At 46.1% G+C, this 259,948-nt stretch overlaps 1 protein-coding gene across 2 annotated transcripts; it reads left to right on the top strand.

Moving 5' to 3' along the window:
- Positions 1 to 18,190: 18,190 nt before the first annotated feature.
- On the top strand, positions 18,191 to 234,176 carry VPS50 (VPS50 subunit of EARP/GARPII complex). 2 transcript variants are annotated; one of them, XM_073677354.1, is made up of 28 exons: positions 18,191 to 18,377; positions 23,696 to 23,764; positions 37,214 to 37,336; positions 38,393 to 38,464; positions 49,759 to 49,812; positions 69,527 to 69,597; positions 103,193 to 103,310; positions 103,387 to 103,422; positions 105,174 to 105,256; positions 119,261 to 119,303; positions 136,824 to 136,922; positions 151,634 to 151,774; positions 162,145 to 162,274; positions 166,456 to 166,547; positions 168,046 to 168,140; positions 169,202 to 169,300; positions 173,092 to 173,182; positions 190,262 to 190,438; positions 192,553 to 192,671; positions 193,708 to 193,814; positions 204,460 to 204,581; positions 205,026 to 205,092; positions 210,844 to 210,988; positions 219,473 to 219,569; positions 221,360 to 221,518; positions 223,301 to 223,422; positions 228,523 to 228,712; positions 230,386 to 234,176. In XM_073677354.1, exons 1-28 carry the CDS (start codon positions 18,345 to 18,347, stop codon positions 230,503 to 230,505), a joined length of 2,874 nt encoding a protein of 957 aa, XP_073533455.1. In that variant the 5' UTR covers positions 18,191 to 18,344; the 3' UTR covers positions 230,506 to 234,176. The 2 variants fall into 2 exon arrangements, with proteins under 2 accessions (XP_073533455.1, XP_073533454.1); XM_073677353.1 differs by having other exon boundaries at positions 205,026 to 205,106; positions 210,840 to 210,988; positions 230,386 to 234,175.
- Positions 234,177 to 259,948: the final 25,772 nt, after the last annotated feature.

Genomic DNA, 259,948 nt, shown 5'->3' with positions numbered 1-259,948 from the left:
GATCCTTGCCGCATGCGAAGATGCCTCCTGCCATGCACCTGTCGTTTCAGACTTGCAACAATCACCGTCCATGTCCTTGTCCCACTGCAGCGTTCAGTTGTCCCTACCCCATTCCTTGGAATGCAAGCGCAAGTATGCAGGCAGCCAGCCACCCACCCACAGGCTGCAATACTATACTGCCAAATTTTTGACAGCTGCTTGCACTTGAAATGTGGCCTTTTAGGCTCGTGGAGGCGGAAGCTGTCCACAATCTTATGGCGGCGGTGACCGGTGTATCCAGACTCGGTTCCCAGCTGCCACTATTTGTCCCGGTGTCGTCTCCGTCTTCTACAAGCACGGGTCCCACAACATTACCAGTGCCCTCCCCAGTACACTTACTGGGAAGGACCGCCTAACCACAAATACGTGGTCAAGTGAATGTGGCCAGGGACGGTACGGAACCAGTCCACAGCTTTTTTTGGTGAAAGTTCTATTTCACCACAGCCATATTCTTTAGCTCGGTGAAAGGACTGGCATAGAGGGAAACCGTGTCTACTCTGGGTGTCATTTCTCCCAGGAAGTCCTCTAATGCAGCTTGTTGCAGAAGCAATGGCAGCCCGTCCAACATCAGCTCGCACTTGTCGGTGGTGCTTCAACACACAAACATCTTTCTTTGCACCTTTTATTTCATGAATACAGAGTTGGGCAATGGCCTGATCTGCAATGCGGTTTGAGAAATAACATGCATAGCCACGTCCGATCCACATTAAAAAAGCAGCCATAGAGTTTCCGGGAACCTTCCCCCACACTTTTCTTAGCCAGGGCTGCTTCTCGGCAGGGTTGGATGGGCCTACCAGAGAACCGGAGACTCCTCCGGCGGGCCCTGGCTTCTCCTTCAGGAGAGTTCATAGTGCCGAGGTTAGGCCATGATGATGATAGAGACCACCATCTGCTTAGTTTTCTGTTACTTGTAATGCAAGCGCAAGTATGCAGCCAGCCAAGCACCCACCCACCCACAGGCCGCAACACTAAACTGCCAGATTTCTGGGCAGCTGCTTGTACTTGAAATGTGGCCTTTTAGGCTCGTGGAGGAGGAAGCTTTTCACAACCTCATGCCTCATGTCTCGTGTCCATACTCGGTCCCCAGCTGCCACTATTTCTCCCAGTGTTGTCTCCGCCTTCTACAAGCGCGGGTCCCTGAACATTACTGCTGGTACTTTTCTGTGGGAATCTGCTTGCCTCCTGCCAGCCTGGAATATTTCCAGCAAACTATGGTACGACGCCTTGGTATTAGCACTGCCCCCAGTAACAGTAGCGAAGCCATCCCCAATTTCCTTCTCAGGAATTTTATTTGGTAGACTGAGTGGCTGCCCAAATACATTAGTTTCTCACAAAGGAGCTGAAGATAGAGTGGCAGTAGGTGCAAGTTTCTCCAGCCTGTTAGATATCAGAGGGTGAACGGCAGCTCATTGTATCAGTGGTTAGCACTGAAGCCTTGCAGCGCTGGGATCCTGGGTTCAAATCCCAGTAAGGACAACATCTGCAAGGATTTTGTATGTTCTCCCCGTTTTTGTGTGGGTTTCCACCTCAGTAAAAAAGCAGACATAGAGTGTCCGGGAACCTTCCCACACACTTTTCTTAGCCAGGTCTGCTTTTCGGCAGGGTTGGACAGTCCCACCAGAGAATCCTCTGGCGTGCCCTGACTTCTACCTCAGGAGAGTTCATGATAGCGCTAACTTTGCATCTGCTATGGGGCTCTTGAGCGGGGGAGAAAGGTTAGCCCTCAGAATCAAATCCTCTGGTGGGCACAATGTTTTTCAATCTGAAACAGCTTCTCAGTGGGAGTTGTATTTCACCACAGCCATATTCTTTAGCTTGGTGAAAGGACTGGCGTAGAGGGAAACCGTATCTACTCCAGCTGTCATTTCTCCATCACCATGTTCCGCCCATTGTCACACACGACCATGCCTGGCTGTATGTTCAGCGGTGAGAGCCACAGATCAGGCTGCTGTGCTACAGCTTTCAACAACTCTGCAGCGCTGGGCGGTTTGCCACCTAAGCATTTAGCATGTTATCTTCAGCACAGCCTGTTGCCGCTTGGCCAAGGCAGTGCTGCAGTGCTTTCAGCTTGTGACTGATGTGGTCATTTCGGAGATGGAGGAGGAGGTGCAGGAGCTGAACAATGTGATTACATTGAGGTTACATTGGCGACTCTGTTTTTTATACTAAAGAAAGATCCTACTGTTGGTAAGTCTGAAAGTCACAAAGCCTATTTTTATAGGGCCATCAGGCGACCCTTACTATTCTTAAAAGGCCAGCAGTCAGCCCTCGCTATTATTAGAGAGCCATCAGCCGGCTATGCTTTGTTGTTCCCATTATTAACGAGTGGGTCTCCTATACTGTTATTGCGTATACAGTGACTGCAAGGGCTGCCAATATTTCAAATGCAACACAATACCCCTTTGAAGAGACATAGAGGAGGGTCTCAGTAAAAAAAATGTTCCCATTAGATAAAGAGCGGGTCTCCTAGAGTGGTAATGCCCATGCTGTGACTGCAAGGGCTGCCAAAGTTTGGGAAAAACCCCACTAAGAATTTAAAGACACAGAGCAGGGCCACAGTAATGAGTATGACATGTTCCCATTAGAAAGGAGAGGGTCTTCTATACAGTTATAGCGTATGCAGTGAGTCCAACGGCTGACCAAATTTAGGAAAAACCCCACTAACAATTTAAAGACACATAGAGCAGGGCCACAGTAACGACAAATTCCCATTAGAAAGGAGAGGGTCTCCCATAGTGTTGGCCTATGCAGTGAATACAAGGGCTGGCAAAAATTGGGAGGAACTCCAATGCCCCTTGGAAGAGACGTGGAGGTCAGAGGGCCTCCTGAAAACAATGTTCCCATTATTAGGAAGTGGGTCTCCCATAATGTTGGCCTATGCAGTGAATGCAAGGGCTGCCAAAAATTGGGAGGCACTCCAATGCCCCTTGGAAGAGACTTACTGTAGAGGGCCTCCTAAAAAAATGTTCCCATTAGAAAGGAGCGGGTCTCCTATACTTGTAATGCCCATGCACTAAGTGAATGGGCTGACAAACATTTACCCCTGGGGGGTATACATGAACATACTGTATAAAAATTTTTTTTTATGGGCATAATAAGCACCCTTTAAAAAAATTATGTGCGTGTTGCATCACGGACCACGGTCACCCTGGTGATATGTTGGTGGAGGATGAGGATGAGGAGAAGGAGGAGGACAAGAGCAAATAGCCAAAATCAGGAAGCGTATACCCATGTGTGGGTGTGAAAAGGTGCATGGGAATACACCTCCCGAAAAAAAGACACTGGATTGGAGTTTATGTTACGCTGCTATCATTCGGTGGTGTTGAGAAATCTGCCCCAATCCAGCCCTTGTTCATTTTTATAAGAGTCAGCCTGTCAGCATTGTCAGTTGACAGGCGGATGCGCTTATCAGTTATAATTCCACCAGCGGCACTAAAAACCCGCTCTGATAAAACGCTGGCGGCAGGGCAGGCTGAGACGTCCAAGGCATAGAGAGCCAGTTTATTCCACATGTCCAGCTTGGATAGCCAATAATTATAAGGCACAGAGGAATCACGGAGGATGTTGGTACGGTCGGCAAGGTACTCCCTCAGCATCTTTCCAAACTTTGCACTCCTTGTGAGAGTAACCCGCGCCTCAGAGCCTGTGCGATGGGCTGAGAAAACTCTCCCAGAACTTTGACAGTGTTCCCCTGTCTCGGCTGGATTGGAGTTGTGTCTCTCTCTCTCCTGTACTCCTTGGTTGTCCAACGAACTGTGACCTCTGCCGCCAGCTTTTTCAGATGGGAATTTTTTTAATAGTTCCTGCAACAAGGGCCTTCTGGTAGTGCACCATTTTTGTAGACCTGTCCGCCTCAGGAATAAGAGATATAAAGTTCTCCTTGTAGCGTGGGTCTAGAAGTGTTACCAACCAGTAATGACTGTCACCCAAAATTTTGAGAACGCGAGGGTCATGGGAAAGGCAGCATAACATAAACTCAGCCATGCGTGCCAGACTACTAACAGGCAAGACTTCCGTGTCCTCACCAAAAGGATGACTGACCATGCTCTCCTCCTCCTCCTCCTCCTCCCTGTCCTCTGGCCATCCACGCTGAACAGACAGTATGACAGTTGTGCAGGTAGTACCGTCTATAGCGCATGAAACTAGCTCCTATTCTTCCTCCTCCTCCTCATTGTCACCCAATCCACGTTGGGATAAGATGAGGCTGGGCTGTGTGTAATCAGCCTGTATGATTCCTTGCTCCATCTCATCGTGCTCCGCCTGCAATGCATCCTCTTTGATTGTGAGCAGAGAGCGTTTCAGAAGACAGAGAAGTGGGATGGTGACGCTAATTATGGCGTCATCGCCGCTCACCATCTTGGTGGAGTCGTCAAAGTTTTGGAGGATGGTACATATGTCTGACATCCATGTCCACTCCTGAGGTCTTAGGTGTGGAGTCTGAATTGAATACCGACGGCCTTGTTGATGCTGGTACTCAACAACTGCCCTCTTCTGCTCATAAATCCTTCCCAACATCTGCAGTGTAGAGTTCCAATGCGTGGGGACATCACACACCAGTCTGTGAGCCGGAAGCTGCAAAAGCTGCTGAAACACGGCAAGGGCGGCGGAAGCTGTAGGTGACTTTCTAAAATGGGCACACAGGCGGCGTACTTTAACAAGCAGATCCAGAGTTCCGGGTAGGATTTGAGAAGTCGCTGAACCATGAGGTTAAGCACATGGGCCAGGCATGGTACGTGTGTGAGCTCGCCTCGCCTCAGAGCTGCCACCAGGTTACGGCCATTGTCACACAAGACCATGTCTTGCTGTAGGTTCAGCAGTGCGAGCCACAGATCTGCCTGTTCTTTCAGAGCTCTCCACAACTCTTCAGCATTGTGCGGTTTGTCACCTAAGCATATTAGCTTCAACACAGCCTATTGCCGCTTGGCCGAGGCAGTGCTGCAGTGCTTCCAGCTTGTGACTGATGTGGTCATTTCGGAGATGGAGGCTGAAGAGGAGGAGCTGAAGACGGTGGGGGCAACCCTGATTGACCTAGGGCCTGCGATCCTTGCAGTCGGGAGGACGTGTTCCATCCCAAGGTCCGATTGGGTCCCGGCTTCCACTATGTTTCCCCAGTGTGCCGTCAGCAAGATGTACCGTCCCTGCCCACAAGCACTTGTCTACGTGTCCGTGGTTAGGTGGACTTTCCGGGTAACTGCGTTATTGAGGGCACGGCTAATGCTTTGGGACACGTGCTTGTGTAATGCGGGGACGTCACACCGGGAGAAATAGTGGCGGCTAGGGACCAAGTACCGAGGGACGACTGCCGCCATCAGGTTGCGGAATGCCTAAAAGGCAACATTTGTAGCGCAAGCAGTCGCGAAATGTGGGAATGTAGTAGTGTGGCCTGTGAGGCTTTGGCTGCGTATTTGCGCTTGCATTCCAAGGACTGGGGTATGGACAACTGAACGCTGCGCTGGGACAAGGATGTGGACGTGCTTCCTGATGCTGCTACTTGAGAGTGTGCAATGACAGGTGCAGGGCAGGAGGCATCTTTGCATGCACCATGGACAGTGGATTGGCTTGCATGCACAACAGGGAAGAAGCAATGGTGCCACCCGCAGACACTGTTCCTGGACCCTGGGGTTCGGTCCACAAAGTCGGATGATTTGCTGCCATGTGCCTGATCATGCTGGTGGAGGTCAGGCTGGTCATTTTGCCACCACTTCTGATGCTGTCCTGGCAGGTGGTGCAAATGGCCTTTTTGGGGTTACCGGCAAAGTCTTTAAAAAAACAACCAGACTCGGGAAGACCTAACAGTTATACTGGCAACTTCCTTCGTGTCGGTGTTACAGGGAACGGTTGCCTGCCTTCTTTTTGCGGCTACCACACTGCTTCTTCCTGCCTGTTGGGGTGCTCTGCCTCCCTCCCCCTGTGTGCTGCTGTCCTCGCTGTGCATGTCCTCCTGCCATGTTGCGTCAGTTACTATATCAAGCACCACCGCGTCTTCCACTTCCGCACTCTGGTCCTCCTCCTGACTTTCTGGCAATTATGTCTCATCATCGTCCACCTCTTGGGACACTTTCCCACCGTCGCCTTCGTGTGACCGTGGCTGCTCAAATATTTGGGCATCGCTACATGCGATCTCCTCTTGCCCCTCTTCAAGTGGACTGAGCGAGAGGCCCGAATCTATAAATGGAAAAGTGAACAGCTCTTTGGAGTGTCCAAGTGTCGGATCAGTGGTCTCTGGGCAGTCGGCATGGTGGGAGGAAGGAGGATCAGGATGAGGAATATGCGGTCCAGACTCACGACTACTGAGACTTGACCGTGTAGAAGACAAGGTGGTGGTGGTGGCTAAGTGACTGGAAGCATTATCCGCTGTTACGCTCGCGCCCGGACTGACTGGCGTGAGCATGATTAGTGATCCCACTAGACCATGAACCGAGGAGTGCCTGGAGGGGCGTAACTAAGTATCAACTCGGTCCGACCAAGGTCACACGGCGGCTCAGTCGACTCCGTGAACCAGGGAGGAACCGAGCAGAGGGACCAGGTGCTACTCCAGGTCAGACCCCGGTCACAGCTGTTGACCCACACCGGGGAATGCAGGAACAGGCAGGTTAGGCTGGCATACAGACAGGTGGGTACTGGCAGACACGGCTGGTATGCAGACAGGTGGGTATTGGCAGGCACGGCTGGTATGCAGACAGGTGGGCACAGGCAGGCACGGCTGGCATGCAGACAGGCGGGTACTAGCAGGTAGGAACGCAGACAGGATAGGGACCAGTACAGACTGGGACACAGGAACGGAGCCGCAGGTGCGGTAGAGAAGCAGAGCAGAGCAAAACCCGCAGATGCGGTAGACAAGCAGAGCAGAGCAAAGCCCGCAGGTGCGGTAGACAAGCAGAGCAGAGCAAAACCCGCAGGTGCGGTAGACAAGCAGAGCAGAGCAAAGCCCGCAGGTGCGGTAGACAAGCAGAGCAGAGCAAAACCCGCAGGTGCGGTAGACAAGCAGAGCAAAGCAAAACCCGCAGGTGCGGTGAACAAGCTGAGCAGAGCGAAACCGCCGGTGCAGTGGACAAGCAGAGCAGAGTAAAACCGCAGGTGCGGTGAGCAAGCAGAGTAGAGCAAAACCGCAGGTGTGGTGAACAAACAGAGCAGAGCGAAACCGCCGGTGCGGTGAACAAGCAAAGCGGAGCAGAGCAAAACTGCCGGTGCGGTAGATAAGCAGAGCAGAGCAAAACCCGCAGATGCGGTAGACAAGCAGAGCAGAGCAAAACCCGCAGGTGCGGTAGACAAGCAAAGCAGAGCAAAGCCCGCAGGTGAGGTAGACAAGCAGAGCAGAGCAAAACCTGCAGGTGCGGTAAACAAGAAGAGCAGAGCAAAACCCGCAGGTGCGGTAGACAAGCAGAGCAGAGCAAGACCCGCAGGTGCGGTAGACAAGCAGAGCAGAGCAAAACCCGCAGGTGCGGTAGACAAGCAGAGCAGAGCAAAACCCGCAGGTGCGGTAGACAAGCGGAGCAGAGCAAAACCCGCAGGTGCGGTAGACAAGCAGAGCAGAGCAAAACCCGCAGATGCGGTAGACAAGCAGAGCAGAGCAAAACCCGCAGATGCGGTAGACAAGCAGAGCAGAGCAAAACCCGCAGATGCGGTAGACAAGCAGAGCAGAGCAAAACCCGCAGATGCGGTAGACAAGCAGAGCAGAGCAAAACCCGCAGGTGCGGTAGACAAGCAGAGCAGAGCAAAGTCTGCAGGTGCGGTAAACAAGCAGAGCAGAGCAAAACCCGCAGGTGCGATAGACAAGCAGAGCAGAGCAAAACCCGCAGGTGCAATAAACAAACAGACCAGAGCAAAACCCGCAGGTGCGGTGAACAAGCTGAGCAGAGCAAAACCGCAAGTGTGGTGAACAAACAGAGCAGAGCGAAACCGCCGGTGCGATGAACAAGCAGAGTGGAGCAGAGCGAAACAGCCGATGTGGTAGACAAGCAGAGCAGAGCGAAACCGCAGGTGCGGTGAACAAGCAGGGCAGAGCAAAACTGCAGGTGCGGTGAACAAGCAGAACCAGATACACACAAGGTACTTACAATGAAGTAGCGAGTGTACACAAAACTCACAAACAGAAGTTCAGAAACAACGAGTTGGAGTTAGGTGCAGGTTCAGACACTGCAGGAAAAGGGAAGGTTCGGATATAGAGAGAAACAGGTAACGGGCTAGGACACAGTTCAGACAGGAACTGAACCAGGAATAAGAAACAGGAACGAGCCTGGGAACTCAGCCCCCAGGGTGGCGGAGACAGACTAGAAGTCACAGATACAGGTAACAGGCCTGGGTATACAGCCCCCAGGGGCGGAAACAGACAAGATACAGGACAGGACCTGGCAACTCAGTTGCACAGAACACACTGAATGAAAGTGTTGCTCAGGCACCCCCTACTGGGTGGAGGGGGTTTAAGTATCCAGTGACTCACAGCAATAGGCTGGGGAGGCATTAGGAGTGCGCACACAGTAACTATAAGAATAAGGTAGAAGCCACGCCGCCGCCCTAAGCAAACAGACAAGAGACACAGCAGGTACTGGAGCAAAGTGTGCAGCCTGGATTGATGGGTAAGATGGCGGTCTTGCATTGTGGGAGGTGGTAAGCCATGCCAGCACGCCGCCAGGGATGTTACATCCGCTATCCAACCAACAACCTTTTCACACTGCTCTGTGTTCAATAGTGGTGTTCTGCGGTCCCCTATTAATTGGGACAGGAAGGTCGAGCGAGAAGATGTGGGTGTTTATTGTGGCACAATTTCAGCTTGTCCACGGCCTTGACCTCTGCATGCACCATTACCATCACGTCCAGTTCCCCGTCCCTTGCCACGTGCCTTTCCCATTTTAAATGGAGGGCAATATCTTCTACGCTCACTACAAATGACTGAATTTGGAGCGAACTTATAAGTGATCCGTGTCGGACAAACCACAGTTTTAAATACCTGGCCTGTAGGTAACTATTTTGAACAGCAAACTGGTGTCAATTGCTTCACTGACACACTGAAACAAAATTTTAATGGATGCCAGAAATGGCAGTATTTTCAGCGCAATTATATGTGATCCGTGTGACAGACAAACCACAGTTTTAAATAACTGGATTTTTAGCGCTGTAATATGGAAAGGACCTGGCTGTATTCTGCAGTGCCAACGAGCAAATGGCACAGAAAAACGGTGTTCTCTGGATTGCTTTTTAAGCAAATAATGAGGATTAAGATCCAAAAAAATATTATTCCTGGCCCCTGAGACCTGGGCCTATTTCTAGAAATATCTAACAGCAGCAGAAGGCAGAATTGGAATGGAGCCTCTTGTGCTATATGCATTGCAGTCTGCTATGTACACTGTCTGCCTGTTATCTCTGCAGATGGATTAGTCCTCAGAAGGACTGTTTGTTGAGATGGATATGTGTCTCTAATATAGTTTGGTACACCTACACTAACTAGAAACAAGCAAATCTCTCCCTGACGCAGCAGCAGCTCTCCCTACACTGTCTGATCCTGAGTGACTGTGACGAGCATGGCGGCGCCAGGTCTGATATACACCTGATGACACTGTGCGGCCAGCCAATCACTGTAATGCCACAACCAACATGGCTACGGCATTACAGTGAGTGGCAGACAATCCCTGCATGTTCTTTGGCTCTGTAAAGAGTGCCAAACATGTAGGACGGGGACCCAAGTTCCCCTCCGAGCAACCCGGAAATACTCGCCGAGCGCCGAGCTTGTCAAGCACCGTGATGCTCGGGTGAGTTCCGAGTAGTGGCGAACACGTTCGCTCATCACTAATTATAACATGTGACAGAGCGGCCGGTGGAGCAGAGCTCACTGATACCAGCGCGTCCTGTAATTGGGGCCACCGGGGTAACAAGTCCGTTCATGACATTTCTTCCTCCTGAATCTTCCCCCATCACCTGTGAGTGATATTATTGAGAAGTGGAAGGAACCGCAGCAACTCAGCCACGAAATGGAGACCCCGTAATGTTACAGAGCGGGGGGGCCGAGTGCTGAGGAGCAGAGGGCAGAAAAGTCACCACTGCTCTGCTGACCCCATAACTGCAGAGTGCAGACCTATTCTGGTATCGGCACAAACACTGCGCCCCCGCTAGGAGGTTCATGGCCGAGCAGCTGCATAGTCTTGCATCACTAAGCACAATGCCGAGCGTTGGATGGACTGGTGTAAAGCCGCTGTGAAGAGCTGCCCACTTACTAAAGACTATGATACTTTTCCAGCACGGACCACCATTTTTGTCAATATTATTATTGTGTGTTATTAGTGATTTACTTGTTATGTTTTATATAGTTCTGCTTACTTGTCAGTATGTAAGATTCACTTGTAAAATGTCCAGCATTCCACTAATCTCATCTTTATCTCAGGAGTCCATTGTTTCAACAGCCAATAATCTCATTATGTGAGTGTAGATTGTAGACACAGCAGAGCCTTCACCACAGGGGGTCTTGCAGGCAGTTTCTGATGAAGGCTTCTAGAATATTCTTCATTGTTTTAGCTAACAGTAAATGCTTAAGGGGGAGGTTGTCATCACTTCTGAGCTGGGAGGGGGCTGACCCCAGTGAAGGAGAGGAGAGACATGTTTTAGTTGAGGAGTTGGTGAAAGGATGACTGAGGGTTAGGATCTGTGGCTGTGGACCTGGAGCTGATGGATGGATGGCTAAAGGAGTGTTGAAGATCCGTTATCAACTAAAGTGGATAACAATGCTTCAGTTGTGGATATGTCACTTGGATTTAAACTTTATTGAAGGACTGCTGCTACTGGATACTTGTGCTTTCATCATTTTATCTGTCGTCTGGAGGATCATGGACTGTGGCTACGGACTATACTGGCTGGAGATACGAAATCTGTGGGCCAACCAAAAGTTGGGAGACAGTGAGTATGGCCTTATACAAAGCCAGTGAAACTACTGATCCCAGCTTGAGAACTTAAGGACTGAGTGAACTGTATTTTGGCCATTTACCTGGAATTTCTTTATTACCATGGCTGTGATTAATAAAATATTGTTGCATCGTTAACCTGCCTAGGTGATTACTTACAACCCACAACCTCAGATCTTCACAGTCGCCACCACTGGACTCTGGAGGAGACGTGTTCTGCGCAGTGATGGATCGCACTTCTCTATCAGCGTCTGATGGAGGAGTCTGGGTTTGGTGATTCCAGGAGGACGTTACCCCCTGACTGCATTGTACCCGCTTGTACAGATGGTGGAGGAGGATAATGCTATGGTCTGTTATCAGGGGTCGACCGTGGCCCCTCAGCTCCAGTGATGGGAAATCTTAATGCTAAGACATTGGGGACAATTGTAGCTTCAGCTTTGTGGGAACAGTTTGGGGTTCGTCCTTTTCTGTTCCCCATGACTGTGCCCAGAGCACAAGCTCCATACAGACATGGGGGGAGAACATGAGCGGCCGCACAGAGCCCTCTAACACCTTTGAGATGAACTAGAATAGAGATTGTAAATTAGGCCCTTTCATCCATCATCAGTAATTCATAGTGTTAAAGACTGGCCTATGGAAAATGCATGAGAATACACGACTATAACTCACCTCATTGATCCCTCCACTCCGGTTACACGTTGTCCCGTTGTTTTCTACTTCCTGATTCTTCTTGACACACAGGAAATGACCGCTTGGCCAATCACTGGCTGCAGCGGTGACCTGCATTAGCAAATGATTTGCTGCAGCGGTTTCAAGGCTCCGGTGTCAGGGTGTCATCACCGTAGCATAAAATAAAGATCAGAGCAACGTTTAAACTGAAGAAAGCAACATAGAGGCTGATGCTGCAGAGTTGGGTCAGATAGGGCTTATAAATACAAGCACTTTTGTAATTTACTGCTTATTAAAATTTTCAGCCGTTCTCGAGCTATTAACATTTTTCTTTTACTTACAGCTCGTTGCCTTGGAGACCGACCACCGCTGCTAGACAATAGAACATGCACAGTGCTTACAAGCTCTTTTCTATTGAGTTAGAAGCATTGTTTTGAATTTGGCCACCATCATTGGAGCGCACTATTGCACCAATCCCGGCCAGCTTCAGAGCAGTGCTTACAAGCTAGACAGCAGCGGTGGTCGGTCTCCAAGGCAATGAGCTGTAAACAAAGGAATAAAGTTAATCTCACAAGAACAGTTCATGATGTTTTATCAAGCTCTATTCGAAAATATCCATCTAACCCTTTAAATCCAAAGGAACAATCGGTTTTAGCACTTTAAGGGACATTCTATTATAAAGTTCCATACAGTAAACTGTTAAATATTGTTCAAGTACGTATTTGAGCTTTAGATATTTTTTGCTATGGAAGAAATGAAAAGGTATAGACTGTATAAAATGTAAGTAGATAAACCAAATAAATGTCAAGATAATGGACTTTCTGCCATCTAGTGGTGTTATAAGAAAATGAGTTTTCTCATACTTTTCACATTGGGGCACAAGGAGGAGAAAACACTTTACTGCAGGAGGTGATTTTCCTACAGATGAGTCAGCTCCAGCCACCAGATCGATATTAAATGGCTGCTAGATGGGAGCCCCGGAAATCGCCTCCTACTTGTCGGCATCCCAAGCTCCTCTTTTAATTAGCCACAGGTATATTTGCTTAGAAAATTGTTGACGTGTTCAATATTTATTTCACCCGCTGTATATATGTACACCATACCCCCCGAATTAAGAAAATATATACAGTGGGTGAAATTAGTATTGAACAATTCACCAATTTTCTAATATGTTGTTTTTTGCAGGACCAGTTGTATTTTTCAACTGACACCATTCACTTTACCATATAATGTACTGGCAAAACCCAAGATAAAAACATAAAAAGAAATAGCCTGCAGTAAATAAATAAACAGCAATAGTGCATGAAAATAATATAGGGTGCTTGGTTAATATAATTTTGATAAAAAAAAATGTAAAAGCCACCCCACCACGTCATGGTGACCCTATTCGGGACGGTCCTAACCTCAAATATTAAAATATTACTGTTTATTTATTTACTGCAGGGTATTTGCTTTTTATGTTTTTATCTTGGGTTTTGTCTGTTTAGTGGATAGTGTGAACATGCGCCTACATGCAGCAAGCATACCAACTTATATTCCAGTTCAATTCTTCAGGTTTTTCATATAATGTACTGGGAAAGGGGGAAAAAATTCCAAGTGTGGTGAAATTGCGAAAAATAAAACAATTCTGCACTTATTTTTGGGGTTTTGTTTTTAGGTCATTTCATATTCTATGATGTTCTTCTTCTTCTTCTTATTATTATTATTATCATCATCAATCTAGTAATCTAGTGGTATAAAAAATTATAAACTTTGTAAAAAAAAAAAATTTGGTTTATGAAGCCATTTTCCGAGACGCATAACTTTTTCTTTACTTTTCTGTCGAAGCTGCTGTCTATTGTTAATTTTTTTCTTGCCAAGCTGTTATTTTTAATGGTAGCATTTTGATCATCTTGGTCGTTTTATTGGGAGAGGTGCAGCAAGCGAAAAACTGAAATGTTGGTATCTCGATTTTTCCTTTACTATGCCGTTTACCATATGGTATAAAATATTTAATATTTTCATAAATTGGACTTTTTATTAATGTAGCAATACCGGATATTACTTTTTTATTTCAAATTTTAATGTTTTTATTTTTATTTTAAAACATTTTTTATATACTGCAATAATATTACTGCTATATCATACTAGTGCAGCATGCAGGGAGAATGCAGGTCTCCTGCAAAGCCCAAAATGTGGCTCAGCTTCACCGGAGTACCAAAATGGTGGTGGTGGTGGGGGGTGCCTTCAGGCTCCACTTGATCGCATTGTGGAGATGAATGCCAGAACTAATTCCTTTCTGGCATCTTGCCATTTAAATGCCACTGCCAGTAATTGACAGTAATGTTTAATTGGGTAACGAGCAGCTATAGGAGTTAGCTTGCTGCTGTTAGAGGCAGGTGCTGGCTGTATAACACAGCCGGCACCTGCTCTATATGGAGTAGGCTCAACTCCAGACTCCGGACCATGATGTACAGGGTGATTCACTCATCACTACTTTACCTGGAAAAATTGCTGTAACTTCTAAAAGAGATAGTCGACCATACTGAAATGTGGACTGTACATACTTTGCTTCATGAGAAGTGATAGTACAATGAGCCTCAGCGACAGTGTCGAGAAACATCCTCGCGCCGAGTGGTCTTGCCGACTTGTCGCCCCACCGGTGGATAGACTTACTGCACACCTCCTAGTTTGTGTGGCACTTGCAGGTCACCCCTGCCGAATTCTTTCTTCATTTGTTACCAATGTACAGATACAGTTTGGAGGAGCGTGCTTTCATTGTGAAAACGTATTGGAAAACTGAGTCCTAAAGAAGTTTGGAGGTCAAAATCCCCCATCCAAACCGTGTATTCTGTCCTTGGTGAATGAGCTGGAACATTACTGGATAGGCATGATGGAGGACATCCGAAAACGTCTGAAGATACCATTCAAGAACAGGAACTGTGACTTCTGGCATCTCCACGTAATTCGTTGCACAGGTTTTTCTAGGAGACAGGCATGTCGCTTTCCAAATGTCAACGAGGGGCCAAGAAAGGTCGTGTTCGCTCGTACAGAGTCACTGCCGTTCAATAATTGAAAGGGCCTGATCAAGAGAAAAGAATTTATTATTGCCAGATTTTCCTTTGGGGTACATTAGAAAGATCGGGTGTACATTAACAAGCCATGAACATTACCCATCCGAGAGAACATACAGCGAGAAATTCAGGCTATGACCCCAGACCTCCTGCGAAATACATGCAACAATCTGGAAAGGCGCGTGCATTAGTGCTCGGATGCTAACGGTGGACATTTTCAACACCTCCATTATAACATCAGTTCCTCATGAACCAAGGTATGTACAGTCCAAATTTCAGTACCGCAGGTCGTCTCTTTTAGAAGTTACAGCAATTTTTATTGGATAAAGTAGTGAGTGAATCTCCCTGTATTAAGTTAAGGTGCCAGAAGGGGTTAAACAAGATTTGTCACCATTTTCTTCCTATGAAATAAACACGTTACCTGCAATCTATGGCTGTCCATCTACTCTGAAACTACAACTCCCAGCATGACAGCTAGTGTCAATACCAATTGTTACCTCTATGTATTTTTACATAGGTTGTCAATTAGCACCCCTAATGTTTTGCGCTACCCATGCCATATAAAATGACACCTCACTAGTGTACCTAAAATAGTACCGCCATATAGTATGTAAAAAATAGTGTCACACTGTCCAAAGATGATATTATACAGTGCCAGTCGAGCACAGTGATAAATAATACTGCCAAATAGTGTGTGTATAGCAGTGCCGTATCATACCTATATAATATTATTTTAGTTTACCAACACGGTGTGCCATTAATACTGATATAAGTGATAGACAATACTATGGGAATACTTGGACATAAAGCAAGGGCCCTATGCTGCCATGACAAGAAACCAACGCTCCCCTTATCTAACCACTTATAGTGGATATAAAAAAGTTTACACACCCCTGTTAAAAATGGCAGGCATGTAAAAAAAAAATCCCACCAAGAAGAATAATTTAAAAACTTTTTCTGCCTTTAATGTCACTCATAATCTGTACAAATCCATTGAGAATCAGACTGAAATTATTTTGAGGCAGAAAATAAAAATAACAAAACTAAAATAATGTGGTTGTATAAGTGTGAACACCCTCTTATAATTGTGGATGTGGTTGTGTTCAGAATCAGAAAATCACATTTGCACTCATGTTACATAGTAGTCAGTGAACGGCCGCCATAATGTACAGCGATTCTGATTACTCCAATATAAAGTTTCACTATTCTAGGAACATTCTCTTAGTTGTATTTTACATCAAAATCCATGGTCCGTAAACAGCTGACAACACAGCAAAGGGATCACATTGTTGAAATAATTTATCAGTCAGGCGAAAGGTTCAAAAAAAGTTTACAAGGTATTAGATCTACCACCGAAGATTGGAAAGACCGTCGTCAAGAAGTAATAATAAACATTAAGAAAATAATAATAAAAAAAAGTAAAAAACAATGAGAATTATAAAAAACAAAATAGTACAATTAAATATAAAAATTCAAATCTTCATTTTTCCAAAACATAAATAAAATTCCAAAAATTAAAAGAATTAACATATTTGGTATCACTGCACAGGTGACTGTCCAAACTAATATTACATTTATTTGATATGGTGGATGCCGTAACGAAAAACAAAAAATCGTCTCCCCCAAAAAAATGCAATAAAAAGATCAGAAAATCATATGGACCCCAAATGATAAATGATGATAATGTATAACGCTATGGGTAATAAATTATAATAAAAATCTACAACTCGCACTGCAAACAACAAACTGTGATACAACTCTACTGGCGAAAATAATAAAAAAGATAGAGCTCTTGGAAGACGAGGAGGAAAAATCAAAAGTGAAAAGGGGCCAAGAAAGTATCTATCTCAGGTGCCCATATAAACCTGGAACTGGCCCTGCACCCAGGTCTTCCATCTTAGCCCTCCTATAAGCAGAGTCTAACGGCCCATTTAGACAGGTCGACCACTCTCTCATGTGCATAGAGCGATTGGTAATGATGTACATACACCGCCAGTATGATGTGCTGCCAAGAGCAAGCTTAATCTCTTAAAGGGATTCTCCAGTAAAAACCTACCCGTTATCCCAGTTAGAATGGAGTGGAAGTGCGCATGCTCGGCCATTGCTCCATTTATTCGCTTTGGGGGTGTACTCAGCTTTTTCCAGAAGCCCCATAGAGAATGAATGGAATAGCGGTGGGTTGTGCCATTTATAATGGGGTAAAAGTGCTCCGTCCTGGATAAAAATTCCCCATTCTACCAATTGGTGCAGGTCCTGTTGGCCGGACCTCCACCGATGTTGGGGATAGTTGATAACTTGGAGAACCCCTTTAAATCTCATGGACGGATATATATGACATGGCGGGTCAGCATGGTGGAGCGGGCTCAGCGGCTGTCCTAGCTTTGTCTGCTGCTTTAACCCCTTTAACACTGACAGCGGCGTTATGTCACACGATTCTACCTTATTTTTATTCTGAGTGCCCATCGGCTCCCCCGTGATGCGATCGCTGGATGCCGATGGTTTGCCATGGCAGCCGGGGACCTCTTGAACGCCCACCATCTCTGCCACCCTGGTACACAGGCTGTGCTTCATAGGAGACAGTGATTAAGACTATATACTAGTTTTGCAGTAAATAGAACAAGCGATCAATCAATTGCAGGCTAAAGTGCCCTATGGGAACTAAAAAAAAACACTTAAAATTAAAAAAAAACTAAAAATTTGTATTATCTTTTTAATGAAAAAATAACAATAAATACAAATCAGCGCTTCCGTAAAAGTCCGACCTATCAAAATATAAAATTGTTTTACCTGCATGGTAAAAGTCGTAAAAAAAAATCAAAATTGTCATTTTTTACTCAAAAAATGCAATGAAAAGTGATGGAAACGTCGTATAGTGCATGAAAATCTGTGGTCTTGGAAAATGACGACAAAGATCACATTTTTTTTTTTAAACTTCAGATTTTTTTTTTAAGTTATTAAAATAGTAAGAAAAACCTATACAAGTTTGGTGTCGGTGATGGATCGGAGAGCTGCACTAACAGGAGCAGGAGGAGAACCTGTCATACCTGTGTAAGTGCCACCACATCATGTCCTCAACACATCTGATAAAATACAGATAATGTGGCCGTCCCCAGAGAGAATAAACAGTGTACTACAGAGGATATAGGAGACAAATGGCGCAAAACTTTTTATCAAACCAAATTGCAAAAATGATTCTTAGCCCCAATTCCATGCATTTAAGTTAAAAAAAAAAATGTCCCCAAAGGTGGACAACCCCTTTAAGGGGTTAACAAAGCTCTTTACAGGTACTGTGTAGTATAATACATGATATAATGCGCAGACTATTACACAATGGCCCAGTATAAGTGTAATCCTCTTCCTGTTACGACTAATAAACTTCCACAATTCTCCCATTAAGGTAATAAAATAAGTTTGTCCACTGTCGCGACCCGTCTTACGTCTTCACCGATGCTAAGTCGTGTGGACTTTTGGGAAATGTAGTTCTGTCGGTCTCACTGTATTTAATTTCATTACGATGACGAGAAGCTTCCGGACTACAATTTCCACAATGCAATGTGGCTGCTGTCAAACCGGCCGGACAGCTGTCACATGACCGACAGAAGACGGCTGCTGAGAAGGGACAATTTTAGAAGTGATATTGGGGACGAGACTGGGTTTTGCGTCCTAGAGGAGAGGGCAGCGCCCGGCCTGAGACATGCAGAAGATTAAGAGCCTCATGACCCGTCAGGTGAGCGCCGACTCTGGGGTGTTTCGTGGAGCAGCATGGGGCTTCACCCCGGAGAGGCCTGTGTGTGGCTGCAGTACACTGTGGAGTGTTGTCACTGCAGCCTACATCCATATGATAACGACTCATAGGAGTCTACTGCATTGTAAGAGGAGATGCAGTATAAAGCATGGGGGATGGACAGAACATCAGCCTTAGTGCGCTTGCCCTGAATATAAATATATCACGTCCCTTCCAATATTACAGACCTGTGAGACCTGGCAGTGCTGAGGAGAGGGGCTGCAGAGTGTCCCTCTGCTGGGGCCATTGTTTGCTTGGCACTGGTACCAGACTGCGCTGTGGCCGCTCTCAAGAGGGATCTTTTCATTTGGCTCCACATGGCTAGTACTGTGATGGAAGGGCTGTGTTGGCAGGCACTATACTGGGGGCACTGTATGGCCTGTAGGTTTATAGGGTGGCACTGTGTATCTGGCACTACTAAGCAGTGTCACTGTGTATCTGGCACTACTAAGCAGTGTCACTGTGTATCTGGCACTACTAAGCCGTGTCACTGTGTATCTGGCACAGTTATTATAGGCTGGTATTTTTATTGGATGGCACTGTGTGGCTGGTAAAGTTATGGGGTGGCATTGTTCATGTTGCTTTCCTCCTCCCTGGGTTTTCCGTGCGGGGCCCCCCCCCCCCTCCTCCCTGGGTTTTCCGTGCGGGCCCCCCCCCCCTCCTCCTCCCTGGGTTTTCCGTGCGGGGCCCCCCCCTCCTCCCTGGGTTTTCCGTGCGGGCCCCCCCCCCCCTCCTCCTCCCTGGGTTTTCCGTGCGGGCCCCCCCCCCCCTCCTCCTCCCTGGGTTTTCCGTGCGGGCCCCCCCCCCCCTCCTCCTCCCTGGGTTTTCCGTGCGGGCCCCCCCCCCCCTCCTCCCTGGGTTTTCCGTGCGGGGCCCCCCCCTCCTCCTCCTCCCTGGGTTTTCCGTGCGGGGCCCCCCCCTCCTCCTCCTCCCTGGGTTTTCCGTGCGGGGCCCCCCCCTCCTCCTCCCTGGGTTTTCCGCGTGGGCCCCCCCTCCTCCTCCTCCCTGGGTTTTCCGCGTGGGGCCCCCCCTCCTCCTCCTCCCTGGGTTTTCCGCGCGGGGCCCCCCTCCTCCCCCTCCCTGGGTTTTCCGCGCGGGGCCCCCCTCCTCCCCCTCCCTGGGTTTTCCGCGCGGGGCCCCCCTCCTCCCCCTCCCTGGGTTTTCCGCGCGGGGCCCCCCTCCTCCCCCTCCCTGGGTTTTCCGCGCGGGGCCCCCCTCCTCCCCCTCCCTGGGTTTTCCGCGCGGGGCCCCCCTCCTCCCCCTCCCTGGGTTTTCCGCACGGGGCCCCCCCTCCCTGGGTTTTCCGCGCGGGGCCCCCCCTCCCCCTCCTCCCTGGGTTTTCCGCGCGGGGCCCCTCCTCCTCCTCCTCCTCCTCCTCCTCCTCCTCCTCCTCCTCCTCCTCCTCCTCCCCCTCCTCCCTGGGTTTTCTGCGCGGGGCCCCTCCTCCTCCCCCTCCTCCCTGGGTTTTCTGCGCGGGGCCCCTCCTCCTCCCCCTCCTCCCTGGGTTTTCTGCGCGGGGCCCCTCCTCCTCCCCCTCCTCCCTGGGTTTTCTGCGCGGGGCCCCTCCTCCTCCCCCTCCTCCCTGGGTTTTCTGCGCGGGGCCCCCCCTCCTCCTCCTCCCTGGGTTTTCTGCGCGGGGCCCCCCCTCCTCCTCCTCCCTGGGTTTTCCGCGCGGGGCCCCCCCTCCTCCTCCTCCCTGGGTTTTCCGCGCGGGGCCCCCCCTCCTCCTCCTCCCTGGGTTTTCCGCGCGGGGCCCCCCCTCCTCCTCCTCCCTGGGTTTTCCGCGCGGGGCCCCCCCTCCTCCTCCTCCCTGGGTTTTCCGCGCGGGGCCCCCCCTCCTCCTCCTCCCTGGGTTTTCCGCGCGGGGCCCCCCCTCCTCCTCCTCCCTGGGTTTTCCGCGCGGGGCCCCCCCTCCTCCTCCTCCCTGGGTTTTCCGCGCGGGGCCCCCCCTCCTCCTCCTCCCTGGGTTTTCCGCGCCGGGCCCCCCCTCCTCCTCCTCCCTGGGTTTTCCGCGCCGGGCCCCCCCTCCTCCTCCTCCCTGGGTTTTCCGCGCCGGGCCCCCCCTCCTCCTCCTCCCTGGGTTTTCCGCGCCGGGCCCCCCCTCCTCCTCCTCCCTGGGTTTTCCGCGCCGGGCCCCCCCTCCTCCTCCTCCCTGGGTTTTCCGCGCCGGGCCCCCCCTCCTCCTCCTCCCTGGGTTTTCCGCGCCGGGCCCCCCCTCCTCCTCCTCCCTGGGTTTTCCGCGCCGGGCCCCCCCTCCTCCTCCTCCCTGGGTTTTCCGCGCCGGGCCCCCCCTCCTCCTCCTCCCTGGGTTTTCCGCGCGGGGCCCCCCTCCTCCTCCTCCCTGGGTTTTCCGCGCGGGGCCCCCCCTCCTCTTCCTCCCTGGGTTTTCCGCGCGGGGCCCCCCCTCCTCTTCCTCCCTGGGCTTTCCGTGCGGGCCCCCCCCCTCCTCCTCCCTGGGCTTTCCGTGCGGGGCCCCCCCCTCCTCCTCCCTGGGCTTTCCGTGCGGGGCCCCCCCCCTCCTCCTCCCTGGGCTTTCCGTGCGGGGCCCCCCCCCTCCTCCTCCCTGGGTTTTCCGTGCGGGGCCCCCCCCCTCCTCCTCCCTGGGTTTTCCGCGTGGGCCCCTCCTCCCCCTCCTCCTCCCTGGGTTTTCCGCGCGGGGCCCCTCCTCCCCCTCCTCCTCCCTGGGTTTTCCGCGCGGGGCCCCCCCTCCTCCCCCTCCTCCTCCCCCTCCTCCCCCTCCTCCTCCCCCTCCTCCTCCCTGGGTTTTCCGCACGGGGCCCCCCCTCCTCCTCCCTGGGTTTTCCGCGCGGGGCCCCTCCTCCCCCTCCTCCTCCCTGGGTTTTCCGCGCGGGGCCCCCCCTCCTCCCCCTCCTCCTCCCCCTCCTCCTCCCTGGGTTTTCCGCACGGGGCCCCCCCTCCTCCTCCCTGGGTTTTCCGCGCGGGGCCCCCCCTCCTCCTCCCTGGGTTTTCCGCGCGGGGCCCCCCCCCTCCTCCTCCTCCCTGGGTTTTCCGCTCGGGGGCCCCCCCTCCTCCCCCTCCCTGGGTTTTCCGCGCGGGGCCCCCCCTCCCTGGGTTTTCCGCGCGGGGCCCCCCTCCTCCTCCTCCCTGGGTTTTCCGCGCGGGGCCCCCCTCCTCCTCCTCCTCCTCCCCCTCCTCCCTGGGTTTTCCGCGCGGGGCCCCCCCTCCTCCTCCTCCTCCTCCCCCTCCTCCCTGGGTTTTCCGCGCGGGGCCCCCCCTCCTCCTCCTCCCTGGGTTTTCCGCGCCGGGCCCCCCCTCCTCCTCCTCCCTGGGTTTTCCGCGCGGGGCCCCCCCTCCTCCTCCTCCCTGGGTTTTCCGCGCGGGGCCCCCCCCCCTCCTCCTCCTCCCTGGGTTTTCCGCGCGGGGCCCCCCCTCCTCCTCCTCCCTGGGTTTTCCGCGCGGGGCCCCCCCCCCTCCTCCTCCCTGGGTTTTCCGCGCGGGGCCCCCCTCCTCCTCCCTGGGTTTTCCGCGCGGGGCCCCCCTCCTCCTCCTCCTCCCTGGGTTTTCCGCGCAGGCCCCCCCTCCCCCCCCCCCATTCCTCCCCTGCAGGAACGGGGAGAGGCGGCTCCAAGGTTTATTAATGGAGGAGGGCTGGCTGAGGGTCTCATATGTGAACTCTAGAGATGTAAAGGTTCTCAACTGTTTTTGTCTATGGGGTTAGTCTGGGACCTGTTTTTCTTTAAGGGTCTGCTCTGGATCTTTGTTTAGGGGTTCGCTACCAAAATTGTTTTGGTCATAAAGTGGTTAATATTCTGGTTACATGCTGCACTGGATGCCAGATCAACCCTTAGCCCATGTCCTGGGTGTGCTGGTGTCATTGGTTGCCAGGTTCTGCTGCTTTAAAGGGGTGGCTCCAGCTTCATCCAAATGCCAAAATATATAGTTATTTATTTTGGGAAAATGTTTTGCCTGATTTTTATTTTCACCAGCAAAATTGCCTGTTTCTCCATAGCTGGACCTTCGGCCATCATCTGATCACCTCGGTGGCTCCGGTGTGAAAGGGGTTTTCTCTATTGAGACTGCGCCTTTAAAACATGGAATTCATTATATACTTTATACTACAATACATGTATATGGGGGTCAGCTGGCATACTGCCAGTATGCAATGTGTATGCCCAGAATGTGAAATTCCATGTCAGAATGACTGTGTAATCCTTTCTGAAGGTTTAATTCCAGTCTCCACCGACATAGCCTGATTGACAACTCCTCAGTGTCCCTCCTCTCTGCTGCAGCTGAATCTCCACCAACCTAGCCTGATTGACAGCTCCTTAGCAACCCTCTTTACTGGTTCAGCTGACTCTCTGTCCACCTAGCCTGACTGACAGCTCCTCAGTGTCCTTCCTCTCTGCTGCAGCTGAATCTCCACCAACCTAGCCTGATTGACAGCTCCTTAGCAACCCTCTTTACTGGTTCAGCTGACTCTCTGTCCACCTAGCCTGACTGACAGCTCCTCAGTGTCCTTCCTCTCTGCTGCAGCTGAATCTCCACCCACCTAGCCTTATTGACAGCTCCTTAGCGACCCTCTTTACTGGTGCAGCTGACTCTCTGTCCACCTAGCCTGACTGACAGCTCCACAGTGTCCTTCCTATCTGCTGCAGCTGAATCTCTACTCACCTAGCTTTTACAGTTCCTCAGTGTCCCTCCTCTCTGCTTCTGAATCTTTGCTCACCTAGCCTGACTGACAGCTCTTCAGTGTCTCTCCTCCTCTTTGCTGCAGCTGACTCTTTGTCAACCTAGCCTGATTGACAGCTTCTCAGTGTGCCTCCTCCCTGTTGCTGAGATTTCAGACTGCTCAGTACATGCTGCAGCTGTCAGTCAGGCTGGGCACGCAGAGATATACTTGGACTTATGAGTTATTTTATCCTATAGCTATCGGGATATTGAGGAGCTTTCAGGCTCAGTGGGTGAAGATTCAGCAGCTGGGAGGAGAGGAGGGTCACCGAGGAGCTGTCAATAAGGCTAAGTGAGTGGAGATTCAGCAGCAACAGAGAGGAGGGAAATTAAAGTCAAGTAAAGTTAAAATTAAACTTTTGTAAAGGATTATACAGACATTTTGACATGGATTTTCAATATGAGTATACTTGCCTCATCAGGTTTAAAAGATCTGTTTACTAATATATGCCATTTTTACTGAGAAATCTGTTGACCGATTCACTTTAAGACATCTACTGATGATCTACCATGATTGTAGCAGACGTCTAGCTATGTCCATAACATACTAATGATTGTTTTTACTATTGTAGGGTCTGAAGAGTCCACAGGAAAGTGTCCACGATCTCAGTCCTGTAGAAAACTTCCAGATTCCAGCAAAGGTGCTGTATTCCTTCCGCTCACATCTTGCAATCGCCTTTCTTATTATTATACATCCTTCTTCATTTACAAGGGAGTGAGACGGAGCCCTGCGATCTCGATAGATAGGGGTCCCAGACTTATCCTAAATTTGTGGGGTGTCCTGCCGATATGCCATAAATATCCCATATGGGAACTCCCCTTTATTCATTGCATAAGGAACATTTTTTTTTACAATTTTTTTAATGTCATTTAGTCTTTTAATTTCTTTTTCAACATCGCTACTCGCTGCCAGTAAACGGAAACCAACTTGTTCATATTCAGAGGACGAAAACTCATCCTGATCTTGTCCTGCTCTCACAGCTGCACTGGAAACACATACATAACCCTTGGGGCTCATTCACACCTCTGATTTTTTTTTCATATAAGTGCTATCCTTGTTTTTCACAGATGGCCCTCATACCTATGATATTCCATGGGGCTGTTCACTTGTGTACAATTTCTTTTTTTTTCTCGGACTGAGTGTACCGTGGAAAATATCAGAGACAAGTTCGATTGTGATCTGAGTGGCGGATCAAAATCGGCAATGCAAGTCTATGGGCCCTAGAAGAAACAGATTGCACTCAGATACCATCCGAGTGCGGTCCAGATTGTACAAACTGTCAGAAAGGAGAAGGTGGAGAAACTTTTTTTTATATCTAAGTATGAGAAAAACTGGCCAAACTCTTGGGCCAAACATTACTTCTGCTGGGGCCTTTTTTTTAATAATTCTTTTTTGCTTTTTCATCCAGTCATTTCAGCAGCAGTCTGTGTAGAATTTCTATTAACTCTTGTGTTTTTCTGTTTATCTTTCTCTGCCTCCTGACAGCTCTGCTCGCCTTTGGGCTCCTGCCGCATAACGTGGCAATTTCCGTGTTACCGTAAGTCTTGGAGACTAAATTGTGTTCCCCGGCTTTGGTCTTAGCAGGCGGTGATAATTAGTATTTGTTCCCCGGATGCCATCATTCGATCCGCAGCGCCGCTCGGCAGCTTTGTTCTCTCCCGTGCCTGCAGTAAATAAAGGGATTGCGGCAACGTTAATTAATTTGACAAAAGCTGCCGTTCATTCGGTTATTTACTTATTTTGTTTCCTCACCAGTAATAGGAATGTGATTATCGCGAATCACGCCTCACACAAAAACCTGCCATTCTCTGGGATTTTCGCTCCTTGGTGCGGCGGGACGTTACGGATAATACTTGCTAGATTTCTTTGAAAAGACTGCAAATTTAATCTCATCTCTCCCCCTCCAGTTACACGTTACATCGTCGTCTCGTTTTGTGTTTATATATTTTTTGTGGCTTCCTTGATGTTGTTTTTTAATGGTGAACGTGTTCAGAGGCGTTGTGTAAAATTATAAAAACATGGACTTTAAAAAACAAACAAAAAAACATTGCATTTCATATCGATTCCCAGACACAACTCCAAGAAAGTAGTTGGGATAAAGTTCAGCCTATATTAGCAAGTCGGTAACGTTATAAATACATTACTGATCCTGTACTGATGCTGGGTTACATCATGTATTATACTCCAGAGCTGCACTCGCTATTCTGCTGGTGCTGTCACTGTGTACATACATTACATTACTGATCCTGAGTTACATCCTGTATTATACTCCAGAGCTGCACTCACTATTCTGCTGGTGGAGTCACGGAGTACATACATTACATGACTGATCCTGAGTTACATCCTGTATTATACTCCAGAGCTGCACTCTCTATTCTGCAGATCACAGTGCAGCTTTCATTTTCACAGTACAGGGGTAAATCTAAACCATGCCCCTCCTGCTTTTCCTAGGTATATTAGGTTTAGACTTACCACTTTTTGTTTTTTACTACAGCAAAGTACCCTTAAAATATACAGTACAGACCAAAAGTTTGGACACACATTCTCATTTAAAGATTTTTCTGTATTTTCATGACTATGAAAATTGTACATTCACACTGAAAGCATCAAAACTATGAATTAACACATGTGGAATTATATACTTAACAAAAAAGTGTGAAACAACTGAAAATATGTCTTATATTCTAGTTTCTTCAAAGAAGCCACCTTTTGCTTTGATGACTGCTTTGCACACTCTTGGCATTCTCTTGATGAGCTTCAAGAGGTAGTCACCGGAAATGGTCTTCACTTCACAGGTGTGTCCTGTCAGGTTTAATAAGTGGGATTTCTTGTCTTTTAAATGGGGTTGGGACCATCAGTTGTGTTGTGCAGAAGTCAGGTGGATACACAGCTGATAGTCCTACTGAATAGACTGTTAGAATTTGTATTATGGCAAGAAAAAAGCAGCTAAGTAAAGAAAAACAAGTGGCCAGCATTACTTTAAGAAATGAAGGTCAGTCAGTGCGAAAAATTTGGAAAACTTTGAAAGTGTCCCGAAGTGCAGTTGCAAAACCCATCAAGCGCTACAAAGAAACTGGCTCACATGAGGACCGCCCCAGGAAAGGAAGACCAAGAGTCACCTCTGCTTCTGAGGATAAGTTTATCCGAGTCACCAGCCTCAGAAATCGCAGGTTAACAGCAGCTCAGATTAGAGACCAGGTCAATGCCACACAGAGTTATAGTAGCAGACACATCTCTACAACAACTGTTAAGAGGAGACGTTGTGCAGCAGGCCTTCATGGTAAAATAGCTGCTAGGAAACCACTGCTAAGGACAGGCAACAAGCAGAAGAGACTTGTTTGGGCTAAAGAACACAAGGAATGGACATTAGACCAGTGGAAATCTGTGCTTTGGTCTGATGAGTCCAAATTTGAGATCTTTGGTTCCAACCACCGTGTCTTTGTGCGACGCAGAAAAGGTGAACGGATGGACTCTACATGCCTGGTTCCCACCGTGAAGCATGGAGGAGGAGGTGTGATGGTGTGGGGGGGCTTTGCTGGTGACACTGTTGGGGATTTAGTCAAAATTGAAGGCATACTGAACCAGCATGGCTACCACAGCATCTTGCAGCGGCATGCTATTCCATCCGGTTTGCGTTTAGTTGGACCATCATTTATTTTTCAACAGGACAATGACCCCAAACACACCTCCAGGCTGTGTAAGGACTATTTGACCAAGAGGGAGAGTGATGGGGTGCTAGCCAGATGACCTGGCCTCCACAGTCACCAGACCTGAACATAATGGAGATGGTTTGGGGTGAGCTGGACCGCAGAGTGAAGGCAAAAGGGCCAACAAGTGCTAAGCATCTCTGGGAACTCCTTCAAGATTGTTGGAAGACCGTTTCCGGTGACTACCTCTTGAAGCTCATCAAGAGAATGCCAAGAGTGTGCAAATCAGTCATCAAAGCAAAAGGTGGCTACTTTGAAGAACCTAGAATATCAGACATATTTTCAGCTGTTTCACACTTTTTTGTTAAGTATATAATTCCACATGTGGTAATTCATAGTTTTGATGCCTTCAGTGTGAATGTACAATTTTCATAGTCAAGAAAATACAGAAAAATCTTTAAATGAGAAGGTGTGTCCAAACTTTTGGTCTGTACTGTATATTGAGGTTCTTTCTGCTTCCCTTTACAGTTTTATCTTAGAGATGTGTAATTTCGGATCCTCGGGGGTGGGGCTAAAGCTGTAGCTTCATCTATTGGTGACAAGTCTGTGTATTCTTTAATCATTTTTTATAGTTTAATATTTGTTTTTTTTATTTTATGTAGAAGGACAGAAGTAAGCCGCCATCTCTGTGTTTTGTTTTTAGGGGGGTAGTGAGGAGTCCTCCTTTTGTGGACAGCCTGTTCCCCTCTCCTCCCTACATGAATATTTTTATTATTCTCTCTGCTGTTATATACAAGCCAATCGGAGATTGTAAGATGTGGTCAATCCCTGGCTTATAGGTTCCCTACAATAACACAAAGATAGAATACAACTTATCCCACATTTATGTTGACACAAAAGTAAAATCCACAATGCAAAAAATAAAATAAGTAAAATTCACCATTTTTTTAAGGGGTTAAGGCCATTCTACGATAAAGTAGCTGCTTAATCCCTATGTTATTTCGGCCTGAAGACTTTTCCCTCTAGCCATAGTCTTTTTAGGACAGCAGGGGGCGGTTTCGCTTCGTACATCACTATATCGTTAAGCTCGGCCGTTGTGTGAATCCACTGCGGCAGGGAAACTCATTTCAGCTCTCGTTTCCTTATGAAAAATTTTTTTTTGTTCTACTCAATCTTGATCCATTGAATTAAATGATATCCGATGACTTGTCTCTAGGCTGGTTCCCATGATGGAAAATCATATTTATCCATGCTATGACTATATTTCTTACGCTTTGTTTCGTAGCCATTTTTTCATGTGGAAAATATGAGTTTTAGGTTTTTGTTTCTACTATTTTCAATAATTTTGGTGTGAAGCATAAATGACAGCTGAAGTCGGAAGCTGATTTATAATTACAATTCTAAAATTCTCAGTCTAAGAATCGATGCCTTCGAAATGTGGTGCCGGAGAAGGACGTTATCAATACCATGAATTGAAGAGCAAACAAATCAATTTTGGAACAAATCAAGCCAGAGATGTCACTCGATGCAAGGATCACCAAGCTATGACTTGCCTACTATGGACACATCATACGAAGAGAGCAATCACTGGAGAAGGACATCATGGACGGAAGAACAGAAGGAACAAGGCGAAGAGGACGACCAGCAACCCGATGGCTTGATACAGTCAAGAGAATGTTGGAGAAGACTCTGGTGGACCTATCTAGGCTGTACAAGATCCATCTTCCTACAGAGCGTTCATCCATCAAGTTGGCATGGCTCGAGATCGAGCCAAAGGCCATTAAATAATTAAGGATAATAATAATTGTAGTGGGTCAAAAGTTTACAAACTTGGAGAATTCCAGAAAATAAAGTCTTGACTTTAGCAGATTTTAGTAGACTACTTGAGATAATCTGAGTGAACTTGAGTCGTACGTCTGACAATATTTTTAACAATGTTATCCGGCGAAAACAAGCATCCACTGGATAGGTGATAACTTATGGATTGGTGGGGGGGTCCTACCAATGGGACTCGGACCTATTGACGGAACGGGAAACTTTTAACCCTGTTAGTATGGAGCTGCAATGCGCATTCTTAACCCGCTGATGGGCGATGACTCGTTTTCACCCGAGAGCCATTTTAAATGTATAAGACGTATAAGACCTACTAGCCTCTGAGTTTGACCTCACAGAGAAAATTAAAATAAATCCACCAAGACCTCAGGAGAAAAATACTGGACCTCACAGAATTCTGGTACATCATTGGGAGCAATTTCCAAACCCATGAAGGTGCCACTTTCATCTGTTTAAATGATACCAGGCGGCCATCGCCCCACTCTGGAAGGAGACGCATTCTGTCTCCTGGAAATGAACATAGTAAAGAAAATGGGAGCAAGCGGTCTTCATACTGTTCAAGAAGGAGATGTGTATTGTATAAAGACGAACATCCTAAACACCATGGGACGAGCGAGTGGCCATCGTATCGTTCAGGAAGTAGACGCAATGTTTCTCCTAGTGGTGAATCTACTCCACACCATGGGAGCATGTAGCCATCATTCGTGTCACGGGTGTGTCAGATGTAACAGACAGTCGATCTGCATCAGGCTGCAGAAGGTCTCTGCGTTTGGCATTGCAGATGCCTTCTTAATCCTTTTGGACTTTTGGACCCAGCGGCAACCTCCTTCCTGCTCTGATTGACACACCCTGATCTGGGTGTTTATAAACTCTGCTTCAGGGAGTCGCCGGTGATATTCTCTTTTTCCCTTGTGAAGGCTTGGAGCTATAGCTGTTGGCTAGCTTCCTCTCTGATGCCCTTGGAGGATGTTTTGTCTTTGGTGTTATCTCTCTGGTGTCTGCTTAAGCTGAGTTTTCCACCTTTGTTTGCCTGCCTTGTTGTCTTTTTAGGTTTATAGTTGGGGCTGACCAGTGCTCACCCCCCCCCCCTCCCTCCCTCCCTATCTAGCGCCTAGCTCTAGGGATATACAGGGCTTAGGTTTCCTGCTTGACGATTGGTGTGGAACCAATATAGGGATGGTAGGGTAGGCCGGGTGTTATTAGATCTGTTTAGGGGTCTCCACTCCCCCATTCCCAGTGTCTGTTGCACTTAGTCTTTCCCACACTGTGCGTGATAGTTCTGTTCAAGAAGGAGACTTGGTGAATGTACAGCATAGCATGGGAGCGCGCAGCCTCTGTACTGTTCAGGAAGGAGACGCGCTCTTTCACCTAGTGGTGAATGTACTCCACACAATGGGCGAACAGAAGGACGAACTAAACATCATGGCAACATTTGGCCATATTATCGTTCCGGAAGGAGATGCTCTCTGTTTCCAAGAGATGGATGAACTAAACCTCATGGGAGTGAAAAATATATACTCTGCCGCAATTGTGGAGCTAGTATCTGGGTCCTGATGTTGTTTTTACTTTGGCGAGGTGATCACTTTTTCACACAGGACCCTGTAGGTTTGGATTTCTGTTTCCCTTAATAATAAAGACCTTCATTTAAAAACTGCATTCTGTGGTTACTTTTCTTATCTTTGCGTGATATTTAAATTTGTTTTGTGATCTGGATCATGTAAGTGTGACAAACCTGCAAAAGAATAAGGAATCAGGAAGGGGGCAAACACTTTCACACCACTGTAGAATGTCGCAATTTTTTTCTCTACTTTGTGAATTACTTTCATTCCGACTTTCAACAATATTGGATACATTGAACTTATTTTGTTGGATGATTAAATAAAAACACTTCTGTCTTTTGATTATTTTATTATTAAAGTGGATCTATGACCTTATTTTACGAAACAAACTTATCATTAAAAAGATCTGTACTTAATGTGAAAATGAGATTTATCATCCAGCAAAAGAGAGCTCCTAAATCCAAGCATATTCAATCTCCGACTATTCAGCATGACGGCTAACCAATTATCCACCCACCCAGCCTCTACAGCTGCAGCTTGTACTGGGCAGTGTGAGTTCTCAGCAGCAGCGGGAAGTGGGACCATTGAGGAACTGTCAGTTAGGCTAGGTGGGTGGAGATTTGGCAGCACCTGGAGGGAGGCGGGACACAGGGAGGCCGTCCGTTAGGTTAGGTGGACACTGAGGTTAAATTTGCAAGAATCTATTATGCAGTTGTTTTGACTCGGATTTTTCACAGTAAGTACACCAGCTTTAGATTTTTTCTTTTTTCCTTAGAATAAAACATTGTAAGACAGAAAATTGGTTTGTGTGTATTGTATTTCTTTCAGTAATCTGTTATGTTGGGGGAAATCAAGGTCTGTTGGGCGGACACCCTATATATTATATATAAAATTAGTGTTTTTTTTTATAGGATGTAGTGACTGTCTGTGTATTTTATCTTGCACAGACAAGGAAGAAGCACAACATGATCTATATGCACAGACACGTTTTTCATTTATAGATGATTTGCGGCTTAGGCTTGGACGCGGTGACCTCCGCGCTCTATGGTTTCTATGGATCAGCTTAGCGAGACATTTCCTGCTCTTTATCTGTCTGTATTAGTGAGGCGGATGGTGTTTTTGATGGAGCGGAGGAAAAGCGGTTACTGAAAGTGGATCACTGGTTATTGCGTTGAAAACTCCACATGGAGAAGTTCTCCGGGAAACGAAACCACTAGCGCTTCTCACTCCCGCGAGGTCATCGAGCGGCCGGGTCTGTGCATTTCTATGAAGCATGGGTAACTCTGAGACTAGCTTGTAATACCGTAACTGCTGATCATGGCTGATATCACCCTGGGGGGAAAGCAAACAAATAAGGTTTAGGCTTTAAGTGCAACATAAATGCAGCTCAGCCTCACTGTAGCTGTAGGCACAGGAACAACTATATGAATGTCACTCTGTCTGGATAGCATATAGTAAAATTCTTAAGCCCCGCCTCTGCAGAGCCACCAGAACTGGAAATGATGACGTCCTGTCCATGCAATCACCTGATCCTACAGTGTCACCGGTGTTTCGAGTATGACAGTGACTCTGGATCCGGCTGTAGAAGGTCACTGCGCTTGGCATTGCAGACGCCTTCTTGATTCTCTCACCCCTGTAGTGTATCCTTCTTCCTTTAGGAACCAGCAGCGACCTCCACCTTCTGCTAATTGACACACCCTTTGTTGGTAGTTAAAAACTCTCAGTTTCTTCAGAGAGTTGCCGTTGATGGTTCTCTGTCCAGGCTTGGAGTACTAGAAGTCGGCTAGTTTATTCTTGGAGTTCCCTTGGAGGATAGTTGGTGTTATCTCTCTGGTGTCTGCTCAAGCTAAGTGTATCCCCTTTGTTTGTTTACCTTGTTGTCTTTAGTTACAGTAGAGCCTGACTAGTGCTCCCCCCCCGTCCCCTCCCTACCTAAGGCCTAGCTCTAGGGATATTCAGGGATTAGGTTCCTGCTTGGCGATAGGTGCGTAACCTATATAGGGACGATAGGGTAGTCAGGGTGATATTAGATCTACCAAGGGGTCTCCCCTTTTCCCTAGTTGTTGGGCTCCCTTCCCCCTCTGCCCATCGTTGTACACTTGTTTCTTCCCTCACCTTACGTGACATTCGCAATAAATGGCTCGGTGGTCAAATGACTGTATGGATGGAATGTCTTCACTTACCGTCTTGTCGGAGTCTCTTGGAGTGACGGGGTCTTCAGATTAAGTAACACTTTTTTTTTTACTGATCCCTTCCTTCTAGTCATTTTTTACAAAGAGGTTGAAAAACCCCTCCAATGACATTAGTAGTTAGATTTGTGTCTCAGGGTTCGTATAGATGGCCCGACCCTGCGGCACTTACCGACTGCTGACTGGCGGTCATTTTTAGTAGCCCGTTTACTCATGCCGACCCGACTTTAGATACTCACGAAACGGTCAGTTATAGATCCTACAGTTCTTTCGGCAGCTCAGGTCTGAAGATGTTCTGCCGGGAACGATGATCTTTTGGCCAACGCAAAAGATCATTTCACCCGACGAACGAGCGTTTTGCACCTTCATCGGGTGATCGGCAGCCTGTTTAGACGGCAAGATTCCTCGTTCGCGATAATTGTGCAGTGTAAAAGGACCTTTAAATAGCGGGATGTTGCCACAACCAATCCCACCAACCAGGAATTAAGTTTTTGCCGTATTTGTAGGACTCGGGGACGGTGGCTGGCGGAATATTACTGCAGTAGGTGTGTGGAGGGATTTAGTAGTATATACCGTTTAGGATGCGAAATGCTGCATAAGGGTGCGCAGTCTCATTAGGTATTCTCCGGCTTGGCATCGGGCGCCAGTTCATTGGGAGATGTCACTCTGTCTTCCCGCTCTATTAGCTGGCTGACAAAGAAATAAGATTGCAATCACACAAGTGCGAGCCCCTTTGAATAACGGCTTCACAGCCTCCGCTGCTCAATTAGTTGCCGTTCAGCTTCTGAAAGTGTTAAGGACGCACATGAATCACTTGCTTCTTCACCTCCTGATTTTCCCATAAGCAACTCTCTGGGATTTTACATCATAATTTAGTCTGTCACCAGGCAACAGCAAATGTGCGGCCGCGAGTCGTCTTTTTTTACTATATGTATGTATGAAAAAAAAGAATTATGATCATCATAGATTCTGGCTTCTAAAATCCTCCATGTGATCGTCATTGGAAGCTACCGGCTATGTACTGGCTATAGGTCCAACCTATAACCCAAATGTGGATCCAGAGAAAGACAAAAGCCCTATGAGCTAGATGTCAATATTGTGGGGAAAGTTATTTTCCAACTCCACATACAGTAATCTGACTTGTTCTCTGGATCAACGTCCGGTCACAAAATCTACTAACCCTTTCTATTTTTCTGCATGGTCATCCAGGCCCTCAATGCATTTGTTGGGTGAATTGACCATCACAACATTGTGTGGCTGAAAGTTCCATAGTCTTACCGCTCGTACAGTAAAGAATCCTTAGTCTCGCTGCTTGTACAGCAAAAAATGCATAGTCTCATTACTTGTATTGTAAGGAATCCATAGTTTCACGGTTCGTACTATAGACAATCCATAGTCTCACTGCACGCACAGTAAAAAAAAAAAAAAAGTTTAATTGCTTTTTCTGTAGAGAATCCATAGTTTTACTATAGAGTCTGTAGTCTCACTGTCCATATATTAAAGAATCCATAGTTTCACTGTTCATACAGTAAAACAAATGTCTTACTGCGTGTACTGTAAATAATTCATAATCTCACTGCTCTTACAGTAAAGAATCCATAGTCTCACTGCTCTTACAGTAAATAATCCAGTTTCACTGCTCTTACAGTACAGAATCCCTAGTCTCACTGCTCTTACAGTAAAGAATCCATAATCTCACTGCTCTTACAGTAAAGAATCCAGTTTCACTGCTCTTACAGTAAAGAATCCATAGTTTCACTGATCGTACACTGAAGAATCCATAGTCTCACTCCTCGTACGCAAAAGAGTCTATAGTCTCAATGCTCGTACACTAAAGAATCCACACACTACCGATGCCAGCTGTGTTATACAGCCGGCGCTAACCGCAGCAACTAGAGATCTGTCTCCCAGCTGTATTTATGTAGCTTTAACACTCTGGCATGCTGACTGAGCAACCCATCAGATTCCCTCTCTCCACATGATCACAAGATGCCGATGGGTTGCCATGATAACTGGCGGCCTCTGTTGAAGGTTTCCATTGCTGTCACCTTTGTCTCCATAACTGCCACCTTTGTACTCCTGTGGAATCCAGATATAGATGGGGATTCATAGGTGACCATAGTTTTCACTATATATGGGGGGTCGGAGACTGAATAGCTGTCAGGCCGGGTGGTCGGAGACTGAGTAGCTGTCAGGCCGGGTGGTCGGAGACTGAGTAGCTGTCAGGCCGGGTGGTCGGAGACTGAGTAGCTGTCAGGCCGGGTGGTCGGAGACTGAGTAGCTGTCAGGCCGGGTGGTCGGAGACTGAGTAGCTGTCAGGCCGGGTGGTCGGAGACTGAGTAGCTGTCAGGCCGGGTGGTCGGAGACTGAGTAGCTGTCAGGCCGGGTGGTCGGAGACTGAGTAGCTGTCAGGCCGGGTGGTCGGAGACTGAGTAGCTGTCAGGCCGGGTGGTCGGAGACTGAGTAGCTGTCAGGCCGGGTGGTCGGAGACTGAGTAGCTGTCAGGCCGGGTGGTCGGAGACTGAGTAGCTGTCAGGCCGGGTGGTCGGAGACTGAGTAGCTGTCAGGCCGGGTGGTCGGAGACTGAGTAGCTGTCAGGCCGGGTGGTCGGAGACTGAGTAGCTGTCAGGCCGGGTGGTCGGAGACTGAGTAGCTGTCAGGCCGGGTGGTCGGAGACTGAGTAGCTGTCAGGCCGGGTGGTCGGAGACTGAGTAGCTGTCAGGCCGGGTGGTCGGAGACTGAGTAGCTGTCAGGCCGGGTGGTCGGAGACTGAGTAGCTGTCAGGCCGGGTGGTCGGAGACTGAGTAGCTGTCAGGCCGGGTGGTCGGAGACTGAGTAGCTGTCAGGCCGGGTGGTCGGAGACTGAGTAGCTGTCAGGCCGGGTGGTCGGAGACTGAGTAGCTGTCAGGCCGGGTGGTCGGAGACTGAGTAGCTGTCAGGCCGGGTGGTCGGAGACTGAGTAGCTGTCAGGCCGGGTGGTCGGAGACTGAGTAGCTGTCAGGCCGGGTGGTCGGAGACTGAGTAGCTGTCAGGCCGGGTGGTCGGAGACTGAGTAGCTGTCAGGCCGGGTGGTCGGAGACTGAGTAGCTGTCAGGCCGGGTGGTCGGAGACTGAGTAGCTGTCAGGCCGGGTGGTCGGAGACTGAGTAGCTGTCAGGCCGGGTGGTCGGAGACTGAGTAGCTGTCAGGCCGGGTGGTCGGAGACTGAGTAGCTGTCAGGCCGGGTGGTCGGAGACTGAGTAGCTGTCAGGCCGGGTGGTCGGAGACTGAGTAGCTGTCAGGCCGGGTGGTCGGAGACTGAGTAGCTGTCAGGCCGGGTGGTCGGAGACTGAGCAGCTGTCAGGCCGGGTGGTCGGAGACTGAGCAGCTGTCAGGCCGGGTGGTCGGAGACTGAGCAGCTGTCAGGCCGGGTGGCCGGAGACTGAATGGCTGTCTGTCGGGCCGGGTGGCCGGAGACTGAATGGCTGTCTGTCGGGCCGGGTGGCCGGAGACTGAATGGCTGTCTGTCGGGCCGGGTGGCCGGAGACTGAATGGCTGTCTGTCGGGCCGGGTGGCCGGAGACTGAATGGCTGTCTGTCGGGCCGGGTGGCCGGAGACTGAATGGCTGTCTGTCGGGCCGGGTGGCCGGAGACTGAATGGCTGTCTGTCGGGCCGGGTGGCCGGAGACTGAATGGCTGTCTGTCGGGCCGGGTGGCCGGAGACTGAATGGCTGTCTGTCGGGCCGGGTGGCCGGAGACTGAATGGCTGTCTGTCGGGCCGGGTGGCCGGAGACTGAATGGCTGTCTGTCGGGCCGGGTGGCCGGAGACTGAATGGCTGTCTGTCGGGCCGGGTGGCCGGAGACTGAATGGCTGTCTGTCGGGCCGGGTGGCCGGAGACTGAATGGCTGTCTGTCGGGCCGGGTGGCCGGAGACTGAATGGCTGTCTGTCGGGCCGGGGGGCCGGAGACTGAATGGCTGTCTGTCGGGCCGGGGGGATGGAGACTGAATGGCTGTCTGTCGGGCCGGGGGGATGGAGACTGAATGGCTGTCTGTCGGGCCGGGTGGCTGGAGACTGAATGGCTGTCTGTCGGGCCAGGTGGCTGGAGACTGAATGGCTGTCTGTCGGGCCAGGTGGCTGGAGACTGAATGGCTGTCTGTCGGGCCGGGTGGCTGGAGACTGAATGGCTGTCTGTCGGGCCGGGTGGCTGGAGACTGAATGGCTGTCTGTCGGGCCGGGGGGATGGAGACTGAATGGCTGTCTGTCGGGCTGGGGGGCTGGAGACTGAATGGCTGTCTGTCGGGCTGGGTGGCTGGAGACTGAATGGCTGTCTGTCGGGCTGGGGGGCTGGAGACTGAATACACTTAGACTTATGAGCTCTCTCATTCTTCAGCTGGACTAATTTTATTATACAGCCATTCTTACATGGATTTTCAAAGTAAATACATCAGCGTCATCAGATCTAAAATATTTAGTTAGGATTGTATGTAGAGTATTGTGAAATCTGCTGACCGATGCACTTTACATTTCTCAATACATTGTAAGATCAATTAAAGGGTTCCATTAAAATATACAACTCGCTCAACAAAAAAACAAGCCCTCGATGCCTTTATTGACAGATAATTACAAGAAGTTAAGACTACCGAAACGAGATGCGAAAAAAATATCAACACATGGAACGCGTCAGTCCTGGTCATTAAGGAATTTTTAAATATTAGGAGTAATGGTCCGTCTATCACCGTATGTAATTCCTGCTGTACTCGGGGGTGATTTATAGTGCACCTCTGTAATTCCTCAGTATTAAGTCCCTTCCTGTATTCTGTATGGGCGTGCGATTTCTCACACTCCATTATTAGTATTTACTGGTATCTTCTTATATTTACAGGAAGAGCAGCGAGAGCCCCGGGAACAGGCGACTGATCCTCTAGCCGAGCAAGAACTCATCAACAGCATCGAAGAGATTTATTTTTCCAATGATTCTCTTGATATTATGAAGTATGAGCTCGAGGTAAGCGACAGCTATATAACAATCATGGGTATATAGTTCAAGCTCATTGAGGTTCGTCAGAGGCAATATATCCGTACATAGACGTTCAGATTGCTAAATATCATCCTTAAAAGCAATCTGTCCCAAAGGTTTTTGCTTACTAATCTGGCAACAGTATGGGCAGAGACCCTGACTCCAGCGATGTATCACTTACTGGGCTGCTCAGTGCAGTTTTTATAAAATCACAGTTTTATCAGCATGAGATTATAACTACAGGACTAATAAATCTGCTTCCAGGTAGTCCTACCAAGCCCCTGCCACTAATTGGCTGTTTTTTGCCTATGCGTAGTGTACACAGAAAACTGCCCATCAGTGGTCTGGGACTACTTACAAGAATATAACTACTATAATACTGCCCCCTATATACAAGAATATAACTACTATAATACTGCCCCTATGTACAAGAATATAACTACTATAATACTGCTCCTATGTACAAGATTATAACTACTATAATAATGTCCCTATGTACAAGAATATAACTACTATAATACTGTCCCTATGTACAAGAATATAACTACTATAATACTGCCCCTATGTACAAGAATATAACTACTATAATACTGCCCCTATGTGCAAGAATATAACTACTATAATACTGCTCCTATGTACAAGAATATAACTACTATAATACTGCCCCTATGTACAAGAATATAACTACTATAATACTGCTCCTATGTACAAGAATATAACTACTATAATACTGCCCCTGTTTACAAGAATATAACTGCTATAATACTGCTCCTATGTACAAGAATATAACTAGTATAATACTGCCCCTGTTTACAAGAATATAACTACTATAATACTGCTCCTATGTACAAGAATATAACTACTATAATACTGCCCCTGTTTACAAGAATATAACTACTATAATACTGCTCCTATGTACAGGAATATAACTAGTATAATGCGATATAAATGCTTTGTAGGTGTATTGTGTTTGGTATGCTGCAGTATAGCTCTGATTGCTGGGGCTCTGGATTATAATGGTGTGCTTGTATCCCCCTGGTGTAGAAGTTGCCCCCAGTTCTCACGCTGCATGAAATTGAGGAATACAGAGAGAAGCTGAAGAGACAGCAGGCTGCGGTAAGTGCGGTGCTTCGTGCGTTGCTCCGCTCTTGGGTTTGGGCTGAGCTATTATTAGGCAGCTATAATCCTGCCAGGCTTTATACACCGGGGAGAGAAGATACCACTATATATGAAGCTTTATCAACGAAGCGCTAAGAGGGGGAGTATCGGAAGGCAAGCACTTGATAAAGCCCACTTGGCTTGGATATCCAGCAATTTACATCTCAAACGAAATCGCAATCCCCGAGCCCAGGAGACGCTGCAGAACGGGAGAGCTCTCAGTTACTTTCCAGTAATTCTATATAAAAAGCGATAGGGAAACAAAGCTTGATATAGAAAATCTAACCCAGAGCTTCAAAACAACCACTTTACCACATCCTTTCCCTATGTACCGATCCCTTTGACATAATTCTTAGGCTGTGTTCACACGATGCGTATTTCATGCGTTTCCGCGGCGTTTTTGCAGTTGCGTAAACGCCGCGGAAACGCATGAAAAACGCATGGTAGAAGGGAAGCAATGTTCCCCAATGTAAATCCGCATGTGCTGTGCCCATGATGCGGATTTTTCCGCAGCGTTAACGCTGCGGTCAAAAATCCGCAGCATGTCAATTAATTTTGCGGAAACGCGGCGATTTCGCCGCCATTGACTTGCATTAGAACGCGCCAATTCCGCAAGACAGCATTTGTACTTGCGTAATTGGTGCGTTCTAATGTGCGGATGGTACCCGGGTGTGGAGGAGAGGAGAGTCTCATCCACACCCAGGTATCATTAAAAAAGCTGTAAAAAGAAGAATAAAATAAAAAATAAATGTATTCTTACCATCTGTCGGCCCGCACAGCGCTCCCGCTTGGTTCCCGGCACTTGCAGTGAGTTGTAGGACCTGCGGTGACGTCAGAGTCATGTGACGGGTCACGTGACGCTGACGTCGGCAGGTCTTTCAATTCAAAGTTGCCGGCAGCCGGGAGAACGGAGTGAGCAGGACAGCGCGGGCCATCGGAGGTAAGTATATACACTCTCTCGGTTCACACTGTATAAATCCATGCTGTTTGCATGGATTTATATAGTGTGACCTAGTTATCAAGCACTTTCCAGGTGATGCTAACATCGCCTGGAAAGCGCTTGTCAATCTGCATGCGGAAACGCATGTGAATCTGCATGTGGATCCGCATGTATTCTGCAGGAAAAACGCATGTACAATCTGCATGCGTTTTTTCTGCCAGGGAGATGCAGAAATGATGCAGAAATTTTCTGCTTCATTTCTGCATCGTGTGCACATACCCTTAATTAAACCTTTTTTTTTTTTTTTTTTTTTTAATTTTGTGAATCATAAAGATAAAATGCATCAAAAATTGTGAACCTGGCACCAATATCCTGCATCCTGCCCCCGACTCGCCATCGCAGGCACGTTATTTTTATGTAGGTTCTCAGTCAATTTTTATTTTATGTAAATTATATTGTTGGTACCCCTCGTTTAATGAAAGAAAAACCCACAATGGTCACAGAAATAACTTGAATCTGACAAAAGTAATAATAAATTAAAAATCTATGTAAATGAGCAAATTAAAATCAGACATTGCTTTTCAACCCTGCTGCCACAGAATTAAAAAAAAATTAAACACAGAAATGATGGTACCCCTGAAAATAATGTGACAAAAGGGACATGTTAAATCAAGTTGTGTCCACTAATTAGCATCACAGGTGTCTGCAATCTTGTAATCAGTCAGTGGGCCTGTATATAGGGCTACAGATACTCACTGTGAGGTTTGGTGACATGGTGTGTACCACACTCAACACGGACCAGAGGAAGCAAAGGAAAGAGTTGTCTCAGGAGACTAGAAAGAAAATTATAGACAAGCATGTTAAAGGTAAAGGTTATAAGACCATCTCCAAGCAGCTTGATGTTCCTGTGACTACAGTTGCACGTATTATTCAGAAATTTAAGATCCATGGGACTGTAGCCAACCTCCCTGGACGTGGCCGCAGGAGGAAAACTGATGACAAATCAAAGAGACGGATAATACGAGTGGGAACAAAAGAACCCAGGATAACTTCTAAAGAGATTAAAGGTGAACTTCAAGCTCAAGGAACATCAGTGTCAGATCGCGCCATTCCTCATTGTTTGATGCAAAGTGGACTTCATAGGAGACGACCAACGAGAACACCATTGTTTGAAAAAAAATCCTAAAAAAGCCAGACTGGAATTTGCCAAACTACATGTTGACAAGCCACAAAGCTTCTGGGAGAATGTCCTATGGACAGATGAGACAAAAATGGAAGTTTTGGGCAAGGCATAACAGCTCTATGTTCACAGACGGAAAAATGAAGCATATGAAGAAAAGAACACTGTCCCTACTGTGAAACATGGTGGAGGCTCTGTCATGTTCTGGGGCTGCTTTGCTGCATCTTGCACAGGGTGTCTTGAATCTGTGCAGGGTACAATGAAATCTCAAGATTATCAAAGGATTCTAGAAAGAAATGTGCTGCCCAGTGTCAGAAAGCTTGGTCTCAGTCGCAGGTCATGGGTCTTGCAACAGGATGATGACCCAAAACACACAGCTAAAAACACCCAAGAGTGAGAATAAATGGTGGCATTTAATCCCTTCTATAACTGTTGATCAGTGGAATGATGCGCAGGAAGCGCATACGGTGGTGTCACCAGCCGCCAATAATAAATTAATTAAATTATATAAACTCCATCAAACTTACCTGACCCCAATATGACTGCATAGATTTGGTAGAATGGCATCTGATGAATGTCACAGATGGGGGGAATGAGGAGCGGATTTCTGGCTTCTTATTTGGAATTGTGGGATAATACGAAGATATTGGAGTGAAGTGATAACTACATTGGATCGGATAGTTGGGATGCCAATTGAATGTAGTCCAGTGTTTTGTATCTTGGGTATTGTGGACGAAGAAATGTGGACACACTATGATCGGATATTCCTCCGGGAGGTTATATTTATGGCCAGGAAAGCGATAGCACTGAGATGGATGGGAGGGAAATCTCCTACTATCAACCAATGGAAAAAGGTAATGAATGATACAATACTGTATGAGAATAAGGTATATAGAAATAGGGGATGTCCCCAGAAGTTCCAAAGGATATGGGAAAGATGGTGTGACTCGCCCCTAACACCCCTATCCCCTGGTGCCATGACCTCATTAATCTTCCGTTATGAGTCCTGACATATGCCCTTTTGAACACATGGGAAATGATATATGATATATATGGACTGTAAGAGTGTACCCCTGCCATCATTGATATATGTCCTGAATTCTGATAAGGAATCGGCCGGTTTAGTGAAGAGGGCAGTGCTCCATAATGAAACTTATGTTTCTAATTGTTTGTTTGTTTCTTTAACTGTTTACTCTGATTATTGAGAATGTGATGTAAATTGTATTGAACGGAGAATGGTCCATGTTTGGATTACCCTGACCTTATAATATGACAGTATCTGTTTGTAACCATTATCCTGTGGAATTTTTCAATAAAAAGAGTTAAAAAAAAACAAAACAAAAAAAAACCACCCAAGAATGGCTAAGAGGAAACACTGGACTATTCTGACGTGGCTTCTATGAGCCCTGACCTAAATCCTATTGAGCATCTTTGGAAAGAGCTGAAACATGGCGTCTGGAAAAGGCAACCTTCAAACACGAGACAACTAGAATATAAGACATATTTTCAGCTGTTTCACACTTTTATGTTGTTTCACACATGTGTTAATTCATAGTTTTGATGCCTTCAGTGTGAATGTACAATTTTCATAGTCAGGAAAATACAGAAAAATCTTTAAATGAGAAGGTGTATCCAAACTTTTGGTCTGCACTGTATATCTACAAACAAATCTATAATATAATCGGCTAAGCTTCACTCTGTCTGAAGCCTCTATAGACTGCGCATGCGCAACGCGCAGTCTGGCTTCAAACAGAAGAACGCATGGAGCCGTTACAGGTAAGAGGAGTGTATGGCGCTGAAGATCGCGCAATGCGTAAGCACTGAACGCATACCGCGATCTCCGGCGCCATACTTGCATACTTACCTGACCGGGAGGAGCGTTGCCGCTTCGCCTCTCTTCTCGCCAGAGATCGCGGCAGGAGTGAAGGCGTCGGAGTCAGCGCATGCGCATAGCGCTATCCGGCTCCATTTTACTGAAGACACATTTGCAGTGTGTCTTCAGCAATATGGCGCCGGACAGCGCGGTATGGGCACGCGCGTACTCCGGTGCCACACTCCTTCCCCGGCAGAACAGGACACCGCAGCGCTGGACTACAGGGAAGAAAGATGAGTATAAGTGTTTTTTTTGTATGTGTGCAGCGTGAAAGGGATGAGGGGTACCATGCATACCAGGATTGGGGGATGAGAAGGCCATACATACCAGGATGAGGGGTTGGCTGCCATGCATATCAGGATTGGGGGATGAGGAGGCCATACATACCAGGATTGGAGGATGAGGGGTGCCATGCATACCAGGATGAGGGATACCGTGCATACCAGGATTGGGGGGTGAGGGGTGCCATGCATACCAGCATTGGGGATGAGGAGTACTATGCATACCGGGATAGGAATGTAGGGTACCATGCATACCAGGATGATGGATGGGGTACCATGCATACTAGGATTTAGGGATGAGGGGTACATGCATGCCAGGATTTGGGGATGAGGGGTACCATGCATACCAGGGTTGGGGGGTGAGGGGTACCATGCATACCAGGGTTGGGGGGTGAGGGGACCATGCATACCAGGGTTGGGGGGTGAGGGAACCATGCATACCAGGATTGGGGGATGAGGGGGCCATGCATACCAGGATTGGGGGATGAGGGGGGCCATGCATACCAGGATTGGGGGGTGAGGGGGGCCATGCATACCAGGATTGCGGGGTGAGGGGTGCCATGCATACCAGGATTGGGGATGAGGAGTACCATGCATACCAGGATTGGGGATGAGGAGTACCATGCATACCAGGATGATGGATGGGGTGCCATGCACACCAGGATGAGGGGTACCATGCATACCAGAATAGGGATGAGGGGTACCATGCCTACCAGGATTGGGGATGAGGAGTGCCATGCATACCAGGATAGGGATGAGGGGGCCATATATACCAGGATTGGGGATGGGGGAGCCATGCATACCAGGATTGGGGATGAGGAGGCCATACATACCAGGATTGGAGGATGAGCGGTGCCATACATACCAGAATTGGGATGAGGGGTGCCATGCATACCAGGATGAGGGATACCGTGCATACCAGGATTGGGGGGTGAGGGGTGCCATGCATACCAGCATTGGGGATGAGGAGTACCATGCATACCAAGATAGGAATGTATGGTACCATGCATACCAGGATGATGGATGGGGTACCATGCATACCAGGGTTGGGGGGTGAGGGGTACCATGCATACCAGGGTTGGGGGGTGAGGGTACCATGCCTACCAGGATTGGGGGATGAGGAGTGCCATGCATACCAGGATAGGGATGAGGGGGCCATATATACCAGGATTGGGGGTGAGGGGTGCCATGCATACCAGAATGAGGGGCTGGGTGCCATGCATATCAGGATTGGGGGATGAGGGGTACCTTGCATACCAGGATTGGGGGGATGAGGGATGCCATGCATACCAGAATAGGGATGAGGGGTACCATACATACCAGGATTGGGGGATGTGCAGTGCCATGCATACCAGGATAGGGATGAGGGGGCCATACATACCAGAATTGGGGATGAGGGAGCCATGCATACCAGGATTGGGTATGAGGAGGCCATACATACCAGGATTGGAGGATGAGCGGTGCCATACATACCAGAATTGGGATGAGGGGTGCCACGCATACCAGGATTGGGGATGAGGGGTGCCACGCATACCAGGATTGGGGATGAGGGGTGCCACGCATACCAGGATTGGGGATGAGGAGTGCCACGCATACCAGGATTGGAGATGAGGGGTGCCACGCATACCAGGATTGGGGATCAGGGGTGCCATGCATACCAGGATGGCCGTGAGGGGCCCATGAATACCAGGATTGGGGGTGACGGGCGCCATGCATACCAGAATTGGCGGGTGAGGGGACCATGCGTACCAGGATTGGGGGTGAGGGGACCATGCATACCAGGATTGGGGGATGAGGGGTACCATGCATACCAGGATTGGGGATGAGGGGGGCCATGCATACCAATATTTGGGGGGGTGAGGGGTGCCATGCATACCAGCATTGGGGATGAGGAGTACCATTCATACCAGGTTAGGAATGCGGGGTACCATGCATACCAGGATGATGGATGGGGTGCCATGCATACCAGGATTGGGGTGTGAGGGGTGCATGCCCACCAGCATTGGGGATGAGGAGTACCATGCATACCAGGATGATGGATGGGGTGCCATGCATACCAGGATGAGGGCTTGGGTGCCATGCATATCAGGATTGGGGGATGAGGAGGCCATACATACCAGGATTGGAGGATGAGGGTTGCCATACATACCAGAATTAGGATGAGGGGTGCCATGTATACCAGGATGAAAGGTACCATACATACCAGAATAGGGATGTGGGGTACCATGCATACCAGGATGAGGGATGGGGTGCCATGCATATGAGAATAGGAATGCGGGGTACCATGTATACCAGGATAGGAATGCGGGGTACCATGCATACCAGGATTGGGGGTGAGGGGTGCCATGCATACCAGGATTGGGGGTGAGGGGTGTCATGCATACCAGAATTGGGGGTGAGGGGTGCCATGCATACCAGGATTGGGGGTGAGGGGTGCCTTGCATACCAGGATGGGGGGTACCATACATACCAGGATTGGGGATGAGGAAGCCATGCATACAAGGATGTGGGATTGGGTACCATGCATGCCAGGATTGGGGACGAGGGGTGCCATGCATGCCAGGATTGGGGACGAGGGGTGCCATGCATGCCAGGATTGGGGACGAGGGGTGCCATGCATACCAGGATTGGGGACGAGGGGTGCCATGCATCCCAGGAGAGGAATGGGGGCAGCACATAACAGGATGGAGGAACAGGATGGGGTTTGAAAAAGGTTCTGTGAACCGAAACGTTGCTTTTTGGCTCATTAAAGTCCATTTTTTCTGAAGAATTTTGGAGTGCTGCCTTTTGATATACTTTCTATATCTATCTATCTATCTATATATATATATATATTATACACATACACACACACACACCCTTACAAATACAACTTGTCGCCCAAAAAAGGCAAAAAAAAAAAGAAAGGCAAAAGAAAAAAAAAAAAAAAAAAGGCGTACCTGTTATTTTTGCATGTGCACATAGTAGCATACGAGCCAAGGCCAACCCCCTCCCCTTGATCACTCCCCTTGACCCCCAAAAATGAGATGCATCTGATTTGACCTGTAAGTGAATTTCCTGTGAAGCCCCTTTAAGTGCCGCTGATCTGGACTGTTGTGTGCCTCTGAGTCCTTTTCCAGAGCTCGTACCTGTAGTGCTCTGCTTGCGGAGCCGGGCACTCTATGTATATGACTGATATGAATTAGTTATGACAGCTCTGGATGTCGGAGTGAAATTCCCTCTAACTCGATGTGACACTTACACGATGTAAAGCTTTGAAGGCTTGAGAGACTGGATCAGAAAGCGGCGGCGTCTCTTTAAGGACATCATATATAATGCAAAGCTGCCAATAAATGTAATTGTCTCCGGGGTGAGTATTTTCCCTCTAAAATCCAAAAGAAAAAGCTTTTTTTTTTTTTTTGCAAAAAAAATCCCCTCCCCCTCTCCGCTGTACAGAGCGCGCACTGCTCTAATTCTAAATGATATTCTTGATTTCTGCAAAAATAAATAAGTTGCATCATTTACGTTTTCAGAATAAGACGAGACGTGCATGTAGATTTGGAAATTCGCAGCCAGGCGGTAACATTTTAGTAAATTGAATTAGACTGTCATTTCGGGCTTGTAATTTGATATTTGCGCTCCCAGGGATTTGTACAGAGCATCGATCATTATGTCGCCACTATCCTGACATTTTGTAACATTTATTTATTTTTTACATTTCTATATTTTATTTTTCCTGGTACTGTTTATAATGTTTCCACAATATTTGCATAGTTATTTCTTAAAGGTATTGTTCACTTTTAGGGTCAATGTGTTTTTTTTATTTTTATTATTTTTAAATTACTTAACCCCTTCATGACTTTATATATAATATACAGTACAGACCAAAAGTTTGGACACACATTCTCATTTAAAGATTTTTCTGTATTTTCATGACTATGAAAATTGTACATTCACACTGAAGGCATCAAAACTATGAATTAACACATGTGGAATTATATACTTAACAAAAAAGTGTGAAACAACTGAAAATATGTCTTATATTCTAGGTTCTTCAAAGTAGCCACCTTTTGCTTTGATGACTGCTTTGCACACTCTTGGCATTCTCTTGATGAGCTTCAAGAGGTAGTCACCGGAAATGGTTTTCACTTCACAGGTGTGCCCTGTCAGGTTTAATAAGTGGGATCTCTTGCCTTATAAATGGGACCATCAGTTGTGTTGTGCAGAAGTCAGGTGGATACACAGCTGATAGTCCTACTGAATAGACTGTTAGAATTTGTATTATGGCAAGAAAAAAGCAGCTAAGAAAAGAAAAACAAGTGGCCATCATTACTTTAAGAAATGAAGGTCAGTCAGTGAGAAAAATTGGGAAAACTTTGAAAGTGTCCCCAAGTGCAGTTGCAAAAACCATCAAGTGCTACAAAGAAACTGGCTCACATGAGGACCGCCCCAGGAAAGGAAGACCAAGAGTCACCTCTGCTTCTGAGGATAAGTTTATCCGAATCACCAGCCTCAGAAATCGCAGGTTAACAGCAGCTCAGATTAGAGACCAGGTCAATGCCACACAGAGTTCTAGCAGCAGACACATCTTTACAACAACTGTTAAGAGGAGACTTTGTGCAGCAGGCCTTCATGGTAAAATAGCTGCTAGGAAACCACTGCTAAGGACAGGCAACAAGCAGAAGAGACTTGTTTGGGCTAAAGAACACAAGGAATGGACATTAGACCAGTGGAAATCTGTGCTTTGGTCTGATGAGTCCAAATTTGAGATCTTTGGTTCCAACCACCGTGTCTTTGTGCGACGCAGAAAAGGTGAACGGATGGACTCTACATGCCTGGTTCCCACCGAGAAGCATGGAGGAGGAGGTGTGATGGTGTGGGGGTGCTTTGCTGGTGACACTGCTGGGGATTTATTCAAAATTGAAGGCATACTGAACCAGCATGGCTACCACAGCATCTTGCAGCGGCATGCTATTCCATCCGGTTTGCGTTTAGTTGGACCATCATTTATTTTTCAACAGGACAATGACCCCAAACACACCTCCAGGCTGTGTAAGGACTATTTGACCAAGAAGGAGAGTGATGGGGTGCTACACCAGATGACCTGTACTCCACAGTCACCAGACCTGAACCCAATCGAGATGGTTTGGGGTGAGCTGGACCGCAGAGTGAAGGCAGAAGGGCCAACAAGTGCTAAGCATCTCTGGGAACTCCTTCAAGATTGTTGGAAGACCATTTCCGGTGACTACCTCTTGAAGCTCATCAAGAGAATGCCAAGAGTGTGCAAAGCAGTCATCAAAGCAAAAGATGGCTACTTTGAAGAACCTAGAATATAAGACATATTTTCAGTTGTTTCACACTTTTTTGTTAAGTATATAATTCCACATGTGGTAATTCATAGTTTTGATGTCTTCAGTGTGAATGTACAATTTTCATAGTCATGAAAATACAGAAAAATCTTTAAATGAGAATGTGTGTCCAAACTTTTGGTCTGTACTGTATATTTACGTCAAAGGTCGTATCCTTGCCTTTTATGCGGGCTCACACGCTGAGCCTGCCGTTTTCCCTGCACATGATGGCTGATTTAGTCAGATGATGACTGATGATTTATTCAGTCATCATCTGACTCTGCCCTCGGCTGTTAAACAGTTAAATCCTGCTGTCAATCTCTGACAGCGAGATCGGGTGCATCACAAATTCCACTCATCGGCGCCCCTGTCACGTGATCGCGAGACACCAATGGGTTGTCAGTACAGCTGGGGGTCTGCAGAAGACCCTCATTCTTGCCATTGTGAATCTCCTGTGAACGCTGGCTTGTGGCCGGCGTTCGTAGGAGATCGTGATTTTCTCTATACGTAGGAGGGCTGAAGCACTTTTATGTGTATCACAAGCGATCAGACAATCACAGCTTCGAGTCCCCTAAGGGAACTATTGAATACAGTAAAAAGTGTGAAAAAAAAAGTTTTTAAAAGTAAAAAAAAAACTAAGAAATAGTTCAAATCACCCACCTTCTGCCCCATTTGAAAATAAAACAATTAAAAAATATATATAAAAAATACACATATTTGGTATCCCTGCATTCAGAAGCGCCCGATCTATCAAAATATAAAACCAATTAATCCCATCTATAAATGGTGTTTTACGAGAAAAGAAATCAAAATGCCAGAATTTAATTTTTTTGGCTGCCGCAAAATTGCAATGAAATGCAATAAAAGGGGATCAAAACATTGTATCTACAGCAAAATGATATCAATAAAAGCGCTAGCTCGGCACTCAAAAGATAAGTCCTCACCCGGCCCCAGATCCCTAAAAACGTTACGGTCTCGGAAAATGGCGACATAAGCAACATTTTTTTTTATTACAGATTTCGGAGTTATTTTTCACCATTTAAATAAAGAAAAAGCCTTACATGCTTGGTATCTGCAAACTCGTAATGACCTGGGGAATAATATTGCAGGTCAGTTTTACCATGTAGTGAACATGGTAAATAAAAAAAAAAAAACAATTGTGGAATTGCAATTTTTTTTTCAATTTCGCCGCACTTGGAATTTTTTCCTCGTTTTTCAGTACACGATATGGTAAAATCAATGGTGTGATTCAAAAGTACAATTTATCCCACAAGTTATAATGATGGAAAAATAAAAAAGTTATGGCTCTTGGAAGAAGAGGAGGAAAAAATGAAAGTGCAAAAAATGGAAAATTGCAAGGTCATGAAGTGGTTAAATATATGTATTTTTTTGCTAAAAAAAAATATTATTTTTGCAGTTTTCTTTAAAAAATGTAGCTTCATTTTTTTTTTTTTTTTCCGGGCTTTTTGTTTCCGTGCACATTTAAGCTCCATGTGGTGTCTATGATAATAAATCAGCTGAGAGCAAGTCTGGGAAAAAAAGATGAATAAAGGAGTTACAATCCCTCTCATCAGAACGAGCACACTGACAGATTCTCAGTTAACTCACTCTGAAATATTTTTCTAATCCGTCTTTCTTGGTTACATTGCAGGTCTCCAGAAAAGTAGCAGATCTGATTCTAGAAAAGCAGCCGTCCTACGTCAAGGTAAGAACTGACCACCTATTACTTTTACGGGTGCATAAAGTTTAAGAATAATGATTAGTGATGAGCGAGTATGTTCTGTTAACCCTGTCGGCGAGTATGCTCGGGCGAGTACCAAGTATCTTCAGCTTACTCGGTGATATGTTTGAATCACTCCTGTGTGCAGATACTCGCCCGAGCATACTCGCCGAAAGGGTTAACAGAACATGCTCGCTCATCACTAATAATGATATATGTAGTTTTTAGCTTTTGTTTGAGGTTTTTAGTCTTTTATTTTGTATTTTACTAATCTGTTTTATTCAGTTCGCTCTTCCCTGTTAATCCGCACATGATAATTTTCCCCCTGTTATGTATTAGAAAATTACAGAACCCTTTCGTTATACCAGGAGTGATCTTCATTACCATAATTATTATTTTGGCTGGCGTCTTTAATGTGTTCCCCATATCGCACACTGGAAGAAACGGAGTTTGCATGATCAGTAGCGTCTATCAGCAATATTAAACAACTGCCGCTCTTCTACAATGGTCGGAATTGGCGCTAACGCCGTTTTTTTTTTTTTTGTCAATTACGACCAAACTCCTTCTGTAAGCTCATAGGCACCCCTGCAACGTCATCGCTGCGCGCCGGAGGCTCGATGTGGTAACACCTTGCCGGTCAATATAATATGGATGGATTAGGTACACTGCACTACTGTTAGTAGTGCAGTGCATTATGTTACTAAATATCATGTGTATTTTCTAATGTTGGATTAAAAGTAAATACAAAAAAATCTTCACAAATTTGCTATCACCACATCCACATGTCTCTTTATCCTGCATAGTAAACACATCAACTATTAAAAAAATTTAAAAAAAATGCCTAAACTGCTTTTTTTTTTCTTTTTCATCTTGATACGAAGTGATCGTATGTACTAATCATACTTATGCAAATGATAGCTCATCATGCAAAAAAAAAAAAAAGACAAAAAGAAGGCCCCAGAAATCAACTGTATGATCGAAGAAAAATAAAACACTTTTGGGATGTGAAAAAAATCCCACTGATTTTCTCGACCGCTTCATTGGGGGGACACAGAGAACCATGGGGATAGTCTGCTGCCACCTGTAGGCTGACACTATTATTACATTCTAAATGAAAATTGGTTCCTCCCCAGCAGACTATACCTCACCTGCTAGCTTCATGCTCCCACAGCACAGTTTAGTGAGAAAGTAGTAGGAGAAGCAAAAAGAAACATAAGCATTTGGAAAAATAATTAATGACCTATTATGGATCCAAGTTGGCTGGACAAATGGGTGCAGCTGCATCACTTCAGGATAGAGTTGCTGTGGCCAGTCGCGACATCCATGGAGGCCTATCTTTCCAGCTCATCAGTGATTTCTTCGCTTTGCAGTCATCCAGGATCAATTTCATTTCATGACCTTCCCTTTGGGCTGGCAACCGCGTCCAGTGTGTTTACAAAGGTTCTGGCCCCAGTCATGACTTTACTCCGGACCAAGGGGTGGTGGTAATTCCCTACCTGGACGATATTCTGGTCAAGGTGCCTTCCTTTTCCCAGAATCTGGAAAGTTTGCAGATTGTTCTAGATTCCTGGAACAATTCGGATGAATTGTCAACAGGACAAAGTCCGTGTTAATTCTAAAATAGCAGCTTTGGTTTCTAGAGATGATATTCGACACAGTTCAAGCGTCAATCTTCCTTCCAGAGGAGAAGAAGCTAACACTGGAATCCTCTGTCCAAATTCTGAAGTGGTCAGAGAGATGTTCACTCTGGTTTTGCATGAGAGTCTTGAGGAAGATGGTAGCAACATGCGCGACAGTCCTGTTTGCACAGTGTCATTCAAAGCCCCTACAGAGCACACTGTTGGCATATTGGGACAAATCAGTACAATCTCTAGACCGTCCAATCCCCCTTCCACTTCGTTGTCGCCAGTCTCTCAGGTGGTGGCTGACGTCATCCCTATTAATCCAGGGTCGTTCCTTCCGCCATATACAGTGACAGGTTCTGACCACGGATGCCAGCCTCATCGGTCGGGGGGGGGGGGGCGTCTTCCACCACTTTTCGGTTCAGGGACCTGGAGTGGACAACTGGGCGGCACACTTCTTGAGCCAAGAGCAGATAGAGACAGGAGAATGGGCTCTTCACCCAGAAGTGTTCAAGCAACTTTGTCGTCAGTGGGGCACACCACATGTAGATCTATTGGCATCAAGATTAAACCACAAGGTACCAAGATTCACGGCAAGATCTCGGGATCCTCAGGCAGTGGCATCTGATGCATTGGCAATTCCCTGGTCCCAGTTCTCCCTTCCTTACCTATTTTTTCTTTTACCTTTTCTGCCCAGACTTCTCAAGAAAGTCAAGGCAGAGGTGGTTCCAGTTATCCTCATCACACTTCACTGGCCTCGTGATCAACTTTTTGGCGGATGTCCCTTGGACTCTTCCTCACCGTTCAGATCTTCTGTTTCAGAGTTCCTTCTTCCACCAGAATTTAGTCGCTCAATTTAATGGCATGGCTGTTGAAGCTGCTATTCTGAGGGCAGTGGGTTTGTCACAATCAGTCATCCAAACCATGATCGGGCATGGAAGCCCTCCTTTCTGTGCATCTATAACCACGCTTGAAAGACCTACTTTTGTTGGTGTGAGTCTTCTGGAATTTCTCCAATGTCCATTTCTCTGCCTTCTTGTAGTCAGGGTTGGAGTCAGGATTGGCACTTAGTTCTCTCAAGGGACAGGTGTTCACCTTGGCTGTTTTATTTCAGAGAGATGTGGCATCTAGACCTCAGGTCAGAACCCTTCTTCAGGGTGTAACACATGCTAGATCACCCTATCGGCCCCCCTTTGATCTGTTGGACCTTAATCTAGTCTTGGAGGTTCTTCAGTCTCCACTTTTTGAGCCAGGGATATTTCTGCTCTTTGTCTTGCTTATAAGGTAGCTTTTCCTATAGCCAACACCTCTGTTAGGACTAGAGTATCGGAGCTTGCGGCTATTTCTTGTCAAGCTTCTTACCTCATTCTGCACCAGGATAAGGTAGTGTTGAGACCTGTTCCATATTTCCTCCCCAAAGTGCTTTCGGATTTTAACCTTAACGAGATAATTGTCTTGCCTTCCTTTTGCCCTGATCCTTCTCATCCAATCGAGAAGGCTCTGCATGAATTAGATGTTGTTAGTACTGTATGGTGTTATTTATCAGCCACCACCTCATTTAGAAGGTCTGATTACTTGTTTGTCATACCAACTGGCCTTCTCAGGGGCCTGGCCGCCTCTAAGGCAACTATTACTCGTTAGATTAGAAAAACCATCATTCAGGCCTATAAGGCGAAGGCTAGGGCGCTTTCTTTTAGGGTTAAGGCGCACTCTACGCGGCGATGGGGGCTTCCTGGGCGATTTGCTACCAGGCATCGGTCCTGCAACTCTGTAAAGCAGCTACTTGGTGATTGGTACATAACTTTTCCAAATTTTACAGGGCCCACTCCTTTACTTCTTCGATGCAAGTCTTGGCAGAAAGATTTTGCAGGTGGCAGTTGCTAAAGCTTCGGCCTGAGCAAAAGTGGAGAATTTGGTGTTAACAGTATTTTATTTATTTTCCCACCCCAGGGCCCTCTTTAGGACGTCCCATGGTTCTCTGTGTCCTCCAATGAAGTGGCCGAGGAATTTAAGATATTTGGTAGTCACCGTAAAATCTGTTTCTCAGTAGTCTTCATTGGGGGGACACAGCACCCACCCTTAGTTGCCTGGTTTGGCATGCATTTATATGGTTTTCCTCTCTTGATGTAATTGAATTATTTTTCCAAATGCTTTAATGATTTTTTTTTTTTTTTTTGCTTCTCTTACTGCTTTCTCACTAAGCCGAGGAAGCCCGACTCCAGCAGGCGAGGTATAGTCTGCTGGGGAGGAGCCAATTTTCATTTAGAATGTAATAATAGTGTCAGCCTACAGGTGGCAGCAGACTATCCCATGTTTCTCTCCTGTGGTCCAATGGATGGAGTCAGACCGGCCTTGGTATGTCCTGTGAGTTCTTGAGTCCAGGCCCCACCCTTGTTTTTGATGGATGCAGATGACGTCTCCTAAGTCATCCACATCCAGCAAGAAGTGCATACGCAGGACTTTTGAACTGTATGTGTTTTATGTAGGAGACGTCGCTGATCATTTCCGAGGACATAATGTTAGGCATCGTGGTTCTGTGCTCCCACCTGGGAATGGAGCAGGAGCGGTGCTATGTTACTCTGGTCACATGCGCCGCCATTGTCCTGACCCTGGAGGCGGAACTTCTACCCGTGCTCCGAGACTGTCCCATTCTTATGGAACATCGCATTCTGGTGTTGTGGGATGTATGGACGCCTTGTCTCTCACTTATTTCTCCGGTTGCCAGGCAACGCAGGACGCTACTGTGTCTGGCACTATGCAGTGGTCGGATGTTGTCCAATCTGCTGTTCAAACAAGCAGGGAGTAGCTGTCTGGGGACGATTGGGAGGTGCTCAACACCTGATTATTAGGCGGACTATTTAATCCTGCTCCCTGCTCAGACCTTTGTGGTTTATTACCGTTCCAATGTTCTGTGGTGGTGAGTGGTGCTAGCATTAGTGTTGCTATCTTTTCAGGGGTTTTCTCATTTCTCTTCTGGATACACTTCTTGGAGTTCTTGCAGAGGTACTCACCTGGTTCTTGACTAGGCACCAGACGCCAGCTGTCCAGCAACAGTGGGCCTGGGAAGGGCTCTGCCATAGTCCCCATTCTAATTACTGGGAGCTGGGTGAAGAGTATTCCTGGCCCTCAAGGGCTCGCCTAGCTGGCCAGCTTGCTAGGGCCCTCTGCACAGCACATCAAATGTATTGAATTCAGCCCGGCGCATGTGCATATCTAGTTAAGGCAGCGTAAATGTGCATACGCATAGCTAGGTAAGGCAGAGTAAATGCGCATACGCATAGCTAGGTAAGGCATAGTAAATGCGCATACGCATAGCTAGGTAAGGCAGAGTAAATGCGCATACGCATAGCTAGGTAAGGCAGAGTAAATGCGCATACGCATAGCTAGGTAAGGCAGAGTAAATGCGCATACGCATAGCTAGGTAAGGCAGAGTAAATGCGCATACGCATAGCTAGGTAAGGCAGAGTAAATGCGCATACGCATAGCTAGGTAAGGCATAGTAAATGCGCATACGCATAGCTAGGTAAGGCAGAGTAAATGTGCATGTACAGGTAGGTAAGGCAGAGTAAATTTCATACGCATAGCTAGGTAAGGAAGAGTAAATGTGCATACGTATAGCTAGGTAAGGCAGAGTAAATGCACTTACGCATAGCTAGGTTAGGCCGAGTAAATGTGCATACGCATAGCTAGGTAAGGCAGAGTAAATGTTCATACACATAGCGAGGTAAGGCAGAGTAAATGCACATACACAGGTAGGTAAGGCAGAGTAAATGTGCATATGCAAAGGTAGGTAAGGCAGGGTAAATGTGTATACGCACAGGTAGGTAAGGCAGAGTAAATGTTCATACACATGGCTAGGTAAGGCATAGTAAATGCGCATACACACAGGTAGGTAAGGCTGAGTAAGTGCGCATACACAGGTAGGTAAGGCAGGGTAAATGTTCATACGCATAGCTAGATAAGGCAGGGTAAATGTGCATACGCATAGCTAGGTAAGGAAGAGTAAATGTTCATACGCATAGCTAGGTAAGGCAGAGTAAATGTGCATATACAGGTAGGTAAGGCAGAGTAAATGTGCATACACATAGCTAGGTAAGGCAGGGTAAATGTGCATACGCATAGCTAGGTAAGGCAGGGTAAATGTGCATATGCATAGCTAGGTAAGGCAGAGTAAATGCATACGCATATCTAGGTAAGGCAGAGTAAAAGTGCATACGCATAGCTAGGTAAGGCAGAGTAAATGCGCATACGCATAGCTAGGTAAGGCAGAGTAAATGCGCATACGCATAGCTAGGTAAGGCATAGTAAATGCGCATACGCATAGCTAGGTAAGGCAGAGTAAATGTGCATGTACAGGTAGGTAAGGCAGAGTAAATGTTCATACGCATAGCTAGGTAAGGAAGAGTAAATGTGCATACGTATAGCTAGGTAAGGCAGAGTAAATGCACTTACTCATAGCTAGGTTAGGCCGAGTAAATGTGCATACGCATAGCTAGGTAAGGCAGAGTAAATGTTCATACACATAGCGAGGTAAGGCAGAGTAAATGCGCATACACAGGTAGGTAAGGCAGAGTAAATGTGTATACGCACAGGTAGGTAAGGCAGAGTAAATGTTCATACACATAGCTAGGTAAGGCAGAGTAAATGCGCATACACAGGTAGGTAAGGCAGAGTAAATGTGTATACGCACAGGTAGGTAAGGCATAGTAAATGCGCATACACACAGGTAGGTAAGGCTGAGTAAGTGCGCATACACAGGTAGGTAAGGCAGGGTAAATGTTCATACGCATAGCTAGATAAGGCAGGGTAAATGTTCATACACATAGCTAGGTAAGGCAGCGTAGATGTGCATAAGCATAGCTAGGTAAGGCATAGTAAATGTGCATAAGCATAGCTAGGTAAGGCATAGTAAATGTGCATACGCATAGCTAGGTAAGGCATAGTAAATGCGCATACGCACAGGTAGGTAAGGCAGAGTAAGTGTGCATAAGCATAGCTAGGTAAGGCATAGTAAATGTGCATACGCATAGCTAGGTAAGGTAGGGTAAATGTGCATACACATAGCTAGGTAAGGCAGAGTAAATGCGCATACGCACAGGTAGGTAAGGCAGAGTAAATGCGCATACGCACAGGTAGGTAAGGCATAGTAAATGCGCATACGCACAGGTAGGTAAGGCAGGGTAAATGTGCATACACATAGCTAGGTAAGGCAGAGTAAATGCGCATACGCATAGCTAGGTAAGGCAGAGTAAATGCGCATACACACAGGTAGGTAAGGCAGAGTAAATGCGCATACGCATAGCTAGGTAAGGCAGAGTAAATGCGCATACGCACAGGTAGGTAAGGCAGGGTAAATGTGCATATGCATGGCTAGGTAAGGCAGGGTAAATGTTAATACGCATAGCTAGGTAAGGCAGAGTAAATGCGCATACGCATAGCTAGGTAAGGCAGAGTAAATGTGCATACGCATAGCTAGGTAAGGCAGGGTAAATGTGCATACACATAGCTAGGTAAGGCAGAGTAAATGCGCATACGCACAGGTAGGTAAGGCATAGTAAATGCGCATACGCACAGGTAGGTAAGGCAGAGTAAATGCGCATACGCATAGCTAGGTAAGGCAGAGTAAATGCGCATACGCACAGGTAGGTAAGGCATAGTAAATGCGCATACGCACAGGTAGGTAAGGCAGGATAAATGTGCATACACATAGCTAGGTAAGGCAGAGTAAATGCGCATACGCACAGGTAAGTAAGGCATAGTAAATGCGCATACGCACAGGTAGGTAAGGCAGGGTAAATGTGCATACACATAGCTAGGTAAGGCAGAGTAAATGCGCATACGCATAGCTAGGTAAGGCAGAGTAAATGCGCATACACACAGGTAGGTAAGGCAGGGTAAATGTGCATACGCATAGCTAGGTAAGGCAGAGTAAATGCGCATACGCACAGGTAGGTAAGGGAGGGTAAATGTGCATATGCATGGCTAGGTAAGGCAGGGTAAATGTTAATACGCATAGCTAGGTAAGGCAGAGTAAATGCGCATACGCATAGCTAGGTAAGGCAGAGTAAATGCGCATACGCACAGGTAGGTAAGGCATAGTAAATGCGCATACGCACAGGTAGGTAAGGCAGGATAAATGTGCATACACATAGCTAGGTAAGGCAGAGTAAATGCGCATACGCACAGGTAGGTAAGGCAGAGTAAATGCGCATACGCACAGGTAGGTAAGGCATAGTAAATGCGCATACGCACAGGTAGGTAAGGCAGGATAAATGTGCATACACATAGCTAGGTAAGGCAGAGTAAATGCGCATACGCACAGGTAGGTAAGGCATAGTAAATGCGCATACGCACAGGTAGGTAAGGCAGGGTAAATGTGCATACACATAGCTAGGTAAGGCAGAGTAAATGCGCATACGCATAGCTAGGTAAGGCAGAGTAAATGCGCATACGCATAGCTAGGTAAGGCAGAGTAAATGCGCATACACACAGGTAGGTAAGGGAGGGTAAATGTGCATATGCATGGCTAGGTAAGGCAGGGTAAATGTTAATACGCATAGCTAGGTAAGGCAGGGTAAATGCGCATACGCATAGCTAGGTAAGGCAGGGTAAATGTGCATATGCATGGCTAGGCAAGGCAGAGTAAATGCGTATAGCTGGGTAAAGAAGTATGTAATGTGCATGTGCAAGGTTACCGCTGAACAGAGGGTGTACGCAGGATTTTAAGCTCAAAGCCTTGCACATGCGCCGGGCTGAATACTCAATGCATTTCTTGTACTCAGAAATGGCGGATTAGGTTTCCTACATCCAACACATGGATGCCCTGTCCACTGTAAGCCTGGCACATGCCTGTCACACCCAGCTATGAGCATGCACAGTTCTGATTTCCCAAATGGTAGCGTTTAATTAAATATTAACACAAAAAAAAAGAAAAAAAAAAAAGCTACATTGCTTAAAAAAAAAAAAAAACTACATAAAAAAATAAAAAAGTTCTGGCTTTTTAAATGTGGAGATGGAAAAACGAAAAAAACAAACAAAGCCCACAACAAATTGCTGTATCTTTTAAGTCTCAAAATAGTTCTAAAGGGGTTAAGGGAATATCCAGCACATCCTCGCCCTTTCATTAGTATTTGTGGCTGTTTTCTTCCTTGGTCTCTAGTAATTCTATCTGTTCTTTAAAAAAAAAAAAAAAAAGAAACAACAACAAAAAAAACATATAAAAAATATAATTTCTGTGCCTGGACGCCGGTCCCTGGTTAGCAGCTCCTGGAGTTTCTGTGCTGTACGGATTGGTAAATTAGAAGTGGCTGGTTTCCAGTCGCGTCTGCTCGCTGTTCCTGTGATATCGGGGGTCATGCTTGGTTGAATCTCATCCATTCTTACTTCTATAAATTGCCTTTCTATAAACCATTTGTTGACCTTCTACCTTCCCTGCGAATTGTTATTTGTTTTGTTTTTTTTGAGCAGATTAATGAAAGATTTCGGTGCTCCGATGAGCTGGTTCTAGTAGTTGCTTTTATTTCATTTTCTTTAATGTTTGCTGTTCTTGACCTTGCACGGTGTTTGTCGCTTTTTTTTCTTTTTTATAATGTTTGTCTTTTACGTTTCTGTATTTTAAATGGTTATTTAATACAAAAAATTGTCCCCTTTTTTGGTGTGTAGACAGATGGGGGTCATTTCTGCCCACAATTGATTAATATGTAACTCCTGTATCCTTGCATGTTTTGAGGTTCTGAAGCAGCTCAGGTCCATATTATGAATTTCATACAGTACCTGGAACTCTGAACCATATAATCGGCTCTGAGAACCTGCCAGTCAATCAAGGGTTAACCAAGATGACGAACCTGAAGCTGATGTGGGACAGACTTCTGTAGGAAAAGATCACCTGCGTCTATATAACCTATTTTTACAATTAAAGTGACAGGTCTCCTGTTACTTGAGGGCAACGCATTGGTATCGGAACAACAGTTTTCTATGGTTTAATTCAGGATTATCATTTATTAATAGATAGAGAACGCCTGTGAGTCCTGCTTCCTCCTCCCATTCTTAAAAAAACAAAAATAAAACTGTGTGAGTCTTACTGCTCCTCCCCACACACAAGAAAACCTTTGAGTCCTTTTTCCCCTGTCCACATAGTCTGTGAGTCTTTTTTTTTTTACCCCTTACATACAAAGATGCCCACACCTTCACATTCCTCATTCATACCGTTGGGGCAGGGAGAAGGCGGACTCCCAGGCTTTCTCTAGAAGTGGGCAGGCAGAAGGCGGTCTCCCAGGCTTTCTCTATGAGTGGGCAGGCAGAAGGCGGTCTCCCAGTCTTTCTCTAGAAGTGGGCAGGGAGAAGGTGGACTCCCAGGCTTTCTCTAGAAGTGGGCAGGCAGAAGGCGGTCTCCCAGGCTTTCTCTAGAAGTGGGCAGGCAGAAGGCGGTCTCCCAGGCTTTCTCTAGAAGTGGGCAGGCAGAAGGCGGTCTCCCAGGCTTTTTCTATGAGTGGGCAGGCAGAAGGCGGACTCCCAGTCTTTCTCTAGAAGTGGGCAGGGAGAAGGCGGTCTCCCAGGCTTTCTCTGGAAGTGGGCAGGGAGAAGGCGGTCTCCCAGGCTTTCTCTATGAGTGGGCAGGCAGAAGGCGGTCTCCCAGGCTTTCTCTAGAAGTGGGCAGGCAGAAGGCGCACTCCCAGGCTTTCTCTAGAAGTGGGCAGGCAGAAGGCGCACTCCCAGGCTTTCTCTATGAGTGGGCAGGGAGAAGGCGGACTCCCAGGCTTTCTCTATGAGTGGGCAGGCAGAAGGTGGACTCCCAGGCTTTCTCTAGAAGTGGGCAGGCAGAAGGCGGACTCCCAGGCTTTCTCTAGAAGTGGGCAGGCAGAAGGCGGTCTCCCAGGCTTTCTCTAGAAGTGGGCAGGGAGAAGGTAGACTCCCAGGCTTTCTCTAGAAGTGAGCAGGCAGAAGGCTGTCTCCCAGGCTTTCTCTAGAAGTGGACAGGCAGAAGGTAGACTCCCAAGCTTTCTCTAGAAGTGGGCAGGCAGAAGGCGGTCTCCCAGGCTTTCTCTATGAGTGGGCAGGCAGAAGGCGGTCTCCCAGGCTTTCTCTATGAGTGGGCAGGCAGAAGGCGGACTCCTAGGCTTTCTCTATGAGTGGGCAGACAGAAGGCGGTCTCCCAGGCTTTCTCTAGAAGTGGGCAGGCAGAAGGCGGTCTCCCAGGCTTTCTCTATGAGTGGGCAGGCTGAAGGTGGACTCCCAGGCTTTCTCTAGAAGTGGGCAGCAAGAAGGCGGTCTCCCAGGCTTTCTCTATGAGTGGGCAGGCAGAAGGTGGACTCCCAGGCTTTCTCTAGAAGTGGGCAGATAGAAGGTGGACTCCCAGGCTTTCTCTATGAGTGGGCAGGCAGAAGGTGGACTCCCAGGCTTTCTCTAGAAGTGGGCAGGTAGAAGGTGGACTCCCAGGCTTTCTCTATGAGTGGGCAGGGAGAAGGTGGACTCCCAGGCTTTCTCTATGAGTGGGCAGGGAGAAGGTTTACTCCTAGGCTTTCTCTATGAGTGGGCAGGCAGAAGGTGGACTCCCAGGCTTTCTCTATGAGTGGGCAGGGAGAAGGTTTACTCCTAGGCTTTCTCTAGAAATGGGCAGGCAGAAGGCGGACTCCCAGGCTTTCTCTAGAAATGGGCAGGCAGAAGGCGGACTCCCAGGCTTTCTCTAGAAGTGGGCAGGCAGAAGGCGGTCTCCCAGGCTTTCTCTAGAAGTGGGCAGGCAGAAGGCGGTCTCCCAGGCTTTCTCTATGAGTGGGCAGGCAGAAGGTGGACTCCCAGGCTTTCTCTGTGAGTGGGCAGGCAGAAGGTGGACTCCCAGGCTTTCTCTATGAGTGGGCAGGGAGAAGGCGGACTCCCAGGCTTTCTCTATGAGTGGGCCGGGAGAAGGCGGACTCCCAGGCTTTCTCTATGAGTGGGCAGGCAGAAGGCGGACTCCCAGGCTTTCTCTATGAGTGGGCAGGCAGAAGGCTTACTCCCAGGCTTTCTCTAGAAGTGGGCAGGCGGAAGGCGGTCTCCAAGGCTTTCTCTAGAAGTGGGCAGGCGGAAGGCGGTCTCCAAGGCTTTCTCTAGAAGTGGGCAGGCAGAAGGCGGTCTCCCAGGCTTTCTCTAGAAGTGGGCAGGGAGAAGGGAGGATGCTGACAAACAATGTTGCTCTTCGCCACTGCTCCTTTCTCTGTATTTTGTCTGCAGCGATGGCTTCATGTCAGCGGCACACATCACCGCTGCAGCCAATCACTGAGCTCAGCAGGTAGTAATGTCTAATTGTAGAAATGAAAAAAAACGAAACCTAAAAAATTGCAGTATTAATGGGTTAAGCGAGGAGTTGACAAAATTCTGTTACATATGGAGCCTTCGATGGGGTAGCGGAGGTGATGGTGCAAACCTTACCCCGTCAAGGCGTACGATGCAGACGTTTGGGATTTATCTCTTGCAGTGAAGCATCCTGAACATCAGGGCGATTAATAGGGTTGTTTGGGGGCCATTGTTTTCACCCTTTACCGTTGCTTGCATAAACATGATATGCACGACCGTTCCCTGTCCTTTTAAAAGAGCACATAAATAGGAGTTTGGCAGCTGCTGGACTTTGTGTATTTGGAAATAACCCGTGCACTCACTTAATCATTTTTCCAAGGGGAAACAAATTGGAGCAATCTGTGGCCAATCTCCAGTGCTCAAAACAATTTGTAAAAACCAATTTGTTTTTGTTCAATAGCTTTTTGTTTGGATCATGTGTTTCTGTGGGATAAGTCAGTGTGCGCACCCTCGTAAAAACTCAAGTCCCACTTCAGATTTTGGAGCCGCTCTCAGATACTCGGCCGTTTAGATTTTCGCTGCAGTTGTAACGGTAATTGCTGGGTAACTGAACACTTGTATCGTCACATGTGCAACGTTGTAGATCCTGCAAAAAATAAAGGGGACTATTAGCAAAATTGCAAAAAAAAAAAAAAGTTCACCCCAAAACTTACCCATGTTATGTTTCCCACTTCCACCAGGGTGTCCTCCACAATGATACACTCTTTCATACATCTCCGCTCTCTTCATTTATCAGTCCGCTCATGCTCTTCGCTCAGTCATTAATCTACGACTCTCATCTCTCCATATTATATCTTCTGTCTGCAGGACTTCTCCCGTGCTGCACCTTTTCTGTGGATTGCACTTTCCTGGACCTCAGCTCTTATCCTTCTCAGTTTTAGGCATGAAGTGAAACCAAATTTCCTGTGTCGCTTACTGTTGATTATTTAACCATACTTGTCCCTTGCTGCTAAAAAAAAATTATAAATCCGTATTCTTGTAACATGTTATATGTATTTTTTTTACATTTTAGTAATTTTTTGAGAAATGAAGGGTGCAATTTTATTTTATTTATTTTTTTTTATTAATTTTTACTATTATTATTATAATAATAATAATATAATATTAGTCTTACTAGGGGACTTGAACCTGCAATCGCTTATACAAGGGGCTGGACTTTATAGGTATATGAACTTGTCAGATACAGAGAAGCCTTCAGTAGATCCTTGGCTGACATGACAAATCCAGCGGCACCCCATTTCCAACCTCTTAATTGCCGCTGTAAAATTTTACAAAAACATCTGATTTTATTTGAGCTAGCTGACATTGAAGCAGTTAGACTCTGTGCCAGCTGTACAATGCAGCCAGCACCGTTGTTGTATGGAGCAGGAACAGCTCCAGAGCCCGTTCAGTTTATGCAGTGTGCACAGGGTTTGACCGAGTGCTGGTGCCGGTCCTGGAAATGACACTTGTGCTTATGGAAGACCCATACCCACTTCTTGCAGTTCAGACTTGCTTCTCTGCTGGTAGAAATGAACTTTCCCTAAAGGGGGCAACAAATTAAGAGTAAGTAGGAGCCATAGTTTTTTTTTTTTCGTGTAAAACAGTAAAATATTTTTTTAAAAAAACTATTTTAGGTGACTTTACACAGAATAAGCTGTCATTTGTGTACATGAGGAACAACAAAATTTTTGTACAATATTTGACTTTTATCCTGTGGTTTTCACCAGTCTTACAGTTAGCAGGCTTTGTCTATATTTTAAAGTTGTCTCTGAACTAGTGGGTGTAGACTAGCTGCTATGATGTCTCCAATGCACAGCACACACAGACATGAAGAAAGATTCCTGCTCTACTTTGTCTATGTAGCGCATGTTCAGAAGCAGCAGCAGCAGCATGGAGAACATTATACAGCGGCACTGAGCAGTGTAACTGTGAATCCAGCACTGGGGCATTGTCTCTATTTTAAAGTTGTCTCTGAGCTAGTGGATGTAGACTGGCTACTAAGATGTCTTCCATACACAGCACATAGAGACATGAAGAAGGATTCCTGCTCTACTGTGTCTATGTAGCGAATGTTCAGAAGCCGCAGCAGCATTGAGGACATTATACAGCAGCACTGAGCAGTGTAGCTGTGAATCCAACACTGGGGTTAGATAAACACTTACTCGAAAGCAGTAGCACGGTCTGTCACAGCTCCTGCCTTCTCTCATCCTCCTTTTATAAAGGTCAATAAGCAACTGTAATCTCACCCTTCTGTGATCTGACAAGTCCATCTTGTCTTGAGCAGAATGGATTTTATCAGCGGTTTTAGAGTAAATGTTCAGATCATGAGGCAATGGGGAGAAGAAGGGGCTCATAAGTGGAGAAAGAAGCAGATTCTCTGTAGATATGTTACACAGTTTCTTATATTTGCTCGTGCTATTGATTTATGCAAAGACTGTTGAAGCGACCAATTAAATTGTGAGTTGTGTGAAATGAGTACACAGGCCATTTATAGAGAATAAGTAACCGGGTGAGCCGCAGAGGGTATGGGTACTACTCTTAAAATTATTAGATTTGGCCCCAAACTACAATACCTTATGTTATAAATCAGTATGAAAATATATTTATTCTCCATCCTGAATTTAGGAATCCACTTATTTTATCATACATTTATAATACCCGAACTTCCAAAAAAAAACCCCAAAACTAATAACAGAAGTGACGCGCGACGGAGTGATGGCTGTGTTGCGATAGATTTCGCAGTGTCTCCAGTAAGGGGCTGATAAGTATGAGAGCTGCCAGAGACGGATCCCCGAGGAATAAAAGCAATGATTCATTTACTGAAATCAAAATGTCAAGCACGGCTTCGCATCAGACTTTTCTCATGTACTTTTTGGAAGCAATTTTGGCAATTTTCAAGGGCCGCACCCTTACAGATCTCCGGAATATCGAGATTCACTTCTAAGTACAGCTGGATATGTATGTGGCCGCGAAGACGAGAGCAAGCGGGGGGGGGGGGAAAGGGAAAGTATTATCAAAGTTTTATACTTTTTTTTTTTTTTTTTTTAGAATGAAGTTGTTGAATTTCATCTTTTAATAATGGGTTTAACAAAATCTTGCATGTAACGGGGTCGTACAGTTTGAAACAAAATATTTTTTTTTTTACATGTGATTAAAGTATAAAGAAAAAGATGTCCCGTTCTCCAGATATTGGCCTCGCTCCCTGTATAGACTAGTGCTATGAGCCAAGGGGGCTGGCTAAGCCAGACCCCTTCATTTAAGTGGGGAGAAAACATTTGGAAATTTGTAATTAAAAAAAATATATAAATAAATTAGTTTTTCATCTCCAACATTTGTTATTTTTCCATCGATTGGGCTGTATAACTTCCTGTTTTTTCTTTGGCGAGGCCAGGTTTTTATTGGGGGTGCATACGACATTTTGATCTTTTTTTTATTGTAGAGAAGTGCAGCTTCTGAAAAATGTCAATTTTGATGTTTTGATTTCTTTTTCCCTTATTACAATGTTTATGGAACTGATTCAATAATTTTATGTTTTTATAAATTGGACGTCTATGGACTCGGCGATGCTGATTTTTAAACTGGGGGGGGGGGGGGGGGTGCAATTCCAAATTTTATATATTCTTAAAAACATTTTTTTTCTCTCCACTTCCCTGGGGGCCTTGAACCTTGTTCTTTATAAATACTGCGGTACTCCAAGAGTTGCAGCATATAGAAAAAGATGACTTTCTTCTATGAAGTCCAACCACCGGAGTAGACGAAGAAGGAAGCAATTGGGGCCTTTAGCAGACCTCAGACCTGCCAGGACAACCCTTTTGTGTACCAGCATCCAATCCATGTAAAGGGTCAAACCGCAGCGATCAGAGCCAGCTGTGGTCGCTGCTGTTATAGCCAGATGCCAGCTGTATAGCACAGCCGGCCTCTGCTGGGTACCACGTGGGCTCAATTCTTGATATCGCATTTGATGCTAAATCATTTTTGCTTTTTTTTTTTTTTGTTTTCATTAACAATATTGCACCTTTTGCCTTCTATAACCTTTGTGCAGCACTGTCCATTGCTGGCTGCAGAATGAGTCAACTGAGCCTTTGCCAGTGAACCTTGTAATGCGAGAGTTTGTAACTCTATTACCTGCCTTATGAGCTCTTCTCATCTGATTTATGACCACAGACCACATCAAAGTTGAATGTGCGGGAAAACTAAGTGCATGTAAAAGCAAAACGGTGCAACGTGTGCAATGAAACCCAATTTCAAAAAAGCAAAAAATATATATTTTTTAAGACATTTTTCTACTCTTATCACTGATGGGAAAAGTGGAAAGCCAAATGCAGCTGTGAACTTGGCCTAAGTTTTAAGACATAAAACCGGACTACACAATTCCTTGCCGCGTCCTCCCTTGCCGCGTCCTCCCTTGCCGCGTCCTCCCTTGCCGCGTCCTCCCTTGCCGCGTCCTCCCTTGCCGCGTCCTCCCCTGCCGCGTCCTCCCCTGCCGCGTCCTCCCCTGCCGCGTCCTCCCCCGCCGCGTCCTCCCTGGCCGCGTCCTTCCCCGCTGTCTCCTCATCTGCGATCTGCTGCAAACAATACTCTGTTCTGATATGCGGATTCTAAAGTATAACCCGAGCACGGTGCTTGCATTAGCCGAGTGCACAGACTGACTATGCCAGTTATTGATCAGGGCCCAGCGCTCCGTTCCAGGACCAGCAATTATCTCAGCAGGTCAGTGACCAGGTGAGGTGGATGTGCGGAGATCACACAGCACTACAAGCCATCCTGACCATAATGCCAATTATTCTCCCATCTCTGTACGCCCTCGCTGGAGTGTCAAACGGTGATATTAGCCGCAGATTTCACCATACGCTGCTTTCCCATCCCCCTGTCCATGGCGAATCCTATGGTGTAATATATACAAATTACCCACATATATACAAGCAGCACGGTGGCTCAGTGGTTAGCACTGTATACAGTGGCTCAGTGGTTAGCACTGATGCTTTGCAGCGCTGGAGTCCTGGGTTCAAATCCCACCAAGGACAACATCTGCAAGGAGTTTGTATGTTCTCCACGTGTTTGCATGGGTTTCCTCCGGGTTCTCCGGTTTCCTCCCACACTCCAAAGACATACTGATAGGGGAATGTAGATTGTGAGCCCCAATGGGGACAGTGCCCATAATGCCTGTAAAGCGCTGTGGAATTAATGGCACTATATAAGTGAGTAAAATATATACAATCCTCAACATTGAAGTTGTAACGCCTAGAAGGAAAAGTGGTGGAATTCTTTAGGATGGGGATCTACAAATGATGAAGAAAATGGAAACTTCATTTTCAAAACATCTATTCAGTTTGGAGTATGAGCCACATGCAGAAATCCTGCACCTATCACTGAGGTTATTAATGGTCGTCTGAGGAAGGTTCTGCCACTGAATGCACTTGAGCAAATCATCAAGATCCGCTGCCAGCAGCTCCTTTGTAATCACCGACTAATGACGTCAAAGATGTGTGCGATGGGAGATATGTCTGGGGGCGAGCACCCAAAAACACTACAAATACTGGCTGGTGATGATCTCGTGTATCCTTTATCTATCCCTCATCCCCTCAAGATGGCTGGACCATCATTGTAAATAAGCCCCTGTACTTTGTGTCACCCCCACCTCATTGTAGATTGTAAGCTCTTACCAGCAGGGTCGTCATTATTTTTGCTTTAATTATTGTATAATCTTTAGCTATGTTACTTATGACTGTTGTATATGAACCTCTGAATTGTAAAGCGCTGCGGAATATGTTGGTGCTATATAAATAAAGATTATTATTCATATGAGGCCTGCTGTTGTGAGAGTACTGTGCAAAAGTTTAAGGCAGGTGTGGGGGGGGGACAAGCCACAATATAAAGCTGCATTTACAATAAAAGATAATGGTGGACGAGCGTCATTGAGAACAGTTATTTTGCAGTGTGCACAGGGCAAAAGATTATCGCTCTCAACTGCGCATCATCTGACATTAACAGAAGTCGCACTGCCAAGAACCATGACAGACAATAGACACTGAGCAAAGTGTGTATTGCTCAGTGTGTGTCGCCTAAGATGGTAAACCACCGCAGCTCGGTCCATGTAAATGAACCCTAAGAATACTTTCAAAAATAGAAGTGTTATTTGCATTTAATTGATAAAAATTAACTGTGAACAAAAGAGCGAAAAATAAAATCAATATTTGGTGACCGACCTTTGCCTTCATCTGTCCTTCTCGGTCACCTGTCACTCAACAGTTTTTGAAGGAACTCAACAAAGAGGTTATTCTAAACATCTTGGAGAACTGACCACAGATCTTCTGTGGATGAGGCTTGTACAGATCCTTCTGCCGCTTCATGTGATCCCAGACAGACTGGATAATGTGAGATCAGGACTCTGTGGGGGCCGGATCATCACTTTGGGGATTCTTTGTCCTCCTATCAGTTCTTAATGACATTGGCTGGATGTTTGGGGTTGTTGTTCTGTTGTAGAATAAATTTGGAGCCAATCAGACGCCTCCCTGATGGTATTACATAGTGGATAAAGTATCTGCCTGTATTTTTCAGCATTGAGGGCAGTGACCAAACCCTCTCTATTGGCTGAAGTGAAGCCACACACTTGCCAGGCCCTCCACCGTGCTTCACTGTTCCTTCAGACCCTCATTATTGGGCAGCTTTCCTTCCCTTTAGGAACAGACTTCCTTCTAATTCAGCTAAATTTTTCACATTTTGACTCATCAGTCCAGAACACCTGCTGTCATTTTTGTGCACCCAGGTTCCTATGTTTTCATGCATAGTTGAGTCTCTTGGAATTGTTTTCACGTTAAAGGTTTGCGTTTTGGCCACAATTCTTCTATGAGGACCATGTCTGGCCAGACTTCTGCAAACAGTATATGGGTGTAGCTGTGTCCCACTGGTTACTGCCGGTTCTGAGTTGATGGCACTGCTGGATATCTCCCTACTTTGAAGTGAAGTAACATGGTGTGCCTTTCATCTGCTGCACTAAGTTCCCTTGGCCGATCACTGCATCTACGGTCCTTAACGTTGCCCATTTCTTGGTGTCCTCCATGCTGAGAAATGCAGTCAGATACTTATCCATCATGTAATACCATCTGATTGGCTCCAATAATGAGCTGAAACATACAGCGAGTGTCGTTAAGGAATATCTTCAGTGTAAAGAAGAACAAGGAGTAGGTTGCCAGTGCCTGTTACAAGGTAATTATTACGACCTCTAACCTAGTGATCATGAGAGGAAATGATTGGGCATGTTAAAATCCAACATGCCCAATCCTTCTCTGTGCTCCTGACTTCCTTCAGGGACAGTCTGGACCCCTCCTTACACATTAAATGATCAGTCATTCATGGCGAAATATGAGATCTGGAGGTGTATAAGTGAGGGACATCGGATAACCCCTTATGGGAACTTTGCTCCATAAAGTTGGACAACCCCTTTGCATGCGACTCTCTGGTTCTCCCTGACAGTCCTTTTGTCCTTGAGGAACCCTTCTGCGGGCGACTGCTGGGATAATGGCGTTGTGAGCGCACACTTCGGCAGTTGTCTTTATGTTCGCCCCCTCTCCCATCAGATAAATGCTGCTTTTTAGTATCTTTTACAACTTCCTTGTAGAATCGGAGCCGGAGGACGAGGAGACAGTAAATATCTTTATTAGCAGCATAACTTTCCTCATTTATGTGGCGGCACATTTCATAATAGTGATGTATGATCCGGACTAATCATGGCCAATGTGTGACCGCTGGTCTCCTTTGTTTTGCAGGAGTTGGAGCGTGTTACGTCTCTACAGGCGAGTCTTCAGCTGGCTGCCGTCATCTGCACTAATGGACGGAGGTAACGACACCAGGACAATGACGGATACTCTTCTATTGGATTGTCATTAGGAAATAGAAAAGAGAATGGATAGCGAGCGGGTTTTTATTTTTTCTTCTTTCTAATGTTGTTCTTGAAGGTTAATCGTACAAAAAATGTCCTGTTCAAGACCTCTGCTTGTGGTGTTTGCTTAAGCTCTGGCTCTGAGAAGTTGACATGACCTAGTGCTGATAGCCTAGGAGGGTTATGCATGCAGCCGTAGAATACCAACGGCATGGCCGCTGGGCTGATCGGAGCCTGAAATCTGGGTTACAGCATTTCCTGTGCCTCCTCTCTGCCTGTATATTCTACCATAGCCTGTGCATCCTCTCTGTCTGTATATTCTAGCATAGCCTGTGCCTCCTCTCTGTCTGTATATTCTAGCATAGTCTGTGCCTCCTCTCTGTATATTCTAGCATAGTCTGTGCCTCCTCTCTGTCTGTATATTCTAGCATAGTCTGTGGCTCCTCTCTGTCTGTATATTCTAGCATAGCCTGTGCCTCCTCTGTCTGTATATTCTAGCATAGCCTGTGCCTCCTCTCTGTCTGTATATTCTAGCATAGCCTGTGCCTCCTCTCTGCCTGTATATTCTAGCATAGCCTGTGCCTCCTCTCTGTCTGTATATTCTAGCATAGTCTGTGCCTCCTCTCTGTCTGTATATTCTAGCATAGCCTGTGCCTCCTCTCTGCCTGTATATTCTAGCATAGTCTGTGCCTCCTCTCTGTCTGTATATTCTAGCATAGCCTGTGCCTCCTCTCTGTCTGTATATTCTAGCATAGTCTGTGCCTCCTCTCTGTCTGTATATTCTAGCATAGCCTGTGTCTCCTCTCTGTCTGTATATTCTAGCATAGGCTGTGCCTCCTCTCTGTCTGTATATTCTAGCATAGCCTGTGCCTCCTCTCTGTCTGTATATTCTAGCATAGCCTGTGCCTCCTCTCTGTCTGTATATTCTAGCATAGTCTGTGCCTCCTCTCTGTCTGTATATTCTAGCATAGCCTATGCCTCCTCTCTGTCTGTATATTCTAGCATAGCCTGTGCCTCCTCTGTCTGTATATTCTAGCATAGTCTGTGCCTCCTCTGTCTGTATATTCTAGCATAGCCTGTGCCTCCTCTCTGTCTGTATATTCTAGCATAGCCTGTGCCTCCTCTCTGTCTGTATATTCTAGCATAACCTGTGCCTCCTCTCTGTCTGCATATTCTAGCATAGCCTGTGCCTCCTCTGTCTGTATATTCTAGCATAGTCTGTGCTTCCTCTCTGTCTGTATATTCTAGCATAGTCTGTGCCTCCTCTGTCTGTATATTCTAGCATAGTCTGTGCTTCCTCTCTGTCTGTATATTCTAGCATAGTCTGTGCCTCCTCTCTGTCTGTATATTCTAGCATAGCCTGTGCCTCCTCTCTGTCTGTATATTCTAGCGTAGCCTGTGCCTCCTCTCTGCCTGTATATTCTAGCATAGCCTGTGCCTCCTCTCTGTCTGTATATTCTAGCATAGCCTGTGCCTCCTAAACCTGTATGTTCTAGCATAGTCTGTGCCTCCTCTCTGTCTGTATATTCTAGCATAGCCTGTGCCTCCTCTCTGTCTGTATATTCTAGCATAGCCTGTGCCTCCTAAACCTGTATATTCTAGCATAGTCTGTGCCTCCTCTCTGTCTGTATATTCTAGCATAGCCTGTGTCTCCTCTCTGTCTGTATATTTTAGCATAGCCTGTGCCTCCTCTCTGTCTGTATATTCTAGCATAGCCTGTGCCTCCTCTCTGTCTGTATATTCTAGCATAGCCTGTGCCTCCTCTCTGTCTGTATATTCTAGCATAGCCTGTGCCTCCTCTCTGTCTGTATATTTTAGCATAGCCTGTGCGTCCTCTCTGTCTGTATATTCTAGCATAGCCTGTGCCTCCTCTCTGTCTGTATATTCTAGCATAGCCTGTGCCTCCTCTCTGTCTGTATATTCTAGCATAGCCTATGCCTCCTCTCTGTCTGTATATTCTAGCATAGCCTGTGCCTCCTCTGTCTGTATATTCTAGCATAGCCTCTGCCTCCTCTCTGTCTGTATATTCTAGCATAGCCTGTGCCTCCTCTCTGCCTGTATATTCTAGCATAGCCTGTGCCTCCTCTCTGTCTGTATATTCTAGCATAGCCTGTGCATCCTCTCTGTCTGTATATTCTAGCATAGCCTATGCCTCCTCTCTGTCTGTATATTCTAGCATAGCCTATGCCTCCTCTCTGTCTGTATATTCTAGCATAGCCTTTGCCTCCTCTGTCTGTATATTCTAGCATAGCCTATGCCTCCTCTCTGTCTGTATATTCTAGCATAGCCTGTGCATCCTCTCTGTCTGTATATTCTACCATAGCCTGTGCATCCTCTCTGTCTGTATATTCTAGCATAGCCTGTGCCTCCTCTCTGTCTGTATATTCTAGCATAGTCTGTGCCTCCTCTCTGCCTGTATATTCTAGCATAGCCTGTGCCTCCTCTCTGTCTGTATATTCTAGCATAGCCTATGCCTCCTCTCTGTCTGTATATTCTAGCATAGCCTATGCCTCCTCTCTGTCTGTATATTCTAGCATAGCCTATGCCTCCTCTCTGTCTGTATATTCTAGCATAGCCTGTGCCTCCTCTCTGTCTGTATATTCTAGCATAGCCTGTGCCTCCTCTCTGTCTGTATATTTTAGCATAGCCTGTGCCTCCTCTCTGTCTGTATATTTTAGCATAGCCTATGCCTCCTCTCTGTCTGTATATTCTAGCATAGCCTATGCTTCCTCTCTGTCTGTATATTCTAGCATAGCCTGTGCCTCCTCTCTCTGTATATTCTAGCATAGCCTATGCCTCCTCTCTGTCTGTATATTCTAGCATAGCCTGTGCATCCTCTCTGTCTGTATATTCTACCATAGCCTGTGCATCCTCTGTCTGTATATTCTAGCATAGCCTGTGCCTCCTCTCTGTCTGTATATTCTAGCATAGCCTGTGCCTCCTCTCTCTGTATATTCTAGCATATCCTGTGCATCCTCTGTCTGTATATTCTAGCATAGTCTGTGCCTCCTCTCTGTCTGTATATTCTAGCATAGCCTGTGCCTCCTCTCTGTCTGTATATTCTAGCATAGCCTGTGCCTCCTCTCTGTGTGTATATTCTAGCATAGCCTCTGCCTCCTCTCTGTATATTCTAGCATAACCTGTGCCTCCTCTCTGTCTGTATATTCTAGCATAGCCTGTGCCTCCTCTCTGTCTGTATATTCTAGCATAGCCTGTGCCTCCTCTGTCTGTATATTCTAGCATAGCCTGTGCCTCCTTTCTGTCTGTATATTCTAGCATAGCCTGTGCATCCTCTCTGTCTGTATATTCTAGCATAGTCTGTGCCTCCTCTCTGTCTGTATATTCTAGCATAGGCTGTGCCTCCTCTCTGTCTGTATATTCTAGCATAGGCTGTGCCTCCTCTCTGTCTGTATATTCTAGCATAGCCTGTGCCTCCTCTCTGCCTGTATATTCTAGCATAGCCTGTGCATCCCCTCTGCCTGTATATTCTAGCATAGTCTGTGCATCCTCTCTGTCTGTATTTTCTAGCATAGCCTGTGCCTCCTCTCTGTCTGTATTTTCTAGCATAGCCTGTGCCTCCTCTCTGTCTGTATTTTCTAGCATAGCCTGTGCCTCCTCTCTCTGTATATTCTAGCATAGCCTGTGCCTTCTCTCTATCCTTTTATTCTAGCATAGTCTGTGCCTCCTCTCTGTCTGTATATTCTAGCATAGTCTGTGCCTCCTCTCTGTCTGTATATTCTAGCATAGCCTGTGCCTCCTCTGTCTGTATATTCTAGCATAGCCTGTGCCTCCTCTCTGTCTGTATATTCTAGCATAGCCTGTGCCTCCTCTCTGTCTGTATATTCTAGCATAGCCTGTGCATCCTCTGTCTGTATATTCTAGCATAGCCTGTGCCTCCTCTCTCTGTATATTCTAGCATAAGCTGTGCCTCCTCTCTGTCTGTATATTCTAGCATAGCCTGTGCCTCCTCTCTTTCTGTATATTCTAGCATAGCCTGTGTCTCCTCTCTGTCTGTATATTCTAGCATAGCCTGTGCCTCCTCTGTCTGTACATTCTAGCATAGCCTATGACTCCTCTCTGTCTGTATATTCTAGCATAGCCTGTGCATCCTCTCTGTCTGTATATTCTACCATAGCCTGTACATCCTCTCTGTCTGTATATTCTAGCATAGCCTGTGCCTCCTCTCTGTCTGTATATTCTAGCATAGCCTGTGCCTCCTCTCTGTCTGTATATTCTAGCATAGTCTGTGCCTCCTCTCTGTCTGTATATTCTAGCATAGCCTGTGCCTCCTCTCTGTCTGTATATTCTAGCATAGCCTGTGCCTCCTCTCTGTCTGTATATTCTAGCATAGGCTGTGTCTCCTCTCTGTCTGTATATTCTAGCATAGCCTGTGTCTCCTCTCTGTCTGTATATTCTAGCATAGCCTGTGCCTCCTCTCTGTCTGTATATTCTAGCATAGCCTGTGCCTCCTCTCTGTCTGTATATTCTAGCATAGTCTGTGCCTCCTCTCTGTCTGTATATTCTAGCATAGTCTGTGCCTCCTCTCTGTCTGTATATTTTAGCATAGCCTGTGCCTCCTCTCTCTCTGTATATTCTAGCATAGTCTGTGCCTCCTCTCTGTCTGTATATTGTAGCATAGCCTGTGCCTCCTCTCTGTCTGTATATTCTAGCATAGTCTGTGCCTCCTTTCTGTCTGTATATTGTAGCATAGCCTGTGCCTCCTCTCTGTCTGTATATTCTAGCATAGTCTGTGCCTCCTCTCTGTCTGTATATTCTAGCATAGCCTGTGCCTCCTCTCTGTATATTCTAGCATAGCCTGTGCCTCCTCTCTGTTTGTATATTCTAACATAGTCTCTGCCTCCTCTCTGTTTGTATATTCTAGCATAGTCTCTGCCTCCTCTCTGTTTGTATATTCTAGCATAGCCTGTGCCTCCTCTCTGTATATTCTAGCATAGTCTGTGCCTCCTCTCTGTTTGTATATTCTAGCATAGCCTGTGCCTCCTCTCTGTATATTCTAGCATAGTCTGTGCCTCCTCTCTGTTTGTATATTCTAGCATAGCCTGTGCCTCCTCTCTTTTTGTATATTCTAGCATAGCCTGTGCCTCCTCTCTGTATATTCTAGCATAGGCTGTGCCTCCTCTCTGTCTGTATATTCTAGCATAGCCTATGCCTCCTCTCTGTCTGTATATTCTAGCATAGCCTGTGCCTCCTCTTGTTTGTATATTCTAGCATAGCCTGTGCCTCCTTTCTGTTTGTATATTCTAGCATAGTCTGTGCCTCCTCTCTGTTTGTATATTCTAGCATAGCCTGTGCCTCCTCTATGTTTGTATATTCTAGCATAGCCTGTGCCTCCTCTCTGTATATTCTAGCATAGCCTGTGCCTCCTCTCTCTGTATATTCTAGCATAGCCTATGCCTCCTCTCTGTCTGTATATTCTAGCATAGTCTGTGCCTCCTCTCTGTTTGTATATTCTAGCATAGCCTGTGCCTCCTCTCTGTTTGTATATTCTAGCATAGCCTGTGCCTCCTCTCTGTATATTCTAGCATAGCCTGTGCCTCCTCTCTGTCTGTATATTGTAGCATAGTCTGTGCCTCCTCTCTGTCTGTATATTCTAGCATAGCCTGTGCCTCCTCTCTGTCTGTATATTCTAGCATAGCCTGTGCCTCCTCTCTGTCTGTATATTCCAGCATAGCCTGTGCCTCCTCTCTGTCTGTATATTCCAGCATAGCCTGTGCCTCCTCTCTGTCTGTATATTCTAGCATAGTCTGTGCCTCCTCTCTGTCTGTATATTCTAGCATAGTCTGTGACTCCTCTGTCTGTATATTGTAGCATAGCCTGTGCCTCCTCTCTGTCTGTATATTCTAGCATAGTCTGTGCCTCCTCTCTGTCTGTATATTGTAGCATAGCCTGTGCCTCCTCTCTGTCTGTATATTGTAGCATAGCCTGTGCCTCCTCTCTGTCTGTATATTCTAGCATAGCCTGTGCCTCCTCTCTGTCTGTATATTGTAGCATAGTTACATAGTTTATAAGGCCGAAAAAAGACAAGCGTCCATCCAGTTCAGCCTATTTCTTGTGCACTGCAGCTATTCCGCAGCGTTGATCCAGGGGAAGGCAAAAAAAAAACCCATGCGGTATAGGCCAATTTACATCATTGAGGAAAAATTCACTTCCCGACACCAATCTGGCAGTCAGATGAAATCCCTGGATTAATTAACTAAGCATAAGATGTAATTTTATTGTTCTCAAGAAATGCGTCCAGGCCTCTCTTGAACTCATTAAGTGAGTTGGACATCACCACTTCCTCTCCCAGAGAGTTCCAGAGTCTCACGGCTCTGACCGTAAAGAATCCCCTTCTATGCTGGTGCAGGAACCTCCTTTCCTCCAGACGCATAGTGTGCCCCCTCATCTTTGTCACCATCCTTGGTATAAACAGGTCATGGGAGAGATCTCTGTACTGCCCCCTGATGTATTTATACATGTTTATGAGGTCTCCCCTAAGCCTTCTCTTTTCCAATGTAAATAGGCCTAATTTTGACAACCTCTCTGGGTATTCTAGTCCCTCCATTCCCTTTATTACCTTAGTCGCCCTCCTTTGTACCCTCTCTAGCTCCAATATGTCTTTCCTGAGCACCGGAGCCCAGAACTGTGCACAATATTCTAAGTGCGGCCTTACCAGCGCTTTATACACAGGAAGAACAATGTTCTCATCATATGCCCCTATTCCTCTTCTGATGCATGCCATGACTCTATTTGCCTTCGCAGCTGCTGCCTGACACTGGGCACTCCAATTTAATTTGCTATTAACCAAGACGCCCAGGTCCTTCTCCATGTCAGATTTCCCCAACGGTTTCCCATTTAATATGTATGGGTGACTGCTGTTTTTCTTTCCCATGTGCATGACCTTACATTTATTGGCATTGAACCCCATTTGCCAATTTTTGGCCCAACTCCCCTGTGCCTCCTCTCTGTCTGTATATTCTAGCATAGTCTGTGCCTCCTCTCTGTCTGTATATTCTAGCATAGCCTGTGCCTCCTCTCTGTCTGTATATTCTAGCATAGTCTGTGCCTCCTCTCTGTCTGTATATTCTAGCATAGCCTGTGCCTCCTCTCTGTCTGTATATTCTAGCATAGCCTGTGCCTCCTCTTTGTCTGTATATTCTAGCATAGCCTGTGCCTCCTCTCTGTCTGTATATTCTAGCATAGTCTGTGGCTCCTCTCTGTCTGTATATTCTAGCATAGCCTGTGCCTCCTCTCTGTCTGTATATTCTAGCATAGCCTGTGCCTCCTCTCTGTCTGTATATTCTAGCATAGCCTGTGCCTCCTCTGTCTGTACATTCTAGCATAGCCTGTGCCTTCTCTCTGTCTGTATATTCTAGCATAGCCTGTGCCTCCTCTCTGTCTGTATATTCTAGCATAGTCTGTGCCTCCTCTCTGTCTGTATATTCTAGCATAGTCTGTGCCTCCTCTCTGTCTGTATATTCTAGCATAGCCTGTGCCTCCTCTCTGTCTGTATATTCTAGCATAGCCTGTGCCTCCTCTCTGTCTGTATATTCTAGCATAGCCTGTGCCTCCTCTCTGTCTGTATATTCTAGCATAGTCTGTGGCTCCTCTCTGTCTGTATATTCTAGCATAGCCTGTGCCTCCTCTCTGTCTGTATATTCTAGCATAGTCTGTGCCTCCTCTCTGTCTGTATATTCTAGCATAGTCTGTGCCTCCTCTCTGTCTGTATATTCTAGCATAGCCTGTGCCTCCTCTCTGTCTGTATATTCTAGCATAGCCTGTGCCTCCTCTCTGTCTGTATATTCTAGCATAGTCTGTGCCTCCTCTCTGTCTGTATATTCTAGCATAGTCTGTGCCTCCTCTCTGTCTGTATATTCTAGCATAGTCTGTGCCTCCTCTCTGTCTGTATATTCTAGCATAGTCTGTGCCTCCTCTCTGTCTGTATATTCTAGCATAGTCTGTGCCTCCTCTCTGTCTGTATATTCTAGCATAGCCTGTGCCTCCTCTCTGTATATTCTAGCATAGGCTGTGCCTCCTCTCTGTATATTCTAGCATAGCCTATGCCTCCTCTCTGTCTGTATATTCTAGCATAGTCTGTGCCTCCTCTCTGTTTGTATATTCTAGCATAGCCTGTGCCTCCTCTGTTTGTATATTCTAGCATAGCCTGTGCCTCCTCTCTGTATATTCTAGCATAGCCTGTGCCTCCTCTCTGTCTGTATATTCTAGCATAGTCGGTGCCTCCTCTCTGTCTGTATATTCTAGCATAGCCTGTGCCTCCTCTCTGTCTGTATATTCTAGCATAGCCTGTGCCTCCTCTCTGTTTGTATATTCTAGCATAGCCTGTGCCTCCTCTCTGTCTGTATATTCTAGCATAGCCTGTGCCTCCTCTCTGTCTGTATATTCTAGCATAGCCTGTGCCTCCTCTCTGTCTGTATATTCTAGCATAGTCTGTGCCTCCTCTCTGTCTGTATATTCTAGCATAGTCTGTGCCTCCACTCTGTCTGTATATTGTAGCATAGCCTGTGCCTCCTCTCTGTTTGTATATTCTAGCATAGCCTGTGCCTCGTCTCTGTCTGTATATTCTAGCATAGCCTGTGCCTCCTCTCTGTCTGTATATTGTAGCATAGCCTGTGCCTCCTCTCTGTCTGTATATTGTAGCATAGCCTGTGCCTCCTCTCTGTCTGTATATTCTAGCATAGCCTGTGCCTCCTCTCTGTCTGTATATTCTAGCATAGCCTGTGCCTCCTCTCTGTCTGTATATTGTAGCATAGTTACATAGTTTATAAGGCCGAAAAAAGACGAGCGTCCATCCAGTTCAGCCTATTTCTTGTGCACTGCAGCTATTCCGCAGCGTTGATCCAGGGGAAGGCAAAAAAAAACCCATGCGGTATAGGCCAATTTACATCATTGAGGAAAAATTCACTTCCCGACACCAATCTGGCAGTCAGATGAAATCCCTGGATTAATTAACTAAGCATAAGATGTAATTTTATTGTTCTCAAGAAATGCGTCCAGGCCTCTCTTGAACTCATTAAGTGAGTTGGACATCACCACTTCCTCTCCCAGAGAGTTCCAGAGTCTCACGGCTCTGACCGTAAAGAATCCCCTTCTATGCTGGTGCAGGAACCTCCTTTCCTCCAGACGCATAGTGTGCCCCCTCATCTTTGTCACCATCCTTGGTATAAACAGGTCATGGGAGAGATCTCTGTACTGCCCCCTGATGTATTTATACATGTTTATGAGGTCTCCCCTAAGCCGTCTCTTTTCCAATGTAAATAGGCCTAATTTTGACAACCTCTCTGGGTATTCTAGTCCCTCCATTCCCTTTATTACCTTAGTCGCCCTCCTTTGTACCCTCTCTAGCTCCAATATGTCTTTCCTGAGCACCGGAGCCCAGAACTGTGCACAATATTCTAAGTGCGGCCTTACCAGCGCTTTATACAGAGGAAGAACAATGTTCTCATCATATGCCCCTATTCCTCTTCTGATGCATGCCATGACTCTATTTGCCTTCGCAGCTGCTGCCTGACACTGGGCACTCCAATTTAATTTGCTATTAACCAAGACGCCCAGGTCCTTCTCCATGTCAGATTTCCCCAACGGTTTCCCATTTAATATGTATGGGTGACTGCTGTTTTTCTTTCCCATGTGCATGACCTTACATTTATTGGCATTGAACCCCATTTGCCAATTTTTGGCCCAACTCCCCTGTGCCTCCTCTCTGTCTGTATATTCTAGCATAGTCTGTGCCTCCTCTCTGTCTGTATATTCTAGCATAGTCTGTGCCTCCTCTCTGTATATTCTAGCATAGCCTGTGCCTCCTCTCTGTCTGTATATTCTAGCATAGTCTGTGCCTCCTCTCTGTCTGTATATTCTAGCATAGCCTGTGCCTCCTCTCTGTCTGTATATTCTAGCATAGCCTGTGCCTCCTCTCTGTCTGTATATTCTAGCATAGCCTGTGCCTCCTCTCTGTCTGTATATTCTAGCATAGCCTGTGCCTCCTCTCTGTCTGTATATTCTAGCATAGCCTGTGCCTCCTCTCTGTCCTTACATGCTAGCATAGCCTGTGCCTCCTCTCTGTCTGTATATTCTAGCATAGCCTGTGCCTCCTCTCTGTCTGTATATTCTAGCATAGCCTGTGCCTTCTCTCTGTCTGTATATTCTAGCATAGCCTGTGTCTCCTCTCTGTCTGTATATTCTAGCATAGCCTGTGCCTCCTCTCTGTCTGTATATTCTAGCATAGTCTGTGCCTCCTCTCTGTCTGTATATTCTAGCATAGTCTGTGCCTCCTCTCTGTCTGTATATTCTAGCATAGTCTGTGCCTCCTCTCTGTCTGTATATTCTAGCATAGTCTGTGCCTCCTCTCTGTCTGTATATTCTAGCATAGGCTGTGTCTCCTCTCTGTCTGTATATTCTAGCATAGCCTGTGCCTCCTCTCTGTCTGTCTATTCTAGCATAGTCTCTGCCTCCTCTCTGTCTGTATATTCTAGCATAGTCTGTGCCTCCTCTCTGTCTGTATATTCTAGCATATTCTGTGCCTCCTCTCTGTCTGTATATTCTAGCATAGGCTGTGCCTCCTCTCTGTCTGTATATTCTAGCATAGCCTGTGCCTCCTCTCTGTCTGTATATTCTAGCATAGCCTATGTCTCCTCTCTGTCTGTATATTCTAACATAGCCTGTGCATCCTCTCTGTCTGTATATTCTACCATAGCCTGTGCCTCCTCTCTGTCTGTATATTCTAGCATAGCCTGTGCCTCCTCTCTGTCTGTATATTCTAGCATAGCCTGTGCCTCCTCTCTGTCTGTATATTCTAGCATAGTCTGTGCCTCCTCTCTGTCTGTATATTCTAGCATAGCCTGTGCCTCCTCTCTGTCTGTATATTCTAGCATAGCCTGTGCCTCCTCTCTGTCTGTATATTCTAGCATAGTCTTTGCCTCCTCTCTGTCTGTATATTCTAGCATAGGCTGTGCCTTCTCTCTGTCTGTATATTCTAGCATAGGCTGTGCCTCCTCTCTGTCTGTATATTCTAGCATAGCCTATGCCTCCTCTCTGTCTGTATATTCTAGCATAGCCTGTGCATCCTCTCTGTCTGTATATTCTACCATAGCTTGTGCATCCTCTCTGTCTGTATATTCTAGCATAGCCTGTGTCTCCTCTCTGTCTGTATGTTCTAGCATAGTCTGTGCCTCCTCTCTGTCTGTATATTCTAGCATAGGCTGTGCCTCCTCTCTGCCTGTATATTCTAGCATAGGCTGTGCCTCCTCTCTATATATTCTAGCATAGCCTGTGCCTCCTCTCTGTATATTCTAGCATATCCTGTGCCTCCTCTCTGTATATTCTAGCATAACCTGTGCCTCCTCTCTGTCTGTATATTCTAGCATAGCCTGTGCCTCCTCTCTGTCTGTATATTCTAGCATAGCCTGTGCCTCCTCTCTGTCTGTATATTCTAGCATAGCCTGTGCCTCCTCTCTGTCTGTATATTCTAGCATAGCCTGTGCCTCCTCTCTGTCTGTATATTCTAGCATAGTCTGTGCCTCCTCTCTGTCTGTATATTCTAGCATAGCCTGTGTCTCCTCTCTGTCTGTATATTCTAGCATAACCTGTGTCTCCTCTCTGTCTGTATATTCTAGCATAGCCTGTGCATCCTCTCTGTCTGTATATTCTAGCATAGTCTGTGCCTCCTCTCTGTCTCTATATTCTAGCATAGTCTGTGCCTCCTCTCTGTCTGTATATTCTAGCATAGCCTGTGTCTCCTCTCTGTCTGTATATTCTAGCATAGCCTGTGCCTCCTCTCTGTCTGTATATTCTAGCATAGTCTGTGCCTCCTCTCTGTCTGTATATTCTAGCATAGCCTGTGCTTCCTCTCTGTCTGTATATTCTAGCATAGCCTGTGCCTCCTCTCTGTCTGTATATTCTAGCATAGTCTGTGCCTCCTCTCTGTCTGTATATTCTAGCATAGCCTGTGCTTCCTCTCTGCCTGTATATTCTAGCATAGCCTGTGCCTCCTCTCTGTCTGTATATTCTAGCATAGTCTGTGCCTCCTCTCTGTCTGTATATTCTAGCATAGTCTGTGCCTCCTCTCTGTCTGTATATTCTAGCATAGTCTGTGCCTCCACTCTGTCTGTATATTGTAGCATAGCCTGTGCCTCCTCTCTGTTTGTATATTCTAGCATAGCCTGTGCCTCCTCTCTGTCTGTATATTCTAGCATAGCCTGTGCCTCCTCTCTGTCTGTATATTGTAGCATAGCCTGTGCCTCCTCTCTGTCTGTATATTGTAGCATAGCCTGTGCCTCCTCTCTGTCTGTATATTCTAGCATAGGCTGTGCCTCCTCTCTGTCTGTATATTCTAGCATAGCCTGTGCCTCCTCTCTGTCTGTATATTGTAGCATAGTAACATAGTTTATAAGGCCGAAAAAAGACAAGCGTCCATCCAGTTCAGCCTATTTCTTGTGCACTGCAGCTATTCCGCAGCGTTGATCCAGGGGAAGGCAAAAAAAAACCCATGCGGTATAGGCCAATTTACATCATTGAGGAAAAATTCACTTCCCGACACCAATCTGGCAGTCAGATGAAATCCCTGGATTAATTAACTAAGCATAAGATGTAATTTTATTGTTCTCAAGAAATGCGTCCAGGCCTCTCTTGAACTCATTAAGTGAGTTGGACATCACCACTTCCTCTCCCAGAGAGTTCCAGAGTCTCACGGCTCTGACCGTAAAGAATCCCCTTCTATGCTGGTGCAGGAACCTCCTTTCCTCCAGACGCATAGTGTGCCCCCTCGTCTTTGTCACCATCCTTGGTATAAACAGGTCATGGGAGAGATCTCTGTACTGCCCCCTGATGTATTTATACATGTTTATGAGGTCTCCCCTAAGCCTTCTCTTTTCCAATGTAAATAGGCCTAATTTTGACAACCTCTCTGGGTATTCTAGTCCCTCCATTCCCTTTATTACCTTAGTCGCCCTCCTTTGTACCCTCTCTAGCTCCAATATGTCTTTCCTGAGCACCGGAGCCCAGAACTGTGCACAATATTCTAAGTGCGGCCTTACCAGCGCTTTATACACAGGAAGAACAATGTTCTCATCATATGCCCCTATTCCTCTTCTGATGCATGCCATGACTCTATTTGCCTTCGCAGCTGCTGCCTGACACTGGGCACTCCAATTTAATTTGCTATTAACCAAGACGCCCAGGTCCTTCTCCATGTCAGATTTCCCCAACGGTTTCCCATTTAATATGTATGGGTGACTGCTGTTTTTCTTTCCCATGTGCATGACCTTACATTTATTGGCATTGAACCCCATTTGCCAATTTTTGGCCCAACTCCCCTGTGCCTCCTCTCTGTCTGTATATTCTAGCATAGTCTGTGCCTCCTCTCTGTCTGTATATTCTAGCATAGCCTGTGCCTCCTCTCTGTCTGTATATTCTAGCATAGTCTGTGCCTCCTCTCTGTCTGTATATTCTAGCATAGCCTGTGCCTCCTCTCTGTCTGTATATTCTAGCATAGTCTGTGGCTCCTCTCTGTCTGTATATTCTAGCATAGCCTGTGCCTCCTCTCTGTCTGTATATTCTAGCATAGCCTGTGCCTCCTCTCTGTCTGTATATTCTAGCATAGCCTGTGCCTCCTCTCTGTCTGTACATTCTAGCATAGCCTGTGCCTTCTCTCTGTCTGTATATTCTAGCATAGCCTGTGCCTCCTCTCTGTCTGTATATTCTAGCATAGTCTGTGCCTCCTCTCTGTCTGTATATTCTAGCATAGTCTGTGCCTCCTCTCTGTCTGTATATTCTAGCATAGCCTGTGCCTCCTCTCTGTCTGTATATTCTAGCATAGCCTGTGCCTCCTCTCTGTCTGTATATTCTAGCATAGCCTGTGCCTCCTCTCTGTCTGTATATTCTAGCATAGTCTGTGGCTCCTCTCTGTCTGTATATTCTAGCATAGCCTGTGCCTCCTCTCTGTCTGTATATTCTAGCATAGTCTGTGCCTCCTCTCTGTCTGTATATTCTAGCATAGTCTGTGCCTCCTCTCTGTCTGTATATTCTAGCATAGTCTGTGCCTCCTCTCTGTCTGTATATTGTAGCACAGCCTGTGCATCCTCTCTGTATATTCTAGCATAGCCTGTGCCTCCTCTCCCTCTGTATATTCTAGCATAGCCTGTGCCTCCTCTCTGTCTGTATATTCTAGCATAGTCTGTGCCTCCTCTCTGTCTGTATATTCTAGCATAGCCTGTGCCTCCTCTCTGTCTGTATATTCTAGCATAGCCTCTGCCTCCTCTCTGTCTGTATATTCTAGCATAGTCTGTGCCTCCTCTCTGTCTGTATATTGTAGCACAGCCTGTGCATCCTCTCTGTATATTCTAGCATAGCCTGTGCTTCCTCTCTGCCTGTATATTCTAGCATAGTCTGTGCCTCCTCTCTGTCTGTATATTGTAGCACAGCCTGTGCATCCTCTCTGTATATTCTAGCATAGCCTGTGCCTCCTCTCTGTCTGTATATTCTAGCATAGCCTGTGCCTCCTCTCTGTCTGTACATTCTAGCATAGTCTGTGCCTCCTCTCTGTCTGTATATTCTAGCATAGCCTGTGCCTCCTCTCTGCCTGTATATTCTAGCATAGTCTGTGCCTCCTCTCTGTCTGTATATTGTAGCACAGCCTGTGCATCCTCTCTGTATATTCTAGCATAGCCTGTGCCTCCTCTCTGTCTGTATATTCTAGCATAGCCTGTGCCTCCTCTGTCTGTACATTCTAGCATAGTCTGTGCCTCCTCTCTGTCTGTATATTGTAGCACAGCCTGTGCATCCTCTCTATATATTCTAGCATAGCCTGTGCCTCCTCTCTGTCTGTATATTCTAGCATAGCCTGTGCTTCCTCTCTGTCTGTATATTCTAGCATAGTCTGTGCCTCCTCTCTGTCTGTATATTCTAGCATAGCCTGTGCCTCCTCTCTGCCTGTATATTCTAGCATAGCCTGTGCTTCCTCTCTGTCTGTATATTCTAGCATAGTCTCTGCCTCCTCTCTGTCTGTATATTCTAGCATAGTCTCTGCCTCCTCTCTGTCTGTATATTCTAGCATAGCCTGTGTCTCCTCTCTGTCTGTATATTCTAGCATAGCCTGTGCCTCCTCTCTGTATATTCTAGCATAGCCTGTGCCTCCTCTCTGTCTGTATATTCTAGCATAGCCTGTGCCTCCTCTCTGTCTGTATATTCTAGCATAGCCTGTGCCTCCTCTCTGTATATTCTAGCATAGCCTGTGCCTCCTCTCTGTCTGTATATTCTAGCATAGCCTGTGCCTCCTCTCTGTCTGTATATTCTAGCATAGCCTGTGCCTCCTCTCTGTCTGTATATTCTAGCATAGCCTGTGTCTCCTCTCTGTCTGTATATTCTAGCATAGCCTGTGTCTCCTCTCTGTCTGTATATTCTAGCATAGTCTGTGCCTCCTCTCTGTCTGTATATTCTAGCATAGCCTGTGCCTCCTCTCTGTCTGTATATTCTAGCATAGCCTGTGCCTCCTCTCTGTCTGTATATTCTAGCATAGTCTGTGCCTTTTCTCTGTCTGTATATTCTAGCATAGCCTGTGCCTCCTCTCTGTCTGTATATTCTAGCATAGCCTGTGCCTCCTCTCTGTCTGTATATTCTAGCATAGCCTGTGCCTCCTCTCTGTCTGTATATTCTAGCATAGTCTGTGCCTCCTCTGTCTGTATATTCTAGCATAGCCTGTGCCTCCTCTCTGTCTGTATATTCTAGCATAGCCTGTGCCTCCTCTCTGTCTGTATATTCTAGCATAGCCTGTGCCTCCTCTCTGTCTGTATATTCTAGCATAGCCTGTGCCTCCTCTCTGTCTGTATATTCTAGCATAGTCTGTGCCTCCTCTCTTGTCTGTATATTCTAGCATAGCCTGTGTCTCCTCTCTGTCTGTATGTTCTAGCATAGTCTGTGCCTCCTCTCTGTCTGTATATTCTAGCATAGCCTGTGCCTCCTCTCTGTCTGTATATTCTAGCATAGCCTGTGCCTCCTCTCTGTATATTCTAGCATAGCCTGTGCCTCCTCTCTGTCTGTATATTCTAGCATAGCCTGTGCCTCCTCTCTGTCTGTATATTCTAGCATAGCCTGTGCCTCCTCTCTGTCTGTATATTCTAGCATAGCCTGTGCCTCCTCTCTGTCTGTATATTCTAGCATAGCCTGTGCCTCCTCTCTGTCTGTATATTCTAGCATAGCCTGTGCCTCCTCTCTGTCTGTATATTCTAGCATAGCCTGTGCCTCCTCTCTGTCTGTATATTCTAGCATAGTCTCTGCCTCCTCTCTGTCTGTATATTCTAGCATAGCCTGTGCCTCCTCTCTGTATATTCTAGCATAGCCTGTGCCTCCTCTCTGTCTGTATATTCTAGCATAGCCTGTGTCTCCTCTCTGTCTGTATATTCTAGCATAGCCTGTGTCTCCTCTCTGTCTGTATATTCTAGCATAGCCTGTGCATACTCTCTGTCTGTATATTCTAGCATAGTCTGTGCCTCCTCTCTGTCTGTATATTCTAGCATAGTCTGTGCCTCCTCTCTGTCTGTATATTCTAGCATAGCCTGTGCTTCCTCTCTGTCTGTATATTCTAGCATAGTCTGTGCCTCTTCTCTGTCTGTATATTCTAGCATAGCCTGTGCCTCCTCTCTGTCTGTATATTCTAGCATAGTCTGTGCCTCCTCTCTGTCTGTATATTCTAGCATAGCCTGTGCTTCCTCTCTGTCTGTATATTCTAGCATAGCCTGTGCTTCCTCTCTGTCTGTATATTCTAGCATAGTCTGTGCCTCTTCTCTGTCTGTATATTCTAGCATAGCCTGTGCCTCCTCTCTGTCTGTATATTCTAGCATAGCCTGTGCCTCCTCTCTGTCTGTATATTCTAGCATAGTCTGTGCCTCCTCTCTGTCTGTATATTCTAGCATAGTCTGTGCCTCCTCTCTGTCTGTATATTCTAGCATAGCCTGTGCTTCCTCTCTGTCTGTATATTCTAGCATAGTCTGTGCCTCTTCTCTGTCTGTATATTCTAGCATAGCCTGTGCCTCCTCTCTGTCTGTATATTCTAGCATAGCCTGTGCCTCCTCTCTGTCTGTATATTCTAGCATAGTCTGTGCCTCCTCTCTGTCTGTATATTCTAGCATAGCCTGTGCCTCCTCTCTCTGTATATTCTAGCATAGTCTCTGCCTCCTCTCTGTCTGTATATTCTAGCATAGCCTGTGCCTCCTCTCTGTCTGTATATTCTAGCATAGTCTGTGCCTCCTCTCTGTCTGTATATTCTAGCATAGCCTGTGCTTCCTCTCTGCCTGTATATTCTAGCATAGCCTGTGCCTCCTCTCTGTCTGTATATTCTAGCATAGTCTGTGCCTCCTCTCTGTCTGTATATTCTAGCATAGCCTGTGCCTCCTCCCTGTCTGTATATTCTAGCATAGCCTGTGCCTCCTCTCTGCCTGTATATTCTAGCATAGCCTTTGCCTCCTCTCTGCCTGTATATTCTAGCATAGGCTGTGCCTCCTCTCTGTCTCTATATTCTAGCATAGTCTGTGCCTTCTCTCTGTCTGTATATTCTAGCATAGTCACTGCCTCCTCTCTGTCTGTATATTCTAGCATAGCCTGTGCCTCTTCTCTGTCTGTATATTCTAGCATAGCCTGTGCCTCCTCTCTGTCTGTATATTCTAGCATAGTCTCTGCCTCCTCTTTGTATATTCTAGCATAGCCTGTGCCTCCTCTCTGTCTGTATATTCTAGCATAGCCTGTGCCTCCTCTCTGCCTGTATATTCTAGCATAGCCTGTGCCTCCTCTGTCTGTATATTCTAGCATAGCCTGTGCCTCCTCTCTGTCTGTATATTCTAGCATAGCCTGTGCATCCTCTCTGTCTGTATATTCTAGCATAGTCTGTGCCTCCTCTCTGTCTGTATATTCTAGCATAGTCTGTGCCTCCTCTCTGTCTGTATATTCTAGCATAGCCTGTGCTTCCTCTCTGTCTGTATATTCTAGCATAGCCTGTGCCTCCTCTCTGTCTGTATATTCTAGCATAGCCTGTGCCTCCTCTCTGTCTGTATATTCTAGCATAGCTTGTGCCTCCTCTTTGTCTGTATATTCTAGCATAGTCTCTGCCTCCTCTCTGTCTGTATATTCTAGCATAGCCTGTGCCTCCTCTCTGTCTGTATATTCTAGCATAGGCTGTGCCTCCTCTCTGTCTGTATATTCTAGCATAGCTTGTGCCTCCTCTCTGTCTGTATATTCTAGCATAGTCTCTGCCTCCTCTCTGTCTGTATATTCTAGCATAGCCTGTGCCTCCTCTCTGTCTGTATATTCTAGCATAGCCTGTGCCTCCTCTCTGTCTGTATATTCTAGCATAGCCTGTGCCTCCTCTCTGTCTGTATATTCTAGCATAGTCTGTGCCTCCTCTCTGTCTTTATATTCTAGCATAGCCTGTGCCTCCTCTCTGCCTGTATATTCTAGCATAGTCTGTGCCTCCTCTCTGTCTGTATATTGTAGCACAGCCTGTGCATCCTCTCTGTATATTCTAGCATAGCCTGTGCCTCCTCTCCCTCTGTATATTCTAGCATAGCCTGTGCCTCCTCTCTGTCTGTATATTCTAGCATAGTCTGTGCCTCCTCTCTGTCTGTATATTCTAGCATAGCCTGTGCCTCCTCTCTGTCTGTATATTCTAGCATAGCCTGTGCCTCCTCTCTGTCTGTATATTCTAGCATAGTCTGTGCCTCCTCTCTGTCTGTATATTGTAGCACAGCCTGTGCATCCTCTCTGTATATTCTAGCATAGCCTGTGCCTCCTCTCTGCCTGTATATTCTAGCATAGTCTGTGCCTCCTCTCTGTCTGTATATTGTAGCACAGCCTGTGCATCCTCTCTGTATATTCTAGCATAGCCTGTGCCTCCTCTCTGTCTGTATATTCTAGCATAGCCTGTGCCTCCTCTCTGTCTGTACATTCTAGCATAGTCTGTGCCTCCTCTCTGTCTGTATATTCTAGCATAGCCTGTGCCTCCTCTCTGCCTGTATATTCTAGCATAGTCTGTGCCTCCTCTCTGTCTGTATATTGTAGCACAGCCTGTGCATCCTCTCTGTATATTCTAGCATAGCCTGTGCCTCCTCTCTGTCTGTATATTCTAGCATAGCCTGTGCCTCCTCTCTGTCTGTACATTCTAGCATAGCCTGTGCCTCCTCTCTGTCTGTATATTCTAGCATAGCCTGTGCCTCCTCTCTGTCTGTATATTCTAGCATAGCCTGTGCTTCCTCTCTGTCTGTATATTCTAGCATAGTCTGTGCCTCCTCTCTGTCTGTATATTCTAGCATAGCCTGTGCCTCCTCTCTGCCTGTATATTCTAGCATAGTCTGTGCCTCCTCTCTGTCTGTATATTGTAGCACAGCCTGTGCATCCTCTCTGTATATTCTAGCATAGCCTGTGCCTCCTCTCTGTCTGTATATTCTAGCATAGCCTGTGCCTCCTCTCTGTCTGTACTTTCTAGCATAGTCTGTGCCTCCTCTATGTCTGTATATTCTAGCATAGCCTGTGCCTCCTCTCTGTCTGTATATTCTAGCATAGCCTGTGCCTCCTCTCTGTCTGTATATTCTAGCATAGTCTGTGCCTCCTCTCTGTCTGTATATTGTAGCACAGCCTGTGCATCCTCTCTGTATATTCTAGCATAGCCTTTGCCTCCTCTCTGTCTGTATATTCTAGCATAGCCTGTGCCTCCTCTCTGTCTGTACATTCTAGCATAGTCTGTGCCTCCTCTCTGTCTGTATATTCTAGCATAGCCTGTGCCTCCTCTCTGTCTGTATATTCTAGCATAGCCTGTGCCTCCTCTCTGTCTGTATATTCTAGCATAGCCTGTGCCTCCTCTCTGCCTGTATATTCTAGCATAGCCTGTGCCTCCTCTCTGTCTGTATATTCTAGCATAGCCTGTGCCTCCTCTGTCTGTATATTCTAGCATAGCCTGTGCCTCCTCTCTGTCTGTATATTCTAGCATAGCCTGTGCCTCCTCTCTGTCTGTATATTCTAGCATAGTCTGTGCCTCCTCTCTGCCTGTATATTCTAGCATAGCCTGTGCTTCCTCTCTGCCTGTATATTCTAGCATAGCCTGTGCCTCCTCTCTGTCTGTATATTCTAGCATAGTCTGTGCCTCCTCTCTGTCTGTATATTCTAGCATAGTCTGTGCCTTCTCTCTGTCTGTATATTCTAGCATAGTCTCTGCCTCCTCTCTGTCTGTATATTCTAGCATAGCCTGTGCCTCCTCTCTGTCTGTATATTCTAGCATAGCCTGTGCCTCCTCTCTGCCTGTATATTCTAGCATAGCCTGTGCCTCCTCTGTCTGTATATTCTAGCATAGCCTGTGCCTCCTCTCTGTCTGTATATTCTAGCATAGCCTGTGCATCCTCTCTGTCTGTATATTCTAGCATAGTCTGTGCCTCCTCTCTGTCTGTATATTCTAGCATAGTCTGTGCCTCCTCTCTGTCTGTATATTCTAGCATAGCCTGTGTTTCCTCTCTGTCTGTATATTCTAGCATAGCCTGTGCCTCCTCTCTGTCTGTATATTCTAGCATAGCTTGTGCCTCCTCTCTGTCTGTATATTCTAGCATAGTCTCTGCCTCCTCTCTGTCTGTATATTCTAGCATAGCCTGTGCCTCCTCTCTGTCTGTATATTCTAGCATAGGCTGTGCCTCCTCTCTGTCTGTATATTCTAGCATAGCTTGTGCCTCCTCTCTGTCTGTATATTCTAGCATAGTCTCTGCCTCCTCTCTGTCTGTATATTCTAGCATAGCCTGTGCCTCCTCTCTGTCTGTATATTCTAGCATAGCCTGTGCCTCCTCTCTGTCTGTATATTCTAGCATAGCCTGTGCCTCCTCTCTGTCTGTATATTCTAGCATAGTCTGTGCCTCCTCTCTGTCTGTATATTCTAGCATAGCCTGTGCCTCCTCTCTGCCTGTATATTCTAGCATAGTCTGTGCCTCCTCTCTGTCTGTATATTGTAGCACAGCCTGTGCATCCTCTCTGTATATTCTAGCATAGCCTGTGCCTCCTCTCTGTCTGTATATTCTAGCATAGCCTGTGCCTCCTCTCTGTCTGTATATTCTAGCATAGTCTGTGCCTCCTCTCTGTCTGTATATTCTAGCATAGCCTGTGCCTCCTCTCTGTCTGTATATTCTAGCATAGCCTGTGCCTCCTCTGTCTGTATATTCTAGCATAGTCTGTGCCTCCTCTCTGTCTGTATATTGTAGCACAGCCTGTGCATCCTCTCTGTATATTCTAGCATAGCCTGTGCCTCCTCTCTGCCTGTATATTCTAGCATAGTCTGTGCCTCCTCTCTGTCTGTATATTGTAGCACAGCCTGTGCATCCTCTCTGTATATTCTAGCATAGCCTGTGCCTCCTCTCTGTCTGTATATTCTAGCATAGCCTGTGCCTCCTCTCTGTGTGTACATTCTAGCATAGTCTGTGCCTCCTCTCTGTCTGTATATTCTAGCATAGCCTGTGCCTCCTCTCTGCCTGTATATTCTAGCATAGCCTGTGCCTCCTCTCTGTCTGTATATTCTAGCATAGCCTGTGCCTCCTCTCTGTCTGTACATTCTAGCATAGTCTGTGCCTCCTCTCTGTCTGTATATTGTAGCACAGCCTGTGCGTCCTCTCTGTATATTCTAGCATAGCCTGTGCCTCCTCTCTGTCTGTATATTCTAGCATAGCCTGTGCCTCCTCTCTGTCTGTATATTCTAGCATAGCCTGTGCTTCCTCTCTGTCTGTATATTCTAGCATAGTCTCTGCCTCCTCTCTGTCTGTATATTCTAGCATAGTCTCTGCCTCCTCTCTTTCTGTATATTCTAGCATAGTCTCTGCCTCCTCTCTGTCTGTATATTCTAGCATAGCCTGTGTCTCCTCTGTCTGTATATTCTAGCATAGCCTGTGCCTCCTCTCTGTATATTCTAGCATAGCCTGTGCCTCCTCTCTGTCTGTATATTCTAGCATAGCCTGTGCCTCCTCTCTGTCTGTATATTCTAGCATAGTCTGTGCCTCCTCTCTGTCTGTATATTCTAGCATAGCCTGTGCCTCCTCTCTGTCTGTATATTCTAGCATAGCCTGTGCCTCCTCTCTGTCTGTATATTCTAGCATAGCCTGTGCCTCCTCTCTGTCTGTATATTCTAGCATAGCCTGTGCCTCCTCTCTGTCTGTATATTCTAGCATAGCCTGTGCATCCTCTCTGTCTGTATATTCTAGCATAGCCTGTGCCTCCTCTCTGTCTGTATATTCTAGCATAGCCTGTGCCTCCTCTCTGTCTGTATATTCTAGCATAGCCTGTGCCTCCTCTCTGTCTGTATATTCTAGCATAGTCTGTGCCTCCTCTCTTGTCTGTTAATTCTAGCATAGCCTGTGTCTCCTCTCTGTCTGTATGTTCTAGCATAGTCTGTGCCTCCTCTCTGTCTGTATATTCTAGCATAGGCTGTGCCTCCTCTCTGCCTGTATATTCTAGCATAGGCTGTGCCTCCTCTCTGTATATTCTAGCATAGCCTGTGCCTCCTCTCTGTCTGTATATTCTAGCATAGCCTGTGCCTCCTCTCTGTATATTCTAGCATAGCCTGTGCCTCCTCTCTGTCTGTATATTCTAGCATAGCCTGTGCCTCCTCTCTGTCTGTATATTCTAGCATAGCCTGTGCATCCTCTCTGTCTGTATATTCTAGCATAGCCTGTGCCTCCTCTCTGTCTGTATATTCTAGCATAGCCTGTGCCTCCTCTCTGTCTGTATATTCTAGCATAGCCTGTGCCTCCTCTCTGTCTGTATATTCTAGCATAGCCTGTGCCTCCTCTCTGTCTGTATATTCTAGCATAGCCTGTGCCTCCTCTCTGTCTGTATATTCTAGCATAGCCTGTGCCTCCTCTCTGTCTGTATATTCTAGCATAGCCTGTGCCTCCTCTCTGTCTGTATATTCTAGCATAGTCTCTGCCTCCTCTCTGTCTGTATATTCTAGCATAGCCTGTGCCTCCTCTCTGTATATTCTAGCATAGCCTGTGCCTCCTCTCTGTCTGTATATTCTAGCATAGCCTGTGTCTCCTCTCTGTCTGTATATTCTAGCATAGCCTGTGTCTCCTCTCTGTCTGTATATTCTAGCATAGCCTGTGCATCCTCTCTGTCTGTATATTCTAGCATAGTCTGTGCCTCCTCTCTGTCTGTATATTCTAGCATAGTCTGTGCCTCCTCTCTGTCTGTATATTCTAGCATAGCCTGTGCTTCCTCTCTGTCTGTATATTCTAGCATAGTCTGTGCCTCTTCTCTGTCTGTATATTCTAGCATAGTCTGTGCCTCTTCTCTGTCTGTATATTCTAGCATAGCCTGTGCCTCCTCTCTGTCTGTATATTCTAGCATAGTCTGTGCCTCCTCTCTGTCTGTATATTCTAGCATAGCCTGTGCTTCCTCTCTGTCTGTATATTCTAGCATAGCCTGTGCCTCCTCTCTGTCTGTATATTCTAGCATAGTCTGTGCCTCCTCTCTGTCTGTATATTCTAGCATAGCCTGTGCTTCCTCTCTGCCTGTATATTCTAGCATAGCCTGTGCCTCCTCTCTGTCTGTATATTCTAGCATAGTCTGTGCCTCCTCTCTGTCTGTATATTCTAGCATAGCCTGTGCCTCCTCTCTGTCTGTATATTCTAGCATAGCCTGTGCCTCCTCTCTGCCTGTATATTCTAGCATAGCCTTTGCCTCCTCTCTGCCTGTATATTCTAGCATAGGCTGTGCCTCCTCTCTGTCTGTATATTCTAGCATAGTCTGTGCCTTCTCTCTGTCTGTATATTCTAGCATAGTCTCTGCCTCCTCTCTGTCTGTATATTCTAGCATAGCCTGTGCCTCCTCTCTGTCTGTATATTCTAGCATAGCCTGTGCCTCCTCTCTGTCTGTATATTCTAGCAGAGTCTCTGCCTCCTCTTTGTCTGTATATTCTAGCATAGCCTGTGCCTCCTCTCTGTCTGTATATTCTAGCATAGCCTGTGCCTCCTCTCTGCCTGTATATTCTAGCATAGCCTGTGCCTCCTCTGTCTGTATATTCTAGCATAGCCTGTGCCTCCTCTCTGTCTGTATATTCTAGCATAGCCTGTGCTTCCTCTCTGTCTGTATATTCTAGCATAGCTTGTGCCTCCTCTTTGTCTGTATATTCTAGCATAGTCTCTGCCTCCTCTCTGTCTGTATATTCTAGCATAGCCTGTGCCTCCTCTCTGTCTGTATATTCTAGCATAGGCTGTGCCTCCTCTCTGTCTATATATTCTAGCATAGCTTGTGCCTCCTCTCTGTCTGTATATTCTAGCATAGTCTGTGCCTCCTCTCTGTCTGTATATTCTAGCATAGCCTGTGCCTCCTCTCTGTCTGTATATTCTAGCATAGCCTGTGCCTCCTCTCTGTCTGTATATTCTAGCATAGTCTGTTCCTCCTCTCTGTCTGTATATTCTAGCATAGCCTGTGCCTCCTCTCTGCCTGTATATTCTAGCATAGTCTGTGCCTCCTCTCTGTCTGTATATTGTAGCACAGCCTGTGCATCCTCTCTGTATATTCTAGCATAGCCTGTGCCTCCTCTCTGTCTGTATATTCTAGCATAGTCTGTGCCTCCTCTCTGTCTGTATATTCTAGCATAGTCTGTGCCTCTTCTCTGTCTGTATATTCTAGCATAGCCTGTGCCTCCTCTCTGTCTGTATATTCTAGCATAGTCTGTGCCTCCTCTCTGTATATTCTAGCATAGTCTGTGCCTCCTCTCTGTCTGTATATTCTAGCATAGCCTGTGCTTCCTCTCTGTCTGTATATTCTAGCATAGTCTGTGCCTCCTCTCTGTCTGTATATTCTAGCATAGCCTGTGCTTCCTCTCTGCCTGTATATTCTAGCATAGCCTGTGCCTCCTCTCTGTCTGTATATTCTAGCATAGTCTGTGCCTCCTCTCTGTCTGTATATTCTAGCATAGCCTGTGCCTCCTCTCTGTCTGTATATTCTAGCATAGCCTGTGCCTCCTCTCTGCCTGTATATTCTAGCATAGCCTTTGCCTCCTCTCTGCCTGTATATTCTAGCATAGGCTGTGCCTCCTCTCTGTCTGTATATTCTAGCATAGTCTGTGCCTTCTCTCTGTCTGTATATTCTAGCATAGTCTCTGCCTCCTCTCTGTCTGTATATTCTAGCATAGCCTGTGCCTCCTCTCTGTCTGTATATTCTAGCATAGCCTGTGCCTCCTCTCTGTCTGTATATTCTAGCAGAGTCTCTGCCTCCTCTTTGTCTGTATATTCTAGCATAGCCTGTGCCTCCTCTCTGTCTGTATATTCTAGCATAGCCTGTGCCTCCTCTCTGCCTGTATATTCTAGCATAGCCTGTGCCTCCTCTGTCTGTATATTCTAGCATAGCCTGTGCCTCCTCTCTGTCTGTATATTCTAGCATAGCCTGTGCATCCTCTCTGTCTGTATATTCTAGCATAGTCTGTGCCTCCTCTCTGTATATTCTAGCATAGTCTGTGCCTCCTCTCTGTCTGTATATTCTAGCATAGCCTGTGCATCCTCTCTGTCTGTATATTCTAGCATATCCTGTGCCTCCTCTCTGTCTGTATATTCTAGCATAGCCTGTGCCTCCTCTCTGCCTGTATATTCTAGCATAGCCTGTGCCTCCTCTGTCTGTATATTCTAGCATAGCCTGTGCCTCCTCTCTGTCTGTATATTCTAGCATAGCCTGTGCATCCTCTCTGTCTGTATATTCTAGCATAGCCTGTGCCTCCTCTGTCTGTATATTCTAGCATAGCCTGTGCCTCCTCTCTGTCTGTATATTCTAGCATAGCCTGTGCATCCTCTCTGTCTGTATATTCTAGCATAGTCTGTGCCTCCTCTCTGTATATTCTAGCATAGCCTGTGCTTCCTCTCTGTCTGTATATTCTAGCATAGCTTGTGCCTCCTCTTTGTCTGTATATTCTAGCATAGTCTCTGCCTCCTCTCTGTCTGTATATTCTAGCATAGCCTGTGCCTCCTCTCTGTCTGTATATTCTAGCATAGGCTGTGCCTCCTCTCTGTCTATATATTCTAGCATAGCTTGTGCCTCCTCTCTGTCTGTATATTCTAGCATAGTCTGTGCCTCCTCTCTGTCTGTATATTCTAGCATAGCCTGTGCCTCCTCTCTGTCTGTATATTCTAGCATAGCCTGTGCCTCCTCTCTGTCTGTATATTCTAGCATAGTCTGTTCCTCCTCTCTGTCTGTATATTCTAGCATAGCCTGTGCCTCCTCTCTGCCTGTATATTCTAGCATAGTCTGTGCCTCCTCTCTGTCTGTATATTGTAGCACAGCCTGTGCATCCTCTCTGTATATTCTAGCATAGCCTGTGCCTCCTCTCTGTCTGTATATTCTAGCATAGCCTGTGCCTCCTCTCTGTCTGTATATTCTAGCATAGTCTGTGCCTCCTCTCTGTCTGTATATTCTAGCATAGCCTGTGCCTCCTCTCTGTCTGTATATTGTAGCACAGCCTGTGCATCCTCTCTGTATATTCTAGCATAGCCTGTGCCTCCTCTCTGCCTGTATATTCTAGCATAGTCTGTGCCTCCTCTCTGTCTGTATATTGTAGCACAGCCTGTGCATCCTCTCTGTATATTCTAGCATAGCCTGTGCCTCCTCTCTGTCTGTATATTCTAGCATAGCCTGTGCCTCCTCTCTGTCTGTACATTCTAGCATAGTCTGTGCCTCCTCTCTGTCTGTATATTGTAGCACAGCCTGTGCATCCTCTCTGTATATTCTAGCATAGCCTGTGCCTCCTCTCTGACTGTATATTCTAGCATAGCCTGTGCTTCCTCTCTGTCTGTATATTCTAGCATAGTCTGTGCCTCCTCTCTGTCTGTATATTCTAGCATAGCCTGTGCCTCCTCTCTGCCTGTATATTCTAGCATAGTCTGTGCCTCCTCTCTGTCTGTATATTGTAGCACAGCCTGTGCATCCTTTCTGTATATTCTAGCATAGCCTGTGCCTCCTCTCTGTCTGTATATTATAGCATAGCCTGTGCCTCCTCTCTGTCTGTACATTCTAGCATAGTCTGTGCCTCCTCTCTGTCTGTATATTCTAGCATAGCCTGTGCCTCCTCTCTGTCTGTATATTCTAGCATAGCCTGTGCCTCCTCTCTGTCTGTATATTCTAGCATAGCCTGTGCCTCCTCTCTGCCTGTATATTCTAGCATAGCCTGTGCCTCCTCTCTGTCTGTATATTCTAGCATAGCCTGTGCCTCCTCTCTGTCTGTATATTCTAGCATAGCCTGTGCCTCCTCTCTGTCTGTATATTCTAGCATAGTCTGTGCCTCCTCTCTGTCTGTATATTCTAGCATAGCCTGTGCCTCCTCTCTGTCTGTATATTCTAGCATAGCCTGTGCCTCCTCTCTGTCTGTATATTCTAGCATAGCCTGTGCCTCCTCTCTGTCTGTATATTCTAGCATAGCCTGTGCCTCCTCTCTGTCTGTATATTCTAGCATAGTCTGTGCCTCCTCTCTGTCTGTATATTCTAGCATAGCCTGTGCATCCTCTCTGTATATTCTAGCATAGCCTGTGCCTCCTCTGTCTGTGGGAATTTGATGTTTCGCCCCCAGCAGTTTGCCCACCGAGTACATTTCGCCCCCGCGCATTTGGCCCCCAGGATGTTTTGTCCCCCTCACATTTCACCCCTGGATGTTTTGCCACCAGCAGTTCGCCCCTGGATGTTTGTACCCTGTTTTGCCCCCAGAATTTTGTGTTTGGATGTTTCGCCAGTTTGTCCTTGTGGTTCATAAATTCCCTTCCGTCATCAATCCACATGTCACCAAAGTACTGTACAGAGTGCTGCACTTTTGTGACATGTGAAATCAACTGTTTCCATCTGTAAACCCCACAACTGATTGCATTATAGTGTCAGAGCATTTTGCCCGCAATTTTAACAAGACATTTTCCAAAACGTTTCTAAAACTCCGGGAGCGAATCTTCCAGGGGGCGAAATGATAGCGGCGAACTGCTGGAGGCGAAACTTCATATAACCATATTCTAGCATAACCTGTGCCTCCTGTTTCAGCGTAGCACCTGCCTCCTCTTTGTCTTTTTCAGCATAGCCCCTGCCTCCTCTGTGTCTTTTTCAGCATAGCCCCTGCCTCCTCTGTGTCTTTTTCAGCATAGCCCCTGCCTCCTCTGTGTCTTTTTCAGCATAGCCCCTGCCTCCTCTGTGTCTTTTCCAACATAGCCCCTGCCTCCTCTGTGTCTTTTCCAGCATAGCACCTGCCTCCTCTGTGTCATTTTCAGCATAGCCACTGCCTCCTCTGTCTTTTTCAGCATAGCCACTGCCTCCTCTGTCTTTTTCAGGATAGCGACTGCCTCCTGTGTCTTTTTCAGCATAGCCCCTGCCTCCTGTCTTTTTCAGGATAGCACCCTCCTCCTCTGTGTCTTTTTCAGCATTACCCTTGCCTCCTCTGTCTTTTTCAGCGTAGCCCCTGCCTCCTGTCTTTTACAGCATAGCCCCTGCCTCCTCTGTGTCTTTTTCAGCGTAACCCCTGCCTCCTGTCTTTTCCAGCATAGCCCCTGCCTTCTCTGTGTCTTTTTCAGCATAGCCCCTGCCTCCTCTGTGTCTTTTTCAGTGTAACCCCTGCCTCCTGTCTTTTCCAGCATAGCCCCTGCCTCCTCTGTGTCTTTTTCAGCATAGCCCCTGCCTCCTCTGTGTCTTTTTCAGTGTAACCCCTGCCTCCTCTCTTTTCCAGCATAGCCCCTGCCTCCTCTGTGTCTTTTTCAGCATAGCCCCTGCCTCCTCTGTGTCTTTTTCAGCATAGCCCCTGCCTCCTCTGTGTCTTTTTCAGCATAGCCCCTGCCTCCTCTCTTTTTCAGCATAGCCCCTGCCTCCTCTGTCTTTTCCAGCATAGCCCCTGCCTCCTATCTTTTCCAGCATAGCCCCTGCCTCCTCTGTATCTTTTTCAGCATAGCCCCTGCCTCTTCTGTGTCTTTTTCAGCATAGCCCCTACCTCCTGTGTCTTTTTCAGCATAGCCCCTGCTTCCTCTGTGTCTTTTTCAGCATAGCCCCTGCCTCCTGTGTCTTTCAGCAAAGCCCCTGTCTCCTCTGTGTCTTTTTCAGCATTACCCCTGCCTCCTCTGTGTCTTTTCCAGCATAGCCCCTGCCTCCTCTGTGTCTTTTCCAGCATAGTCCCTGCCTCCTCTGTGTCTTTTCCAGCGTAGCCCCTGCCTCCTCTGTGTTTTTCAGCATAGCCCCTGCCTCCTCTGTGTCTTTTTCAGCATAGCCCCTGCCTCCTCTGTGTCTTTTTCAGCATAGCCCCTGCCTCCTCTGTGTCTTTTTCAGCATAGCCCCTGCCTCCTCTGTGTTTTTCAGCATAGCCCCTGCCTCCTCTGTGTCTTTTTCAGCATAGCCCCTGCCTCCTCTGTGTCTTTTTCAGCATAGCCCCTGCCTCCTCTGTGTCTTTTTCAGCATAGCCCCTGCCTCCTCTGTGTCTTTTTCAGCATAGCCCCTGCCTCCTCTGTGTCTTTTTCAGCATAGCCCCTGCCTCCTCTGTGTCTTTTTCAGCATAGCCCCTGCCTCCTCTGTGTCTTTTTCAGCATAGCCCCTGCCTCCTCTGTGTCTTTTTCAGCATAGCCCCTGCCTCCTCTGTGTCTTTTTCAGCATAGCCCCTGCCTCCTCTGTGTCTTTTTCAGCATAGCCCCTGCCTCCTCTGTGTCTTTTTCAGCATAGCCCCTGCCTCCTCTGTGTCTCCTCTTGCACATGGTCTTTGTCATCTGTAATGTTGCAGCATAGCCCCTGCCTCCTCTGTGTCTCCTCTTGCACGTGGTCTTTGTCATCTGTAATGTTGCAGCATAGCCCCTGCCTCCTTCCTGTTTCTCTCTCTCATTAGCCTCTGACTTATTTTGTTTTTTCCTTTGTGAAATGCTCCAGCCCGCCATCCTTCAGTTTGTACGCCTGCATTTGTGTATGGACGGCCCTTCAGCGATTAGCGACCGTTCAGTAACATCCGGCTGACTGACTAGTGCCGCCAGTTACATTGTTCCCATTGCGCCTATTTTATCATTTTTGCTCCTGTTAGTAGATAATGTAGCGGCGCTGTCAGTGCTGCCCGCAGGTGTCGGCCAGAACCGCTCGTGGTGATAACTGTTACTGTAATTACCGCAGTGCCCTCCTCTGAGCCGTAGAAATATAGATTTCTTTTCATATTTTCTCACTTCAGACAAGAAATTCAATATTTTCTCACAAGTAACTGAGCTGAAATTGCCAGCAGCCGGCTCAGGTAGAAAGTCTGCTTCTTAAAGGGAATCTGTCACCATGACTGGCACTAATTCTCCCCGATTATGATGCCAGAGGTGATGCCCGGCACCAGCGCAGGATAGTGAGTAGCCGAGGCTCTCGCTGCACCTTTATGATATACGTGGTTTGTTTTTTTATCCCATTCTCAAAACCTCTGCTTTCCGTCAGTGATTGAAAACATTCCTGTTTACATTTAGAATCGACTTAACTTATATATAATTTGAATTTTTGGACTAAATCCGTGTGAATGAACGAATGCGTGGTCAACAACTTCTCCTTCAGCGTGCCCGATCCTACATTTCCTCCTTCAGCAAGCCCTATTCTTCTTTACCTCCTTCAGCATGCCCTATCCTATGTTCCTCCTTCAGCATGGCTGATCCTTCTTTTCCTCCTTTTCCTTCTTCAGCATGGCCGATCCTTCTTTTCCTCCTTCAGCAATGCCGATCCTTCTTTTCCTCCTTCAGCTTGGCCGATCCTTCTTTTCCTCCTTCAGCTTGGCCGATCCTTCTTTTCCTACTTCAGCATGCCTGATCCTTCTTTTCCTCCTTCAGCATGCCCGATCCTTCTTTTCCTCCTTCAGCATGCCCGATCCTTCTTTTCCTCCTTCAGCATGCCCGATCCTTCTTTTCCCCCTTCAGCATGCCCGATCCTTCTTTTCCTCCTTCAGCATGGCCGATCCTTCTTTTCCTCCTTCAGCATGCCCGATCCATCTTTTCCTCCTTCAGCATGGCCGATCCTTCTTTTCCTCCTTCAGCATGGCCGATCCTTCTTTTCCTCCTTCAGCATGCCTGATCCATCTTTTCCTCCTTCAGCATGGCCGATCCTTCTTATCCTACTTCAGCATGCCCGATCCTTCTTTTCCTACTTCAGCATGCTGATCCTTCTTTTCCTACTTCAGCATGCCCGATCCTTCTTTTCCTCCTTCAGCATGCCCGATCCTTCTTTTCCTCCTTCAGCATGCCCGATCCTTCTTTTCCTCCTTCAGCATGCCCGATCCTTCTTTTCCTCCTTCAGCGTGCCCGATCCTTCTTTTCCTCCTTCAGCGTGCCCGATCCTTCTTTTCCTCCTTCAGCGTGCCCGATCCTTCTTTTCCTCCTTCAGCTTGGCCGATCCTTCTTTTCCTCCTTCAGCATGCCCGATCCTTCTTTTCCTCCTTCAGCATGGCCGATCCTTCTTTTCCTCCTTCAGCATGGCCGATCCTTCTTTTCCTCCTTCAGCATGCCCGATCCATCTTTTCCTCCTTCAGCATGCCCGATCCTTCTTTTCCTCCTTCAGCATGGCCGATCCTTCTTTTCCTCCTTCAGCATGGCCGATCCATCTTTTCCTCCTTCAGCATGGCCGATCCTTCTTTTCCTCCTTCAGCATGGCCGATCCTACTTTTCCTCCTTCAGCATGACCGATCCTTCTTTTCCTCCTTCAGCATGCCCGATCCTTCTTTTCCTCCTTCAGCATGGCCGATCCTTCTTTTCCTTCTTTTCTTCCTTTTCCTCCTTCAGCATGGCCGATCTTACTTTTCCTCCTTCAGCATGCCCGATCCTTCCTTTTCCTCCTTCAGCATGCCCGATCCTTCTTTTCCTCCTTCAGCATGCCCGATCCTTCTTTTCCTCCTTCAGCATGGCCGATCCTTCTTTTCCTCCTTCAGCATGGCCGATCCTTCTTTTCCTCCTTCAGCATGGCCGATCTTACTTTTCCTCCTTCAGCATACCCGATCCTTCTTTTCCTCCTTCAGCATGGCCGATCCTTCTTTTCCTCCTTTTCCTCCTTCAGCATGGCCGATCTTACTTTTCCTCCTTCAGCATGCCCGATCCTTCCTTTTCCTCCTTCAGCATGCCTGATCCTTCCTTTTCCTCCTTCAGCATGCCCGATCCTTCCTTTTCCTCCTTCAGCATGCCCGATCCTTCTTTTCCTCCTTCAGCATGGCCGATCCTTCTTTTCCTCCTTCAGCATGCCCGATCCTTCTTTTCCTCCTTCAGCATGGCCGATCCTTCTTTTCCTCCTTTTCCTCCTTCAGCATGGCCGATCCTTCTTTTCCTCCTTCAGCATGGCCGATCCTTCTTTTCCTCCTTCAGCATGGCCGATCCTTCTTTTCCTCCTTCAGCATGGCCGATCCTTCTTTTCCTCCTTTTCCTCCTTCAGCATGGCCGATCCTTCTTTTCCTCCTTTTCCTCCTTCAGCATGGCCGATCCTTCTTTTCCTCCTTCAGCATGGCCGATCCTTCTTTTCCTCCTTCAGCATGGCCGATCCTTCTTTTCCTCCTTTTCCTCCTTCAGCATGGCCGATCCTTCTTTTCCTCCTTTTCCTCCTTCAGCATGGCCGATCCTTCTTTTCCTCCTTCAGCAATGGCCGATCTTACTTTTCCTCCTTCAGCATGCCCGATCCTTCCTTTTCCTCCTTCAGCATGCCCGATCCTTCTTCTCCTTGACATCTGCCTTCGAGGAGACAGAATTCAAGCAACAGGGGGTCAGACAAAGGGATCTGCCTACTAGATTTAAAAAACATCCTGCAAGACTTAAAAAAAAAAAAAAAAAAAAAGTAAAAATAAAGGAGAGAATGTTTTTTGGGGAACAAATAAAATATTGTTTGATTTTTTTTTTTTTAAAAAAACTGAAAACCACACAACCAAAAACAATTCTTTTTTTTTTTTATAAAGTCAAACAATATTTTATTTGTCCCCCAAAATGGCGCAAAAAAAAAAAAATCCTAACCCCATCCTGCAAAAAAAGCCAGCCCTTCTACTGAAAACTGAAAAGTAAGCCCGCAAGTCATGGCCTTCTGAGAGCAGCAGCACAAAAGTTCTGCAACTCAAAGACAAAATAGTGAAAAAAAATAGAAAATAATAAAATAAAAAAAACCCTGGCTACCAAAAGCCCAAAGTAGGTCGGTCCTTAAAGGACTATTTTCAATTTTTGAAAGGTTTCATCTATGCACTGGATAGGTGATATTTTGAGGATTAAGCTGTGGGAATCTGACCACCGGGACTCCCACTGATCCCGAGAACGAGACCTCTCGGAATTGAGTGTTGGCTGCGCATGCGCGAGCGACTCCGCTCTGTTTGGCCTCTATGGAGCTGTAGTGGAAAGCCGATCAGTCCCGCTCTCCGGCAGACTGAATGGAGCGGAGTCGTGCAGGTGCAGGGTGTCAGAGCGCTCGATTTTTTTAGGTCATTTGGGTCCCATCGGACTGATTTTCCAGGTGTTATTTTTACCTAGACGGTCTGTTAATGGGTGAAGCTGCGCGGCCGCTGTACTGATGGCCTCCAAATTAGTTCTTCATTGACATAACTTCTTTTTTTCCTCCACAGATCCCTAAATACTGCAAAAGAAGGCTTCACGCAAGCCAGCCTGGGGCTACTGGCCAACCAGAGGAAGCGGCAGCTATTGATCGGTCTGCTGAAGTCTCTGAGGACTATAAAAACACTGGTAAAGACGACCGTGCCGATCGTATTATTTCTGCATTTATCAACAGCTAATTAATCATTTCTTTCTACTTTTCCAGCAAAGAACGGACGTCCGTCTGAGTGAAATGCTGGAGGTAGGTGGATTTCCATTCATCCCGATCTCATTTGCAACTAAATGGATGAGATTAATTAGTTGTGTCCGATAGCACCGCGTAGATGTCATACAGATCGCCATCGTCGGTGCTCACGGCTCCCGCAGAGGACTCAGAGGTGCGCTCCCCGTGCAAGCAATTATTTACTGACATGGGAGATGGATCGCTGTTGCTTTTTCTGCTTAACTTGCATTCTGGAGTATATACTTGCTTGATATTAGTATGCACATGTCATGAAGTGGGGGCGATGGTGGTGGGGGGCGATATGTTACCTAAATTAAATCAGTCGTCTTTCTTTTCCAATTGTAGATAGTTTTTAATTCAATTTTCAGTACATGGTTTTGGAGACAGCCATCATGTATCTGTTTAACGCATTTGGAGGGGGCGTCGCGGGCCGTCCCCTGCAGGAGGGGGCGTCGCGGGCCGTCCCCTGCAGGAGGGGGCGTCGCGGGCCGTCCCCTGCGGGAGGGCGTCTAGTCGTGCTGTGATGGGGGGATGTTATGGGCATGCTTTTAACCAGAGCAAAGGTCATTGTGAAAGGAGAAGGGGAAGGAGGTGAGCTGTGACTATCACCTATTTTCAGTGATGTGATCTTGCATTTTCTGCCTCCGTTAAAGTAAAGATATTGCTTTTTATTGTAATTGATGACCAGTTGGACATGAATGTACAGTGATATGTACAGGCTCTAGAAGCCATTCGGTTCAAAATTTATAAAATCGTATTTCAAAAGTTATTCTTTGCAAAATGCACGTATTTACGTAAGAAAATGTTCCTGACATCTGTTTTCAGCTTTCCGGTCCCTCTCCTGCGTTCCGGCCCCTCTCCTGCGCTCCGGCCCCTCTCCTGCGCTCCGGCCCCTCTCCTGCGCTCCGGCCCCTCTCCTGCGCTCCGGCCCCTCTCCTGCGCTCCGGCCCCTCTCCTGCGCTCCGGCCCCTCTCCTGCGCTCCGGCCCCTCTCTTGCGCTCCGGCCCCTCTCTTGCGCTCCGGCCCCTCTCTTGCGCTCCGGCCCCTCTCTTGCGCTCCGGCCCCTCTCTTGCGCTCCGGCCCCTCTCTTGCACTCCGGCCCCTCTCTTGCGCTCCGGCCCCTCTCTTGCGCTCCGGCCCCTCTCCTGCGCTCCGGCCCCTCTCTTGCGCTCCGGCCCCTCTCTTGCGCTCCGGCCCCTCTCCTGCGCTCCGGCCCCTCTCCTGCGCTCCGGCCCCCTCTCCCCCGTCCCGCCCCCCTCCCGCGTTGTAGACTTGCGCTGACCATAGAGCCACCTGCCTGTTGACTGCTGTGACTCATCTCAGACCGGTGCTGTGAGGATGCCACGTGGCTTTGCTGGTCCATGATTGCTCACAGCAGTAGTAGCCGGAGGAGGGGAGCATGTTTTGTCTCTTAGATTTTGCGGTTTTATTTTTGTAACCCTCGACATGCTTTTTGGAGTCCCCTTTTTGTCCATGTCTGCAAGAGCTAATTAAAAGAGCCAGCTGCACATGTGCCCTGCCACTTCCACCCACTGAGATGCTTTGGTACTTTTGGGGTCATAGGCTTGAATGACACCTATGCAACCTGCTGCTCCATTCATCCTGTCATGGTGGTGGGTTTGCCTCTCAGGGGTAATGAAGGATGCAAGTTCCCCACTTTTGGTGATAATTAGTGACTTATCCAGTGGGTTGGTGATAACATGTTTTGGCTGGAATACCCTTTTAGCTCACCTAATATGTAATGATGGCCCTATATCATGTATTTGTAGGAGGAAGACTACCCCGGAGCCATCCAGCTGTGCCTGGAGTGTCAGAAGGCAGCGAGTACATTCAAGCACTACAGCTGTATAAGGTACATAATATTGGGGGCTCCAATATGCTACTGTATGGCCATATGGTAACACACTATCTGTAACGATGCTTTTGTCTGACAAGTCGGGACCAATGGCACCTACTCTATCCCTAACACTAAGGGCGCCCTAGCTACCCTTGCTCCCCAGGTTACTTCTGATGGTGAAGATGCTGGGGCCATGTACCTTGCTGTTCTCCTGAATCAGCCCTTATCTGTCCCCTCCATCACCTAGGGAAGTGGGGAGGAATAGTGTATGTTTATACACAAACCAGACAAACAAGGAAGGACATACAGGGACAAATGAAAATACCAAACATGCAAATATGCACTCACAGACAACAGAGGGAAAACACCAAAGAGATTAGGAGGGTAAACAAAAATAGAAGAGGAAGTGACTATGCACAGAACCAAAACACCAAGCAACAGTCACAGAAAAATTCTCCTTAAATGCCTCTACCGAACACCGAATCCTCCACTCCTCACCAGGCAGTACAAGACTTAACACTGGCAATCCAGATTGCCAGAGCAGACACTATATAGGAGAGGGAAGTGGCTGATGGTGCACAGCTGAGAACTTCCAAGAAGGAAGCTACAGAAACTCTAAGCTGAGCAGTTTTGTGATGTGAACTCAGACGGTGCGGTCTTTTGGCTAGTTTCTGTCGCGGTAAACCCGTGACACTGTCACAATGTGTAATACCGCAGCAAAGACCATGGAAAAAATTCTGATCCTATCTATCTTTCAATCCTAATATCTATCTGTTGTCTATCTATTATCTATCGTGCCAAAAGGTTAAAGCAGTTGTCATCTTAAAAGAAGTAATCTCCTATCCAACATGGTTGATTACTTATAGAGCGACGAAGGTGCCACCGTCACCAATGTTTGCCAGTAAGGGGCTTTTTAGGTCATGCGCTATTCGAGACTGTTGTGGGTATTCTGTATAGGAGTATGTGGTGGACATGCTTTATAGAACGTTGTTGCGGGCGTGCTGTGTGGGTCACTGTTGCGGGCGTGCTGTGTGGGGAAGAATGTTGCGGGCGTGATGTGTGGGTCACTGTTGCGGGCATGCTGTGTGGTGAAGAATGTTGCGGGAATGCTGCTGGCGTGCTGTGTGGGGAAGAATGTTGCAGGCGTGCTGTGTGGGGAAGAATGTTGTGGGCGTGCTGTGTGGGGAAGAATGTTGTGGGCGTGCTGTGTGGGGAAGAATGTTGTGGGCGTGCAGTGTGGGGAAGAATGTTGTGGGCGTGCTGTGTGGGGAAGAATGTTGTGGGCGTGCTGTGTGGGGAAGAATGTTGCGGGCGTGCTGTGTGGGGAAGAATGTTGCGGGCGTGCTGTGTTGTGAAGAATGTTGCGGGCGTGCTATGTTGTGAAGAATGTTGCGGGCGTGCTGTGTTGTGAAGAATGTTGCGGGCGTGCTGTGTTGTGAAGAATGTTGCGGGCGTGCTGTGTTGTGAAGAATGTTGCGGGCGTGCTGTGTTGTGAAGAATGTTGCGGGCGTGCTGTGTTGTGAAGAATGTTGCGGGCGTGCTGTGTTGTGAAGAATGTTGCGGGCGTGCTGTGTTGTGAAGAATGTTGCGGGCGTGCTGTGTTGTGAAGAATGTTGCGGGCGTGCTGTGTGGGGAAGAATGTTGCGGGCGTGCTGTGCTGTGTGGGGAAGAATGTTGCGGGCGTGCTGTGTGGGGAAGAATGTTGCGGGCGTGCTGTGTGGGGAAGAATGTTGCGGGCGTGCTGTGTGGGGAAGAATGTTGCGGGCGTGCTGTGTGGGGAAGAATGTTGCGGGCGTGCTGTGTGGGGAAGAATGTTGCGGGCGTGCTGTGTGGGGAAGAATGTTGCGGGCGTGCTGTGTGGGGAAGAATGTTGCGGGCGTGCTGTGTGGGGAAGAATGTTGCAGGCTTGCTGTGTGGGGAAGAATGTTGCAGGCTTGCTGTGTGGGGAAGAATGTTGCGGGCGTGCTGTGTGGGAAAGAATGTTGCGGGCGTGCTGTGTGGGGAAGAATGTTGCGGGCGTGATGTGTGGGTCACTGTTGCGGGCATGCTGTGTGGTGAAGAATGTTGCGGGAATGTTGCGGGCGTGCTGTGTGGGGAAGAATGTTGCGGGCGTGCTGTGTTGTGAAGAATGTTGCTGGCGTGCTGTGTTGGGAAGAATGTTGCGGGCGTGCTGTGTGGGGAAGAATGTTGCGGGCGTGCTGTGTTGTGAAGAATGTTGCTGGCGTGCTGTGTTGTGAAGAATGTTGCTGGCGTGCTGTGTTGTGAAGAATGTTGCGGGCGTGCTGTGTTGGGAAGAATGTTGCGGGCGTGCTGTGTTGGGAAGAATGTTGCGGGCGTGCTGTGTTGGGAAGAATGTTGCGGGCGTGCTGTGTTGGGAAGAATGTTGCGGGCGTGCTGTGTGGGGAAGAATGTTGCGGGCGTGCTGTGTGGGGAAGAATGTTGCGGGCGTGCTGTGTGGGGAAGAATGTTGCAGGCTTGCTGTGTGGGGAAGAATGTTGCAGGCTTGCTGTGTGGGGAAGAATGTTGCGGGCGTGCTGTGTGGGAAAGAATGTTGCGGGCGTGCTGTGTGGGGAAGAATGTTGCGGGCGTGATGTGTGGGTCACTGTTGCGGGCATGCTGTGTGGTGAAGAATGTTGCGGGAATGTTGCGGGCGTGCTGTGTGGGGAAGAATGTTGCGGGCGTGCTGTGTTGTGAAGAATGTTGCTGGCGTGCTGTGTTGGGAAGAATGTTGCGGGCGTGCTGTGTGGGGAAGAATGTTGCGGGCGTGCTGTGTTGTGAAGAATGTTGCGGGCGTGCTGTGTTGTGAAGAATGTTGCTGGCGTGCTGTGTTGTGAAGAATGTTGCGGGCGTGCTGTGTTGGGAAGAATGTTGCGGGCGTGCTGTGTTGGGAAGAATGTTGCGGGCGTGCTGTGTTGGGAAGAATGTTGCGGGCGTGCTGTGTTGGGAAGAATGTTGCGGGCGTGCTGTGTTGTGAAGAATGTTGCGGGCGTGCTGTGTTGTGAAGAATGTTGCGGGCGTGCTGTGTTGTGAAGAATGTTGCGGGCGTGCTGTGTTGTGAAGAATGTTGCGGGCGTGCTGTGTTGTGAAGAATGTTGCGGGCGTGCTGTGTTGTGAAGAATGTTGCGGGCGTGCTGTGTTGTGAAGAATGTTGCGGGCGTGCTGTGTTGGGAAGAATGTTGCGGGCGTGCTGTGTTGTGAAGAATGTTGCGGGCGTGCTGTGTTGTGAAGAATGTTGCGGGCGTGCTGTGTTGTGAAGAATGTTGCGGGCGTGCTGTGTTGTGAAGAATGTTGCGGGCGTGCTGTGTTGTGAAGAATGTTGCGGGCGTGCTGTGTTGTGAAGAATGTTGCGGGCGTGCTGTGTTGTGAAGAATGTTGCGGGCGTGCTGTGTTGTGAAGAATGTTGCGGGCGTGCTGTGTTGTGAAGAATGTTGCGGGCGTGCTGTGTTGTGAAGAATGTTGCGGGCGTGCTGTGTTGTGAAGAATGTTGCGGGCGTGCTGTGTTGTGAAGAATGTTGCGGGCGTGCTGTGTTGTGAAGAATGTTGCGGGCGTGCTGTGTTGTGAAGAATGTTGCGGGCGTGCTGTGTTGTGAAGAATGTTGCGGGCGTGCTGTGTTGTGAAGAATGTTGCGGGCGTGCTGTGTTGTGAAGAATGTTGCGGGCGTGCTGTGTTGTGAAGAATGTTGCGGGCGTGCTGTGTTGTGAAGAATGTTGCGGGCGTGCTGTGTTGTGAAGAATGTTGCGGGCGTGCTGTGTTGTGAAGAATGTTGCGGGCGTGCTGTGTTGTGAAGAATGTTGCGGGCGTGCTGTGTGGGGAAGAATGTTGCGGGCGTGCTGTGTGGGGAAGAATGTTGCGGGCGTGCTGTGCTGTGTGGGGAAGAATGTTGCGGGCGTGCTGTGTGGGGAAGAATGTTGCGGGCGTGCTGTGTGGGGAAGAATGTTGCGGGCGTGCTGTGTGGGGAAGAATGTTGCGGGCGTGCTGTGTGGGGAAGAATGTTGCGGGCGTGCTGTGTGGGGAAGAATGTTGCGGGCGTGCTGTGTGGGGAAGAATGTTGCGGGCGTGCTGTGTGGGGAAGAATGTTGCAGGCTTGCTGTGTGGGGAAGAATGTTGCGGGCGTGCTGTGTGGGAAAGAATGTTGCGGGCGTGCTGTGTGGGGAAGAATGTTGCGGGCGTGATGTGTGGGTCACTGTTGCGGGCATGCTGTGTGGTGAAGAATGTTGCGGGAATGTTGCGGGCGTGCTGTGTGGGGAAGAATGTTGCGGGCGTGCTGTGTTGTGAAGAATGTTGCGGGCGTGCTGTGTTGTGAAGAATGTTGCTGGCGTGCTGTGTTGTGAAGAATGTTGCGGGCGTGCTGTGTTGGGAAGAATGTTGCGGGCGTGCTGTGTTGGGAAGAATGTTGCGGGCGTGCGGTGTTGGGAAGAATGTTGCGGGCGTGCTGTGTTGGGAAGAATGTTGCGGGCGTGCTGTGTTGGGAAGAATGTTGCGGGCGTGCTGTGTTGTGAAGAATGTTGCGGGCGTGCTGTGTGGGGAAGAATGTTGCGGGCGTGCTGTGTGGGGAAGAATGTTACGGGCGTGCTGTGTTGGGAAGAATGTTGCGGGCGTGCTGTGTTGGGAAGAATGTTGCGGGCGTGCTGTGTTGGGAAGAATGTTGCGGGCGTGCTGTGTTGGGAAGAATGTTGCGGGCGTGCTGTGTTGGGAAGAATGTTGCGGGCGTGCTGTGTGGGGAAGAATGTTGCGGGCGTGCTGTGTGGGGAAGAATGTTGCGGGCGTGCTGTGTGGGGAAGAATGTTGCGGGCGTGCTGTGTGGGGAAGAATGTTGTGGGCGTGCTGTGTGGGGAAGAATGTTGCGGGCGTGCTGTGTGGGGAAGAATGTTGCGGGCGTGCTGTGTGGGGAAGAATGTTGCGGGCGTGCTGTGTGGGGAAGAATGTTGCGGGCGTGCTGTGTTGTGAAGAATGTTGCGGGCGTGCTGTGTTGTGAAGAGTGTTGCGGGCGTGCTGTGTTGTGAAGAGTGTTGCGGGCGTGCTGTGTTGTGAAGAGTGTTGCGGGCGTGCTGTGTTGTGAAGAGTGTTGCGGGCGTGCTGTGTTGGGAAGAGTGTTGCGGGCGTGCTGTGTTGGGAAGAGTGTTGCGGGCGTGCTGTGTTGGGAAGAGTGTTGCGGGCGTGCTGTGTTGTGAAGAGTGTTGCGGGCGTGCTGTGTTGTGAAGAGTGTTGCGGGCGTGCTGTGTTGTGAAGAGTGTTGCGGGCGTGCTGTGTTGTGAAGAGTGTTGCGGGCGTGCTGTGTTGGGAAGAGTGTTGCGGGCGTGCTGTGTTGGGAAGCGTGTTGCGGGCGTGCTGTGTTGGGAAGAGTGTTGCGGGCGTGCTGTGTTGGGAAGAGTGTTGCGGGCTTGCTGTGTTGGGAAGAGTGTTGCGGGCTTGCTGTGTTGGGAAGAGTGTTGCGGGCTTGCTGTGTTGGGAAGAGTGTTGCGGGCGTGCTGTGTTGTGAAGAATGTTGCGGGCGTGCTGTGTGGGGAAGAATGTTGCGGGCGTGCTGTGTGGGGAAGAATGTTGCGGGCGTGCTGTGTGGGGAAGAATGTTGCGGGCGTGCTGTGTGGGGGAGAGTTTTGCGAGCACCCTCTGCGGGGGATTGTTGCGGGCCTGTTCTGCAGTGGATCGTTGCGGTCGCGCCCTATGGGGGATCTTTGTGGGCGCGCTCTGCGGGGCATTGTTGCTAGCGCGCTCTGTGGGAGAGAATGTTGTGCTTGTAACCAGAGTGGAGGTCAGCACACAGGGGGCGGAGGTCAGGTCAGCCTGCAGTAAGCTGGGCTTGGTCAGCGCACAGGGAGAGGGGGCAGAGGTCAGCGCGCAGGGAGCGGGGGCGGAGGTCAGGTCAGCACACACGGAGCGGGAGCGGAGGTCAGGTCAGCACACACGGAGCGGGAGCGGAGGCGGAGGTCAGGTCAGCGCGCAGTAAGCTGGGCGGAGGTCAGCGCACAGGGAGCGGGGGCGGAGGTCAGGTCAGCGCGCAGTAAGCTGGGCGGAGGTCAGCGCACACAAGGAGCGGGGGCGGAGGTCAGGTCAGCGCACAGGGAGCGGGGGCGGAGGTCAGGTCAGCGCGCAGTAAGCTGGGCGGAGGTCAGCACACACAAGGAGCGGGGGCGGAGGTCAGGTCAGCGCGCAGTAAGCTGGGCGGAGGTCAGCGCACACAAGGAGCGGGGGCGGAGGTCAGGTCAGCGCGCAGTAAGCTGGGCGGAGGTCAGCGCACACAAGGAGCGGGGGCGGAGGTCAGGTCAGCGCGCAGTAAGCTGGGCGGAGGTCAGCACACACGGAGCGGGGGCGGAGGTCAGCGCACACATGGGGCGGGGGTCAGGTCAGCGCGCAGTAAGCTGGGCGGAGGTCAGCGCACACAAGGAGCGGGGGCGGAGGTCAGGTCAGCGCGCAGTAAGCTGTGCGGAGGTCAGCACACACAAGGAGCGGGGGCGGAGGTCAGGTCAGCGCGCAGTAAGCTGGGCGGAGGTCAGCGCACACAAGGAGCGGGGGCGGAGGTCAGGTCAGCGCGCAGTAAGCTGGGCGGAGGTCAGCGCACACAAGGAGCGGGGGCGGAGGTCAGGTCAGCGCGCAGTAAGCTGGGCGGAGGTCAGCGCACACAAGGAGCGGGGGCGGAGGTCAGGTCAGCGCGCAGTAAGCTAGGCGGATGTCAGCGCGCACAGGGAGCGGGGGCGGAGGTCAGGTCAGCGCGCAGTAAGCTGGGCGGAGGTCAGCGCACACATGGGGCGGGGGTCAGGTCAGCGCGCAGTAAGCTGGGCGGAGGTCAGCGCACACAAGGAGCGGGGGCGGAGGTCAGCGCACGCATGGAGCGGGGGCGGAGGTCAGCACACAGGGAGCGGGGCAGAGCTGTGTGTTCTGCTTCCATCTTTACAATACAGTTGTTTCCTGTTATAGTGATTTATGACCTGTTGGATATTAATGTATAGTGATACATAGAGGCGGCAGAAGATGATTGGTTCAAAATTTATAATGAAACCTTATTCCAATTACTATTTTTATGCCTACAATACAATACAAATACAATACAATCCATGCATATACATAAAGCAATGCCTCTGAAGTTGTCTGTGATTTTTTTTTTTTTTTAAAGCAGCCTCCATTCTAGCACTGATTTCTGTATTTTTTGCAACGTTTCATGCAGTTTTACTCCTGAATTCTGACACAATCAGCTTTTGATGAATCGGCCCTAAGGGTTGTGTCCCCGATTCGGCAATGTGCTCAGTTCATCCGGTCAGTTTCGGCTGCCGCACTCCCTTTAAGGGTGAGTTAGTGAGGGTTTGTCGTGGCCTGAGCCCTAGAGGCAGCGCTACAGCCTAACAGATCAATAAGCGTTCTCCCTCCCCGCACCTTCATGCCGCGGCTCGTATGTATAGTCATGTTCTATGTAATTGTATTGACTTTTCTGGCAATCCGCGCTGTCAGGTTATAATCTGTGGCACTGAAACATGTGGCAGTAAATGAAATCCAATCGTGGAAACCTGTTCCTTAAGAGGCCTCCTGAGGCTTCACGCATCGCGTCTTGGAATTCCCGATCATTATTATGGTTTCAGTAGTAAATTTAGAAAATTATTATTTTATGTGCTGTGAATGCAGATGGGTAGGAGGATTTCCAGAGCTGCAGTTCACAACCTTTCCTGGTCCGTGTGCCACATTGTGCCACTTCTAAAGGCAGCTTGTGAGACATATCCACAACCTATGCAATGTCTGATGGATGGAGGTTCTACTTCTGGAGAAAGGGAGGTCTACTCCAGAGATGAAACGTAAAGGTGGCCATGCTGTATTGATCCAGAGTTACATCCTGTATTATGCTCCAGAGCTGCACTCACTATTCTGCTTGTGCAGTCACTGTGTACATACATTACATTACTGATCCTATGTTACATCCTGTATTATACTCCAGAGCTGCACTCACTATTCTGCTGGTGCAGTCACTGTGTACATACATTACATTACTGATCCTGTACTGATCCTGAGGTACATCCTGTATTATACTCCAGAGCTGCACTCACTATTCTGTTGGTGCAGTCACTGTGTACATACATTACATTACTGATCCTGAGGTACATTCTGTATTATACTCCAGAGCTGCACTCACTATTCTGCTGGTGCAGTTACTGTGTACATACATTACATTACTGATCCTAAGTTACATCCTGTATTATACTGCAGAGCTGCACTCACTATTCTGCCAGTCAGATACTCATGTATTGCTGAACTAAACTTCTGTTGTAAATGAAATCTACAGAATTTCGTAAGCGGCTTCATGTATAAAACAGAAAAGAACATAAAAAAAACACAGTAAATGAAATTACCTTCCAAAGTTACTCAACTTTTTATGTATCTTCAGACTTTATTCTCCCATGTATAGCGGAGCTGCGCCCTGTATTCGAGGCGGTATCGGTGCAGTGTCTGTGCTCCAGGTTTATCTCCGAGTCCCCCAGTCACTTGACTTTTATGCTAATCACCCGTCGACTCCTAACAGTATAATTGCACTTCGGCTTTGCGCCTCAGTTTTTTACGGTGGTTTTTACTTCTTGGCATATTGCACTTCTGGCCGGCTGCCATTTATTAACGCATCTCCTTGCTCTTTTATACATTTCGGCACTTATTTATGCTGAATCTCGCGCCTTCCAGAGTGGAGCCTTGAGGCAGCAGCTTCTTTCCCCTTCATTGCTCGTCTCGCCTGTAATGGCTTCTCTTTGCCAGATTTGCTTTTCCTGAGAAGTTAAGACTTTTAGTCGTTTAATTTAGTCGATCTCTTTACAGCCCTGGAACCGGCATGATGTAAATGTGTTGGCTTCTGCTGGACAGGACTCTTTAGTCCTTTCCAGTATAAATAGGCACATTTACATTATTTCATCTTAACGTGTTTTTTTTTTTTTTATGACTAACCTTGTATTACCCATCCATAGGATAGTGGATAACTTGGTGATCCTTGGGACCTCCTACGATCGATCCCAAGATCGCAACTACGCTACCTACAATCGTCAGGACAATTACGCACTGACGAGTGATGGCCAAGGCGGCGGCTGTTTCCACTACTAGGCCGGTTATTGGGAAACTCACAGTGAGTGTATGGTATATACACCTCTGATTCCAACTCATGGAATGTGTGTATATACCACCGTACGCTCACTGCCAGCTCCGCAATAACAAAAAAAGGAACCACTAGTAGCTGCCAACACCAATCGTTTATACAGGCTGATTGGACACCCGTTACAGGAAGCGCATGGCTTCAGGGGTGCAGTTTACAGAGCAAGAAGAACAGAGGTATTAAATTTTATATATTTAATCCGGAAAGGTAGGCAGTGTTTATAAAAGATATACAAAGATGATACAAAATGGGAACAAAACAATACAATATGTACAATTACAGAAGATATAAAGGATAAACAAAGCTAATTAATAAACCTTGTCACGGAAATGGCTCAGAGCTTAGCGGAGGGAAGTGCTCTGATTGGGAAAATGGAACATTCTCACTGCGACCTCTGATTTCCCAAATGAACCAAGACAGATGCCCAAATTCTACTTTTTATTAGATCAAGTCTACACACACATACCTCCCCTTGATGAACTAATGTGGGGGGTTGATTGTGGGATATGCTAGGTCTGTTAGAATTTTATGAGATCCCTAACTTTCGGGATATCTTTATCCCCAGAGGTCCCAGGCGGTAGATAGAATCATAGAATGGTAGAGTTGGAAGGGACCTCCTGGGTCATCTGGTCCAACCCCCTGCTCAAAGCAAGATTCACTAGATCATCTCAGACAGATGTCTGTCCAGCCTCTGTTTGAAGACGTCCATTGAAGGGGAACTCACCACCTCTCGTGGCAGCCTGTTCCACTCATTAATCACCCTAACTGTCAAAAAGTTTTTTCTAATATCTAATCTGTGTCTCCTCCCATTTAGTTTCATCCCATTGCTTCTAGTCTTTCCTTGTGCAAATGAGAATAAAGATGATCCTTCTACAATGTGACAGCCCTTGACATATTTGTAGACCGCTATTAAGTCTCCTCTCAGTCTTCTTTTTTGCAAGCTAAACATTCCCAAATCCTGCAACCGTTCCTCATAGGACATGGTTTGCAGACCAGTCACCATTCTGGTCGCTCTTCTCTGAACTTGCTCCAGTTTGTCTATGTCTTTTTTAAAATGTGGTGCCCAAAACTGTACACAGTATTCCAGATGAGGTCTGACCAAAGAGGAGTAAAGACCGATAATGACTTCACGTGATCTAGACTGTATGCGTCTGTTAATACATCCCAGAATTGTATTTGCCTTTTTTGCTGCTGCATCACACTGTTGACTCATGTTCAGTCTATGATCTATTAGTATACCTAAGTCTTTTTCACATGTACTGTTGCTTAGCTCTATTCCTCCCATTCTGTATATGTTTTTTTCATTTTTATTGCCCAGATGTAGTACTTTGCATTTTTCCCTGTTAAAAACCATTCTGTTGGTTGCTGCCCACTGCTCCAGTTTATTTAGGTCTTTTTGAATCCTCTCTCTCTCTTCTCTAGTATTAGCTATCCCTCCTAGCTTTGTGTCATCAGCAAATTTAATCAGTTTACCCTCAATTCCTTCATCTAAATCATTGATAAAGATGTTGAACAATACAGGTCCCAGGACGGAGCCCTGTGGTACCCCACTTGAGACATTCATCCAGCTGGATGTGAAGCCATTTACAACCACCCTTTGAGTCTGATCACTAAGCCAGTTATGAATCCACCTAACAGTTGCCTGGTCCATTGCATACTTGGTCATTTTTTCAATAAGGATGGTCTGAGATACTTTGTCAAATGCATTGCTGAAGTCAAGATATACTATATCTACAGCATTTCCCTGATCCACCCAGTCAGTGATTCTGTCATAGAAGGAAATTAAGTTAGTCTGACATGACTTGTTAGTTACAAACCCATGCTGACTCTGGTTAATCACTTCATCCTTATCCATGTACTTACATACATGTTGTTTAATAATTTGTTCAAAGATCTTTCCTGGTATAGAAGTCAGACTCACCGGCCTATAGTTCCCTGGGTCCACCTTCTTCCCCTTTTTGAAGATAGGAACAACATTTGCTCTTCTCCAGTCTTCTGGGACTTCTCCTGTTCTCCAAGAATTTTCAAAGATTATGGAGAGTGGTTCTAAAATTTCTTCTACGATCTCCTTCAGTACTCTGGGGTGTAATTCATCTGGACCTGGAGACTTGAACTCATTTATGTTAGCTAAATATTCCCTCACAATCTTTCTGTTTACAGATAACTTGAATTCCTCTATTCCTTTAAATGGACAGTGAAGATCAGTTGATGTTACATTTTCTTTCTGAGAGAAAACAGATGCAAAATAGGAATTAAAAAGTTCGGCCTTCTCAACATCCTCTCTTACCATTTCTCCATTTTCATCCTGTAAAAATCCTATAGCATCTTTGACTTTTCTTTTACTTCTGACATACCCCCAAAATCCTTTTTTATTGTTTTTGACATCTCTTGCAAGCCTTAATTCATTGTCAGCTTTAGCTAACCTGATACGTGCCCTGCAGGATCTGCAGACTGCATTATAATCTTCTTTAGATATGCCTCCATCTTTCCATTTAATAAACATTTCTTTCTTTCTTTTTAGCATGTGTTTAAGTTCTGTGTTCATCCATCCTGGTTTCCTTAAATGCTTCCCATTCTTCCTACTTTTCGGGATTGTTAACGATTGTGCTTTGAGAATCTCATTTTTAAAAATTTCCCATCCTTCCTGGACATTTTTGTCCTTAAGGACATCCAGCCATTGGATCCCTCCTATTCTCTTTCTGAGTCTCTTAAAATCTGCCTTTCTAAAATCTAACCTTGAAGTTTGAGTCTTCACATATCTTCCTCCTCTAGTTATCCAAAATTCTATAATAGCATGATCGCTGCTTCCTAGGGTCCCAGCCACCTTTACCTCCTCAACCATTTCCTCCCTGTTTATAAGGATTAGATCCAAAGTAGCAGATCCCCTTGTTTTCTCCCCTACCTTTTGGAAGATAAAGTTGTCAGCAAGAGAGGATAAGAATTTGCTTGACCTGTTAGTTTTACTTGAGAGAGATTCCCAACAAATGTCTGGATAGTTGAAATCTCCCATGACCACTACGTCATATTTTTTGGAGAACTTGGTCATTTGATACATAAAGAGTTCATCCATATCTTCAGCTTGCCCAGGTGGCCTGTAGTAAATGCCTACAATGGTGTCCTTTCCGTTGTTCTCTCCTTGTATTCTTACCCAAACAGTTTCCACAGAACTCCCAGTCTCTGAAGCTTCAATCTCTGTGCAGATATACGCTTTTCTAACATACAATGCAACACCTCCTCCTCGTTTATCAAGTCTGTTTCTTGCAAATAAGTTGTATCCTTTTAGCCTTTTATTCCAATCATGTGTATCGTCCCACCAAGTTTCAGTGATTCCAATGACATCATATTCCTTTTCCTGCATTAGTAGTTCTAATTCTCCTTGTTTGTTGCCCATGCTTTGTGCATTTGTATAAAAACATTTTAGTTTGTGATTGGTTTCTCTTCCTCCCATATTTTTATTATTTAGATTTTTTTGTCTTTGTTCTTCCTTTCCACTTCCAGTAGCAGAGATCTCAATAGTATTTGTCAGCTGTATGGCTTTTTCTGGCCTTTTGCTTCCCTTCCCACATTGTTCTAGTTTAAAGCTCTTCTGATGAGTGTAGCAAGGCGACTTCCAAATACATGTTTTCCAGTCTTCGTAAGGTGCACCCCATCTCTAGCAAGTAGTCCATCGTATAGGTAATTCATTCCGTGATCCAGAAATCCAAATCCTTGTTGACGGCACCATCGACGTAGCCAGTTGTTCACCTGTAGAATCTTATTCCACCTCATTGTTCCATGGCCATCCACTGGGAGGATGGATGAGAAGACCACCTGCGCTCCTAATTCAGATATTGTCGTCATGTTTCTTATTGCGATTTTACCTTTCTGTAGAAATGAAACATGGCATGGATTTCATCATCCATTGGACCAATATTAAGTTGAAGAATTTCTACCGGCCTTACGGTGATGTGAGTGAATGCGTTATTTACGTCCCTTTGCTACGAAGCCGAAAATATGTCTTCTATAACTATCGGATTGATGCAAACTCCAATATTCATCACTGACCACTGGCTCCGAAGTGTCTCAGAATGATTCTTTGATCAGAGGAAGCTCTCTGGTTTGGAAAAGTAATTCTCGCCTCTGCGTAAACGAATCTTAGACTTGGTGTCTTTTTCCCAGCAAATCTCCCTGCTGTAATTACTTGGTCAATGCAGGAAGCCCCTACTTCAATGGAGATGGAAGTGTCAGCTCTCTCACTTTCCCTGTTTTAATTAGTTTCTCTCTTCCCTAGTTATGGTTACTTGTATATGTGCAATGTTGGGGTGATATATCCCCTCCTTGGAGATATATATAGATATATATATATTATACATACATACATACATACACATATATATATAAACATTTCATACCGCTTATATACACAGCACTTCCATATATTCTGCTGAAATAATGTTTCTATTATATCTCGCCTATTATTAGCGCCATTGTTAGGTTTTCTCCCTCTAATTGATGCCTTTCTTGTTCACACTACTACTTAGCTGCGTCGCACATGCACAATGTGACAGAGACATTAGTTCTGACCCGCAGGTAGTCTAATAATATATCTAATAAACCTGACATGCTCCCCCTTTATGTATTCATTCTGTTTGCTGTGTCACATGGTATAATTGATGTAATTGGCTTTTTGCAGATGTAGCAGAGCTGAATTAGACATTTAACTGCATAATGGCTTACAGGTGACTGGTCGTAGAATAGAAATCCGAGCCGGCCGGGGCTTTGTTGTATCGGTTAATGCAGAAATCAAATATACATTTTCCTCTGTAGCTAATGGGGTTGGATTAGGATTGCTTTTTTTTCTCCCCCTATAATTCTAGATAATTTTACAACTGTAACAAACCGATTTTTTTTCTTTATTTTGTAGTGAACTCAACTCAAAGCTGCAGGACACTTTAGAACAAATTGAGGTAAGTCCACCGCTAAAGATTATAAAAAAAAAAAAAAAAAAAAAAAATGGTCTATCGTGAGACATCAGCACTGAGCCTGGCCTGTGGCTGAAAAGGACAGCATGCAGAGCTCCACCCAGTTGTTTTTTCAGCTGGATTCTAGGCAAATTATAGTTAAAGGGGATTGTCCCAAAATCAATATTTATCCATAAAATAAATACTAAGTTTCTGATTTTTGGCAGTCCCACCTCTAGAACCCCCACATATTTACCCTGTTTGATGGAAAGTTGGTCATTGATGCACTCTATCCAAAATGTGTAGGACTGATGCCCGTACCTCCCTTTGTCCGACACCTTCTTAAGGGGCACTGTAGCTTGGAACGCAGTACTGGACCCTTGGCTCACAATGCCGCTGTATATTTTCTTTTTTTTTCCTCCTCCTTCTTCTAAGAGCCATAACTGTTTTTTTATTTTTCCACCGAGTACCAACATGGCCGATGCCAACAGGCCCCTAGGTGCCATGTCAAAGCATTGGCAGCCTACCATCATGAGGTGGGGTGATTAGGGGTAATGGGCGTCCAAACGGTACATCTCAATGCTTTTGTCCTCTGCCCAAACAAATCAGCTCCTGAGCCCGCTCTATACCCCTGCACCCACTCTATGATTAATGGTGCGTCATGTAAATGAACAGGTTAACCAGAAAGGGGATGAAGAAAAGAAACAACTGTAAAGGAAAAGTAAAAAAAAAAAAAATAATAATAAAGTAGTTTTTACTTGCATATTGGAGAATTCAGTATGCAGTCAGCTCCTGAGCTCCCTCTAGTGGTGGCTGTTGGCAGACAGAATGTCTTCTTTTTTATGTATTACTATGTACTAGGTGCGGAGCTCCCGCAACATTACGATAGATTTAGAAATGTTTCCGCGCCACTGGTGAAAACTTCTGACAGTATTTGAAAATGGTCGGTACTTTCTGTTAATTTATTTTTTCAACTACATAGGTCAAAGTTATATTTAATGCTATTAAATTGTTATTGAGATAAAGTTGTGCTTGTAGAGGGAGATCATGTGTCTGTCTACATGGTTATTGTTGATATTTAATTGTTAAGAAAATTCAACTTTATATAAATGCGGCTGCGACTTCAGCTCGGTCGGGTCCATTGATTAACAGCTCTGCAGCACCCTTATGAGTTTCATTTCTTTTCTTTTTTTTGTGCTTCTGTCACTAGCGCCATGAAAATCTTGCTTCTGCACAATGCTTTTTGTTATTTCAAAGTCCCTGCATAAATATCAATGTCTAAAGATGAAATTGTTACTTCCTGCAGTCACCACTAGAGGGAGCTGAGGAGCTTAGTGCAGACTGTGTTACCATCAAGTTCAGTATCAAAGCTCCCTCTAGTGGCTGCTGCTGGAAATAAAAAAGTTTTCGTGAAAATCTGTGTCTATGCAGGGGATTTTTGAGCGCTCTGTATAAAGATAAATTCAGATGTTCCTCTGGTCAGGATTTTTAATCTTCATAAGGAAAATGAAAAGCTGTTCCAAAAAAGATTGTACCTGTCTGCAGATGTGGAGATGGCGACATTGGCCTGTAGATATGTTTCAAGCTCTAATCTTCCTGATGATCTGTGCATCAGACCATATTCCCCCCCAAGTGATTCGCAGTGTAATTACCCCCATCCCCGCGGTACACGTCACACCTGTCAGCATCTCTCCTCTAGTCCGCCCGGACGGCGCGCTGTGATCGTCGGCTGATGGCTGCCGTCCCTTTTATCTGTAGATTATGGATGATTATTGTGCACATAATACAAACAGGCTTTGATCGCGGTGATTTCCCGGGAGGACGGACGATGAAGGGATTCACTTTAGAGGGAAAATGAATAATTTATGAGAAGGTTTCTGCACATTTACAGGACGCTCATCTAATATCCGGCATATATTCAGTATTCACTTCACTCAATGAGTGCGCCAGAGCAGAGGAGTGCTGCTATATACAGTACGTGTATCCCCCTGCTCTGTATATACACTACGTGTATCCCCCTCCTCTGTATATACTGTACGTGTATCCCCCTGCTCTGTATATACTGTATGTGTATCCCCCTGCTCTGTATATACAGTACGTGTATCCCCCTGCTCTGTATATACAGTATGTGTATCCCTCTGCTCTGTATATACAGTACGTGTATCTCCCTGCTCTGTATATACTGTACGTGTATCCCCCTGCTCTGTATATACTGTATGTGTATCCCCCTGCTCTGTATATACAGTACGTGTATCCCCCTGCTCTGTATATACAGTACGTGTATCCCTCTGCTCTGTATATACAGTACGTGTATCCCTCTGCTCTGTATATACAGTACGTGTATCCCTCTGCTCTGTATATACAGTACGTGTATCTCCCTGCTCTGTATTTACTGTGTATCCCCCTGCTCTGTATATACAGTACATGTATCCCCCTGCTCTGTATATACAGTACGTGTATCCCCCTGCTCTGTATATACTGTACATGTATCCCCCTGCTCTGTATATACAGTACGTGTATCTCCCCTGCTCTGTATATATAGTACGTGTATCCCTCCTGCTCTGTATATACTGTACGTGTATCCCCCTGCTCTGTATATACTGTACGTGTATCCCCCTGCTCTGTATATACTGTACGTGTATCTCCCCTGCTCTGTATATATAGTACGTGTATCCCTCCTGCTCTGTATATACTGTACGTGTATCCCCCTGCTCTGTATATACTGTACGTGTATCCCCCTGCTCTGTATATACTGTACGTGTATTCCCCTGCTCTGTATATACAGTACGTGTATCCCTCCTGCTCTGTATATACTGTACATGTATCCCCCTGCTCTGTGTATATAGTACGTGTATCCCCCTGCTCTGTGTATATAGTATGTGTATCCCCCTGCTCTGTATATACAGTACATGTATCCCCCTGCTCTGTATATGCAGTACATGTATCCCCCTGCTCTGTATATGCAGTACATGTATCCTCCTGCTCTGTATATACTGTAGTTGTATCCCCCTGCTCTGTATATACAGTACATGTGTCCCCCTGCTCTGTATATACTGTACATGTATCCCCCTGCTCTGTATATACTGTAGTTGTATCCCCTGCTCTGTATATACAGTACGTGTATCCCCCTGCTCTGTATATACAGTACGTGTATCGCCCCTGCTCTGTATATATAGTACGTGTATCCCCCCTGCTCTGTATATACTGTCCGTGTATCCCCCCTGCTCTGTATATACTGTACATGTATCCCACCCTGTGCTGTATATACTATACGTGTATTCCACTGCTCTGTATGTACAGTACGTGTATCTCCCCTGCTCTGTATATATTGTACTTGTATCCCCCTGCTCTGTATGTACTGTACATGTATCCCCCTGCTCTGTACGTACAGTACTTGTATCCCCTTGCTCTGTATATACTGTACATGTATCCCACCCTGTGCTGTATATACTGTACATATATTCCACTGCTCTGTATATACTGTAGTTGTATCTCCCTGCTCTGTATATACTGTACGTGTATCTCCCTGCTCTGTATATACTGTACGTGTATCTCCCTGCTCTGTATATACAGTACGTGTATTCCCCTGCTCTGTATATACTGTATGTGTATCCCCCTGCTCTGTATATACTGTAGTTGTATCCCCCTGCTCTGTATATACAGTACGTGTATTCCCCTGCTCTGTATATACTGTACGTGTATCCCCCTGCTCTGTATATACTGTACTTGTATCTCCCTGCTCTGTATATACTCTACATGTATTCCCCTGCTCTGTATATACAGTACGTGTATCCCTCTGTTCTGTATATACAGTACGTGTATCTCCCCTCCTCTGTATATACTGGATGTGTGTCCCCCTGCTCTGTATATACTGTACTTGTTTTTCCCTGTGCTGTATATACTGTACATGTATCCCCCTGCTCTGTATATACTGTAGTTGTATCCCCCTGCTCTGTATATACTGTACTTGTTTTTCCCTGTGCTGTATATACTGTACATGTATCCCCCTGCTCTGTATATACTGTAGTTGTATCCCCCTGCTCTGTATATACTGTAGTTGTATCCCCCTGCTCTGTATATACAGTACGTGTATCCCCCTGCTCTGTATATACAGTACGTGTATCCCTCTGCTCTGTATATACTGTACGTGTATCCCCTGCTCTGTATATACTGTACGTGTATCCCACCATGTGCTGTATATACTGTACGTGTATCCCCCTGCTCTGTATACACACTACGTGTATCCCCCCGCTCTGTATACACTGTACGTGTATCCCTTTGCTTTATATATACTGTACGTGTATCCCCCTGCTCTGTATATACTGTACGTGTATCCACCTGCTCTGTATACACACTACGTGTATCCCCCCGCTCTGTATATACTGTACGTGTATCCCTTTGCTTTGTATATACTGTACGTGTATCCCCCTGCTCTGTATATACTGTACATGTATCCCCCTGCTCTGTATACACTGTACGTGTATCCCCCTGGCTCTGTATATACTGTACGTGTATCCCCCTGCTCTGTATATACTGTACGTGTATCCCCCTGGCTCTGTATATAATGTACGTGTATCCCCCTGCTCTGTATATACTGTACGTGTATCCCCCTGCTCTGTATATACTGTACGTGTATCCCCCTGCTCTGTATACACTGTACGTGTATCCCCCTGGCTCTGTATATACAGTATATCTATCCCCCTGCTCTGTATATACTGTACATGTATCCCCCTGCTCTGTATACACTGTACGTGTATCCCCCTGCTCTGTATACTCACTACGTGTATCCCTTTGCTCTGTATATACTGTACGTGTATCTCCCCTGCTCTGTATATACTGTACGTGTATCCCCCTGGCTCTGTATATACTGTACGTGTATCCCCCTGGCTCTGTATATACTGTACGTGTATCCCCCTGGCTCTGTATATACTGTACGTGTATCCCCCTGCTCTGTATACACACTACGTGTATCCCCCTGCTCTGTATACACACTACGTGTATCCCCCCTCTCTGTATATAGTGTACGTGTATCCCTTTGCTTTGTATATACTGTACGTGTATCCCCCTGCTCTGTATACACTGTACGTGTATCCCCCTGGCTCTGTATATACTGTACGTGTATCCCCCTGGCTCTGTATATACTGTACGTGTATCCCCCTGGCTCTGTATATACTGTACGTGTATCCCCCTGGCTCTGTATATACTGTACGTGTATCCCCCTGCTCTGTATATACTGTATGTGTATCCCACCATGTGCTGTATATACTGTACGTGTATCCCTCTGCTCTGTATATACAGTACATGTGTCCCCCTGCGCTGTATATACTGTACATGTATCCCCCTGCTCTGTATACACTGTACGTGTATCTTCCTGCTCTGTATACACACTACGTGTATCCCCCCGCTCTGCATATACTATACGTGTATCCCTTTGCTCTGTATATACTGTACGTGTATCCCCCTGCTCTGTATATACTGTACGTGTATCCCACCATGTGCTGTATATACTGTACGTGTATCCATCTGCTCTGTATATACAGTACATGTGTCCCCCTGCGCTGTATATACTGTACATGTATCCCCCTGCTCTGTATACACTGTACGTGTATCCTCCTGCTCTGTATACACACTACGTGTATCCCCCCGCTCTGTATATACTATACGTGTATCCCTTTGCTCTGTATATACTGTACGTGTATCCCCCTGCTCTGTATATACTGTACGTGTATCCCCCTGCTCTGTATATACTGTACGTGTATCCCCCTGCTCTGTATATACTGTACATGTATTCCCCTGGCTCTGTATATACGGTACGTGTATCCCCCTGGCTCTGTATATAATGTACGTGTATCCCCCTGCTCTGTATATACTGTACGTGTATCCCCCTGCTCTGTATATACTGTACGTGTATCCCCCTGCTCTGTATATACTGTACGTGTATTATCCTGCTCTGTATATACTGTACATGTATCCCCCTGCTCTGTATATACTGTACGTGTATCCCCCTGCTCTGTATACACTGTACGTGTATCCCCCTGGCTCTGTATATACAGTATATCTATCCCCCTGGCTCTGTATACACTGTACATGTATCCCCCTGCTCTGTATACACTGTACGTGTATCCCCCTGCTCTGTATACTCACTACGTGTATCCCTTTGCTCTGTATATACTGTACGTGTATCTCCCCTGCTCTGTATATACTGTACGTGTATCCCCCTGGCTCTGTATATACTGTTTTGTATCCCCCTGGCTCTGTATATACTGTACGTGTATCCCCCTGCTCTGTATATACTGTACATGTATCCCCCTGCTCTGTATACACTGTACGTGTATCCCCCTGGCTCTGTATATACAGTATATCTATCCCCCTGCTCTGTATATACTGTACGTGTATCCCCCTGCTCTGTATACACACTACTTGTATCCCCCCGCTCTGAATATACTGTACTTGTATCCCTTTGCTTTGTATATACTGTACGTGTATCCCCCTGCTCTGTATATACAGTACGTGTGTCCCCCTGCGCTGTATATACTGTACATGTATCCCCCTGCTCTGTACACACTGTACGTGTATCCCCCTGCTCTGTATACTCACTACGTGTATCCCTTTGCTCTGTATATACTGTATATGTATCCCCCTGCTCTGTATATACAGTACGTGTATCTCCCCTGCTCTGTATATACTGTACGTTTATCCCCCTGCTCTGTATATACTGTACGTGTATCCCCCTTATCTGTATATACAGTACGTGTATCCCCCTGCTCTGTGTATACAGTACGTGTATCCCCCTGCTCTGTATATACAGTACGTGTATCCCTCCTGCTCTGTATATACTGTACGTGTATCCCCTGCTCATGTATACACTGTACGTGTATCCCCCTGCTCTGTATATACTGTACATGTATCCCCCTGCTCTGTATATACAGTACGTGTATTCCCCTGCTCTGTATACACTGTACGTGTATTCCCCTGCTCTGTATACACTGTACGTGTATCCCCCTGCTCTGTATATACTGTACGTATCCCCCTGCTCTGTATATACTGTACGTGTATCCCCCTTATCTGTATATACAGTACGTGTATCCCCCTGCTCTGTATATACAGTACGTGTATCCCCCTTCTCTGTATATACAGTACGTGTATCCCTCCTGCTCTGTATATACTGTACGTGTATCCCCTGCTCTGTATACACTGTACGTGTATCCCCCTGCTCTGTATATACTGTACGTGTATCCCCCTGCTCTGTATATACAGTACGTGTATCCCCTGCTCTGTATATACTGTACGTGTATCCCCTGCTCTGTATACACTGTACGTGTATCCCCCTGCTCTGTATATACAGTACGTGTACCCCCTGCTCTGTATATACAGTACGTGTATCCCCCTGCTCTGTATATACAGTACGTGTATTCCCATGCTCTGTATATACTGTACGTGTACCCCCCTGCTCTGTATATACAGTACGTGTACCCCCCTGCTCTGTATATACAGTACGTGTACCCCCCTGCTCTGTATATACAGTACGTGTATCCCCCTGCTCTGTATATACAGTACGTGTATCCCCCTTCTCTGTATATACAGTACGTGTATTCCCCTGCTCTGTATATACTGTACGTGTATCCCCTGCTCTGTATACACACTACGTGTATCCCCTGCTCTGTATACACACTACGTGTATCCCCCTGCTCTGTATATACAGTACGTGTACCCCCCTGCTCTGTATATACAGTACGTGTATCCCCCTGCTCTGTATATACAGTACGTGTATCCCCCTGCTCTGTATATACAGTACGTGTATCCCCCTTCTCTGTATATACAGTACGTGTATCCCCCTTCTCTGTATATACAGTACGTGTATCCCCCTTCTCTGTATATACAGTACGTGTATTCCCCTGCTCTGTATATACTGTACGTGTATCCCCCTTCTCTGTATATACAGTACGTGTATCCCTCCTGCTCTGTATATACTGTACGTGTATCCCCCTTCTCTATATATACTGTACGTGTATCCCCCTGCTCTGTATATACTGTACGTGTATCCCCCTGCTCTGTATATACAGTACGTGTATCCCCCTTCTCTGTATATACAGTACGTGTATTCCCCTGCTCTGTATATACTGTACGTGTATCCCCCTTCTCTGTATATACAGTACGTGTATTCCCCTGCTCTGTATATACTGTACGTGTATCCCCCTGCTCTGTATATACTGTACGTGTATCCCCCTTCTCTGTATATACAGTACGTGTATCCCCCTTCTCTGTATATACAGTACGTGTATCCCCCTGCTCTGTATATACAGTACGTGTATCCCCCTGCTCTGTATATACAGTATGTGTATCCCCCTGCTCTGTATATACTGTACGTGTATCCCCTGCTCTGTATACACACTACGTGTATCTCCCTGCTCTGTATATACTGTACGTGTATCCCCCTGCTCTGTATATACAGTACGTGTACCCCCCTGATCTGTATATACAGTACGTGTATTCCCCTGCTCTGTATATACAGTACGTGTATCCCCCTTCTCTGTATATACAGTACGTGTATTCCCCTGCTCTGTATATACTGTACGTGTATCCCCTGCTCTGTATATACTGTACGTGTATCCCCTGCTCTGTATATACAGTACGTGTACCCCCCTGCTCTGTATATATAGTACGTGTATTCCCCTGCTCTGTATATACAGTACGTGTATCCCCCTTCTCTGTATTTACAGTACGTGTATTCCCCTGCTCTGTATATACTGTACGTGTATCCCCTGCTCTGTATATACAGTACATGTATCCCCCCCCCACACTCTTTATATTTAATCCTTGAGAACAGAGAATTTTTCTCCTGTAGAAGTCAATAGGTCTTTTGTCTGTAGCAATTTTTTTTTAAGTTTTTCGTAATTGTGCTAAGAAAATAGATTATGTAAAATGTAATAGTGAGCAGAATATTCCCAAGCCCAGCCATTCATAGACGCATGCACCCACCGCGATCCTGTACGGCACCAACTCATTTGTGGTGTGCCCATGTGAATAATTGGAATTCCTTCCCTTCACGGGCGGCATTGTCTCAGGGTGAAGACTCGGGGAGCATATCCCTTGGCATCATGAAATAAGCATATCTGTATCCACACACAGTCTTCTCACGCCGCCTCCCTCCACGTCTCGGGTAGGAAAGCCTATCTTTATCTAATCCCTGGCTATTATCCAAGGATTACTTTAAATATCGGCTCTTCTCCGCTGATGGCAGTGGCCGCCGTTCACTTTAACACACTGTACTGTATAATGTAGGTAATCATATTTTCAGCAAGAAGAAATTGAAAAATCCAAGTCCTGAAGCGATTACTCGGTGGGAGGGGGGGACCGCTAGGATGTGTCGCTCTCAGAGCCTGCTGCTCGGGTTGGAGATTACTTGTATTTTCTCTTCCATGCCGCTCATTTTATGTTATGGTGCTTAAAGAAAATTTAAATGGCGTTTCTACCAGTTTTTTAAACAGAAATGGTGACATTCCATCCATACAGTCACCTGACCACTAAGGCTACTGATGATCAAAAGTGTCCATTTTTTTACTCTTATTTTATTCCTGCTGCTCTCTTGATCAGTCAGTTTTTTTCTTTTTTTAAATCTGCCATACGGTTCCAGAAATATGGGCATTTTTACTCAGCGCTACATTTTTATGGTCTTAGGGGGCAAGGCTCACAGTAATTATGCAGAACAGTGTGAGACCCGCCCCCGAGGATCCTCTGAGCCTTGTCCCTTCGGTAAAAAGACATTTTTTTTTATATTTTTGACCTGGTGACAGGTCTTCCTGCCGCCCAACCAGAATACCTGCTCATATTACGCCATTATGACTTATGAATATCATAGAGGCGGCTCCGTGTTTAGGACCACCCTTAAGGAGCAGATTGGAGGGCAGCACACAATTGTTTGCGCTATTTAATAAATCTATCATATTTAGGGACTTAAATATCTAAGATTTCACAACCATTCAGTTGTTTTATTTTGCAGCAGAAATTTACCAGACCACACCCACTTTCAGATAAGCCATACTCTTCTTCAACAAAACCACACCTCCTTGTCAAACTAGGTGTGAAAGTATCAAAAGCGTATAATAAATATAGTTCAAATCTCCAAACAGTTGTCCAAAGTATGACAAAATTCTGGAGCATTTAGGTGGAAAATCTGTGAGTGAAATCTGCTTCTTTCTCCACTTGTGAGCCACTTCTTCCTCTTCCTGAACTCATCACTCACTCTGGGGAAGAAAAAAAAAACAGCTCAAGGCAAGACAGACTGTTGGCACAGTGAGGTGTCAGGTTACACCTCTTATTATACTTTATGGAGAGGGAAGGAAGAGTGAGGGAGGAGCAGCTTGAGTAAACAAGCAGAAGAAGACACAGAAAGATCTTGCTGAGTTTTCTAACAAGTCTTTTACATGATCTCAGAGCTGGATTCACATCTACACTGCTCAGCGCTGCTGGATATTTTTCTATGTGACCAAAGGAATGAAGAGCAGACATATCTTATGTTTGTGTGTGCTGTGTGTGGGAGAGATCATAGCTAGTGTCCACCCAGTAGCTCACAGAAGACTGAAGATGAGAAAGAGAGAGCCCGCATGGGGGAAAACTGATGAAAATGAAGGATACAAGTCACATAGTACCAAGATATAGTGATTATTCCTCATGTACACACATAGGAAAGTTTATTCTTACATGTTACTTGATAGTTTGCTCACACAGTTTATCTTTTTGCATATATATACAGTACAGACCAAAAGTTTGGACACACCTTCTCATTTAAAGATTTTTCTGTATTTTCATGACTATGAAAATTGTACATTCACACTGAAGGCATCAAAACTATGAATTAACACATGTGGAATTATATACTTAACCAAAAAGTGTGAAACAACTGAAAATATGTCTTATATTCTAGGTTCTTCAAAGTAGCCACCTTTTGCTTTGATGACTGCTTTGCACACTCTTGGCATTCTCTTGATGAGCTTCAAGAGGTAGTCACCGGAAATGGTTTTCACCTCACAGGTGTGCCCTCTCAGGTTTAATAAGTGGGATTTCTTGCCTTATAAATGGGGTTGGGACCATCAGTTGTGTTGTGCAGAAGTCTGGTGGATACACAGCTGATAGTCCTACTGAATAGACTGTTAGAATTTGTATTATGGCAAGAAAAAAGCAGCTAAGTAAAGAAAAACTAGTGCCCATCATTACTTTAAGAAATGAAGGTCAGTCAGTCCGAAAAATTGGGAAAACTTTGAAAGTGTCCCCAAGTGTAGTTGCAAAAACCATCAAGCGCTACAAAGAAACTAGCTCACATGAGGACCGCCCCAGGAAAGGAAGACCAAGAGTCACCTCTGCTTCTGAGGATAAGTTTATCCGAGTCATCAGCCTCAGAAATCACAGGTTAACAGCAGCTCAGATTAGAGACCAGGTCAATGCCACACAGAGTTCTAGCAGCAGACACATCTCTTCAACAACTGTTAAGAGGAGACTTTGTGCAGCAGGCCTTCATGGTAAAATAGCTGCTAGGAAACCACTGCTAAGGACAGGCAACAAGCAGAAGAGACTTGTTTGGGCTAAAGAACACAAGGAATGGACATTAGACCAGTGGAAATCTGTGCTTTGGTCTGATGAGTCCAAATTTGAGATCTTTGGTTCCAACCACCGTGTCTTTGTGCGAAGTAGAAAAGGTGAACGGATGGACTCTACATGCCTGGTTCCCACCGTGAAGCTTGGAGGAGGAGGTGTGATGGTGTGGGGGTGCTTTGCTGGTGACACTGTTGGGGATTTATTCAAAATTGAAGGCATACTGAACCAGCATGGCTACCACAGCCTTTTTGCAGCGGCATGCTATTCCATCCGGTTTGCGTTTAGTTGGACCATCATTTATTTTTCAACAGGACAATGACCCCAAGCACACCTCCAGGCTGTGTAAGGGCTATTTGACCAAGAAAGAGAGTGATGGGGTGCTATGCCAGATGACCTGGCCTCCACAGTCACCAGACCTGAACACAATCGAGATAGTTTGGGGTGAGCTAGACCGCAGAGTGAAGGCAAAAGGGCCAACAAGTGCTAAGCATCTCTGGGAACTCCTTCAAGATTGTTGGAAGACCATTTCCGGTGACTACCTCTTGAAGCTCATCAAGAGAATGCCAAGAGTGTGCAAAGCAGTCATCAAAGCAAAAGGTGGCTACTTTGAAGAACCTAGAATATAAGACATATTTTCAGTTGTTTCACGTTTTTTTGTTATATAATTCCACATGTGTTAATTTATAGTTTTGATGCCTTGAGTGTGAATGTACAATTTTCAAAGTCATGAAAATACAGAAAAATCTTTAAATGACAAGGTGTGTCCAAACTTTTGGTCTGTACTGTATATGTGTTTTATTGGTTGAAGCAGTTATTGTGCCCTTGTCTATACATGGGAAAGGGTTTTGCATCTGTTATGATGTAACTGGTACAGGGAAAATATATATTTTTGTACTGTGTTAGCCAGTAGATAGAAAAATATTACGATTTGAGAGTCCTCAGTGGTTGATACCTTTTTAATGGCTAACTGAAAAGATGGTAACAAATTGCAAGCTTTCGAGGCTACTCAGGCCTCTTCATCAGGCTATTATAACACAAAATCTGAAGAGTTACATATTTATACACAATAGGACACAGGAATGATGCAATAGATGAGACAGGTAATGTTAAGCAGAGCTATTACTGTGGGAGAAAGATAAACAGTTCTGGCTGTAAATATTGGATTGGTTCATAGATGAGGACTGTTATGATGACCCCAAAGCTCTGAGGAGCACATTTCTTAGTTGATGTAGAATGACATAAATCCATGCTACACATTCATTCCTGCTCTGAAGGTGTCACAGGTCACCATTAGTTTATATTCCCAAACTTTTCTTTCTCTCTGAGATTTTAAATTACCTTTTAATACCAGTAATTTCATGTCTGTGTTGTTGTGATCAGGGAAACTAAAATGCCTGGCTACAGGTAGATCTATTTTTTCTTCTTTTATTGTGTGGCGATGATGATTCATCCTTGTCCTAAGTTTTTGACCTGTCTCCACTAAATACAGACCCCCTGATGGACATTTGGTGCATATAATTGAATACACTACATTAGATGTGATGAAAGTACCTGGGATCTTATAGTCCTGATGTGAATTGGGAATCTTTATCTTGTCTGTGGTCGTTATAAACGAACAGGTTTTACATTTTTTCTGGTTGCAAGGAAAGTTTCCTGTAGCTGGTGGAGATGACAGGGAGCTTCTGACAATGATGCTTCTTAGATTTGGGGGCTGCCTGAAACACAGAAGTGGGGGGTCCGGAAATATGGATTGTTATCGGGCATCTTTTTGTAGTAAGGGTTGTAGTTTCCGTGCAGCTCTTCTTAGCGCCTCCAGATTTGGATTGTAGGTGATTACTAGAGGCACCCGGCTGCTTTCTTGTTTGGTTTTGTAATGTAGGAGATGATTCCTTGATATTCTGGTGGCTCTTGTAATCTGGTTCTCAATTGTTCTTGGATGGTAGCCCTGTTTCAAAAAGGTCTTTCTGAGGCCATCAAGGTGTTTGTCTATCCATCTGGTTGGAGCATATCCGATTGTATCTGATGGCTTGGCTGTAGACAATAGAGTTTTTTATGTGTTTTGGATGGAAACTGTCCCATTTAAGGTATGTAGGACGGTCGATTGGTTTCCGGTACAAGGATGTCTCTATTTCATTGTTCTGTAGCTTGATGATGATGATGATGGTGTCCAAAAAGTTAATTCAGTACAGGAGTAGTTGAGTGTTAGGTTGCTGGTGGGATGAAATTGATTAACCCCTTTCCAACCCTTGCCGTATTAGTACGCATATTTGCGTACCCCCGGTTCAGTGAGGGCTGCTGCGCTAAGCCCTCACTGAACCGAGCACATGTCAGCTGATTCTTACAGCTGACATGTGCCCGCAACAGCCGCGGGTGGAATCGCGATCCACCCGCGGCTGTTAACATGTTAAATGCCGCTGTCAATCTCCGACAGTGGCATTTAACGCGCGCTTCCAGGTTGCGCGTCATAAGCCCCACCCATCGGCGACCCCGTCACGTGATCGCGGGTCACCGATGGGTGGGCATGACAACCCACGGTCTGCAGCAGACGCCTGTGGTTGTCATGATCTGGTCGCTATGAGCGCCACCTAGTGGTCGGCGCTCATAGCACAGGACCATTTCTGCTGCATGCAGGGGATCTGCTCGTCCCCTGTATGTAGCAGAGACGATCAGACAACCGCTGCTTCTAGTCTCCTATGGAGACTATTGAAGCATGCAGTAAGTGAAAAAAAAAAGTTTTTAAAAATATAAAAAAAATATAAAAGTTTAAATCACCCCCTTTTCGCCCCATTCAAAATAAAATATATATATATAAAAAAAACCTACATAGACCTATTTGGTATCGCCGCGTTCAGAATCGCCCGATCTATCAATATAAAAAAAGAATTAATCCGATCAGTAAACGGTGTAACGAGAAAAAAATTCTAAACGCCAGAATTACGTTTTTTGGTCGCCGCAAAATTGCAATAAAATGCAATAACGGGCGATCAAAACATCAGATCTACCCCAAAATGTTATCAATAAAAACATCAGCCCGGTGCGCAAAAAATAAGCCCTCACCCGGCCCCAGATCCCGAAAAATCGAGACGTTACGGGTCTCGGAAAATGGCGCTATTTTTTTTTTTAGGTTTTTTTTACCAAATTTTGGAATTTTTTTTCACCACTTAAATATAAAATAACCTATACATGTTTGGTGTCTATGAACTCGTAATGACCTGTAGAATAAGAATGGCAGGTGAGTTTTAGCATTCAGTGAACGTGGTAAAAAAAATAAATAAGAAACAACTGTGGTATTGCACTTTTTTTGCAATTTTACCGCACTTGGAATTTTTTTCCCGTTTTCCCGTACACGATATGGTAAAACTAGTAATGGCGTTGAAAAGTACAACTTGTCCCGCAAAAAATAAGCCCTCACACCGCCATATTGACCAAAAAATAAAAACGCTATGGCTCTGGGAACAAGGGGAGCAAAAACGAAAAAGCAAAAACGACAAAACCCAAGGTTGCGAAGGGGTTAAAGTGTTCATGGACTGTCTTCAGCTGTTGTTCAGACCCCGTCCAGATGATTAAAATATCGTCAATGAAACGGTAGTAGGCCAGAGGCCTGATGGGACATGAGGAGAAAAAGTCACTTTCAAGCTTGGCCGTGAAAAGATTTGCGTACTGTGGAGCCATTTTACTTCCCATCGCTGTACCAGTCTCCTGTAGATATATGTTGTTATCAAATTCAAAGTAATTGTGGGTGAGGATGAATTCTGTAAGTTTCACCACAGAATCAGCAACAATTCCTGTATTTTCCATGAAGATGTTGCAGGCATTTAATCCATCCTGGGATATTCGAGTACAATGATTCCTCATCCATGGTGGCCAGGATGGTTCCTTCTGGTAGAGCAGTGGTCCCCAACCTTTTTTGCACCAGGGACCGGCTTGAAGCAAGATCATTTTTCCATGGCCCAGCAAGGAGGGGGTGGGGTGGGCGGGGCTTTGGTCATATGGGGGCGGGGTAATGGAGGGATTTGGAGTTTAGTGCATACTTATCATATAGTGTAGACCAGGTCCCCGCCAGGAGCTATGCCAGGAGCCCCACATAATGTGCTGTGCCAGGAGCCGCATCACTGAGGCCCCATCACGCCCTGCAGCAGGACAGGGCAGCTGTCCTGACAGCTGCTGTTCAGCTGCATTTACTTCATCCCAGGGGCGGACACAGACTGTAGTGGGCCCCTGTGGAAGAAATTTTTGGGGGCCCCCCCCGCCCTTCATAAGGCAACAAAGTTATGTAAACATAACCCCCCCATGTGCATCTCTCACCCCCCCATGTGCAGCTCACCCCCGTGCATCTCTCATCCCCCTCCGTGCATCTCTCATCCCCCTCCGTGCATCTCTCATCCCCCTCCGTGCATCTCTCATCCTCCTCCGTGCATCTCTCATCCCCCTCCGTGCATCTCTCATCCCCCTCCGTGCATCTCTCATCCCCCTCCGTGCATCTCTCATCCCCCCCGTGCATCTCTCAACCCCCCCGTGCATCTCTCATCCACCCCCCGTGCATCTCTCATCCACCCCCCGTGCATCTCTCATCCACCCCCCGTGCATCTCTCATCCACCCCCCGTGCATCTCTCATCCACCCCCCGTGCATCTCTCATCCACCCCGTGCATCTCTCATCCACCCCCCGTGCATCTCTCATCCACCCCCCGTGCATCTCTCATCCACCCCGTGCATCTCTCATCCACCCCCCGTGCATCTCTCATCCACCCCCCGTGCATCTCTCATCCACCCCCCGTGCATCTCTCATCCACCCCCCGTGCATCTCTCATCCACCCCCCGTGCATCTCTCAACCCCCCCGTGCATCTCTCATCCACCCCCCGTGTATCTCTCATCCCCCCCGTGCATCTCTCATCCACCCCCCGTGCATCTCTCATCCACCCCCCGTGCATCTCTCATCCACCCCCCGTGCATCTCTCATCCACCCCCCGTGCATCTCTCACCCCCCCGTGCATCTCTCATCTCTCCCCTCCCTCCCATGTGCATCTCTCATCTCTCCCCTCCCCCATGTGCATCTCTCATCTCTCCCCTCCCTCCCATGTGCATCTCTCATCTCTCCCCTCCCCCCCATGTGGATCTCTCATCTCTCCCCTCCCCCATGTGCATCTCTCATCTCTCCCCTCCCCCATGTGCATCTCTCATCTCTCCCCTCCCCCCCATGTGGATCTCTCATCTCTCCCCTCCCCCCATGTGCATCTCTCATCTCTCCCCTCCCCCCCATGTGCATCTCTCATCTCTCCCCTCCCCCCCATGTGCATCTCTCATCTCTCCCCTCCCCCATGTGCATCTCTCATCTCTCCCCTCCCCCCATGTGCATCTCCCATTCCCCCCACTCCTAGTTAATTGTATTTAAAAAAAAATAAAACTTGTTATACTTACCCCCATGCGATCCCTGCAGAATCCTGGCGCTCGTCCAAATCGCTGACACCAGGTTCTCCTGACTTCCGGCCATGTGACGGCGCCGTCACATGACCGGAAGTCAGGGGAATCATGAAGGTGCTGCCGCAGCAGCGCAGCGCTAAGATGTCCCGGACCCGGCGCTTAGCATGCGGCCAGGGGCCCCATGAGGAGAGAGACGCACAAGAGGGGGGCTCCGAGGGGGCTCCTACCGGCCGGGCCCCATACTGGAGTCAGGGCAGTCATGCCCTGATGGCGGCCCTGCTGGAGGCTGGAGGGGCCCCCTCTCCCCGCGGACCGGCTGAAAAACCCCAACGGCACGGTCCTGGTCCGCGGACCGGCGGTTGGGGACCTCTGTGGTAGAGGACCTATTGCTGATAGTTTATTCAGTAGGTCCGTCGTGTCCTGAATGTAGTTGGGTGTACTCTTTACCAGGGGTTTAAGAACACACTTTACCCATCCAGAAACTAAATATAACATTATTTTTCCTCCCTATAGGAACAGTTAGATGTGGCCCTCTGTAAAATCTGCAAGAACTTTGATGTTTCTCACTATACAAAGGTGCAGCAAGCATATCGGCTCCTGGGAAAAACACAGGTAAGGAGAAGACCCACTAAGATTGGTAATTAATTATTGAAAATATCTCCGGGCTCTGTGATTAAACGGCGAGAGGGAAGAGGTGGAGTTCCAAATAAATCCTCGGTAAGAATATCCGGGGGAGGTGGAGGGTACACCTCTGAGGCCGAGACCATCCTATTTCAATGTAGAATGAATGAAACAATAAATGTGCATCGCCGGCCTGTGTCTTCTGGGCTGTGTTACATGAACAGCAAAATAAAAGGGCACGTGCCCACTGATCTGGCAACGAGTGTGGGCACAATCCACAGCAGAAGAGAATTGTGTGTGGAGATGGCACCTGACATTATTGTGTTACAGGGCGGCTCCAGTGATTCTGACATAATAACTTATATTCAGAGGCATAGTAAGAAGGGAGTGTAGTCGTTATATGTAGCCTGAAATGGGTATAAAGGGCAAAACCTACCATCCAGTATGTGTTTAATATCGGTCTGTCATTCTCTAATAACTAATGTCTGTCTGTCTATCTATCCTTTCTTATTCTTTTTTTTCTTTTTACTTTCTTTTTTTCCTAATTTTCTCTTTTTTTCTTTTTTCTGTTCTTTTTTTTCCATTTTGTTTGTCTTTTTTTCCTTTCTTTCTTTTTGTTTTCCTTATTCATTTCCTTATTCATTTCCTTATTCCTTTCCTTATTCCTTTCTTTCTTCCTCTCCTTCTTCCTCTCCTTCTTCCTTTCCTTCTTCCTTTCCTTCTTCCTTTCCTTCTTCCTTTCCTTCTTCCTTTCCTTCTTCCTTTCCTTCTTCCTTTCCTTCTTCCTTTCCTTCTTCCTCTCTTTCTTCCTCTCCTTCTTCCTCTCCTTGTTTCTTCCCTTCTTTTCTTTCCCTTCTTTTCTTTCCCTTCTTTTCTTTCCCTTCTTTTCTTTCCCTTCTTTTCTTTCCCTTCTATTTTCTTTTTCTTCCTTTCCCTTCCTTTCCTTTTCTTTCCCTTCTTCCTTTCCTTTACCTTCTTCCTTTCCTTTCCTTCTTCCTTTCCTTCTTCCTTTCCTTCTTCCTCTCCTTCTTCCTCTCCTTCCTCTCCTTGTTTCTTCCCTTCTTTTCTTTCCCTTCTTTTCTTTCCCTTCTTTACTTTCCCTTCTTTACTTTCCCTTCTTTACTTTCCCTTCTTTACTTTCCCTTCTTTTCTTTCCCTTCTTTTCTTTCCCTTCTTTTCTTTCCCTTCTTTTCTTTCCCTTCTTTTCTTTCCCTTCTTTTCTTTCCCTTCTTTTCTTTCCCTTCTTTTCTTTCCCTTCTTTTCTTTCCCTTCTTTTCTTTCCCTTCTTTTCTTTCCCTTCTTTTCTTTCCCTTCTTTTCTTTTCCTTCTTTTCTTTTCCTTCCTTTCCTTTACCTTCTTCCTTTACCTTCTTCCTTTCCTTCTTCCTTTCCTTCTTCCTTTCCTTCTTCCTTTCCTTCTTCCTCTCCTTCTTCCTCTCCTTCTTCCTCTCCTTTTTTCTTTTCATTCCCTACCTTTCCTTTTTTCCTTCTTTTCTTTCCCTTCTTTTCTTTCCCTTCTTTCTTTCCCTTCCTTTCCTTCTTTTTTTCCCTTCCCTTCCTTTCCTTCTTATCCTGATTCAAGTATGGTAACTGTAATATTGTGAATAGAAGAGGGGGGGGGGGAGATGGAGCTGCAGTTTCTCACTGTGTCTGTGACACTGTGTCCTGTGGGAGAACAGGGAGGAGCTAAGAGATTTTTTTATGGACTGTTAGGATTATGGGTTGTTTGGGTTATAGGAAACCACCAAAGGGAGAGCAAACTTCATAAAGGGAAGAGACTGTATAGAAGAAAAATTGTATTTTAAAATACATAACTTTCAGCTCTTGACAATGAGCTGATGTCGCTCAGTACATTATGTTATTGAACCACTTAGGTGGAGCATGGTTTAAACCTTCTTTTAAGACAAAAATGTTTTATAAAGGAGAAAGAAAAAACATAATTAAAACCCATCTTAAAAAAAAATCCACTCCAGATTGTGGGGCATAATAATCAGAAGCCTAATAGCAGCCATTAATGTTTTGATATTTGAACGTCAAGTGGTTGGATTGATTTTCATTTTAGGAAACTGCAGTCTGTCATCCTACTGATCGATGCTCAGTCTGCTCATCACTAATGTGCATTCACATCCTCCGTGCTCGGTGCACATTACTGTCAGGAATCAAGGATTTTTTTCTTGCAGCGTTCATTAAGCTGGTAGAATATTATGCCGTTCCTCTGTTATTCCTCCTGGAAGTTTATTAGTAAATTGACAAAAAAAACCTCCCGGATCCTCTATATAAGACACCACATGGGACACATCCTCTATATAATACACCACACGGGACACATCCTCTATATACTACACCACACGGGACACATCCTCTATATACTACACCACACGGGAAACATCCTCTATATACTACACCACACAGGACACATCCTCTATATACTACACCACACGGGACACATCCTCTATATACTACACCACAAGGGACACATCCTCTATATACTACACCACACGGGACACATCCTCTATATACTACACCACACGGGACACATCCTCTATATACTACACCACACGGGACACATCCTCTATATACTACACCACACGGGACACATCCTCTATATACTACACCACACGGGACACATCCTCTATATACTACACCACACGGGACACATCCTCTATATACTACACCACACGGGACACATCCTCTATATACTACACCACACGGGACACATCCTCTATATACTACACCACACGGGACACATCCTCTATATACTACACCACACGGGACACATCCTCTATATACTACACCACACGGGACACATCCTCTATATACTACACCACACGGGACACATCCTCTATATACTACACCACACGGGACACATCCTCTATATACTACACCACACGGGACACATCCTCTATATACTACACCACACGGGACACATCCTCTATATACTACACCACACGGGACACATCCTCTATATACTACACCACACGGGACACATCCTCTATATACTACACCACACGGGACACATCCTCTATATACTACACCACACGGGACACATCCTCTATATACTACACCACACGGGACACATCCTCTATATACTACACCACACGGGACACATCCTCTATATACTACACCACACGGGACACATCCTCTATATACTACACCACACGGGACACATCCTCTATATACTACACCACACGGGACACATCCTCTATATACTACACCACACGGGACACATCCTCTATATACTACACCGCACGGGACACATCCTCTATATACTACACCACACGGGACACATCCTCTATATACTACACCACACGGGACACATCCTCTATATACTACACCACACGGGACACATCCTCTATATACTACACCACACGGGACACATCCTCTATATACTACACCACACGGGACACATCCTCTATATACTACACCGCACGGGACACATCCTCTATACACTACACCGCACGGGACACATCCTCTATATACTACACCACACGGGACACATCCTCTATATACTACACCACACGGGACACATCCTCTATATACTACACCACACGGGACACATCCTCTATATACTACACCACACGGGACACATCCTCTATATACTACACCACACGGGACACATCCTCTATATACTACACCACACGGGACACATCCTCTATATACTACACCACACGGGACACATCCTCTATATACTACACCACACGGGACACATCCTCTATATACTACACCACACGGGACACATCCTCTATATACTACACCACACGGGACACATCCTCTATATACTACACCACACGGGACACATCCTCTATATACTACACCACACGGGACACATCCTCTATATACTACACCACACGGGACACATCCTCTATATACTACACCACACGGGACACATCCTCTATATACTACACCACACGGGACACATCCTCTATATACTACACCACACGGGACACATCCTCTATATACTACACCACACGGGACACATCCTCTATATACTACACCACACGGGACACATCCTCTATATACTACACCACACGGGACACATCCTCTATATACTACACCACACGGGATACATCCTCTATATAAGACACCACACGGGACACATCCTCTATATACTACACCACAACGGACACATCCTCTATATACTACACCACACGGGACACATCCTCTATATACTACATCACACGGGACACATTCTCTATATACTACATCACACGGGACACATCCTCTATATACTACACCGTATGGGACACATCCTCTATATACTACACCGCACGGGATGCATCCTCTATATACTACACCGCACGGGATGCATCCTCTATATACTACACCACACGGGACACATCCTCTATATACTATGTGGCGCCCCTGCGGGTTTAGTTGCCACAGAGGTACTGCATTCCACCCAGGGGTGTGGTATCCCACTCTCAGGTAAGGATGGAGTGCTGCCCGTGACCCTAACACCTGCATCCAACACATCCACTTCAGTAGGGAATGGCGAGATTGCTCCTAAGGGAGAGCACAGTCCCTGGTCCCTGGCTGGAGTGGAGGGGAGCCAAGTGAGGGCGAACCATGTAGTGGGTGTGGGTGGAGGACGTAGATCCAGGGGAGCACTTCAGAAGCTGTATAAAAGGGGGAACCATCTTGGAAAGACAGATCAGTTGGAGGAAGAAAGTGAGGGGAGTAAAGGCTCTGTAGGAGTTCTGCTCCCGAGCGGGCTTGTGGAGAGGCCCAGGACTGAAGGAAGAGGAGAGGGAGCAGGAGAAAGGCTGCAGGAACAGAAGGGATCCCAGGGGTACGGGAAGTGCTGGAGGCCACCCGTATGCCCGAATCTGCCAGGCGGTGGAGGGATCGAGCCGCAGAGGGGACCGGCCCCTAAACTAGTGGCCGGACTACAAGGCTCAGCTAGGAACCGGAGGCTGCTGTACTTGCAAGGTGCAGTGGCCACAAGCGCAATTATATCGCCGAGAAGGTGGCCACAGAGGGTCCAGGGGACTGCAGGTCGCCCAACAAGACCCGAGGCTACCGGATTGGGACACTGATTGCGAGGCGCAGGGCAGGAGGGCGAGAGCCAGCGCAGGAAGACGACAGGAAGGCACATAGAACGGGGTCCTGTCAGGCACTCTTGAACCACCTGTAGGATTGCTGAACCCCTGCCTGGTGAACGCAGCACGACGTGGGAGGTTGTAGTCCAGAACCTGTAACCTGAGGAACTTAAGAACTGTGAGTAAACTCGGAAGACTGCACCCCACTGTCTCTGTGATTAATATCTGCGCCATCACCCCTGCACTACAACGCCCAGCACAACCTATAACATCTACACTGCCCTGGAGCTAAGCTCTGCCTGTGGAGAGCCACACCAATTTTGCTGCACTAACATCCGCTCCAGAGGACCTGCTCCGCAGCGGCGGCTCCCTTTAGCCGCATACCACAGGTGGCGTCACGAACTTTATATAAAAACTTTATTAATTCCCTTGTAAATATTCCCTTACGATTGACTGCCCTGGGTCACGGACTGGGTCACCGCCACTGTGACATCTCCCCTAGCAACGACAGGCCCAGCACCTAGAACCCCACGGCCCACGGGGCGCGTCACCTTTGGCGTCACGAACAGGATTTGAGCCCACCAGTTATCGCCGGGTATTGTGCGCCTAGAGACTGTGTTCTGTACTGAATGTGGCGCCCGCCCCAGAAGAACGGGCGCCATTATGTGCGAGCCAAAAGACAACAAGAAACCACCTCCCATCGTGGGCGGGGTTCCAGAATGGTACCCAAAGCGGGTCCTGCCCCAAGCCACATTGACCATGTATATAGATGTGTCCATCAAAGTGGGGGGACCGTCCCTAGGAGTAACCGACAGCAGGCTGCCATGGAACCACCCCCGAAAGGAGAGAGGAGGAGGAGAGAAACAGTGGAGACAGGGTGTGGTCTCCCGAAGACCAGACAGACCGCACCCGGAAGCCGACATGGACGGAGGTCAGGACCAAGCTCCCGCCCATGGCCTGCAGCAGTCAGAGACACCCCTCACCCTGGAGGGGGTGATCTCTAAACAGTCCCCGGAGGATACCGTGTTCCTCCAGGCGGAGGTGCACGAGCTGAGCCGCAAAGTGGAGGAGGCTCAGCAGGCAGCGGTCGCAAGATGGAAGAAGGAGTTGCTAGAGAAGAATGCTGCTCGGCAGCAGAGAGCGTTATGTGACATCAGCAGCGTTCCAGCCCCGGCGGAGTCTGATGGCCGCCAGGAGGCAGCGTGCAGCACAGGAGCGGCCGCGTGAGCAGGTAAGTGGAGTCTCCCTGTCCCGGGTGCTGAAAGTGCTGACCTGCTCCTGGGCCTCCTGCAGGAACCTCCGTCCCCGGGCGCGTTCGCCCTAGAGCAGCTCCTGGGCCCAGAACCTGTAACTCCGGGCGCCCATGCCGTGGACCTACTGCTCGGCCCCCTTTCAGAGCCACCTGCCCCTGCACCCAAGTGGGTGTACGGACGTACCACCTACGACTGGTCAGACAAAGTCGAGGACAAGCAGGGACCCCCTCTACTACCTGCACCAGCGCCCCCGGTTGCCTGCCAAAGAGGAGAATAATTTCGGTGGGACCACCGGGAGGGAAATCTTATGGGGTTCCCGCGGGAGACCCAGGCCCAAGCCCTCAGTAGGGAGCAATACTGCTGGCAAGAACTCCTGCAGATAGAAAAGGAGCGGCACACCCTGCGGGTGCGCTGGGAGCAAATGGAGGCCCGGAATATGGCAGCCTAATCTCAAGCCCGCAAGACAGAATCCGTCACGCCCAGTCCCCGTGTGGAGGGGCTTATAGTCAAGTTTGACCTGGAAGCCGGATGGGGCTTCATACGAGATCCACAGATAGCCCGGGATGTATTTGTGAATCGGCGGGATGTCGAGTCCCATCTTGAGCAAGGACATCCTGACAGAAACCTCTACCCCGGTGATCGTGTCAATTACAGCCGACACAAAGGGGAGCGTGGGTGGTACGCCCTCCAAGTGTACAGAGTGGTTGAAGAGGAAGAGGACCTGCCCCCGCAGTCTAGGGCTGATGACCCGGCTGGGTCAGCCCACAAAAATGATGTGTTTCCCCAGCAGGGACACCACTACTAAAGCATAGTAGAGAAACTGAACTGTAAATAGGTACCTGGAAAGGTATGGCAGAGACACTGCAAGTGTGACAGATTTATGTGTGTGTTTATTTGATTACCCGGTAAGGGTACCAGAACTTGTAGGCTGAGGACTGTGAGCAGCCAAAAACTCTCCATTATAAATAGTTGCACTTCTTAAACTGCCCCTTATTGGTTTTATACATACAAAGCTGACCTCAGAACAAAAACCCGTTTGGCGTGGCCGAAGATGTGGTCCAACACCTGGATCATCTATGCCCTGCAGCCACGCCCAGGGCCTACGTTGAGGGTTTTCGGATGGGTCCCTCAAGTTCATGTTTGCTAGTTTGCACCTTGATAAAGAAAATGGACACCCGGTTACAGATCGCGCTGTTACCAGTTGACAAATGTTTTATATGGAAAATGTTTTATATGTGAAGAAAAATGTTATTGAAAAATTCTTATAATGTTTTGACAAAGAAACCAGTAACGTTCAAGTAATGTGCCTCCCATAAAGGGAAGAAAAAGTTTAGCTGATTAATCTTATATGTGAATGCATTCTAAAATTTTTGTAAGTCTGAAATACCTTGTTTTTACTCTGTTCCAGCCCGCGGACGTGCTGTGTTTTACCAATGGGGTATGTGGCGCCCCTGTGGGTTCAGTCGCCACAGAGATGCTACATCTCACCCAGAGGTGTGGTATCCCACTCTCAGGTAAGGATAGAGTGCTGCCCGGGACCCTAACACCTGCATCCAACAAATCCACTTCAGTAGGGCACGGCGAGATTGCTCCTAAGGGAGAGCACAGTCCCTGGCTGGAGTGGAGGGGAGCCAAGTGAGGGGGAACCATGTAGTGGGTGTGGGTGGAGGACGTAGATCCAGGGGAGCACTTCAGAAGCTGTATAAAAGGGGGAACCATCTTGGAAAGACAGAGTTCTGCTCCGGAGCGGGCCTGAGGAAAGGCCCAGGACTGAAGGAAGAGTAGAGGGAGCAGGAGAAAGGCTGCAGGAACAGGACGGATCCCAGGGGTACGGGAAGTGCTGGAGGCCACCCGTACGCCTGAATCTGCCAGGCGGTGGAGGGATCGAGCCGCAGAGGGGACCGGCCCCTAAACTAGTGGAGAACTACAAGGCTCAGCTAGAAACCGGAGGCTGCTGTACTTGCAAGGTGCAGTGGCCACAAGCGCAATTATATCGCCGAGAAGGTGGCCACAAAGGGTCCAGGGGACTGCAGGTCGCCCGACAAGACCCGAGGCTACCGGATTGGGACACTGATTGCGAGGCGCAGGGCAGGAGGGTGAGAGCCAGCGCAGGAAGACGACTGAGGAAGGCACATAGAAAGGGGTCCTGTCAGGCACTCTTGAACCACCTGAGGGATTGCTGAACCCCTGCCTGGTGAACGCAGCACGACGTGGGAGGTTGTATTCCGAAACCTGTAAGCTGAGGAACTTAAGAACTGTGAGTAAACTCGGAAGACTGCACCCCACTGTCTCTGTGATTAATATCTGCGCCATCACCCCTGCACTACAACGCCCAGCACAACCTATAACATCTACACTGCCCTGGAGCTAAGCTCTACCTGTGGAGAGCCACACCAGCTTTGCTGCACTAACATCAGCTCCAGAGGACCTGCTCCGCAGCGGCGGCTCCCTTTAGACGCATACCACAGGTGGCGTCACGAACTGTATATAAAAACTTTATTAATTCCCCTGTAAATATTCCCTTTGGATTGACCGCCCTGGGTCACAGACCGGGTCACCGCCACTGTGACATATATACTACACCACACAGGACACATCCTCTATATACTACACCACACGGGACACATCCTCTATATACTACACCACACGGGACACATCCTCTATATACTACACCACACGGGACACATCCTCTATATACTACACCACACGGGACACATCCTCTATATGCTACACCACACGGGACACATCCTCTATATGCTACACCACACGGGACACATCCTCTATATACTACACCACACGGGACACATCCTCTATATACTACACCACACGGGACACATCCTCTATATACTACACCACACGGGACACATCCTCTATATACTACACCACACGGGACACATCCTCTATATACTACACCACACGGGACACATCCTCTATATGCTACACCACACGGGACACATCCTCTATATGCTACACCACACGGGACACATCCTCTATATACTACACCACACGGGACACATCCTCTATATACTACACCACACGGGACACATCCTCTATATACTACACCACACGGGACACATCCTCTATATACTACACCACACGGGACACATCCTCTATATACTACACCACACGGGACACATCCTCTATATACTACACCACACGGGACACATCCTCTATATACTACACCACACGGGACACATCCTCTATATACTACACCATACGGGACACATCCTCTATATACTACACCACACGGGACACATCCTCTATATACTACACCACACGGGACACATCCTCTATATACTACACCACACGGGACACATCCTCTATATACTACACCACACGGGACACATCCTCTATATACTACACCACACGGGACACATCCTCTATATACTACACCACACGGGACACATCCTCTATATACTACACCACACGGGACACATCCTCTATATACTACACCACACGGGACACATCCTCTATATACTACACCACACGGGACACATCCTCTATATACTACACCACACGGGACACATCCTCTATATACTACACCACACGGGACACATCCTCTATATACTACACCACACGAGACACATCCTCTATATACTACACCACACGGGACACATCCTCTATATACTGCACCGCACAGGACACATCCTCTATATACTACACCACACGGGACACATCCTCTATATACTACACCACACGGGACACATCCTCTATATACTACACCACACGGGACACATCCTCTATATACTACACCACACGGGACACATCCTCTATATACTACACCACACGGGAGACCTCAGTAAATAAAGGGAGATGTCTTTGTGACGGTGTCCATTTCAATAATCGTGCTGTGGACTGAAACCTTCACAATGACGTTTCCTTTTATTCCTGTTCTTTTCTCTCCCGGTTCAGCTCTGACCTTCTCCCTGACAGCCCTGTTTGTAGCAGAACTTTTTCCTTTCCTTTAGGGTATGTGGACACGATGCAGAAATGCTCAGGATTTTTTCCTGAGCGTTTCTGCATCTCTCTGGCAGGAAAAAACGCATGCGGATTGTACATGCGGTTTCCTGCCAGGGACATGCGGAAATGAAGCGTTCTTCACTTTCATTTCCGCATGCGGGTTGACAAGCGCTTCCCAAGCGATTTTAGCATCACTTGGAAAGTGCTTGTCAACTTTACACTATATAAATCCATGCAACCGGCATGGATTTATATAGTGTGTGAATGTCAAAAAATAAAAAATAAATCTATACTTTACCCTCTGATGGCCCCCGGTGTCCTGCTTCATCGGTCCCGGCTGCCGGCAGTGAAGACTTTAGGACCTTCCGACGTCAGCGTCACGTGACCCGGTCACATGACTCTGACGTCAGCGAAGGTCCTTCATTCAACCGCGAAGTGCCCGGGAAGCCGGCAGGACGCAGCGCGGGCCGTCAGAAGGTGAGAATATATATATTTTTTATTTTATTCTTTTTTTTTTAATGGTACCTGGGTCTGGATGAGAGTCCTCTCCTCCACACCCGGGTACCATCCGCACATTAGACCGCATGAAAAGCGCATCAACATATACAGTGATGCGGATTCCATGCGGTCTAATGCAAGTCAATGGCGGCAAAAGAGCAGCGTTTCCGCAAAATTAATTGACATGCTGCGGATTTTTGACCGCAGCGTTTACGCTGCGGAAAAATCCGCATCATGGGCACAGCACATGCGGATTTCAATTGGGGAACATTGCTGCCCTTCTACCATGCGTTTTTCATGCGTTTCCGCAACTGCAAAAACGCCGCGGAAACGCATGAAAAACTCATCGTGTGAACTCAGCCTTACACACCGAGATACTCTGATTATTTTGTTTCAATTTATGCACAAAGTAAACCAAGAAGACAAAGATTTCAGATATCTGGATTGGAAATCTTGAGAAGTCTGAGACTGTAAATATTAATCTTACTTGGCTCATTGTATAAGTTCTGTAGAGAGGAAAAAAAAAAGCAGGTTTCAAGAGAACCTGTCTGAAGGAATTTCTACACAAAGTAAATTAATTCCTTCTAGAAATCCAACTGATATTGCTGAGAAATCTGCCTTTGAAGTTGTATGGAGATTCGCTTGCAGTGCTTTGGGGGCGTGTCGTAGCACTTCCCGCTTTCCAGCACTCACTCCTTTTTCCCCGCCCGGAGCCGGCCTCCTGTGTTTGACAGGTCAGTCCAGTTTTGTCAGCTTGTGCTTTTTGCCGAGGTCTCGTGCAGTGATCACAGGTACTGATGGCGCTTGTGCGAAACCTCAGATGACAGAGTTTGGACTGACCTGTCAACTCAACACCACAACCAGCCGCCAGGTGGAAAATAAGAAATTGATCTCATGGAGCTGGATGGGTAATACGGAAAGATACTGTGAATTAATGGATTGCATTCTAAGGCTTTGTTCACACAATATTTTTGGTGAGGTGGTCAAAAACTGCAAGTAATTTAAGTCCAGACTGCTTCAGGAAAAGCTTTTTTAGGAGTTTTTTTCTTGTTCTGAAGAGGTTTTTTTTCTTCTTTTTCTTGAAGCATTTTATGCAGTCCTTTTTTAGTCAGTTCTTAGTTTGGAGCAAATTTAATCAGTTTTTTTTCACCCTGGTGTAATTTTAAAACCTCCTTTGTAAAATAAATGCTCAGGAAAACTCCTCATATAAACTTCAAAGTGGATTTTTCATAGCATTGTATAGGAAAAGTTACACAAGTGTTTTTAAAGCTGTTTACGAGGAGGATTTTGGAGAAGATCAAAAACCCTTATGTGTTAACTAGCTCTCTCCAGGCCATTGATTTCTTTATAACTGTTAGCTGCTTAACTCCCTTCCTCCTACTTATAAGCTCCTGACAGGGTTCTTATCAGTCTTGTAAAATCACAATCCTCCTGCCCCCACGCATCCTTAGTTTCCAGAGCAGTTCTCCTAGTCATGGCTCTCACTTTCCTGAGTGGTGTGCTTGTTCCAATGCACTGTTATCTGTATATTTAAATGTAGCGGTAACAGTATAGACTCACATCTTCTGACAGACCGTTAATGTATAGTAGCAGAAAGGTGATTTAAGAAGCTTCCCAACCCCACCCCCAGCCAAGCAACCAGGAAGTTAGGAGACTGCAAGGACAACTTGGGAATACCACTTTAATTCTTCTGTATGGAGCGATCAAGCTTAATTCAGAGCCCTCCCTCCTCCTCTTCAACTATAAATAGGTTCTAGCATTATACATAAGAGCCTATTTGGCAGATGCCTGCTGCTAATGGGCACACTGGATGTTCTCCAAGCTCCACTCTTCATATGTATGAAGAGTCAGATCTGTGTCAATATGAAGAGGAAATACTGTTTTTGGGACTCTTGGCATCTTTATTTTATAGTGGTGTTATATATTTAGTAAATCTGTTTGTCACATCTCACTTGAGACGCCTCTATTGGGCAGTGCTCGAATTTTATTCCTATGAATGGACCAAACTACCCCATGTATGGCCAAGTTAGGGCTTCATCTTTGGACATGACCTCAGTGTTTCGCTGGGAAGCACATGACCTCCATTAACCTTAAGGCATACACAGATTTTACTGCCATTGACATGATTGTAGGGCCATCTGCAGAGATAATCTGCTGCATTTCTGCTATAGAAGGAGCAAGCGGATTTAAAAGTTTGCAGCGTGCCCGGATTTCTGAGTAGGTTTTTTCACTTTGTGTACTTGGTGCTGAAGATCCTGTGTCTATGCATTTTATTAGAAAGTGATATTGCTTTATGTTATTAAATTGTATCCTTTTTTTAAATTTCACAATATAGACTGTATACATTAGCAAAAAAATCTTAGACCTGATGAGGCTGGTGTATTTACCGTGCAAATCCAATTGAGAATGGCTGTTTAATCCTGAAATAAATGAACATTTTGTGAGTCCAGCTTTAGAATGAGAGAGTTCATGAGTCCAAGCGTATTCAGTCTACGGCCACACAGCCTGATTGACAGCTGCAGCTTGTATTGAGCAGTGTGAGATTGCAGCAGAAGCATTAGAGTAGGGTCACTGAGGAGGAGCTTCAGCAGCATAGCAGGAGAGGCACTGAGGAGCTGTCAATCAGACTTAAGGTGGGGGAGTAAGCAGCAGCAGGGAGGAGGACACTGAGAATCTGTCATTTAGGCTAGTGGAGACTCAGCAGCAGAGGAGGAAGGGCACTGAGGAGCTGTCAATCAGGCTTAGTGGGTGGAGGAATCAGCGTCAGCAGGGAGGAGGAACACTGAGAATCTGTCATTTAGGCTAGTTGTGATTCAGCAGAGGAGGAGGGGCATTGAGGAGCTGACAATTAGGCTTGATGGGTGGGGGAATCAGCAGCAGCAGGGAGGAGGAACACTGAGAATCTGTCATTTAGGCTAGTGGAGATTCAGCAGCAGAGGAGAAGGGGCATTGAGGAGCTAACAATCAGGCTAGTTAGGTGGGGAGTCAGCAGCAGAGGACGAGGAACACTTAGAATTTGTCATTTTGGATAGGTTAGTGGAACTTCACCAGCAGGTAGGAGGGGAACTGAGGATCTGCCAATCAATGTAGGATTATACAGACATTCTAATATGGATTACACCAGCCTCATCAGGTCTAAGACATCTATACACTAATGTATGCAGTTTGTGTTGTGAAATCTGCTGACAGACCTGCTTTTAAATCCACACTGAAAATTTGCAAAAAGTTGGTGCCATCTGAACATGGCCTCATAACACCATCACTATAATGTATGAGCGAGGAATATTCTCAGCTGCCCCCTGCAACCAAAATACTGATCTGCTACTTCTTATGCAAACAACTAGTAAAGGAAGTGAAGCTGCTCTGAGGAGATAAGCAAATCTGGACTGGAAGGAAAGAGAAAAAGCCGATCTGTTACCAGCACATGTGAGATTGTGGGAGAAGGATGCCGCTGCCATAGACAGATGTGCCCTGACTGATGCCGCATGCTCGTGATATTGGCAAAGGTCCCCTGAGCGTTCACGTGGGCACATGCTCTACCTGTGCAGCTAAAGATGCATATCCTTTATTATTAACTTAAATAATCTACAAATCTTCAAATATTTCAGTTCTTACACTGGCCACTCGAGCAGGAACAATCGGCTGAAGCATTCTGTTTCCTGCCACTCATTTATCCGCTTTACTGTATAGACTGGTACTGAATAAGCAGAGTCATTTCATTATGATTCAAAGGGTAATTGACATCATGAAATGTCATTATTTATTAACAGGTTTGAGGGGGTCCAACAGTCCCAAGAATGGACGTATGGCGTCCACCTCTCAATTCAGAATCAATGGGGATCACAGCGCTTGAACCCCCAGATTCACAAGTCATTTGTTTTAGATTCATTATCATTATTGCAGTTTTCTTACGGTTGCTTTTCTCTCTTCAATGTCTCCTCCTCACCTTTTAGACCGCAATGGACCAGCTGCACATGCACTTCACTCAGGCAATCCACAACACAGTGTTCCAAGTCGTCTTAGGGTATGTAGAACTGTGCGCAGGGAACTCGGATACGAAATTTCAGAAACTGCCTTACAAGGACCTTTGTACGGTAAGTAACTGAAAAGCCGACACGTACCTGATCGGATACTGATATCGTTCTGAATATAGAAAGCGATGGTGCAGCATGGACGAAGGCCAACGAGAAAGTGTTAGAAGGACTGAGGATAGGAGCTGCTTTCTCCTTCATAGGTGAATTCTGACAAGCCTCATATAGGACCTGGGGTACCACAGCTAAAAGTGTAGGGATCTATTCCCAAAATGCTGATTTTGTTGCAGATATTTTTTACAACTGAGGCTGGGGCTGTGTCAGATTAATGAGACAGTTGGGGGACTTTACACAACAAAATCAGCAGAATTTGAACATATTTTTGAGCAGTTGCATAATATACAATTTTGTCAGCCTAAAAGAAACAATGCTAACATATACACACGTGGTCAAAATTGTTCATACCCTTCTTTTAATGAAAGAAAAACCCACAATGGTCACAGAAATAACTTGAATCTGACAAAAGTAACAATAAATGAAAAACCTATGAAAATGAACAGATGAAAGTCAGACATTGCTTTTCTGCTTCCACAGAATTTTTAAAAAAATTAACCTCATGGAATAGGCCTGGACAGAAATGATGCTTCTTCTTCTTCTTAACTTAATATTTTGTTGAACGACCTTTTGAGGCGATCGCTGCAATCAAACGATTCCTGTAACTGTCAATGAGACTTCTGCGCCTCTCGACAGGTATTTTGGCCCACTCCTCATGAACAAACTGCTCCAGTTGTCTCGTGTGTGAAGGTTGCCTTTTCCAGACGACATGTTTCAGCTCTTTCCAAAGATGCTCAATAGGATTTAGGTCAGGGCTCATAGAAGCCACTTCAGAATAGTCCAATGTTTCCTCTTAGCCATTCTTGGGTGTTTTTAGCTTTGTGTTTTGGGTCATTATCCTGTTGCAAGACCCATGACCTGCGACTGAGACCAAGCTTTCTGACACTGGGCAGCACATTTCTCTCTAGAATCCCTTGATAGTCTTGAGATTTCATTGTACCCTGCACAGATTCAAGACACCCTGTGCCAGATGCTGCAAAGCAGCCCCAGAACATAACAAAGCCTCCTCCATGTTTCACATTAGGGACATTGTTCTTTTCTTGATATGCTTAATTTTTCCGTCTGTGAACATAGAGCTGTTATGCCTTGCCCAAAACTTCCATTTTTGTCTCATCTGTCCATAGGACATTCTCCCAGAAGCTTTGTGGCTTGTCAACATGTAGCTTGGCAAATTCTAGTCTGGCTTTTTTATGATTTGTTTTCAACAATGGTGTTCTCCTTGGTCGTTTCCCATGAAGTCCACTTTGGATCAACGAATGGTGCGATCTGACACTGATGTTCCTTGAGCTTGAAGTTCACCTTTAATCTCTTTAGAAGTTATCCTGGGCTCTTTTGTTCCCATTCGTATTATCAGTCTCTTTGATTTGTCATCAATTTTCCTCCTGCTGCCACGTCCAGGGAGGTTGGCTACAGTCCCATGGATCTTACATTTCTGAATAATACGTGCAACTGTAGTCACAGGAACATCAAGCTGCTTGGAGATGGTCTTATAACATTTACATTTAACATGCTTGTCTATAATTTTTTTTTTTATCTCCTGATACAACTCTTTCCTTTGCTTCCTCTGGTCCATGTTGAGTGTGGTACACACCATGTCACCAAACAGCATAGTGAGTATCTGTAGCCCTATATACAGGCCCACTGACTGATTACAAGATTGTAGACACCTGTGATGCTAATTAGTGGACACAACTTGATTTAACATGTCCCTTTTGTCACATTATTTTCAGGGGTGCCATCATTTCTGTCCAGGCCGATTTCATGAGTTTAATTTTTTTTTAAATTCTGTGGAAGCAGAAAAGCAATGTCTGACTTTCATTTGTTCATTTTCATAGTTTTTTAATTTATTATTAATTTTGTCAGATTCAAGTTATTTTTGTGACCATTGTGGGTTTTTCTTTCATTAAACGAGGGGTACCAACAATTTTGACCATGTATGTAGCTAGCAAACTCTTTCATCCTCGCAAATCTCTCATCTTTCTGTGCTGTTTTCAACCTCATGTGCTCTCATCCTGTGCTTTCTTTTACTGCATTCTCCCATCTCTCAGCCATTTTTTACTTACTGTTTTATGCTCTTTCTCTAATTTGTGTTTTCTTGTTCTCTGATTCTTGCTCACGCTGTCCTTATTTTTCTTGCTCGCGCCGTCCTTCTCTTTTCCCTGCTCGCGCCGTCCTTCTCTTTTCCCTGCTCGCGTTGTCCTTCTCTTTTCCCGGCTCGCGTTGTCCTTCTCTTTTCCCGGCTCGCGTTGTCCTTCTCTTTTCCCGGCTCGCGTTGTCCTTCTCTTTTCCCGGCTCGCGTTGTCCTTCTCTTTTCCCGGCTCGCGTTGTCCTTCTCTTTTCCCGGCTCGCGTTGTCCTTCTCTTTTCCCGGCTCGCGTTGTCCTTCTCTTTTCCCGGCTCGCGTTGTCCTTCTCTTTTCCCGGCTCGCGTTGTCCTTCTCTTTTCCCGGCTCGCGTTGTCCTTCTCTTTTCCCGGCTCGCGTTGTCCTTCTCTTTTCCCGGCTCGCGTTGTCCTTCTCTTTTCCCGGCTCGCGTTGTCCTTCTCTTTTCCCGGCTCGCGTTGTCCTTCTCTTTTCCCGGCTCGCGTTGTCCTTCTCTTTTCCCGGCTCGCGTTGTCCTTCTCTTTTCCCGGCTCGCGTTGTCCTTCTCTTTTCCCGGCTCGCGTTGTCCTTCTCTTTTCCCGGCTCGCGTTGTCCTTCTCTTTTCCCGGCTCGCGTTGTCCTTCTCTTTTCCCGGCTCGCGTTGTCCTTCTCTTTTCCCGGCTCGCGTTGTCCTTCTCTTTTCCCGGCTCGCGCCGTCCTTCTCTTTTCCCGGCTCGCGCCGTCCTTCTCTTTTCCCGGCTCGCGCCGTCCTTCTCTTTTCCCGGCTCGCGCCGTCCTTCTCTTTTCCCGGCTCGCGCCGTCCTTCTCTTTTCCCGGCTCGCGCCGTCCTTCTCTTTTCCCGGCTCGCGCCGTCCTTCTCTTTTCCCGGCTCGCGCCGTCCTTCTCTTTTCCCGGCTCGCGCCGTCCTTCTCTTTTCCCGGCTCGCGTCGTCCTTCTCTTTTCCCGGCTCGCGCCGTCCTTCTCTTTTCCCGGCTCGCGTCGTCCTTCTCTTTTCCCGGCTCGCGTCGTCCTTCTCTTTTCCCGGCTCGCGTCGTCCTTCTCTTTTCCCCGCTCGCGTCGTCCTTCTCTTTTCCCGGCTCGCGTCGTCCTTCTCTTTTCCCGGCTCGCGTCGTCCTTCTCTTTTCCCGGCTCGCGTCGTCCTTCTCTTTTCCCGGCTCGCGTCGTCCTTCTCTTTTCCCGGCTCGCGTCGTCCTTCTCTTTTCCCGGCTCGCGTCGTCCTTCTCTTTTCCCGGCTCGCGTCGTCCTTCTCTTTTCCCGGCTCGCGCCGTCCTTCTCTTTTCCCGGCTCGCGCCGTCCTTCTCTTTTCCCGGCTCGCGCCGTCCTTCTCTTTTCCCGGCTCGCGTCGTCCTTCTCTTTTCCCGGCTCGCGTCGTCCTTCTCTTTTCCCGGCTCGCGTCGTCCTTCTCTTTTCCCGGCTCGCGTCGTCCTTCTCTTTTCCCGGCTCGCGTCGTCCTTCTCTTTTCCCGGCTCGCGTCGTCCTTCTCTTTTCCCGGCTCGCGTCGTCCTTCTCTTTTCCCGGCTCGCGTCGTCCTTCTCTTTTCCCGGCTCGCGTCGTCCTTCTCTTTTCCCGGCTCGCGTCGTCCTTCTCTTTTCCCGGCTCGCGTCGTCCTTCTCTTTTCTGTTCCTTTTTTTGTCTTTCTCCCACATTTTCTTCCTCTGACTTGTGTCCTCTGCTTTCATTGCTTGCAGGCTTTCCTTTGTTTCTTTTTTATCTACACTCTTTATAACTGTCTTTCTAAACTGCTGTCTTTTTTTTTCTATCTCTGTCTCTCAATCTCTCACACATTCTCTTTCTGTTATTCTCTCCATGTTACAAATTACAGATATGTTGTCTAGTTCATACCTGTAATTTGACTTTCCCCGTCTTCTGGCTCACACTTTCTGATGTCCCCTATTCTACCTCCTGCATATGGTGGGAGGACATTGGAGACTCTTCTCTAGGCTCATTCCTGATATAAGAGAATAGCTTTGTCACATCCTTGTCACGGGAACGTCTCTGTCTTCTTAATATTCTGGTAAGGTCCTCAACCAGTGTATTTCAGAGAAGCCGCATTATAACACTGCTGCATTACCTCTTCTACAATTTACACTGGAGTAATTTGTCTTTGGTGGTCCGCTCGCTTGTTAGACCCGAGGCACTTTGAAGGATTCATTACTAAATGGGCGCACGCTGCTAAATACTTTTTAGTCATTTTATTGGTCTGAGGGGATGGTAAATGGGTGGCGGTGTATGCCCACCAGCTACGTATTAATCATTTACATTTTCTTCTGTTTCATGTGTCATAAATTTCAAAACTGCTGAAGAAATCTTGGAGGATTTAAATATTTCTAAATTGCCGCCTCCTTTCTTAATTTATTTTTCTCGTGAGTGTCTCTTTGCCTTCTGCTTATGATACAAGGCAAGGTTTCTAGATGATCGCATCCACACTGATGATCTACCCATTACCAGATATTTGCTGCAGGTATGTGCTTTACCCCCATGTGAAGGGGTTAGCACTATGTGCATATATGCAGCCCTCCTTAATATTTCCATGGAGCTTCTTCACGACTCCCTATAATCAGGCTCTCTAATAACTGTGCTACCATTATACCCCCAATGTACTCATCACAATTGCCTTCCTTTAGATGCTTTTGTTACGGCTGCCCCCTCTCTAACACTCTCTGCAATCTTTCCTCCCTCCTCTGCCTTTATCAGTGCTTCTTTCCTCACTGACAAACTTATTAGTGCTGTGTACCCCCCTTTGACAAGCTCCAGCGCACCCATAGCCAATACATCCCTTTAAGCCAACCTCAATAGAGCTTCCTCCTCTACTGCTTGTTGCAGCTGGATCCACCGCTGCGCTCTTCACAGCTACCTCCCCCTCCAATGCGCTCTTCACAGCTACCTCCCCCTCCAATGCGCTCTTCATAGCTGCCCCCCCTCCGCTGCGCTCTTCACAGCTGCCTCCCCCTCCGATGCACTCTTCATAGCTGCCTCCCCCTCCGCTGCGCTCTTCACAGCTACCTCCCCCTCCAATGCGCTCTACATAGCTGCCCCCCCTCCGCTGCGCTCTTCACAGCTACCTCCCCCTCCAATGCGCTCTTTATAGCTGCCCCCCCTCCGCTGCGCTCTTCACAGCTGCCTCCCCCTCCGATGCACTCTTCATAGCTGCCTCCCCCTCCGCTGCGCTCTTCACAGCTACCTCCCCCTCCAATGCGCTCTTCATAGCTGCCCCCCCTCCGCTGCGCTCTTCACTGCTGCCTCCCCCTCCGCTGCGCTCTTCACTGCTGCCTCCCCCTCCGATGCACTCTTCATAGCTGCCCCCCCTCCGCTGCGCTCTTCACTGCTGCCTCCCCCTCCGATGCACTCTTCACAGCTGCCTCCCCCTCCGCTGCGCTCTTCACAGCTGCCTCCCCCTCCGCTGCGCTCTTCACAGCTGCCTCCCCCTCCGATGCGCTCTTCACAGCTGCCTCCCCCTCGGCTGCGCTCTTCACAGCTGCCTCCCCCTCGGCTGCTCTCTTCACAGCTGCCTCCCCCTCGGCTGCGCTCTTCACAGCTGCCTCCCCCTCGGCTGCGCTCTTCACAGCTGCCTCCCCCTCGGCTGCGCTCTTCACAGCTGCCTCCCCCTCGGCTGCGCTCTTCACTGCTGCCTCCCCCTCGGCTGCGCTCTTCACTGCTGCCTCCCCCCTCGGCTGCGCTCTTCACTGCTGCCTCCCCCCTCGGCTGCGCTCTTCACTGCTGCCTCCCCCTCGGCTGCGCTCTTCACTGCTGCCTCCCCCTCGGCTGCGCTCTTCACTGCTGCCTCCCCCTCGGCTGCGCTCTTCACTGCTGCCTCCCCCTCGGCTGCGCTCTTCACTGCTGCCTCCCCCTCGGCTGCGCTCTTCACTGCTGCCTCCCCCTCGGCTGCGCTCTTCACTGCTGCCTCCCCCTCGGCTGCGCTCTTCACTGCTGCCTCCCCCTCGGCTGCGCTCTTCACTGCTGCCTCCCCCTCGGCTGCGCTCTTCACTGCTGCCTCCCCCTCGGCTGCGCTCTTCACAGCTGCCTCCCCCTCGGCTGCGCTCTTCACAGCTGCCTCCCCCTCGGCTGCGCTCTTCACAGCTGCCTCCCCCTCGGCTGCGCTCTTCACAGCTGCCTCCCCCTCGGCTGCGCTCTTCACTGCTGCCTCCCCCTCGGCTGCGCTCTTCACTGCTGCCTCCCCCTCGGCTGCGCTCTTCACTGCTGCCTCCCCCTCGGCTGCGCTCTTCACTGTTGCCTCCCCCTCGGCTACGCTCTTCACTGTTGCCTCCCCCTCGGCTGCGCTCTTCACTGCTGCCTCCCCCTCGGCTGCGCTCTTCACAGCTGCCTCCCCCTCGGCTGCGCTCTTCACAGCTGCCTCCCCCTCGGCTGCGCTCTTTACTGCTGCCTCCCCCTCGGCTGCGCTCTTCACTGCTGCCTCCCCCTCGGCTGCGCTCTTCACTGCTGCCTCCCCCTCGGCTGCGCTCTTCACTGCTGCCTCCCCCTCGGCTGCGCTCTTCACTGCTGCCTCCCCCTCGGCTGCGCTCTTCACTGCTGCCTCCAAAACTGATTCATTGTAACAGATGCACAGAAACAGCGCCACTGTCCCCCGTGGTTGGTGCCAGTTATTACAGCTCTGTTCCAATCAAGTGAAGCTGACCCTATTTTCCTAATCTCATACAACCCTTATACAGAATGTGATAGAAAACATTACTGCTCTTCCAGAATATTGCTGAGACAGCAGATTTTTTATTTATTCATATATTCAATAGTCTGGGGCAGTTTAATTACTCAATATTGATGTTTTTATAATATACAGTCTATATATTACTTTTAGTGCTATTGTTTGCGTCAGTCCCATATGAAGAGCCCCGACATGTATGTTGCATTATTTGCTGGGAGGATGATTAATAAAACATTTTTATGATATATATCATTTAAATGTTAATTTTTTTTTATTATCGCTAGTCCAGAAATAGACATTAAAACAGCTTGCCCCTGAATTCTTCCCGTAGGCTAAGGTAGAAGATGAAGAATAAACACACCGGTCCTTTCTCAATTTAGCTTTTTAGAAGTCTGATCCCCGGTGATGAAATTAATAACTCTACATAATATATATTCCAGCATGCATACAGTATATATGTGGCATGCAGGGCCCGGTTTGGTGTATCAGTGGCATATTGTGATGGAGATCTGTGACTAGGATAAATGCTTTTAGAGGGAATCTGTCGTATCTCGTATTAAAGCACGATACAAGATAGAGGGAGACCAGCCGAGTTCGGGAATATATAGTTTTTTTTATGTTTTCATTTGTTTTCTCTTTGTAAAAAAACTTTTTTTTAGATGTAACCTTAGAAAGCTGTCAATCACTGTGTGTGGGCGGGGAAAGCTGGACTCGCATGCTTTTTCTGTGAGTCCTGGCAGCACGGAAACAGCTGTTTTGAATGGAAATACTGAATTAAATCCTAAAAAAAAACTATATTTTCGCGAGTTCAGTGTCTCTCCCTCTATCCCATGCTGCCTTCAGATAGGTGTATTATCGATCCCCTTGAAATTAGGGGTTCTAATAGAGAAGACACTTGTGAACCCCTACACAGCCTCTTAAAATGCAGTAGACCACCAGAGAGGGTACATATAAAACAGGGTGTCCTTACCCCATAGACCTGTTCGGAGACAGAAATATGCCTGCGCACTGTCTTTAAATACTGTTTATTAGCCACGTCATCAGGTCATTATTTATTCCACCTCAATCCCACCTCTGTTCTCTTGATTGACAGCCTCTCTTGGTAGCCTTCTTCAGTCCGCCCTTGGCAGTGAATGATTCTGCGTCCCCAGTATCCACTGCGCATGCACCCGCCTTAACTTTCTCGCCTTATCACGGCGCATGCGCTGGGTTTCATAGTGCATCCAGGCGGCAGTAGTGTCCCCCATATGTGAAGAACCTCTTTAAATTAATTGCTATACTTTGCTCTTTTTCTTATGTCTGTTTCATTGTATGGACTGTGTCAACTTATCAGATTCCCCATGATGTTTTCTTTCTGTTGGTGTATTAATGTACTCTCTGGTTGTACGTGGACCATGGATTTATGGCTATATGACATATATTTCCTTAAAACTGTGAATGTTCGGTGCTGGTCTATTTGTTCGGGGCAGTGCGACACGACAAAAATCCTGAAGAAGAACATTCTTGTTTAAGGAGGAGCTGTGATTAGGTCAAAAGTAACCAGGCTTCGCTCTTATTTTATTCCTGCTGCTCCCAAGAATATTCAGTATTTTGGTTTTTGTAAATACGTCATACTGTCCCAGCGATGAGGGCATTTTTATTTAGTTCCCCCTCAGCACAGACCAGACAAATTATCACTAAATAAAAATGCTCTAGACTAGAATAAAATCAGAGCAATGCTTGGCCGCTTTTGACCTGGTGACAAGTTCACTTTAATCGTAGAATATATCTTATCTGTCACGGTAAGACACGCTTCCATGAGTGACCTGGGTAGATAATACACCCACAAGGAAAGCTCCATGCTGGTACTTCTTATCTGCGCCAGGTTTCCATGACTCACCTGCTGTTACGATCACGCCCCTACTGTTTGGCGTGAGCGTGGTTAATGGTCCCACTGGGCCATGAACCGTGGAGTGCCTGGAGGGGCGTGACTAGGGGCCTCGCCAGATCCGACCACAGACTCACGGCGGCTTAATCGACTCCGTGGTCCGAGGAGGAACGTGGGAGGTGGCCCAGGTGCTACTCCAGATCAGACCCTGGTCACAGCTGTCGACCCACACCGGGGTATGCAGCAATGGGCAGGTTCGGCTGGTGTGTATATAGGCAGGTACTTGCGGGCACGGCTGATACAGGCGGGCAGGTACTGGCGGGTACGGCTGGTATACAGACAGGCGGGTAGACAGGCTGGATAGGGACCAGTACAGACTGGGATACAGGAGCAGAGTCACAGATGCAGACGGGAAGCGGATCAGAGCAGAGCCGCAGGTGCGGATGGGAAGCAGAGCAGAGCCGCAGATGCGGATGGGAGGCGGAGCAGGGCCGAGCAGAGCCGTAGATGCGGACTGGAAGCGCAGCTGGGCAGAGCAGAGCCGCAGGTGCAGACGGGAAGCGGAGCAGAGCCGCAGGTGCGGTCGGGAAGCGGAGCAGGCCAGAACAGTGCCGCAGGTGCAGACGGGAAGCGATGCAGAGCAGAGCTGCAGGTGCGGACGGGAAGCGGAGCAGGGCAGAGCAAAGCTGCAGGTGCGGACAGGAAGCAGAGCAGAGCCGCAGGTGCCGATGGGAAGCAGAGCAGAGCCGCAGGTGCGGACTAGAAGCGGAGCAGGGCAGAGCAGAGCCGCAGGTGCGGTCAGGTGGGAATGCCGCAGGAAGCGGCCAGACAGGACAGGGCTCTGTTCACATGGAACAGACAGGGACGGGAAAACACAGGAAGATAGCTAGAACACAGAAGGTAGATACGGAGGCCGGGAAACGGGAAAGCAGAGCCAGATATACACAAGGTACTTTCTATTAAGTAGCGAGTGGAAACAGAACTCACACAGAAGTACAGAGACAACGAGTTGGAGTTAGGTACTGGTTCAGACACTGCAGGAAAAGGGAAGGATCGGGCATAGAGACCAACAGGTAACGAGCTAGGACACAGTTCAGACAGAAACTGACACAGGAATGAGCCTGGGCATTCAGCCCCCAGGGTGGCTGAAATAGACTAGAAGTCACAGATACAGGTAACGGGCCTGGGTACTCAGCCCCCAGGGTGGCAGAACAGGAAGGATACAGGACACAGGTACGGGCATGGGTACTATGCCCCCAGGGTGGCAGAAACAGTCAAGATTCAGGACAGGACCTGACAACTCACAGTTACACAGAACATACTGTAAGAAAGTGTTTTTCAGGCACCTCCCACTGGGTGGAGGAGGTTTAAGTATCCAGTGACTCACAGCAATAGGCTGGGGACGCATTAGAATGCGCACACTGTACCTTTAAGAATCAGGAAGTTCCAGCGCTGCCGCCCTAAGCCAGCCAACAAGAGAGCAAGCACACAGCAAGTAGAGGAGCATAGTGCGCAGCCTGGACTGGTAGATAAGTTGTCGGTCTTGCATGGTGGGAGATGGTAAGCCATGCCAGCACGCCGCCAGGGATGTTACACCTGCAGTTATATTTGCTCAGGTTCATCTCTGGTCTTCTCCCTGCACCAAGGTCAGCAGTCATCACAATGGTGAATAATGCTTCCTTTGTGTCCTTGCAGCACATAACCTCAGATAGCTACATCCCCTGCCTCACCGACCTCTGCAAGGCTCTCTGGGAAGTGATGTTGAGTTATTTTCGTACAATGGAGTGGCATGAAAAATGTGATCATGAGGAACCACAAACCGCTGGTAAGGAACGGATCAAGTCTATGGCAAGGAAACTAAGGTCTATCTATCTATTATGTATGCATCTGTCTCATATCTATCTGTTATTAATATATCTATGTATTCATCCATCCTTCTATCCATCCATCTTGTATCTATCATCTACCTATCCTAGACATCTATGTATTCATCCATCCTTCCATTCGTCCTTCTTACCATCCATTTTTCTTGTATCTATCCATCCTTCCTTTCATAGATCCATCCCGTATCTATCTATCATCTATCTATTATCTATTTAGCCATCCATCTCATGTGTCTGTTATTGACCGATCTATCTATGTATTCATCCATCCATCCTTCCATCTGTCCTTCTTTCTGTCCATTTTGTATCTATCATCTATCTATCATCTATCTATTGTCTATCCATCTATCATCTATTTATTATCTATCCATCTATCATCTATTTATTATCTATTATCCATCTATCATCTATCTATTATCAATCTATTATCTATCCATCTATCATCTCTCTATTATCTATCTATTGCCACGCAAGGTGTAGGAAAAACTAAGAGCAACACAAAGGGAAGGGGGGGAAAGGGGCCCAGACTCTAGGGAACGGAGGTAGTGGAGAACTCCTTGGCTAACCTTATATCACCATGTCTCCCCTAAACATCCCTATATTGGTTCCACACCAATCACCGCACAGGAACCTTGCCCTGTCTTTCCCTGGCGTTTGACCCTAGCTAGGGAAGGGAGTGGATGAGCGCTAGTCGATCCTCACTGACAACTAAATACAACAAGGGGGAACAAACAAGGGAAGGTAGCTTAGCTTTAATCGACTTCAGAAAGATGAACACACGTCCTCTTAGCACCAGAGAGCAAGAATTACTGCACTAGCTCCAAGCCTTCACAAGAGGTCATGTGAGTATCTCCGGCACCTCCCTCTAGCAAACAGCAGTTATTTATACACCCAGACCAGGGTGTTAATTAGCAAGAGGAAGGTAGCCGCTGGGTCCTAGAGAGACAGCTTTTAAGAAGGTGTCTGTAATGCAAAACAAAGAGATCTCCTGCAACCAACTGCAGGGTGACTGTCATTTCTGATGCACCCTCCATCATCTATCTATTATCTATCTCTTATCTATGTATTATCTATCCGTCATCTTTCTATTTCTATCTATTATCTATCTATCTAGCCATCTTTCTCATATGTATCTGTTATTCATCGATCGATCTATGTATTCATCCATTTTTCCATCTGTCCTTCTTTCTGTCCATTTTGTATCTATTTCTCATCTATGATCTATCTATCTATCATCTATTATCTATCATTATCTGTTTGTCTTTGGAGATGCATGCACAGATATCTCCGCCTGCTCTCAGGACGGCAGGGTGTAACCTCTCTGTGCCCTTTGCTCTACTCGCTTCCATTCAGGTTGTTCTTCATGGGTGGTGACTTGTTTCGGAAGCAGTAGAATGTTTTCCTTCTCTCCATAGATGGTTTTTCTTCCTCCTGCGTCGGCCGTAGACAATAACTATAACTCCTGCTCTCCTGATCACTCCTTTAGGGTGAAGTGTCTGTAGTTTCCTAGCAGATTTATAGGAGAGATCTTTGCTGTGATGGAGAATCTGCTCCCTTGTTCCTCCCGTGAGGGAAGTTCCTCACCGACAAGTCCGTAGATGACACGTCAGATTTTAAGACGAGCGGCCCGGCATAGACGCCACTTATCTGCAGCAGCCAGTGACAGATTACTCGTTTGTCAGCCTGGGGATCGTGTTCCCCGATCTGTACCTAATTTACATTGCTGTGCTCCTCATCTTTTCCACCTCAGCTGCTGCAGAACCTCAGAGATTTTGGAGAGATGTTCTGTCTAAGTAAACTGAAGAAAGAAACGGTATAAAGCAAAGAGGGAATCTGAAGCTCACTGATGTTCTCTGCCTACCTCCTGCAGCAGTGACCTCACGACTACAACACACATCACCGCTGCAGCCCATCATTGAGTGTTGATGTGGACGGCATGAGCCGCCGAGCCGTAAACCATCCGGAGTTGTTTTTAGATGCCTATAAATACCTATTGGGATCATTGAAGCTCAACGGGCAAGAGAACATGAACGTCAACCCTCAACTGCACCTCGTTTTCAGCTTTGGGTCTGGTCTGCGTTCGGGCAGAAGAAATTTCTGGTATTTTCGAAAGTAAATCGCAAACCGCTTCTGTGTGTGTAAATGTTTTCTCCCAATTTTGGTCTTTTAGCCCGGTCACCAGATTGCAGCACATACGGGCACTGTTGGCGCCTCAGGAGACCTGCCCTCGCAGCGGATTATCATTAGCAGCTTCCTGTTGAGGGCACTCGAGGACGTGGTGGAGCCGTTCTGAAGGACCTGCAAGTTCTGATACATCCTCATTGACTTGCAGATGGCACCTCGGAGTTTATTCACCGTACGACGGAGACAAGAGGTCGCGCGCTCCACACTCCTCACATTTCCATCTTGTTTTCAAAGAATGTTAATCAGGAAGAGATTATGGCAGAAGTCGGAAATGGTTCATTCGGCTGTGACTTCATTGTGGACACTACTGTAGAGGAAAGTTTGGCCGTACTTTCTAAATGATGTCCTTTAGGAGTGAAGACTATGAAGGTCGTGTCAAAGGGGTCAGATCAGTGGAGACCCCTCAACTGTGAATTACCTCCATCTACGGAAAAGACCGACCTGATTTTAATGGGTCGGGGGGATTCACTACTGAGCTGATTGTTTAACATCTTTCAAGAGGAGAAGGGGTTACGTCATTGGTTTGTGTCATTTTTTATATATGTGGCAGTGGGGACTGACAGGCGCAGTGTTTACACTAGACTGCACTGACTGGTGGCAGCTTTTACACTAGACTGCACTGACTGGTGGCAGCGTTTGTACTAGACTGTGGAGTGAGAGGTGCAGCGTTTACACTAGACTGTACACTGAGTGGTGGCAGCTGTAAGGCAGCGCTAGTCATCATACTGGGAGATACTCGCTGCACCGGGTCAAGTAAAGCACACATGCAATGTCTTTCCGGTTTTTCCACAATGCAGCAGTTTATTATTATCATAAACTGCTCATCACACAGTCCATCTTAGTATATCACCGGCATGTTTACACACTTAACATCTGGGAGTCTCTCAAGTAGCAGACAGGCCCAATTGGCCCAAGTTACAGCCTTTAGCAAGGTACTAACTAAAATGTCCACAATAAGCAGTGTCTTTACCTTTGACGGGTTACAGCTGCTTCAGTCCCTTTGGTTTGCCACCACTGTGGCTTTGCGGCTTCCCAGATGGGGGTCTCTAGCCGTCGTCCCGGCCAAGGCTACTGGTATGTTTCACACGCACAACATCCAGCCTTCGCCTTCCAGGACTCTTGCCTTCCAAGCCGGCTTTCCCTCCAAGGGTACTGGCATCTACACAAGATCCAGCCTCGACCTTTCAGGCTGCCAGGCTTCACTGTATCACGGTGTCCCACATGGGAACAGGCCTCACGCCTAACACACTGTCTCAAGACTACCAGGGTTTATATATCCTGTAGCACACACACACATACACAGACAGGACCTTAGCTGATGTCACAGTCATGTGTTCAGACCTTCTGTGTGCAAAAGGACCTGTGTGATGTCAGTCATGTGACCAGTCAGCTGAGGGGGAGGTACCTGGTCGGCCAAAACATACCCTGGACCATACACTGCCAAGCAAGGCGCTGCATTACACAGCGTTTAAACTAGAATGTGGACTTGCTGGTGGCAGTATTTACACTAGATTGTGGACTGACTGGTGACAGCGTTTAGACTAGATTGGACTGACTGGTGGCAGCGTTTACACTAGACTGTGGACTGATTAGTGGCAGCATTTGTACGACTTTGGAGTAACTGGTGGCAGCGTTTACACTAGACTGTGGAGTGACAGGCGCAGCGTTTACACTAGACTGTCCACGGACAACTGAAGAGTTTACACTAGACTGTGGACTGACTGGTGGCAGCGTTTACACTAGACTGTGCACTGACTGGTGGCAGCCTTTACACTAGACTGTGCACTGACTGATGGCAGCGTTTACACTGGACTGTTCACCAGAATTTCTGCGTGAAAGTCCACCTCTGGAGATCGGCAGCGGTGTCCTTTCCGGGAGGATGTACCCGTAGTATTTTATTTTTTGCTGTCTCAGTATTTTTTGTTTGTTTTTTCCCCAGATAGTAATAGTGTATCCGCTACAGAAGAGAACAATTTTGATCGAAATTATATAAAAAAGAAACTGGAGCACGGACTGACCCGCATTTGGCAGGTAACTTCCCTTTCCTAATATTTCTCAACTATTGGGAACAGAAAAGAGAAAATCCGAGCAATAAGTATGAAAAATAAACTCATCACAAGTTATCCCATTCCCAGAAGTTCCCAGTGATCAGCTGTAATGGAAAGTGTTTGATTTCCCTGCAGTGCCTCCACAGGAGAAATGAGGAATTGCATGTTCTCTGGTGAAATAATAAATCTGTCTTGTAGCTACTTTCTTCTAATTGATGGGATTGGAGAATGAGTTTTCTAATCCAGATGCTCATTTAATTTAATTTTTTTTTTCTTAATCCCACCCCGATTCACTTTGTACTAAAACATTCTCAAATTTCATCCCCTTACCATTTTTAAGATCTTTACTTACCACGGAAAAGTAGTGCTGATGGTTTTTATCCAGAGATCATTCTCAGCTGGTTTCTGCACCTGCATTGCTTTAATTCAGCAAAGCTTTAAATCTCTTATGCAGAGTTCTGTCTCCATGGTTACAGACTACAAACAAACCTTATGTAGTCTGATTTCCCCCTTTTTTTTTTTTTTGCAATAGCTCATAGGCTACCATTGCCTCTTGTGCAAAAAATTAAAAGTATTTACTGCATTTATTTATCTAAATATTGAACATTTAAAGGGATTTTCCAGAATTGGTGTAAACTTTGTCAAGAGCAGAGAATGGGTTAAATTATAAAAAAATAATAATTATACTCATCCCCGCTGCTATATTGCCAACGCCCCTCTCCTTTCTGCTATTCTCTGCAATGATCATATTATATAAATATCATCTATTATCCCAGCCAATCAGTGATGATTTTGACATGGACAACAAGTGATCACTGAGGTCAGTGATCGGCTGCAGCGTTCATATAAATAATGCATTACAATTTTTTAGCTGCAGAAAGTAGGCAGAGGCCAACAGGGACTGGAAGAAGGTTGATAGGGGTTTAGAGAGGCGAGTATAGGTGCTTGCCCTTAACTAAATTTTTTGCAAATCACCCCAAAAAACAATAGCCAATTTTTGTCTTAACTCATTCACTGCCCTGCACAATTTTTTTTTTATTTTTTTATTTTTTTTAATACAAACCCTAAGCTGTTATTTTTTTTTTATTATTATCTTTTTTTTCTTAAAGTGTCCCGGTATAAATTTGGAGTATCCCTTTTAATTGATGACCTTTTTTTTTTAAATACCTAATTTTGATGGTGTTTCCCTTTAACTGTTTACAACAGAACTTCCCTGAAATATCTGTGTTCTCCAACTCTGGTTAAAACCCTTGAACTTCTCCTCCTGATTTTCTTTTCCCTCCTGCAGCTTTGTCATCATCGTGACAATATCTGAACAATAGGAAGAGACACATTGTCAAAATAAATGTTCTTTCCCTTAGGAAACACAAACATACTGTGCGTGCCATGCGCACCGCTGGAGAATAACGTCCGTCCTGCTACATCACATTAATAAATGTTTCATGTTGTGTTTTTTATTTTATTTTTTTTTTTTATTCCAGGATGTTCAACTTAAAGTCAAGACGTATCTTCTCGGGACTGACATGTCCAACTTTAAATATGATGACTTCATTGTAGTCCTGGATATAGTCAGCAGGTAGGTAGAAAAAGGCAATTAAACGATCGCCGTTGTTTCAACAAACCTTAAGTGTATATAAGAAAAGTTGCAAAAAAACATTTCTCCACTTACGAGCCACTTTTGCCTTCTAAACCTATCACACGAAAAAAACGGCTAAAATTGACAGCTCACTGAGAGATCAGATTACAGTTGCCAGTTAAAGTCTATAAGAGGTCAAGGTTGTAGCAAAGTAAAAGAGAGAGAGGAACAGACTCGTACGGACTTATGCTGCTGTTTTTTTTGTTTTTTTTTTAGTAAGTGTTAACACCAGAGCTGGATTCACAGCTACACCGCTCATTGCTGTTGTATAATGTCCCCAGGATGCTTGCGCTTCTATACATGTACTACATAAAGGCAGGAGAGCAGAGTCTTAACAGTCAGTCCCTTATGTATTTTTATTATTTGCATTCATTGGGCCCTGTAGTGTGTACAGTACCCCCCAAAGGTACACATATGACAGATGGAGAAACTGGACCCTATACTAGTTATCAACCTCCCTTTTAACATTGAACCACAGGGGACAAACTTTTAACCCCTTGATATATCCTAGACAACCAGGTATTAATCCTTTATTTTACACTAGGCCACCTGGGAACATATTCTTAACCTATAATATACCCTAAATTACCATATATTAACTACTTACTTTACAGTAGACCACCAGGGAGCAAAATAGTAATCCTCTAATATGTTGTAGACCTGTTTTTACCCTACACTAGTAGGGAATAAAATATCCAATAAAATACCACCTTCCTTCTATTCCTGGCCCCCAGAGCTTACCACCCTCTAGTACTTTAGCCAACCAAGGAATATAATAAGTACCCCCCCCACCACCTCTACTATAGACCACCATGAAATGAGACACTACTCTAGGCCACCAGGGGTAATGACCATAACATTTCCATTAGCTTAGACCATGAGGGTAGTTTTCATTGGTATGACATGTATGTTTTTTTTTACTTTATTGCCAGCTGTTTGGAATAATGCTAATGCCATGGGCGCAAATTTTGGGTAGCAAATGATCTTGTCTTTCCCTTCAGGCTCATGCAGGTCGGGGAGGAATTCTGTGGGAGTAAATCTGAGGTCCTGCAAGAATCCATTAGGAAACAGAGTATAAACTATTTTAAGAATTATCACAGGTACGTCTTCCTCACCTTCTTGTACCATACTTTATGTTACTCCACAAATACAATGAGATGGATAACAACTGTGTAATATAAAAAAACATCCTCATCAATGTCTACATCCTTCATGCCTTGAGAAGCTGTAGTCTTCTGGGACCACCACCGAGGCTGACAATGAAAGGGTGACAGTACTGATTTACCACCAGTCTTTCTCTACACCACGGTGCACCTGACCGCCTGACTGTGCAGGGAACTGCAGCAATGTCCCATTCACTTAAAGTGAACCTAAAAGTTTTTGGGGAAAAAAAAATTGTTAAGAAGTGACAGTCGATGAAATTATAAAACTTTCTTTATAAAACTCTCATTAGCAGATAAGTTCATTTCTCAGGGATGCAGGTTTTACTTTCACTGGACCAAAGTGAACTCAAAATGTGTATTAATAGTTATCCTTGGCAGGAGAAGATAGAAGGAGGAAAAAGAACAGAGAGCGCTGCCTGAGCGTAGTAATTAATTGTAACACTGTGGAGAGGTGAAGTGTATGTAATGAATTCACCCAAAATGATTGTGCTGGACAGGCACAACAGTGGCAGAAAATTGTAGAAGAGGACTGAAGTTTCTCCTCCGGTGTGCTGCTCATCCGATGCCGTGGTAGTGTGCTTTTCCTGGCCCTGAAGCCGCTCCACGTGGAGGTATACAAGGAGAGAAAAACTTGATATGGCGCTCCCTTTTGAATTTGGAGATCAGACAATTCATATATCCATAATAGATTTATTGGTTTTAAAAACAGATTTTACTGTCAAACCACATTTACCATAAACAAAACTTTTAAAAACACAACGCGTTTCAACTTTTATGAGTCTTCATCAGGTGTAAAAGAAATAGTGACATATAGAAACTTTTATACCTTATACTTAATTAGTTGAGGGTGGGGTGTTCCGTCTCACAGATCCCAATCATCAGTATCTACAATGGTGTCATACACAAGGAAGCAGGTATATATATTCCCCAGACAATGTTATTAAACCGGAATGATACTTGTATATAAAATACATAAATACATGAATCAAAAAAAAAAAAAAAAAAAAAACACATTTTAAAAAAAAAATAATTTTTCACTTAAAAAACTGCCTATGTTGGATTCTCCCATTTGAGTATTAAAAATATATATATTGTGAACATTTCACAATGACAACATAAACATGCACTAAAATGTGCATTGTGCAGCTCAGCTAAAGGAAGAGGACGTGGCTGCTTCTAAAGGGTTAATCATCAGGAGGAGAACGTGGCTGCTTCTAAAGGGTTAATCATCCGGAGGAGAACATGACTTGTTTCTAAAGGGTCAATCTGCAGTAGGAGAACAAAGCTGTTTCTAAAGGAGTAATCTTCAGGAGGAGGACTTAGCTGTTTCTAAAGGATAAATCTGCAGGAGGAGGACATAGATGCTTATAAAGGCTTTAAAGGAGGGCTGGCGGGTTGAGGATGAAGTGCTGCTCAAGTCACCTGATACTATAGCCCATTACAGGTCGCAACGGACCAGTTGCTGATGGAACAGTGACATGAACGCTTCTTGTCTCTGCACAAACCACAAAAAAACCTGCGCTCAGAATGGTTAACTTAGTTATTGTTTATATATCCAGTCCCCTGGTTAAAGTTTTGCTGTTTCTAAAGGATACATCTGCAGGACAAGAACATAGCTCTTTCTAGAGCGTTAAGCAGCTAGTAGAAGGACATAGCTGCTTGTAAAAGGTCAGTCTGAGTCTTTTACTACAAACTGTAATGAGCTAGCAGCAGCCAATCCACCAAGAGAAGACTGTAGGATTTACCTGTACTTCTGCTTCTGTCCTTGTCCTACGACTGCTCCATAATATACAGGGAAGTAAAGAGCTTCTCCTGGTGTGTATCTTCCAGTTGAGAAGCAGGAAGCCTCACAAAGCTGTGGAAATAGTGAGACAGTAGAGATCCCAACTAGAATGGGTTTCATTCTCCTTCTAAAGGTCCAGAGCTTTTAAATTAGTGAGAAGATGTTTTAATTTTCCTAATTTATATACAGTTTCAACATTGAAATTGCTACACCAAAAAGGAAAAGTCATGGATTTATGTAAATTTTCAAAACAAAGGCGTTTTTTAAGATGACAATCCCGGTCTGCATGTTGCTGGTGCTACTTTCAATAGCCTGAGTGGTCCTAAACTTGCTTCCATGGCTGCAGCGTCTATGGATTTGTCACCCATCAAGCACATCGGGGACATCATTGGTCGGTGATTACACAGGAGCTGCCAGCAGAGGATCTTCATGATTTGCCCAAGTGCATTCAGCTGCAGAACCTTCCTCAGGCGATCATTAATAACCTCAGTGATAGCAGGTTTCAAATTGTTTCCATTTCTTCATCACCTCAACTCCCACGATTGGTTGGGGTCTTAGATTTTGGACCCTTTCTGATCATTACGTGATTGGATATCTGGGCAATATACCATCTCAATATCGAATGGAAATACCCCTTTTCTCTGCCACGCACCCTTCAATTAAAGCCACTTATAGGCAAAATCCTACTTCTCTTATAGGTGAATCCAATCCTAGGAACAATATTCGAGATCTTGCTGGACTGAAAACTATCCCAGCAGATATGGGGTTAATAAGTCTGTTCAAAGCCTAAATGAAAGCTCAGCATTACAAAGTGCATCACCCCAATATAAAGGTGTCACAATATCTGCAATTCAGTCACCAAATGATGCTAAAGGCAAAATGCAGTCCTTAATATCTCTTTCCATGGAAAAAAAAAATGGTTATCCCCCATGCTTTACACTGCATCTCCACCTAATCAAATGAATGGGGTTAAACGACAATGGACGTCTCATTAGTGCAACCTCCCAATGCAGGGGACATATACTATACTGTTTTTGCACAGGGGCCCTTTTCGCTCTGTGTCCGCCACCGCATTGGCCACTAACAGTATATAACGAGTATCACTGAGCATCTGGGTATCCTCCGTGTCTTAAAGGGATTTTCTAGGATTGGAATAAACACTCTGCTCTTGTTTTTCTCCACCACAGCACCACTCTTGGTCAGGTATTACAGCACATCCCTACTTAAAATCTGAGCTGCAATACCAGGCACAGCCTGTAGATCCAGTGTGGCGCTGTTTCCGGGGAGGAAAAAAACTTTATTTTTTTTCTAATCCTGGACAATCCCTTGAATTTATTCAGACTGTTTCTCATTAAATGCATTGCAAATTACTTATTTCCTTTCTGATTAGAGGTAATTGCCCATTTCTTATGAAGCAGCGTTTTTTGGAGGGCTCGGGCTTGTGATTTTATTTTTTATTTTTTTTGGCACCACCACTTTCAAGTCTGTGTATGACCCATAAAAAAACCAGTGTTAATGAGTGTCATTATGGCCAAGTCCGCAATTATCCTCTTTAGATTTATCGTGGTGATAAGCGGCGGAGGCTTTGTATTTCTCCCTTCTTTTCTATTCCAGCAGTCATTTTGGGTTACTGTAGCCTAAAACTGTCTGCACAGGAGGAAGGAGCGCAGAAAGCTTCCCGGGCGCCCGGTTTGTAAAGGTTAATGAATTGTCATTTGCCAGGTGGAGTGCGCTCACTGAATGTAAAATCTCTGCGGTGTTTAACTCTCCTCCGAATCTCTCATTCTGCTTCTCCGAGCCACATCCACAGTAACGATAATTAATTCATGTTCCGTGACTTTATTCTTTCTTCCTTTATAAACTTTTAGAATGTTTTGTGTCTTTTACTATGTATTTTTAAATTAATTTTCATTTAATTTTTATTTATTTATTTATTTATTTAAAGAACGCGCCTTGAAGAACTCCGAATGTTTCTTGAAAATGAGACCTGGGAACTTTGCCCGGTCAAGTCCAGCTTTAGCATATTACAGTTACACGTGAGTCCTATGTCTTGTTTACTAAAAATATATTAACATTTCTAATTAAAAAAATGGTTGAGTCTACTAATGTTATGTTTTATTGCTCCACTGCATTTAAAAAAAAAAAAAAAAATTGAGCAATTTTGCAATTGAAAAAAAAAAAAAAAAAAAAAATCACCTACCGTTTTAGGTATGCAGCTCCTATGCAGACCCACGTGTCTCTATGATGATCAATTACAAATACCTGTCTGTTTAGTTACAATTTTGATACACCAAAGGCCGAGTTAATTCAGAAATACTATATTAAAGGGCTGTTCTCATGATCGTCCTTCAGGAGCACGCCGCTCCCTGCCTCCTGGATTCCGGCTTTCCAAGGGGTGAGGTGCGCTCCTGAATGATTGACAGTAAGGACGAGCAGCATTGTATGAACTCTCTTAAGCTCCAAGCAGAGGCAGTTTAGGAGGACAGGAGGGATGGTAGCTGTCCAAATCATGAAATCAGGGCAGCGCTTACAAGCTCTATAGCCAAGAGCTTGCAAGCATCGTGTTTCTTGCCTAAGAAACCGTCCACCTCTGTAGTCTATATGCAGTAACCATTTTTTTAGGCAAAGAACTCTGTGTTTCCAAGCTTTTTGCTGTAGAGCTTGTAAGCGCTGCTCTGAAACTGGGCAACAAGCGGTAAATTACAAAACTAAAAATCCCTCTATTTTTAAGAGCGGAAAGTAAAATGCAAAGTTGCTCGTTTTTACAAGCACTTTGCAATTTACCTGTATATAATTGTTTCAAAAAACCCTTTAAACTTAATACAGAAATTAATTTTGCTGTCATGGTTACAGACTACAAACAAACCCCGCGTAGTCTGATCTTACAATCATGTGTTTCCTGCATTCCCTGAGCTCCATCTTCTTGGTACCCTGTGAACAGAGGGGAAGGTTCCAGCTGCGCAGAGTCTGTAGTCAGTAACCAAGGAGACCCATAGAGCTGCATAACAGCTGTATACAGTGGGGGAAAAAGTATTTAGTCAGCCACCAATTGTGCAAGTTCTGCCACTTAAAAAGATGAGGTCGGCCTGTAATTGACATCATAGGTCGACCTCAACTATGAGAGACAAAATGAGAAAACAAATCCTGAAAATCACATTGTCTGATTTGGAAAGAATTTTTTTCAAATTTTGGTGTAAAATAAGTATTTGGTCAATTACAAAAGTTCATCTCAATACTTTGTTATGTCCTTTGTTGGCAATGAGAGAGGTCAAACGTTTTCTGTAAGTCTTCACAAGGTTGGCACACACTGTTGCTGGTATGTTGGCCCATTCCTCCATGCACATCTCCTCTAGAGCAGTGATGTTTTGGGGCTGTCGCTGGACTTTCAACTCCCTCTGAAGGTTTTCTATAGGGTTTAGATCTGGAGACTGGCTAGGCCACTCCAGGACCTTGAAATGCTTCTTATGAAGCCACTCCTTCGTTGCCCTGGCGGTGTGCCTGGGATCATTGTCATGCTGAAAGACCCAGCCACATTTCATCTTCAATGCCTTTGCTGATGGAAGGAGGTTTGCACTCAAAATCTCACGATACATGGCCCCATTCATTATTTCATGTACACGGATCAGTCCTCCTGGTCCCTTAGCAGAGAAACAGCCCCAAAGCATGGTGTTGCCACCCCCATGCTTCACAGTAGGTATGGTGTTCTTTGGATGCAACTCAGCATTCTTTCTCCTCCAACCACGCCGAGTTGTGTTTCTACCAAACAGTTTTACTTTGGTTTCATCTGACCATATGACATTCTCCCAATACCCTTCTGGATCATCCAAATGCTCTCTAGCAAACTTCAGACGGCCTGGACATGTAATGGCATAAGCAGGGGGACACGTCTGGCACTGCCGGATCTGAGTCCCTGGCAGCGTAGTGTGTTACTGATGGTAGCCTGTGTAACGTTGGTCCCAGCTCTCTGCAGGTCATTCACTAGGTCCCCCCGTGTGGTTCTGGGATTTTTGCTCTCCGTTCTTGAGATCATTTTGACCCCACGGGGTGAGATCTTGTGTGGAGCCCCAGATCGAGGGAGATTATCAGTGATCTTGTATGTCTTCCATTTTCTAATTATTGCTCCCACAGTTGATTTCTTCACACCAAGCTGCTTGCCTATTGCAGATTCAGTCTTCCCAGCCTGGTGCAGGGATACAATTTTGTTTCTGGTGTCCTGCGACAGCTCTTTGGTCTTCACCATAGTGGAGTTTGGAGTGTGACTGTTTGAGGTTGCGGACAGGTGTCTTTTATACTGATAACAAGTTCAAACAGGTGCCAGTACTACAGGTAATGAGTGGAGGAAACAGGTGCCAGTACTACAGGTAATGAGTGGAGGACAGAGGAGCCTCTTAAAGAAGAAGTTACAGGTCTGTGAGAGCCTGAAATCTTACTTGTTTGTAATTGACCAAATACTTATTTTCCTCCAAAATTTGAAAAAAAATTCTTTCCAAATCAGACAATGTGATTTTCAGGATTTGTTTTCTCATTTTGTCTCTCATAGTTGAGGTCGACCTATGATGTCAATTACAGGCCGACCTCATCTTTTTAAGTGGGAGAACTTGCACAATTGGCAGCTGACTAAATACTTTTTTTTCCCACTGTACACAAAACCGTAGAAGATTTTTTTTTCATCATTTGCAATATTGTTTTGCTTTTCTTTTTTTTTTATCTAAATTTCTGAATTATTTTAAAGGAATTGTTAAAGATTAGAGAAACAGAACCACACACACGTCCAAGGATCACGTCTGTTATTACAGCTAAGCTCCTGATGGGGCGCTGTTTTGGAATGATTTCCTTTAACACTCCATGCAATTTTGCATAAGAAAAAAAGCATAAAATTCAAGCTTGCGCCTAAAAGTCTGACCCAAGATTAACCTTGTATGCACAGCACTCTGGAGGTCCGCAGAGTCTGTATTTGCACGTGTAGCTGCTTTCATGCAAGTTTGCGGCACACAGCAAAATGATTAAAAAAAATTAGAAAGTAAAAGTGTGACTTTGTTTTTCTAGCGGAGATGTAGCAGCCGTTCTTTTAGCATTTCTTTCCAAAAACAGCTCTGCCCCCGATCTCCTGCACATCACAGTCCTTGATCTTCTGTTGGGCAGGTGGCTAATTGCTAAAGCGTTAAGAGTTAATTATTCTAGAAGACATATTACCAGTCAGGATGAGGCGAGATCCCGACTCCCCGTCCTCTTACTCCCATCCAGCAGTCTGTTTCTTTGTTTTTATAGAATATTAATGATTAATGGCCGAGTTGGGCTTTTGACACAGTGACGGCTGCAGTAATGATTTCTACATCATATTTTACATGTCTCTCTGATTTAACAAGTAAAAGAAATTAGAATGAGGGACTCTGGTGATGATGGCAATTTCGCTGTCACCCTCGTACTCGCTACAAAGCAAGATCGTCATTTTAAAATAACCATCATTGAGCCAGTCACTGCAAATCATGTAACTCACATAATGACCTGAAATTGGTATGCTAATGTTAATTATTACAAAATTGTTATGGAAATTAAAGGAGAAAAACTGAATATAAAACTACTATAATACTGCCCCTGTGTACAAGAATATAACTACTATAATACTGCCCCTGTGTACAAGAATATAACTACTATAATACTGCCCCCTATGTACAATAATATAACTACTATAATACTGCCCCCTATGTACATGAATATAACTACTATAATACTGCCCCTGTGTACAAGAATATAACTACTATAATGCTGCCCCTATGTACAAGAATATAACTACTATAATGCTGCCCCTATGTACAAGAATATAACTACTATAATACTGCTCTTATGTACAAGAATATAACTACTATAATACTGCTCCAATCAGCGACCAATCAGTGAACCGTGTTAGTGAGGACCGGAGAGCGTGTTTAAATTTGGCGCCAAAATCGCTGATTGGTCGCGGCCGGCGGCCAATCAGCGAATTGTATTAGTGAGGACCGGGGAGCCGCGCTGCCTGTGCGGGTACTTCCGCTGCGAGCAGCCGGGAGATGACCGGCTGCTCGCAGAAGAAGTATCCCGACCGGCGGCGCCGCTTCCCGGTCCTCCCTTCACACTTGCTGTCAGGAGATCAGCGGCCCTAGGCACTGATCTCCCGACGGTAGCCGCATGGAAGGCAGCGGTGCCGCCGGTCGGGGTAGTTCTGCTGCGAGCAGCCGGGAGATGACCGGCTAGCGCCGGTCATCTCCCGGCTGCATCGCCACTGACCTCCGTGCGGCAGATGAGCCACTAACGGCCGCCATCTTTTTCTGAAATCCCGCGTCGCTGATTGGCCACGGCCGGACCAATCAGCGTCGTGGGATTTCCTGGACAGAAGGACAGACAGACGGGATAAGACGATTATATATATTAGATAGTGTGGGATGAATGAGCCTTTTATTACTGGCTCAGATTTTCCAATGTGGATGAAAGATCCTGAGCATAAAGAAAGCTATTTCCATGCTTTGGTATTGCGTATTACACTGGTTCCCTCCTGATATAAATGCGACTTTATTGCCCAATTGATATACAAACTTTTAGTTTAATATGTGACTATAAAACTGCACATCCACATTTTCAAGTAAAGCACTCAAGGTTTTTTTTTGCTTTTTTAATTTATTCTGTCACTTGTCCCCCAATATGGAATTCAGCAAGCGTTACCTTATTTAGTCATTCCTTTCTTTTTGAAAATTAATTATTTACTTTGGTCAGTTATGTCATGTGACCCCCTGGGTATATCTGGGCTTTATGTTCTATGAAGGGGGTCACCAGAACTTCTTGTATGATGAAATTGCTTGGACTGTACCACTGAAGTTCTCCGCATGATGATGCAGAAACGCCTATCACAGATAATGATGATGACTGCACAGCTGCTGTCATACAATTAGAATGGAGATCTCTCTTCAGCCTTATCTGATTGTACACTTATAATACATGATCTTATTTAGGGAGGTATAGAAGGAAAGGATCATCATAGTGTGGTCCCAGCAGCCAGATATGGTACTGGCTGTAGATGCCCATTTGATGATATACTGATGCATCATAGGATTTATAGCAGAGCATATAGGAAAAAAAAATATGCAGCATGGGAGCTAGGAATCAACATGCAATATGTGGAGAGGAGGAAGCGGACTGCATGGACGTAAGTACAATGTATAGAAAAGAAGTGCAGAGTATGACAGGCAGATTATCGGTGCAGATATGGAAAAAAACGGGAGTGCTTCTTTAAACGGCATGTTAAAGCTCATATTAAAAAATTACCTACATAAAATGTTATGTACATTTGTACACCTATATTACATACTGATCTTAAAGTCACAGTCTATGATTTTACTCCAGAGCTTCATTCACAATTCTGCTTTTTGTTATTGGAAACAGTCAACAAGCTTAGATGAGATCCTGTGGAGGAGAAATCAGTACAACCTGCATCAGATTACTGTACAGTGTCCGGTGTAAAAAGCAGTGTGATGCAAATTACGGTAAAAGCTCCAGAACAAGCTCTGCACAAATGTTCAGCCCGTAAATATCGCTGATTTTAGTTATAAGGCCAGCAGAAAATGGGCACAGTGACTGCACCAGCAGAATAGTGAGTACAGCTCTGGAGTATAATACAGGATGTAACTCAGGATCAGTACAGGATCAGTAATGTAATGTACGTACACAGTGACTGCACCAGCAGAATAGTGAGTGCAGCTCTGGAGTATAATACAAAACGTAACTCAGGAGCAGTACAGGATCAGTAATGTAATGTACACAGTGACTCCACCAGCAGAATAGTGAGTGCAGCTCTGGAGTATAATACAGGATGTAACTCAGGATCAGTACAGGATCAGTAATGTAATGTATGAACACAGTGACTGCACCAGCAGAATAGTGAGTGCAACTCTGGAGTATAATACAGGATGTAACTCAGGATCAGTACAGGATCAGTAATGTAATGTATGTGCACAATGACTGCACCAGCAGCATACTGGGTGCAGCTCTGATCAGCTGCTAGTCAGTGTGCTGATTACGGGTGTGGTGGCTGCAGATCCTGCTGTGAGCTCCTGATCTCTGAGAAACCAACACCTCTCCACCTGGGGACCTGCTCTCTCTCTTTCCCAGAGAGAGAGCGGGTTTCTGGGATGAGTGAAGGAGCCAAGTCCCAGGCTTCTGCTTCCCGAACCAGGCCGGCGGGGGGCAGAAGAAACCAGCAACCTGCCTGCACATCAGAGGACTCGGGGGTGAGACGCTGCACCAGGAGTCGCAGCATTGTGGCTCCTACTCCCTCCGGGATTGTGGAGACCCCTAGAAGCCGCAAGGCTTCCAGCATGGAGGAAAAGCCTGACAGCGGCGTGCATTATGGCTCTCCTTCCGGAGGAAAGCTGAGTGATCATGGAGGTGAGGCCGACCTCCCTGAGGGGGGTTGGGCGCTGCAGGGACCCCGGGAGTCTGTGTCCACCTATGCCTCCCGGGTCATGATCCACCTCCGTGAGTATGAAGATGCCAGTAAGCTCATCAGGAGGCTCCGGGAGGGGCTGCGCTGCACAAGCGCAAAAGCTGCAGGGGCCTCCAAACCAAGGAAGGCCAAGCTCCAGGCTGAAGTAAAGAGGCTGACCAGTGAGATTCACCTGCTGGAAATAAGGAAAGCCACCATCAGAGAGCAGAGTGGTCCATTCAAAGAAAAACTAATAAATGAAGACCGCTACAGAGAAATGGCTGATACCAGAGAGCAAAGGCAGATGGGGCTGCAGCCTGAGAGCCAGGTGGATGATGAGAGTGATGATGACCAGCAGGAAGCCCCACCTGGCAGCCTGCAAAGTCACCCGCAGGCCACGTGCAGCGAGCTCCCTGCAGGACAGGCGACAGTGACATCCGGTCGCAGTTCTGCTGGCTCTGGGGAGGACAGTGACAGCAGCGGCCAGGGAGGGGCGCTAATGGCGGAGATAAAGCTCCTGGAGTCCCCAGTGTGCCTCCAAAACTTCCATCTTGGTGACTATCTACCAGAAGAGGCACCTGGGGGCCACAAAAAGGCAAAGAAGACCAAGCCAAAGCTGCAGGAAGCGGTAAGATACGTATATGCCCCCCTCCCTGTACCCCCTGAGTCGGCGGCAGGCTCAGCTCGCTGTATAAGCCCCGTTGCCCAGCCCGGGTTCTGCTGTGGATCCGGTGCAAAGGCGCGGGGAGATTACAGAGCGCGGTAGTGAGGCGCAGAGCTCCGTCTCTGCTTGTAGTAGTGGGGACGCAGCAGGAGGTGCATCAGCCGAGTGGCTGGACAGTGAGGGCGGCCCGGCGGCGGGCGTTCCATCAGGCCACGATGCTGTGGTGCGCTCCTCAGTGGGAGGGGGGAGCAGCCCGGTGTCGGGGACAGCTCCGGTAGCCTCGGCGCCTCTGAATGCTGTTGCCGCTGATCACTTAGTTGAGAAGCGGCGGCAGTGTGAGGGGGCTGTCGGGGCTGAGCGTTCCGGTCCTCCCACCAAAGTGCTATTTTGTGTTGGCGTCGCTGGTCCGGAAGATCCTGATGCTAAAGATCAGCGGCGCCTAACAGCAGCTAAAGATCAGCTGCACATTATACCGAATGCCAAACAGCGGAAATTACCGACCAATGATGTGGAGGGCACACATAAGACCGGGGGTGAGGTCGTCTCCAGTTCTATGGAGGTGACTGAGCCCCTTGTGCCTGATGCGGAGGTCAAAATGTCATCCGCCATTGTTACTGGTCCAGCAGGAATGAATGTGGTGGTGGGGATGAATGAGGCTAATTCATTGTCTAGTGGTGTGGTTGGTGGTTTGGTGGAGGGTGAGATGGAGGTGGGTAATGGTGATGCTGTTGGGGCTGATGTGGTCACTGGTCCGGTTGCCCCCCCGGGGGTGGCAACACCTGTCCAGAGTTATGCCAGTGTCACCTCCGGGGCAAATAGGGCATCCTCCTCGTCTCCGGGCTTTGGGGATGGCATGTTGCAACGGCGCCTTCTGGAGGCTCTAAAGAAGGGGGAGAGATCACTAATGGTAGAGGGTCGAGAGGTTGATCTATCCTTCTGGATAGAGAGGCATGGCCTCGGGGCCTTGCGAGAGAAAAAAGGGGGGGATACAGTGTGGTCCCTCCCAACAGCTGGGCCAGTCAGTGTGCGTAGGAATGTGGTCCGTCTTCGGTGGAGGGGCAGTGATGCATGTCCTCCAAGGTCTAAAGTTGTGGAGCTCCTGCTGAGGATGGGCTTCAAGGCGATTGACATCTACGCCTTGATACATCCCTATTCCACGCCTGAATTTGATGTCAGCTTTGTTCAGCCGGAGGGGCTTGAGCTCTTCTGGGCGAATTATGAGTTGGCAAAAAATGAGCCCGGCTGGCGAGACTTTGCCGTTCAGGCAGTGTCTCGCCAAAACCAGATCAAGAAAGTGACCGTGATGACTCGTAACGAGTCGCTTTCTTGCTATGATATCATGACGTGGCTTGGTCGGTATGGAGAGGTGGTGGAGATGCCAAAGAAAAACCGCGACGAGTTTGGTATCTGGTCAGGGGCCTGGACGTTTATGGTAAAACTTAAGCGTTCAGGTGGTACGGTTGCCCACATTCCATCGTCTGCCTTCCTGGGTAGGGATCGTATCCTGGTCTTCTACCAGGGGCAACCGAAGCTCTGTCACAGGTGCGGCGACCCCACACACTTCAGTGCAAACTGCACTGTGCAGAAATGCGCGTTGTGTGGGGGTGTCGGCCATCTTGCTGCCTCTTGTGTGGAGATTAGGTGCCACCTGTGTGGTGAGTTAGGTCACCCATTCAGCCGTTGTCCTCGCTCCTTCGCTAATGCAGTCGAGACCCCGGTGGGAGAAAGCCGTGAGGCCGATTCTGCTGGGGAGGGGACTAGCAGGGGTGGGGGAGCTGAGGGGCCAGGAAAGAAAAGCAATAAAAAGACGCCTGCCCAGCTGAGGCGTCTAGACAAGCGCAGACAGGAGAGGGAGCAGGGCGAGCGCCAGACTACCGGGGCAGCCGGATGCGAGTCTTGCTGCTGAGGCCCCGAGGGATGATGAGTTGGATGAGGAGGTCAGGAGGATCCACAGGGAGGAAACTGCCTCTGCCTCAGAATCCTCCCATTATGAAAGTATGGATGAGGATAATAAGCGGTGGCTAGAGAACAAGCGTAAGCTCGGCACCAAAAAGAAGAAAAAGAAGGGAGATAAAACATCTTCTCCCGCTCTGACCAAGGTACCTAAGGAAGGTAAAACCGACTCCCCTCTGGTTGGTCTTTCTAACCGGTTCCAAGCCCTTGATAACATCTCTTCCTCTGAGGAGGAGGCTGAGGGCGAGGTTCCGGCTTCAGCGGAGCTTACAGGGGGCGCCGAGTCTCCTTCTCCTGGGGATGCAAGGTCCTTGGGGGGAGGGACTGGCCCAGAGTTCGGAGACGAGGACGAGAAAAGAAGGAAAAATGCTGAAATGGACACCTCTATGTCATTAAAGAGGGGGAAGGATTCCTCGTCTGAGGCAGAGGATAAGGGGAGTGGGAAGAGGAAAGCCGTCTAACTTAATCACCAATGATGGCGGTACCCACTCCGTTGACGCTGGCGTCCATTAATGTCGCCAGCATTAAGTCAAATATGGCTAGATTTGCGGCCTTTGATTTTCTCAGCCGGGTTGAAGCTGACATTTTCTTTTTGCAAGAGACCAGGCTGCCAAATATGGCAGAGGTGTTTATAGCTAAGAGGGAGTGGAGACTCGGGCCCTCCTATTGGTCTCTTGCGGCCGAGCCGTATAGCGGAGTGGCGGTCCTTTTTACCGCACCGGTAGAATGCCGACGGGTTATTGAGTTAGAAATGGGGAGGTGCCTGATATTAGATGTCCTCATGAAGGGACAAGAGCTCCGGCTCATTAACATCTATGGTCCCCAATCTAAGTGGGACCGGAAGTGTCTCTTTACGAGGATCAAGCCCTACCTTTTTACGAGTCGGCAGGTCGTCTTTGGAGGGGACTTCAATACTGTCACGAGGCCGCGGGATAGAGGAGGTTCCAGAGACAAGCTGACTTATGATAGCGTCGCCCTTAATAGTATAGCTAGTGAGGCTCGCCTGGTGGATGTCCACATCCGGCACACCGCAGGCCACGAGGGGTTCACCTATCATAGAGGTAACTGTAGGTCCAGGATAGACAGGTCTCTTCAGCAGTATCTGTTGTTGAGGTGGAGTTCTCCGATCACTGTATGATTTTGTTTTCCCTGAATGTTACAGAGACCCCCCGGATGGGAAGAGGCTTTTGGAGGCTCAATTCGTCTCTCTTGGAAGAAGCGGAGATAAGACAGTCCTTTGAGGATTTTCTTCAGAGCCAGGTACCCTTACTGGATCTTTGTAGTAGTAAGTCAGAGTGGTGGGAGATGTTTAAGAATAGGGTGGCGAGATTCTTCCGCCAGCTCTCGAGCCTCAGGAGCCTGGACAGGTACCGCCTGTATCAGGGCCTGAGGAGGAAACTCGAGCATCTTGTCTCAACTGGAGGTAGCCGCGAGGAGATCTCCAGAGTGAAATCTTTGCTAATGAGGTGTCAGTATGATAGACACGCATCTTTGGTTTTTGAGAGGGATTACGGGAAGTACCGCTCGCCCGACCCTTACAGAAACTGCAAGATGTCAGTGAATAGTAAAGTTGTTACAGGACTGGTTGACACTGCGGGGTCCCTGAAAAGATCCAGATCAGGGATCCTGGAGGTCGTCAGATCTTTCTACTCACACCTCTTGGGGAAGAGGGATCTGGATTGGGATGAGATGTCGGCTTTTCTGGCTGAAGCCGTCCCCGAAACAGGGGTAGATCCCTCTCTTGGCGTCTTGACAGAGATGATCAGGGAAGAGGAAGTTAAGTTGGTGATTGAAGGCCTTGCCCTAAAGAAATCTCCCGGTCCAGATGGCTTAACATCTGAATTCTATAAGACCTTTAAGGACGCCTTGGTTCCCCTCTTGACTGAGGTATTCAATGAGTGTCTTTCCTCGGGCACTCTGCCAAAGTCAATGAGGAGGTCTGCCCTGATCATCTTGTCAAAGGGTAAGGACCCATCTTGCATTGAGAACTGGCGTCCCATAGCTCTTCTCAATGCAGACAGGAAGGTTTTGGCAAAGGTGCTGTTTAATCGGCTGGTGAAACTTGCACCCCAACTCCTTTCGGGGGCCCAGCATTGCTGTGTTCCGGGCCGCAGTACAATTAGTGCTGTACTCTGTGTCCGAGAGGCGGTGGAGCAGGGTAGGGCTGGTCACTGGAAGGGGTACATGCTGTCATTGGACCAGGCAAAAGCGTTTGATCGGGTTAATCATGAGTACCTCTGGTCTGTCCTTCTGAGGTATGGCTTGCCGGGGGGGTTCGTTGATTGGCTTAAGACCTTGTACGCTGGGGCAGAGAGTTTCCCGCTTGTGAACGGTTGGATTGGCAGCTCTTTTGAGGTTGGGTGTGGTGTTCGCCAGGGTTGTCCCTTGAGCCCGCTACTGTACGTGTTTGCGATTGACCCACTTCTTAGGAGGGTGGAGCGTGGACCGTTGGCTGGGATCGGGATGGACCGGGCAGCACCGGAAGCCACTCTGAGAGTGGTGGCGTATGCCGATGACGTCACCGTTTTTGTTTCCTCTGATGGGGAGGCAGAATGGCTGATGTCAGAGGTAAATCGCTACTCGGAGGCATCCGGGTCTAAGATCAACCGGGATAAGTGTGAGAGTCTCTGGTTGGGAGGAGGAGATCCTGGTTTTGATCTCCCGGACACCCTTCCAGAACCCAAAGTCTCTGCAAAAGTTCTTGGCATCGAATTTGGCCAGGGGGATTACCCCAAACAAAATTGGGACAGCAGGCTAGAGATCGCCACTCAGAAGATGAACCAATGGAAGGGTTGGTCTTTGACCCTAAGGGAAAGGGTAAACCTGATCAAAACTTACCTGCTCCCTTTGCTGATCTATCTGGGCAGTGTGTGCATCTTGCCGGAGCCTCTCTGGACTCGGGTCTACAGTTTGTTCTTCCAACTGTTATGGGGGAATAGACTGAACCTGGTCAAGAGGGAGGTTACTTACCGTACGAGGAGACTAGAAGGGTTGGGTATGGTCAACCCTGTGGTATTCTTTGTGAATACCTTCATTAAGATCAATATTGCAGACCTCTGGAAAGAGAGGGCTCCTCCGTGGGTATTCTCCTGTAAGGGATGGTTTCAGCCTTTCTTCCAGGAATGGGAGATAGGAGGGCAAGTGAAGGATCTCCGCACACCGCATGGACATCTCCCGGCTTGCGCTACCGTGGTTCTGAAGGTAATTTGCCGGTGGGGTCTGGGAATGTGGGAGGTCAGGACTCTGCCAAGGAAGCTCCTTGACAAAAGGGTTCTGTTGACCCATTTTCAGAGGCCTCTGGCGCTCAGAGATTGCCCAAGTCGGGATCTTGGGGTGGGTCTGCATCTTTTGAATTCTATCAGGATCCACTCGAAGATTTGGGACTTGGCTTGGCGCTGCTTCCATGGGAAACTGTGTGTGAGGGACAATCTGAAGTGTAGGAGCTCTGAGGACAGGGACTGTCCTCGGGAGCATTGTGGTGCCATGCTTGAAAGCATAGACCACTTCCTGCTTCGTTGTCCCTTTAACACAGAGGTGTACAACAGGGTGGGCACCTCCATTGGCTGGCCCCGGCTGGCCGGTTTCTCTTATGCGGAATGGGCCTATGGAGCATTCGGGGACCTGGGTGGTCGGGACCGCTGCATCTTATTTCTAGTTAGTGCAGTGGTTAGGTATCACACGTGGAAGGCACGGTGCTTAGTATCGACGCAACGGGAAATCCTCCCAGTGGACGATGTGTTTAGGACCATACTCTGTGACCTGGTGAAGGTGCGTTCTCTGGAGTATGAGAGACTGGGTACACGGAGGGCCGCTCTCCTCTGGAGGGGCTTTTCTTTTAGTGTGCCCTAGTCTGGTCATCTCCTCTCCTGGTGGTGGGCTGCTGCTGACACCATAGATTTTTGTTTTATTGATCAGTAGACAGTGATGTAGGGCTGCAGGCACCGAACTTGGGCTTTGTCAGTTCTGGTTATTGTTTTGTTTGTTATTGTATTGTTTGTTTCTGTATATATTGTATATATGGGTTTGGGTGTAGGTGTTAGGTTGGGTGGAGGGAAAAGGGGGGAGGTGGGTTCATCTTGTGGGACACTGGTTATTTGGGTGAAAAACTGGCACTGCCTGATCTGTCCTATGGACGTTGGACATGGACTGAGGCATGAGGCGCAGGACCAGCTCTCAGGTCAGTGCCGGGGAGGGAGTGGTGGGCTCGAGTGTGGGGGGTTTTGTTTTGTCTTGTATATATTTCTATAGTTAGTATTTATTTTATTAAAAAAAAAAAAAAAAAAAAAAAAAAGAATGTATGTATTAGTTTGTATATAATTTGTCGGTTATTATTTATTATATTATTATTTGTTTGGTAACCGGACCAGATGTCATGGTGTAGGTAATTATTATTGTGTATATATGTATAATATGTGTGTGAGGAGAGAGAGAGCGGCTGGACCAGTTCATTACACTGTTTATTTTCTGGTTATTAATTTTCTTATGTTTCTGTTATTATTATTGTTATGCTTTTCATTTTTATAATAAAAGATCTACAGGATGTAACTCAGGATCAGTAATGTAATGTATGTACACAGTGAATCTACCAGCAGAATAGTGAGTGCAGCTCTGGGGTATAATACAGGATGTAACGCAGAATCAGTACAGGATCAGTAATGTAATGTATGTACACAGTGACTGCACCAGCAGAATAGTGAGTGCAGCTCTGGAGTATAATACAGGATGTAACTCAGGATCAGTAATGTAATGTATGTACACAGTGACTCCACCAGCAGAATAGTGAGTGCAGCTCTGGGGTATAATACAGGATGTAACGCAGAATCAGTACAGGATCAGTAATGTAATGTATGTACACAGTGACTGCACCAGCAGAATAGGGAGTGCAGCTCTGGAGTATAATACAGGAGGTAACTCCGGATCAGTACTGTAATGTATGTACACAGTGACTGCACCAGCAGAATAGTGAGTGCAGCTCTGGAGTATAATACAGGATGTAACTCAGGATCAGTACAGGATCAGTAATGTAATGTATGTACACAGTGACTGCACCAGCAGAATAGTGAGTGCAGCTCTGGAGTATAATACAGGATGTAACTCATGATCAGTACAGGATCAGTAATGTAATGTATGTACACAGTGACTGCACCAGCAGAATAGTGAGTGCAGCTCTGGAGTATAATACAGGAGGTAACTCAGGATCAGTACAGGATCAGTAATGTAATATATGTACACAGTGACTCCACCAGCGGAATAGTGAGTGCAGCTCTGGAGTATAATACAGGATGTAACTCAGGATCAGTACAGGGTCAGTAATGTAATGTATGTACACAGTGACTGCACCAGCAGAATAGTGAGTGCAGCTCTGGAGTATAATACAGGATGTAACTAAGGATCAGTAATGTAATGTGTGTACACAGTGACTGCACCAGCAGAATAGTGAGTGCAGCTCTGGAGTATAATACAGGATGTAACTCAGGATCAGTACAGGATCAGTAATGTAATGTATGTACACAGTGACTGCACCAGCAGAATAGTGAGTGCAGCTCTGGAGGATAATACAGGATGTAACTCAGGATCAGTACAGGATCAGTAATGTAATATATGTACACAGTGACCACACCAGCAGAATAGTGAGTGCAGCTCTGGAGTATAATACAGGATGTAACTCAGGATCAGTACAGGATAAGACATATAATGTATGTACACAGTGACTGTACCAGAGAATAGTGAGTGCAGCTCTGGAGTATAATACAGGATGTAACTCAGGATCAGTACATGATCAGTAATGTATGTACACAGTGACTGCACCAGCAGAATAGTGAGTGCAGCTCTGGAGTATAATACAGGATGTAACTCGGGATCATTACAGGATCAGTAATGTAATGTATGTACACAGTGACTCCACCAGCAGAATAGTGAGTGCTGCTCTGGAGTATAATACAGGATGTAACTCAGGATCAGTACAGGATCAGTAATGTAATGTATGTACACAGTGACTCCACCAGCAGAATAGTGAGTGCAGCTCTGGAGTACAATACAGGATGTAACTCAGGATCAGTACAGGATCAGTAATGTAATGTATGTACACAGTGACTGCACCAGCAGAATAGTGAGTGCAGCTCTGGGGTATAATACAGGATGTAACTCAGGATCAGTAATGTAATGTATGTATACAGTGACTGCACCAGCAGAATAGTGAGTGCAGCTCTGGAGTATAATACAGGATGTAACTCAGGATCAGTAATGTAAAGTATGTGCACAGTGACTGCACCAGCAGAATAGTGAGTGCAGCTCTGGAGTATAATACAGGATGTAACTCAGGATCAGTACAGGATCAGTAATGTAATGTGTGTACACAGTGTCTACACCAGCAGAATAGTGAGTGCAGCTCTGGAGTATAATACAGGATGTAACTCAGGATCAGTGATGTAATGTATGTACACAGTGACTGCACCAGCAGAATAGTGAGTGCAGCTCTGGGGTATAATACAGGATGTAACTCAGGATCAGTAATGTAATGTATGTACACAGTGACTGCACCAGCAGAATAGTGAGTGCAGCTCTGGAGTATAATACAGGATGTAACTCAGGATCAGTAATGTAATGTATGTACCCAGTGACTGCACCAGCAGAATAGTGAGTGCAGCTCTGGAGTATAATACAGGATGTAACTCAGGATCAATACAGGATAAGTAATGTAATGTATGTACACAGTGACTGCACCAGCAGAATAGTGAGTGCAGCTCTGGAGTATAATACAGGATGTAACTCAGGATCAATACAGGATAAGTAATGTAATGTATGTACACAGTGACTGCACCAGCAGAATAGTGAGTGCAGCTCTGGAGTATAATACAGGATGTAACTCAGGATCAGTACAGGATCAGTAATGTAATGTATGTACACAGTAACTGCATCAGCACAATAGTGAGTGCTGCTCTGCAGTATAATACAGGATGTAACTCAGGATCAGTACAGGATCAGTAATGTAATGTATGTACACAGTGACTCCACCAGCACAATAGTGAGTGCAGCTCTGGAGTATAATACAGGATGTAACTCGGGATCAGTAATGTAATGTATGTATACTGTGACTGTACTGGAGAATAGTGAGTACAGCTCTGGAGTATAATACAGGATGTAACTCAGGATCAGTAATGTAATGTATGTACACAGTGACTGTACTGGAGAATAGTGAGTGCAGCTCTGGAGTATAATACAGGATGTAACTCAGGATCAGTAATGTAATGTATGTACACAGTGACTGCACCAGCAGAATAGTGAGTGCAGCTCTGGAGTATAATACAGGATGTAACTCAGGATCAGTAATGTAATGTATGTACACAGTGACTGCACCAGCAGAATAGTGAGTGCAGCTCTTGAGTATAATACAGGATGTAACTCATGATCAGTACAGGGTAAGTAATGTAATGTATGTACACAGTGACTGCACCAGCAGAATAGTGAGTGCAGCTCTGGAGTATAATACAGGATGTACCTCAGGATCAGTACAGGATCAGTAATGTAATGTATGTACACAGTGACTGCACCAGCAGAATAGTGAGTGCAGCTCTGTAGTATAATACAGGATGTAACTCGGGATCAGTAATGTAATGTATGTACACAGTGACTGCACCAGCAGAATAGTGAGTGCAGCTCTGTAGTATAATACAGGATGTAACTCGGGATCAGTAATGTAATGTACACAGTGACTGCACCAGCAGAATAGTGAGTGCAGCTCTGTAGTATAATGCAGGATGTAACTCGGGATCAGTAATGTAATGTATGTACACAGTGACTGCACCAGCAGAATAGTGAGTGCAGCTCTGTAGTATAATACAGGATGTAACTCGGGATCAGTAATGTAATGTACACAGTGACTGCACCAGCAGAATAGTGAGTGCAGCTCTGTAGTATAATACAGGATGTAACTCGGGATCAGTAATGTAATGTATGTACACAGTGACTGTACTGGAGAATAGTGAGTGCAGCTCTGCTTATGTGGGACAAGTCTTGCATAACTTTTTTTTATTTCTTCACCCTCAGGAGTTTAAGTGTTTGGGACAGTCTCGCTCTCCGTCCATGTCTCCGAGTAAGCAGGCCACTTCCGCGGACCCCTCTGCCGTCTCGTTGTTTGAGCAGTATACCAGCGGGGGGAATCCTTTTGAGATACAATCTGTTCTGAAAGATGATGAAACAGAGGATGTTCTAGCTGCAAATGGGGTGAGATCTCCGTTTGATACACTGATCGGTTTGGGGAAGCTCGGGGTGTGGGTTTGGCAGGGGGTGGCCTGTTCACACTGCTGGGCGTCTCACCCATCGTAATGATTACTTGTGGGTGTATGGCCGCAGTACTCTGGCCTAAGAGCGGCACATGGCTCTGTCTTCCTCTCCTACGTTAATCAAGGGTGTTCACATCTGGGCATTCCCCTCCACATTCAAAATTCCCCAGTAAAACAGATTACAAAGAGTTTCCTCAAGTGTCCCATAAATATCTTTCTATCTAATTATCCATTCATGCAAGAAAGATAAAGGGAACGTGATCCCTCCAAAATGTGATTTAAGCTACTTCCACAGTCCAGCATGGGACTCGGCCTCTGTAGCACTCAGACCTGCAGTATCGATTTCCCTTTTTTTAAGTTTTTATTGGAAATGAGGGGTCTTCGGTGCCCCACTATTTTGTCTTTTCAATCAACATGGCGCGCACCTCACATTAGCTTGATTCATAGCGATGCCTGAATTGATTCCCTGACCCTGCACCTCTGCACAGATAGATAGGGAGATGGATGGATGGATGGAATATGGATGGATGACTGGGAGATGGAAGCATGGGAGATGGATGGATGACTGGGGGGACAGATGGATGAGGGGGATGGATAGGAGATGGATGGATGGCTGGGGGGGGACAGATGGATGAGGGGGATGGATGGGAGATGGATGGATGACTGGGGGGACAGATGGATGAGGGGGATGGATGGGAGATGGATGGATGGCTGGGGGGACAGATGGATGAGGGGGATGGATGAGAGATGGATGGATGGCTGGGGGGGACAGATGGATGAGGGGGATGGATGGGAGATGGATGGATGGCTGGGGGGGACAGATGGATGAGGGGGATGGATGGGAGATGGATGGATGGCTGGGTGGGACAGATGGATGATGGAGATGGATGGATGGCTGGGGGGGGACAGATGGATGAGGGGGATGGATAGGAGATGGATGGATGGCTGGGGGGGGACAGATGGATGAGGGGGATGGATGGGAGATGGATGGATGGCTGGGGGGACAGATGGATGAGGGGGATGGATGGGAGATGGATGGATGGCTGGGGGGACAGATGGATGAGGGGGATGGATGGGAGATGGATGGATGGCTGGCTGGGAGATGGAATATGGATGGATGGCTGGGAGATGGAAGCATGGGAGATGGATAGATCGAAGGATGGGAGATGGATGGATGGATGGCTGGGGGGACAGATGGATGAGGGGGATGGATGGGAAATGGATGGATGGCTGGGGGGGACAGATGGATGAGGGGGATGGATGGGAGATGGATGGATGGCTGGGGGGGACAGATGGATGTGGGGGATGGATGGGAGATGGCTGGGGGGGACAGATGGATGAGGGGGATGGATGGGAGATGGCTGGGGGGGACAGATTGATGGGAGATAGATGGATGGTTGGGGGACGGATGGGAGATAGATGGATGAGAGATGGATTGATGGCTGCGACATGGGTGGATGGGAGATTGCTGGGAGATGGGTGGGAGATGGGTGGCTGGGAGACGAATGTGTGGAAGATGGATGGATAGATGGATGGGAGATGGATGGATATGCAGCTGAAGTGCTGAGAGCTATAGTTGCAGACAGAGATGGGCAATAGATAGATATATATAAGCTAGAGGTAGGTTTGAGATGATAGATAAGAGACATAAATAGATATAAGATAGACATGCAATAGAAAGTATGAGCGCTATAAATGCATAGACCCAGAGCAGATATGAGCTGTAGGGATGTGCAGTGTGTAGACATGAGATGACTTTCTGCTCAGGAGAACCTTCTACATCATCTCTCGTGTACGGAGACCTCGGCAGTTTGTCCTTTTATTTTGTTCCTTTTTTTCCTCGTCACTCTTTGGCTGCAGATCGTATAAATCAATTTGTCTCGGCGTCTGCCGCAGAGCTCAGCACGGGGGGCACATTACAGAAGTGGTGATTGCGGGGTCAGCACTGTTGAGGGGGCAGTTATGTCTTTTTCAGACACAGTTGTAAACAATTGTGTTCTCCCTGCGGATAAATGAGCCGTGTGCTACAAACAGCCGTGACTTCTTCCTTCACAGTATGAATCCGACGAGCTGGAGAAGAGCGCTTATCAGGAGTACGACAGCGACAGCGACGTCCCGGAGGAGCTGAAGAGGGACTATGTCGATGAGCAGACTGGAGATGTACCTTCAAAAAGGTGACAGCACCCCATAATGTGTGTCGTCAGATAATGACCTATTGTTTATATCCAGTTTTTGTGTTACATGTATTCATTTTTTAAATTTTTCATATTACGATTACTTTGTTAAACAAGTAAATTAGCAATCTTGCAATTTTCCAACTGACCACTGGGGATTATTTTTAGACTTATGCTTCCGGTCCATTCAGGAAGAGTTTTCAGCAGGCTCCTTATCATCAGAGGTAGGATTACAATGACAGGTCACCTCTATACACAGCTGATGACACAGGATCCACCTATGAAAATACTTGATTTCACAGCTCTCCTCCTCCTCCTCCCTTCACAACAACCTTTGCACCCGCTCATTAGATGCTTCAATACAAAGAATAAGGTCAGAGTCAGTTGGTTGCTGCTAATGTACATGTAGAACTCCAGAAACATCAGCAAGTCAGAGTCTAAAAAAAATCCCCGGTGTGAGAATTACAAGACTTCTACTTTCTGTTTAGATTGGGATCTGAAAAAAAAGGCAAAATTGAATAAAAAATAAATAAAAGCAAAACTAAATAAATATCTGTGTAACTCGAAAATCTGATTCAAACAAAGGATTATTCCCAAAAATCACATTTTTTCCGTATCCATAGGGGTAGAGTTTCCGAACCCTAATCTCAAGATCTCTGTATGTCCCAGTGATTGGACCAAAAGAAACCAGCAAGTTTTTCCATACACAGTGGATATAGAGTAACTTGCCTTTTTGGGAATAACCCTTTCAAGGATAAACATTGCTGCCTTCTTAGAAAAATAGCGCCACTCTTGTTTCCAGGTTGTATGCGGCTTTACCGCTCAGCTCTATTAAAGTGAATGGTGCAGATGCAGTACCGAAACTCAACCTGTTGCAGGGGTGGTGCTGTATTTTTAAAAAGGTAACCACCTTTAACGACCTGCAGTTTTGGAGATATTCAGACCCAGGAGAACCCTTGTACAGGTCCTGATGTCTCGTATGGGCATTTCGCTGATCGTCTTGAGCTTTCCTAACCGCGATCTTGTCTTAATGAAGTGTCTCTAGAGAGACCCTGAAGAGTCGGAAGAGATCGGATTACAGCCTGAACAAGGTGAACGCGCCCATCCTGACCAACACCACGCTGAACGTAATACGGCTCGTGGGTAAGTCGTGGCTCTCCTTGTTGATTATCTCCTGAACTGCGCCGCTCCCTATTGGTTTATGTCCTGTATCCGTCATGCTGCACCGCTCCCTATTGGTTTATGTCCTGTATCCGTTATGCTGCACCACTCCCTATTGTTTTTTGTCCTGTATCCGTTATCCTGCGCCACTCCCTATTGGTTTATGTCCTGTATCCGTTATGCTGCACCACTCCCTATTGGTTTATGTCCTGTATCCGTTATGCTGCACCACTCCCTATTGGTTTATGTCCTGTATCCGTTATCCTGCGCCACTCCCTATTGGTTTATGTCCTGTATCCGTCATGCTGCACCGCTCCCTATTGGTTTATGTCCTGTGTCCGTTATGCTGCACCACTCCCTATTGGTTTATGTCCTGTATCCTTTATCCTGCGCCACTCCCTATTGGTTTATGTCCTGTATCCGTTTTGCTGCACTGCTCCCTATTGGTTTATGTCCTGTATCCGTTATGCTGCGCTTCTCTCTATTGGTTTATGTCCTGTATCCGTTATGCTGCGCCACTCTCTATTGGTTTATGTCCTGTATCCGTTATGCTGCGCCGCTCTCTATTGGTTTATGTCCTGTATCCGTTATGCTGCGCCGCTCTCTATTGGTTTATGTCCTGTATCCGTTATGCTGCGCCACTCTCTATTGGTTTATGTCCTGTATCCGTTATGCTGCGCCGCTCCCTATTGGTTTATGTCCTGTATCCGTTATGCTGCGCCGCTCCCTATTGGTTTATGTCCTGTATCCGTTATGCTGCGCTTCTCTCTATTGGTTTATGTCCTGTATCCGTTATGCTGCGCCACTCTCTATTGGTTTATGTCCTGTATCCGTTATGCTGCGCTGCTCTCTATTGGTTTATGTCCTGTATCCGTTATGCTGCGCCGCTCTCTATTGGTTTATGTCCTGTATCCGTTATGCTGCGCCACTCTCTATTGGTTTATGTCCTGTATCCGTTATGCTGCGCCGCTCTCTATTGGTTTATGTCCTGTATCCGTTATGCTGCGCCGCTCTCTATTGGTTTATGTCCTGTATCCGTTATGCTGCGCCGCTCTCTATTGGTTTATGTCCTGTATCCGTTATGCTGCGCCGCTCTCTATTGGTTTATGTCCTGTATCCGTTATGCTGCGCCGCTCTCTATTGGTTTATGTCCTGTATCCGTTATGCTGCGCCACTCTCTATTGGTTATGGTTATTACTGGTGACAAGTGATGGAGTCTCTGCATTCCAGCCTTGGAATTAGTTGTTTTTCTAATGTGCCATCATTTAATTAGTGCCTTGTATCCGGTCCTTATCAGATAAGGCAGGATAGGAACATTGTACCCCATACAGACAGGACTCAGTAAGCAGCTACCCCATCACTCCCTGGTGTCACTGTATCACTTCTCTCTAATATGTTGCGACTGCTATAAAGTATATCCCCCTGTTCCTTCCTTCAATGCAGGTAGGAAGTAGACATCCCCTTTAAAAGTGAGGAAGGAAGTAGACATCCCCTTTAAAAGTGACAAGTTACAAATGCTCTTATATATGCAAATTACCTCTTGAGAGAGGACGAGGACTAGAACTCTCTATAGCGCCACCTATTGGAAGCAGCGATCTTACAAGTCACTTTCGACCCTTTAACGAGTCTTGCAATATGCCTTAGGATAAAAGCCAAATCAGAATCCCAATTTGCAGACACATGTTTCAGGGTATTGCCCCTCATCAGTGCAAAGTATGAGATCTGATTTGGCTGGGTGAGAGGCTCTAGACTGAGGTCATATAATGAGTTAATATATCTCCCTTTCGTGACCTTCCGGACCCCGCAAATGCCACTGTCAATCTCTTAAACGGTTCGCATGTGCACTGTCCCGCATTGGCTACCACCATGACATGGTTGCGAGGGTGTAATGGCAGCCAGAGGCCTCACAAATGCCCCTGTCGCTGCCATCTTGGTCTACCTATGAAGTCGCACCAAAAAAAAAAAAAAAAAACAAGTTTCATACGGCTCCATCGACAAAAAAAATAAAAAAAGTTACAGGTCTCAGAAAATAGTAACAGAAACTATTTGTTAAAATTTTTTTCATAAATTTCCAAAGTGGAAAAAAAAAACGCAATCTTACCGGAGAATCATTTTTACCGCTCAGTCAACGCGGCAAAAACAAAACCCTGACGGATTGAATTTTTTTTTTTTTTTTTCCACTTGGAATATTTTTTTTCTATTTTTCAGCGCCTGAGACAGTAAAATGAACGGCGCCTTTCAAAACTACAACTCAGCCCCGCACTAACACAAGCCCCTATCCCTCTGTGTCGATGTGAAAAATCAATTTCTTATGGCTTTTTTTTGGAAGGACGGGAGGAAAATGCGCTCTGGCGAGAAGAGGTTAATCGCGCTGCGCTGCTCTTTTGAACACAGGCGCCACATATTTTTGTGATTTTTTTTTTTTTTTTTTTTTTTTTTTTTATATTGTTATTTTTTTTTTATTATTATTATTATTGTTAACTTCCCACTTTTTTATATAATTTATGTTAGTATTAGTTATTTTTAGTAATGTTTCTAATTTTTGTTCTGCGCTTTTAGGGCAATTTTTCGCCGTATTTAATTATATTAAAACCTTGGCAGGAGATTTGCAAACGTTTGTTTTCGCTCTCTTCACGGCTCTAAGTACTATTAGGCTGATTAAATTAATCTTGATGGCAGATTAGGAGGATGTCACATATAGATAGTAATTAGCAATAATCAGTAATTAGTTTTCTGCATCTATAAATATATCCGCTTCTGTAGACGGGAGCCTCGGGCAGGAATAATCTAATGTATCTCTAAAAGGACATTACAACGTTACTTGACTGATACTTGCTATGTAAGGATGGAAGTTCTGTAGAACTTTCTTAAGAAATCCCTTAAAGTGAACCTGCCACTAGGTGGGAAGCGGCAATTTTTGCTTATATATTATTCCCGCTGCTCCCCTAAATATATATATATATTTTTTTGTATAATATGTATGATTCCAGAAATACGAGCCTTTTTATTTCTCAACCTGATCCTCTGGGGCGTGCCTTTAGGCTATTTAGAATAATTATGCTGTGAGCCATGTAAGCTCCCGACCCCCTGCATAAGTATATATATATAACACTTAATGTACTGGATGACTTCACCCACCACTGGGGAAGCTTACAGGGAATCTTTCAATAGGTTTTTGCTATGTAACTTGAAAGCAGCTTAATGTAGGGGCAGAGACCCTGAGTCCAGCGATGTGTCATTTATTAGGCTGTGCATTGCTGTTTCAATAAAATCAATGTTTTATCAGCCGGAGATTATCACTACAGGACAAGGTGTCTCGTACCTCCTAGCTAGCTGCTCTGTATAACCCTGCCCCCACCACCGATTCACCGCCTGATCCAAGTTTCACATTTTTCTCTTGAGGGAGTGCTTCTCCCAGTAATACAGGCTGCACATACACTACCGTTCAAAAGTTTGGGGTCATTTAGAAATTTCATTATTTTTGAAAGAAAAGCACATTGAAGCTAACATTAAATGAATGAGAAATCCACTCTATACATTGTTAATGTGGTAAATGACTATTCTAGCTGCAAACATCTTGTTTTTATTGCAATATCTACAGAGGTGCATAGAGGCCCATTTCCAACCACCACTCCAGTGTTTTAATGGTACATTGTGTTTGCTAACTGTGTAAGAAGCTGATGGATGTTTAGTAAACCCTAGAAAACCCTTGCACAAGTATGTTAGCCCGGCTGAAAACGGTTTGGCTGATTTGAGAAGCTATAACATTGACCTTCCTTTGAGCTAGTTGAGAATCTGGAGCATTACATTTGTTTGTTCTATGAAACTCTCAAAATGGCCAGAAAAAGAGAACTTTCATGTCAAGCTCGACAGTCTATTCGTGTTCTTAGAAATGAAGGCTATTCCATGCAAGACATTGCCAAGAAACTGAAGATTTCCTACACCGGTGTGTACTACTCCCTTCAGAGGAGAGCACAAACAGGCTCTAACCAGAGTAGAAAGAGAAGTGGGAGACCCCGCTGCACAACTGAGCAACAAGACAAGGACATTAGAGTCTCTAATGTGAGAAATCGACGCCTCACAGCTCCTCAACTGGCAGCTTCATTAAATAGTACATGCAAAACGCCAGTGTCAACGTCTACAGTGAAGAGGCGACTCCGGGATGCTGGCCTTCAGGGCAAAGAAAAAGCCATATCTGAGACTGGCTAATAAAAGGAAAAGATTAATATGGGCAAAAGAACACAGACATTGGACAGAGGAAGCCTGGAACAAAGTTTTATGGACAGACGAATCAAAGTTTGAGGTGTTTGCATCACACAGAAGAACATTTGTGAGACGCAGAACAACGGAAAAGATGCTGGAAGAGTGCCTGACGCCATCTGTCAAGCATGGTGGAGGTAATGTGATGGTCTGGGGTTGCTTTGGTGCTGGTAAAGTGGGAAATTTGTACAAGGTAAATGGGATTTTGAATAAGGAAGGCTATCACTCCATTTTGCTACGCCATGCCATACCCTGTGGACAGCGCTTGATTGGAGCCAATTTCATCCTACAACAGGACAATGACCCAAAGCACACCTCCAAATTATGCATGAAGTATTTAGGGAAGAAGCAGGCAGCTGGTATTCTATCTGTAATGGAGGGGCCAGCGCAGTCACCAGATCTCAACCCCATTGAGCTGTTGTGGGAGCAGCTTGACCATATGGTACACAAAAAGTGCCCATCAAGCCAATCCAACTTGTGGAGGGGCTTCAGGAAGCATGGGGGGAAATTTCTCAAGATTACCTCAGCGAATTAACAGCTAGAATGCCAAAGGTCTGCAATGCTGGAATTGCTGCAAAGGAGCATTCTGTGACGAAAGCAAAGTCTGAAGGAGAAAATTATTCTTTATAATAAAAATCATTATTTCTAACCTTGTCAATGTCTGGACTATATTTTCTATTCATTTTGCTACTCATTTGATAAATAAAAGTATGAGTTTTCATGGAAAACACAAAATTGTCTATGTGACCCCAAAATTTTGAACGGTAGTGTATCAGCACAGTTTCAATCCTGAACTTATTTCCTCTTCACGTGCTTTTCTGTTTATCTACAGCATACGTTCTCTGCCCTCTCTGAGACTGTACATGCTTTCCCCCTTTCCCTACTGCTTTTTCTAACACTGAGAAAAGAGAGCAGGTTAGAGGGAGAGATCAGAATCAAGAGCTCTGATGGATTTGTAACAATTTTTGCAGATCGCTCAGCTACATCAAGGATTTACCGTCACTCTGCAGCAACAAAGTGGTCGACCAATACTATTGAAGTCTAAAAAGTTGCTTAATTTTGCATTTAGAAAGGAAATGGAAAATAATTTATTTCAGGTTTTTGTGGCGTTCTACTAAGTGGGTCACCACCTCTGCACTCTAAGGTTCAGCGGGGGTTGCAAAGTCCTGACCCTTAGAGATCAGACTTTGGTTGCATATTGTAATCTGAATATAAAGGGGTCATCCAGGATTATCAATGGTTTTGTTATGATCTGCAACAAGAACTAAGGAAAGATAGGGGAAAGCTGTCCCTACAGTAAGACTAAGCTGAATCCCTACGATGTAGCGGGCTGCCTGTTCCTTGTGAACAGACCCACCTTAGTCCTCGACTATTCTGAACGAAGACCTATAGAATTAAGGGAGGGATCCCTGAAAGAACTAAGGACTGGGACAAAAATGGGACGACACCTAAACAGAAATTGTTGTAGAACACAAAAGACAAACTGAGAAAAAGTACTAGAGGTCCCAGAGGACCAAGCAAACTGACAGAGATAGGCACCGAAGCACCAAGCTAGCAAAACAGTCAAACAACACTGAAGTCCAGCAAAGCCATAAGAGCGGAGCTGGAATATATAGGCAGATGGTCACGTGACCGCAAAACACAAGATAGCAAAAACTAACAGGAGGATTCTAACAGTACCCCCTCTTCTATGAGGATCCTCCGGATCCTCCAGGCCCAGGCCTATCAGGAAGCCTCCTGTGGAAAGCTTTAACAAGCCTAGGAGCAGAGACATCATCCGTCCTTACCCAGCAGTTTTTCTTCGGGACTGAAACCCTTCCAGGAGACAAGATACTGTAATCTCCCTCTATGCCATCTAGAATTCAAGATACGAGAAATCTCATATTCGCCATCTTCCACCACAGGAGGAACTGTGACAGTGGCGTCCCTATCAGATACATCCGCCTTTTTCAACAAGGAAACATGAAACACAGGATTAATCTTCCAGGAAGTAGGGACATCCAACCTAACAGCAGATGGGTTAACAACCTGAAGCATTTTAAATGGACCCACAAACTTAGGACCCAGTTTTTTAGAGGGAATCCTCAACCGCAGGTTCTTTGAGGACAACCAAACCATGTCACCCACAGTAAACAAAACCTCCTTACGTTTCCTGTCAAAATACTTCTTGGACTTCTTGTTAGCCTCTTGAAGGTTGCAACGTACATTAGTCCAAACTCTCTCCAAATCACCGGAAAAATTCTCCTCCTCCGACACCGCCGACCCCAATTTGGAGAACGAACCAAACGACGGAGAACACTCAGCAGAGGAGGATGTATGATTGATAAGAGCAAATTCTGCGAGAGGCAGAAACTCAGACCACCCCTCTTGATTGTCCACCACAAAACAACGCAAAAACTGCTCAACATCCTGGTTCTTTCTTTCAGTCTGTCCATTCGACTCCGGATGATAACCAGACGAAAATGACAAATGGACTCCCAACCTGTTACAAAAAGCACGCCAAAAATGAGCCACAAACTGAGGTCCTCTATCAGAAACCATATCTGTGAGAACGCCATGGAGTTTGACAATCTCCTTAACAAACGCCTTAGCGAGTGTCTTCGCGCAGGGCAACTTAATGAGTGGAACCAAATGACACATCTTACTAAAACGGTCTACGACCACCTAGATGACAGTAAAACCCTCGGACACAGATAGATCAGTAATAAAATCCATTGTGCGATGCGTCCAAGGCGCACTAGGAACCTCCAGAGGGCAAAGCAACCCCGCAGCAGGAGTATGTGAAGCCTTTGACCTGGCACACACAGTACACTGACGCACCCACTTGATGACTTCCTTCTGCCATCCAGGCCACCAAAAACTGCGACTGATCAGTCTCTTAGTTTCCGAAATTCCTGGATGACCTGCCAACCAAGACTCATGACACTCCACAAACAAGTCTCTCCTAAAGGCTCTAGGCACAAACAACCTCCCATGGGGAGTGTTAGATGGAGCATCATCTTGAGCATTCAGCATCCCATTCTCCAAATCAGAGTTCAAAGCAGCCACCACAACTCCTTTCTGTAAAATGCTCTCCTCCTCCTTGGCACCGACCGTAGGAGAGAAGCTGCGAGATAAAGCATCGGCTTTAACATTCTTAGTACCCGGGATATAATTAACAGAAAAATGAAACCGAGAAAAAAAAAGTGCCCACCTAGCTTGACGGGCATTCAAGCGCTTGGCAGCATCAAGATAGATCAGATTCTTATGATCTGTGAAAACCTAAATAGGAAATCTAGCGCCTTCCAAGACATGACGCCAGTGTTCAAATGCGAGTTTAATAGCAAGCAACTCCCGATTTCCAACATCATAATTCAGTTCGGTTTCCGAAAATTTCCTCGAAAAGAAGGCACAAGGATGTACTCCACCCTTGTTCTCCTGAGACAAAACTGCTCCGATCCCCACCGATGAAGCATCGACCTCGACCAAAATAGGCTTGCTCTCATCAGGCTGCATAAGGATAGGGGCAGAACTGAACCTCTCTTTGAGATACTCAAACGCTTCAATGGCCTCAGAAGTCCACTGGACCGTATTCGCACCTTTCCTGGTGAGATCGGTTAGAGGTTTAACAACTACAGAAAAATTCTTAATGAATTTCCTGTAATAATTGGCAAAACCCAAAAATCTCTGTATAGATTTCAAACCAATAGGCCTAGGCCATTCCTGCACAGCCTGAACCTTCACAGGGTCCATCTCAAAGCCCTCGCTGGAGACAATGTAGCCCAAAAAACTAATTTTCTGCACAGCGTACTCACATTTCTCCAGCTTAGCAAAGAGTGAATTATCACTCAATAACTGCAAAACTTCACGTACACTCTGCCAATGAGACTCCAGATCTGGTGAATAAATGAAAATGTCATCCAAATACACAACCACATTCTTACCAATCAAAGGTCTCAGGATGTCATTAATAAGGTTCTGAAAAAATGCTGGAGCATTGGTAAGACCAAAAGGCATCACCAGATTCTCAAAATGACCTATCGGAGTGTTAAAAGCAGTTTTCCATTCATCACCCTCCTTCACTCGTAACAAATTGTATGCCCCCCGGAGATCAATTTTAGAGAACCACTTGCCCCCCACTAACTGGTTAAACAAGTCAGGAATTAACGGCAGTGGGTAGGAATTGCGTACGGTAATCTTATTAATTTCACGAAAATCCAGACATGGACGTAAACTGACGTCCTTTTTTTTAACAAAGAAGAATCCGACTGCCACAGGAGACTTAGAAGGTCTAATGTGACCAGCAGCCAGGCTAGTCTGTATGTACTCCTCCAAGGCCTTTCTTTCAGGGATAGTAAGATTAAACAAGCGACTTTTGGGAAGAGTAGCACCTGGAACAAACTCAATGGCGCAATCATAATCCCTATGAGGAGGTAAAACTTGCGACTCCTCCTCCGAAAAAACCCTCCAAAAATCTTGAATAGGTACCGGTAATTCCCCTTTTTCCACAGCCGCAATGCGACCATTACAACATTTATCATGGCACTTCGGACTCCAAGACTTTATCATATTAGTAGACTAGTCCAGCAAAGGATTGTGCAGTTTTAACCAAGGCAATCCTAGAACGACCGGAGAGGGTAAATTATCCAAAACAACAAAGTCCAAAATTTCTTTGTGAACTCCATTGATAGTGAGGGAAAATGCAGCAGTCTTGTGAGTAATACATTTCAAAGGAGTGTTATCAATTGCAATCACAGAAATAGGTGATGACAAAGGTTTGGATTTCAATTTAAGGTTTTCCAAAAACCCTCATCAATCACATTAAGTGTTGAACCACAATCCACAAATACCTGAAATTCAATCAAATCTCCCTGTAGAGTGGTTCTCCCAGAAAGAAACACTCCTGCAGAGCGTAAACAAGTTATACGGGCGTAACTGACCTTTTTTTTTCTCTTTACTTAAACGACGCTCACAATACTTAATCAAATGGTCCACTTTACCACAATAAAGACATAAGCCCTCGGCGAATCTCCGGTCTCTTTCCTGAGAGTGGAGTGACATTGCCCCCACCTCCATTGGTTCTCCGCTGTCAGAGCAGATTTTCTGGGAACTAGGACCTGACGTTACAGGAGTCTTTACATCATTCACCCTGGACCTCAGTCTCCTGTCCACACGAACAGCTAACTGCATAGCTTCCTGCAGAGTGTCAGGTGCAGGGAATGCAATTAGAAAATCCTTAACGCTTTCACACAGACCAGCAAGAAATAAACATCTCAGCGCAGAATCATTCCATTTAACTTCTGAAGCCTGTATCTCCTGAAGTGTGTGCAATAATTTTCAACATCATCTGACCCATGATTCAAACGTCTAAGTTCTGATTCTGCAGATGAGATTCGATCAGGATCGTCATATAAGAGCCCCATAGCAGAAAAAAATTCTTCCACAGAACTTAAACACGGATCATTAGGCTGGAGAGAAGAGGCCCAACCCTGTGGTTCATTGCGCAAAAGTGACATAATAAACCAATGCGCTGTGATTCATTCCCAGAGGATCTTGGTCTCAAACGAAAATATAACAAACAAGCATTTTTAAAGGAAAAAAAATCTTGCTTTTTACCATAAAAAACATCAGGCAGTCCTACCTTGGGTTCGACAAAATGCGCTCCAGAACAGCTACTCACGTGTTTCTGAAACTCGGCCACCTCCAGAGACAATCCCTGCAGGCGTTGAGCCAAATCCTGGACGGAAACCATACTGATCCCCGAATTTCTTTCCTTTTAGTTTTTTGGGCTGGACTTACTGTTATGATCTGCAACAAGAACTAAGGAAAGATAGGGGAAAGCTGTCCCTACAGTAAGACTAAACTGAATCCCTACGATGTAGCGGGCTGCCTGTTCCTTGTGAACAGACCCACCTTAGTCCTCGGCTAATCTGAACGAAGACCTATAGAAATAAGGGAGAGGTCCCTAAAAGAACTGAGGACTGGGACAAAAATGGGACACCTCCTAAACAGAAATTGTTGTAGAACACAAAAGACAAACTGACAAAAAGTACTAGAGGTCCCAGAGGACCAAGCGAACTGACAGAGATAGGCACCGAAGCACCAGGCTAGCAAAACAGTCAAACAACACTGAAGTCCAGTAAAGCCATAAGGGCGGAGCTGGAATATATGGGCAGCTGGTCACGTGACCGCAAAACACAAGATAGCAAAAACTAACAGGAGGGTTCTAACAGGTTTATTCATTGGCCTTGTCTGGTATTCCGTTGTGTGATGCTGATTTGCTTTTCCAGATTCAACCTGTGGTTAGGGGTGGCGCTGTTTGAGAAAATATTGATAAATATTACCATAGGTTTCATCAATGGCATTTTTTTTTCTTCTTTTTGCACAGGAAAATACCTGCAGATGATGACTATACTGAAGCCCATCGCCTTTGATGTCATCCACTGCATGTCGCAGCTTTTCGATTACTACCTTTATGCCGTATACACATTTTTCGGGAGAAACGATGCAGTAAGTAGTGGAGCTCGAGTCTTCCCGGCCATAGCTATTCCTTGCTAAAGGTGCTGCAAATATTGGTGGTCATGGGACAGGAAAGACACAATATATCAGTAGTTTTAGTGGGAATGGGACTCAAACCCATGCTCCTTCGTCCCCAAACCCAGCCTCCTTCTATGTCTAGTCCGCCTTTAACTCCCCGTAAAAGAGTTTCAATGGGATGGGGGTCAAAATCCTGTTATTTGAGGAGTAATAGCCAGAGGGGCACTGGTCGTGGATTTCCAGGACTGTGCCCCCTAGAAGGTAGTACCAAGGTGGTAGAGGGGGCTCTCATGGTTAGGGGGGGTCCTAGTGAATGCTCTTGGGTCTAAAGGACCCCTAAAATAAATTGCTCTACCGTATTGGAGTCCTGTTCGCCTCTGTCGATCACATCACTGATATTTCATCTTTGCTCCGCAGTACGAATCCACTGGACTTGGTCTAAGCAGCAGCCGACTCCGGACCACGCTGAACAGGATTCAGGAAAGTCTTATTGATATGGTGAGAGTTGTGTCTAAGCCGTAACGGTCGGATTATCAATGTCCTGTCTCTAAAAGCTGCCCCACAGTCCAGGTACAGTATGGGCGCAGAACTGGATCGCAACTGGGGATTTTGCTTTGGGGATTGGAGGTTTTTACAGAAGGGACCAAAAAAAACTATTACCTATATATAGAGCTCTTATTCGTTAATGGTGCACCAACCGTGTGCAAGACAGCGAGGCCACAGACACTTCTGCATAGACGGCCGGCCGCAGACGCCTCCTGCACAGTGCACCGGCCACAAAAATCTCCTGCATAGACAACCGGCCGCAGACGCCTCCTGCACAGTGCACCGGCCACAAAAATCTCCTGCATAGACAACCGGCCGCAGACGCCTCCTGCACAGTGCACCGGCCACAGAGATCTCCTGCATAGACAGCCGGCCGCAGACTCCTCCTGCACGTTGCACCAGCTGCAGAGATCTCCTGCATAGATGGCCGTCCACAGATGCCTCCTACACTGTGCACCAGCCGCAGAGATCTCCTGCATAGACAACCGGCCGCAGACGCCTCCTGCACGGTGCGCCAGCCGCAGACGCCTCCTGCACAGTGAATCGGCCACAGAGATCTCCTGCATAGACGGCTGGCCGCAGACGCCTCCTGCACAGTGCATTGGCCACAGAGATCTCCTGCATAGATAGCAGGCTGCAGACGAGGTGTCTGCAGCCTGATATCTATGCAGGAGATCTCTGTGGCCGATGCACTGTGCAGGAGGCGTCTGCGGCCAGCCGTCTATGCAGGAGATCTCTTGCACGGTGCACCGGCCACAGAGATCTCCTGCATAGACAACCGGCCGCAGACGCCTCCTGCACAGTGCGTCAGCCACAGAGATCTCCTGCATAGACAACTGGCCGCAGATGCCTTCTACACGGTGCACCAGGTGCAGAGATCTCCTGCATAGACAACCGTCCGCAGACGTCTCCTGCACGGTGCGCCAGCCGCAGAGATCTCCTGCATAGATGGCCAGCCACAGATGCCTCCTGCACAGTGCGCCAGCCACAGAGATCTCCTGCATAGACAACTGGCCGCAGATGCCTTCTACATGGTGCACCAGGTGCAGAGATCTCCTGCATAGACAACCGTCCGCAGACGCCTCCTGCACAGTGCATGAGGCGTCTGCGGCCGGTTGTCTATGCAGGAGATCTCTGCACCTGGTGCACCGTGTAGAAGGCATCTGCGGCCAGTTGTCTATGCAGGAGATCTCTGTGGCTGGCGCACTGTGCAGGAGGCGTCTGCGGCCGATTGTCTATGCAGGAGATCTCTGTGGCCGGTGCACCGTGCAAGAGATCTCCTGCATAGACGGCTGGCCGCAGACGCCTCCTGCACAGTGCGCCAGCCGCAGAGATCTCCTGCATAGACAACTGGCCGCAGACGCCTCCTCACAGTGCATCGGCCACACAGATCTCCTGCATAGACGGCCAGCTGCAGACGCCTCCTGCACAGTGCATCGGCCACAGAGATCTCCTGCATTCCTGCATAGACGGCCAGCTGCAGACGCCTCTTGCACGGTGCACCGGCCACAAAAACCTCCTGCATAGACAACCGGACGCAGACGCCTCCTGCACAGTGCACCGGCCACAGAGATCTCCTGCATAGACAGCCGGCCGCAGACTCCTCCTGCACGGTGCACCAGCTGCAGAGATCTCCTGCATAGATGGCCGTCCACAGATGCCTCCTACACTGTGCACCAGCCGCAGAGATCTCCTGCATAGACAACCGGCCGCAGACGCCTCCTGCACGGTGCGCCAGCCGCAGAGATCTCCTGCATAGATGGCTGGCCACAGATGCCTCCTACACGGTGCGCCAGTCGCAGAGATCTCCTGCATAGCCAACCGGCCTCAGATGTCTCCTGCACTTGCGCCAGCCGCAGAGATCTCCTGCATAGATGGCCGGCCACAGACGCCTCCTACACGGTGCTCCAGCCGCAGAGATCTCCTGCATAGACAACCGGCTGCAGATGCCTTCTACACGGTGCACCAGCTCCAGAGATCTCCTGCATAGATGGCCGGCCACAGATGCCTTCTACACTGTGCACCAGCCGCAGAGATCTCCTGCATAGACAACCAGCCGCAGACTCCTCCTGCACGGTGCGCCAGCCGCAGAGATCTCCTGCATAGATGGCTGGCCACAGATGCCTCCTACACGGTGCGCCAGCCGCAGAGATCTCCTGCATAGCCAACCGGCCGCAGACGTCTCCTGCACGTGCGCCAGCCGCAGAGATCTCCTGCATAGATGACCGGCCACAGACGCCTCCAGCACGGTGCACCAGCCGCAGAGATCTGCATAGATGGCCAGCCACAGATGCCTTCTACACTGTGCACCAGCCGCAGAGATCTCCTGCATAGATGGCTGGCCACAGATGCATCCTACACTGTGCGCCAGCCGCAGAGATCTCCTGCATAGACAACCGGCCGCAGATGCCTTCTACACGGTGCACCAGCTCCAGAGATCTCCTGCATAGATGGCCGGCCCCAGATGCCTTCTACACTGTGCACCAGCCGCAGAGATCTCCTGCATAGACAACCAGCCGCAGACGTCTCCTGCACGGTGCGCCAGCCGCAGAGATCTCCTGCATAGATGGCCAGCCACAGATGCTTCCTGCACAGTGCGCCAGCCACAGAGATCTCCTGCATAGACAACTGGCCGCAGATGCCTTCTACACGGTGCACCAGGTGCAGAGATCTCCTGCATAGACAACCGTCCGCAGACGCCTCCTGCACAGTGCATTGGCCACAGAGATCTCCTGCATAGATAGCAGGCTGCAGACGAGGTGTCTGCAGCCTGCTATCTATGCAGGAGATCTCTGTGGCCGATGCACTGTGCAGGAGGCGTCTGCGGCCGGTTGTCTATGCAGGAGATCTCTGCACCTGGTGCACCGTGTAGAAGGCATCTGCGGCCAGTTGTCTATGCAGGAGATCTCTGTGGCTGGCGCACTGTGCAGGAGGCGTCTGCGGCCGGTTGTCTATGCAGGAGATCTCTGTGGCCGGTGCACCGTGCAAGAGATCTCCTGCATTGACGGCTGGCCGCAGACGCCTCCTGCACAGTGCGCCAGCCGCAGAGATCTCCTGCATAGACAACTGGCCGCAGACGCCTCCTGCACAGTGCATCGGCCACACAGATCTCCTGCATAGACGGCCAGCTGCAGACGCCTCCTGCACAGTGCATCGGCCACAGAGATCTCCTGCATTCCTGCATAGACGGCCAGCTGCAGACGCCTCTTGCACGGTGCACCGGCCACAAAAACCTCCTGCATAGACAACCAGACGCAGACGCCTCCTGCACAGTGCACCGACCACAGAGATCTCCTGCATAGACAGCCGGCCGCAGACTCCTCCTGCACGGTGCACCAGCTGCAGAGATCTCCTGCATAGATGGCTGGCCACAGATGCCTCCTACACGGTGCGCCAGTCGCAGAGATCTCCTGCATAGCCAACCGGCCGCAGATGTCTCCTGCACTTGCGCCAGCCGCAGAGATCTCCTGCATAGATGGCCGGCCACAGACGCCTCCTACACGGTGCTCCAGCCGCAGAGATCTCCTGCATAGACAACCGGCTGCAGATGCCTTCTACACGGTGCACCAGCTCCAGAGATCTCCTGCATAGATGGCCGGCCACAGATGCCTTCTACACTGTGCACCAGCCGCAGAGATCTCCTGCATAGACAACCAGCCGCAGACTCCTCCTGCACGGTGCGCCAACCACAGAGATCTCCTGCATAGACAACCGGCCGCAGACGCCTCCTGCACGGTGCGCCAGCCGCAGAGATCTCCTGCATAGATGGCTGGCCACAGATGCCTCCTACACGGTGCGCCAGCCGCAGAGATCTCCTGCATAGCCAACCGGCCACTGACGTCTCCTGCACATGCGCCAGCCGCAGAGATCTCCTGCATAGATGGCCGGCCACAGACGCCTCCAGCACGGTGCACCAGCCGCAGAGATCTGCATAGATGGCCAGCCACAGATGCCTTCTACACTGTGCACCAGCCGCAGAGATCTCCTGCATAGATGGCTGGCCACAGATGCCTCCTACACGGTGCGCCAGCCGCAGAGATCTCCTGCATAGCCAACCAGCCGCAGACGTCTCCTGCACGGTGCACCAGCCGCAGAGATCTCCTGCATAGATGGCCGGCCATAGATGCCTCCTACACGGTGCGCCAACCACAGAGATCTCCTGCATAGACAACCGGCCGCAGACGCCTCCTGCACGGTGCGCCAGACGCAGAGATCTCCTGCATAGATGGCCGGCCACAGACGCCTCCAGCACGGTGCACCAGCCGCAGAGATCTGCATAGATGGCCAGCCACAGATGCCTTCTACACTGTGCACCAGCCGCAGAGATCTCCTGCATAGATGGCTGGCCACAGATGCCTCCTACACGGTGCGCCAACCACAGAGATCTCCTGCATAGACAACCGGCCGCAGACGCCTCCTGCACGGTGCGCCAGACGCAGAGATCTCCTGCATAGATGGCCGGCCACAGACGCCTCCAGCACGGTGCACCAGCCGCAGAGATCTGCATAGATGGCCAGCCACAGATGCCTCCTACACGGTGCGCCAGCCGCAGAGATCTCCTGCATAGAAAACCTGTCGCTGACGCCTCCTGCACTGTGCGCCAGCCGCAGAGATCTCCTGCATAGATGGCCGGCCACAGATGCCTCCTACATGGTGCGCCAGCCGCAGAGATCTGCATAGATGGCCAGCCACAGATGCCTCCTACACGGTGCACCAGCCGCAGAGATCTCCTGCATAGATGGCCGGCCACAGATGCCTCCTACACGGTGCGCCAACCACAGAGATCTCCTGCATGGACGGTGCACGGTGCGCCGCCAGCAGACACCTCCTGCATTTCCCCCAACATGATAGTTTTGGAGCATCTTATCTCTGCATTGTGCAGTTCCCCTGTTGTTCCTCCTGAAAATAAATAAAAACATGGACGAGCCATTTCTATTATTAATAGACTTGTCTCTGCACCCTCTGCCATTGTCCATTTGAAGCTGACACTGTCCGACTGTTGATGCAGAAACTCCTTTGAGAAGGGGAATAATAATAATAACACTCGGACTAACAGCGGAACAACACAATAGTACAATACAGAAATCTAGGAAAGGTGTTACAAATGTGTAATTTTTAGGGGAATTCACATATTTATTAAATAGGGTATCAAAAGAGTAGGCTTGTCCACGTTAACCTACTCTCAACATGTGATTTGTGGGCGAGCTGAGCCCATTGCATAGTTGCTGGCTGTATTATACAGCCAACACCTGCTGCTAAGAGCTGCGGCTACAATCCCTGTTCTCTGCGCTCCTCCTGGTGCCATGATGGTGTCATTTTTGGCTGTCCACACATTACACAGATAGTGGCATAGCATGGGTGAACTGAAGGGGCTCTGGGTGGAAAATACTTAAAGGTTTGGAAGAAAAAAAAAACAAAAACACAAGGCCAAGACCTCAGCTCCCCATCCTCCACACAGCAGGCAGCTTTACAGAAACATGGTGAGAAGAGCTGCAGCTTCATCTCCTCTTCCCCGTCTGCTATTTACCGTAGGTTTCTAAACTATTTAGGGGGTGTGCAAGAAATGGCAGATGACAGATAAGAAACTTGATTTCCCTAATGAAATATTATGCTACTCGATAGAACCAGAGCCAGAACGCCATTTAATCAGATGCTTCTAACACACGTTGTAATGTTTGATTGTAGGAAGTGGCCAGTGAAAATGTGGGATCTCTAGCCCCAGGAGAAGAAAGAAAGGAGAAGGTCCCAAGTCCACACCTGAGCCACATGGTGGTTCTGACGGAGAGCAACACTCTGTATGGACTCGCCCAGAGAGTGGTCGCTACTGAGTCCCTGTAAGTATATACCATAGTTATGTGTATTTTTTATTCTGTCTCTCTCTATACATTAAAGTGGATGTCACCAGATTTCACACTACAAGCTGCATATGTTTTAATTGGCACCTTCATAATTGATGAGGCCAGTGTACTTACTATAGAAATCCATGTCCGAATGGCTGGACAGTCCTTTTTGAAAGTATATGCTCAATCTCTGCTGAACTAGTTTGATTGACAGCTCCTTTGTGTACCGTCTCCCTGCTGCTTCTGAATCTTTGCCCACCTAGTGTAATCGACAGCCCCTCAGTGTCTATTCTCCCTGCTACTGAACCTTCATTTCACCTTACCTAATTGATATTTCCTTAGTGCCATCCTCCTCCTCCCTGCTCTGATGAAGCTCTGATGAATCTCTGCCCACCTTGCTTTGTAGCTCCTCAATGCGTGTCTGACCTGCTGCTGCTGAGTCTCTACCCCCCAAGCCTGATTATCAGCCCCTTAGTGTCTGCCCTCCCTGCAGCTGAATGTCTGCCCCCCCAAGCCTGATTATCAGCTCCTTAGTGTCCCTCCTCCCTGCTGCTGAATGTCTGCCTACCTAGCCTGATTATCAGCTCCTCAGTGTCCTTCCTCCCTGCAGCTGAATGTCTGCCTACCTAGCCTTATTATCAGCTCCTCCGTGTCCCTCCTCCTTGCAACTGAATGTCTGCCTACCTAGCCTAACTATCAGCTCCTCCATGTCCCTCCTCCCTACTGCTGAATATCTGCCCATCTAGCCTTACTATCAGCTCCTCAGTGTACCTCTTCCCTGCTGCTGTTGATTTTCTGTCCACCTAGCCTGATAGCTTTTCAGTGCCCATCTGTCCTACTGCTAGTGAGACTATTTATCAAGTCTGATTATCAGGTTCTCAGAGTCCTTCTTCTCTGTTACGTCTGAAATCTCGCACTGCTCATTACAAGCTGCAGCTATCATTCGGGTTGGATTAGAGGGGGCTGAATACACTTGGATGATTATCATTCTGATTTTACTATCAGTATTATACAGCCATTCTGACATGGGCCTTTAAAGAGCTTGTCCAGGAATAGAAACATATGACTACTTTCTTTCAAAAACAGCGCCACCCCTCACTATGAGTTGTCTGTGGTATTGCAGATCAGTTCCATTCACTTTACTTGGACTGAATTGTAATACCAGACTCAACCTTTAGTCAATGGTGATGCTGTTTCGTGGACAACCACTTTAACAACTAGGCAATTTTATTTATTTTTTCATCTTTTTCTCTTAGCATTTAACAAGCCATAACTTTTCTATTTTTCACATTTAGGTTAAGTGCACACTGAGCGTTTTTAATGCATTTTCGCTGTGTTCTTTCCGCAAGTAAATGCACCAGAAAAGCTAGATAATACGTCTGCCAGTTAATACAATGACAATCTTGATGAGCTGTGCACATGTTGCGGAATTTTCCGCTCAAGGTTGTCATTGCTTTAAAATACGCAGCAAGTCCATTCTTTGTAGCGTTTCTGCAGCACAAAAACGCTCAAAGAATGGTACCCGGGCTAGGGAAGAAGACTACTTCTCCCATCATCCGACCGCCACTCCTGCTGATAACAGCGAGAGCGGTACGGCTGAGGGGAGAAGTAGTCTCGCCAGCCGAACCTGGGCTGCGCAGTGTAAAAAAAATAAAATAAATAAAAAAAAGATAAAAATCTGTTTAATAAAAGAAAACACCTTTATACTCACCTGTCCGGCGTCCCCCGGTGTCCTCCTGATGTCACCCGACGACACGATCATCCCGGCGGCCTGCGGTACACTGACTGGAGCGCGCTCGCTCACGGCAGTGTATATCGCTGCTGCCGGCTGAGGTCACGCGAGTTCATCAGCTGAAGATCAGCTGAGAGCTCAGGGACCTCAGCTTACGGCACCGGTGCTGTGTGGGAATATTCTCACGAATGCTCCCACGTACCACTGATGCAGTATGAGGTCATCAGAGCTGATCTTCAGCTGATGAACTCACCTGACCTCAGCCTGCAGCAGAGCAATGTACACTGACAGGAATGATTTTACCCTCCTGTCAGTGTACAATGCTGTCTTCTACAGCAGTCACATCAGTGATTGATGTGACTGCTGTAGAAGTGACCCAGATCGCCGAGGGACAATCTGGATTACCTCATGACGGCGGACAGGATGGATATGGTTATATATTTTTTTTTTTGTCAGGAGACAAGGGCGTCGGGGATTGAAAGAACAATAAAAAAAAATTATTAAAACAGTGTTCAATAAAAAAAACTTTATTCTGGCCATGTCTTTATTGAAAAAGTGTTGAAAACTTAGCTACGGTGTTAGTAATGAGGTCGTCTTATAGACAACCTCCATTACTAACCTGGGATTCATGTCAGACGCCAATACAAGGCTAACATGAACCCCAACCCCATTACCCTACTCGCCACCGCTACACGGCAGTGGGAAGAGTGGAGGCTAAGCGCCAGATTTGGTGCATCTTATGGATGCGCCATTTCTGGGACTGCTGAGGGGTGATATTATTAGCCTCAGAGGGGGCCAGAAATCCATGTCTCCTTCCCTGGCTATTAAGATCAGCCCCCAGCTGTCTGTTTAGCCTTTTCTGGTTAGACTTTATAGAGGGATCCTATGTAAAAAATTTTATGGGGTCCCCCTGTAATCTAGCCAGTAAAGGCTAAGCAGACAGCTGTGGGCTGTAATTAATAGCCAGGGAACATTTTTGACTAATGGCCCCTTCCCCGACTACTACTATCAGCCCCCAGTGGTCGGCTTTCCCTCTGCTGGTTATGAAAATAACGCAGGAGCCCACGCCATTTTTTAAAAAAAAAAAAATTTTAGGCTATGTGCCCACAATCTGGACGTAGCAGCGCATTGGATTCAGCATATTTTTGTTGCGTCCAAAATGCTGTGTTCTATTGAATGCAGGTAAATCCACATATGTTCACTGAACCTGCGGATTAACCGTATTCAATACATTCTAGTGGTCAAATTTCTGTTGCGGAAACTAACGACTCCGCAAGAGAAATTGACATGCTGCGATCCTGAAAGACGTGTGGCATGTCAGTGTCCACGGGTGATCTTCAGCCTCAGATGCATGCATAGTGGACATGGGATTTCTAGAAATACCATTCACTATGCTGTAACATCTGGACGAAGCGGGTTTGACGCTGCAGAAAAACGCAGGTTCAAACCTGCAGCGGCTCCTGACCGTGGCCACGTACCCAAACTCACCCGCAGCATGTTAATTTCTGTAGTGGCCACGCAAGTCTCCGCTGCAGAGTTTGACTGACTGAAATGTCATTATATGCGGTGGATTCACATGTACCGACAAGAATAGTGTGGCATTAGAACACAGCGTTTTGGACGCAGCAAAAATCTACTGCGTCCAAAGGGCTACTTATTGATGTTATGAGGACGTAGCGGCTAATGAAACAGCTGTGAGCTGTTATTAATAGCTAGGAAACATGTTTGCTTAATGGCACCTTCCTAGTCTAAGCATAGCAGCTCTCCGCTTCCCCAGAAATGACTTGAATGGAAATGCTAATGATATTGGGTGTATGGGATTAGCTGACACCTAGCTCTTTTGCTTGGTGATGACAGGGTGTCAATCAGACCCTTTCATTACTAAACCTAATTAAAGTAAAGAGTTAAATAAACACAGAGTAAACACTTTATTTGAAATACTACAGGCACATTCTTTAATCATTTAAATTAACCAATATACTTACCCCAGGTCTGACTGTAATCCATGGGTTGAAACAATGTCCTATGTTTCTTTTTTCAAATACCTTTATTTAGCTCCAAAAAGCATTCATTGATGTCCAAAAACACATTATAAAAAACGAATAAAAAAACACGGCAAAACACACGTTTTTTCCGCAGCATTTTTCCTGCCAAGAGATGCAGAAACGCTGCAGAAATTTCTGCATTCAAATCCTGAGCGCACATAGCCTTAGCCATATGAGACCTTGTTCTATGCCGGATAAATTGTTGTTTGTTTTTTTTTTTTTTTTTGCGTTATTAGAGGGAACATATAAATGACTGCGCAATTTATTTTTTTCTGTAATGCAAATATATAAAAATATATAGCATTTTTGGTGTTTTTAAAATATTTTGTACTAACCATATTTTACAAGTAATCTGAGCTAATTTTTCAGGATATTAGTCATGTGGACACCTTAAATGCTTAGTTTTTGTATCTTTAATGTAATTAATGTTTAATAAAATGTGTTGTATAGGTAGAAATATTCGTTATTTTCCTTCCGGTTTAAAGATGTTTTCATCACATTTTTCTTTCTTTATTTGTTTTACTTAAATGCATGGAATTGGGGCTGAAAATCATTGTTGCAATTGGGTTTCATTAAGAATTTTGCCCCGTTTTAGTTCTATAGCCTCTGTGTTGAATTTTCCATTGCTGGTTGCAGAATGAGTTAACTGAGAATCTATCAGTGAGTTCTTTCTGAGGGCCCAATGGGAGAGTTTGTAATGTTTTTTTTTCTATTCTCTCAGCTGATTTATGACCACCGTCCCCATCTAAGTTAAATGTACAGGGACATAAATAGCCTGGAAAAGCAAAATAATGCAAAATTATTTATAAAAACTCTATTACAAAAAAAAATGATTTTTAGCCTCAAATGTATGAATTTAGGTAAAAAAAAAAATGTTGCCAAAGATGGATAACCCTTTTAATTCCTCCCTATAAATTTAGACTGGTGTGGAATTAATAACTAAGCACCGAACATTTATAGCGCTTGGTCATGATCAGGTTAAAGGACTTTGCTGTTCCTTTATTCTCTTTTTATTTGCCTTTTTTATTGCTATATTTATTTATTTTCTTATTGCTTCCCTCACCCGCTCTCGCTGCGCTCCAGAGTCCTGGCATCCGGTAAATCTTATTCTTGCGCCAGGATGAGTTGGCTTAATAGAGTGAAATTTCCGAACCCGCCAGATGAGCTGATTTGGCGGATTTCAATGTTAAAAATAACTCCATAGTTCTCTATTTTGGGTTACAAAAGGTAGAAACCAGTCCCCAATGACGCCATTGTTCATATGTGGCGACTAGAACATTTCAGATGAAGGTGTAACTAACTTTATATTCATTTCGTGTCTAATTGTTTAAGATTTTTATTATTTTAGTAACTTTTTTTTTTTTTTTACATATTTTACTTAGAATTTTTATATATTTTTTTGCATAAGAAAAAACAAGTACAAACGTTATTAGGAATTTCCAAGAATGTCCTAATGAGTCATGGATGGGTCAAATCCCAGGGAGTTAGCGGGACATCTGTGCATGCGGCTATGGCGGGTACCGCAGATCAAAGCCGTCCTAGTGAAGGTGGGGGAACAATGACGGGTCCATGGATTTCCAAAAAGTGTTGCAACCCCTTAATGATGGCCAAGAAAGCCCCGTGAAAGTGCTTCTTGTGATGTACCTCATAGTGGCCAGATATTACAGTGTTACAGCTTATGTGGCCATGTGGTGCCCAAATAGCTCTGAGGGGCCCACAAATCACTGGCTGATGTCACAATGATTCCGCTTGGTAAACAAACAATTCTAAGAAAGGAATCCAATGTGCCAGCCTTATTATATTGGTGTGTGCATCAAATATAAGCTTGGGGCTACACGTCTCAGGTGCTCGGGCCGTGGTGCCCGTTTCTCTACGGGCAAGTCATGTGCCCTGTGTGATTGCGTTTGCCCAGTCACAAATCGCTAAGGTCAGGTATGATTTGTATGATCACAGGTGTCTGGAAATCAGTGGCTATGACTGTAAAATTATAAGTCCTTTCTTTCTTTCTTTCTTTCTTTCTTTTTTTCCTTCCTTTCTTCTTCTCTTTGTTTTTCTTTCTCTATCTTTCATTTTCTCTCTCTTTTTGTCTTTCTTTTTCCCTCTTTCGCTTTTTCTTTCTTTTTTTTTTCTTTCTTTCTTTTTTTTCTTGCTTTCTGTCTTTTTCTCCTTTTTCTCTTTCTTTTTCTGTATTTTTTGTATTTTTATCTCTTTCATTCTCTTTTTTATTTCTTTTTGTTTCACTTTCTTTTTCTCTATCTCTTTCTCTCTCCCTTTCTCACTCCTCTTTGTTGCTCCCTTTTGCGCTCCCTTTCTCACTTCTTTTTCACTCCAAATTCTCTTTGTCACGCCTTGACGCTCCCTTTCTTTTGCGCTCCTTTTACTCTTTCGCGCTCCTTTTACTCATTCGCGCTCCTTTTACTCTTTCGCGCTCCTTTTACTCTTTCGCGCTCCTTTTACTCTTTCGCGCTCCTTTTACTCTTTCGCGCTCCTTTTACTCTTTTGCGCGCCTATACTATTTCACACGCCTTTTACTCTTTTGCGCGCCTTTAACTCTTTCGAGCTCCTTTTACTCTTTCGTGCTCCTTTTACTCTTTCGCTCTCCTTTTACTCTTTCGCTCTCCTTTTACTCTTTCGCGCGCGTTTTACTCTTTCGCGCGCCTTTACTATTTCACACTCCTTTTACTCTTTCACACTCCTTTTACTCTTTCACGCTTCTTTTACTCTTTCGCGCACATTTTACTCTTTCGTGCTCCTTTTTACTCTTTTTCGTGCTCCTTTTTACTCTTTTTCATGCTCCTTTTTACTCTTTTTCGTGCTCCTTTTTCTCTTTCGCGCTCCTTTTACTCTTTCGCGCTCCTTTTACTCTTTCGCGCTCCTTTTGCTCTTTCGTGCTCCTTTTACTCTTTCGCACTCCTTTTACTCTTTTGCACGCCTTTACTATTTCAAACTCTTTTTACTCTTTCGCGCACATTTTACTCTTTCGTGCTCCTTTTACTCTTTCACGCTCCTTTTACTCTTTCACGCTCCTTTTACTCTTTCACGCTCCTTTTACTTTTTCTCGCACCTTTTACTCTTTCGCGCTCCTTTTACTCTTTCGCGCTCCTTTTACTCTTTCGCGCTCCTTTTACTCTTTTGCGCTCCTTTTACTCTTTTGCGCTCCTTTTACTCTTTCACGCTTCTTTTACTCTTTCGCGCACATTTTACTCTTTCGTGCTCCTTTTTACTCTTTTTCGTGCTCCTTTTTACTCTTTTTCGTGCTCCTTTTTACTCTTTTTCGTGCTCCTTTTGCTCTTTCGCGCTCCTTTTACTCTTTCGCTCTCCTTTTACTCTTTCATCCACCTTTTACTCTTTCGCGCGCCTTTTACTCTTTTGCCCGCGTTTATTATTGCACACTCCTTTTACTCTTTCGCGCTCCTTTTACCCTTTCGCGCTCCTTTTACCCTTTCGCGCTCCTTTTACCCTTTCGCGCTCCTTTTACTCTTTCGCGCGCCTTTTACTCTTTTGCCCGCGTTTACTCTTTCACACTCCTTTTACTCTTTCACGCTCCTTTTACTCTTTCACGCACATTTTACTCTTTCGTGCTCCTTTTACTCTTTCACGCTCCTTTTACTTTTTCTCGCACCTTTTACTTTTTCTCGCACCTTTTACTTTTTCTCGCACCTTTTACTTTTTCTCGCTCCTTTTACTTTTTCTCGCTCCTTTTACTCTTTCGCTTTTCTTTTACTCTTTCGCTTTTCTTTTACTCTTTCGTGCTCCTTTTACTCTTTCGCGCTCCTTTTACTCTTTCGCTCTCCTTTTACTCTTTCGCTCTCCTTTTACTCTTTCGCTCTCCTTTTACTCTTTCGCTCTCCTTTTACTCTTTCGCTCTCCTTTTACTCTTTCGCTCTCCTTTTACTCTTTCGCTCTCCTTTTACTCTTTCGCTCTCCTTTTACTCTTTCGCTCTCCTTTTACTCTTTCGCGCTCCTTTTACTCTTTTGCGCTCCTTTTACTCTTACGCGCTCCTTTTACTCTTTTTTTCTTCTCTGTCTCTCTTTCTTGATCTCTTTCGCTCAATTTTTTGCTCTTTTTTTTTTTTTTGCTCTGCTTCTTTCTCTCTCTCCTTTTGTGTATTTTTCCTTGGACAGTTCTCACTTATTATTCATTGTGCAGTGATATACAAATTGTTTCTACCCCCACCATTATTGGCCACTGGTCATATTTGATCTGAGGACCCTACTTCTGCAAGGCTTCAATGTTAAATTCCGCCACCTTGGGCTTCTCATTATTTTTCTCTTCGTTCTTGTTTTGTCTGCTGTTGTCTAAAGAGGAGCTTAAACTCCTTATTTTGCATGAATGAAGCATTGGATAATCCCCCTCCCACTCATGAAGCATGCTGGTGGCAGCATTGTGCTGTGGGATGGCTTGTCTGATGACGGCCTGGTGGCTATGTACAGAAAGGAAGAGATTATGATTAACCAAGAGAAATCCTTAAGGACAGAAAAACCCGCTGCAGGCTGCAAGAGAACTGCAACTTTTGAAACTTGTTTCTTGTAAGAAAAAGTGTGAAAAACCATAAAATCTATCTTTTTAGGGCACCCTGACAGCCGTTGTCAAATGCAATCAATCACTTTAATGATTTGCTGCCATTACTTCCTAATGGCCAAATATATGGCACCTGCCTCCTCCACTTCCCTAAACACCCGGAGATTATTTATTTTCAGGGTTTTCTTGGCTGAACAGTTCGAGTTTCTCCAGAATCATCTGGACTCTGTGATGCCAGCGGCTAAGAAACCTTTCCTGCAGCAGTTTTATTCACAGGTCAGTGCCCTAAGTAAGAACCCCAGTAAATATTCTTATATAATTATCTGCATCACCTGACTGACCCAATTTAATAAGGTCAGTCTCCTCACACAGTGTTGGCAAAAGGATTTCCCCGTAAACAGTGCCAGACATAGTGCAGTCATTAACTGCATCCTCTAGAAAGTGCCCCTATATTTATTGTCATGTAGAGAGTACTCCTATAACCAGAGAATCTGGTTAAATGTGTCATCCAGAGTCTGTCCCTATAAAAAAAATCTCATTAACAGTGTCAGACAAAGGTTGTCTCCATAGACAGTGTCAGACATAATGTCGTCATTATCTGTATCCTCCAGATAGCGTCATTCAGAGAGTTTCCCCATAAACAGTTTAAGTCAAAAAAATGTCATCATTAATTGTGTCATTCAGAAAAGGTCCCTATGAATAGTATTGACCAAGGACTATCCCCATAAGTTAGTCAGAGAGTGTCTACGTAATCAGTCAGCTAGAGAGTATGTACAGATGACCCTATAAACAGTGTTAGCCAAATAGTTCACCCATAAACAATGTCAGTGAGCGAATGTCCTATAAATAGGGTTGGTTAGTAAGTGCCCCTATTAAGTGTCATCCAGAGAGTTTGCTTATAGGCAGTGAAAGTAATTGCTCCCGTAACCAGTCAACCACATTATAAATCCTTACAGTGTCAGTAAAACTGTGTCCCTATAATCAGTGTCAGTGAGTATTTCTTTTACCAGTGTTCATCCACAGAATTCCCCCATGAACAATCACAGAGATTGTCACCTTCAGCCAGAGAGAGTCCGCAGGTGTTCCTATAAACATTGTCAGCCTGATAGTCCAGCCAATAACAGAGTCGATCGGAGAGGGTCCTCGTGTATAGTGTCGGCCGGAGAGGGTCCTCGGGTGTGTGGTGTCGGCCGGAGAGGGTCCTCGTGCGTGTGGTGTCGGCCGGAGAGGGTCCTCGTGCGTGTGGTGTCGGCCGCAGAGGGTCCTCGTGCGTAAGGTGTCGGCTGGAGAGGGTCCTCGTGCGTAAGGTGTCGGCCGGAGAGGGTCCTCGTGCGTACGGTGTCGGGCGGAGAGGGTCCTCGTGGGTAAGGTGTCTGGCGGAGAGGGTCCTCGTGCGTAAAGTGTCAGCCGGAGAGGGTCCTCGTGCGTAAGGTGTCGGCCGGAGAGGGTCCTCGTGCGTAAGGTGTCGGCCGGAGAGGGTCCTCGTGCTTACGGTGTCGGCCAGAGAAGATCATTGTCCTTATAAGCGATGTCAGACATAGAGTCTCCAGGTATCTTTATAAACCAACTCAGCCAAATAGTTTACCCTTAAGCAGAATCAAGGAACATGATATCCCCATAAACTATATGGGTAAGAGATTCTTCATAAACCTTGTCAGTCAGAGAGTGCCCATATAAAGCGAGTACCCCTATTAATAGTTTCGTACAGAGTCCTCCTATTAACAATGAAAACAATTGCCCTGTATACACTGTCAGACGAATAGTACGCTTATTAACAGTGTCAGTCTGAGAGTGTCCTTATAACCAAATTTTGTAAGAGCGTCCCCTCGTGACGCGCGTCAGACAGACAGTGACCCCATAAACTGTGTGGATAAGAGACCTCCCATAAACCGTGTTTCCATAAAGAGTTACTGATAATGCGGAGAGAGGCAGTTTCTAGACCCCATTAACAGTGCCATTCAGAGAGTGCCCCATCAATGATTCTGATCAGTGCTTACTTGCCCCAGACCCTGGGTATTGGGATTGTCCTCCTGTCTAACGTTCCTTTCTTTTGCTTTTTTTTTTAGACCGTGTCCACTGCCAGTGAACTCCGCAAGCCGATATACTGGATCGTAGCCGCAAAGGCCATAGACTACGAGCAGCTGCTGCTGCTTATGGCGAACGTGAAATGGGACGTGAAGGAAATCATGTCTCAGCACAATGTCTACGTCGATGCCTTACTGAAGGTACATGGCGTCTTGTCCGCAGCGGCACGTACTAGGCCTGTAGGTGCGTACGTCCGCTGGTGCGTTACCAGCCATTGTCCTGCTGCAGCGTGGAGGCGACAGACCACCGACCTTCTCCTAGGACCACGTGGGTCATTATTCCGCTTCATCCAGTATCTATATGGCAATGAGTCGTCCACGATCCAGCTGCAGCTCTTTTATGGCTGCTCTCTGCGATATTGCCCGTTGTCGTTCTCTCTTCCAAACTTATCCAAATTTTGGGAATTTTTTTTTAGCGGTAAAAAAAAAATAAAAATCTGAAATTCGTAAAAAAAATAAAATAATAATTTTCTGAAATCCATAACTTTATTTTTTCCATCCAGGGAGATCGATGAGGGCTTGTTTCTTTTGCACACAAAGCTGACATTTTTATTGACGCCATTCTTGCTTTTTATTGTATTTTTTTAATAGGTGTGGCTACCGAAAAGCTGCAATTTTTGCATTTTTTTTTTCTGCCTTTCATGTACGGTTTCAATAATTTTATTGTGATTTGTACTTTTTTGACCAAATGATTGTTGTTTTTTTTTGTTTTTGTTTTTTTATGTGGGAAAAAGGGTGATTTTAATTTTATATATTTTTTTATAAATGATGATAAAATATTATTAAAAATATATATTTTTCTATAAATTATATTAATATATTTTTTTATATATATATATATATATTTAATTTTCTTATTTTTCCGTTATTATTTAGTCTCCTGGAATCTGTGATCATTCAACTACACTGCAATGCTACCGTAACACCATACATATGTATTATTTTTCCCTGGTGTAAATCCCGCTGTTCTCCTGAATCCGGTGATGTTTTTCTTTTGTTCCTGCACCTCTCCATTCCTGAGATATGGCCCTAAATCTAGTTAAGGGGGCATGGTCATCAACTGCTCTGGGCCACACCCAGTTGGCTAACAAGACTAAATTTATATGCAGAGAAGATTGGGCCGTATCTCTGGGATGGAGACGCGCAGGAACAAAAGTAATACATTGCCAGATTCAGGAGAACGGCGGCATTTACACCAGGGAAAAATAATACATATGTATGGTAAGTGACAGGTCCCCCTTTAAGCAATGATAGTGTGCCAGCCTCTTAAAGGGATTGCCCAGGAAGCAAAAAACACAAATTCCAACAAGAGGAAATTCTATGAAATAAAAAATACAATGCTTACCTATTCAGTCCCCTAGTTCTACCTATCTGTCTCTGATGATCCTGCTGCCGTGATCACGTGCCGTATATTCATGTTAACACTGCAGCCAGTCTCTTGCATCATCTCTGAGGCCTGTGATTGGCTGCAGCAGTCACATGGATATATTGCACATGTTCACTACTGCAAAATAAACAGAGGCTGTCGGGGACCGTTGGAGTCTCTGTTGACCTTGCTGCAGTAATATCATGCTATATATCCACGTTACCGCTGCTGCCAATCACTGGCCTCATTCTGATCTTATCACTGAGACCAGTGCTTGAAGTTGTCAGCACATGATCACCTGATGGTGGCGCTAAAACTACATTTATTTTTCTTTTGTAAAATCATTATCTGCCAAGATGGCTTTGAGCTTGGGGTCCCCTGTATGATGTCCAGTGTCTTAATAGGGTGTACTTAAAGGGATATATGTAAAAGGGTAGACACAACCATCCCTTTAATATGGCAGAAACTCATATTGATGTCTGGTAGCCATGTTGTACATGACCCCCTGTCCTGGGACTCTGCACAGTAAAGAAAAGCCTGACTTTGTTCTGTTGCAGGAATTTGAGCAGTTTAATAAGAAGTTGTCAGATCTGTCGAAACACGTCCGAATCCCGCTCCCCGTCTCCAACATCCTGTGGGAACACTGCATCCGGCTCGCCAACAGGACGCTGGTGGAGGGGTAACTGTCATTATTCAATAGGCATCATGTTAGAAATGACTCCACGGGTTGCTGACTGCAGAACAAGTTACTGATTGCAGAATGAGTTAACTGAGAATCTGTCAGTGAGCTCCTTCTGTTGAGAGAATTTGTCTCTTTTTCTGAGCTCCTCTCTGCTGAATTATGACCACCGAACACATCAGAGTTGAATGTTCGGAGATACAAAGAGTCTGTAAAAATCCAAAAAGTGCAAAATTTTTAATTGAAAAAAAATTATTTTAGCCCCAAATACATGCATTTAGGTAAAAAAAATATATATTGTCCCTCAAGCTGGACAACCTAATGATTAGAATCTTGAGTTTCTGAGGCCACCACTAGGTGGAGCTCACTGCATATGTATTTATCGTTGAGTTCAATGGGAACTTTAAAAGTCTGTGTGTGCTGAGCTCCCCCTAGTGGTGGCTGCAGGTGGACAGAAAATGGACCGTATGAGATAAGTGGACTATATGAATAATTTTGAAGCTAGTGAGATAAAGTGAAACAATGGGAATAGATTACTCCCATTTTTCGGTTTAATCGTTGGCTTAGAGTGTGCACTGTGCTGGATTTTCAAGCCCTTAGAGACATGGGGTGTAAATGTACCGCACTGAAAACTACTAATTAGCGCCCCGCTTCATGTATTCCTGGCATTGTGATGGTGCTGACGCAGTATTTGTTCTGTGCAATCATCTGCGGCAGCTTCCAGCTTCATTCTACATCAGCTGCACCCTGTCACTGGCGGGATCAGAGGAAACGCTTGCTCTTGAACTTGGTCGTTTAACCTTTGTAAAGTCACGATTAATGGTGATCACTGAAAGATCCCTGAATTCTGCCCCCCCCCGTACATTGCTGCCTTCTGGCTGATGTAGGAACAGTTTTCAGCTATCCGAAGAGGGTCTCTGGTGTCAGATGACTTGTCTGGTGAGGGTCTCGAGTGTCCAATCAGTCTCATACTGATGACCTGTTGAGGGTCTTTGGTGTCAGACCCCCACCAATGTCATACTGATAATCTATCCAGTGAGGGTCCTGGGTTTCAGACCCCCACCAATCTCATTCTGATATCCTATCCGCTGAGACCCCCACCGACCTCATACTGATGTCATATCCAGTGAGGGCCCCGAAAGTGAGACCCCCACCAATGTCATACTTATGTCCTATCTTGTGAGACCCCCACCAATCCCATACTGATGTCCTATCCAGTGAGGGTCCCAAGTGTCAGACCCCTAACCAATGTCCTATCTGGTGAGACCCCCACCAACTTCATACTGATGTCCTATCTGCGGAGACCCCCACAAACCTAACACTGATGTCCTATCCGGTGAGACCCCCACCAATCCCATACTGATGTCCTATGCAGTGAGGGTCCCGAGTGTCAGACCCCCACCAATGTTTTATCCAGTGATACCCCCACCAACCTCATACTGATGTCCTATCCGCGGAAACCCCCTCCAATCTCATACTGATGTCCTGTCCGCAGAGACCCCCACAAACCTCACACTGATGTCCTATCCAGTGAGACCCCCAGCAACCACATACTGATGTCCTATACAGTGAGGGTCCCTAGTAACAGACCCCCACCGACCTCATACTGATGTCCTATCCAGTGAGGGCCCCGAGAGTGAGACCCCCACCATTGTCCTACTTATGTCCTATTTGGTGAGACCCCCACCAATCCCATACTGATGTCCTATCCAGTGAGGGTCCCGAGTGTCAGACCCCCACCAATCCCATACTGATGTCCTATCCAGTGAGGGTCCCGAGTGTCAGACCCCCACCAATCCCATATTGATGTCCTATCCAGTGAGGGCCCAGAGTGTCAGACCCCAACCAATATCGTACTTATGTCCTATCCGGTGAGACACCCAACAATCTCATACTGATGTCCTATCCAGTGAGGGTCCTGCGTGTCAGACCCCCACCAATGTCATAATGATGTCCTATCCAGTGAGGGTCCTGCGTGTCAGACCCCCACCAATGTCATAATGATGTCCTATCCAGTGAGGACCCCGAGTGTCAGACCCCCACCAACCTCATACTGTTGTCCTATCCAGTGAGGGCCCCGAGTGTCAGACCCCCACCAATGTCATAATGATGTCCTATCCAATGAGGGCCCCGAGTGTCAGACCCCCACAAACCTCATACTGTTGTCCTATCCAGTGAGGGCCCCGAGTGTCAGAACCCCACCAATGTCATAATGATGTCCTATCCAATGAGGGCCCCGAGTGTCAGACCTCCACCAACCTCATACTGTTGTCCTATCCAGTGAGGGTCCCGATTATCAGACCCCCACCAATCCCATATTGATGTCCTATCCAGTGAGGGCCCAGAGTGTCAGACCCCAACCAATATCGTACTTATGTCCTATCCGGTGAGACACCCAACAATCTCATACTGATGTCCTATCCAGTGAGGGTCCTGCGTGTCAGACCCCCACCAATGTCATAATGATGTCCTATCCAGTGAGGGTCCTGCGTGTCAGACCCCCACCAATGTCCTAATGATGTCCTATCCAGTGAGGACCCCGAGTGTCAGACCCCCACCAACCTCATACTGTTGTCCTATCCAGTGAGGGCCCCGAGTGTCAGACCCCCACCAATGTCATAATGATGTCCTATCCAATGAGGGCCCCGAGTGTCAGACCCCCACCAACCTCATACTGTTGTCCTATCCAGTGAGGGCCCCGAGTGTCAGAACCCCACCAATGTCATAATGATGTCCTATCCAATGAGGGCCCCGAGTGTCAGACCTCCACCAACCTCATACTGTTGTCCTATCCAGTGAGGGTCCCGATTATCAGACCCCCACCAATCCCATATTGATGTCCTATCCAGTGAGGGCCCAGAGTGTCAGACCCCAACCAATATCGTACTTATGTCCTATCCGGTGAGACACCCAACAATCTCATACTGATGTCCTATCCAGTGAGGGTCCTGCGTGTCAGACCCCCACCAATGTCATAATGATGTCCTATCCAGTGAGGGTCCTGCGTGTCAGACCCCCACCAATGTCCTAATGATGTCCTATCCAGTGAGGACCCCAAGTGTCAGACCCCCACCAACCTCATACTGTTGTCCTATCCAGTGAGGGCCCCGAGTGTCAGACCCCCACCAATGTCATAATGATGTCCTATCCAATGAGGGCCCCGAGTGTCAGACCCCCACCAACCTCATACTGTTGTCCTATCCAGTGAGGGCCCCGAGTGTCAGAACCCCACCAATGTCATAATGATGTCCTATCCAATGAGGGCCCCGAGTGTCAGACCTCCACCAACCTCATACTGTTGTCCTATCCAGTGAGGGTCCCGATTATCAGACCCCCACCAATCCCATATTGATGTCCTATCCAGTGAGGGCCCAGAGTGTCAGACCCCAACCAATATCGTACTTATGTCCTATCCGGTGAGACACCCAACAATCTCATACTGATGTCCTATCCAGTGAGGGTCCTGCGTGTCAGACCCCCACCAATGTCATAATGATGTCCTATCCAGTGAGGGTCCTGCGTGTCAGACCCCCACCAATGTCCTAATGATGTCCTATCCAGTGAGGACCCCGAGTGTCAGACCCCCACCAACCTCATACTGTTGTCCTATCCAGTGAGGGCCCCGAGTGTCAGACCCCCACCAATGTCATAATGATGTCCTATCCAATGAGGGCCCCGAGTGTCAGACCCCCACAAACCTCATACTGTTGTCCTATCCAGTGAGGGCCCCGAGTGTCAGAACCCCACCAATGTCATAATGATGTCCTATCCAATGAGGGCCCCGAGTGTCAGACCTCCACCAACCTCATACTGTTGTCCTATCCAGTGAGGGTCCCGATTATCAGACCCCCACCAATCCCATATTTCATCATTTGTTAACAGGTTTGTCCAGGACTTGAGTGAGATCCCTGAAGCTAGCAGAGGCCCCCATGTTAATCCATGTTACACACAGGCTATAAAGCATAAATAATCAAAGAAAAATCCACATTTGCACATTTGGCTTTAAAAAAAACCCCTTTAATAAATGAAATGATAAATATTATGTGCCAGAGAGAAAAATGACAGCTTGAAAGACATAACCCAGCGAATGAATAGAATAGTTGTGTCTCCTGGCATGCGGTGAGATAAAAATTGAGAAATATGCTGCGATCTGAAGGTTAAAAAAAAAAAAACACGTCCATGAGGGGTAATTGAGTGATTAGGGTGAATTATCCTCCATCAGAGGACCCCGGACTGTATTATGTTCCCTTCATCCATTACAATTGGCTGAAGTATAGAAGGAAAATCTCTTATTGTAGACCTTGCTGCAGAGCGATGACATGTCCGTGCTGTACCCCCGGGTCTGCGCGCTGCTTAGGGATTTTTTTCGTTCTGCATATATGTGGCCAATAATAATTGGAAGTGACCCTCCTCCCTAGGACTGAAAAGTGACTGTACATTTGTCACATATAGTCACCCTGTCTGGTGCCCTCCATGCGCTTCCTTTGCTCAGATCAACGCTACGTTCCTCCTGCTTCCGAGTTTGGCCGCCCCGGAAATGCTGCGCAGTGGAGGTCTGAACCTCGCCAAGGAGAGGCAAAGGCGACATTACTTTGGCCGCCACCTTGGCACCTGGAGGAACAGGAAGCCAATTTGGGAGGTACATGGAGGTTGTCCAGTGGGGTTGACCATACGTGACAGGTGGATAGTCACTTTTCAGTCCCAGGGACGAGGATCTATTTAACCATTCACTTGTCCTTGGGTGAAAATTAGTAACTAGTTGGAGATGGAATAATTAGTTGTTAGTATCTCTACCTATATGGATTTTATTTGTGCCCCTTGGGCACTGGACCAGGGGTTACATCTGGGCAGTGGCCTACATAGCACCGATTTAGCTTGCAAATTCTTGATTGAGGAGCCCTAGTCCTACCTAAGTAGTCCTAGTCAGGTAGCCGCCACTGCGGTAAGAAGCCACATAAGATCTGCTCCTCAGCCTGGTGCTGTCCAGGTATTAGAGGCACGTCCAGTCAGCGATCCCAGCCATTACTCGGGATGATTTCCAACCACCCATAAGGCAACAATCCGGTTGCATGACCCAATCTGCTATTTCTTCCTTACTAGTTATGCCAATGTGAAGAAGTGCAGCAACGAGGGCCGGGCTCTCATGCAGCTCGATTTTCAGCAATTCCTGATGAAACTGGAGAAGCTGACTGACATCCGGCCGATTCCAGATAAGGAATTCGTAGAGACCTACATCAAGGCCTATTACCTGACGGAGAACGACATGGAGCGCTGGATCAAGGAGCACAGGGTGAGCGTTCTGATCCCCAGAATGGGCCATGCACCTTGGTTTTCAGTGAATGTCTTAATTTTGAAACCGTACTTAATAGAGGTGGATCCTCTCTCTGGGATCCTCATCTCTTGGCCAGAGTGAAAAGTGGCTATAAGGAGTGTCTTTCTCTCTGGAGGACCCGTCCGGTGTAATACTTAGTTTCCCCTGTGGTGGTGCTGCAGAGAAAGCAAACTCTTACTAGCAGGTTTACCCACAGATCACAGTTGATCATTTGACACTTAGTTATCGGCTTATTTCTAACAATTAGTGGTTGTCCAAAGTGGAGTACTACTTTTGTTGTCATGTATGATTTGTTCCCACTAGTGGCGGAAGTCCACTCATCACACAAGATTGAAACCAATTAGTGACAAAATCAGTTCCCAATACAAAGCCATGTCCATCAATCCACAGCCACACTGACCCATTAAAGTCCTGGTCATTCTTGATATCATGGTACTTCATGATGGTAGCTTGCGGTGAGCCACAGCAGGAATATGCTCTTCGTTTTATGTCGCAGTGTTGTCGACTCTGGGCAATAATTTTTTCTAAAAGGGTCTCCAAAATATAAGTTAATTAATAGCGTATCCCCCCCTCCTGCTATGAATCCTAGAGATCAGCTTTAATCAATGGAAGAACCTGGTAGAAAGTGTTCAATTCACTAGCAGCGCCACTGCAGGTGATATAAAGTATTACACAATTCTCTTTGAAGTGATTCACTTTCTGTGCAATACGAGGATGTGTCGAGTCCTCCAGGGTGAATGACCGTCTCAAGGACCCCTCTATTAACTTAGTATCTCCCAGTAGGGTGGAAGAAAATGTGTTTTTTTAAGGCAGCCGTCACACACTCCCTCCCCCCACCCCACAACTACACCATTGTCTTTATTATTTTAATTTTTGCATTTTTTACATTACCAGTCATGTATTTTATGTCCTTTAATGGCTCTATGAGAATGCCACTCTGTTTCCAACATTTGGAGAGATTATTGGTCATTTTTATAAAAGGAAATAATTAGCATGCAGCCTCCTTAAGGATTCTCCAAGAATGTAATAAAATGGCCCCCTTCACATAATTCAAACTGCAGCCTGTTCTAGTCATGTGTCAGGACCGGCTGCAGTCTGAAGTAACACAGCTTGCAAGACTGGTGTCTCAAATGACTGAGGAGTTGTTTTGTAAGTACACATATCGGAGCTGCCGGAGAAGGGCTATGACTGGAAAATAAATAAATCTTCTCGGCTAAGCACTGAGGGTTGATGCTGGAGCAGATAAAAAATCCTTTGTGCGTAGTCAGGCGAAGATTTATTTCTTCTCCTGTCACAACCCTTTTCCTGAAATTACGGTATGTGTGTTTACAAAAAAGCTATTCTGTCAGTTTAGTCACAGGTCTCAGGAGCAGTGTTTCTTCAGACTGCAGCTCGTCCTGGCACGTGACTAGTATAGGCTGCTGTTTGAATTATGTGACAGGGGCAATTTTATTACATTCTTTGAGAACCCCTTTAAGTAGTCAGAAAGCCACTACCACAATAACATTAAAATCATATCATTTGAAATGTGAAAGCGCAAAAAATGCTACCAAAAAGTTGAAGATACACTAACACGTTAAACTTTTTAGCATCTGCTTATTTTTTTTTATTATATCTTTTTTTTGCTGTAGGAATATTCCACCAAGCAGCTAACAAACCTGGTGAACGTCTGCCTTGGATCCCACATAAACAAAAAGGCCAGACAGAAGCTGCTGGCAGCCATTGACGACATGGACCGGCCAAAAAGATAATTCCCAGGGAGCTCTCCTGACCTCACTGACATGGTAGAGCCCAAGGGTAGACGTGCGCTCACTGGATTACATTGAATATGTAGAATCACTTAAAACATATTCTCTCGTGTTCTGGAGAGGTGTCTCGCCATCACAAATTTTATTTGTACAGGTTCATAAGGAACGTGTTCTTATTTCTGTAGATTTGGATGTCATCAGGGTGGAATCTGTAGATTATTGTAATTTGCAACTTTGAAATTGCAGAAAACCTAAATTTTTGAATTATTTAAAGGGACAGTGTCACTAGGTCAGACCTGTTTAAATTCAAGCGTGTGTATGATTTCCTAATAGAGTCCTAATAGTAAATGTACTTATACCCATTTAGCTGCTCCCCCACAAAGTAAGAAACAAAGATATTATGGAGCCACTTGTGAGCCAGTCACAAGCTTTGAAAAGGCTCATGTGACATATACTTCACTGTTGAAAGGGATCACATGATATACCATGTGATTTCAGGAAGCTCTTACATTTCTCCTATAGACAACAACGGTGGTTTAGGAAAATGGCACATTTTGTCCCATTGTTGAGCACTTATACACACTCCATGTGTCCATGGTCCATGTTGTCATCTATTCCATTTACTTTTAGTGTTACTACTCACATTCCAAGAAGATTTAGGCCTCATGTTATATATATATATATATATATATATATATATATATATATATATATATATATATATATATATATATATATATATATATATATATATATATATATATATATATATATATATATATATATTGTACAGGTCAATGAACCATTTTAGCAGCTGTCCAAATAAGTGCAAACGAGCGTTCCTAAGAATGGTCCCGCCCATGACGAATGGTCCCGCCCATGACGAATGGTCCCGCCCATGAAGAACACTCATTCTTTTTCATCAGCTTGTGTAAACATGCCGCTGATCTGACGATGATCTGCAAATACTCATTTATTGGCGGCATAAAAATAATCATTTTTGGCAAGGGATGTACTGCAAACAACATGAATGCTGTATAGTCATAGAGCAGTCCAATTAACATTTTTTCTGCCCCTATCAGTCTGTGTCGGCCCAGGAAACAAGCACCAATCAAGTTGTGTATAATGCTCATTCATGGACCTAAATCAGCCATTCTAAATGGGCCTTTACTTATGTAAGAAAAAATTGGTCAATAAACTAATCTAGTTGGTGTTACCCATTGAATATATTCCCGCCCATGAAGAGTAACGGTAACACCCCTGCTTGGACTCGCTCTTCACTTTTACTTTTTCTTTGTGAGAATGACCTGTAAGGTAAATATAACCTATAATGTACTGTACGCCTATAAAATCTGTATATTCCGGTCACTGATTTTTTGGGGGGTTTAGCTCCATTGCACTGAACGTTCCCGCCCATGAAGAGTCACGTTAACGCCCCTGCTTGGGCTCTTCACTTTCACTATTTATTTCTTCCTGAGGCTGACATGCAGAGTTAATGACTTTACTGTATCCCTATAAAATTTGTATATTCTGGGCACTGATTTTCTCTGTCTCGCTTCAATATTAATATGTAAATCTGAATAGTTTGGAATATTAATTTCTTAGGCGAAATCAATTTCTCTATTTGTCTGTCAGAGGTTTTTTGTTGTTTTTTTTTCTTTTTAATTTAATTGCTCCATGTTCAGGGTTGTAGTGCCGGCTGTTTTTTTTGTATCGCTTTCCACAGTAAATGAAGTTGTCAAATCTAAATTAAGAGATTAATGGAAAAACGTGGCTGCGAAATAAAACACTAATGACGAACCTACCATGAAGCCCGTGCTTGGTTAAATAGGGGGCAGAGGTCGATGAGTGGAGTTGAGGAGACGTGAAGATGATCAATTGTTGTGGTTTCTACCGCTCACAAGTGTAAAAAATGCTGTGTACCTAAGTTCCGTTAACTTTTTGTGACTATCGGGGGTAGTCAAGGGATAGCAAACTGATATAGTTCAAGGGTATATACGACTTGGCAACATTATATATAGACAGAGATATATATCAATTAAAAAAAATCATCTCATCTCCTGGAGAACAGAATTTCCCATGATGACGTCTTTAATGGGGTTGCAGTACCCACCGCCTATGGACAAGAAGAGTGCTGATAAAGGGAAGAAATCGGCCATAGTTTACCAAGCCATCATGAACTAGTCACTTAGGGGTTATTCCATAAACAACATTTAGCTCCTATAGGATAGGTCATTTCTGATGTGTTTTACCATTGGGATGCTTCCCGAGAACGGGAGTCCTGTATGAATGAAGCGGTTGTGCACATATGTGGTAGTAGTAATGCGAATGCATGATCACCATTTCCATAGACTGTGGTTGCTCATGTGCACTAAAGCGCTGTCCTCATCGGGGACACAGGGTTCCTCTTTTTATATTCAGTGGGGAGCCCATCGGTTTGGATAAAAGATAATTGTAATTATGGGACAACCCTTTTAAAATCTTAAAAACATCCCATTATTGGTTGATTAATCCCATTACTTTCAATAAGTTGGTGACAGTTTAATCAAAGTTATGGCCAATTTAAAGGGAAGATCTACTGCAGAACCAATTATTTTTGGATTGTTCCATTGCATTTGGACTAAAGAAAATTGACTTTACAAATAACCTTTTGTGACGATACAGCGTAAAATCTTAATAAGCCAGACATTTAGACTTGTTAAGTCAAGAGAAATACACTATTGTGTTTAAATTACACTATTGTGTTTAAATTGTCTTGTACATGTTTGTTTATTTCTAAAGGTCAGACTAGTATTTGTGTAACCCTGATTGCGGTCTCCTCTTGGGGTTGGAAACTATGTTATTTTCTAATATGCTAATTGTACTAAGAGCCAGTTATTTGCAATAGCCCCTGTATACCAACTATGTAAATTGATTTGTCTCAAACAATGATAGATGAGCCCTGCTCCTTTACCTCTGACATGTGATATGCACACTTAGCTTTGGGGGAGGAGGGTGAGAGCAGTTCTGCCATTCAGGGGGCTGAGCCCAGAGAAGCAGAAGGAACATGTGTTTTTTGTAAGAGCCAGACTTGAGCCCAGAGAAGCAGAAAAGAGATGTGTTTCTGAGACAGGGAGTCTTGAGACGGAGATTGAGATAGACTTTGGAAGGATAATGAGAGACATCCTCCAGGACAGTAGATGGATTGCATGGCATCTAAAGAGACAGATTTGAATTCTATAGGATTCTAGCCTAAGGGTACCGGCCCTGACTGGAAAGATTTGGATCTGCTCCATTAACCATCAGCGAGACCATGAATACACTTTGGGGAGTCCAGGAGAGGATGAAGAAGTCACCTGGCCCCATGAATATGTTGTTTTGGGGTTGCTAGGAGGGACCCACCGGTCGCCTAGGATCCATGGAGACATTTGGAGTTGCCAGGAGGGACCCACTGATCTCCTGGCTCCATGGAAACTCTCGGAGAGGCCAGATTTGGACCCTCGGGTTTCCTGGTCTTGTACCTCGATGGACTGCTAGTTTCCTAAGCTTGCTGCTACCTTCTCTCTGTGGGGGGCCTGCCAGAAATGGGGGGCCACTGGTTGAGGTAGTCAGCCCTGGAAGTCTCCAAAGTCACAGCTGTTCTATCCCAGGCGGACAGAGAAGGAAGGGTGAGACTGTGTAATGTTGTACCATCTTGGGTATTTGCTGGGACTGTTCTGTGTTTATTATCTGCTTTGTGGTTCAATAAAGTATTGCCACACTGTTTTACCCTCACCCTGTGTTGTCTGAGTAGCATTACGCCCACAGAAGTCCCCAGGTCGTCACACCTTTAATTAACATTCTGCTGTTTTTCTGTCTTCAAACAGTCCCTGCATAGTCTATTCCTACATTAATCTTGTGGTCCTCCTGGTCCCTTAGTTCCTCCTACTGTGCCAAATATGAGGACACACAGAAGTGAGCATAACTGCTGACTCGTGAATCCAAGGCAAGAACCGTGTCACCAAAAAGCACGGGTTTAGTACTTTCTGCGGACTCAGACTACACAGACTTTACTCGTAGTCTGTTACCATGGAAACATTTAGGTCTTCTCAGGAGCTTTAGTGACAAAACAGTACGAGATTTTATTTTATCATTTTTTTATATGAAAACTATTTGCAAAGTAACTTTTTTTTTCATTTTTGATGCAATGGAACAATTTACCGATTGGTAGTAAAGATGAACACACAGTGAGAATAACTGCAGACTCAGACTACACAGAATGTATTTGTAGTCTGTTACCTAGGAAACATGTTCTTCTTAGGAGCTTCATACACAAAACAGTAGGGAAATCTTTTTTATATTTTAAAACTATTTGCAAAGCAATTTTCTTTTTTTCATTTTTGATTCAGTGGAACCAATCGGTTGTAAAGATGGATCGTCCCTTTTAAAATCTCAAAATATGTTTATTTTTGAAAAAAAAAATAAACCATTTACCTAAACAGATGGGCTGTAGCTATAACAATTGCGGGGAAGCTGTTACACGGAGAATAATCTGTTTACTGGCAGTTTTCATTTGGATGAAGGACAATAGCGAACAGTGGTCAGAGTCTGGAATTACCTGTGGAGACGTGTGCAATCAAAGTGACAGCGCGGCGGCATATTGAGAGAAGCGAGGGCATTACGCAGCCTGGCCAGACTATGCTGCTTTCCTACTACGCCTGCTGGTGTCTGTCACTATGAATACCTGCTGTGCATGGTTAGTCCCAGGCGCTCATCATTCAGTGTTTTGACATTATTTGTACCCTGTTTGTAATTGCTCTCGACGTTTTGCAGCTCGTATTCAAGGGATTCTCCACTCCAAAGTAAATTTTTACCAAGTATTTTATTATAAAAATACTAAAACGAATACACTTAGAGTGACCGAACTGCTCAGCGCTTTGTTTTACCCCTATGCATTTGCCTTCTTCTATGTTGATTGACATTGCTGGCTTGCTTGAAGTGAGCAGTATCCACAGAGAGAGCTCACTGTAAGAGCGCAGGAGCATGTGTCCGCATACAAACAATCTATCTTTTTTTTTTTTGTTATTGTCCAAAAGAGTAGCGAAGCAGCGAAAGTAAAAGGATAGGGCTGTGCTTGCACACGCTCGGGCTCTTTTACACCACGTTATTTTTGAGTGTTTTTTTGGAGCGGGTCTGCTCTGTAAAACCACCTGAAAAAGCCCTCAAGTGATTGAACATAATTTGCTCAGGTTTTAGTGTGTCTCTTAACTGCTTCATGTTCCCCACAAATAGCATGAGGTAAAAAGAAGCGAGCAGGACCATTCTTCTCTCCTTTTTCCGTTTGGAAGGAACACTCCTTACTTAAACTACAGGGCAATAGAAAGGCTAAAAGGACATGAGCGTTCTCCGCTTTTTTTGAAAAATGGAATCGTGAAAATGTCAGGAAAATAACTGTTAAAAAAAAAAAGCGGAAAGAACACTAAAAAAAAAAAGTCGTTGGGGGGGGGGGGGCCTGGAAAAAGCGTCCAAAAAAGACAGTAGGTTTGCAAAACTCTAAAGAATAGAAGCGATTTATGAAGCGTCTTCTGCTTGAAAAATGGACGGTTTTGGCTGCCTGAAAAAGACAGTGCGTGCATGCCTGAGCTTTTTCTATAGACAGCACTTGTTCTGTACAAGCCTAGGAACTTGAGTGGTTGCCCATGCCGAACGCGCACTTGGCACCCTAATGAGCATTGGATTAAATAGGATTTTACTATCACCAAATGACATGTAAAAATCCTCTCTAATGTAACATGCTAATTAGGGTGCTTGGTGCACCCTTGGTGTGGCTAAATGGCTCAGTGCACTGTTCGACCTCCAGATATTGCATATCAATGCCTCCCTCTGGTTCGCCTGGACTGCGCACTGTCTGCAGAGAAAGCGCAGACATACACTCACTGTAGGAGTGCCGGAGCTTGTGCGCACACATCCCATCCCATTGCTGCTGCTTCTCTCTAAACAACTATACCCATAAGTTTAGCGGAGCAGCCTCGGAGAAAGAAGGGAAAAGGCTGTGTGCGTGTGAGTTTTGGCACTCTCAGGGTGCATTCAGATGGACGTATAAATCAGACCAAGCTCATAACACAATGCTCGGACTAGCCGGCTGGTCTCCCCTACCACAGCATGACAGCTTCATATACGGTATTTCTATGCAGCTTTCACATTGAGGTCGGAAGACCAGCCATATGTGAGGAGTCAGTAGATTAAAGAGTTAATGGCTTCATCAACATTTATGGATTATCCACAAGATAAGTTATGGTATATATGTATGATCATTGGGGGTTTGCATTTTATGACCTGCTGCGTTGCCAAAAATGGGGGTCCTGTGTTCCACCATGGGAATGGAACATTAATGTGCATCCATACAGTTAGGTTTTGTTGTGAACATATGAGGCTTTGTGGTATATCTTATCAGAGAAATCTGCTGCTTTCTCCACTTATGAACCATTTCTTCCCCTCTCCTGTTCTCATCATTCGCTCTGAAATACAATCAATCTCCAATTTGATCAAACCTACTTGGACTGCTATCTCACTGAGGGATCAGATTACAGCAGCTTATTGAAGTCGATGAAGAGTGAATAAGAGAAGAGCAGAGTGAAATAGGAGGAGGTAGTTCTGCTGCTTTCTAGTAAGTGTCTATCGCATGACAGTGCTTGATTCACATCTACACTGCTTAGTACTGCTATATTATGTAATTCATATTGCTGCTGAGCATGTGCTATATAGAAACAGGAGAACAGGATGCTTCATGTCTCTGTGTGCGCTCTCTATGGAAAACATAATAGCAGCTAGTCTATACCCACTAGCTCAGAGACAGATGAAATTTAGAGACAGATCCTGCAAAGGGGAAAAGTAAAGGATACAAGTCATGTAATGGCCAGAAATAATGTTATTCCTCCACACACAACCTCTTCTTCTGAATAGTCACCTGAAATTACAAGAACGCCTTTAATCTCCCAGATTTCATTAGACAGTAAACAGCGAGTGTATTGACTTTGCACTTATTTAGCAGCAGCCGACTGACTATAAACATTCTGTACATTTATTCCACTGCCACATTATAGAATTTGTCAGGATCTAATTACATCAGCCATCAGCCAATTACCTGAGTCGTGGTGGATATGAATAGAGAATTTTGCATTGAGCGCGTGAAAAATGGTTCTGTTCTACACGCAGTAGTTTCCCCTTTATCAGTGATAACCTGCAGCCAGAATAGACAGAGATGAGTAATTGCTGCCCAATGGGGGATCTCTGTGAAGTCCTGAGCTCATGAGGGATGAAAGAAAGCAATAAAGATGGTGAAAGTCTAATCAAGTGGTGAATCCAAGACTCCGCATCAATTGCAAACCTACGTCTATAAAATATATTATCAGCTATATTATAATTAAGAGTCTTACCATTCCACACACTGTATTATAGTAGTTATATTCTTGTACATAGGAGCAGTATTATAGTAGTTATATTCTTGTGCATAGGGGGCAGTATTATAGTAGTTATATTCTTGTACATAGGAGCAGTATTATAGTAGTTATATTCTTGTGCATAGGGGGCAGTATTATAGTAGTTATATTCTTGTACATAGGGGGCAGTATTATAGTAGTTATATCCTTGTACATGGGGGCAGTATTATAGTAGTTATATTCTTGTACATAGGAGCAGTATTATAGTAGTTATATTCTTGTACATAGGAGCAGTATTATAGTAGTTATATTCTTGTACATAGGAGCAGTATTATAGTAGTTATATTCTTGTACATAGGGGGCAGTATTATAGTAGTTATATCCTTGTACATGGGGGCAGTATTATAGTAGTTATATTCTTGTACATAGGAGCAGTATTATAGTAGTTATATTCTTGTACATAGGGGCAGTATTATAGTAGTTATATTCTTGTACACAGGGGCAGTATTATAGTAGTTATATTCTTGTACATAGGGACAGTATTATAGTAGTTATATTCTTGTACATAGGGGCAGTATTATAGTAGTTATATTCTTGTACATAGGGGGCAGTATTATAGTAGTTATATTCTTGTACATAGGGGCAGTATTATAGTAGTTATATTCTTGTACATAGGGACAGTATTATAGTAGTTATATTCTTGTACATAGGGGCAGTATTATAGTAGTTATATTCTTGTACATAGGGGGCAGTATTATAGTAGTTATATCCTTGTACATGGGGGCAGTATTATAGTAGTTATATTCTTGTACATAGGAGCAGTATTATAGTAGTTATATTCTTGTACATAGGGGCAGTATTATAGTAGTTATATTCTTGTGCATAGGGGGCAGTATTATAGTAGTTATATTCTTGTACATAGGAGCAGTATTATAGTAGTTATATTCTTGTGCATAGGGGGCAGTATTATAGTAGTTATATTCTTGTACATAGGGGGCAGTATTATAGTAGTTATATCCTTGTACATGGGGGCAGTATTATAGTAGTTATATTCTTGTACATAGGGGCAGTATTATAGTAGTTATATTCTTGTACATAGGAGGCAGTATTATAGTAGTTATATTCTTGTACATAGGGGCAGTATTATAGTAGTTATATTCTTGTACATAGGGGGCAGTATTATAGTAGTTATATTCTTGTACATAGGGGCAGTATTATAGTAGTTATATTCTTGTACATAGGGGCAGTATTATAGTAGTTATATTCTTGTACATAGGGGCAGTATTATAGTAGTTATATTCTTGTACATAGGGGCAGTATTATAGTAGTTATATTCTTGTACATAGGGGGCAGTATTATAGTAGTTATATTCTTGTACATAGGGGGCAGTATTATAGTAGTTATATTCTTGTACATAGGGGGCAGTATTATAGTAGTTATATTCTTGTACATAGTATCAGTATTATAGTAGTTATATTCTTGTACATAGGGGGCAGTATTATAGTAGTTATATTCTTGTACATAGGGGGCAGTATTATAGTAGTTATATTCTTGTACATAGGGGCAGTATTATAGTAGTTAAATTCTTGTACATAGGGGCAGTATTATAGTAGTTATTTTCTTGTACATGGGGGCAGTATTATAGTAGTTATATTCTTGTACATAAGAGAAGTATTATAGTAGTTATATTCTTGTACATAGGAGCAGTATTATAGTAGTTATATTCTTGTACATGGGGGCAGTATTATCTATATATATATAATTGTCCTATCCCGTCTGTCTGTCTGTCCAGGAAATCCCGCGTCGCTCATTGGTCCGGCAGCGGCCAATCAGCGCCGCGGGATTTTTGAAAAAAGATGGCGGCCTTTAGCGGCTCATCTGCGTGACGGAGCTGAGCGGCGATGCAGCCGGGAGATGAGCGCCGCGAGGCTCTCATCTCCCGGCCGGCAACAGCAGAAGGAACCCGACCGCCGGACCCATCTGCGGGACGGAGATGCAGCCGGGAGATGAGCGGCGCGAGGCGCTCATCTCCCGGCCGGTATCAGCGGAAGGACCGCCGGCGCCGCTGACCTCCATGCGGAAGGGAGGACCGGGGAGCGGCGCTGCGGGTCGGGATACTTCTGCTGCGAGTGCCCGCTATGTACCCGCACAGGCAGCGCCGCTCCCCGGTGCTCACCAAGACGATTCGATGATTGGTCGCGGTCTTCGGACCCGACCAATCACTGATCTTAGCGCAAAACTTAAACACCGCTGTGCTGATTGGTCGCCGACGCTGCCCGCGACCAATCACGGATTTGGGCGCCACATTTAAATATCGGCCGCGAACAATCAGCACAGCGGTGTTTAAATGTGGAGCCAAGATAGGTGATTGGTCGCGGCCGATATTTAAATTTGGCGCCCAAATCGGTGATTGGTCGCGGGCAGCGTCCGCGACCAATCAGCACAGTAGTGTTTAACTTTGGCCGCAAGATCAGTGATTGGTCGCGGGCCAAGTCCGCGACCAATCAACGATTTGTGCGGCACATTTAAATAGCGGCCGCGACCAATTGGACCCGCAGCGCCAGTCCTCCCTTCACGTCCTAGCCGCATGGATGTCAGCGGCGCTGCCTGTGCGGATACTTCCGCTGCGAGAACCCGGGAGATGAGCGACTGCTCGCAGCAGAAGTATCCCGACCCACAGCGCCGCTCCCCGGTCCTCCCTTCACACCCTAGCCGCTGATGTCCCCACAGTATCCGCATGGTGTTACAAAGATCCGGACATTTGTGTTAAAAATCGCTGATTGGTCGCTGGCGGTGCCCGCGACCAATCACCGATTTGGGCGCCAAATTAAAATATCGGCCGCGACCAATCACCAATCTTGGCTCCACATTTAAACACCGCAGTACTGATTGGTCGCGGCCGATATTTAAATTTGGCGCCCAAATCGGTGATTGGTCGCGGGCAGCGGCCGCGACCAATCAGCAGAGCGGTGTTTAACTTTAGCGCCAAGATCACTGATTGGTCGCGTGCGGAGAGCGCGACCAATCAGCGAATCGTATTGGTGAGGAGCGGGGAGCGGAATCGTATTAGTGAGGACCGGGGAGCGCCGCTGCCTGTGCGGGTACTTCCACTGCGATAACCCGGGACATGAGCGACTGCTCGCAGCAGAAGTATCCGGACCCGCAGCGCCGCTCCCCGGTCCTCCCTTCACACCCTAGCCGCTGATGTCCCCACAGTATCCGCAGGGTGTTACAAAGGTCCGGACATTTGTGTTAAAAATCGCTGATTGGTCGCTGGCGCTGGCCGCGACCAATCACCTATTTGGGCGCCAAATTTAAATATCGGCCGCGACCAATCACCGATCTTGGCTCCACATTTAAACACCGCTGTGCTGATTGGTCGTGGACGCTATTTAAATGTGGCGCCAAAATCGGTGATTGGTCGCGCCCAGCGTCGGCGACCAATCAGCACAGCGGTGTTTAAATGTGGAGCCAAGATCGGTGATTGGTCGCGGCCGATATTTAAATTTGGCGCCCAAATCGGTGATTGGTCGCGAGCAGCGCCTGCGACCAATCAGCGATTTTTAACACAAATGTCTGGACCTTTGTAACACCATGCGGATACTGTGGGGACATCAGCGGCTAGGCTGTGAAGGGAAGACCGGGGAGCGGCGCTGTGGGTCGGGATACTTCTGCTGCGAGCAGTCGCTCATGTCCCGGGTTCTCGCAGCGGAAGTACCTGCACAGGCAGCGGTGCTCCCCAGTCCTCACTAATACGATTCCGCTCCCCGCTCCTCACCAATACGATTCGCTGATTGGTCGCGTGCGGAGAGCGCGACCAATCAGTGATCTTGGCGCTAAAGTTAAACACCGCGATGCTGATTGGTCGCGGCCGCTGCCCGCGACCAATCACCTATTTGGGCGCCACATTTAAATAGCGGCCGCGACCAATCACCAATTTTGCCGCCACATTTAAACACTGCTGTGCTAATTGGTCGCAGACGCCAGACGCGTCCAATCAGCGAGATTGGCGCCAAATTTAAACAACGCTCTGCTGATTGGTCGCGGCTGCCATCCACGACAAATCAGCAAGATTGGCGCCAAATTTAAACACCGCTCTGCTGATTGGTCGCGGCTGCCATCCGCGACAAATCAGCGAGATTGGCGCCAAATTTAAACAACGCTCTGGTCGCGGTCGCCGGCCTCGACCAATCAGCAATCAGCAGAGCGGGGTTTAAATTTGGCCCCAAAGTCACTGATTAGTCGCATCTGACGGCCGCAACCAATCAGCAGAGCGTTGTTTAAATTTTGCGCCAAAATCGCTGATTGGTCGCAGCCGTCAGACGCGACTAATCAGCGACTTTGGGGCCAAATTTAAACCCACGCTCTGCTGATTGGTCGCGACTAATCAGCGATTTTGGTGCCAAATTTAAACACGCTCTCCAGTCCTCACTAACACGGTTCGCAGATTGGTCGCGGCCGCCGCCCACGACCAATCACCGATATTGCCGCCAAATTTAAACACCGCTTTGCTGATTGGTCGCGGTTGCCGAACGCGACCAATCAGCGATTTGGGCGCCAAATTTAAACTCCGCTCTGCTAATTGCGCCCCGTCGGCCGCATACCTATTCTAGAATACCCGATGCGTTCGAATCGGGCCACCATCTAGTAGTAGTTATATTCTTGTACATGGGGGCAGTATTATAGTAGTTATATTCTTGTACATAGGGGGCAGTATTATAGTAGTTATATTCTTGTACATAGGGGGCAGTATTATAGTAGTTACCGTATATTCTTGTACATAAGGGCAGTATTATAGTAGTTATATTCTTGTACGTAGGGGGCATTATTATAGTAGTTATATTCTTGTATATAGGGAGCAGTATTATAGTAGTTATATTCTTGCACATAGGAGCAGTATTATAGTAGTTATATTCTTGTACATAGGGAGCAGTATTATAGTAGTTATATTCTTGTACATAGGGAGCAGTATTATAGTAGTTATATTCTTGTACATAGGGTGCAGTATTATAGTAGTTATATTCTTGTACATATGGGGCAGTATTATAGTAGTTATATTCTTGTACATAGGAGACAGTATTATAGTAGTTATATTCTTGTACATATGGGGCAGTATTATAGTAGTTATATTCTTGTACATAGGGGCAGTATTATAGTAGTTATATTCTTGTACATAGGGGGCAGTATTATAGTAGTTATATTCTTGTACATAGGAGCAGTATTATAGTAGCTATATTCTTGACAATTCTTGTACATAGGGGCAGTATTATAGTAGTTATATTCTTGTACATAGGAGCAGTATTATAGTAGCTATATTCTTGACCATGGGGACAGTATTATAGTAGTTATATTCTTGTACATATGGGGCAGTATTATAGTAGTTATATTCTTGTACATAAGAGCAGTATTATAGTAGTTATATTCTTGTACATAGGGGGCAGTATTATAGTAGTTATATTCTTGTACATAGGGGGCAGTATTATAGTAGTTACCGTATATTCTTGTACATAAGGGCAGTATTATAGTAGTTATATTCTTGTACGTAGGGGGCATTATTATAGTAGTTATATTCTTGTATATAGGGAGCAGTATTATAGTAGTTATATTCTTGCACATAGGAGCAGTATTATAGTAGTTATATTCTTGTACATAGGGGGCAGTATTATAGTAGTTATATTCTTGTATATAGGGGACAGTATTATAGTAGTTATATTCTTGTACATATGGGGCAGTATTATAGTAGTTATATTCTTGTACATAGGAGCAGTATTATAATAGCTATATTCTTGACCATGGGGACAGTATTATAGTAGTTATTCCTGTACATAGGGGGCAGTATTATAGTAGTTATATTCTTGTACATAGGGGGGCAGTATTATAGTAGTTATATTCTTGTACATACCAGTATTATAGTAGTTATATTCTTGTACATAGGGGGCAATATTATAGTAGTTATATTCTTGTACATAGGGGGCAGTATTATAGTAGTTATATTATTGTACATAGGGGACAGTATTATAGTAGTTATATTCTTGTACATATGGGGCAGTATTATAGTAGTTATATTCTTGTACATAGGGGGCAGTATTATAGTAGTTATATTGTACATGGTGAGCAGTATTACAGTAGTTATATCCTTGTACATAGGGGCAGTATTATAGTAGTTATATTCTTGTACATAGGAGCAGTATTATAGTAGTTATATTCTTGTACAAAGGAGCAGTATTATAGTAGTTATATTCTTGTACATAGGGGTAGTATTATAGTAGTTATATTCTTGTACATAGGGGGCTGTATTATAGTAGTTATATTCTTGTATATAGGAGCAGTATTATAGTAGTTATATTCTTGTCCATAGGGGTAGTATTATAGTAGTTATATCCTTGTACATAGGGGCAGTATTATAGTAGTTATATTCTTGTACATAGGAGCAGTATTATAGTAGTTATATTCTTGTACAAAGGAGCAGTATTATAGTAGTTATATTCTTGTACATAGGGGTAATATTATAGTAGTTATATTCTTGTTCATAGGGAGCAGTATTATAGTAGTTATATTCTTGTACATAGGGGGCAGTATTATAGTAGTTATATTGTACATGGGGAGCAGTATTATAGTAGTTATATCCTTGTACATAGGGGCAGTATTATAGTAGTTATATTCTTGTACATGGGGGCAGTATTATAGTAGTTATATTCTTGTACATAGGGAGCAGTATTATAGTAGTTATATTCTTGTACATAGGAGCAGTATTATAGTAGTTATATTCTTGTACATAGGGGGCAGTATTATAGTAGTTATATTCTTGTACATAAGAGCAGTATTATAGTAGTTATATTCTTGTACATGGGGGCATTATTATAGTAGTTATATTCTTGTCCATGGGGGCAGTATTATAGTAGTTATATTCTTGTACCTAGGGGGCAGTATTATAGTAGTTATATTCTTGTATATAGGGGACAGTATTATAGTAGTTATATTCTTGTACATATGGGGCAGTATTATGGTAGTTATATTCTTGTACATAGGAGCAGTATTATAATAGCTATATTCTTGACCATGGGGACAGTATTATAGTAGTTATATTCTTGTACATAGGGGGCAGTATTATAGTAGTTATATTCTTGTACATACCAGTATTATAGTAGTTATATTCTTGTACATAGGGGGCAGTATTATAGTAGTTATATTCTTGTACATAGGGGGCAGTATTATAGTAGTTATATTCTTGTACATAGGGGGCAGTATTATAGTAGTTATATTCTTGTACATAGGGAGCAGTATTATAGTAGTTATATTCTTGTATATAGGGGGCAGTATTATAGTAGTTATATTCTTGTACATAGGAGCAGTATTATAGTAGTTATATTCTTGTACATAGGGGGCAGTATTATAGTAGTTATATTCTTGTACATAGGGAGCAGTATTATAGTAGTTATATTCTTGTACATAGGGGCAGTATTATAGTAGTTATATTCTTGTACATAGAAGCAGTATTATAGTAGTTATATTCTTGTACATAGGGAGCAGTATTATAGTAGTTATATTCTTGTACATAGGGGGCAGTATTATAGTAGTTATATTCTTTTACATAGGGAGCAGTATTATAGTAGTTATATTCTTGTATATAGGGAGCAGTATTATAGTAGTTATATTCTTGTACATAGGGAGCAGTATTATAGTAGTTATATTCTTGTACATAGGGGGCAGTATTATAGTAGTTATATTGTACATGGTGAGCAGTATTATAGTAGTTATATCCTTGTACATAGGGGCAGTATTATAGTAGTTATATTCTTGTACATAGGAGCAGTATTATAGTAGTTATATTCTTGTACAAAGGAGCAGTATTATAGTAGTTATATTCTTGTACATAGGGGTAGTATTATAGTAGTTATATTCTTGTACATAGGGGGCTGTATTATAGTAGTTATATTCTTGTATATAGGAGCAGTATTATAGTAGTTATATTCTTGTCCATAGGGGTAGTATTATAGTAGTTATATCCTTGTACATAGGGGCAGTATTATAGTAGTTATATTCTTGTACATAGGAGCAGTATTATAGTAGTTATATTCTTGTACAAAGGAGCAGTATTATAGTAGTTATATTCTTGTACATAGGGGTAATATTATAGTAGTTATATTCTTGTTCATAGGGAGCAGTATTATAGTAGTTATATTCTTGTACATAGGGGGCAGTATTATAGTAGTTATATTGTACATGGGGAGCAGTATTATAGTAGTTATATCCTTGTACATAGGGGCAGTATTATAGTAGTTATATTCTTGTACATGGGGGCAGTATTATAGTAGTTATTTTGTTTTACATAGGGGGCAGTATTATAGTAGTTATATTCTTGTACATAGGGGGCAGTATTATAGTAGTTATATTCTTGTACATAGGGAGCAGTATTATAGTAGTTATATTCTTGTACATAGGAGCAGTATTATAGTAGTTATATTCTTGTGCATAGGGGGCAGTATTATAGTAGTTAAATTCTTGTACATAAGAGCAGTATTATAGTAGTTATATTCTTGTACATGGGGGCATTATTATAGTAGTTATATTCTTGTCCATGGGGGCAGTATTATAGTAGTTATATTCTTGTACCTAGGGGGCAGTATTATAGTAGTTATATTCTTGTATATAGGGGACAGTATTATAGTAGTTATATTCTTGTACATATGGGGCAGTATTATGGTAGTTATATTCTTGTACATAGGAGCAGTATTATAATAGCTATATTCTTGACCATGGGGACAGTATTATAGTAGTTATATTCTTGTACATAGGGGCCAGTATTATAGTAGTTATATTCTTGTACATACCAGTATTATAGTAGTTATATTCTTGTACATAGGGGGCAGTATTATAGTAGTTATATTCTTGTACATAGGGGGCAGTATTATAGTAGTTATATTCTTGTACATAGGGGGCAGTATTATAGTAGTTATATTCTTGTACATAGGGAGCAGTATTATAGTAGTTATATTCTTGTATATAGGGGGCAGTATTATAGTAGTTATATTCTTGTACATAGGAGCAGTATTATAGTAGTTATATTCTTGTACATAGGGGGCAGTATTATAGTAGTTATATTCTTGTACATAGGGAGCAGTATTATAGTAGTTATATTCTTGTACATAGGGGCAGTATTATAGTAGTTATATTCTTGTACATAGAAGCAGTATTATAGTAGTTATATTCTTGTACATAGGGAGCAGTATTATAGTAGTTATATTCTTGTACATAGGGGGCAGTATTATAGTAGTTATATTCTTTTACATAGGGAGCAGTATTATAGTAGTTATATTCTTGTATATAGGGAGCAGTATTATAGTAGTTATATTCTTGTACATAGGAGCAGTATTATAGTAGTTATATTCTTGTACATAGGGGGCAGTATTATAGTAGTTATATTCTTGTACATAGGGAGCAGTATTATAGTAGTTATATTGTTGTACATAGGGGCAGTATTATAGTAGTTATATTCTTGTACATAGAAGCAGTATTATAGTAGTTATATTCTTGTACATAGGGAGCAGTATTATAGTAGTTATATTCTTGTACATAGGGGGCAGTATTATAGTAGTTATATTCTTGTACATAGGGAGCAGTATTATAGTAGTTATATTCTTGTACATAGGGGGCAGTATTATAGTAGTTATATTCTTGTACATAGGGAGCAGTATTATAGTAGTTATATTCTTGTACATAGGGAGCAGTATTATAGTAGTTATATTATTGTATATAGGGGGCAGTATTATAGTAGTTATATTCTTGTACATAGGAACAGTACTATAGTAGTTATATTCTTGTACATAGGGGGCAGTATTATAGTAGTTATATTCTTGTACATAGGGGGCAGTATTATAGTAGTTATATTCTTGTACATAGGGGGCAGTATTATAGTAGTTATATTCTTGTACATAGGGGCAGTATTATAGTAGTTATATTCTTGTACATAGGGAGCAGTATTATAGTAGTTATATTGTTGTACATAGGGGCAGTATTATAGTAGTTATATTCTTGTACATAGGGGGCAGTATTATAGTAGTTATATTCTTGTACATAGGGGGCAGTATTATAGTAGTTATATTCTTGTACATAGGGGCAGTATTATAGTAGTTATATTCTTGTACTTAGAAGCAGTATTATAGTAGTTATATTCTTGTACATAGGGAGCAGTATTATAGTAGTTATATTCTTGTACATAGGGGGCAGTATTATAGTAGTTATATTCTTGTACATAGGGAGCAGTATTATAGTAGTTATATTCTTGTACATAGGGGGCAGTATTATAGTAGTTATATTCTTGTACATAGGGAGCAGTATTATAGTAGTTATATTCTTGTACATAGGGAGCAGTATTATAGTAGTTATATTATTGTATATAGGGGGCAGTATTATAGTAGTTATATTCTTGTACATAGGAACAGTACTATAGTAGTTATATTCTTGTACATAGGGGGCAGTATTATAGTAGTTATATTCTTGTACATAGGGGGCAGTATTATAGTAGTTATATTCTTGTACATAGGGGGCAGTATTATAGTAGTTATATTCTTGTACATAAGGGCAGTATTATAGTAGTTATATTCTTGTACATAGGGAGCAGTATTATAGTAGTTATATTCTTGTACATAGGGGGCAGTATTATAGTAGTTATATTCTTGTACATAGGGAGCAGTATTATAGTAGTTATATTCTTGTACATAGGAGCAATATTATAGTAGTTATATTCTTGTACATAGGGGGCAGTATTATAGTAGTTATATTCTTGTACATAGGGAGCAGTATTATAGTAGTTATATTCTTGTACATAGGGGCAGTATTATAGTAGTTATATTCTTGTACATAGAAGCAGTATTATAGTAGTTATATTCTTGTACATAGGGAGCAGTATTATAGTAGTTATATTCTTGTACATAGGGGCAGTATTATAGTAGTTATATTCTTGTACATAGAAGCAGTATTATAGTAGTTATATTCTTGTACATAGGGGGCAGTATTATAGTAGTTATATTCTTTTACATAGGGAGCAGTATTATAGTAGTTATATTCTTGTATATAGGGAGCAGTATTATAGTAGTTATATTCTTGTACATAGGAGCAGTATTATAGTAGTTATATTCTTGTACATAGGGGCAGTATTATAGTAGTTATATTCTTGTACATAGGGAGCAGTATTATAGTAGTTATATTGTTGTACATAGGGGCAGTATTATAGTAGTTATATTCTTGTACATAGAAGCAGTATTATAGTAGTTATATTCTTGTACATAGGGAGCAGTATTATAGTAGTTATATTCTTGTACATAGGGGGCAGTATTATAGTAGTTATATTCTTGTACATAGGGGGCAGTATTATAGTAGTTATATTCTTGTACATAGGGGGCAGTATTATAGTAGTTATATTCTTGTACATAGGGAGCAGTATTATAGTAGTTATATTCTTGTACATAGGGAGCAGTATTATAGTAGTTATATTCTTGTACATAGGGGCAGTATTATAGTAGTTATATTCTTGTACATAGAAGCAGTATTATAGTAGTTATATTCTTGTACATAGGGAGCAGTATTATAGTAGTTATATTCTTGTACATAGGGGGCAGTATTATAGTAGTTATATTCTTTTACATAGGGAGCAGTATTATAGTAGTTATATTCTTGTATATAGGGAGCAGTATTATAGTAGTTATATTCTTGTACATAGGAGCAGTATTATAGTAGTTATATTCTTGTACATAGGGGGCAGTATTATAGTAGTTATATTCTTGTACATAGGGAGCAGTATTATAGTAGTTATATTGTTGTACATAGGGGCAGTATTATAGTAGTTATATTCTTGTACATAGAAGCAGTATTATAGTAGTTATATTCTTGTACATAGGGAGCAGTATTATAGTAGTTATATTCTTGTACATAGGGGGCAGTATTATAGTAGTTATATTCTTGTACATAGGGAGCAGTATTATAGTAGTTATATTCTTGTACATAGGGGGCAGTATTATAGTAGTTATATTCTTGTACATAGGGAGCAGTATTATAGTAGTTATATTCTTGTATATAGGGGGCAGTATTATAGTAGTTATATTCTTGTACATAGGAACAGTACTATGGTAGTTATATTCTTGTACATAGGGGGCAGTATTATAGTAGTTATATTCTTGTACATAGGGGGCAGTATTATAGTAGTTATATTCTTGTACATAGGGGGCAGTATTATAGTAGTTATATTCTTGTACATAGGGGCAGTATTATAGTAGTTATATTCTTGTACATAGGGAGCAGTATTATAGTAGTTATATTCTTGTACATAGGGGGCAGTATTATAGTAGTTATATTCTTGTACATAGGGAGCAGTATTATAGTAGTTATATTCTTGTACATAGGGGGCAGTATTATAGTAGTTATATTCTTTTACATAGGGAGCAGTATTATAGTAGTTATATTCTTGTATATAGGGAGCAGTATTATAGTAGTTATATTCTTGTACATAGGAGCAGTATTATAGTAGTTATATTCTTGTACATAGGGGGCAGTATTATAGTAGTTATATTCTTGTACATAGGGAGCAGTATTATAGTAGTTATATTGTTGTACATAGGGGCAGTATTATAGTAGTTATATTCTTGTACATAGAAGCAGTATTATAGTAGTTATATTCTTGTACATAGGGAGCAGTATTATAGTAGTTATATTCTTGTACATAGGGGGCAGTATTATAGTAGTTATATTCTTGTACATAGGGAGCAGTATTATAGTAGTTATATTCTTGTACATAGGGGGCAGTATTATAGTAGTTATATTCTTGTACATAGGGAGCAGTATTATAGTAGTTATATTCTTGTACATAGGGAGCAGTATTATAGTAGTTATATTATTGTATATAGGGGGCAGTATTATAGTAGTTATATTCTTGTACATAGGAACAGTACTATAGTAGTTATATTCTTGTACATAGGGGGCAGTATTATAGTAGTTATATTCTTGTACATAGGGGGCAGTATTATAGTAGTTATATTCTTGTACATAGGGGGCAGTATTATAGTAGTTATATTCTTGTACATAGGGGCAGTATTATAGTAGTTATATTCTTGTACATAGGGAGCAGTATTATAGTAGTTATATTCTTGTACATAGGGGGCAGTATTATAGTAGTTATATTCTTGTACATAGGGAGCAGTATTATAGTAGTTATATTCTTGTACATAGGAGCAATATTATAGTAGTTATATTCTTGTACATAGGGGGCAGTATTATAGTAGTTATATTCTTGTACATAGGGAGCAGTATTATAGTAGTTATATTCTTGTACATAGGGGCAGTATTATAGTAGTTATATTCTTGTACATAGAAGCAGTATTATAGTAGTTATATTCTTGTACATAGGGAGCAGTATTATAGTAGTTATATTCTTGTACATAGGGGCAGTATTATAGTAGTTATATTCTTGTACATAGAAGCAGTATTATAGTAGTTATATTCTTGTACATAGGGGGCAGTATTATAGTAGTTATATTCTTTTACATAGGGAGCAGTATTATAGTAGTTATATTCTTGTATATAGGGAGCAGTATTATAGTAGTTATATTCTTGTACATAGGAGCAGTATTATAGTAGTTATATTCTTGTACATAGGGGCAGTATTATAGTAGTTATATTCTTGTACATAAGGAGCAGTATTATAGTAGTTATATTGTTGTACATAGGGGCAGTATTATAGTAGTTATATTCTTGTACATAGAAGCAGTATTATAGTAGTTATATTCTTGTACATAGGGAGCAGTATTATAGTAGTTATATTCTTGTACATAGGGGGCAGTATTATAGTAGTTATATTCTTGTACATAGGGAGCAGTATTATAGTAGTTATATTCTTGTACATAGGGGGCAGTATTATAGTAGTTATATTCTTGTACATAGGGAGCAGTATTATAGTAGTTATATTCTTGTACATAGGGAGCAGTATTATAGTAGTTATATTCTTGTATATAGGGGGCAGTATTATAGTAGTTATATTCTTGTACATAGGAACAGTACTATAGTAGTTATATTCTTGTACATAGGGGGCAGTATTATAGTAGTTATATTCTTGTACATAGGGGGCAGTATTATAGTAGTTATATTCTTGTACATAGGGGGCAGTATTATAGTAGTTATATTCTTGTACATAGGGGCAGTATTATAGTAGTTATATTCTTGTACATAGGGAGCAGTATTATAGTAGTTATATTCTTGTACATAGGGGGCAGTATTATAGTAGTTATATTCTTGTACATAGGGAGCAGTATTATAGTAGTTATATTCTTGTACATAGGGGGCAGTATTATAGTAGTTATATTCTTGTACATAGGGGGCAGTATTATAGTAGTTATATTCTTGTACATAGGGGCAGTATTATAGTAGTTATATTCTTGTACATAGGGAGCAGTATTATAGTAGTTATATTCTTGTACATAGGAGCAGTATTATAGTAGTTATATTCTTGTACATAATATATTATTAATATTTTTATTGTTAGGGAAACTTGTGCTACTTACCCTATGATCTCAAACCCCTAGATGAAGACTTATTGCAATGAATAAATCAATTTAGACCCTTTTTAGTCAACCTCACTGCCCAACCTTGTGACTGAATAGATGAAAATATTTGGATTTTTGTTCGTGTGGTATTTGACCTAATATGGATACCAATAATTGAGATGTTCATGAAGCACATATGGACATAATGTTCACATATAGACATACTTTTGGAAGTTGAGTGTATATAGTAATGTGAATCTAAGATATAGAGACAGAACGATGACACAGTATATAAAGGTGAAGTTTTCATGTGGAGAGAAGAACAACAAGACTAATATTTCCGGGTAGAATTATCTTAAAATAGCATTGTAGGGACTTGTCCGAGGAACGCAGTTCTCCTGTCCTCCTGACCATCAAGACAGAGACGCTGAAGTCTTTTAAATTGTTTCAGATCTGCTGGAGATTTGCTTCACTTACTCGGTGACATCTAATTTTGAAAGCCTCAGTCTTCCCGTAACTAAAAACACAGAGTTAGGAGACTTTTCTTTGTTACTTGACACTTTGATGATATTACGTCTTTGAACAGAGAACAAACTTTCTCAGTCTTTGTCGGGCTGGAATTTTATTTTCGACATCGCTTTTTCCGATATTGTATAAGGGAAACTAGTGAACATCACACAGATCTCTGTGGCTATTAAAGGGCATGTCGAGGCCGAGGTGCTGCGGTACCTTCCACTTTTCAATAATATCACTCACAGGTGATGGGGGAGGATTCAGGAGGAGAAATGTCATGGACGGACTTGTTACCCCGGTGGCTCCTATTACAGGACCGCGCTGGTATCAGTGAGCTCTGCACCACCGGCCGCTCTGTCACATGGTAGTAACGGCAGACGGCATGTGGGGGGGCCAGAGGTTATACACTGCGGGGGCAACGGGGCCAAATATTATACACTGGGGGGCGTGCAGATGTTACACACCGGAGGGGGGAGCAACGATGTCGGATGTAATATACCAGGGGCGGGGGTCGGATGTAATATACCGGGGGCGGGGGTCGGATGTTATACACCGGGGGCGGGGGTCGGATGTTATACACCGGGGGCGGGGGGCGGATGTTATACACCGGGGGCGGGGGGCAGATGTAATATACCAGGGGCGGGGGTCTGATGTTATACACCAGAAGCGGGGGTCAGATGTAATATACCAGGAGCGGGGGTCGGATGTAATATATCAGGGGCGGGGGTCGGATGTTATATACCAGGGGCGGGGGTCGGATGTTATATACCAGGGGCGGGGGTCAGATGTAATATACCAGGGGCGGTGGTCGGATGTTATATACCAGGGGCGGGGGTCAGATATTATACACCAGGGGCTGGGGTCGGATGTTATATACCAGGGGCGGGGGTCGGATGTAATATACCAGGGGTGGGGGTCGGATGTAATATACCAGGGGTGGGGGTCGGATGTAATATACCAGGGGCGGGGGTCGGATGTTATATACCAGGGGCGGGGGTCGGATGTTATACACCAGGGGCGGGGGTCGGATGTTATACACCAGGGGCGGGGGTCGGATGTTATACACCAGGGGCGGGGGTCGGATGTTATACACCAGGGGCGGGGGTCGGATGTTATACACCAGGGGCGGGGAGCGGATGTTATACACCAGGGGCGGGGAGCTGATGTTATACACCAGGGGCGGGGGTCGGATGTTATACACCAGGGGCGGGGGTCGGATGTTATACACCATGGGCGGGGGTCGGATGTTATACACCATGGGCGGGGGTCGGATGTTATACACCGGGGGCGGGGGTCGGATGTTATACACCGGGGGCGGGGGTCGGATGTTATACACCAGGGGCGGGGGTCGGATGTTATACACCAGGGGCGGGGGTCGGATGTTATACACCAGGGGCGGGGAGCGGATGTTATACACCAGGGGCGGGGGGCGGATGTTATACACCAGGGGCGGGGGTCGGATGTTATACACCAGGGGCGGGGGTCGGATGTTATACGCCAGGGGCGGGGGTCGGATGTAATACGCCAGGGGCGGGGGTCGGATGTAATATGCCAGGGGCGGGGGTTGGATGTAATATGCCAGGGGCGGGGGTCGGATGTTATACACTAGGGGCGGGGGTCGGATGTTATACATTAGGGGCACTGGGAATCAATAAAAAAACTTGTACTGAATGGTTAAGATGTGCGTATAGTCCATATTGTCCATATAGTGTCTATAGGATAATACTTTTATGAGCATGTATATTACTATAACGCTTCCTCTTCTGTTCAAGAATATGACTACTACTCTATGAGCACAATTATTAGACAATTTTTGTATTTTTGATGATTCATTTCATTAATGAACATCTCCAGCGTAAAGTAAAAGTGCGGTTTTCTCTTAGGAGAATATCTCTGTTCAGAATTATTATCTCCATCTAAATGACAAACATATATTTTCCATCTCTTTTTTCATCTGTTATAGTAAGGCTATGTTCCCACACGTTGGGTTTTTCAGCATTTTTTTGCTGCAGATTTTTATTCAAATTTTCAGCTGCGTTTTGCAGAACCAGCAAAGTCAATGAGAAAGCAGAATTCTCTTCACAGTCTGTCAGTTTCTTCATTTGTCGTCGATCAACTTTTTGGGCAGCTCCAACCACAGCCCCAGACACTGATCAGAGGAGACTGTTCTCCTTCACTGTAAATCTCCCGTATAAGAAGGGCCACAAGTTCTCAGTAGGATTTAGGTCCGGTGATGAAGGGGCCGAGCAGTGGAGACTTCGATGCTGCGATGCCGCCTTGTCCTGCAGAAAAATCCTGGTTTTCTTGAAAGATGCAGACTTCTCCCTGCTCCACTGCTGGAAGAAAGTGTCTTCTAATCACAGGCAGTAGTTTGGTAATTGAGTTTGAGTCCATCTTTAACCCAAAAATGGTCCCACCAGCTAATTTTTAATAATCTAGCCCATAGCAGTGCCCACCTCCACATCGCTGGCGTCTGAGTGGACGCAGAGGTCAGTGCTTGTTACTGATCCGACCTCGGCCCATCCATCTGCTCCGTCCAGAGTCACTCACATCTCATCTGTCCATAAAACCTGTGAATAATCTGCCTTCAGATATTTCTTGACCCAGTCTTGACATTTCCACTTCTGTGTATTGCTCAGTGGTGGTCGGGCTCAGCCTCCTCACCTCGGCCTTGTCTCTGAGCACTGAACACCTTGTACTTCTGTGTCTTCCTCAGTGGTGGTCGGGCTCAGCCTCCTCTCCTCGGCCGTGTCTCTGAGCACTGAACACCTTGTACTTCTGTGTCTTGCTCAGTGGTGGTCGAGTGTCAGCCTCCTCACCTCGGCTGTGTCTCTGAGCACTGAACACCTTGTACTTCTGTGTCTTGCTCAGTGGTGGTCGGGCTCAAGCCTCCTCTCCTCGGCTGTGTCTCTGAGCACTGAGCACCTTGTAGTTCTGGGTCTTGCTCAGTGGTGGTCGGGCTCAGCCTCCTCACCTCGGCCGTGTCTCTGAGCACTGAGCACCTTGTAGTTCTGGGTCTTGCTCAGTGGTGGTCGGGCTCAGCCTCCTCACCTCGGCCGTGTCTCTGAGCACCTTGTACTTCTGTGTCTTGCTCAGTGGTGGTCGGGCTCAGCCTCCTCTCCTCGGCCTTATCTCTGAGCACTGAACACCTTGTACTTCTGTGTCTTCATCAGTGGTGGTCGGGCTCAGCCTCCTCACCTCGGCCGTGTCTCTGAGCACTGAACACCTTGTACTTCTGTGTCTTGCTCAGTGGTGGTCGGGCTCAGCCTCCTCACCTCGGCCGTGTCTCTGAGTACTGAACACCTTGTACTTCTGTGTCTTGCTCAGTGGTGGTCGGGCTCAGCCTCCTCACCTCGGCCGTGTCTCTGAGCACTGAGCACCTTGTACTTCTGTGTCTTGCTCAGTGGTGGTCAGGCTCAGCCTCCTCACCTCGGCCGTGTCTCTGAGCACTGAACACCTTGTACTTCTGTGTCTTGCTCAGTGGTGGTCGGGCTCAGCCTCCTCACCTCGGCCATGTCTCTGAGCACTGAGCACCTTGAACTTCTGTGTCTTGCTCAGTGGTGGTCGGGCTCAGCCTCCTCACCTCGGCCGTGTCTTTGAACACCTTGTACTTCTGTGTCTTGCTCAGTGGTGGTCGGGCTCAGCCTCCTCACCTCGGCCGTGTCTCTGAGCACCTTGTACTTCTGTGTCTTGCTCAGTGGTGGTCGGGCTCCGCCTCCTTACCTTCGCTGTGTCACTGAGCACCTTGTACTTCTGTGTCTCGCTCAGTGGTGGTCGGGCTCAGCCTCCTCACCTCAGCCGTGTCTTTGAACTTCTTGTACTTCTGTGTCTTGCTCAGTGGTGGTCGGGCTCAGCCTCCTCACCTCGGCCGTGTCTCTGAGCACCTTGTACTTCTGTGTCTTGCTCAGTCAGTGGTGGTCGGGCTCAGCCTCCTCACCTCGGCCGTGTCTCTGAGTACTGAACACCTTTCACTTCTGTGTCTTGCTCAGTGGTGGTCGGGCTCAGCCTCCTGACCTCGGCCGTGTCTCTGAGCACCTTGTACTTCTGTGTCTTGCTCAGTGGTGGTCGGGCTCAGCCTCCTCACCTCGGCCGTGTCTTTGAACTTCTTGTACTTCTGTGTCTTGCTCAGTGGTGGTCGGGCTCAGCCTCCTCTCCTCGGCCGTGTCTCTGAGCAGTGAGCACCTTGTACTTCTGTGTCTTGCTCAGTGGTGGTCGGGCTCAGCCTCCTCACCTCGGCCGTGTCTTTGAACACCTTGTACTTCTGTGTCTTGCTCAGTGGTGGTCGGGCTCAGCCTCCTCACCTCGGCCGTGTCTCTGAGCACCTTGTACTTCTGTGTCTTGCTCAGTGGTGGTCGGGCTCAGCCTCCTCACCTCGGCCGTGTCTATGAGTACTGAACACCTTGTACTTCTGTGTCTCGCTCAGTGGTGGTCGGGCTCAGCCTCCTCACCTCAGTCGTGTCTTTGAACTTCTTGTACTTCTGTGTCTCGCTCAGTGGTGGTCGGGCTCAGCCTCCTCACCTCGGCCGTGTCTTTGAACACCTTGTACTTCTGTGTCTTGCTCAGTGGTGGTCGGGCTCAGCCTCCTCACCACGGCCGTGTCTTTGAACACCTTGTACTTCTGTGTCTTGCTCAGTGGTGGTCGGGCTCAGCCTCCTCACCTCGGCCGTGTCTCTGAGCACCTTGTACTTCTGTGTCTTGCTCAGTGGTGGTCGGGCTCAGCCTCCTCACCTCGGCCGTGTCTCTGAGTACTGAACACCTTGTACTTCTGTGTCTCGCTCAGTGGTGGTCGGGCTCAGCCTCCTCACCTCAGTCGTGTCTTTGAACTTCTTGTACTTCTGTGTCTCGCTCAGTGGTGGTTGGGCTCAGCCTCCTCACCTCGGCCGTGTCTTTGAACACCTTGTACTTCTGTGTCTTGCTCAGTGGTGGTCGGGCTCAGCCTCCTCACCTCGGCCGTGTCTTTGAACACCTTGTACTTCTGTGTCTTGCTCAGTGGTGGTCGGGCTCAGCCTCTTTTTTTCTCTTTTTTGCTCCTTGTTGACGTTTTGTAATACCCCTTTCAGCAGCAGAAGGGAAGGAAGGGAGACACAGATCCATTACTAGTGGGGGTAGGCGGAGCCCCACAGGATAGTTCACCTCAGATTTAAAAAAAGTGACGACCGGCCCCTCTACTTAGGCTCCTCCTACTCCCATGTTCTCCAGTCTGAAATTTGAGGTCGCAGAGGATAGTCGCTGCCTTGGCAGCTCCTCAGAAGGTTTTTTATTTTAAATTTACCAATGGAGACCTGGATCCCCCGTGGTCTAGAGGTCTCGGGGGGTCTCGGCGCTGCCGGGACCCCTGCCCTCCCCTGGCAGACCTGCGTACCCCTTAAGGAGGTCCCCGCAGTAACCTGCCGGCCCCGGGAGACATAGGGCGCTTCCTGGCGGAGACTCACACCGCCTGTGGGGTCCCTGAGCGCTCCGCCATGGGGGGAGCAAGGGCCACAAGCGCCACACATCCCTGGGGGTCCCTGTGGCGTACAGCGGGGTAAGTGCTCTGTGTATGAGTGCTTCAGCGGCGGCTGTGGCTGCCGCTGTTACTTCATGCGCTGTTACTTCATGTGGTGAAGTTCTGTTTTTCTGTATTTGCAGACGGTGTATGAGGATCACCGCTGCATTCTCTGACCCTGGGGGCTGGGGAGCAGGGACGGAGGAGCACGGCTCCGTTGGAACGGGGGGCGTGGCTCTATTATCTTGGCTTCCTGCCATCACTTTTGGACAGGAAGCCTTCAGGAGAGCGCGCGCTTTCTCTCTGAGCGCGGGCTCTGTGAGTGAGCTCGGGGGGCCGGGCTTCGCGTCGTTCGGCTTCCTGTCATGGTAGTTATGACAGGAAGCTCCTGGCTTAGCACGCGCTGAGCTCTCCGCCCCTCTCCCTCCTTCCGGCTTCCCTCCACGTGCACCTCCGGCTCTCTGCTCCCCGTTCACCGCCCTCACAGCTCAGAAGGAGCAGTCACCGCGGCACTGGTGAGTCACTTCTGCCTCAAGGCAGAAGTTTCCTTTTTTGTTCTCTCCATTGTAAAGCACCTTGGCTGACCTGCTAAGGCAGGCAAGGTGCTATTTGCCGCTATCTCTTTTTGTTTGGACACTCTCAAGGCAGTGAGGTGTTTAGTGTGTCAGCAGCATTAACCCTTCTGAGGGGGTCTGCTCAACAGAGCTGTTAACTCTTTCTGGGGGTGCACGCTTCTGTTTCAGAGGGCGCTTCCCCCCAGTTCGTTAGGTTAACTTTTGCTCTGCAGGGCTGGGGTAACTCTCTCTAGGGGAGAGTTTTTAACCCTTCAGTGCCCCAAAAAAAAATAAAAGGGGAATTTTCACACACCCTAGTTTATTATACTCATTCTAACATGCTGGCATCTGAGGTGGGAGGCATGTCGGATCAGGGTCCAGGGGGCGCGGACCTCTCTCCCGATCCGTTTCAGGATCGGTCTCGCGTTTCTGTTACACCCGGGTCTTCGGCGGCGTCAAGTTCGACCCTTAGTGATGTTAAAGTGGAGGCGCTCACCCGCTCCATTGACAGCCTTTCTAACCTCCTGGGTCATTGGGTGTCAGCTAAATCGCAAACGACACCACGAGGCAAGAAGCGCCGCAGGACTGTGGTGGCACTGTCTCCTCCGCGCAGTGCATCGGAGGCTTCGGATTCACCAACAAGCTCGGTTGGTGAAGTCTCCGATTCTGAGGATGAAGTTCGGCAGAGTCGATCTGCTACGCTTTCGGGCCGCGTGGATGCTCTTATTGGAGCCATGCGAGAAGCGTTACAGCTGTCTGAAGAGCCGACAAAGCCTGGCAAGTCGGCCCGGCTGTATCAGGAGCCGCGTCGGGCTCGTTCAACATTGCCGACGCATGATGAACTTAACGAGGCAGTGGAGAAAGAATGCCGGTGTCCGGATAAACGCTTCCAGGGGATGCGGTTTTTTAATCTGTTGTATCCCTGCGCCACAGAGACTATCATTAATTGGGTTCCCTCCCCTGAAG

Source organism: Phyllobates terribilis, unplaced genomic scaffold (genome assembly GCF_046119375.1).
Source record: "Phyllobates terribilis strain yellow unplaced genomic scaffold, ASM4611937v1 Scaffold_4__5_contigs__length_816908805, whole genome shotgun sequence".
In the NCBI taxonomy this organism is placed as follows: domain Eukaryota; kingdom Metazoa; phylum Chordata; class Amphibia; order Anura; family Dendrobatidae; genus Phyllobates; species Phyllobates terribilis.
Note: the sequence above shows the minus strand (reverse complement) of the source record. Positions and strands in the feature narration are given on the sequence as shown.

Excerpts from the sequence above, each read along its gene's own strand:
- VPS50 (XM_073677353.1), top strand. The coding sequence starts at position 18,345 with ATGCAGAAGATTAAGAGCCTCATGACCCGTCAG. Across the intron at positions 105,257-119,260 it reads AAGCACTACAGCTGTATAAG|TGAACTCAACTCAAAGCTGC; the intron begins GTACATAATATT and ends TTTATTTTGTAG. Across the intron at positions 119,304-136,823 it reads ACACTTTAGAACAAATTGAG|GAACAGTTAGATGTGGCCCT; the intron begins GTAAGTCCACCG and ends TCCTCCCTATAG.